The sequence below is a fragment of the Homo sapiens genome, chromosome 2, assembly GCF_000001405.40.
Source record: "Homo sapiens chromosome 2, GRCh38.p14 Primary Assembly".
NCBI classification, from domain to species: Eukaryota; Metazoa; Chordata; class Mammalia; order Primates; family Hominidae; genus Homo; species Homo sapiens.
The window spans coordinates 20,029,690-20,306,507 of record NC_000002.12 but is presented as its reverse complement, the minus strand read 5'-3'; the positions used below and the strand labels follow the sequence as shown (position 1 = coordinate 20,306,507).

General features: G+C 46.1%; 3 protein-coding genes, 3 long non-coding RNA genes and 6 pseudogenes across 64 annotated transcripts in view, besides 49 other annotated features; 7 read left to right on the top strand and 5 right to left on the bottom strand.

Moving 5' to 3' along the window:
- The window catches only part of PUM2 (pumilio RNA binding family member 2), a 103,563-nt gene extending 45,746 nt beyond the window's left edge, over positions 1-57,817 (top strand). For 14 of the 54 annotated variants that reach the window (XM_047443803.1, XM_047443815.1, XM_006711974.3 and 11 more), the window contains 14 exons: positions 8,830-8,955; positions 11,990-12,132; positions 15,718-15,856; positions 23,022-23,165; positions 23,277-23,561; positions 27,689-27,925; positions 43,048-43,315; positions 46,042-46,171; positions 48,137-48,271; positions 50,338-50,475; positions 51,167-51,292; positions 51,524-51,645; positions 52,494-52,686; positions 54,792-57,817. In XM_047443803.1, the coding sequence (XP_047299759.1) occupies positions 8,830-8,955; positions 11,990-12,132; positions 15,718-15,856; positions 23,022-23,165; positions 23,277-23,561; positions 27,689-27,925; positions 43,048-43,315; positions 46,042-46,171; positions 48,137-48,271; positions 50,338-50,475; positions 51,167-51,292; positions 51,524-51,645; positions 52,494-52,686; positions 54,792-54,923 (2,318 nt within the window). In that variant the 3' untranslated portion in view covers positions 54,924-57,817. Of the gene's footprint in view, positions 1-8,829; positions 8,956-11,989; positions 12,133-15,717; positions 15,857-23,021; positions 23,166-23,276; positions 23,562-27,688; positions 27,926-28,050; positions 35,846-43,047; positions 43,316-46,041; positions 46,172-48,136; positions 48,272-50,337; positions 50,476-51,166; positions 51,293-51,523; positions 51,646-52,493; positions 52,687-54,791 lie in introns of those variants that run through there. The other 40 variants (XM_047443825.1, XM_047443822.1, XM_047443823.1 and 37 more) reach the window with 9 other exon arrangements.
- Positions 14,246-14,969, top strand: LOC100421404 (RP9, pre-mRNA splicing factor pseudogene; annotated as a pseudogene).
- RNU7-113P (RNA, U7 small nuclear 113 pseudogene) lies at positions 60,121-60,182 on the top strand (annotated as a pseudogene).
- Positions 63,963-64,192: a silencer, noted in NCBI's record as "silent region_11204". NCBI's record gives its function as "represses an Ori minimal core promoter by ATAC-STARR-seq in GM12878 lymphoblastoid cells {active_cell/tissue: GM12878}" and the evidence as "EXISTENCE:reporter gene assay evidence [ECO:0000049][PMID:35858748]".
- Positions 65,227-65,373: a silencer, noted in NCBI's record as "fragment chr2:20440896-20441042 (GRCh37/hg19 assembly coordinates)". NCBI's record gives its function as "represses an EF-1alpha promoter that drives an FKBP-Casp9 reporter gene in an ReSE screen in HepG2 liver carcinoma cells and K562 erythroleukemia cells {active_cell/tissue: HepG2 | K562}" and the evidence as "EXISTENCE:reporter gene assay evidence [ECO:0000049][PMID:32094911]".
- DRG1P1 (DRG1 pseudogene 1) lies at positions 65,400-66,834 on the top strand (annotated as a pseudogene).
- Positions 69,826-70,384: an enhancer, noted in NCBI's record as "H3K4me1 hESC enhancer chr2:20435885-20436443 (GRCh37/hg19 assembly coordinates)". NCBI's record gives its function as "activates a minimal SCP1, AML or CMV promoter by ChIP-STARR-seq in primed H9 embryonic stem cells {active_cell/tissue: H9 hESC(primed)}" and the evidence as "EXISTENCE:reporter gene assay evidence [ECO:0000049][PMID:30033119]".
- Positions 70,385-70,943: an enhancer, noted in NCBI's record as "H3K4me1 hESC enhancer chr2:20435326-20435884 (GRCh37/hg19 assembly coordinates)". NCBI's record gives its function as "activates a minimal SCP1, AML or CMV promoter by ChIP-STARR-seq in primed H9 embryonic stem cells {active_cell/tissue: H9 hESC(primed)}" and the evidence as "EXISTENCE:reporter gene assay evidence [ECO:0000049][PMID:30033119]".
- Positions 80,051-80,730: an enhancer, noted in NCBI's record as "H3K4me1 hESC enhancer chr2:20425539-20426218 (GRCh37/hg19 assembly coordinates)". NCBI's record gives its function as "activates a minimal SCP1, AML or CMV promoter by ChIP-STARR-seq in primed H9 embryonic stem cells {active_cell/tissue: H9 hESC(primed)}" and the evidence as "EXISTENCE:reporter gene assay evidence [ECO:0000049][PMID:30033119]".
- Positions 80,731-81,410: an enhancer, noted in NCBI's record as "H3K27ac-H3K4me1 hESC enhancer chr2:20424859-20425538 (GRCh37/hg19 assembly coordinates)". NCBI's record gives its function as "activates a minimal SCP1, AML or CMV promoter by ChIP-STARR-seq in naive H9 embryonic stem cells {active_cell/tissue: H9 hESC(naive)}" and the evidence as "EXISTENCE:reporter gene assay evidence [ECO:0000049][PMID:30033119]".
- Positions 80,962-81,341: a silencer, noted in NCBI's record as "silent region_11203". NCBI's record gives its function as "represses an Ori minimal core promoter by ATAC-STARR-seq in GM12878 lymphoblastoid cells {active_cell/tissue: GM12878}" and the evidence as "EXISTENCE:reporter gene assay evidence [ECO:0000049][PMID:35858748]".
- Positions 81,033-105,711, top strand: SDC1 (syndecan 1). Of its 5 annotated transcripts, NM_001006946.2 has the most exons (6): positions 81,033-81,246; positions 81,422-81,706; positions 101,084-101,165; positions 102,217-102,695; positions 103,286-103,421; positions 103,573-105,711. In NM_001006946.2, exons 2-6 carry the CDS (start codon positions 81,641-81,643, stop codon positions 103,740-103,742), a joined length of 933 nt encoding a protein of 310 aa, NP_001006947.2. In that variant the 5' UTR covers positions 81,033-81,246; positions 81,422-81,640; the 3' UTR covers positions 103,743-105,711. The 5 variants fall into 5 exon arrangements, with proteins under 5 accessions (NP_001006947.2, NP_002988.4, XP_005262679.1 ...); NM_002997.5 differs by lacking the exon at positions 81,033-81,246 and having other exon boundaries at positions 81,378-81,706; XM_005262622.3 differs by lacking the exons at positions 81,033-81,246; positions 81,422-81,706 and adding an exon at positions 83,050-83,251.
- Positions 81,402-81,821: a silencer, noted in NCBI's record as "silent region_11202". NCBI's record gives its function as "represses an Ori minimal core promoter by ATAC-STARR-seq in GM12878 lymphoblastoid cells {active_cell/tissue: GM12878}" and the evidence as "EXISTENCE:reporter gene assay evidence [ECO:0000049][PMID:35858748]".
- Positions 81,862-81,921: a silencer, noted in NCBI's record as "silent region_11201". NCBI's record gives its function as "represses an Ori minimal core promoter by ATAC-STARR-seq in GM12878 lymphoblastoid cells {active_cell/tissue: GM12878}" and the evidence as "EXISTENCE:reporter gene assay evidence [ECO:0000049][PMID:35858748]".
- Positions 81,942-82,401: a silencer, noted in NCBI's record as "silent region_11200". NCBI's record gives its function as "represses an Ori minimal core promoter by ATAC-STARR-seq in GM12878 lymphoblastoid cells {active_cell/tissue: GM12878}" and the evidence as "EXISTENCE:reporter gene assay evidence [ECO:0000049][PMID:35858748]".
- Positions 82,812-83,011: a silencer, noted in NCBI's record as "silent region_11199". NCBI's record gives its function as "represses an Ori minimal core promoter by ATAC-STARR-seq in GM12878 lymphoblastoid cells {active_cell/tissue: GM12878}" and the evidence as "EXISTENCE:reporter gene assay evidence [ECO:0000049][PMID:35858748]".
- Positions 83,170-83,676: an enhancer, noted in NCBI's record as "H3K4me1 hESC enhancer chr2:20422593-20423099 (GRCh37/hg19 assembly coordinates)". NCBI's record gives its function as "activates a minimal SCP1, AML or CMV promoter by ChIP-STARR-seq in naive H9 embryonic stem cells {active_cell/tissue: H9 hESC(naive)}" and the evidence as "EXISTENCE:reporter gene assay evidence [ECO:0000049][PMID:30033119]".
- Positions 83,677-84,184: an enhancer, noted in NCBI's record as "H3K4me1 hESC enhancer chr2:20422085-20422592 (GRCh37/hg19 assembly coordinates)". NCBI's record gives its function as "activates a minimal SCP1, AML or CMV promoter by ChIP-STARR-seq in naive H9 embryonic stem cells {active_cell/tissue: H9 hESC(naive)}" and the evidence as "EXISTENCE:reporter gene assay evidence [ECO:0000049][PMID:30033119]".
- Positions 90,518-91,142: an enhancer, noted in NCBI's record as "H3K4me1 hESC enhancer chr2:20415127-20415751 (GRCh37/hg19 assembly coordinates)". NCBI's record gives its function as "activates a minimal SCP1, AML or CMV promoter by ChIP-STARR-seq in naive H9 embryonic stem cells {active_cell/tissue: H9 hESC(naive)}" and the evidence as "EXISTENCE:reporter gene assay evidence [ECO:0000049][PMID:30033119]".
- Positions 91,143-91,766: an enhancer, noted in NCBI's record as "H3K4me1 hESC enhancer chr2:20414503-20415126 (GRCh37/hg19 assembly coordinates)". NCBI's record gives its function as "activates a minimal SCP1, AML or CMV promoter by ChIP-STARR-seq in naive H9 embryonic stem cells {active_cell/tissue: H9 hESC(naive)}" and the evidence as "EXISTENCE:reporter gene assay evidence [ECO:0000049][PMID:30033119]".
- Positions 92,066-92,360: a silencer, noted in NCBI's record as "tiled region #13704; K562 Repressive DNase matched - State 23:Low". NCBI's record gives its function as "represses a minimal TATA promoter and a strong SV40 promoter by Sharpr-MPRA in K562 cells {active_cell/tissue: K562}" and the evidence as "EXISTENCE:reporter gene assay evidence [ECO:0000049][PMID:27701403]".
- Positions 92,681-98,222, bottom strand: LOC124905978 (uncharacterized). The gene is made up of 2 exons (XR_007086241.1): positions 97,900-98,222; positions 92,681-97,109 (listed from the first exon to the last, which is right to left on the bottom strand). It is a non-coding gene; the product is annotated as an uncharacterized LOC124905978 (long non-coding RNA).
- Positions 92,832-92,921: an enhancer, noted in NCBI's record as "active region_15385". NCBI's record gives its function as "activates an Ori minimal core promoter by ATAC-STARR-seq in GM12878 lymphoblastoid cells {active_cell/tissue: GM12878}" and the evidence as "EXISTENCE:reporter gene assay evidence [ECO:0000049][PMID:35858748]".
- Positions 93,392-93,451: an enhancer, noted in NCBI's record as "active region_15384". NCBI's record gives its function as "activates an Ori minimal core promoter by ATAC-STARR-seq in GM12878 lymphoblastoid cells {active_cell/tissue: GM12878}" and the evidence as "EXISTENCE:reporter gene assay evidence [ECO:0000049][PMID:35858748]".
- Positions 93,712-93,891: an enhancer, noted in NCBI's record as "active region_15383". NCBI's record gives its function as "activates an Ori minimal core promoter by ATAC-STARR-seq in GM12878 lymphoblastoid cells {active_cell/tissue: GM12878}" and the evidence as "EXISTENCE:reporter gene assay evidence [ECO:0000049][PMID:35858748]".
- Positions 96,143-96,767: an enhancer, noted in NCBI's record as "H3K4me1 hESC enhancer chr2:20409502-20410126 (GRCh37/hg19 assembly coordinates)". NCBI's record gives its function as "activates a minimal SCP1, AML or CMV promoter by ChIP-STARR-seq in primed H9 embryonic stem cells {active_cell/tissue: H9 hESC(primed)}" and the evidence as "EXISTENCE:reporter gene assay evidence [ECO:0000049][PMID:30033119]".
- Positions 96,768-97,393: an enhancer, noted in NCBI's record as "H3K27ac-H3K4me1 hESC enhancer chr2:20408876-20409501 (GRCh37/hg19 assembly coordinates)". NCBI's record gives its function as "activates a minimal SCP1, AML or CMV promoter by ChIP-STARR-seq in primed H9 embryonic stem cells {active_cell/tissue: H9 hESC(primed)}" and the evidence as "EXISTENCE:reporter gene assay evidence [ECO:0000049][PMID:30033119]".
- Positions 97,394-98,018: an enhancer, noted in NCBI's record as "H3K27ac hESC enhancer chr2:20408251-20408875 (GRCh37/hg19 assembly coordinates)". NCBI's record gives its function as "activates a minimal SCP1, AML or CMV promoter by ChIP-STARR-seq in naive H9 embryonic stem cells {active_cell/tissue: H9 hESC(naive)}" and the evidence as "EXISTENCE:reporter gene assay evidence [ECO:0000049][PMID:30033119]".
- Positions 98,019-98,643: an enhancer, noted in NCBI's record as "H3K27ac-H3K4me1 hESC enhancer chr2:20407626-20408250 (GRCh37/hg19 assembly coordinates)". NCBI's record gives its function as "activates a minimal SCP1, AML or CMV promoter by ChIP-STARR-seq in naive H9 embryonic stem cells {active_cell/tissue: H9 hESC(naive)}" and the evidence as "EXISTENCE:reporter gene assay evidence [ECO:0000049][PMID:30033119]".
- Positions 98,644-99,268: an enhancer, noted in NCBI's record as "H3K4me1 hESC enhancer chr2:20407001-20407625 (GRCh37/hg19 assembly coordinates)". NCBI's record gives its function as "activates a minimal SCP1, AML or CMV promoter by ChIP-STARR-seq in primed H9 embryonic stem cells {active_cell/tissue: H9 hESC(primed)}" and the evidence as "EXISTENCE:reporter gene assay evidence [ECO:0000049][PMID:30033119]".
- Positions 99,351-99,550: an enhancer, noted in NCBI's record as "active region_15382". NCBI's record gives its function as "activates an Ori minimal core promoter by ATAC-STARR-seq in GM12878 lymphoblastoid cells {active_cell/tissue: GM12878}" and the evidence as "EXISTENCE:reporter gene assay evidence [ECO:0000049][PMID:35858748]".
- Positions 105,036-105,536: an enhancer, noted in NCBI's record as "H3K4me1 hESC enhancer chr2:20400733-20401233 (GRCh37/hg19 assembly coordinates)". NCBI's record gives its function as "activates a minimal SCP1, AML or CMV promoter by ChIP-STARR-seq in naive H9 embryonic stem cells {active_cell/tissue: H9 hESC(naive)}" and the evidence as "EXISTENCE:reporter gene assay evidence [ECO:0000049][PMID:30033119]".
- Positions 109,045-109,618: an enhancer, noted in NCBI's record as "H3K4me1 hESC enhancer chr2:20396651-20397224 (GRCh37/hg19 assembly coordinates)". NCBI's record gives its function as "activates a minimal SCP1, AML or CMV promoter by ChIP-STARR-seq in primed H9 embryonic stem cells {active_cell/tissue: H9 hESC(primed)}" and the evidence as "EXISTENCE:reporter gene assay evidence [ECO:0000049][PMID:30033119]".
- Positions 118,481-119,099: an enhancer, noted in NCBI's record as "H3K4me1 hESC enhancer chr2:20387170-20387788 (GRCh37/hg19 assembly coordinates)". NCBI's record gives its function as "activates a minimal SCP1, AML or CMV promoter by ChIP-STARR-seq in primed H9 embryonic stem cells {active_cell/tissue: H9 hESC(primed)}" and the evidence as "EXISTENCE:reporter gene assay evidence [ECO:0000049][PMID:30033119]".
- Positions 130,599-130,703, bottom strand: RNU6-961P (RNA, U6 small nuclear 961, pseudogene; annotated as a pseudogene).
- On the bottom strand, positions 130,869-131,162 carry RN7SL140P (RNA, 7SL, cytoplasmic 140, pseudogene; annotated as a pseudogene).
- Positions 135,251-136,100: an enhancer, noted in NCBI's record as "H3K4me1 hESC enhancer chr2:20370169-20371018 (GRCh37/hg19 assembly coordinates)". NCBI's record gives its function as "activates a minimal SCP1, AML or CMV promoter by ChIP-STARR-seq in naive H9 embryonic stem cells {active_cell/tissue: H9 hESC(naive)}" and the evidence as "EXISTENCE:reporter gene assay evidence [ECO:0000049][PMID:30033119]".
- Positions 140,217-140,296: an enhancer, noted in NCBI's record as "active region_15381". NCBI's record gives its function as "activates an Ori minimal core promoter by ATAC-STARR-seq in GM12878 lymphoblastoid cells {active_cell/tissue: GM12878}" and the evidence as "EXISTENCE:reporter gene assay evidence [ECO:0000049][PMID:35858748]".
- Positions 141,769-142,269: an enhancer, noted in NCBI's record as "H3K4me1 hESC enhancer chr2:20364000-20364500 (GRCh37/hg19 assembly coordinates)". NCBI's record gives its function as "activates a minimal SCP1, AML or CMV promoter by ChIP-STARR-seq in naive H9 embryonic stem cells {active_cell/tissue: H9 hESC(naive)}" and the evidence as "EXISTENCE:reporter gene assay evidence [ECO:0000049][PMID:30033119]".
- Positions 148,849-148,938: a silencer, noted in NCBI's record as "silent region_11198". NCBI's record gives its function as "represses an Ori minimal core promoter by ATAC-STARR-seq in GM12878 lymphoblastoid cells {active_cell/tissue: GM12878}" and the evidence as "EXISTENCE:reporter gene assay evidence [ECO:0000049][PMID:35858748]".
- RPS16P2 (ribosomal protein S16 pseudogene 2) lies at positions 150,397-150,935 on the top strand (annotated as a pseudogene).
- Positions 154,866-154,995: an enhancer, noted in NCBI's record as "active region_15380". NCBI's record gives its function as "activates an Ori minimal core promoter by ATAC-STARR-seq in GM12878 lymphoblastoid cells {active_cell/tissue: GM12878}" and the evidence as "EXISTENCE:reporter gene assay evidence [ECO:0000049][PMID:35858748]".
- Positions 155,146-155,335: an enhancer, noted in NCBI's record as "active region_15379". NCBI's record gives its function as "activates an Ori minimal core promoter by ATAC-STARR-seq in GM12878 lymphoblastoid cells {active_cell/tissue: GM12878}" and the evidence as "EXISTENCE:reporter gene assay evidence [ECO:0000049][PMID:35858748]".
- Positions 155,919-156,068: an enhancer, noted in NCBI's record as "active region_15378". NCBI's record gives its function as "activates an Ori minimal core promoter by ATAC-STARR-seq in GM12878 lymphoblastoid cells {active_cell/tissue: GM12878}" and the evidence as "EXISTENCE:reporter gene assay evidence [ECO:0000049][PMID:35858748]".
- Positions 156,099-156,148: an enhancer, noted in NCBI's record as "active region_15377". NCBI's record gives its function as "activates an Ori minimal core promoter by ATAC-STARR-seq in GM12878 lymphoblastoid cells {active_cell/tissue: GM12878}" and the evidence as "EXISTENCE:reporter gene assay evidence [ECO:0000049][PMID:35858748]".
- Positions 160,444-160,523: an enhancer, noted in NCBI's record as "active region_15376". NCBI's record gives its function as "activates an Ori minimal core promoter by ATAC-STARR-seq in GM12878 lymphoblastoid cells {active_cell/tissue: GM12878}" and the evidence as "EXISTENCE:reporter gene assay evidence [ECO:0000049][PMID:35858748]".
- Positions 160,734-160,893: an enhancer, noted in NCBI's record as "active region_15375". NCBI's record gives its function as "activates an Ori minimal core promoter by ATAC-STARR-seq in GM12878 lymphoblastoid cells {active_cell/tissue: GM12878}" and the evidence as "EXISTENCE:reporter gene assay evidence [ECO:0000049][PMID:35858748]".
- Positions 164,645-165,229: an enhancer, noted in NCBI's record as "H3K4me1 hESC enhancer chr2:20341040-20341624 (GRCh37/hg19 assembly coordinates)". NCBI's record gives its function as "activates a minimal SCP1, AML or CMV promoter by ChIP-STARR-seq in primed H9 embryonic stem cells {active_cell/tissue: H9 hESC(primed)}" and the evidence as "EXISTENCE:reporter gene assay evidence [ECO:0000049][PMID:30033119]".
- Positions 168,711-169,330: an enhancer, noted in NCBI's record as "H3K4me1 hESC enhancer chr2:20336939-20337558 (GRCh37/hg19 assembly coordinates)". NCBI's record gives its function as "activates a minimal SCP1, AML or CMV promoter by ChIP-STARR-seq in naive and primed H9 embryonic stem cells {active_cell/tissue: H9 hESC(naive and primed)}" and the evidence as "EXISTENCE:reporter gene assay evidence [ECO:0000049][PMID:30033119]".
- Positions 169,331-169,950: an enhancer, noted in NCBI's record as "H3K4me1 hESC enhancer chr2:20336319-20336938 (GRCh37/hg19 assembly coordinates)". NCBI's record gives its function as "activates a minimal SCP1, AML or CMV promoter by ChIP-STARR-seq in primed H9 embryonic stem cells {active_cell/tissue: H9 hESC(primed)}" and the evidence as "EXISTENCE:reporter gene assay evidence [ECO:0000049][PMID:30033119]".
- Positions 169,951-170,570: an enhancer, noted in NCBI's record as "H3K4me1 hESC enhancer chr2:20335699-20336318 (GRCh37/hg19 assembly coordinates)". NCBI's record gives its function as "activates a minimal SCP1, AML or CMV promoter by ChIP-STARR-seq in naive H9 embryonic stem cells {active_cell/tissue: H9 hESC(naive)}" and the evidence as "EXISTENCE:reporter gene assay evidence [ECO:0000049][PMID:30033119]".
- LOC107985807 (uncharacterized) lies at positions 180,458-185,658 on the bottom strand. Its single transcript, XR_001739185.2, has 3 exons — positions 185,280-185,658; positions 183,901-184,244; positions 180,458-180,710 (listed from the first exon to the last, which is right to left on the bottom strand). It is a non-coding gene; the product is annotated as an uncharacterized LOC107985807 (long non-coding RNA).
- Positions 185,659-188,628: 2,970 nt separating this feature from the next.
- LAPTM4A-DT (LAPTM4A divergent transcript) lies at positions 188,629-254,371 on the bottom strand. 2 transcript variants are annotated; one of them, NR_187142.1, is made up of 5 exons: positions 254,014-254,371; positions 244,462-244,727; positions 192,381-192,560; positions 191,447-191,621; positions 188,629-188,689 (listed from the first exon to the last, which is right to left on the bottom strand). It is a non-coding gene; the product is annotated as an LAPTM4A divergent transcript (long non-coding RNA). The 2 variants fall into 2 exon arrangements; NR_187143.1 differs by lacking the exons at positions 188,629-188,689; positions 191,447-191,621; positions 192,381-192,560; positions 244,462-244,727 and adding an exon at positions 252,012-252,223.
- Positions 199,406-199,700: an enhancer, noted in NCBI's record as "tiled region #8017; HepG2 Activating non-DNase unmatched - State 13:Ctcf, and K562 Activating non-DNase unmatched - State 13:Ctcf". NCBI's record gives its function as "activates a minimal TATA promoter and a strong SV40 promoter by Sharpr-MPRA in HepG2 and K562 cells {active_cell/tissue: HepG2 | K562}" and the evidence as "EXISTENCE:reporter gene assay evidence [ECO:0000049][PMID:27701403]".
- Positions 214,249-214,748: an enhancer, noted in NCBI's record as "H3K27ac hESC enhancer chr2:20291521-20292020 (GRCh37/hg19 assembly coordinates)". NCBI's record gives its function as "activates a minimal SCP1, AML or CMV promoter by ChIP-STARR-seq in primed H9 embryonic stem cells {active_cell/tissue: H9 hESC(primed)}" and the evidence as "EXISTENCE:reporter gene assay evidence [ECO:0000049][PMID:30033119]".
- Positions 214,749-215,250: an enhancer, noted in NCBI's record as "H3K27ac hESC enhancer chr2:20291019-20291520 (GRCh37/hg19 assembly coordinates)". NCBI's record gives its function as "activates a minimal SCP1, AML or CMV promoter by ChIP-STARR-seq in primed H9 embryonic stem cells {active_cell/tissue: H9 hESC(primed)}" and the evidence as "EXISTENCE:reporter gene assay evidence [ECO:0000049][PMID:30033119]".
- Positions 224,836-225,392: an enhancer, noted in NCBI's record as "NANOG-H3K27ac-H3K4me1 hESC enhancer chr2:20280877-20281433 (GRCh37/hg19 assembly coordinates)". NCBI's record gives its function as "activates a minimal SCP1, AML or CMV promoter by ChIP-STARR-seq in primed H9 embryonic stem cells {active_cell/tissue: H9 hESC(primed)}" and the evidence as "EXISTENCE:reporter gene assay evidence [ECO:0000049][PMID:30033119]".
- Positions 225,393-225,949: an enhancer, noted in NCBI's record as "NANOG-H3K27ac-H3K4me1 hESC enhancer chr2:20280320-20280876 (GRCh37/hg19 assembly coordinates)". NCBI's record gives its function as "activates a minimal SCP1, AML or CMV promoter by ChIP-STARR-seq in primed H9 embryonic stem cells {active_cell/tissue: H9 hESC(primed)}" and the evidence as "EXISTENCE:reporter gene assay evidence [ECO:0000049][PMID:30033119]".
- Positions 254,870-255,069: an enhancer, noted in NCBI's record as "active region_15374". NCBI's record gives its function as "activates an Ori minimal core promoter by ATAC-STARR-seq in GM12878 lymphoblastoid cells {active_cell/tissue: GM12878}" and the evidence as "EXISTENCE:reporter gene assay evidence [ECO:0000049][PMID:35858748]".
- LAPTM4A (lysosomal protein transmembrane 4 alpha) lies at positions 254,880-273,858 on the top strand. Its single transcript, NM_014713.5, has 7 exons — positions 254,880-255,098; positions 265,497-265,617; positions 268,894-268,970; positions 269,070-269,192; positions 271,446-271,541; positions 272,093-272,191; positions 273,229-273,858. Exons 1-7 carry the CDS (start codon positions 254,988-254,990, stop codon positions 273,301-273,303), a joined length of 702 nt encoding a protein of 233 aa, NP_055528.1. The 5' UTR covers positions 254,880-254,987; the 3' UTR covers positions 273,304-273,858.
- Positions 255,605-255,744: an enhancer, noted in NCBI's record as "active region_15373". NCBI's record gives its function as "activates an Ori minimal core promoter by ATAC-STARR-seq in GM12878 lymphoblastoid cells {active_cell/tissue: GM12878}" and the evidence as "EXISTENCE:reporter gene assay evidence [ECO:0000049][PMID:35858748]".
- Positions 273,859-276,818: the final 2,960 nt, after the last annotated feature.

Below are 276,818 nucleotides of genomic sequence, written 5' to 3'. Positions count from 1 at the left end.
CCCTTGTTTGTCCTCTTATGTTAGAAATGTACTGCTACCTGTCTATTCATGGACAGCACAACGGTTTTTATTTCTCGAGGCTTTATATTATTAGGCAGGCTAATACATCTATTACTCTTCTTTTTTGGGGTTTTAAGTTTTTGGTTCTTGCTTATTTGCTTTTTTGTATGAACTTCAAAATTAGCTTATCTACTTCCAGAAGATAGGATTAAATGTTGTAATTTACTTAGGGAAATTTGACATCTTTATGCCATCAAGCATCAGGTTTTTTTTGTTGTTATTGTTTTTGTTGTTGTTTCTTTGACAAGGAGGTCTTGTTGTTTGACCCAGGCTGGAGTGCAGTGGTGCAGTCTTGGCTCACTGCAACTGCTGCCTCCCAGGCTCAAGTGATCCTCTCGCCGCAGCCTCCCGAGTAGCTGGGACCACAGGTGCACGCCACCACACCTGGCAAATTTTTTGTAGAGACAGGGTTTCACCATGTTGCCCAGGCTGGTCCTGAGCTCAAGTGATCCACCCACCTCGGCCTTCCAAAGTGCTGGGATTACAGGCGTGAGCCACCGTGCCCTGCTGACATCAAGTATTCTTGTCCAGGGTGTGATGTGTCTTTATTTTTGTTCAAGTTTACTGTAGTGTCATTTGAGTGCTTTAAAATTTTTCTCATAGGGGTTTGCATATTTCATTCTAAGTTTATTTTATGTATTTTATGTTTTGTTATTGTAAATGGCTTTCTTCCTGTCTTTCATTGTAGCTTTAAAGTGTTATCTATGAAAACTCAAGTACCATATATCAGATTTCATGAATGATATTTTAAAATAGTTGAATCGTCTTCCCATTCTTGGAATAAAAAAGACTTGTATATAATAATTATTTCTTTTAACATACTCTTTCAATTTGCTAGTATTTCATTTAGGATTTTTGCATCTATATAGTTAGATGAAATTAGTCTCTGTGTATCTGCAGTTTTTTCACGTTTTTTAGTGTCAGCATTCTTGCTTCACAAAAATAATTTTAGATACGTCTTTTTTTTTTTTTTTTTTTTTTTTTCGAAGACAGGGTCTTACTCTGTCACCCAGACTGGAGTGCAGTGGTACAGCCTCAGCTTCCCAGGCTGAAGCAATCCTTTCATCTCAGCCTCCCACATAGCTTGGGACTATAGGCTCGAGCCATGATGCCCAGTGAATTTTTTGTAGAGACGGGGATTCACCCTATTGTCCAGGCTGGTCTCGAACTCCTGGGCTCAAGTAATCCACCTGACTCAGCCTCCCAAAGTGCTGGGATTATAGACATGAGCCACTGCGCCCAGCCATTTCTTTCTTATTTTAATGCCTTAGAGTATTTTAATAATATTGGACTTACGTAATCTTTAAAGATGTGGCAGAACTTTCATGTGTGAGAAACCTAATATAAATAAATTTGAAAACCTAGAAAGCATAGTGTATCAAAATTGACCCCACATTTTAACTCAATTCCACAGTTAAGCAAATTCATTATTGACAATCTTTTTTATCCAAATTTGCCTGGTCACCTCTTAGCTGGCCAATAGCTCATTTAGAAAAGGACTAGTCGATAGAAATATGTATAATATGTACCATATAATTTGCAGTTATTTAGTAATCACATTTTTAAAAATTAAAAAATAGGTGAAATTAATTTGAATATTTTATTTAGCTCATATCCAAAATATTGCAAAATGTAGTCAATATGGAACTTACTAATGAGAATTTTTGCATTCTTTTCTTTATATTGTTTTTGAAATATAGCTGATCTCAAGTCAGCTTTGAATATAGCTGATCTCAAACTAGTCACATTTTAAATGCACAGTGACTATATGTGGAAAATTTTTAGAGTGTGAGTTGACAAATGTCTTCTGTACAAAAGGCTGTTGAATATTTAAAGCTTTGCATACCATATGGGTTTGGTCACGACCACTCCACTGTGCTGGTAAAGCATGAAAATGGTTATTAGATGATGCATAAATATTGCTATGTTCCAGTAAAACTTTACTTATGGGTGCTGAAATAGGAATTTCAAATAATTTTCATGTGTTTGAATTTTATTTTTTTGAACCATTTAAAAATATTAAAACTATTCTTAGCTAGTTTGTACAAAAATAGGTAAGACGCAGGCTTAACCCATGTACTTGGCCAGACAGAAATAATAGATAGGATAGAATGAAAACAAAAAGACAGGGTTATGTAGTTGGTTGGAGAGTTCCTAGAGTACAAGGAGTTGAGGGAGAATCCATAGGGGGGTAAATTGGGAATAAAGCCAGGTGACCTACAGATGGCTAGAAGAGGAATAAACAAACAAAAAGGGGCCTATGCAGTTCAGGCTTTGGGGGTTGAGTTGTAGTAACCATGTAAGAGCTCCCCCAGCTACTAATAAAAGACCTGGTTTGGAGATTTGACCCTATAGTATGTAGTTTAGGCAATAATTCTGATACCACATAATGAACAAGTGAGTGCAAGAGAAACTCTCATGTAAGATAATGTTTCAAACAAAAATGACAGTACAAAGAAGGATCAGCCAGAAAACATGTCGCAGAGTTCTAAGTTATGGAAGGGAACTTTAAAGTTGTGCAAAGAATGTAAGAGTATTTTCAGAACCTTAAGAGATAAAGGGTGTGAGCCATCAGAGATTATCAGAAGTCTTAAAACAACAGATTGCTGTGAAAAGGAGCCATTTCATGGTCTTGTAAATAAGTCATTGAAAAAATAGTTCTAGGTGAGCTGCATAATTGGCTATCACCTACCGCTAAATGAATTAGGATATAAAACGTAGATGGTCGCCCAGAACACTGAAATTCCCTATGGTAATCAAGACATGGGAAATGTAAAGGAGAAATGAAAAGCTATGGAATGAGTTAGGGAGTAAGTAAGGATGTACAAAGCATTTGTAAAGAAAACTGTAAACTTTTCCAGAAGTCTTGAATAAATGGAGACGTGATTTTTCTGGGCAAAACTCAGCATTATAAAAATGTCAGTTCTCCCTAAATTAATGTGTGTATTAAATATACTCTTGGTCAGAATCCCAGCAGGTTTTTTTTTCTCTTTTGAAAAAAAAAAAAAAAAACTTGAAAGCTTGATTTTGATGTTTGTCTCAGAAAAGTAAATGGTACTTTTCTGTCACCCAGGCATAGAGTGCAGTGGCCTATGGCTAATTGCAGCCTCGACCTCCCAGGCTCAAGCAGTGCTCCCAGAAAAACCAGAAAATTAATGGAAAACTAAAATTAAAGCGGAGGAGGAGGACTTGCTCAACCATATTGTTTCCGAGCAGAAGCACTCACTGCCTGATGCAGTAGAAGCCAATGCTATGGCACCAGGTTTTTGAGAAAAGAAAAGCTTTTTTTGTAGGTCAACCAACAAGGAGACAGGAATCCAGCTCAAGTCTATCTCCCTGTGCTGGCTTTAAGGGAGTAATTTTTATTAGAAAGGCCTTAGGGGATGGATTTTGAGATTATTAAGTAATTGGTGGAAGAAAAGGGGAGGCCTGGGAAGTCCTCAGCATGCACAGCTATCTCTTCATGCCACCTGATGGGTCGCATGTGCAAATTGCGGGAGAGTTAGTATGAAGCGTGGTGGAAATTTGGGCTGTGATGTCAGCAAGCTTGTTCTGCACAGACTGCAGTCCATATTGGTTTTAACCGATTTCAGCCAGTTTTGTTATCTTAGAGAGTTTCTGCATTTCTTTCTGCAAATTTGAACAGAGTTTCTGCATTTCTTTCTGCAAATTCTTTCTTTTCATATCTGCCATCCTGCAAACTCAAGAATTTTCATTAGTCACTGCTTTCTTTAACTTTTTGGAGCACAGTTTCAGTTTTTTAAAACAATTACTATGACAATTAAAATAGTGTGGTACTGGACTCAAAATGTATGAGTAGATCATTGAACAAGATTACTTTGAAATAGATCCATGTGTGCATGCATGCTTGTTTAGGGTAGAGTGATGAGATGAATTTCAAATCAATGCCAAAAGAATGATTATTTGGAAAATAACTTGGGGGGGCGGTTATTGGGTCTCATTCCTAATGGACTGAAATTTTTAATGAGAAAAACAAAAGCATAAAAGATTTGATACAATTTCCTTGTTGATAGCCAAACAACCATGGATTAAAACAAAATTTTTAAAAAATTTTTTAATTTACCTATTAGGTTGGCGAGTCTTCAGAATGTTTGATAATGTCCTGTTTTGGCAGGAGTGTAAGTGGCACTCATACTTTTGGAATGTAAACTGGTACAGTTTTCCTGGAAAATAATCTAGAAATGTGGATCAAGAATTTATATGACAGAAACAGGAAAGTCAGGTGTGTTGGCACCTGCCTTTATTCTCCGCTACTGGAGGTTGAGGCGGGAACATCAGTTGAGCCTAGGAGGTCAAGACCAGCCTGAACTCTGCAACATAGTGAGACGTTGTCTCTTAAAAAGAGAATTTATGTTTTTGTCTGTTGAAGTAAATTTTTTTTAAGGATATAGTAATGTACAGACCTGTGTATCTAAAGAGAATAATAGCATTATTTATTTATAGCAAAAGATTATGAACCATCTAAATATATAAAAGTAGTAGATTGATTATATCATGTTCCTTCTATACAGAAGACTACATATTATGTAGCCATTAAAAAGAATGAGTGGCTGGGCACAGTGGCTCACGCCTGTAATCCCAGCATTGTGGGGAGGTCAAGTTGGGTGGATTGCTTGAGCCCAGGAGTTTGAGACCAGCCTAAGCAATAGGCAAAACCCTGTCTCTACAAAAATCAGCCAGGTATGGTAGTGCGTACCTGTAGTCCTAGCTACTCAGGAGGCTGAGGTGGGAGGATCGCTTGAGCCTGGGAGGTGAAGGCTGAAATTAGCCATGATCATGCCACTGCACCCCAAGCCTGGGCAACAGAGCAAGACCTTGTCTCAAAAAAAAAAGGATGAGCTAGGTTTGTATCTGTAGACAGAGATTTATGATTAATTGGTAGGTGAAAAAGTGTATTAAAGTACAGTTATAGATTAGAGTACAAAATGAATGAGTATATATGCGTTTAAAAGTATGTATACATATCAGGAAAGGTTACATGAGGATTTTCACTTTCCACTTTATATCTCCCAGTATTTGAATTTTTAATAACAATCTTTTTATCATAAAACTATATTAAATTAAACTTTTAGATTTTTTAGTGGTATAAGTAGAACAGGAACCCTAATACATTGTTTTCTACTTTTGTGATAAAGATAATTCATGATAGATGAAGTTGCAAACCAAAAGATAACCGAGACAGGTCTCAAGCAGTTTAGAAAGTTTATTTTGCCAAGTTTAAGGACATGCCCATGTCGCAGCCTCAGGAAGTCCTGACAACATGTGCCCAAGGTGGTTGGGGCACAATTTAGTTTTATACATTTTAAGAAGACTTGAGATATCAGTCAATATGCATAAGATGTACATTGGTTTGGTCCGGAAATATGGGACAACTGGAAGCTGGGAGGGGGCTACCAGGTCATAGGTAAATAAGAGACAAATGATTGCATTCTTTTGAGTTTCTGATTAGTTTTTCACTGAATGCACAATTTACGGGAATAATCAGTTATGTGTTAGTCTGGCTTGGTGAAGAAATCAGATACGCTTTTTTCTCATGTGAGCAGAGCGATGACTTTGAGCTCTGCCTGTCCTTTGTCCATAAGGAATTTCCTTGAGGGCAAACTGTGAGGCAGATGCGTAGCTTTTTTTTTTTTTTTTTTCTCTTTCAATCTTTCTAGCTATCTTATTTAGGAATAGAATGGGAGGCAGGATTTGCCCAGTGCAGTTCCCAGCTTAACTTTTCTTTTTGGCTTGGTGATTTTCGGGAGATTTATTTTCCTTTCACTAACCTGAGTGGAATCTTGTAACCTTTTTGACCTAGGGCATAGCTAAAAACAGGACTCAACGAATGGCTTTAAAATGAAAGGATTTTATTGAACTCATAGTTTAATTCATATTTTCTTCACAGAAAGTATAAACCAAAATAAAATTCTAAGGCCCCCAGCAACCATCTGAATGGACTTCTTCCTTGGCCACGGTGCTCTTAAAATTTAACTTGAGGCCGGGTGCTATGGCTCACGCCTGTAATCCCAGCACTTTGGGAGGCCAAGGCGGGCGGATCACCTGAGGTCGGGAGTTCACAACCAGCCTGACCAACATGGAGAAACCCCGTCTCTACTAAAAATACAAAATTAGCCAGGCGTGGCGGCGCATGCCTGTAATCCCAGCTACTCGGGAGGCTGAGGCAGGAGAATCACTGGAACCCGGGAGGCGGAGGTTGTGGTGAGCCAAGATCGTGCTACTGCACTCCAACCTGGGCAACAAGAGCGAAACTCTGTCTCAAAAAAAAAAAAAATTTAACCTGAAGGACTGGTTCAGGCTGTGATGGGAAGTAGGGGTTGGACATGCTTCATTATACCTCTCCAGCATTAACATCAACGCAGACCTTAAGTCTGTTAAGGAACAGAGTCTATTCTCTCTGAAGCCTGCTCTCTGGAGGATTCATCTCTATGATAAAACTGTTGTTTCCACAACCTCTTATCACAACCCAAGCATTTCCTTTCTATTGATCCCAGGTCTTTAGATAAACTCAACCAATTTGTCAACCAGAAAATTTTAAAATGTACCTATGGCCCTTATATTTGGCTCAGAATAAATCTCTTCAAATAATTTACCGAGTTTGACGCTTTTCATAGATAAAAGCAGATTTCTTAAATGGCTGTGTTGTGCCTAGACAAGAAATCAGTGTTGAGGCTTGTATTTTTTAAAATTAAATAGGCTACAAAAAATGATTGTGTATAGGGAAAACTCTCTAAAACCATGTTGTTGTTATTTATTTAGGAGACAGAGTCTTACTCTGTTGCCTAGGCTGGACTGCAGTGGTGTGATCTTGGCTCACTGCAACCTCCACCTCCTGGGTTCAAGCAATTCTCATGCCTCAGCCTCCCGAGTAGCTGGGATTACAGGCATGTGCTACCACACCCAGCTAATTTTTATATTTTTAGCAGAGACGGGGTTTCACTGTGTTCAAGACCAGGCCGGTCTTGAACTCCTGGCCTCAAGTGATCTACCTATCTTGGCCTCCCAAAGTCGTGGGATCACAGGCATGAGCCACCATGCCTGGCCTAAAACCTTGTTTTTCCTCTACTCTCATGCCATGACAACACAGACTACTTCTGTGACCAAATGTGTGGGCGGTTTTCTCCACACACCAAGCAGGAGACACCAGCTGGGTGTCCTCTAATTCAGTTCCAACACTGTCTACCCAGAGACAATGTCGGATCCCAGAAGTTGAGGCCTCAGTCTCCAGGACTGCTTTCCACCCCCAACACACACTGATCACAAGTCTGGGCCTCCAGAACTTCTGACCGACTGGCTTCAAGTTGGAGTTCCCACAAGCCCCTCTTTGGGTTTGATTTGCTGGAGTGCCTCATAGAACACTTACTTTTACTGGTTTATTATGAAAGATACTGTTAAGGATACAGGTGTGCAGAGCTGCTGGGTAGGGTGAGGCATGGAGGAAGGGGTGCGGAGCTTCCATGCCCTCCCTGGGTGTGCCACCCTTCAGGAACCTGAATTTTGATTTTAAGGCCTAGTAAGATATATTTTCCTTTTGAATGCTTTTTAAAAATATTACTATTATCATTATTGTTGTTATTGTTATTATTCTGAGACGGAGTCTCGCCCTCTTGCCCAGGCTGGAGTGCAGTGGCGTTATCTCGGCTCACTCCAACCTCAGTCTCCTGAGTAGCTGGGATTACCAGCGTTTGCCACCACTCCCAGCTAATTTTTTTGTATTTTTAGCAGAGACAGGGTTTCACCATGTTGGCCAGGCTGGTCTTGAACTCCTGACCTCAGGTATTCCACCTGCCTCGGCCTCCCAAAGTGCTGGGATTACAAGCATGAGCCACCACGCCCGGCCTATTATTTTTTATTTATTTTTGAGACAGGGTCTCGTGAAGTAATTTTTTCCAGTAGCTGTGGTTGAAAGACCTGTACAGTGATTCCTCAACATCTGAGAGTTTCTTCTCTCTTTAATGAGTACTGCAAATGTATATTTTTAGGTCTTTTTCAGCCTTTACTAAATTCATATGGACGTATGTTACTCAGAAGTGAGTGTAACTGGCCTTTAAGCTCTTTCTTGTTTCCGTATTGACTGGAGGGTAAAATCCAAACTACTTAGCATGAACCAGGAAGCTCTTCCTTGGTCTTCATGATGGTTATACCTCCAGTTTTATTTTATCTTACACTATACCTCATTCATTTTACTCACCCCTTCCAAAGTTTATTAGATGTTCCTCCTCTCTGTGCCCAGAGCACTTAATATGCTATATTGTATTTGCTAATATACCTGTTTTTCTCACCAGATGGAGTGCTTTGTGAGGGCAAATTGTATATTCCTGCCTCACTGAATCCCTAGCTCATAATGTGACTTTATAAGATTGAGTGAAAAACTACTATTTACCAGTAGCAGTTCTGGCTCTCACATTTATTTTATGCCAGTCTCATGCTAATACATACTGTGCAGTCATTTCTTTTTGAATTTATATTTTTATTTTCTATAACATACCTCGAGACAGTACAGTTATGTCATAATCGGTATTACATTTAATTCTCACAGCAATTCTGCAAAACAGCTGTTTCTTAAATGAAAACTAATTTAGAGTTAGCGGTACATGCCCAAGGTCACTTAGTAAAAATTTGAACCATTATGCACACTCTGCTCCCCACCCCCACACCACCCCAGATTCAGAGTAGAAATGTTTTTATCTAATGAAAAAAATCATACTTTACATTGTTGTTTATTATTTCTCCCCTTTTAAAATATAGCTGGTGTATTCTCAGCAGGCCTTGCTCCAGCTGCATTTGTGCCAAATCCATACATTATTAGTGCTGCTCCTCCAGGGACCGATCCGTATACTGCAGCAGGATTGGCTGCAGCAGCTACATTAGCAGGTAACATACTATTTGTTCATCTTTATTATGGTTGCTTTTTAATGTATTTAGTTTTGGGTGTAAGCTTTATTTTTCTCTATTTGGGCAATTTGAAATTCCTAAGAAAAACTGAAACATTATCCAGAATGAACTAAAGTTTCCAGGAAGTTAGTACTATTTTTCAACTGTAATGCTACAGGGAAAAGCTTAAGCAATAACTTTTCCTCGTATACGTAATTGGCTTACATTTCAGCTTTATAGTTTTAGAAATCTATATAGTCAACCATGAATCTCCATTTTAATGACAAACCCCATTACCCGCAGAGACAATGCAAAGTAAAATTACTTCTCAGAAAATAAAATAGAGGTAGGTGGCCTGCATACATAGGTCAGGGGTAGAATAGAGTAAGATAAACAGATACAGTAATTCTGAGAAAATATGTATCTAAAATTTCTTGAGCAATGCTAAAATGTACAAACAAGGTGGGGGACAAAAAGTTTGGATCAAGTTGGAAAGAACGTACTAAAAACTGCCCAGCCTGAGACTACCACCCAGAATCTGAAATAAAAGCCAAAGCTGGCCAGGTGCAGTGGCTCACACCTGTAATCCTAGCTCTTTGGGATGCCGAAGCGCCTGGCCTGGGTGACAGAGTGAGACTGTCTAAAAATGAAAACAACAACAAAAAAGCTGTATTTATTGTCTGTGTAAGTAAGGAAAAGTTGTGTGCTGATCAGGCACAGTCTTATTTGAACAAAGCGATTTGCTGATCTTAGTTGGGGTTCTTGGGAAGAGTTTGTTTTAGGTTGAGGTGGCTACAAAGACAGAAATGAGTTAGTCTGAGGCATTGTTTATATTGATTATACAGGCAAGAATAGGTTGATATCTGCCTTAGAATTTTGTTTATTGGAATGAGTCTGCTAATGGGCTGACTTTCAAAACTTGAGGCTGTCCCTGTTGTTTTTGGGGGGGCTGGGGGGGCTTTGAGCGATATCTTGACTGAAATATTGTCACTAATCAGTTTGAAACCCACTTCTGACAGTCAGTATTTTCCTAGGAGACTGACTTTTTTTTTTTTTTTGAGACAGAGTCTCGCTCTGTTGCCCAGGCTGGAGTGCAGTGGCACGATCTCGGCTCACTGCAAGCTCCGCCTCCCGGGTTCACACCATTCTCCTGCCTCAGCCTCCCGAGTAGCTGGGACTACAGGCGCCCACCACCACGCCTGGCTAATTTTTTGTATTTTTCGTAGAGACGGGGTTTCACTGTGTTAGCCAGGATGGTCTCCATCTCCTGACCTTGTGATCCGCCTGCCTCGGCCTCCCAAAGTGCTGGGATTACAGGCGTGAGCCACCGCGCCCGGCCAAGACTGATTTTTAAAGTCAAGATCTTGTTTTAAAAAACGGGGAAGAAATTTCAGATTTATATTTGATATCTTAGCTACGACAATGAAACTAAGCTGTCATTAGCTTTTGGTGTGGACTTGGATGTGATTCTATAAGGATGTGAGCTTTTCTGGTGCCATTTAACTGGATGTTACTATGTAAAGTGTTGGTATAATACAGAGAACCACTAAACTGTGGGTCTGATAGAAGTAACTTGAAGAGGTCATTTAGTTTGTGTATAAGCATTCTATGTATTTTGGACTTAAGTTTTCTAGGACCAGCATTGTCCAGTAGAAATACAATGTGAGCCAGAAAATGTAGTTTAAGATTTTGTAGTAGTCACAATATAAAAGTAAAAAGCAATAAAATTAATTTCAATAATACTCTTTAATTTGTCCCAACATATCCAAAATATAATAATTTCAGCATGTTAATAAATTCAGGCTCCTGGCTAGGTTGGATGAGTTTCTAGGTAGATGTTATGAATAGAGTTTACAAAACTTATATTTTTTATAATATATCCTTTCATTTTTACAATGTGTCCTTTTTATTTTATTTTTACGATGTATCCTTTTCATTGTTTTATTTTTACGGTGTACCCTTTTTATTATTTTTACAATGTATCTTTTTATTGTTTTATTTTTACAATGTACCCTTTTTTTGGTAAACTCTATTCGGTGTTTTAATAGTCCTCATTTCAGGTTCAGCTTACCTGGCTATCTGTAGAAATAAAAGCTTTTTATTTTAGTGATTCAGTCAAATATACTGGGCTTTTTTCCCCTTTGAATGCAACGTGAAACCGAGAGTTTGACTTTTAAAAATACATTAATACAAATAAAGATGTCCTAAAATTCCACTGATAACATTTTAGGACATGTTTGTTATGTAAGTCAGGAATCATGACATTTTATTCATTACTTTAATGGTGAAGCTTATTGTGCATAAAACTATTTACTTTCTAGGAATCAAATATTATCTTGAATAAAGTAGACTAGAGCAGGAACAATTTATTCTTATTTTCCTAGTTTCCCTTCTATTTTTCTTTCTGCTTATATTATCTAGTGCTTTCTTGTCTTGACTCAGTTTCATTTTCCTAACCACATAAATGCTGACGTCTCATTTGTTTTCTTATAATTTGCAGTTGTTCTGTGAGAATCGTGACTGAAATATGAAAAATATTTTAAAATTTAAGGTTTTCAACTCAAATACCATTGTAGCATGCTTGGTACCAGAATGTTCCCCAGTTTTGTGTTATAGATTGGAAAGTAAAATATTTTAAAAGTATCTTGTAATCCATCTCAGTAGTCAAAATTCTCTGAGAGAAACGATGAATGAGCATTTAAAAAATCTTAGTTTTATGGAATCTGTGTTCCCTGAATATATTATCTGTATAGTGTCAGACCCAAAAATTGGCATTCATTAAATGTTGAATAGATGGTTAAGTGTCCTATCAGTTTATTGGTAGCCTTGAGGTTGGATTCCTTGAGGATGGATTCTCATCTTTTCCCTTTAAGACCATTGCTGTCACCCATCAATACTTTGTCTTTTATTATAAAGACATGTTCTTCTCTAAGTCTTCTTCCTGCCCCCTTTTATAATCTGATGATAGGTAGCTAACCTCATGTCTATGTAAAATCTAGTAACTTTTTATTCGGGGGTCGGGTGTGGGGTTTAGGTCCAGCAGTGGTTCCACCTCAGTATTACGGCGTTCCATGGGGGGTGTATCCAGCCAACTTATTTCAGCAGCAAGCTGCAGCTGCGGCAAATAACACAGCCAGTCAGCAAGCAGCATCACAAGCTCAGCCTGGACAGCAACAGGTAGGCCTTCCTTCTATTAAGTAATACCAAGTATTCTTTGAAATTCTTTGAGCTCCTAATGTTTAAGATTTGTGTTTTTCGACTTACGTTTCCTCACTGTGTAACACGACTCCTGGCATACAGTTGATACGCAAGTATTTATGCATGGGATTTTATTTTTCCTAATCAGTATTATATGAATTTAAAAGATTTGGTTATATTCAGTTTCTGTGTTTCTGTTATTTTGCGATCTTGAAATCTCTAGCAGTTTCTAAATTTCTTTTCATCACTTCATGTTAGTGTGTTAATAATGTTCCTATCAAAATAATTATTCCTTCATATTTTTCCAGGTATTTAAATTACAATTTTAAATGTTAATGTGTTTCTGACCAGTAAAAAGGGATTAGTAGGTATTTTTTATTTTTAAGCAAGAAATGATAAAATATTTTCACTAAAGGTTAGCTTTAATTTCTGGAAAAAGAAAGATGTTTATATCTTTAAAATTTTGAGCCTTTTTCAAAAGAACTAACTTGATAAATCTAAAAACACTATAATAAATAACAGAATTCTGACTGTCACATTCATTGTATTTATACCGAAGAAGCACCATGGTATTGCTTACTTGGCAGTTAAACTTTATTCTGAATTTCCTTTAATATATTTTATTTTTTATTTTATTTTATTTTTATTTTTAGCAGTCTTACTCTGTCACCTAGGCTGGAGTGTAGTGGCACGATCTTGGCTCACTGCAACTTCCACCCCAGGTTCAAGTGACTCTTATACCTCAGTCTTCCAAGTAGCTGGGATTACAGGTGTGCACCACCACACCCAGCTAATTTTTTCTATTTTTATTAGAGACGGGGTTTCACCATGTTGGCCAGGCTGGTCTTGAACTCCTGGCCTCAAGTAATCCACCCACCTCGACCTTTCAAAGTGCCGGAATTATAGGCGTGAGCCACCGCTCTCGGGTAATATATTTTGATTCTACATAGATGCTCTGTTGAAGCTGTTTTTGGCTCAGTCCTTTGACATCATATCACTTCATTGTTTAATAAATTATTTTGTAATCTGTATGTTTGGACAAATGTAATGTCACATTAGCTTAAAATATACACACCTGTGTTTGATGCTTACTTACAGAGAAGGACTTACGACTCCCACTTGTCCTGAGTTGTTTAAAATTAATGATTAAATTTATCATGCTTATGTATGATTGCTACAACAGCTATGTATTGCGGAATAGTAAACCTTGACCAGACTAAGTTTTCACCTTGTTTTGATATATAATCCTGTGTTCTTTTAAAAATATGTTTAAAAGCAGCTTTTACTCTTATTAAGGCTTCTGAATCCTGAAAACTTGGTTTGGTCTGCATCAGTCTCGTAACAAATTCGAATTTATTTGCCGAATCTTTCCGTATTTCCTTTTTCAGCCTTAGTGTTGTTTTGTTTTGTTTTGTTTTGTTTTTTTTGAGATGGAGTTTTGCTCTTGTTGCCCAGACTGGAGTGCAATGGAGTGATCTCAGCTCACCACAACCTCTGCCTCCCGGCAGCAATTCTCTTGCCTCAGCCTCCCAAGTAGCTGGGATGACAGGCACGTGCCATCATGCCTGGCTAATTTTGTATTTTTAATAGAGAACAGGGTTTCTCCATGTTGGTCAGGCTGGTCTTGAACTCCCGACCTCAGGTGATCCGCCTGCCTTGGCCTCCCAAAGTGCTGGGATTACAGGTGTGAGCCACTGCGCCCAGCCTAGAAAATAATTTTAATAAAATCTAATTTTAGGCCGGGTGCAGTGGATCACTTGAGGTCAGGAGTTAGAGACCAGCCTGGCCAAAATGGTGAAACCCCGTCTCTACTAAATACAAAAACTTAGCCAAGCGTGGTGGCGTGCGCCTGTTGTCCTAGCTACTGGGGAGGCTGAGGTGGGAGAAGCACTTGAATCCAGGAGGTAGAGGTTGCAGTGAGCTGAGATCATGCCATTGCACTCCAGCCTGTGTGATAGAGCGAGACTTCGTCTCAGAAAAAAATCTAATTTTAAAGTCTTAAGATTTTGCCATTCCTCCTACTCCCAAACAAATCTTTGGGGAAAAAAAAAAAAAAAACTACCAACTGTCAGCCATGGGCCTGACGGCGCTAAGCTCTGGGGCTCCGTGCACTGACGTGGGGCCAGCCACAGGGAGGCGGGGATCAAGTAGCGGAGGCCAGGATTTTGGCCACCTCCCGGGCAAGTTGCAGGGCAGTGGCGCCGGGAGCAAAAGCAGCATGATGCAGCTCATGCACCTGGAGTCCTTTTATGAAAAAACCTCCTCCTGGGCTTATCAAGGAAGATGACACTAAGCCAGAAGACTGCATACCAGATGTACCAGGCAATGAACATGCCAGGGAATTTCTGGCTCACACACCAACTAAAGGACTTTGGATGCCACTGGAGAAAGAAGTCAAAGTTAAGCACTTACTTTTCATTGGATTGCTTCATAATTTCTTGGTGATGGAAAATTCATTCCTAAAGCAACAAGATTAAAGGATGCTTGGGTTGGCGTTGCAAACGGTATGGTCACCAAATGGGCGACAAACAATGCCCTTTCTTTATCAAAGGTAACTGAAAGAGCAGTTCAGAGTAGCACATGAAGATCCCATATATGGCAGCATGTGAGGCAATAAAAGACATGAAAAGGATGTAAGGATACAGCAGTTAAAACAGTTATTGGAGGATTCTATCTTGGATGAAGATGGGAGCAGCTCCAGTTCCTCTGAAGTAAAGAGAAACACAAGAAAAAGAAGAGGAAAGAAAAGGAAGAAAGAAAAGAAAAAGAAGAAAAAATGGAAGTACAAATCTTCCAAGTCAAATGAGAGTTCTGACTAAGGGTGACGAGGACTTGACTTGTTCAACATTCTCTTCTCAAGAATTAAACACTGTAGCCAAGGAACAGAGGAATATGCAGTCGGTCGGATAAAGTACCAGAATAGAGACGCCGAGCGAGGAGGATATGTGGGTCACAGCAGTGAGCTCCCACCTGCCTTCCAGTGAAGATGTGACCCCAGGAGAAGTATCTCCTTCCATGTACTAGCTCTGGACAGAGGCTGACTTTAGGCAGGAAAGTTTCTTCGATGTTGTCCTCCCTGCTGGTCACATGAGTTTACCATTCATTCTTTTGAAATGTCTTCCACAAGGTGGCAGGACTGAGGGAATCTCTAAGGCATGTCTTCCAGGCCCTGCCACAGCTTGTGCCTTCCACAGTGTGGACTCAGTTCCAGCAGATGTCAGGCTGGAGTCTTCTCTGTTGTTGAGAATAATAAAAGCTCATTATTATTATTATTATTTTTTAAACTACTTTGTTAAAGAGCACAGATATTAGAAATAGTTTTTAACCAAAGATTTTCTGTAACCTCCATGTTGCTTTATAGATTGTTCTAGCTGTTAAGAGCTAGTGATTGTGTTTTTGATGTTAATGTATTTTGTGATTTTTCATGCTAAATCTACATTTCCTTGCATGTAAATGTTTAAAAAATATCCAAAGGCTGTTTGTAATAAATACACAGTTGTCCAAGATAAATTTACTTATCTATTATTTTATATTGATTTTAAGAAAATCATTTTACCTTTGTAGGTTCTCCGTGCTGGAGCAGGTCAGCGTCCTCTTACTCCCAATCAGGGTCAGCAAGGGCAGCAAGCAGAATCACTTGCGGCAGCTGCAGCAGCAAATCCAACATTGGCTTTTGGTCAGGGTCTTGCTACTGGCATGCCAGGTATACAATTGGTCATTTGTGGAAATTTGAATAGATTTCAGATGTTAAGTGTAGGTACTCACACTGAAGAGTGAAAAAAATCAAACTGTATTTAAAATCTTGCCTACCTTGTAACAAAATATTTAGAACTCAGATGCTAATAATTGAAATCAGTATTGATTGTGAGACTCAACGACAGGAATGGTAAATTGAGACTCAACGACAGGAATGGTAAATATGTATCAGAATTCTCAACACAGCCATTTTTTTATAGCATCTATCTAATCCTAACCCAGAATTTTTAATATATTGCTTCAAGAAGTAAAACAGTTATTGAGAGTTGGTATGCAAGACAATCTATTTGCCACTCCTGCTTTATAAGAATAATCTTTTAGTTAATAGCAGAAGTTTGCCGCTAATGTTTCTTACTTTGAACCCTGTTTAATCTTGTTTAGCCCATTTATAGCGTTTAAAACTATTATTTATAACTTAATAGCAACAGTGTCGATAATGTGTCTTTGAAAGCCTAGTATAAAAAATTACAGTATAAAATTTCTACCCATTGCTACTGTACAACTTTTGGGAAAGGGCAACAAAGTACTTTTTTGTGAAATGATCACTAATAATAATGGAGGAAGAACGGTTGTTTTCTAAGTAAAAAAAATGCAGCATTTGTTTTTAAACTTTAAAGCTATATTTGAATATCAGTAGATAAGGCATAACTTGCCATTCTCTTTTGGAGATTTAAGTATGCTTTTTTTCACTTTTGGTATATCAGTGGTTGTCCGTATATGGGTTACTTACTAATGATATTTGAGTTCCAATTTCCATTTAATCATAATGCAGTTTACTTTTCTATTCAGATCATTTAGGAAATGTGTTCAGTGTATTGGAAAAAATAATGACTTGCATGATTGAGAGTTTCTTTTATATATTAAGTACTTGTAAATACTTTGGTTTGTTGTTTGAAGGATTTCTATTTCAATTACATTTATTCTTTCTCTCTGGAATTTTAAGATCTGAATTTATCATCTTGTCTGGTTCACGGGATAAAGAGATTTTCATCCTGCTGTCCCTGAAGTAGAAATGATAGTAGAGTGGGTGGCATTCTCATTATTTTATTTTTTATACCCCAGCCATATATTTTTGCTTCCTGGACTCTACTGTCATGGAGTCATTGTGGATTAGAGACCTTGGCAAAAGCAGACTTTTGAGAAATGGACTGTGAAGCTGAAGTTGTTTTAGGCACATGGACGTTGGGCTGAAAAGTGAGCTGGGAGTTTTTGAGGGCCACTGAGACTATTTTGGGTTCTTCTTAGGTTTTAGCTATATGTAGAACGGAGAGAGGAGTTATGGAGTACAACAATTTTTCCTGCTTAACTAGTTTCTCTGTGGAACCTGGAATTAAGAAGAGTGCCTCTGGCCTGCATGTGTTTGCTGTGTCCTGTAACTCATTGATCCTCCTAGGCTCTTGATGCTGGCCCTATTACTCATTTCTTAGGCACGTGCCACCACACCCAACTTTTTTTTTTCTTTTGTATTTTTAGTAGAGACGGGGCTTCACCATATTGGCCGGCTGGTCTTGAACTCCTGACCTCATGATCCACCCACCTTGGCCTCCCAAAGTGCTGGGATTACAGATGTGAGCCACCACGCCCAGCCACACAACATGTCTTAAAGTGGATTACTTAATCTTTTGAGCCACAACTTTTTAGCCTTTTTAGAAATACAAACGAAAAAACCACTCTCATAAGAAGGGCCTTACTAGGATTTGTATTTGTATGTTTCAGTGACTTTTGGGCTGTTCACATGATCCCCTCACACTAAAACTTTCTTTGATGCCTTCTTTACTTCATTGTGCCCAGACTATGATGATGAAATAATTCTCATTTTCCATATCCAAATAGTTACATAGTTATAAAGCTAATGTGTATACTAAAAAGGGCTCACTTGAGAAAATCGATGTTCCTTCAGGCCTCATACTTTAGCTCTTCTTTCTAGCTTTCTTCAGTACTTTATCAGATCCCTAGTTACTGTTCTATTCTTAACTCTTCTGCTTTATATCCTGTGTGCTATTGTTTTTCCGTCTTGAATCTTTAGTCTTTCCCTCTCCCAATCCTTCCTTTCAACCCCACTGTGCTATTCTGCCTGTTCATCCTAAAAAGCTTTATCTCTGCTCTGCTTCCCTCATGGACTATTTGTCAAAATTTATACTCTATCCCATAACTTTTAAATTCTGCCTCTATAATTCCTTTGCAGTATCTCTAATATAACTTAGTGACAGTTACAAAGTATAATTTCCTCTGTATCTTTTTTTATGCTCAGTTTGTTGCAGTTCACCCTGTTGACTGTGTCCAACTCTTTGTAACTCTTTTCTGCGGAGTGGTATTTCACTCATAGCCTTTTCACCTCTCATTGCTTTTTTATCAGTCTCTGCTTCCTCTATGTATATCCTTAAATATAAAAGACAGTCTGGCTTAATGGCTGCCTTCTTCAGAGTCAGATTTGCTGTATTTCCACCACATAGCTATTGTTTAACCGTGCCCAAGTTATTTTCCTTTTTGAATTTTCGTTTCAGATAGGAAAAGTGGAGATACTTTAGACTTATTCCTCAGGAGAGTATATTTGCATTAATCCTTTCAACTATTATCCCTGTGAATTTACATCTGCATCTTGGATTCTTTTCTGAACACCTAATACATGTCTGTCCTTATACCAGACATTTCTACTTTTATGTTGCAGGCACTCCTCAAATTGAAAATGTCAGAAAATGAACTCACATTTCCAAATTTTCCTGTCTACTGTTTACCTTGTTTCACTTTACTTTCTCTAGAACTAGAAACTCTTGGCTGCAACTTCAAAGTTACCTTTAACTATTGGTTTTCTTCTGTGCCTCCACATCCAATAACTTGCCAATTCTCTACCATTCTGTCTCATGGTCATTTTTATTTTTATGGAGACAGTGTCTGTGTTGCGAGACTGGTCTTGAACTCCTGGCCTCAAGCAATTTTCCTGCCTTGGCCTCCCAAAGTGCTGAGATTATGGGCCTACCAAATCTCTCAACTTCCTTCATAGTCCTGTGCTTTAATGCACTAGACCATATACTGTTACCCAAACATACCATGCACTTCTATGCCTCTAGTCCTAGCTCATGTTCTTTTTTTTTCTAGCTTAAAATACCCCTTTATAAATTTTAAACAAAATTGGTGTATATAGTTCTTGCTTTTTAAAATTTCAGCCCATAAACATTTTGTGATTAACTATCCTTCTCATCTTTTAATATGGTCCCTTTCATGAAGCTTTCCTCAATCTTTCCCAGTGCTCATTCATTGATAATTACTCCCTTGTCTGCTCTCTTTGGTATATTACTTGCATCTTCTTTTAGTACTTCTGTGTGCCTTGCATTTCATTTAGCTATTTGTGGTTTATTTTCACCATTCTACAACTCTTATTTTAATGTGGTCGTAGATGGGAAATGTCTTAGAGAGTTTTGTTTCTCTGAAGGGAAGTTGTTAGATCTATGTCATATGTTAAAGTAAATGGCATTTTAGAATTAAGAAGGGGTGTGTTTCCTCCTGTGCTAGATTGCATAATTCTTGAGTACGAGGACCATGTTTTTTTGTTTTTGTTTTTCAATTCCCCATGTCTTGTCTTCATTCTTCCCTACGTCGTTTTTTTTTCCTTTTCCCACTCTTCATACATTCATCTAACCAGTCACAGACTTTCTCAGTAGCAAAAAGATAATTCAGATGAGATCAGGCACGATCAGGGTTGTATGGCCATAGACAAAAAGAATGGAAATTAGCAACTTTTGAACAGAATTACAGTGAAAATGCTGCATATTTAAACTTGTGGATTAGAACAAAAACATAGCATAGAGAATATATAGGTTTTAATGATTACATTAGAAAATTAGGCTGGAAATGAATGAGTTAAGCATTTATCCAGAAACTCTAAAAAAAAGAGAGAGAATAAAACCAAAGAATGTAGAAGGAAGCAAATAATAAAAATAGGAGCTGATATGAATGAAAAGTAATAAACAAAATAATTATCCCGGAAATTACTTTGAAGACAATGAAGTTGACCACCTCTTTGAAAAGACAATAAAGTTGATAACCTCAGAGACTCATCAAAACAGAGAAGGCATAAATAACCAATAACAGGAAAAGTAATCATTAGCTATTAGGAACAATCTCATGTTAGTAAATTAGAAAATGTTGACTAGATAAATTATGATGTCCATCTTTATCATAAATAGAAATTCTGTTCTTATAATTCTTAGGCCAAAAAATAAGGGGAATCCTTGACTACTTTTTACCTCACATCCCACGTCTAATTTCAGCAAATCTCTAGGGTTCTCCGAATTCAACTACCTTTCTACTGTCACTTCTATTTTGACTTGGTCCTCATTACTTCTCCTCTGGATTAGCTTTCCATCTGGCTTCTCACATCTTCTTGTCCCTCTTTTCTCCCCTATGGAGTCCTCTCTCTACATAGTAACTTGGGTGTAAGAAAAGTCGAAGTAATTCACTCCTCTCCTCAAAACTCTAATGGTTTCCTGCCTGAAGTCAGAGTAAAAGCTCAAGTTATTAACAGTGACCTGTAAGGATCTGGCCCCTTGTTGCCTGTCTTACTCTTTGCTCCGTCTCTCTTTCAGTCGTACTGGCTTACTTTCTGTGTCTTCTATTTGGAGATGCCTTCCTACAGATATCTGCTTGACTAGTTCTCCCAGTTTCTTTAGATTTTTCCTCATATGTCATCTTGTTATGGAGATTCTTCATGATTCTCAGCTTTGAATTATTAACACTGTTGTCACTGCCCAATAACTTCTATCCACTTTCCCTGTCTGATTTTTCTCTCCTTTTAATATGTAAAACTGTCTAACATACCTTTTTACTTATTTTTCATTTATCTCACTTGAAGCAGAAAATGATCTCCTTTAAGGATATTTTTCCTTATTTTTCCCTGCTTTATCCCAGTACCTAGAATAGTGGCTGGCATGTGGTAGCCACTTGATAAATATTTGTCAAATGGATGAATTTATGAAAAATTAAGCTAAGTAGAGAATGAGAGTGGGAAAAAATATCATGCTGTGACAGAGGAACAGAATGCACCAAACTCCTGTGCTGAGGGGAATCGTGGTGCCTCTGAGGAGTTTGAACCCCCATTTTTCCCAATACGTAAAAGGTACATGAGTACCAGGTAAAACTAGAAAGACAGCCAGGAACCAACCAGATCATGTTGTGGGCCATATTCAGAGCTTTGCTTTTCATTTCAAACCCTTTGGAAGGTTTGGAGCAAGAGTGTGGATTGATATCTTTTTATATCAATCTCAGACCACAGTCTCTGTGGAGAATGTGTTACAGACATGGGACAAAAGAGCAAGGGCAGACCATATAATCTGGTTGGACAGGAAAGTAGCCATCAAGAGAATGGATGGATTTGAGAAAGATTGGAAGGTAAATGAACAGGACTTCAGAGTTGAGTTGACTGTGGGTTATTTCCTCTCTGGGAATTTATATACGCAAAATTTAGTTAAGGAGCAGTTAAGTGCTGTTTGATTTGTCAGTAGAGTGTTTATAGCCAAATGTCCAAATGGATTTACTTTTATTTTTAATTCAAATTCAGATGTTAAGTAAATGACAATGTTTTTGAACAAGAATGTTTTCTGTGTGCCTTGGATTTAGGACTAGACCACACATACCAGTTAAGACTATTGACTGGCATGTACAGTTTGAAATTTACTAGTAATGTGGATATTTTATTAGCAGCGTGCTAATGCTTATTCTTGATCAGAATTACTGTATTTACTAAAAACAACCTATGCATGTGTGTCTTACAGGTGAAGTGTTTATCTGAGCACTGTTTATTATATTTGAGCTGAATTTAGCCTACTGTGTTTAAAGGCAATAAAATGTTCATGCTGCATTATCACTAATTTTACTGTAACTCTCACTTCTGCATAGTATTAACAAAATAAGACTTAAAAATTGATGTTGGAATGTATTTCAGTATAGTCTGTGTTTTTAAAAACTTCTTAAAGGACCAGACACAGTTGGGAGGCTGAGGCGGGAGGATCGCTGGCCCAGGAGTTAAAGACTAGGCTAGGCAACATAGTGAGGCCCTATTTCTGTAGAAAATAAAAATAAATTATCCGGACCTGGTGGCATGTACCTGTAGTCCCAGCCACTTAGGATGCTGAGGCGGGAGGATCATGTAAGCCCAGGAGTTTGAGGCAGCAGTGAGCTATGATTATGCCACTGTGCTCCAGCCTAGACAACAGAGCAAGACAGCACTCTTTAAGGGAAAAAAAAGTTGCCAATGCATGTTTTGCTGATAGTTGTAAGGTTATTGGGCCTCAGTTTTTTGTCGCTTTATAAGGCAGCCTTTCTAAACTGAGTTCCAGAAAAGAATAAAGCCTTATTACTGCTCTGAAGTATCCACAGTGTATATAGCTAACTTCTCTCCTGTGATTCCAGAGTGATGCTTGTTATATACCATCCTTAGGAGAATTAACAAAATACTTACTTAAATCATTTTCTGTGTTTTTGGTTCAACAGAGAATCTCCATTGAGAAAGGCTGCTAAGAAGTTAACTTTATTCTCCACTATTTGTGAAGATTACCTACCTTGTGCTTAAGGCTACAATAAAACTAAAGCCTGTGTGATTTTTAATTAAACTCTAGCTTGAGAATCTTCACAAATAGAATGTTTGGCTTAAGTTTTTAAAGAGATGATTACAAATGAAAATCTAACGGAATGCTGGTAATGAGGCACTTGATTTTGAACTTCAATGAAATTGCACAGTAAACATTTCGTACAGTGTTCTACCTCGCTACTCCCAGTTTTTTTAATCCTTCTTCTTCGAAGGGCTAAATGGTGATTTTTTTTTTCTAATATCAGCCCTTCCTTCATAGCCTGTAGTTTCTATATTAAGGAAAATACCTCTTCATTTTGTGGCCCCTGAGTAAAATTTAGAGAAAAAATGTTTAATGACAGTCTATTACTTTTTCATATATTTAGTAAGACCTTGTCAAATGTGTTGCTTTGCATATATTAACTAAGGATTTTATAGTAATGGTACAAATAGCTGTGTTGTCTAGTTGAAAAAATACAAATGCAGGGAAAAACAAATATGCATGTTTTTGTAATAAGTGCTTTCATTAGTAAACCTTTATTTTATTTAGGCTATCAAGTACTAGCTCCAACTGCCTATTATGATCAGACTGGTGCCTTAGTGGTTGGCCCTGGAGCAAGGACTGGCCTTGGAGCTCCAGTTCGGTTAATGGCTCCAACACCTGTTTTAATTAGTTCAGCAGCAGCACAAGCTGGTAAGTGTAACTGACATTTTTAGGATAATATTTTTCTGGTGTTGAGATACCATTTTTAAAATACAGAATTTTCTGGGTGGTTTAAAGAAGTATCTGAAATTTATTTTACAGCAGCAGCAGCAGCAGCTGGAGGAACTGCAAGTAGCCTTACAGGCAGCACAAATGGTCTGTTTCGGCCAATTGGCACTCAGCCACCACAGCAGCAGCAACAGCAGCCAAGCACTAATCTGCAATCTAATTCATTTTATGGAAGCAGTTCTTTGACTAATAGCTCCCAGAGTAGTTCTTTATTTTCTCATGGACCTGGTCAACCTGGAAGTACATCTCTTGGCTTTGGAAGTGGTAACTCTTTGGGTGCTGCTATAGGCTCAGCCCTCAGTGGATTTGGTTCATCAGGTAAGTTTGTTTTTACGATGAGTGTACTCTGCTAAGTGGAAGAGGTATATGAGTGTGTTTAACATTAAAATAAGCAATAATAGCATGTAGGATAGGAAGGACAGGAATAAAGTATTGGACTACTGGTTTAATTTGTAGGAAAAAAAAATCCTGCAAATCTTTTCAACACTCACCAATGTTTAACTCACTATAGGCAGCCTGTTCTTTACTCATATATAATACATTTCCTTTTTCCCTGGCTCTAGGAATTGATTACTGTAATTTTTGTTTTAGTAGGGTTTATTTGGGTCAATATATTATTCACTAATTATTAGCTCATCTTCATTCACTACATAATGTTTGTGGAGGCAAATATTTTGCCGTCTTAAATTTTTGGTATTTTAAAGCAGTTATCTTTGTGTCCTTATTAGATGGTTTATTCTTATTAAATGCTGGTAGTTTATTACAGTTTTTAAATTTGGCCTAATATAAAAAATACATATGTGTATGTATAAATACTGAAATGTTCTACACAGAATCCCCTAAGAAGCTACCAGTATGGTTATCTTTTAGATTAAATAAGTTAGCCTTTGTCACTAAAAATTCACTTAAAAGGGTATCTATTCATGTATCTTAGCTTTATATAACACTTAACAAATCAAAATTTTAAATAGCTTCACTAAATAATTGACCCACTCAAACTGGTTCCTGGATCCTGTGGTAGAGGAAGAACTAAGTGAAATCAGAAGAGGCCCACGTTGACTTCTTGTTGATACACTTGGTGTTTTCTGTGAGGTTTCCACAGTACTCAGGAAACATTAGGGAAAAAACAGCTGACCCAGTTCTATCGGTGCAGCTGGCAGCTTTTACTTCATGAGGATAGGACTATTTGGACCTCAAGAGATTTTCTGTTTCTATAACATAACTTGCTACAGTCCTTAATATCTGTTTCTGATCTCTTTTCTTACCACATCAAATTATATTCTTTTCTGGTGTGGAAAATGGCAGAACTAACACATGCCAGGCATTATTAACAATGCTTGCCAGTTTTCTAAGGGAGTGTCTTCTGAACTTTTATCATTCATATATACAGGAAGGATGGTCTAGAACAGCCACAAACTTTTAGATGGCAGAATCTTTTTTCATTTATTGTAATGAAATACAATAAGTGGATGTCATATTGGACTGACACAAAATTATCTGAAGACTGCTCATAAGAATTTCTGAGGGAAAATCCAGTGAACATGGGGATTGTTAAATCTTTTCAATTTTGTACTTGAGTTTTTTCATTGCTTTTGGAGTTGTGTATCTCTTTGTCCACCTCACGCACTCCCATAGGACTCATTCCTTGTTTCTAACACAATTGGGACATTTTCTCCAAAGAATCCTAAATATTCTGAGGAAAACTGGAAGAACAAGTAACATAAAAAACAAACTTGTGGAAATAGTTTTTAAATTATAAATTGTAGGCCCTAAATAATTCAGAAAAAAGAGAGCATTGATTAAACCCCATGTTTCCTTTCTCACGTAGTATGTCACTGATCGTCTGGTTCAGATTTCTAGGCCCCTACTCAATTCTTTCAAATTTCCATTTGTTTCTTAGTTAAGGCTGTTTTCCCCCTTTCAGGAATTGATTGACATGAACATTTTGTCCACTACAGATGCCCTGTTTCCCCAAAACTAACCTTCACACCTCCATTATTTACAAGCATGGCTTACTTAATTCTGACTCCAATCTGTAAGAGCTTCATTTTACCTTGCTTTAGAGAGCATTAGTGATTGCCACCCCTGAATGCCAGTAAAGAGTCCATCGTATCTCTCCTCTTGGGCATTTTGTGGGAGTTTTTTCAAGTGCTATATATATGGACTCTTACAAGTTTGCACACTGCCTTTTCACATTATGGCAATTACATACTTACATGAGCTCTAAAACATAATATGGTTGTGTGCCTGTATACACATATACAAGTAACATACACAGTCCTTCTCTTACCTCTATGATGAAATTATTAATGTTTAACAGTGTTAAATACCCCATTTTATGATATAGTTGGCCAAGAAGCCTAAACATCGTAACATATAATTTAAATCATCTTTTCTATGACCTGTTATTTTTTAAAGTGTTGTTACAATTGAAAGTTTATAATTTAGCCTTTTTTCACAGTCGATGAATGATTAGCAGTCTGTCTACCCTCTTAGATATTTTAGGTACACTTTGTTTCATATCTCATAGTCATACTGTTGGAGATAATTTAGACATATAGTAAAACTTAAAGAGCCAGCTTCTTTATATTTAAGGTTATTTCTGAATTATTTTTAAATGTTTGGCTTGACTTTTCCTTTTTGGAGGAAAATAATATTGCATGTGTCAAAACTGGTTTCTTGGATTATTTGTCAGGGGAATAATGCTGCTCTTATTAGAGCTGTTGTCTTTTCATTGTCAGTTAAATTGTTTTCTGAAATAAATAGGAATTTAAAATGTAGCCATATTTTAGAAAAATCACTTTGACAGTGTCCTTTTAAATTAGCATAGTTAATGTAGCATACATTGCCAGTTTTACCAAAACCAACTCAAGAATAACTGTTTATTACATGTGCTTATAATTCACTTTTGCAATAAAAATGCATATAGACACCTAGTATTTTCTTACTATGATATCTTAAAATGTAAAATCTTCAACAAAACATGATCAGTCTCAGAAACTGCATTGGCTGGTATAAAAGGTTGAATAGCATTATAATCTTTTGCCTAATGTGGTAGCATAAGCCTGGTTTTTTTACCCCTTTATAGAATTTTGAATTTGGCAAAACCAACGTAATTAAGTTTTCCGTCTGTATTATACTCTTACCTTGGTCTACCCATGATGTACTCTCCTTAATTTTTTTCTTTATACCCTGTATGACCTATTTATATATGACTTGTGCTTAAATAAGATTTAATAGAAACTTAGATCCCTTGAAAAGCATTGCCATATTGGTCCGAATATAGAGCTTGTCATTTAAAAATGTATTTGGCAGGTTCAGAAATGTGGTTTGAAATTTTCTTAGATGTAAAAGTTATTCAGTTAAAAGAGGCTAGTGCTTAGAAATAGGAAGGAAACGTACTTGAATATATGGGCTTTAAGTGAGACTTGAGAACTGAGAGTTTGGACAGCCCTTAGAGATGCATGCTGTGGAATTTGATTATCCAGACAGGTGTTGATTAACAGCCAGATCTTGATTAGCTCTTCTGAGCATGTATAGCTCACCAGGGCCTACATGACCTTTATTTTCTGCACTATAAAAGGAAAAAGGATTAGAAGGATAATAGTTACATTTGATATTAAGTAAAAATTTGGTATGCATTGTATTAAGGGATGTAAAGTAAGAGAAATTGTGTATTATCAAATGACAAAAACCTGATCAGCCTTGAGTAAGGGGCTCAGGAGGCAGTAGTACTAGCATCTTAGGAGTAGAAGAGTCCTGTGGGATAAGTGAAAGTATGTCTTTGGTTTGATAACAGTGAGAGCTATTAATTTTAGAAAAGTCGAGTTACTTTGTAATGTAGTTAAAGAACAAGGGAGAATGCGTAGTGTAAAAAATACTGTTGAGTTAGCTGCTCACTGTATTTCACAACTGATCAATATTCGGGCCAATATGGACTTAAAGGGCTATGTTTTGAACACAGCTAGATGACAAATTAAATATGAATGGTGAAGGAAATGTACTAATTATTTATTCATATAATCTTTTCTTGGCATTGAGTTAAAGTCTAAGAAGCAGGTTTCAGAGATTAGGATACTATCAGAATTTAAACTTAATGGAATTTAATCTCTAGCATGTCCTAATGCAGACAACTTGCAATTCCAGGGTTTATAAATCATACCAGGGTATTAAAGCACAGTAATCAGATGTGTCAGTGGTAAATATGTGTGAAATAATGAATCATATGACTGCTCTGTTAAGTATTTGGTTCTTTATTGGGGTGCATTTATACCCTTTTATGATTAATAAGTTAGTATATATAGTTATCACAGTAATTATCTTCTCCAAAATGTTTCTAAAAATAATTATTGTGATCACTTCTGTTATTGCCCAGCGAGAGTTGGGGATAGATTTTATTCAGTTAACACTGTATGTAATTAGGGTTTTTTTTATTTCTTCTTCAGTTGGCAGTTCTGCAAGTAGTAGTGCCACAAGGAGAGAGTCTCTATCTACTAGCTCTGACTTGTACAAAAGATCTAGTAGCAGCCTAGCACCCATAGGGCAACCATTTTACAATAGTCTGGGATTTTCCTCCTCTCCAAGTCCAATAGGCATGCCTCTGCCAAGCCAAACTCCAGGACATTCACTTACGCCACCGCCATCACTTTCATCACATGGATCCTCATCCAGTTTGCATTTAGGTAAAAAAAAAACCAAAACCCTTTTTATTTGTATGTATACATGTATGTGTGTTTGTGTGTGTGTTTATAATATATGTAAAATATTTAATGTTGGTTAAAACATGCCAAATTGCTTTTGCTTTTAGATATTAGTCTTTTGAAAAAGTTCTACTTTCCTGAAAATTCAAAGTGAGGGTCTAATGTACAATAAGGTAAAGACCCCCCTATTGTTTCTTATGTTTTTTTTATGAAATATAATGGTGTGTTTTTTCTTGTCTGTGCTTTTGATTTGTGTGTTTTAGAGCATCTGAAAAGTCAACTATATAAACATAATAGTGAAAGAGAAATTTCACTATCAAAAGATTTGCACACCATAAGAAAAACATTAGTTACATAGCTACTGAACTAGGTTAGTACACTGGTTTTTGCTTTGGTCTTTCTATGCCTGGCCATTTTACCAGATAATTATTTCAGTGAATTTGAATTTAGTGTATTTGTCACTTAAGGAAGCTTATAGGCTTGGGCCATATACTTCTTTTTTGGATATGTTAAAGAAAAAAAATGTTTTAGGCTTGTTGTACCCCTGAAGTTGGAGCATTGAGAACTTTGTTTATATTTGTATATTAAAATTGTTCCCACCCCCAAATTATTAAATTGGTGATTACCTTTTTTCCCTCTCCAGGAAGTATTTATCCATGTAGATAATACGTTTTGAAGGGCTTTGGATATCAGGGGCTGTGTATGAATCCCTATCTTGTCAAAGAAATTATTTTTTTAAAACTTTATTTTGAATTTTTATAATTCTAGTTATTCAGCTGAAACTGAGGGATTCTATTGCCAGCTTTTATGTAATTGGAAAGATTTAAATCAGCTTGTGTTTTAAAAAGTAATGTTGCTACTGTAAGCAGATGTACTGTAAGTTAGTGATTATGTTTGACCACCCCCTCCAATTACATGGGTATAGCTATTTAAAAGAAAAAAACAAAAACAAGCAAAAAAACTTACTAATACAATAAATGTCCATGTAACAAAGGTATCTGTTGCAGTGTTCATTTTGATTTACATTATTGCACACACACTGGGCTAGATTTCTTTTTTAAAGACTCTGGTCTTCCACCCCAAATTCTGGGCCTTTGCTCATTTGGGGTATTGATACTGAACATATACAGCCAATTAATGTATTCAAATGGAGCCCTAAGATCCACTTTGCAGTACTAGATGTGTAGATTTACCTATCTTTAGCCTAATACCTTTCTTCATTTATCATGTATTCTTAGTCGCAGGAGCTGCTCAGCTCCTGATTTCTGTTATTACTGCCCAGGCATCCTCCCTTCATAAGACATGCCTATGAAATGGACACAAAAATTTGGAACACAACAAATCTAAGACTTATCATAATAGTTTTTTGTTTTATTGTTAAGATTTTGTCATGTCCTGTCATCTTTTCATAGGTAAGTTTCAGATCAGATTCTTGTTCAGCTCTTAACTGCTGTGTTGTGCTTTAGTGCCTGTATAAATGGCAGTAAATAGGTTCTACACAGCTTGCTTAGAAATCGGATATAAATGACTTTTTAGATGTCTCTATGATTGAACAGCAATCTAGATATGTGCTTCTCTACCTTTCTTTAGGTTGTAAAGAAAGCAGCCTAATAGATGCTTAGGGAAGGAATTCTGGTCAGTTGTGGGAAATAATCACCACTGGGCCAGCATTCTGCATTATAGACTAACATAGCTTCAGCTTGAAATCTGATATTTTAATACACCTCTGATTGGAATTAGCAATTACCTGTGTTATTTTCTTTTTGTGACCCCCAGTTTCCCATAGTTTTAGTGGTGGTATGACTGGCAACATTGTTAACAACAAATAGACCCATGCCAGACTGAAAATAACTTGAAGGATTTCATAAATTTTCTTTTTGCATACTATTCATGGAAATAATCTACTCTGCACTTCCCTATGAATGGATCATGATGCAAGGCTGTCCAAAAAAAAGAAAAATATTTCTTTATGAATCAAGTCTCAAGGCTGATAGTATAAAAGACTTATGGAAATGGAATTTGCATATTTTTAAAGTAATTTTACTGAGCTCACATATCAAGAATATGAAATCATGAGATAGAGATAAGTTCTCTCAATTCTCATTAGAATTGGTTGGAATTAATTCCAGATTATTTTTCTGGGAGATTTTATTTTAAGATGTGAATGTTACAACCATTACAGTTACCTGTAAGGCTTGAGATCTGCATCCCCAAAGTATGTTCCTTTGTTAGTGTTAGTTATTTGAGATTCACAGAAAATGCCCAGTAGCAACAGTCTGTGCTGTCTTTCAAAAAAAAAAAAAAAAGTTTTCATTTTTTAAGATAGGCTTATAACCAACACATGTATTTTTAGCAGGATGACTAGTAATCACTTTTGGGTTGAAGTATAAGAATTTCAGTGCATAGTTTTGGGGTGTTAATTTTTTTATAAAAATCTAAAACACTTGTTCAAATTTGCAGCTCTGTTGCTTATTCTAATATATTAAAGTTAGATGCATGAAAAAATTTTATTCTTCCATTTTTTATAGTATAATATCTGAGGTTCTATTTCAAAACAATAACTACAGTATATCATACATTTTAAAATAATTTATTATTAACTCTAATCTCCCTAATTGACTTAAATGTCTTTAACAATTGTTCCATTTGAATCACAGTCAAAATAAGGTTCATACATTGCATTTGTTTGATATGTCTTAATGTGTAATTGTTTTTCCTTCATCTTTTTTTTCCCTTTCCATTTATTTGATGAAGAAACTTTATCCTATTTATTTTCCCACACTCTTGACCTTGCTGATTGCTTCCCCATAGTAGTATTTAAGATGTTCCTATGTCTCTTTCCTGTAAACTGGAATTCGATCTAGAGGCTTGGTCAGATAATTTATGGGTTGGTTGGTTTATTTTGACAACATGGGGTTCTGTTAGTTTTTGTTGCACTGTATCGGGAGACACGTGTTTGGTTGTCTCCATTGTGAGATGACCAGCCTGATCCACCTAATGGTTTTAGCAGCCTTTGATAATTTTTTTTCCAGAGGTTGCAAAATGATAATTTGTTAATTGTGTCATTCTTTATTCATTTATTATCTGGAACTTTTCTATAAAGAAGAATAGCTATCCCTCATCAGTTGTAAGGTTACAACTGATGACAGTTCATGTAAGAGTCAGAATAATGCAAGATTCTTTCCTTTACTTTCAGAATAATATTGATGCCCTAGCAACTTTTAAAGGTGACTCGTGTTTTTATCCTCATTGTTATCTACAAATGGGTAGATTTTGGGGATAATTGATATGTTTCAGTTCATTGCAGTGTAAGACATCAATTTTATATCTATTTTTGGTTCTAAAATTACACCTTCTTTGGCCCCTTGGAGCCCCTTTATATTGGTTCTCCTGTTGACAACAACTTGGAGAGAGAATGATTTTAGGATTAATAGTTTATACCCTGAAATGCAGAGAACAGTGTAAAATTCTGGGCTTCAGGTTCAATATTAAATATTGAGTTATTTTCTCATGTTGTATTAATCTATAGGAGGGGGGCAATCTACCTACAGTTGTTTTATACATCATTGTCTAGGATAGAAGTAAGCATCTTTTTTTTTTTTTTTTTGGAGATACTTCACTTGTTGTGAAGAACATTAAATATTTCTAGTATTGCCTTATTTTTCTACCTGGAGCTAGCTGACTAGTTCTTTCCTTGTTTTCCTTCTTCTAATAAACTTTTTAAATATAGTGTTGATAATTTTTTTTAACTCCAGTCTTTGTGCTCATAGTAATTTGATTGATGTGGAACTTACTAGGTATAAAGCAGTGTTCGTATTTTTGTTATTTAACTTAGGTTTTGACAAACTAACGGCTTCTTGCCCTGTACCTCTTCATTTTTGAACTAGCTATTTTTTTCTTAACAAAAAGGGTGCTAAAGTGTAATGTGGGCTTTGAACCCAGTAAAATTTATTGAAAGGGGACTATGAAGTCTGAAGAATGTCATGTATTCAGCAGGTAAACAGCTGTGCTTTAGTTTGCTGTGGATTATAAAATTTCCTAACCTGTCTTCCAGTTACAGAAAATTTTAATAATAGGCAAGATATTATAAATTTTTAGAATCATTCTGTTTAAATTGCTGGCCTTTGGCAGACTTAGTCTTGTGCTTCTCTTATGATAAAATATTCAGAGAAGTAAAATTAGTACTGCAAAGTTGATAGTAAGGCCACCTGCCATTTTTCTGAGTTTCACATACAGTCATTAATGAAAGCAGAAAACAATATGAATTATTCGAAGCATTCACTGAAAATACTGTTATCCTTTAGCAGTTACAGTTCTCTGTAACTGAATAGCATTCGATAGTTTTTTTTCTTAAAGCACCTTCATATTCATATTTCATTTCATCCTAATTGTTGGCATAGACTGTCAGAGTGGTTTGTTGATTAAAGATGAAGAAATTAAAGATCAGTTGATTAATAGACTTTCCCAAACCAGTGAATAACAGAATTAAGGCTAGCATCCAGTTCTGACTCGTGATACTATTCTTCGTTTTTCCATTATGCTATTCTATAGGAACTGAACAATTTTACAAAGTATATAAATAACTTATTCTAATTAGCCTCTCAGAATCTAATGATTACCTCATTATGGTATAAGTTATGCTTTTCTTTGGTTAAAGTATGTATAGGATTACCAGCTTTTTAGGTTCCTTTCTCAGTTTAGTTATTCTTGAGATTTAGATAAAAATACTTGTCTAAGCACATATGTTATATTTGTACTTCTTATTTGTAATAAGAATACTTGTTAATCTAAGGCAGGCAATTTAGGGACTGTGTATAGAGCAGCACACCCGACTCTCAACAGAATCTTACTTACAGGTTCTCATGTTAATATAAATTGAAAAACAGCTACAACCCTCTGGTAGACCTAGAAGTAATTTATTTGCTGATGAGTAGGAAATAATGTTTTGAAGAAATTACGTTACTAGTTGTATGGAAGAATTTGTGATGTTTGGTTTTCTGTATAAAAATGTCTTGATCTTGGTTGTACTTGTTTTAGATTACTAATTTTTTATTTATTATCCTTTAATAACATTATCAGTGACATTGTGGTTCTAATGTCTGAGAAAGTTTTCACCAGTTAATTTACTTAGTTAAGATAATCACAAACTGAAGACTAGAAAATACTTGATCCCATCCTGTGTTTTGGCATCAGAATCACTCTGGCCACTTGTTTAAAATGCCTCGTAGTAGACTTCACAAGGATGTGAACAGTTTGCAAATGTGCGGCAACAGGGTTTGCTCGTTACAATGATTGTGGGGATTCTATTGGCATTAAATGCCTGGTAGCCAGATGTTATACTTTGCATAGTCAGCACAAAAATAGTTTCGTCCCACTGAAATTTTCAGTAGCCTCCACATGAAAACACTGACTTGAAATAATTTGTAGCTGGCAGAGATTATTTTAATCTACCAAGAATTCACCTGTAATTTACACCATCCCACCATGCTTATAAGGTACCCTAAGGATCAAAAGGTAGCCTTTAAAATACAGGCAGATGTGCTTCATGAGAGATTTGCAGTGTTAGCCAAATAACATAAAAATGAAAGTAGCATATATCTCTTAGAATGGCTTTGAAAAGTTGTTTCTTATATGTAGAGAATATTTTCACTGGAGTTGGTTTTGTTGTGATATATCTAGGAATGGATCCAGCAGAAGAAGTGCAAGATCTTTTACATTATAAACTATAAAATGCTGATGGAAGTTACAGATGACTTAAATAAATGGAAGGACATACCATATTTTAGGTTGAAAGACTCCCTATTATAAAGATACCAGCTTTCTTCTAGTTGGTCTAAAGATTGAACGCTATCAATAAAATTAGGTTTTAAAAAGAAATTGATAAGCTGATGCAAAAAATGAAAATGGAAAAGCAGAACCAAAAGTAGTGAAGACAGTTTTGAAAAGCAAAGTTAGAAAACTTAATACTGCTGGATACCAGAACTTAGAAAGCTACAGTAACTAAAACTACGGTATTGGCACAAGGATAAATAAATAGAACAGCGGAACAGAGTAGTGCATCCAGAAATAGACCTACTCATTTAGATACCTAATGACCAAGTTGCCACTCCAGTGTATATGAGAAAAACAGGTGTTTCAGTGACTTGGGCAGGAGTAGTTGAATATCCAAATGAGGGGGAATGAACTTTGACTTCTGTTTCACACCACACATACACATATGCACACAAACACGCTTTATTCTCAAAGAAATTACGTGACTTATATTCATGAAGTTAGTAAGAGGCAGAACCAAAATTTTGAGCCCACGTTTATCTGGCTTCTTCCAGATGTTGTACTGCTTCTCAAAGGATGCTTTTCTATTTATTTATTTATTTATTCATTCATTCATTCATTCATTCATTCATTCATTTGACGAAGTCTTGCTCTGCCCCCCAGGCTGGAGTGCAATGGTGCGATTTCAGCTCACTGCAGCCTGTCTCCCAGGTTCAAGCGATTCTCCTGCCTCAGCCTCCTGAGTAGTGGGGATTACAGGCGCCTGCCAGCACGCCCAGCTAATTTCTGTATTTTTAGTAGAGACGGGTTTTCACCATGTTGGTCAGGCTGGTCTTGAACTCCTGACCTCAGGTGATCCACTTGCCTCGGTCTCCCAAAGTGCTGGGATTACAGGTGTGAGCCACCATGCCTGGTCAGGATGCTTTTATTTCTAATACCTATCCGAATAAATTAAAAGGACCATGTTTCCTATGTTTCACATCTTTGTAAACTTTTTATAAAATTGTAGTAAAATATAATTTAACCTATTGTGACTTTGTGGAAAAAGTGAGTTTGAATGTCAGTGTTATTGGCTTTTTTGGGTTTTTCACTTGCTAACAATTGATCTTTAATCCAAATTAAATGCTATTTACTTTAAGGGTCTTTTAAATATTTCATTACTAATTTTAAGTTAAAACTGATCATGTACAGTGGCTCATGCTTGTAATCCCAGCATTTTGGGAGGCTGAGGCGGGAGTATTGCTTGAGCTCAGGAGTTCGAGACCAGCCTGGGCAATGTGGCGAAACCCCGTCTCTATTAAAAATACAAAAATTAGCCGGGTGCGGTGACATGTGCCTGTAGTCCCAGCCACTTGAGAAGCTGAAGTGGGAGAATCGCTTGAACCCAGGAGACGGAGGTTGCAGTAAGCCGACGTTATGCCACTGCATTCCAGCCTGGGCATGACAGATCGAGACCCTGTCTCAGAAAAACAGAAAAGAATCTTGTTTGTAATACTTTAAAATACTGTAAATAGTATATAAATAGCAAGTTTTGTTTTTATTTCTAATTACTGAAAGTAATTGCTATTTTATCTTTTCTATAGTTTTATTAGACTCCTTTTTAGAATTATGTGATTAAAATTGTTACTTATTCAATATTGAATATCTGTGTTCAATACAATATTGAAGCCAGCCTCTGCTTGACTAGGAGAAAAAAACATCCTTATTCACTGTCATCGAGTTTGTAGCTTTGTGGTAAATACAGATAAAAACAGCAGTTACAATATAATGATTGTAATGTTCTTGTCTTATTTCACTTTATTTCATAATCTTATTCTGTAGAAACATAGTGATTTCATTGGAATTATTTTCCTTTATGGGTTTTTTGAACCAAAATTAGCACACATTGGATTATAATGGAATTGTTTCTAGGTTTATTTTCTCCACTAGATTAGAAACAAGAAAGCCCAGGCCTTTTTCTACAACTAAAAATACTCAGATTTCATTGAATGTTTGGGTAATTGAATTTGAGTGGTTTTGTTTCTTTGTTTTATTGATGAATTTATTATTGAGTAAGGACACTTCCTTTTTAAAAATTACTTGGTATCCTACATAGATTACTATATTAAAGCATTATTTGGCTGTTCTCAATCAGTGTTTTCTTTGTTCAGTGTGCCAAGATCATACTCTTTAGAACATTGCATTATGAAAATGAAGTTTTGACAGTCAGTTGTGGAGTTTTTGTTTTGTGTGTGTGTGTGTTTATTTGTTTTTTACCTTCCCAGTTCTTCAGCCCTCTTCCCACCACCACAATGACCCCATCAAGAGAGACAATAAATGTACCCATAATGTTTGTGTAGGATCAGAATTTATTCCAGTATTCACAGCTTTTGAAGCAAGCTTTAAGATTGCATAAATCCTTAGTAATCATGGTTTAAGAGAAACAATCCCAGCTCCTATAATTTTTCTTCACTCCAATCAGAAAGGCAACTGGCCATGAAATCTCAGCTGGAATATTTAAAAGGAAATTCAGATATGGCTTGCTCGTTTGTTAACTTATTACCAAATGTATTAACCAAAGGAAAGAATTTAGGCCAAATCTGACAGGGTCATATGACATATGCAGGGAAAAGCCAACAGGTTCCTATTAGGCTACTCGAACTCATCCTACTACTACTACTCTTTTGCGGGGTTAGGGGTAGGTTTTTTAAAATGTTCTTGTGTCCATCAGTCACAAGAGGAGGTAGTTTTCACTAAAGATAAAAAATTGAGGCAACTTTTGGAACTATACATTACCCCCTTTTGATAGGGTAATGGAAATTGACAGGGTGGGTTATTGATGGAAATGATGTCATAACTAGTCTGAAGACTATGTTATGTTAACTAAGTATGTTATTACTTAGTCTGTTTAAATTCCCCTTGATGAATGAGGGAAGATTGTTAAATACCTTGTATGGTGATAGTCTGCCCTTTATTTTTTTAAGTTTAACCAGTAAAGACTATAATAAAAGGTAAGATTTTTAAAAATTGCTGATAGAAAAGAATCACAAGCAATAGAAACGGAAACAACAGATTTTTATTTTGTATTTTAGAACACTTGGCTTGTAATTTGCATCTAATGTTTGCTTGCATATTGTCATAAAATTAACAGTTTTAAGGTAGTACGTTTGACATGTGTGTATTTTTATAACAGCCTATTAAAATGATGTGGAAGATTATACTTTTAAATATGCCCACTTTGTTTTTTTAAACTCATTGTAGTCTTAGTCTTTCCTCCAATAAAATTGTTGTGTCTTTATATGGCAAATGTATAGTTATTATAAGCATTCTCACGCATGTGATCCCAGCACTTTGGGAGGCCAAGGCAGGTGGATCACGAGGTCAGGAGATCAAGACCATCCTGACTAACATGGTGAAACCCTGTCTCTACTAAAAATAAAAAAAAATTAGCCGGGCGTGGTGGCGGGTGCCTGTAGTCCCAGCTACTCGGGAGGCTGAGGCAGGAGAATGGCGTGAACCTGGGAGGCGGAGCTTGCAGTAAGCTGAGACCGTGCCACTGCACTCCAGCCTGGGTGACAGAGTGGCACTCCGTCTCAAAAATAATAATAATTATTATTATTATTAAAATTTTATTCAGTTTATACCTCATGTAGCTTCAGTCATTTTGCAGACTTAAGAATGGCATGTGAGATTAAACATTCTCTAGGAAGCATAGCAGAGTATGACTGACAACTTTACATGAATTTTTTAGACATAATGGTAAACAAAAATTCAGCCTAATTATTAGCTGTGCTTTCTTGGATAAGTTATTTAGATTCTCTAAGCTGTTGTCTCACAAGTAAAATGGAGATATGTCTGCCTCATAGGCTATTAAGAGGATAGCATTCTCATACAGCAGTGTTACAAATGATGTATCATAAAATAATAGTCCAACCACCTGCCACATTTCAGAAACAAAAAAAGATTTATACTTTACATGCAATAGACATACAAAAAATTTTAAATTCTGAGGGAAAAAAATGAAAATGCCCCACACATTTGAGTCATTTATATATTAATCTGGAAAGAAATGCTATCTTTCTGTAACTTCTGTTTTATATTTTTATTTCAGCATTCACCCTGTGTGCATGAGCTGTATTAAATGTATCTGACATACATATATATATATATATTTTGTTTGTTTTGTTTTGTTTGTTTAGACAGGGTCTTGCTCTATTGCCCAAGCTAGAGTGCAGTGGTGCAGTCTCTGCTCACTGTAACCTTCGCCTCCTGGGTTCAAGCAATTCTCCTGTCTCAGCCTCCCGAGTAGCTGGGACTACAGGCGTACGCCACCACACCCAGCTAATTTTTTTACACATACATATAGTGGAGATGGGGTTTCACTGTGTTGGCCAGGCTGGTCTTGAACTCTTAACCTCAAGTGATCCGCCCACCTCAGCCTCCCAAAGTGCTGGGATTACAGGCCTGAGCCACCGCATGGGGCATACTTACTTTGATTTTTATTTGCAATTACTAGTTGAAAATCTGTTGTAAAATGAAGAATTAAATTATTTTTATTCTAATTAATTAGTCCCCATACTCTTCTATCAGAATATCCTTCAGGTGGATTTTCCAGAAGGAGTAATTATCTATGTCTTAAGTAAGGGTCAGGAATCTGTATTCTTAAACAGGCCTCATAGATTGAGTAGCTGTCATTCCAATCCCAGAGGGTAGAAAATAATGAAAAATGAAGGCTAGACAGATTTCTTTATTTTGTGGTGGTTTCACTTACGGTCTCCCCCAGCACCCCTTGCCCCGCGGAGGACCTGCTTTATCTCCACAGATTCTGCATCCTTGGATAAAGGTGAAACTTGTAGATACGGAGGTCTTGCCTTTCGTATCCATAGTTTACATAAGGCTAAACTACTGGAGTTCAGCTTCCACAGATTTTTGGTTTCTTGTGTGGGTCCTGGAACCAATTAAAGTTCTCATGAATGAACATGAAAGATGTAAATAGCACAGAAGATTGGCACACTGTCGTATGAGATAAGCTCTGGCCTAAGGGTCTTGGCTGACTAGCTGCATGTCCCATACCTTTTGGACCATTGGACCATTGGACCATAGTGACCTCATCTGTGGAATTATAGTACTGATCTACATGTCCTATATACACTCTTAGGCAGATAGTGATTAAACAGTCATGAATGATAGTGGGGACTGAATGACGAAATGAAAAGACCTTATCTCTTTTAATACTTTTGGTGCAGAACATAGCTGCTTTTAGACTACCAGCAGCAGAAGTATGAATATGGATGACCTGTTTATGTGTTTGTTTTTAACCAATTCTGGGATAATTTGAGACTAATGGGAAAATTGCAAAACTATACCCTTCACCCATGTTTTCCAGATGTTACCGCTTTATCACATTGGCTGTATGATTCTCTCTCCCTCTCTTCTTCCCCTCATCCACAACACTATTTGGGTTTACTTTTGAAAGGAAGTTGCAAGTGGGCCAGCGTGGTGGCTCACCTCTGTAATCTCAGCACTTTTGGAGGCTGAGGTGGGCAGATCACTTGAGGTCAGGAGTTTGAGACCAGCCTAGCCAACATGGTGAAACCCCGTCTCTACTAAAAAAAAATACAAACTTAGCCGGGCATGGTGGTACGCACCTGTAATCCCAGCTACTCGGGAGGCTGAGGCAGGAGAATCACTTGAACCCAGGAAGGGGAGATTGCAGTGAGCCAAGATTGCATCACTGCACTCCAGCCTGGGTGACAGAGTGAGACCTGTCTCAAAAAAAAAAAAAAAGTTACAGGCATGATGTCCCTTACTCAAAAGTACATTAGTGTATGTTTCTTGACAGTAAGTATATGTTTTCATATAACCACAATTTCTGAAGTCAGGAAATTAACACTGATAAACCACTAATCAAAGCAGCCAACTTTATTCCAACTTTGCTACTTATCACACTGATTACCTTTATAAGAAAGAGAAAGGGAGATTGACAATGGGGGCCCATTGTCAAATTGAGGATCACGGATTACTTTCATCACTGCTCTTTTCTTTAATCTCGAACTGTTTCTGTTTTTTATGACCTTGACATTTTTAAAGGGTATAGGCCTGTTTCATAGAATGTCTCAATCTCCAGATATTTTAGATGACCTGCTTTCAATATTTAGACAACAAAATTTAAAATGTCTAATGTATGTTAAAAATTGGGTTTTACACACTTATTTGTGAGAGAAAAGGTATGCTTCCCTGGGTGAAATTAATTGGTGATAGTTCGTCCTTTCAGTGAATTAGTTTCTGGAGAATATTTTTTTCTTTTTCTCTTTTTTTTTTTTTGGTGGGGGGGTTGTTGTTGTTGTTGTTTTGTTTTGTTTCGTTTTTGAGACAAGGTCTTGCTCTGTTGTCCAGGCTGGAGTGCAGTGGCACAATCTCATCTCATTGCAACCTCTGCCTCCCAGGCTCAAGCGATCCTCGCAACCTCACCCTCCCCAAGTAGCTGGGACTACAGGCACACACCACCACTCCTGGCTAATTTTTGTATTTTTTGTAGAGATGGGGTTTTGCCATGTTGCCCAAGCTGGTCTCAGACTCATGACCTCGAGCTATGTGCCTTCCTCAGCCTCCCAAAAATGCTGGGATTATAGGCGTGAGCCACCGCGCCTGGCCAAATTTGTAAATTTCATATATGAGAAGACCACTTAGTCTTCTAGAACTGAATGTCTATGGTTTTTTAAAATTCAAGGCAGTGTAATATTATTAGATATTGTATACGATGTGCACAGGAGTTCTGTTGTTAGGAGCTGATAGAATATCAATAAAAGAATACCTAGATATGGGAGAAATTCCTGTTGCTTATTGGCAGGATATTTGGGAGGTACCAAATAAAACCGGCTTCTTCATTTCCTGGGGTGAGTACGTATTTTGAATTTGGTGTCGAAAATCTTTAATGCATTAAGGGTGTTTGAGGTAATGATAAGAAATAGTAACGAGTAAGTGGGGTGGGGGATGTGAACAGTTAGGGTACTACTAAGAAATTTGTGTGAAAAATAGGTTTGGATTAATGACTTGAAAACTAGGTTGAAGATCTTAGAGCAAGTACTCTTATCAGGATGCTGTAGGTTTTTATCATAAAGTGACATCATCAAAAATGGACTTTGAAAGGAAAAATACAATTGATGTGTATAAAATTGGATTGGTGAATCTTAAATTCAGCTGATTAAGAAAAAATTTTAACCAAATTGAAATGATAAGCAAAGCACCCCTGCCCTTCTAAAAGGGCAAAGATGCTAGAGAAAACCCAGTGGCTGTGCAGATGTGATAAGGACCCAATTTTAAAGAATCAGATGGGCTAGTGATCAATTATTGTTACGAACAGTTAGAAATACGTAAACAAATAATGGAAGTGGAAAGGCTGGCAGTAGTGAGACAGTATTGAAACACTGAACTCTTGAACGTTTTGAATATCATGCATGGGTGCTGAGATAGTTAAGTATAACTGGACCAAACAAGAATTTGATCTTAGTGATTTTGGTGTGTAAGATAGCTTCTTAAATTACATGCCTTTTTTTTTTTTTTTGTGACGGTTTCGCTCTGGCACCCAGGCTGGACTGCGGTGGTGCAATCTCTGCTCACTGCAACCTCCGTATCCCGGGTTCAAGCGATTCTCCTGCCTCAGCCTCCTGAGTAGCTGGGATTACAGGTGCACGCCACCGCGCCCAGCTAATTTTTTTTTGTATTTTTAGTAGAGGTGGGATTTCACCATGTTGGTCAGGCTGGTCTAGACATTGTTCCAGGCACCAGGTAGCTAGCATGTAAATTAATTTTATGGCTCTTGGATTGGAGATGGGGCTGGGGATTCAAATAAATAATGCATAATATGCTATGTAATAGGAAGTTCAATGAAAAAAAGTAAAGCTAGGACAGTAGGGACAGAAAGTGAAAGAGGAATGTTCTAACCCAATTTACTCTCCAGGATTTGACTGTTTTACTGCTCTCTGTCCTTGTAGTCCTTTTCGACCTTTAATACCTCCGTATAGCTTTGCACTGACAGTGTATCCTTGGGACCATCTCTACCCTGTGGCCTGGATTGTATATATAGTACTACTCTGCATAGATTTTGCATATAATAATAGCATGATGCTGGTAGTGGATTTTGTTTTTCTGAACTCTACTAATGTGTATTTTACAACTATCTATACATTTTTCTTTTTTAAAAGGACACTGTCAAGTACTTTTAAACTGTTAATTGTAATTTTAAAAATTTCCTGCATGTATTTATTTTTATTTCTATTGACTGCTCTTTGATTTTCTTTCTTGGAACGGAATGTAAGTTAAAAATGTTTTTTATTTATTGTAAATGATAAGGCTCTAGGAATAATAACTGCTGTTTATTAATACTATTGTTTGTGAAATAGTGGATTTATGTCAAATATATATATATATATATATATATATATATTTTTTTTTTTTTTTTTTTTTTTTTTTTTTTTGAGACAGAGTGTTGCTGTGTCACCCAGGCTGGAGTGCAGTAGTGTGATCTTGGTTCACTGCAACCTCCGCCTCCCAGGTTCAAGCGATTCTCCTGCCTCAGCCTCCTGAGTAGCTGGGATTACAGGTGCCCGCCACCACGCCTGGCTAATTTTTGTATTTTTAGTAGAGACAGGGTTTCACCACGTTGGCCAGGCTGGTCTCAAACTCCTGACCTCGTGATCCGCCCTCCTCGACCATCCAAAGTGCTGGGATTACAGGCATGAGCCACGACGCCCAACCTTATGTCAAATATTTTAAATAAAAATTTTAAAATCTTAAAATAGTGTATAATTTAGATTTATTACCTAATATTGTGGCTTTTTAAAGTTCATACCATCAGTGGTATGATGGTAAGAATTGATTTATTTTTACATAGAAGTATATATGACCGAATGCAAAAACTAGAGATTTAACATTCAATGTTATTGTGTTAATAATGCTAATGAATTTCAGTCTATTTCAGTGGCTTAAAATGTAAGTTTGCTAGCAATTTAAACTTGCTTGTTAATGTAACTGAAAATTTTGTTGGTAGTTTCAGTGTTCTGACATTTATGAGTGCATATGACACTAGATCATATAATTAAGTTTTAAACTAAGCTGCTGAAGAATAAATACACACTTATTTTTCTCATGTTTTCTAGTCTCTTTATCATATAGCCACATACATGAGGTATATGGGTGAGATTTTCCCCTCCCAATTTTAATTTTCTGTCATAACAAGTAGGAATTAGTGGGGGGAAATATTTCTTTATTGACTGAATTTGTAGCTAAAGTAAATTTTATTTGAGGAATAACTTTGTCAAAAATACTTGCTGACCATAGCTGCTTTGTTGTAGGAGGACTGACAAATGGTAGTGGTCGATATATCTCTGCAGCACCTGGAGCAGAAGCAAAATATCGAAGTGCTTCAAGCACTTCCAGTCTATTTAGCTCCAGCAGCCAGCTCTTTCCTCCTTCCCGGCTTCGGTATAATAGGTCTGATATTATGCCTTCTGGCCGCAGTAGATTATTGGAAGATTTCAGAAACAACCGCTTCCCAAACCTTCAGCTTAGAGACTTGATTGGACATATAGTTGAGTTTTCTCAAGACCAGCATGGTTCTAGGTAGGTGATTATGATATTTCTCACTTCATTTTTGCTTTGAAAATTGCTGCCTTATAAAAGCTTAAATTTTTCTGGACTTTAGTCTGCATTAAAGTTGGAAGCTTTTAAGAGCTAAAATTCAATATGGATTATATGTTTTTTCTTTCATGTTAGGATAAATTATAAAAATACGGGTTTTAATTTTTTATAGTTTTCCAGTTTTTTACAGTGAGAATATTGTTATGATGAGAATATAGCAGGGCCCCCTCCATTGGATTATTTTGATTACATCGGCTCTGTATTACATTTGTGGGCTTAAGTGACCCTCATGGTGTGTTTAAAAAATATAGCAAACAATGTTAAATGCCTTTGTGTTGCATTATAGGTTGGTATTCAGTGTGACTTGGCTTAGACTGAAACATTTCACATTTGTTATAGGAAAATTTGGTGCCTTTTTACATTAAAACGAATGTAATACATGAGAGATACATCTGAATTAACATTGTAAAGATAGCTTAGAAAGGAAAATAGAATTGTAACACATTTGATAAATTTAAGATATTTTCTCTCTTTATAGCTTTAAGGTAAACCTCAAGTTTTTAAGTCATTTTAGATTAGATGGTGTACAAATTTTGTCTCCCTATACAGTCATGCATCACTTAATGACGGGGATACGTTCTAGAAAATACGTTGTTGTGTGAACATTAAAGAGTGTACCTATGCAAACCTAGATGGCATAGCCTACTACACACCTACTCTGTATATTGCGCCTAGGCTGCAAATCTGTACAGCATGTCACTGTACTGAATACTGTAGGCATTTGTAACAATGGTATTTGTATACCTACGCATAATAAACAATAGAAAAGATACAGTTAAACTATAGTATAAAAGATTAAAAAATCATATGCGTGTGTAGGGGACTTAATGTGAATGGAGCTTGCAGGACTGGAAGTTGCTCCGGGTGAGTGAGTGAGTTGTGAGTATATGCGAAGGCATAGGACATTACTGTACACTCCTCTAGACTTTATAAACACTGTACACTTCAACTACACTGAATTTATTTAAAACTTTTTTTCTTCAATAATAAATTAACCTTAATGTAACTTCTCCCCACTTTGAGACAGGGTCTTACTCTGTTATCCAGGCTGGAATACAGTAGCATGATCATCACTCACTGCAACCTCAACCTCCTGGGCTCAAGCAGTCCTCCCACCTAAGCATCCCGAATAGCTGGGACTACAGGCACGCACCATCACACCTGGCTAATTACTTAAAATTTTTTTGTAGAGACAGGGTCTCACTGTGTTGCCAGGCTGAGCTTACTGTAACATTTAAGCTTTTTAATTTTTTTTAACTTACTGACTTGTAATAACACTTAGCTTAGAACAGAAACACATTGTACAGCTGTACGAAAATATTTCCTTTGTATGCTTATTCTATGAGACTTTTTCTGTTTACAGATTTTTTAAACTTTTTGTTAAGAACTAAGACACAAATGCACACATTAGCCTATACAGTGTAAAGATCATCAGTTTCACTTTGTTCTAACTCCATGTCTTCTTCCACTAGGAGATCTTTAGCAGCAACACCTATGGAGCTGTCCTCTCCTATGATAACAGTGCTTTTTCTGGAATACCTTCTGAAATCTACCTGAGGGTGTTTTACTTTTTTTTTTTTTTTTAAACAAGTGGAATACACTCTAAAATAACAATAAAAAGTATACTAAATACACAAACCAGTAACTCAGTTGTTTATTATCAGATACCGTACACAATTATATGTACTACACTTTTTTTTTTTTTTTTTTTTTTTTTTTTGGAGACAGAGTCTCACTCTGTCGCTTAGGCTGGAGTGCAATGGCATGATCTCGGCTCACTGCAACCTCCTCCGCCTCCTGGGTTCAAGTGATTCTCCTGCCTCAGCCTCCTGAGTAGCTGGGCTTACAGGCGTCTGCCACCGTGCCCAACTAATTTTTATATTTTTGGTAGAGACAGGGTTTCACCATGTTGGCCAGGCTGGTCTCGAACTCCTGACCTCAGGTGATCCACCCACCTCTGCCTCCCAGAGTGCTGAGATTACATGCGTGAGCCACTGCACCCGGCCATACTATACTTTTATAAACTGACAGTGCAGTAGGTTTATGTCATCATGAACACCTGAGTAACGTATTGCACTATGATGTTATGACAGTTCCTACCCAATAGGAATTTATCTCCATTATAATCTTATGGGACCACCATTGTATATGTGGCTTGTTGTCAATTGAAATGTGGTTAAGCAGTGCATGACTGTAGTTGGTAGTTCCTTCAGAGTAACAAATGAGCCTTGTGTCACCCAGAATGGCTTTCTTGCTTAGGAATTCATTCATGTTGGATGAATTTTACTTCTAAGGGTTTCCTTTATTATGTTCTAAAAGTTAGATGTTTAGTAATACATTGTATATTATGAAAAATAAATGAATAAGCAGCAAAATTTACGTAATTTTCTTATTGATTATAATGTAACCAACCTAAGAAAGATTAAACATCTTTATATCCAGGTTTTTTGTCACTCTATCTTTAGATAAGGTGTTATAAAGAAATGCTATATAACTTTTGTCCTTTTTGCTGTAAGTTAGCTGTCTACTATATAAAGTATGGTAATATTTATGGAAATAACTTGCAGTGCATATATGTGGAAGGGTAGGGTGTAATACTCAAGTGTATTAAAAAACATATTGTCATATTAAAAATGTTCCCTATGTAGATTCATACAGCAAAAACTAGAGAGAGCTACTCCAGCTGAGCGACAGATGGTATTTAATGAAATTCTGCAAGCAGCCTATCAATTAATGACTGATGTTTTTGGCAACTATGTTATACAGAAGTTTTTTGAGGTAAGGATTCATGCATATTTGTATATCCGCCCATCCAGCTGTTGTATACTTGATGCTAAGAAAAGCTCTGAAAGTTGGGTAAAGTCATTTTCATATAAAAAAAGATAATAAGCCAGGGATAAGATATTTACAAATTATATATGCGGTAAACATTTTATCCAGGATATATTGTAATGAACTCCTAAAAAGTCAACAACAAAAAGACAACCCAAATGACAAATGGACAAAGGACTTGCACAGACATTTCTCTATGTAAAATAATACAAAAGGCCACATAGGCCATGAAAAGATGCTCAACATCCTTACTAATCAGGGAAATGCAGATCAATCTCACAATGAGATACCATTTTATACCTACTAAGATGACTGTAATCGGAAAACATAAAATCGGAAAATAACAAATGTGGATGAGGATATGGAGAAATTAGAGCCCTCATAAATTGCTGGTGGAAATGTAAAATGGTGTAGCTGCTATGGAAAACAGTTTGGCAGTTTCTCAAAATTAAATATTGAATCACCACACAATCCAGCAATTGTACTCCTAGGGGTACAATTGAAAGCAAATGAATTGAAAGCAGGAACCTGAACACCAGTATATATTGCACCATTATTCACGATAGCCAAAAGGCGGAAACAGCCCAAGTGTCCGTCAACAGATGAGTAGATAAATACAAGTGGTATATGTATACATTATAGAATATTATTCAGCCATAAAAAGGAATGACGTTCTGATACATACTACAACATGGATGGACCTTGAAAATACTAACTTAAGTGAAACAAGCCACACACAAAAGGACAAACATTGATAGTGATCTACCAGTATGAAATGTCTAGAATAACTAATAGTGGCATAAAGTAGATTAGGGGTTACTGGGCCTAGAGGAAGAAGGGTTTAGAAAGTTACCATTTAATGGATACAGCATTTGTGTTTGAGGCCACGGAAAAGATTTGGAAACAAATAGTGATAGTGATGGTGGTTGCACAACAGTGTGAATATAATTAATGCTACTCAATCACCTAGCTAAAAATGGTTCAAATGGCAGTTTGTCACAAAAAAAATTTTAACATGAACCACTTTAAATGAAAATTTGCTATTAATCCTGATTCATATTTGAAAATATAAAGCATTGGTAGTCAATCTTTGGTAAAGTAGTTAATGAATAACACTATAGTCTTTGGATTTATAGATGTGTGTTATTTTACAGTTTAGCCAATTTTTAAATTTATAAGCATCTGTGTTGTAGCTTAATGACTTTAACAGTTTTTTCCTCAATCATATCAGAATGTAGTTTGATGATTATCTGGGTGAAGAGTTTTGGTGGTCAACGTATGGCTAAGAAAGTTATATATTAAAGATGAAGGGTTTTGGCCGGGCGCGGTGGCTCACGCCTGTAATCCCAGCACTTTGGGAGGCCGAGGCGGGTGGATCATGAGGTCAGGAGATCGAGACCATCCTGGCTAACAAGGTGAAACCCCGTCTCTACTAAAAATACAAAAAATTAGCCGGGCGCGGTGGCGGGCGCCTGTAGTCCCAGCTACTCGGGAGGCTGAGGCAGGAGAATGGCGTGAACCCGGGAAGCAGAGCTTGCAGTGAGCCGAGATTGTGCCACTGCAGTCCGCAGTCCAGCCTGGGCGACAGAGCGAGACTCCGTCTCAACAAAAAAAAAAAAAAAAAAAAAAAAAGATGAAGGGTTTTGTAAAGATGTTCACTTTAAAAGAGTGTTTCTTTAAAAGGTAGTTAACATATTAGTAACAAGGAAATTTTAGTAAGACTTAACCCAAAGAAGTAATAAAAAATTATTATTGGAAACATTTCCCAGTCTATCTTAATTAGCTTCTACCTTAAAGCCCCTGCCCTACATAGTTACTGATAGAATGAATAGACTGCAAACACTGCCTTACTCAAGTTCAACAAAGCAATATTAAGGTCACTTGTTATTAATGTTATATCTTTTCTGTCAGTTTGGGAGTCTGGATCAAAAATTAGCCCTGGCTACTCGTATTCGTGGTCATGTTCTACCCTTAGCCTTGCAGATGTATGGCTGCCGCGTTATTCAGAAAGCATTAGAATCTATTTCTTCTGACCAGCAGGTAATTGTAAGTTAAGACAAAATTTTTGTATTATTTTATTCAATTTTTAAATTATTACATGTTTTTAATCTTACAGTAATCTTGAAGTGAAAAGACTTAAATATTTCCACAACTAGACTAAAATGTTGTTACTGTGTCCTAAATAGCACACTACTAATTAGAAGTCACAAAGTAGATAATTTCTAAATGAAGATATTTTAGCACCTATGTGGCAAGCAGAATGTTAAATGATGAGTGTTTTTATTACTACTTGCTTACTTGATTTTCTGCAATGTGAGAATGCATGTTACTATTTTCCAGTGCTTATTTTGATGGTGTCTAATGTTTCTATTATAAGAAGAAAATTTTTGGAACCAATAGCATTACTATATGTCAGTTTTATTTACATATATGAAAATGTTTTTTTTAAAAATATAGCCCAGCAGAAAAGTAACTCAAGATTCCTCTTTAAAAATTTATAATTTTTTGAGAAAAACAAGAACACGTAAATTAAATGAGAAATATTCTGTGTTATTGGATGGAAAGTCTAAATATTTCACATTAATAAAGGAATTGTTGATCAAAATAATGCTTAAAATCATTTGAAATAGACAAGAATATTGAGAGTAGGGGATGAAGATAAATGCTGATCCACCAGATTTTTAAAATACACTGTGAAGCAACACTAATTAGTGGGGTTATTGTATAGAAGATTAAACAGACTTTTAATAAGAAATTTATAGCCCCAAATCAATACTGTTTTCTGACTACATGATTTATGTATTACAATGAAAGCATAAGACTGAAGGAAATAATTATTTCTTAAAAGGTAATGGTAGTTTAAGTTTGGAAAGAGATTATCTTTGACTCATACAATAAAAGAAAATTTCAATAAATAGTAATATATGGATGGATGACTATATATGTGTATATATTCATCACTGCATTAAAATCTGTGAGAAAATACTATTATTCCTCCAGAGGAAATTCTGAGTTTTACAGTAATTTTAATGTGTGTCACAATGGAGAAATATAAACACATTTAATTATTTAAAAGCTTAGAAACTTCTCTGCCACAAGTTTCTAACTGGTATAGATATTTTTAAAATGTCTTTGATATTTAAAAATAAAAGCATTAGCAGTAAGTCTTTGTTGAAACAGTTAATGAATAACAATATTATTTGGATTTCTTTTTTTTTTTTTTTTTTTTTTTTTTTTTTGAGACGGAATCTTGCTGTGTCGCCCAGGCTGGAGTGCAGTGGCACAATCTTGGCTCACTGCAACCTCCGCCTCCCAGGTTCAAGTGATTCTCCTGCCTCAGCCTCCGAAGTAGCTGGGATTACAGACATGCGCCACCACGTCTGGCTAGTTTTTTGTATTTTTGGTAGTAATCGGAGCCATGTCGCCCGGGCTGGTCTCAAAACTCCTGAGCTCAGGTGATCCACCAGCCTCAGGCTCCCAAAGTGCTGGGATTACAGGTGTGAGCCATCGCATCTGGCTATAAGCACTTTATTATAAGAGCATTTTATAAAAGAACAAAGATACCTGACATTAATTCTTCCCTTAGGGAATTATTGAGATAATATGTAAAAATCATAGCCCATAAGTAGTCATCAACTTCTTAGCCTTTTCTATGTACTTGATAAACTCACTCAGCCATTAAAAATAATTCCTTTGGTGGTGGAGGTGGTACTAAGTAAGGCGGAAGTGTGTAATTCTGAATTAGTCATGTTAGTTACCGCCCGATAAATATTAGCGGATGATTTACACAGTGAAGACAGTTTAAATACAGCAAGTTCAGCATCACTACGTTGTTTCAACATACATCATTTACATTATAATCCTGCAGTGTGTTTTAGTAATTTTCACTTTTCAATGGTTTCTGCTAATTATACTACAAGAGAAAAAAATTTAAACCCTTGACAAACAGGAAATAATATTTGTGAATATATTTGTGTTCCCATCTCAGTATTTTTAATACTGAGATAAATATACTGAGATTTTTAATATTTTTAATTTTTAATACTGAGATAAAATATACTAGTATTTTCTCGTTTGAGGTAATAATTTAAATGACATCCTGTCTTTTGCAGAGTGAAATGGTAAAGGAGCTGGATGGTCATGTGCTCAAATGTGTGAAAGATCAGAATGGAAACCATGTTGTACAAAAATGTATCGAATGTGTTCAGCCACAGTCACTACAGTTCATCATTGATGCTTTCAAGGGACAAGTATGTTTGAGTTTTGGCTTATAATTTGTTAGCAGGGCATTATTTTAGAATTTTGAATATCAACACGTTTTTCATGAGTCACTAGATAATACCCAGCAATTGTATACAAAAATAGGATACAAAACAGTAAATGTACATTAATTTCTTCCTCTTTCATAGTCAGTAGATAGCTTCATTTTTCTGAAGCTGCAAAACAAATAGTTTAATCACATTACTTTAAGAAGTAAAGGTAATCACTGTTAGAATTGTTTTTTATTTATACCCAACGATGTTTTCAGGTTTACTCAGAGAAGGGAAGGAGGTTTGGAGAAAGACATAAGACTGTATAATAAGACAGAAAACACATAGCAATTTGTAACTAATACATAGTAATTAATATTTCTTAATGCTGAACTACCCTTTCTCTTTTCACCCATTCATTCCCATTGTTACATAACCTCAGGTTCAGGTAAAGTTCTGGTTAGGTTCCTTTTGATCAAAATATCTTCAGCTCCTAAATGGAGTGCTCCCTGTCCCCACTCTCCAGTCTTTTCTAACATGGTGGTAGTCATATTAAATGTGAGTTCATCACCCTTCTATTTCAAACTGCTTTTAGGTGTTGTCAAAAAAAAAAAAAACAAACCAGTCTGCTTCATAGAACTGTTCAAAAATGTCAGAGAATACAAATTTTAATTCTTCTAATTGTCCTCAGGTATTTGTGCTTTCAACTCATCCTTATGGCTGCAGAGTAATTCAGCGCATCCTAGAGCATTGCACTGCAGAACAGACCTTACCTATCTTAGAAGAACTCCACCAACATACAGAGCAGTTGGTACAGGTATAAATTCCCTAATAATTTGAAATGTTTATATATTTTTGGAAATTGTTTTAATTTTTAAAAGAAATACAATTTGTTACTAAACACACTATAGACAAGAGTGAGACAAAAGGCTGTTGTATTCTCCTAACTATCCTACTGGATTTTTAGATGAAATGATTAACATGTCTTTAAAGAATATCATTCTTAAGGAATGACTTAGGGAAAGTAATTTTTAAATATCTGTCTTAGGATCAGTATGGCAATTATGTTATTCAGCATGTACTGGAACACGGTCGACCTGAAGACAAGAGCAAAATTGTTTCCGAAATCAGGGGAAAGGTTTTAGCCCTGAGTCAACACAAATTTGCCAGGTATTGTAATACTTTGTAATTTTAAGGGTCAATTCTTTCAACTCATTGACTTTTATTAGTTATCACAGAAATACGTGTAGCATGTAGCATTAAACTGTAGTCTTTTTTTTTTGGTATCATTAAAATGCACCTATAGAACATTGCTTTTGTTTTTTAAAAAAATCTACATAACAAATTTGTTTTGCCCACATATGTTCATTTATGAAATCTGTATTTGGAAAATAATTACTCCCGACACTGGAAATGCAGATTTATTTAGTACATGTTTCTTGAAAACCTCACAGCTTTAATGATCTGGTTTCCTTTTTTTTGAAGTACAATTTTAAGAGACCTGTAATTAAACTTGTGGATGTCAAAATGATGTAGGTTGTTCCAAGATACCAATTTCTGTTATAAAAGTAATTGGCTGGGTACAGTGTCTCACACGTGTAATCCCAGCCAGCACTTTGGGAGATCAAGGCAGGAGGATCAGTCGAGCCCAGGAATTCGAGATCAGCCTGGACAACATAGAGGGAGATCCTTTCTCTACAAAAAATTATCCAGGCGTGGTGGCGCATGCCTGTAGTCTCAGCTATGGGGGAGGCTGAGGTGGGAGAATCACTTCAGCAAGGGAGGTCAAGGCTGCAGTGAGCGGTGATAGCATCACTGCACTCCAGCCCGGGTGACAGAACAAGACCCTGTCTCAAAAAAAAAAAGAACAAAATAAAATAAAAGTAATCATAAGACAAGAGAATCCCATCCTGACTTCTGTTTTATTGTTCATTGGAGAAGATTCTTTCTATAAGTCAAGGAAATTTTGCTGTGAAGAAAAAAATAACAAATCTTTGTTTATCTGCTTTAATTTTTAGCAATGTAGTAGAAAAGTGTGTTACTCATGCCTCCCGTGCTGAGAGAGCTTTACTGATTGACGAGGTTTGCTGCCAGAATGATGGTCCTCACAGTGCCTTATACACCATGATGAAGGACCAGTATGCCAATTACGTGGTTCAAAAGATGATTGATATGGCTGAACCTGCTCAGAGAAAGATAATCATGCACAAGGTAATACAGCATGTAACACTCAGATAACTGTTTGTCTTTGTGTTTAGGCTACACATTTAACCTCCTTGGGCTTTCATTTCCTCCCGTATGTTATAACTGGAGGAAAAATTAAAATCGATGGATATCCTTTGGCAGATATATTGGTATGGTTTCCATTTTTATGCTTAAGGTTATCATGGCCAGGCATGGGGGCTTTTGCCCATAATTCCAGCAGATTGGGAGGCTGAGGTGACAAGATCACTTGAGCCCAGGAGTTTGAGACCAGCCTGAGCAATGTGGCAAGACCCTCCCTCTACAAAAAAAAAAAAAGAAAAACAATTAGACAAGCATCATGGTGCAACCCTTTAGTCCCAGCTACTTGGGAGGCTGTGGTGGGAGACCACTTGAGCCCAGGAGTTCAAGACCAGTCTGGACAACATAGACCCCCATCTCTACAAAAAATTTAAAAATTAGCTGGGTATGACGATACATGCCTGTGGTCCCAGCTACTCAGGCAGCTGAGATGGGAGGATCGCCTGAGTCCCGGAGGTTGAGGCTACAGTGGGCTGTGTTCATGCCAGTGCACTCCAGTCTGGGCAACAGAGCAAGACCCTGTCTCAAAAAATAAATCAGTCATTCAAAAGAAATTCTTAAGGAATCATATTCATTTCTCATCTGTTACCTATGTTTTACATTGTTCTTTTTGCCTTCATCTTATTTAACTGTACAGTTGCCCGTCAGTAACTGGGGGATTGGTTGCAGGACCCACCCACTCCTGTGCCAAAATTCACGGATGCTCAAGTCCCTTATATAAAATAGCGTATAGTATTTGCATATAACCTAAACATATCCTCCCATATACTCATCTCAAGATTACTTAACGATACCTAATACAGTGTAAGTGCTATGTAAATAGTCATACTGTAATGATAAGTAAAAAATCTGTTTAATACAGACTTTGTCATTTTTAAAAATATTTTTGATCAGTGGTTGAATCCACATATGCAGATGGCAAACTACATTTAATTTACCATAATACATGGGTTGAACATTGATTTTAACCTAATACATTTTTCTAAGTAGAATTTTGTGTTTATGTTGTGGGGAGGTAGTACTAACTCATAAAATTCCCTTTAAGCTGTTTCCTCTCTGTATCCTCCTCCTAGAATCTAATAATTCTTTAAGAAATTAGTAATTGCAGCAGGAAAACTTATAAAGAAAACTGAAAGAACACTGAAAAAAACACTTATTTTGAATACTCTTGATCTTAATGAATTCATTTACAAAACATGAATTACATAACCCCTTTGGTCGTCTCCTCATATAGAGAGAAAAATGATATCTTAGGATTCCTTCCATCTGTAAAAGTGTTTTGGTCTTCTGATTTTTAAAATTCATTCTTCAACTTGATGTAAGTTTTCCTTTCTTTTTCTTTCAAGACAGGGTCTCTGTTGCACAGGCTGGAGTGCAGTGGTGTAATCTCGGCTAACTCTAGCCTCAACTTCCTGGCTCAAGCCATCCTCCCACTTTAGTCTCCTTAGTAGCTGAGACTACAGGCATGCATGCTTTTAGTTTTGTTTATATTTTGTAGAGATGCGGTCTCGCTATGTTGCCCAGTCTGGTCCCAAAGTACTGGCCTCTAAGTGTCTACCTATCTTTTAATTGAGTGTTTCTGCTGTAAACTAATGAATATAAAAAATTGCAATCTTATTTTTAACAGCTGCGTTAGTTATTTAACTGGTATCATATTTATTATATTTGGATCCTCCCTAATTGTTTAATTGTTATAAGTAGTGCTTTGTACAAAAGTCTTTTTGTAATTTTTTTGGTGGAATAAATTCCTGGATGTGGAATTACTGGGTAACTTTCTTGCTATGTTTGGGGCCTCTGCCTGTTTCCACGTGACATAGTTAGATGTAGTGTTTTATTCATTGAACAATTTCGAGAACAGATGTTTGGAGGGATTGAGCAGATCACAACTGCTTTTGCAAAAAGTAGCTTTCTTTGGATTTAAATTTTTTTTAATTGCAGTTATTCCTCTAAATTACCCAGAATTGGGGGTGCTTTTTTAAGAAATCAGAAACTAAAATGACTTAGATTTTCTAAGCAGATTATTTGTTTTTCAGATTCGACCTCACATTACTACTTTGCGCAAATACACATACGGGAAGCATATACTGGCCAAGTTGGAAAAGTATTATTTGAAGAATAGCCCGGACCTAGGACCTATTGGAGGACCACCAAATGGAATGCTGTAAATTACAGGAGCAAGAGAAAGAAGATAATTTAACCATGTGAAAAGAATTTTTTTGTGTGTGAATTATCAAAACACAACTCAACTATGAATCTTCAATTTTTTTTTAAAGCAAAACTATTTATTGACTTTATTCATCCATTTGTAAATTTTTTAAGGTTCTTGTGTATATTTGGGGGGTGGGGGATGAATTATAAATTATATTCAGCCCTGAGTGGAGACCTATCAGATTGGATTGCTGGCAAAGCACAGAATGCCTGTATATGATGTAACTGTATCAAAAATAAAAAGCTGTCACATATTTTGTAAATTTTTACCTTGTAAAGTCACAAAAATAGTTTTTAAAGGAAAAAGTACAGTATTCTTTTAATAAACTGGCTCACAGTCTGGTAGGTCTACAACCCCATAGCACAACAGGTTTATAGAGATGTATATAGAATTATAGTCCTTATTTTTTTCCTTTGCGTGAAACCTTTTATAACAGATTAACAATCAACTGCATAAATATTATTAATATTTTAAAAAGAGTTAAGTTGTATTTTGATAATTCACAAACTATCATGCAAATAACGAGTAAGTAGACAAGAATAAAGTGGTTTGAGATGAAAAGAACCTAACATTATTTACAGTAGATGTGGTTTTAATACAATTACTGCCCTAAAATGTCTCTGGCAATGTACAGAAATATTGTATATACTTACATATGTAATTGTTGTAAGAGTTAAATACAAAATCATGGTGACACTTCCAATTAAGTGCACTAAATGAAAAGTTAAGTCACTTATTAACTTTTCAGTTTGGTTTGCAATGAGAAAGAGTGGAAATTTGTATTTTGTTTTGCTTATAGAATTACAGACATGTTGAGGAAGTGTTGAGCTTTATTTTGCTTTTTCATAGAGGCAGAAAGTAGGAACCAGATAGAGATGAAAAGGGGCCACTGAAAAGTGAATTTGATAGCTCAGCATTTAAGCATGATTACATATTCAGATAGCTCTTTTTGCTTTCTATAAATATATGCATTGTGTGTGTAGTAATAGATGTAAGTTTACACTTTGAAAGGAAATCTTGTTTCAATGTTTATTATAAAAGCCTTGCTAATTTAGTAGTGATGCTTTCCTTGGTTGTACAGGTGTACATTTGTAAACCTTCATGCTGTAAATGGAATTTGTTTTATCTCTTTGGGATACATTTGCATTTTAGTGTACATTTACGTCCCTGCCCTCTTTGACCTGGCAATATAGTGTTGTATAATGTAAATTTATTTCTCCAAATCGAGAGTGATTTTTTAAAAATTTTTTATCTTTATATGGTTTCAGAAGTATGAACCAGCTTTCTTTTTATTATTGTGAGATCATTTTGTTTTATAACATAGTTGTTGACTGTTAATATGGACCTGCTAGAATTTGGATCACTTTCAATTGAAGTCAGGGTATTGTGCATAATAGAAAGTATTGGACTGAGATATTTGGTTACCATGGAGGCCAATGCTTTTTTCATCTTATTAAATGTGATGTGACTTTTTTCTTTGTACAGAAGAGTACTGTATTTTTGAATAGCCTACTCCCAAGTAAGAGCAAATCTGTATGATAACATTTTTTCCTCTGGACATAAGACATAACAGTAACACGATGTACATTTACAAGCGGCCTTATGTACATTTCCCAACAATCTTTTTAAGGCAAAATTGTGACCATATGTGTATAATTAAAATCGTTTTTAATCCTTTGCCTATGAAAATATTTTGGAAAAAAACTTGCTGTGTATATTCAGTTTCTGAAAGATAAAGAAAGTGCTTTGTATTTTGTTGAAGTCAGTATTTTGTATAAACATTTATGTTGACCCACTTATGTTCAGTGCTGAAAACTAAAATGAACATGCTATTCTGTCAGCTGAATATGGAAGAGATCTTTTTTTACTAGAGATCTGCAGAAGAAACGCAATCTTCTGAGCACAATATGGAATCTAAAGGTTTTATCACTTAGTTGTTCATATTATGAACCTAAAAATAATGGCATAAAGTTTGGGGATGCCAGGCATACTTTTTCATGTTTGGTGTTGAGTTATTTTACTTTTCTAACCCAACATTCCTTGGTGAGACCATTAAATCCAAACACTTGTCACCGTTCCTTCTCATAGTCACTCTGGGTCATCAGCATGTCCCAGTCACTGCAGCAACGCCTTGTGTTTGTTTCATTTTTTTAAAACCCACACAAAGCCGCTGTCTCACTTTTTCCTACTTTACCAACCTCAGAGTATTTCGGCCCGTATCGAACTTTTGTTCTCAGTATCAGCCCATGGTTTCAGGATCAAAGCTGTCATGTTGGAGATTGGTAATGGCTTTCCTGTCTTTGTACAGTTGAATTCCTAGTCTTCCTTCATCCTTGCCCTCTGTTGGCACAGGCATTATCTCTGCAATTTTAGAAAATGACAAGTAGAGAATACTACATTGAGAAACTAAACCCTCTTCTTGGGGTCCTGATACTCATTCCCATTTGTCCCAGTGCTGACAACCCAATCTTCCCAATACTTTCAGGCCTGCTCTACAAAAGTACCTGTTCTTGTAGAAATTTTACAGTCTGCCATTTTGGGTGCCCACCCCAATTTTTACCTTTTAGTAAGTTGGCATGAAATTTTGGTAAAATCTGAAAATCACATTTCAGAATAAAACAATTGGGCAAAACTACCTAGGCTTTACTCTTGAGTGTCTCCTTTTGATAGGGATTGTTTCTGGACCAGTTTGTCTAAGTCCTGGCTCTTATTGGTTCATATGAAATAATGTTAACTTCACTTCTTTGTATATTATGTATAAATTAGAAAATGAAAAATGTGTGAATAACATTGTATGAAATAAACCTGGTCTTGTGTTTTTCTCTAGATAAAATACCCCTCTGTACCTCAGTTATAACTTAAGATTGATTGCCCATTCAGGTTTACTCCGACGTAAAGAAAACAAACATTTTTAACACATGGGTGCTGTTCTGGAGCCACTGATTCCTCTGATGGTATTAATTCCATGCTTTGATTAGTATTTAGGACCTATAACTGCATACTTCATAGGATAAAACTTTTAGCCCGTTTTCACATGAACTCGAGGAGGCAGTGTTGTCTAAAGGTAAACAATTTAAGTTCAGATGTGGATTTAAAGTTTACCTTATTTACACACCTTGTGAACTTTTCTAAACCTTGAGCCCTTAGTCTGTATCAAGGGATAATACTACTTAACTCATTAGTTTTAACAGTGGAGAATATACAAAAAGATAGTTAGAACCTATTTTTTTCTTTTTAAGAGATGGATTCTTGCCTTGTTGGTCAGGTTGGTCTTGAACTTCTGGCCTCAAGTGGTCTTTTTACTTTGGCCTCCCAAAGTGCTGGGATTACAGGCATGAGCCACTATGCCTGGCCAAGAACCTAATTTTTTTTTTTTTTTTTTTTTTTTGACACAGAGTCTCGCATTGTCGCCCAGGCTGGAGTGTGATGGCGCCATCTCAGCTCACTGCAACCTCTACCTCCCAGCTTCAAGTGATTCTTCTGCCTCAGCCTCCCGAGTGGCTGGGACTACAGGTGCACACCACCACACCCGGCTGATAACTTGTATTTTTAGTAGAGATGGAGTTTCACCATGTTGGCCAGGCTGGTCTCGAGCTCCTGACCTCGTAATCTGCCCGCCGTGGCCTCCGAAAGTGCTGGGATTATTGGCGTGAACCACCACACCCGGCCTGGAACCTAATTCTTAATGAATCGCTTGTTAATACCATTTCTGTTTTTCCCATTCTTTCTACAGCTATAAAAAGAAAAAAAGCCAGAACAATTTGATAGACTCCAAAATGGAAACCTGCATAAAGCTAAGTGGGAAAAAGAAATGTCACCATACACATTGTATTTCCTGAAATTTAATTTTGTCTTGGTTTGGGTCTCTTCTGAGCAACCCTCTTGGATTATTGACATACTACCTCACATTGTATTGAAATTTAAAAGGTCTTAACAAGGAAATACCACATCTTCGCACCCTGGCTTACCAACCTAAGGAAAGCAGTTTCCTAAATTCACCTGGGACTAGATGCCCTCGATGACACTTTCTCTGGAAGATTTTAAAGCAGCAGAGGACAAAGAAACCCCTAAAGGAGCCATATTCATTGTCCACCTTCCCTACCTCACTTAAAAGTACCTAGCTTAACATGCCTGGTAGAATTGCCTGGTAGAAATTAGAAAATGTGTCTATGAACAGGGAGCTGAGCAGGAAAAGAGTGCTGAGGCTTCAGGGCTCACCCCTAGGAGGCTGTTCTAAGCACTGCGCTGCAGAGGGGAGTGGGGCCAGGACTGGACTGGACCTTTGTTACTTGTAGGGTCCTATCCTGACTTTCCCACAGAACCTTGTGGCTGAGGAGTATGTTTGTTGTTTTTATTTTTATTTTTTGACAAGATCTGGCTCTCACCTAGGCTGGAGTGCAGTGGTGCCATCACTGCTCACTGCAGCCTCAACCTCCCAGGTTCAAGCAAGTTTCCCATCTCAGCCTCCGAAGTAGCTGGGACCACAGGCTCATGCTACAATGCCTGGCTACTTTTTGTATTTTTTGTAGAGATGGGGTCTGTATGTCGTCCAGGCTGATCTCAAACTCCTGCTCAAGCAATCCACCTGCCTCGGCCTCCCAAAGTGCTGGGATTACAGGCATGAGCCACCAGGCCCAGCCAACTCTTAAGCCAATATAGGACAAGACAGCCCAAGATAGCTCCTGTAGGCAGTTTCTCCAGTTTCTGCTATGTTCCATACACAGAACTTTTTTTTTTGAAAGAGCACAAAAAAATCATAACTGTACGGCTTGTTAATTTTCACAAATAAATACTCATGAATCCAGGATTTAGATCAAGAACCAGAACATTACCAGCACCCAGAAACCTTCCTGCACCCTCTTCCACTGAGTGGCCCTTTCAACCCTTACAAAGCCGGAGAGCTCAAGTTCTGGGCCCTGTGGCCTTGGTGAGCAACACCCTGGACCGATCAGAACGACCCAGTGAGTTGGGAAAACGCTCCTTTTACCGATAAACTTGAAGCAACTCATGACTGTGGCTCTGGCACCACCTCAGCGGAGGCGGAAGTGCCATAGAACTTTTAAAAAATATATTTACCAAGAATTAAAACCAGGTGAAATAGTCTTGTATTTGGTAGTTTAAGGGAAAGCAATTGGCTGGATTAAAATGTATTCAAATGTCAGTGCTCTTTTAGAATTTGTCTAGCAGGTTTTCCAGTTTTTACCGGAAAACCCAACAACAGAAAGATCAACAGAAAGATTGATTCAAACTTTCTTGGGCATCAGAAAGTAATGATTCAGAGTTTGGGCTCTAGAATTAGACTGCCCAGGTGCCAAACACTAGCTTCATATCTAGTAGGTAAGTGGTTTCATCTTTTAAGCCTTAGTTTCTTTGTGTAAGTCAAGGAAATGGTGACCTGCTGAGATTGTAAGGATTAAAGAGAATAGACCTGAAGCGCCATGGCAAGTACTCGGTACACGTTAGCTACTAAAGCAACTCGTGCGCATCACTTGGTTAAAATAAGTTTTCATTTTTAAAATTCGGTTACATGCAGCCTCAAAACATGGTTTGGAGATCATTTATGTTTCTGCAAATGAGCAAAACTCTTGATTCAAATTGCAGATAAATCATTAAGTCATGTGTAGATTTGCCCTGGTGTATACAAGCTGCCAGGATGGAGAGAAGAGCAAGGAAATCAAAGACATTGTGATGGGAAATCTTGGTATATCTCTCACAAACACACACAAAAGCATATTAGAGACCCAGAAGCTGCTGAAGTTTTGTGGAGGTCAGAGTAGCTCGGGACCATCAACTGATCTCTGCCATTTCTTACCCCATCCCTTGCATGATTTTCACCAGTTTGGAAGCCTCTTGATGCTATGGTTATGCTTCAGTAAAAGAACAGGCCTGCAAATCAGTCAATTCTTTGCTGAGTGTTTGATTTAAAGAGCTACCTCCAGGCCGGGCGCAGTGGCTCACACCTGTAATCCCAGCACTTTGGGAGGCTGAGGTGGGCAGATCACCTGGGGTCAGGAGTTCGAGATCAGCCTGGCCAACATGATGAAACCCCATCTTTATTAAAAATACAAAAATTAGGCTGAGCATGGTGGCTCACACCTGTAATCCCAGCACTTTGGGAGGCCAAGGCAGGCGGATCACCTGAGGTCGGGAGTTTGAGACCAACCTGACCAACATGGAGAAATCCTGTCTCTACTAAAAACACACAAAAAAATAGCCAGCCATGGTGGTGCATGCCTGTCCCAGCTACTCAGGAGGCTGAGGCAGGAGACTCACTTAAACCCGGGAGATGGAGGTTGTGGTGGGCTGAGATCGAGCCATTGCACTGCAACCTGGGCAACAAGAGTGAAACTCCATCTCAGAAAAGAAATACAAAAATCAGCTGGGCAAGGTGGCAGGCGCCTGTAATCCCAACTACTCAGGAAGCTGAGGCAGGAGAATCACTTGAACCCGGGAGGCGGAGGTTGCAGTGAGCCAAGATCACACCACTGCACTCCAGCCTGGGCAACAGAGTGAGACTCCATCTCAAAATAAATAAATAAATAAATAGTTACGTCAAATTATTTCTAAATGTCTGCTTTGTTTGAGAGTTGAGCCACAGTTGTAGCCAAGTGAGGAAGAGCCCTCCATAAGGGTCCATCCAACTGATGCATCAAGTTTGAAGGAAGCCACAGTGACACTCCTTAATAAAGCTCTGCCAACTTGGCTTATAGCAAGGAAGCCATTGAACTGAGAAAGATTTGCCTGTTAGCCTTCTAAACCTTTCCCTCTCAACCTCTGCCTGGACAACGAAGTTAGGATGATGGAAGCTTCCTCAAAGCAGTAGGTATTTAGAAATCAGAAACAAGGGTCTCATCCAACTCTACGCAAAGCACACGTTTTCACCTTCATAGTCAGAAGATATGGGATGTTGGCCAATAATTCTTTATGAACATGGTCATCTAGGATCCTGAGGGAAGTCAAAAGCTGCTTGAGAAGATCATGTGTGATTTCCCTCAGCACACATTTTGGTGCCCATGCAGTTGAGCAGAAGCCTTCCACCCAGTTCAGGATCATATCTTTTTTGTGTAAACAGCATGTAGCTCATGGCCAGAAACAGGTTATGGAAGGAATGCTGAAGAGTGGAGGAAAATCCACCACAAATCATTCCATGACCAAATAGGACCATATGGAGAACATTCAGTCTTATCTTTTGTATTGTTTTGTTTTTTGAGACAGGGTCTCACTCTGTCGTCCAGGCTGTAGTGCGCTGGCATGATCACAGCTCACTGCAGCCTCAACCTCCCAGGCTCAAGCGATCTTCCCACCTCAGCCTCCTGAGTAGCTGGGACAATAGGTATGCACCACCGTGCCCAGCTCATTTTTAAATTTCTTGGTAAAGACAAGAGTCTTGTCATGTTGCCTGAATTGGTCTCAAACTCCTGGACTCAAGTGATCCTCCTGCCTCAGCATCCCAGAGTGCTGAGATCACAGGCATGAGCCACTGTGTCTGGCTGGTCTTACCTATTTTTTGAGAAGGCATGAGGTCCTAGGCGGGAGGGAAAAAAAGTAATTCCTAACTCAAAGCCTTTAAATCTAGACAGGAATCAAGATTTCAAAACTAATCAGTGCCTTGGGCTTGGAAGGGAAAGGTAAAATGAAGAGGATGAGGGGATGGCTTTGGGGGATTGAGAGCAAGGTGGGTGCAGCAGCCAGTGCATTTTCATAGTCTTATTTATTGAGCAACTACTTTGCGTCAGGTTTCATTTTTTGTTTGTTTTGAGATAGAGTCTTGCTCTGTCACCCAGGCTAGAGTGCAGAGTGCAGTGGCACAATCTCGGCTCACTGCAACCTCCACCTCCCAGGTTCAAGCGATTCTGCTGCCTCAGCCTCCCAAGTAGCTGGGATTATAGGCGTGGCCCACCATGCCCACCTAAGCCTAATTTTTGTATTTTTAGTAGAGACGGGGTTTCACCATGTTGGCCAGGCTGGTCTTGAACTCCTGACCTCAAGTGATCCGCCCACCTTGGCCTCCCAAAGTGCTGAGATTACAGGCATGAGCCACCGTGCCCGGCCTGTGTCAAGTATTCTTGATGCTGAGGATACAGCCCTCAAGAGGTGCACACCCCAGTGGAGGGAGAAACAGAATGAGATTCTTGATACAAGCAATGCTTCAGTTAACAATAGGGGTCATCACAGATTCTTGAGCAGGTGAGTGACAAGTGCGGTGGTGTGGAGGACCCAGCACAGGCTGGCAGAGCAGCAGTAGAGAGGGACTGGAGGCAGGGGAGGTAGCAGTGCCAGTTACAGAGCTGAGGGGCTCCCCGAGACATGGGCGGAGTCTCATCTCTTTCTTGCTTTATTCCCACCCCTGGCCTTTTATGGCCAGAAGCCTTGGAAAGCCGGGTCACACCTGGTGGGCCCCTTCCTATGGCAGGGATGAGGACAAAAGCACGTGTATGGGCTCGCCCTGGAGAAGAGGAGGGGTGTCTGGGAGTCCTCTTCTGCCCTGCTCCTTCAAAAGTCAGTTCTGGTTTGAGCACTGGAGTCTGGGCTTGGAAGGCACCTGTGAGCAGAGGAGGGAGGGGGTCACCCCCCAGAGTTTGGAAGGGTGACAGCTTCATCTATATTCCATTACCCACCCTCTTCTACAGTAGGGTAGAAAACTAGAGAAGGGACCTGGAAGACAAAGAGTCAGCTTTGTCACAGGAAGAGGCAGCTGTAGACACAACGGCAGCCACCAGGTGACCTAGAGCCCTCCCCACAGGCCCAAGCCTGGCTCACGCAGCAGGGTGGCAAGGGCCTGGGGGCGGCCTTAGAAAGCTGCAAAAGTGGCTGTGCGCGGTGGTGATCCCAGCACTTTGGAAGGCCGAGGCGGAGGCTCGCTTGAGTCCAGGAGTTCGAGGCCAGCCTGGGAAACATGGCGAGATGCCCCTGCCTTCCCTATAAAAAAAATAAAAATAATTTTTTTTAAAAAAGCAACTGACCCGCCTGGGTGACGCCCTCAAGCCCCCCCCCCCCCGCCCTTTCCCCACCCGGGCTTCAGTTTGCTCATTGGGGCCTAATCCAGCAGGGCTGTTGCGAAGCTGCCTGGGAGACACCAAGGGGGACCCCCGCCCCGTCCGCCGAGAGCGCCCCCTGGCGGCCCGGCCCTCCCCTGCGCCGCGGGTCCGGGGGCCCTTCCCAGTCCAGGCGCGGCGCACCCTGGGGGATCCGTCCAGCTCCAGAAGTTTCTTCGTCTAAATTACTTGGAGTTGATCTTTCTAAACAGGATTGCTCAGACACACCCTGCCTTCTCGAACAAGGAAAGAACTCTACCCATCCCACTCAACTGCCATGTACGACCGCCTGCAGCCTCATCACAGGGCACTTCCCATAACATCCTACCACCGCGGACCCCAGGCCTCGCCCCTAAAGCCCGAGCCCTGACATCCTGCAGCCTGGAATCGCACATCTCCAGTCACGTGGCCACTGGCCCCGTTTCGCCAAACATGTCCGGAACCGAACCCATCTTCTTGCACCAAACCTTCTTGTGCTCTTCCTCTTCCCTTCCTGAACAAGTCGGCCCTAAAGCCACAGGTGGGGCGACTAAATTTTTTCGTATAAATAAATCCCAAACATTGCATAGGACATAATTATACATTTTATACTAAAAAAAAATGTTCATCTGAAATTCAAATTTAACTGGGCATTCTGTTTTTATTTGCTAAATCTGACAACCCTACTGCCCCTGTCTCTGGCCAGCCAGTTCCTCCTCGTCTCCTGGAGCCAGCCCTGGAGCTTCCCTAGACAGATTCCAGGGACAGCTCCTCCAGGCACAAGGTCATGATGGCGGTGATGGCAAATTATTGCAATGGCTTGTTTTCTTACGTTTCTCCACCCACACTGTGAGTTGTTGGAAGGCCAGACTGTGTGTTTCTCTCTCTTTACCCCAAAGCCTGAAGTTAGGTGCTTAGGTAATGCTCACCACTGTAAAGCCAGTAGGAAGTAAGCGCGTTTTTCTGTTTTGTTTTTTGTTTGTTGTTGTTGTTGTTTTTGAGATGGAGTCTCGCTCTGTTGCCCAGGCTGGAGTACAGTGGCGCAATCTCGGCTCACTGCAACCTCCGCCTCCAGGGTTCAAGCGATTCTCCTGCTTCACCCTCCCGAGTAGCTGGGATTACACCCGCACGCCACCATGCCTGGCTAATTTTTGTATTTTTAGTAGAGACGGGGTTTCACCATGTTGGTCAGGCTGGTCCCAAACTCCTGGCCTCGTGATCTGCCCGCCTCAGCCTCCCAAAGTGCTGGGATTACAGGCATGAGCCACCACGCCCGGCCCTAAACGCGTTTTTAAAGGCGGTGTCTCTCGGTGAAGAGCTGTCACACAATGGTGCTCTCAGGGGTCTGTGGGCCACTGTACCGAGGCCTACACTCCCAAGTTCATTGAGTTACTTTTGAAAAGCATTATACTTGAGCTAGTTTGCCCGCGGGTGTGTGAAGGGAGACAGTCAGTGTGGAGGCCACAGGGTACTCGCCACGATGAGCAGCACCCTAGCTAAGATCGCGGAGACAGAAGAGGAGATGGCTTGGACTCAACAAGGCCACAGCACACCACCTGGGGCTGCTTAAGGCTCGTCTTGCTAAGCTTCGTCGAGAACTCACTACTCCAAAGGGTGGTGGTGGTGGTGGAGGTGCAGAAGAAGGTTTTGATGTGGCCGAGACAGGTGATGCTTGAATTGGATTTGTTGGTTTTCCATTTGTGGGGAAGTCGACACTGCTTAGTAACCTGGCAGGGGTATATTCTGAGGTGGCAGCCTATGAATTCACTACTCTGAGCACTGTGCCTGGTGTCATCAGATACAAAGGTGCCAAAATCCAGCTCCTGGATCTCCCAGGTATTATTGAAGGTGCCAGGGATGGGAAAGGTAGAGGTCGTCGATCATTGCAGTGGCCCGAACCTGTAACTTGATCCTGATTGTTCTGGATGTCCTGAAACCTTTGGGACATAAGAAGATAATTGAAAATGAGCTGGAAGTCTTTGGCATTCACTTGAACAGCAACCACCGCCCCCCAACAATGGCTTTAAGAAGAAGGACAAGGGAGGCATTCATCTCACAGCCACTTGCCCACAGAGTGAGCTGGATGCTGAAACTGTGAAGAGCATTCTGGCTGAATACAAGATTCATAATGCCGATGTGACTCTACGTAGTGATGCTACAGCTGATGACCTCATTGATGTGGTGGAAGGAAACAGAGTTTATATCCCCTGTATCTATGTTAAATAAGATTGACCAAATGTTATGTTAAATAAGATTGACCAAATGTTATCTTATGTTAAATAAGATTGACCAAATCTCCATTGAGGAATTGGATAGCACTATAAGGTGCCTCACGGTGTACCCATCTCTGCCCATCACCACTGGAATTTTGATGACCTATTGGAAAAGATCTGGGACTATCTGAAACTAGTGAGAATTTGCACCAAACCCAAAGGCAATTACCAGGTTACACATCCTCAGTGGTACTTCCTTACTCCAGGACCACAGTGGAGATTTCTGCATGAAGATTCACAAAAATCTTATCAAAGAATTTAAATATGCTCTGGTCTGGGGTCTCTCTGTGAAACACAATCCTCAAAAAGTGGGTAAAGACCATACGTTGGAGGACAAGGATGTCATTCAAATTGTGAAGAAGTGCAACCTTTTCCTTTTCCCATCTACCGGGCGAACCACAGCAGCCTTCCCCATGATCAAGCACCCTACCCCAGTTCCTTCTGGTTTTGGCAGTCACTGGATCAGGATCCAGGGGAGGGAGATGGAGGCACCAAAACTGGCACTTCGTTAGTCTTACCTTGCTGTCACCTTGTATGTCGAACTGCATAAAAGACCTGGTAGGCTGGTCATCTATGTGCAAAAAAAAAAAGAAAAAGAAAACCATTATACTTGAGCGAATTCTTATAGTATAAAAACTTCCCAACAATCAAAAGCAAACAAAATAAAAACAAACAAAAAGCTTCTCCTCATTGTCTCTGCCTTTCAATTTCATTCCCCTCCCAAGAGTTAATCGTTGTTAACTGTTGAGTATGCAAATTCCAAATATTTTTCTTTGTATTTATTAGGCCATAATGAAGAGCCTAATAAACCCAAGAAGCTGAAATCATACAGGACACATTCACTGAATAGAATGCAATTTAATTAGAAAGGGAGGGCAAAACGATCTTAGAAACAGAAATATATTTATTAATAAAGCATGTATCTTCAAAATATAAATATATTTGTTACTAGAAATATATCTTAGAAAAAAATTTATTTGAGACAAGGTCTCGCTATGTTTCCAGGCTGTCCTTGAATTCCTGGCCTCAAACAATCCTCCCACCTAGGCCTCCCAGAGTATTGGGATTACAGGCATGAGCCACCATGCCTACTCTAGAAATTTTTTAAAATACTCTTCTTAGTAACTCCTCATTTAAAGAGCTAATCTAATCTAGAACAAACTATTATGGGTTAATTTCCAAATTAATAGCAATGACAGACATATATAAAAACCTGGGGATTCAGGCCAAACGTTATTTAAAGAAAATGTTTAGTCAAGAAAATCTGAAGATAAATGAACTCAAGAAGCTAGTAAAATAAGACCAAAAAAAATTACAAAGAAAGCGGAAGGACGGAATTAATAACAAACTCACACACACACTCACAAAAACTTGACCAGTTAAAAATAATGAATTAGACATGCTTTTGGAAAATTTGAATTTAGCAAAAAAGATGAAAGACACAAACAGTAAGAAGATATAAAATTGTGATTTTTAATTATAAGAGAATTTATATTAAAAGTCTACTTACAAACTAAAAATTAAATGAAATAAATAATTTTCTTTCCTTTTTTTTTTGAGACAGAGTCTCACTCTGTCACCCAAGCTGGAGTGCAGTAGTATGATCACCATCACAGTTCACTGCAAACTCAGCCTCCCAGGCTCAAGTTATCCTCCCACCTCAGCCTCCCAAGTAGCTAGGACCACAGGTGTGCTCCACCACACCCAGCTAATTTTTAGTATTTTTTTATAGAGATGAGTTTTCGCCACATTGCCCAGGGTGGTCTCAAACCTCTGAGCTCAAGCGATCCTCCTGCCTCAGCCTTTCAAAGTGCTGGGATTTACAGGTGTAAGCCTCTGCACCCAGCCCAAAATAAATAATTTTCTAGGGAAATATATAGTTCCAAAATTGATTCAAGAGGAGTGGGAAACTTGACTATATCAATACCATTAAAGAAATTAAGGAAGTAGGAAACAAACAAACAAAACCAGAGGTATCACGTTTCCTGATTTCAAAACTTATTAGAAAGCTACAGTAATCCAAACAGTGTGGCACTGGCATAAAGACAGACATACAGACCGAAGGAAGAGAATAGACAGACCAGGGAGAAACCCTCGCATATATGGTCAAGTGATCTTCCACAAGGGTGCCAAGACCGTCCAATGAGGAAACAACAGTCGTTGCAACAAGTGATGCAAAAGTTGGTCCCTTACCTTACATCATATACAAAACTAACTAAAAATGGATGAAGATCTAAACGTAAGACCGAAAACTGTGAAACCCTATAAGAAAATGTAGGGGGAAAGCTTCGTGATGTTGGATTTGGCAGTGATTTGGCTATGACAGCAAAAACACATGCAAAAGCAAAACTAAATAAATGAGACTACATCAAACTTTAAAATGTCTGTGCACCAAAGGAAACAATCAACAAAGTGGAAAGGCAATCTACAGACTGGGAGAAAATATTTGCAAATATGTAAATAATAAAGGGTTAATATTCAGAATACATAGACACCTACAACTCAACAACAACAAAAAACAACGTGATTTTAAAATGGACAAAGGACTTAAATAGACATTTCTCCAAAGATGATATATAAATGGCCAAGAAGAATGTGAAAAGATGCTCAATGTCATCAGTCATCATCACGGAAATGCAAGTCAAAACTGCAATGAGATATCATTTCACACCCATTGAGACAGCTACTAAAAGAAAAAAAAAAGAACAAGGAAATAACAAGTGTTGGTGAAGCCTCTGTGGAAAAAACAGTATGGTGCGTCTTTGAAAAATTAAAAATAGAATTACCTTGTGATTCAGCAATCCCACTTCTTGAAATACCTCCAAAGGAATTGAAAGCAGGCTCATATTAAAACAGTCAATAGCTAGTGGTGTGTGTTTATATACAATGAAATTTTTATCAGCCTTGAAAAGAAAGGGTACATGCCACAGCATGGAGGAAAGTTGAGGACACTGCACTAAATGAAATAAGCCAGCCACAAAAAGACAAATACTGTATTTCCCCAAATGAGTTGAAAACTTTGTCCATAAAAAAAACTGCGTATGAATGTTTATGTCAGCTTTATTCATCATTGCTAAACATTCAGAACAAACCAAGATATCCTTCAGAAATAGATGAACTGGTACATCCATACAACACAATATTGTTCAGCAAGAAAAAGGAATGTGCTATCAAGCCGTGAAAAGACCTGGAGGAACCCTAACTCCACATTGCTAGATGAAAGTAGCCGATCTGAAAAGGCTGCATACTGTGTGTTTGCTTGCAGCTATTCGACACTCTGGAAAAGGCAAAACTACAAAGACAGTAAAAAGATCAGTGGTCGCAAGGGGTTGGGAGGAGGGAGGAATGAGTAGGAGGACACAAGGAATGTTTTGGGCTGTGAAAGGCTCTGTAGGCTACTGTAATGGTGGAGACATGTCATTATGCATTCGTCAAAACCCACAGAGTGTACACCATCAAGAGTGTAGTCTGATGTGAACGAGGGACCTTAGCGAATGAGAGCATGTCAGTACTGGTTTGTCAGTTGTAACAGATGTATCACACCAATGCAACAGGTTAACCATAGGAGAAACCGTGTGTGGCAGGGTGCGGAGAGGTCAATGAGAACTCCCTGTACTTATGACTCAATTTTTCTGTAAACCCAAAATTGCTCTTTAAAAAAAGGTCTATTAATTTAGGAAGGAAGGAGGGAAGGAAGGAAGAAGTAAGGAAGGAAGGGAGGAAGGGAGGGAGGGAGGGAAGAAGGGTGGGAAGGAAGGAAGGGAAGGAAGGAAGGAGGGTGGGAAGGAAGGGAGGGAGAGAGGAAAGAAGGAAAGAAGGAAAGAAGAAAGGAAGAAAGGAAGAGGGGGCTTCTCCTTACACAGGGCCTGGCTCCTGGTGGGCTCTTGCCAGGTGTGAATTCCCACCCAGCCTCCATCCCAGGGCACTGGTCCTTTCTCCCCTCCAGCCTATGGCTCACTTCCTCAGGTGTGTAATCAGGCTCTCGCTTGCCCTGGGCAACATTCCCACTCCTTAGCTTGGCAGTGAAGGCCTTCACCGGTTGCCCCAGCTTCCTGTCATCCCCACCCACTGCCACTCCCTTCAGCCACTGCCCTGAGCATTTAGGGAACACCATTACTCAGCGGTGCGTAGATGGCCCTGGCCCTTTCAGGGCCTCAGCTGGCCAAGTCCTCCCCTAGCTTGAGCAGCCCTGCCCACTTGCTCCCCTGCCTGACAAACTGCTACTCAGCAGGCAGGTTTCTGCCTGGACGTCAACTCCTCCAGGAAGCCTTCCCTGAACTCCTCCCTGCAACCCAGGACTGGGGCCCCTGGCTCTTGAACCATCTCATCATAGGACTCAAAGATTGCAGTTGCCCCAGGGCAGGGCCCTGCCTTGGACAGCATGCACCCCCAGGCCCTGGCTGGGAGTGGGCGCTCGCTGCAATTTAAGAGCATCCAAAGGACCATGGAGACACAGCGTTTGGGGAGAGCAATGTAGCAGTGGTCTCAGAATCTCCTCCAAGGCAGCCAGGCCACTTCTGTCCTAAGAAAGGTTTGTCAGCTGTGGGACGATGTCCACGTGAGGATATTCAACAGTATTGTTTGTGACAGCAAAGCCTTTAAAAATGGCACCCATCAGAAGGGGAATGGTTAAATAAATCAAGATATAGCCAAACCAGAGAATCCCAAGCAGCCACTAACAAGATTGAGTCTTATCTGTAGATACTGACATTTCTTTTTTTTCCTTTTTTTTTCTTTTTTTGAGATGGAGTCTCGCTCCATTGCCTAGGCTGGAGTGCAGTGGCATGATCTCAGCTCACTGCAACCTCCGCTTCCTAGGTTCAAGCTATTCTCCTGCCTCAGCCTTCTGAGTAGCTGGGATGACAGGCGTGTACCACCACACCCAGCTAATTTTTTTTTTCTTTTTTTTTTTTTTTTGCGACAGGGTCTCTCTGTGTCACCCAGGCTGGAGTGCAGTGGTGCAATCTCAGCTCACTGCAACCTCCGCCTCCCGGGTTCAAGTGATTCTCATGCCTTAGCCTCCCAAGTAGCTGGGATTTCAGGTGCCCGCCAAGATGCCTGGCTATTTTTGTATTTTTAGTAGAGACAAGGTTTCACCATGCTGGTCAGGCTGGTCTTGAACTCCTGACCTCAAGTGATCCACCCACCTCGGCCTCCCAAAGTGCTGGGATTACAGGCATGAGCCACCGCACCCGGCCTCCATTGTGTTTTTGTTTTGATTTTTGTTTTCAGGAGATGGGCGCTCCTAGAGCATGGGTTTATGCTGATGGGAAAGTCATCATTTCCACACCACGGAACACCACTCAGCAATGAAAAGGAACACACTCCTGATGCACACAGCTTGGATGGAGCTCAGATGCAGTCTCCTAAATGAAAGAAGCTAGACTCAAAAGGCTTCCTACTATACAATTCCACTCATAGGACATCTGGAAAAGGCAACACTTACAGAAAACCGATGAGTGGCTGCCAGGAGCCAGGGGTGGGGAAGGAGTTGACTACAAAGGGTGCAGGGAAGTTTTGGGGATGAGTAAACTGTTCCAGATCCTAACTGCAGTGGTGGTTATACAATTGCATGCATTTGAAAACAGACTGTATAACAATAAGGGCAAATTTTACTGTGTGTAAAATATACCTTAGTTTTTTTTTTTTTAAGAAAGGAAAAAATTACATTTTCTTTTTAACATTACATGCCCCCTTTTTTCCACTCATTTTGACTGTAACATAAATTTGAATTATTAAAATATTTCAGACCGGGCGCAGTGGCTCACACCTGTAATCCCAGCACTTTGGGAGGCCGAGGCGAGCGAATTGCCTGAGGTCAGGAGGTCAAGACCAGCTTGGCCAACATGGGGAAACCCCATCTCTACTAAAACACAAAAATTAGCCAGCCATGGTGGCGGATGCCTGTAATTCCAGCTACTCGGGAGGCTGAGGCAGGAGAATCGCTTGAACCCAGGAGGTGGAGGTTGCAGTAAGCCGAGATTGCACCGCTGCACTCCAGCCTGGGCAACAACAGCAAAACTCTGACAAAAAAAAAAAGAAAGAAGGAGAGAGAGAGAGGGAGGGAGGCTTAGAGAGGTTGTATGACTTGTCCAGGGTGGCAGGGCCAGAGTTCAAATCCAGACGGTTTGATGTTAGAGTGAACACATTCAACCGCCGTGCTAGGGCTCTGGAACTCAGATCCCTGCAGGGCCCAGCAGGTAGTGGACCAGCTAGAAAGACACACTCTGTGACTGTGGCTTCCGCTGGTCTTTGCTTTGACTGGATGTGGGTCCAGCATATTAGCTCTTCCAATTCAGCTAGAAAAGTCGGAATTTTTTTTTTTTTTTTTTTTTTTGAGACAGAGTTTCGCTCTTGTCGCCCAGGCTGGAGTGCAGTGGTGCGATCTCGGCTCACTGCAACCTCTGCCTCCCGGGTTCAGGTGGTTCTCCTGCCTCAGCCTCTCGGGTAGCTGGGATTACAAGCTCCTGCCACCACACCCGGCTAATTTTTGTATTTTTAGTAGGGACGGGGTTTCACCATGTTGGCTAGGCTGGTGTCAAACTTTTGACCTTAGGCGATCCACCTGCCTCGACCTCCCAAAGTGCTGGGATTACAGGCGTGAGCCACCACACCTGGCCGAAAAGTCAGAAATCTTGATTCTTACATGCAATTCTCCGATGGAAATCTCCTTTTTAAAATGGTGTAGGCTGGGTGCCAGCACTTTAGGAGGCCAAGGCAGGCAGATCACCTGAGGTTAGGAGTTCAAGACCAGCCTGGCCAACATGGTAAAACCCCATCTCTACAAAAATACAAAAATTAGCTGGGTGTGATGGCGGATACCTGTAGTCCCAGCTACTCGGAAGGCTGAGGCGGGAGAATCACTTGAACCCAGGAGGCAGAGGTTGCAGTGAGCCGAGATTGTGCCACTGCACTCCAGCCTGGGTGACAGAGCGAAACTCAATCTCAAAAAAAAAAAAAAAATAGCATAAGGGGAAAACAAAAACAAAAAAAAGAAAACAAAATAAAATAGTTTAAAGGCAAAACACTTCTACAGGCCAAATGCAGCCCTAGGGGCTGTCCCTTTGCAACCTCTGTCCCATTCCTAGGGAATGCAAAGTCACTTTCTCACCTGTTGAGTGAACTCAGTTACTCATCTGTTACATGAATTTGCATATGCATCCTGGGGCTGGAGGTGAGGCACACCTGTGTGCGTGAAGGTGCGTGCACATGTGCTACACACAGGTATGAGCGCTGACATAACACTATGACTTATACATCCTGGCTGCGGTGAGCTCAGGAATCTCTTCAGAGCCCAGCCCAGATTCTCCCCTGCGGGCTTTAGAATCTCCAACTTCTCTATGATTTCTAGGGTCCTACCTTGTGCCAGGTAAAGTGCTAAGTGTTTTATATGTATTATGTCAGAATGCTTAGGAACTTGCCTAAAATGAGTCTATCTGCCTCTCCCAGTGAATCCCACTGTGGGTATCCACGGCATCACTAGCATGCAGGGGGCACTTACACGTGTGTGCCAGGCCCTATGGAGGGCTTAGCTCATTCAATGCTTTTGACTCTTTGAGGTAGGTACTAGTATTTCTCCAATTCACAGAGGAACAAATTAAAGAGCAAAGAGGTTACTGCTTGCCTGAAGTCACACAGCTAAAGTAGCTCAAAGAATGTGTAGAAGAACCGGCTGGGCAACATGGCAAAACCCCATCTCTACAAAAAATACACAAATTAGCCAGGCATGGTGGTATGTGCCTGTGGAGGCTGGGTGGGGAAGATCACCTGAGCCCAGGAGGCAGAGGTTGCAGTGAGCTGTGATTATGTACGTCACTGCACTACCCCAGCATGGGTGACAGAGTGAGACCTTGTCTCAAAAAAAATCAAAACAACAACAACTCCTCCCAGCTCCCCCCCCCCCGCCCCTCCCCTCACAAACAGCATATTGCATGCAGCAATTAGCAGGGCTTTGTAGAGTCTGTCCCTGGGCAGCCAAGGCGGGTGGATGACCTGAGCTCAGGAGTCCAAGAGCAGCCTGGCCAACATGGTGAAACCCCATCTCTACTAAAAATACAAAAATTATCCGTGTGTGGTGGCAGGCACCCGTAATACCAGTTACCCAGGAGGCTGAGGCAGGAGAATCACTTGAACCCGGGCAGTGGAGGTTGCAGTGAGCCGAGATTGTGCCACTGCACTCCAGTCTGGGTGACAGAGCAAGACTCTGTCTCAAAAAAAAAAAAAAAAAAAAGTCTGTCCCTAGCAAAGCAGGTGAGGTGGGACAGGGGGAGCTACTTCCCTGCTCCAGCCCGAAGAGCACCAGCACGGGCTCCCCTTCCCCACAGGGGCTGAGTCACAGAGAGCCTGGTGCTGCTCAGACTCCAGATCCTTGATGATGCCCTGCAGGGCAGGGGCTAGTGTGAGCCAGTGGCGAGTGGCCTCACTCCAGGAAATTGCTCAGGGTGACTGGGCCTAGCTGCACCTGGGAGGGTGTGGCTGGTGTTGGCACTCCTCCCTGCTGGAGAGCTTCCTGTCCAAGCTTCCAACAAAGGCAACAAAGGCTCATCCTTGAGGCAGCCTAGAACTGAGTCACGAGCCCCGGGGTGATCTACCAAAGGACTTCAGCACCCAGTGCTGCCCCAGCCTAGGCAGCCACTTTACACACTGATTCGGCCCCTCTGACGCTAGCTGTTTACGTAAACCAGGTGGAAATGGACCCTCACCAAGGATTTTCCACATTGCACTGTTCCTCTCCTTCATCCTTCTCCAAGCCTCATCGCATCCCACCTCCTCCATATTATTCAATCCTGGCTCCCCACATTGTACCTTCACGGCCCCTGCATAGGGTGTCCCAGCCCACAGTCTCCCTCCCTGCAGCCTGCCCTTCGCACAGTGGCCAGAGGATCTTTTCAAAATGCAAACCACTGGCTCCTCCAGCCTAGGCACGGCCCGTTACTGGCACACACTGCTCAGGCTCTCTCCCTCTGATCCAGCCCTTGCCAGAGGTCCTGTGCCCCGGCCAGTCCAGCCCACCTCAGACTCCTTCCAGTTCCTGAACATCCTGAAGCTCTGTCTTGCTTCTTTGCCTGCTCTTTGCTGGGTTTCCTGTTTGGAATGTCCTTTCCCTGCTCTATCTGCCTGCGGTAGGCTGAATAATTACCCTTAAAAGATATCTATATCCCAGCCCCTGGAGCCTGTGAATGTTAACTTATAGAACAACAACCAATACAAGGTGGTGGTGGTGGGTCTTTGCAGATGTGCAGATGTGATTAAGAATTTTGAGATAGGGGCGATTATTGGGAATTATTCCAGTGGGCCTTGCATGCAGTCCTGTATTCTTACAAGAGACAGCCAGAGGGAGATTTCACTATACACAGAGAAGAAGGCAATGTGAAGATGGAGCAGAGAGAGCTTTGAAGCTGCCAGCTTTGATGACTGGAGTGATGGGACCACAAGCCAATGAATACCAGCAGCCACCAGAGGCTGAAAGGGGCAAGAGATGGATTCTCCCTAGAGCCTTGAGAGGGAGCACCAACCTGCCCACACCTTGATTTCAGCCCAGTGAAACTGATTTTGGACTTCTGACTTCCAGAACCGTAAAAGAATGAGTGTTTATTTATTTATTTATTTATTTAGAGATAGGGTCTTGCTTTGTTGCCCAGGCTGGAGTGCAGTGGCATGATCTTGGCTCACTGCGGCCTTAACCTCCCAGGCTCAAGCAATCCTTTCACCTTAGCCTCCCAAGTAGCTGGGACTACAGGCGCGTGCCACCACACCCAGCTAATTTTTTTGTTTTGTTTTTTTTGCAGAGGTGAGGGCTCACTATATTGCCCAGGCTGGTCTCAAACTCCTGAGCTCAAGAAATCCACCCACCTTGGCATCCCAAAGTGCTGGGATTACAGGTATGAGCCACCTCACCCAGCCTAAGTGGGTGCTATTTTAAGCCACCAAATTTGTAGAAATTTATTACAGCAGCCACAGGAATCAAATACACTGCCCAAATCCTGTTTCTTGATCCACGGACAGGTTCTAATGGCTTCCCACCCACCCTCAACCTTCCTCATCATTGAAACCTTTGGGAACTTTATCCCTGCGTCCGGAATCCATCATTTCCTTACTGCTGCTGATGAACAGGTTAGTATTGCACGCACTTCTTTGTTTTATAATGATTGTTTAGTTCAGTTTTTCCCCAAAGACTGAACTCACAGAAAATGAAAACCTTATGTTTTCACTTTGGTATCTCCGGCACTCAGCCCTGGGCCTGGCTCCCAGTAGGGTCTCTGCAGCATAGCACTGCCGCATTGCACAACTCCACAGGCACCATTCACACCCGATGCTATGGACTGTGAATCTCTAGAGCACGATTCCACAGGACCCACCCTCCCTCCCTTCCTTCCCTCTCTTTTTCTCTTTGTCTTTCTTCCTTCCCTCCTTCTTCCTTTTTTCTTTCTTTTTTTCTTTCTTTTTCTTTCTTTCTCTCTCTATCCCTCCCTCCCTTTTTTTCTTTCTTTTCCTTCTTTTTCTCTCTCTCTCTCCCTCCCTTCTCTTCTTTCTTTTTCTTTCTTTCTTTCTCTGTCTCCCTCCCTTCCTTCTTTTTTCTTTCTTTCCTTCCTTTCCTTCCTTTTTTCTTTCTCTTCCTTTTTCCTTTCTCTCTTTTCCTTCCTTTCTTCCTTCCTTCCCTCGTTCTCTCTTTCCTTCCCTTCCTTCCTTCCTTCCTTTCTTCTTTCTTTCTCTCTCTGTCTCTTTCTCTCTTTCTCTCGAGTGCAGTAGCACAATCTTGGCTAACTGCAACCTCTGTCTCCCAGGTTCAAGGGATTCTTGTGCCTCAGCCTCCCGAGTAGCTGGGATTATGGACATGTGCCACCACACCAGGCTAATTATTGTACTTTTAGTAGAGATGGGGTTTCACCATGTTAGCCAGGCTGGTCTCGAACTCCTGGCCTCAAGTGATCCATCCACTTTGGCTTCCCAAAGTGCTGGGATTATATGCATGAGCCACCGCACCCAGCCAGGATACCATTTTCATGGAAGACACTGAATCATGCTTCCTGGAACTGGGTAATGCTCCATCTCTAGACATATTTATCAAATAAATGAACTATACTCCACTCTCCTCCTCCAAAACAAAAAAGTTATTCCCATAGACAAAGGGTTCCTAGGCCTCCCTAGGATGATGGGCACCATGAGGTGATAAAAGTGGTCCCTTACGGGGATCGCTTTGGGGAAGTAGATACTCTGATTTGGATGTGTAAATTCCAATGATATCTACAAAAGGTGTATTATTCTCTCTCTTTCCTGCTATCAAATATTAGAGGCAACTTAGAAGGCAAGGGAAATTATAAGTTAGAAAGGGACAGTCAGCACAGGGGCAAGGCAGGTTTGAGGTTGAGAGCAGAGAAGCAGGACATAAAGTCCAATCCACTTGCTGCACACTGAATCCCCAGATGATTTGGAGCTGCCAAAGCACGAAAGTGCAGACACACTTGGTTACATATTTCTCAATATCTAAGAATGAACATATGGCCAGGCACAGTGGCTCACGCCTGTAATCCCAGCACTTTTGGAGGCCGAGGTGGGTGGATCTCCTGAGGTCAGGAGTTCGGGACCAGCCTGACCAACATGGTGAAACCCATCTCTACTAAAAATACAGAAGTTAGCCAGGCATCGTGGCGGGTGCCTGTAATCCCAGCTACTTGAGAGGCTGAGGCAGGAGAGTCACTTGAAGCCAGGAGGCGGAGGTTGCAGTGAGCCGAGATCATGCCATTGCTCTCCAGCCTGGGGGACACAGCGAGAGTCCGTCTCAAAAAAAAAAAAAAAAGGATGAACATATTCGTTCCTTAGACGAAACCAAAACTTTCCACTGCTTCTAGGTCTTCATGTCTCACAACAGACCCAAGGACAGCTCCGCAGCCGTGGTGGGTGAGGGGCTTCCTCTGGAGTCCCCCGATGGCACTCAGGGCCATGCCCCTGCACTGGGACCCAGTGAGAGCCAATCCTACGGTGCATTAGAGGAGACATACGCCAGTGTGGCCTTCAGACAGTTCTCTGAAAAACCTCTCCAACATGGCTCCTTCTAGCCTACACCTCTTTTTTGGGCAGGAATTGTCCCCAAACTTAACATACAGTCTGGGGCTGGGAAACTGGCTGGGCTGCCTCCTAGAGGCTCTTTGTAGCAGCATCTTCAAAGCCATTCCTCTCACCGTCCTCCTGAGGCACCTCTTCTTCCTTTTTCCAGTTGTCCTCCCCATACTCTTCTGAGATGATTCACTTAGTCTTATACAGAAGAATGAATTCATCAGTGTATTTTTAGGATTAGAATTGCTGGCAAGTGAGAGAAAATTCAGAGAAACAGTGTCCTAAACAAACAAAAAGAGACATTTTCCCATCATGTATAAGTCTGCGTGGGCAGTCCAGGGATGACGCTATACTCCATGGGGCAGGGACCCATGCTTCCTTTAACTTGTTCCTCTGCTGTGGATGGCCTCTGTTCCCATGTTCACTTCATGGTCCAAGAAGGCTGCTTCAGAGGCAGCCATCAGATCTGTATTCCGCCCAGGAGAAAACAGAAAAGGGAAGGAGAGCATGCTTGACACCTTTCTGAAAGTGCATGTACCACTTCTGCTCATGTGCCACTGGCAAGACCCTAATCATGTGGCTACGCGTGGCTGTAAGAGAGGCAGGGAAAGGTAATCTTTATTTTAAATAGCCATAAGCCCAATTGAAATTTAAGGAATCTCTTACTGAGAAAGAGGAAAACAGATGTGATAAGTAAACAGAAGTGTCTGCCCAACCAGTCGGCAACTAAAGGCTTCAGCAAAACATTTCCTAATGGGAAGGATGGTCAGACTCAAACAGCAATAAGATATAATTTTACTTGCATCAGCTGGCAAAATATAAAAGGCCCAACACCAAGTCATAGGAGGATGTAGAAAAATGGAAATGCTCATAACTGCTGTTGGGAGTGTAAATTACTATAAGCCCTTTGGAGAGCAATTTGCTTAGAGCAATTGCTTACAACAATTCCTGAGAAAGTTGAAGATGTTTATACCTATAATCCAGAGCTCTACTTCTAGAGAAAGCCTCACACATGCACTCAAGAAGACAAGTATAAGGGCCAGGCACGGTGGCTCACGCCTGTAATCCCAGCGCTTTGGGAGGCCGAGACGGGTGTATCACCTGAGGTTGGGAGTTCAAGACCAGCCTGACCAATATGGTGAAACCTTGTCTCTACTAAAAATACAAAATAAATAAATAAATAAAAAATTAGCCGGCCTGTGGTGGCGTGCGACTGTAATCCCAGCTATTTAGGAGGCTGAGGCGGGAGAATTGTTTGAACCCGAGAGGTCGAGGCGATTCTCCCTGCCTCAGCCTCCCGAGTAGCTGGGATTATAGGCACCTGCCACCATATCCGGCTAATTTTTGTATTTTTAGTAGAGATGGGGATTCACCGTGTTAGCCAGGCTGGTCGAGAACTCCTGACCTCAGGTGATCTGCCCGCCTCGGCCTCCCAAAGTGCTGGGGTTACAGGCGTGAGCCATCGCGCTTGGCCGTGAGTGACTTTTAAAAAATGAAAAGACTCCATCAAATCCTCCCTGACCCCAGTTTCCTCTGTTGTGAGCAGTAGAGAAAGGTAAGATTCCAAAATTCCTATTTTTCCACCATACTGGGTTGAAGGGATCTGTGGAGCCACCCTCTGGTAGAGGTAGAACCTTCGAAAAGGGCATTTTTAATCCACAGGGACTCCTCGAGCTCGGCTGGACCTCCGTGGTGCCGTGCTGTGAGACCATCCATCACTCAGGCACTCAGCGAGCCCACATCGGCCCCCAAGAACCCTGATGAAGGTCTTCCTGCCCCCTAGACAGACTTGGGGAGACGGACACCCCAAAAGCGAGAGCTCTTTGAGGTCAAACAGGTGCTCAGGAGCAGGGGTACAAGCAGGCCATCATCTTTTAGTGCTGTGAGGAGGAGTGGGGGGATGAGATGGGGACGCAGGAGGCTGCTCGGCTCCAGAGCCTGCTCCACGGTGGAAGGTGGAGGAGAGTCCAGGGTCCCACGGTCAGTCCCTGCGTGGCCCAGGAAGGTTTAATTCTTTTAAAGAGGAACACTGGACACTTCCCGATATTTTCTTGGTCCCCAGCTCAGGCCGACCCAAGTTCTTGCCTTCCGCCTAGGGAAGACAGGGGAGGACGACGCCATCTTTGGTCTCAGGGCCCAGGTGCGAAGGTCGTTTGGCACCATCTCTCCTGCCTGCCAGATGTGGGCAGGGCCCGTCCGGTTCTTCCCCTTTGCTCTCTCGGCCGTTTCCCCTACACCCGCAGGCCTTCCACAGCTTTTTGAACTGAGGCCCAGGGCCTCGCAGGGGATCTCGAAGGAGCAGCAACTGCACGGTGCTCCTCAGATCCGCGTGCCCGAGGTCACCGGGGAACAAAGAAGTTACTTATTTTTCCTTTTAGCTCAGATGAAGAGAGAGGGCGTTGTCTTCCACAGAAAAACGCTGCGAACTCCGCCCCCGTCCCCCTTTTTCTTGCAGCCCTTCCGTGCGGGTGCAGCTGTTTAAACTAAGGCCCCAAGTCTCCAGCACTTTGTGGAGTGCAGGAAGAACGCGAGCGTACGGGAGAATCTGGGCCGGCGGGGCGCAGCGAGCCGCATCGCAGCTGGAGGACAGCCGGGGTGTGTCTGTGTGTGTTTGCCCGTCGGTTGAAGGCCCCATCGCCCCCGGGTCCCCGCCCTGCCCCAGAAAGCGTTCCCCAAGAGAGCTAGGAGTCCTGCGCACCTGGAGCGCGCTCCGCGTCCACGCCCAGAGGGCGCTGCACACTCGCGCCCGAGGACTGCCTGCCCCCCTTCAGCCCCTCTCCCGGGCTGCGCCTCCGCACTCCGGGCCCGGGCAGAAGGGGGTGCGCCTCGGCCCCACCACCCAGGGAGCAGCCGAGCTGAAAGGCCGGGAACCGCGGCTTGCGGGGACCACAGCTCCCGAAAGCGACGTTCGGCCACCGGAGGAGCGGGAGCCAAGCAGGCAAGAACCTTAGGAGCGGGCCGGGGGTGGGGCGTTCCGAAGGGGCCGGGAGGGGTGGCTGGGGGGCGGGGTCCTGGGGGGTGTGGACTGGGGCTGGCCGGGAGACCTGGCGGAGCTGGGGGTGGGGGGCCAGTTTTTGCAACGGCTAAGGAAGGGCCTGTGGGTTTATTATAAGGCGGAGCTCGGCGGGAGAGGTGCGGGCCGAATCCGAGCCGAGCGGAGAGGAATCCGGCAGTAGAGAGCGGACTCCAGCCGGCGGACCCTGCAGCCCTCGCCTGGGACAGCGGCGCGCTGGGCAGGCGCCCAAGAGAGCATCGAGCAGCGGAACCCGCGAAGCCGGCCCGCAGCCGCGACCCGCGCAGCCTGCCGCTCTCCCGCCGCCGGTCCGGGCAGCATGAGGCGCGCGGCGCTCTGGCTCTGGCTGTGCGCGCTGGCGCTGAGCCTGCAGCCGGCCCTGCCGGTGAGTGCGGCCGGCGGCCAGGCGGGGAGGCGGCGGGAAGCCGGGACTGGTCACCCGCGGATGCCGGCGGGTGCACGTGGAGGGGGAGGGGGAGCGAAGACTTCCCTTCTTCCCGCGCTAGCCCAGCGGGTCCCGGGACGGTGAGCCCCGAGACCAGGGCTCCAGCCCCAATTTCCTCCGCTGTCGGTGGGTGCCGCACCGGTCCCGCGCTGGGGAGGGTGGGGGGCCGGGGCCCCGCGCTCAATTATGTAAAACGTCTCCACATCTGTCGGAGCCCGCCAGCCCACAGCGGCGCCCGGGGTCGCCCGTTCCCACCCTCCTCGCCCCGGCCACCGCGGCGGCCGGGCCCCCGTCGGTGACCCGGGGGGATGCAGTGACCGCGGCCACAACGCCCCCCCTGCAGACCCTAATTCAAACCAGACCCGCGGGCTTGCGCCCCAGCGCCGCCGAGCCCGGGCGCCCCGCCCCTTGCGCCAGGGCAAGTTTGGGCGCAGCGCGGCCGGCGCGGGAGCGGGAGGCGGCCGCGTTGGCCCGGGGAGCCGGGCCAGGGCTGCGTGGGGGGCGCGGGCGAGCGTCTGCAGGGCCCTCGGGCTTGCCGTGGGCGGCTCGAGGTGAGCTGAGCCGGCCCGGCAGCGGGAGGTTCCGGGAAGTTGGCCTCGGAACGCTGGAGACCCGGAGGAGCCCAACTTCTGGGCTGCTGAAGTTGAGCTGGCCCCGGAGGGCGCGTTCCCGTGCCGGGCACGGCCGAGGCGCAGGCGCCTTCCACGCGAGGGGACCCGGGAATGGCCTCCCGCTCCCCGGCTCGGCTTTGTGCTGAAGCCGCGCGGAGGGAAGGCGGGTCCCTTGGCCCGCCCAGTGCAGCTGGGAGAAAAGAGGGGCAGATGTGGAGCTCGGGGCTGTAAGAGGCCTTTGGGTGGGATGCAGCATCCACCTTCAGCGGGGCTGACGCTCCACTAAAGAGGGACGTGGCCGACAAAGAGCAGCCTGAGGGTCCCCAGAAAGTGGCTCTCCCGCCCCGGCCACCGGCCGCTAGCCCGCCTTCCCCAATGGGGGCGCTTTGTTCTCGGCCCCTGTAACCCTTTCCTGGGAACAGCCCCGTAACGCCGGCCTTGACGGGGGCTGGGACCTGGGCCGCAGCCAGGTGTCAGCGCGGGCCGCCCGGTGCCCGAGTCTGCCGCCCGAGTTCGCCTCCCCAGCCCCCGCGCCCGGTGCTGGCGTCCCGGGGTCCCTCCTGCGGGCCGGCTCGGCCATCCCCAGGGATGCAGAGGGGAGGTGCGGAGCCAGGGGCGCTTCCCCTTCCGGAAGTGGCGGTGTCTCGCCACTACATCTGGACAGTTCGACTTCCCCAGCTCTGGCAAAGGGAGGCACGTGGGCAGGGAAGGGGCGGGGGCGGGGTGGGCACTCGGGTTCTCCACTGCTAATGTGGCATCTGGACAAGTCTCAGCAGCGCTGACCCTCCGTAAGCGTTGCCTCGTGTAGTAGCTGCCAGTTATTGAGCGCTTTGGTTTTTTTTTTCTTTACAGAGTCTGTCTCATGGGAGATGAGGTAGGGACAGTCGTTTCTGAGACCGATGTGTAAAGCGCCCTCCCTGCTTCCCAGGTGACTCGTGCTTCCAGACATTTTCCGGTCCAGGAGAGGTCCCTGTGCCTATTGAACTGTGAATGGGCTGGACTGTGAGGGGTATCTGGGAGCACGGGGAGGGCCATGATTTCCGAGCTGGGTCTCATGCACTCCTGGCTTTCAGGTCCAAGAAGCTGCTCTCTAGGGTGGTGGTTTCTGTGGAACTGAGACTGTGCTTGGAGTCTTCGCTCCGAGTTTGGAGAAGAGAATGGAGCTGGGTGCCTTACCTCCCTGGACCGCTGGGCATCACCTCACTGCCCCATTCTCGCACATGATGGGGCCTCAGCAGGGGCGGCTGAAGTTGGGTCCTCCACCTATTTCCGGCTGGATTTAGGAGGGCTGCTGGTTCCCTTGCCTGCCTGGGGTAAAGCAGACATTCCAGAGCCCTGGGATCCCACCGCACCCGTTAATGCTGGGGAGGCAGGTGGAGTTTGGGCTTCCCCGTGAACTGCCTTTCCTGGAGTTTTCTGTGGGCTGGGGCAGATGCTGCAGTGTGAGGCATTATTTCTTGCCCAGAAACTTGGACATAGGGCCCAGGAGGCAGGAGAGTCTCAAAAGGGGAAAGGAGGGAGACTCCCTGGAGCTGCAGGGAGGGAAGGCTTCCTGGAGGAGGTGCTTGAGCTGAGCCTGAAAGCCCCACCTGAGCTTTGGGGTCAGACTCTGGCTTGAAGCTTAGGTGTTCTTTTTGCTTTTTCTGATCTTACAAAGATTAGTTTGTTTTCTCTTTCCCAGTTCTGCCCTCTTCCTCTTACAGTGAATGTCCATGTTAGGTTAAAGGTGGGGGCATGCACTGCCTTCCCAAAGCTCTGATACCCCTTTCCTAAAAGAAATCAGGCAGCTGGGATTTGCTTTAAGATGGGAGAAGGTATTTGCAAGTGGCAGAGATCTGACCCTCTCTGAAAGTTCACTCTGGCCCCAGTGGGAAGCAGGTCAGAAACCCCCTGGGGACCAGGGAAGCAAGGAGTGACTGAATGGGTGAGGGGAGGCTGCTAGGAGAGGAGGTTGCTCAAAACCACTCCCAAGAGACTAAAACAGGTTTGTCTAAAAAGGTTTCTCTCTCTCTTTCTCTCTGTGTGTGTGTGTGTGTGTGTGTTTACTGTGGTCTTTTGTTTCTGCCATGTAAGAAAAATGGCTTGTTCTGGAATAGTTATTTGCTATTTTTCATTCTTTCTCTCTTCTCTTTCTTGAAAGGCATAAAATCCCTTTTGCCCTAATTATGGGGGCTAGTAGAGACATTTTCCCACAGCCTGGCAGAGAGGGTATGGGGGGAGGCACTAGCTGCCTCCGCTCAGGCTCAGAGCCTTCTAGAAGTGATGTCATCCCTGGCTTCAGCTCTACAGGGAGGGTGGAGCGGTTTAAGTCTCTACCTGTGGCTCATGATGGGTTCCAGTAAAACCTCATTAACACACATTGGTAGGGAGACAGTAAGAAAGGAGAGAGCCTGGAAAGAATTAATGAAAAGCTTGACTTCTGCAGTTTTTTAGAGGAATCTTTTCTGTTGCAGCAGAATTTTGGATTCCTGAAATCCCTTGGGAATGAGGTGTCCTGTGTATTCATATTTTTTCATCAAGCTAAGAATCCCTATTACCCTCGAGTATTCTTACTCTGGGCATGACTCTCTGAAGTATTTATTTCCCTTCCTTTATCAACCAAAAAATGCTAGGCATGATTTAATCTCTGCCTGCCAGGGTCGTCCTCCTCATCATTGTGCTGGGTTAGGACATTGTCTCCTGGATTTACTGTGCTCTGAAGAGCACTTTGCCCCTCTGCCTGGTGCCCCAGGTTGCTCTGTTTTGAATTCTGGTCTTTCTCCTTTTTCCAGAGAGCAGCCAGAAGTGACATTTATGTGCCTGAGTGTAGCCAGCAGCTTTTCTGATCAGTTCTAATTTGTTACTTTTCTCCAGTGGCACTAAGAAACTAATCAGATGAGTTAGGCTTATTTCCAAGCTGAGAGTTTTAGGCTCTGGGTAAGGGCCTTGCCTGTGAGTGAGACTGATGATCTGTGATATGTGGATTTTGTACCCTTCATGAACTTCAGCTGGGACCTGTTGCAGTCTCCCCTCTACCTCCCTGCACCCCACCTAGAGTAACAAAGAGGTGCTGCCAAGGTGAGGCCTTTAGGGGCCTCTCTCAGTGGAGAAAAATGAGTCATCTCTTGGGGGAAGTGCTTGCTGACCCCCATGTTCCAAGTTCCTCGACCTGGTTTGACTTGTAAGTGACTTGCTGGTCACAGGTAGCTGGACTGACCAGCTGAGGGCCATTATTCTTTAGCCTTGACTGTTACTCTCAGCTTCGGTCATGCCCCCAACTCTTCACCACATGTTTGATTTGGATTTTAGTTCCTGTTTCTATATAATGTGCATCCATACTGTGTGACAGGCCAGAAATGGCTTTGGATTAAGTAGAGCCCCAGGACTGAGTCTCAACTCTGCCACTAATTTACTCCATAATCTGGGGTGAGTCACTTTCCTTCCAAGTCTTGTTGTCCTCATCTGTAAAGCGGACATCATGATACCTGTTCTCCCTGTCCTCATTCTGTCATTTGCGTATTCATTTCATAATGGATATGTGAAAGTACTTTGTGATGAAACCGCCTGAGGAAAGTTAGCTGTCGATATAATTAAGGTTACCTTTTTTTGAGTGCCTACTGTTGAGTGCTCAGTACTTTTCTTTCATTCTTATTTGAACTTTACCCAAAACCTTTACAATATATATCATTGCCCCACTTTGTGGATGAGGAAGCTGAGGCCTAGGGTGGCGGGCCCCTCCATTGGCTGAGACAGGATTTGTGTGTGTGTGTGCAGTGTGTGTGTGTGTGCGCATGTGTATGGGTATGGTGTGAATACATCGCAAGACTGTCAAGTCTCCCCTGAGAAGCCTGGCATTTGGGGGCTGGCTGAACCCTGCAAGGCTCTACTGGGCATTTGCTGGTCCGTCCTGAAGACCATGGATATGAGCGTTTTGGGCTGAGGGGGCTGGGCCAGGCTGAGCTGGCCTGAACAGTGCCATCAGGCAAACAACACTGGGTTGGGTTCAACTGATGGCCCCTCAGGGACAGGCGAGAGCTCCTCACAGGAAGTAAATTGGGACCTGAGAGAGCAGGGTGGGAACCATGTGGACTGGGTGTGGAGGGGCCTGTTTGGATGGCGCCCTCAGGCCAGACCCCAGGTGGTGCCCAGCTTGCACCATCTTTTACCTTGGGCGCTGGGGAAACATTCTTGGAATTAGCAGATTCTTTTGTAAGCCTGGGAGGCGGGCAGCATGGCGCGGGTGGTGGCCAGAACCCAGGACTCCTGGCTCTGGTGCCACAGTCACCTCCTGGTCCCCTCCAACACCAGGTCCTGCTGGGGGTGGGGACAGCCCATGAGGAACTGGTCATTAGGCGATTGCCGGGCTTCAACTGTTGCCCGATTGCCTTCTTTTCACCAACCAGTTTTGGAATCTTGGGTTGAAAGGGCCCCTGAGGCCCTGAGAGATTCAGGGAGTTTGTGGAAAGAGGGCTTTGGTGCTGGGATCCTGTACCCTGTCACTTCTCTCTCAGCTGTTCCAGCAGAGGTTGGGTTTTGGATGGGAGCATGTATTCTGGAACCTTCCACTGAATGGGACATGCGTGCCCTGACAGGCTCCAGGGGAAGGCTGATGTGTGTATGCCCCTCACCACAAGGAGGTATGTTTGGGGTGCAGGTTGTAGAGGTGAGGCCGCAGAGGCAAGACCCTGGGCTTGGGGCTACTTCAGCAACTGTCTTATCCAGCTGCAGGTGGTCATGGGGCCCACGCCATCGCTTCCCCTGGAAGAGTGAGCTTTACCTGTGATGTTACTGCTTTTGCCCGCCCTCAGGAAGCTTTCATTTAGGTGGAGAGACAGTGTGAGAAGGTCCCTGGCATTCCTGAGACAGGTGCACCGGGTCAGCTTGCCTGTGGTCAGTACTGTGGGGATCTCGGGGAGGGGTGGCCTGAGCCTCCCCTGGCAAGTGTCCTGCTTTTTGGCAGGGCCTGTAAGGGTGGGGGCAAGCTTATGGGGCAAGGGGGGTGTGCCGTGGGAAATCTTGGGTCTTGGGGCCATTGAGTCAGGAGAGCAGAACAGGCGGCGGCTGGACCTGCTCCTGCACTCAGTCACTTGCCCAGCGACCTCTCCTGCTGCGCTCGGGGCTTCCCGAGGCTGCCACTGGTTCCTCTCCCCACTGGGAGCCCCTCAAGGGTCTCTGACCTCCTGGCTTTTATGGCTTCGTGGCTGCCTAATTTTGTGTAGAGGATGGGCCTCCTCTGGCCGTCAGCCCTGGGAAAAACTCTCTGCCTAGTGATTCACCTGAGGGTTGCAGCACCATGAGATGCTGTGTGTGTGTGTGTCTGTGTGTGTGTGTGTCTGCGTGTGTATGTCTGTGTGTATATCTGTGTGTCTCCATGTGTCTGTGTGTGTGTCCATGCATCTGTGTGTCTTTGTCCATGTACGTGTGTGTGTCCCTCTATGTGTCTGTCTCTTTGTGTTTGTGTGCGTCCGTGTGTGTGTCCGTGTGTACGTGTGTCTCTGTGTGTGTGTGTGTCTGTGTGTTTATGTGTCTGTGTGTGTCTGCGTCCGTGTATATTTGTATCTGTGTGTGTCTGTGTCCGTGTATATGTGTGTCTCTGTGTGTGTGTGTCTGTGTGTGTGTGTGTCTGTGTGTGTGGTGGGGGGGTGCTTACTGCACAGGTTGCCACTGCATTTGGGCCTTGCCTGGGCACTCCTGACTTGCCTTCCCCTGTCAGGCTGCAGTCTCAGTTTTGGGGGGCCTGGTCACTACCTGGCTGCAGCTTCCTTTTCAGACACCAGCTTCCTTTCTGCCTCCCACCTCTGCTGGTGGCCTTTTCTCTTTTTCACTGTGGCTCTGACATCCATCATGGCCTTGGCCTTGGAAATCTGTGGGAGTTATTCCTACAGAGACGGGCAGTCAGGTCACCTGGCCTTCCTGGTTCAGCTGAGCCCCGACTGTTTGGCTGTGGCAGGCCATTGCCTCTCTGGGCCTCAGTTTCCTCCTCTGCCAAAGGGTCGTTCTTCCTGTCCTCAGTTCTGAGAGCCACATGGTTACAGAGAGACCTTATCCTGGGAAGGGCAGAGGTGGCACTGAAGGACTTGTTGGGGGCTCACATTTCTCTGCCAGTATTCTTTCTTGGGACTCGAAGGAGAGTTGGTTGCCCAAGGGGTCATCGGTGGGATGGGCAAGGCCAGTGGAGGGCAGGGCAGGCTGCTTGAGGGGTGGATTCGAGCTCCTTGTGGGAGCTGGAGTGGACAGAGGTGCCTGGGTGACGTTGGGCCAGGGCTGGGGCTGTATGATGTTCTCCGCACACACACCCAAGAGTCCTGGCACCTGCCCGAGGTCCGCTCAGCAGCAGGAATGAAGGCTGTGGCGGGCAGGTTGGGGCAGTGGGGAAGGCGGGCATGTTGATCAGTCCACTCATCAGCTGAGTCATGGTGCCAGGGCCACGGGTCCTCCCCTGAGACTCACCCAACCAACCTTGATCCACTGCAAGCCCTCTGGGGGCCGGCACGAGGCAGAGAGTGCAGCAAGACACAGCCGGGGCTCAGGGGCCTGGCTTTCTGTCTTGGCCCTGCCTCCTCTCTCTCGAGTGACTGTGTACAGAGGCCTCTCTTGGTCTCAGTGAACCCATCTGTGACATAGGGGGAAGGGGCTGAGAGGCAGAGGTGAGGCAATGCTTTTGGGTGTGCATGGCCTCTTGTGGCTGTGTCGTGTGACTGGTGGGTATCTGGGGGCCTGCCTGTGCTCTGCTGCCTCAAGTTCTGAGGGCTTCATGAGACCTATCTGGCTTGACCAGATCTAAAGCCCAGATCCTGGGTACCTGCTGTGTGCGTAGCCCTGTGCAGTGGTGAGAGTTCCATATCTGGTCCAGGGGATTCCTGTAAGAGAGGGTGGCTGTTACTGGAACCAGACGAGAGAGGTGGTCTCTGCAGTGACAATGAACGGGATTCGCGATTCAGCACCTGTCACGTCTCCCCACAGGAAGGGTTTTGTCCCAGAGTCCCACGATACAGCAGTATCGAACTAGGAGCCTGGGCTGTAAGGCAGGACATTTTATGGAGCTCCAAACCTGTGGGGCTGCCTTCTGGCCATGGGAAGTGTCAGGGCAGGGGGTCTCCCTGAGGGAGCTGCAAAGGCTGCCAGTCCTGCTCTAGGACCACTCGTGTGCACCATGGATCTCCAAAGGTGTTCAGGGAACTCTTCCCCACGGTGGCGTGAGCTTGAGTTCATAGTCATTTCCACGTGGGGCTGCCTGGCTCTCTCTGTGGATCTTCTGTGCTACTCAGCAGGCTGAGAGACAGAACTCTGGCGCCTGGCCTGGGATGCGTACGGTGAGGATTGCACGTCTGCCAGGGTGGGATGTGGGGAGGTTGGAGGAACTTCTGGAGGGCCGAGGAGCTCGTGGCCAACTATGGCATTTGTCATGAACTGGGTCCCAGAAAGCCCTTTAGAACTTGGGCCCTGGCCCTGCTGTTCCCATGCTACCAATACCAGTGGTGGCCGCTGATGCTCCAGGGACCTTACCTGGTTGGGGACTTGATTGTGTCAGAGTGGCATTGACTCTACCTCCAGTAGCTTCCTGTCATCCCTGCTGCCCAGGAAACTGTCCGAGGCCTTGGAAGGCCCATCTTATCTGTAGTGTTCCAGGCGAATATGATGGTCAGGTTTGGGCTTGCAGGGCCCGAGGTTGTGGGGCGTTTCAGGAGCCTCTGAGACCTTCCTAGAGGCTGGTGTCATTCCAGCTTCTCCCAGAGAAAACCGCAGGGTGCAGTGCTGCTGTGATGGTGACCATATCTCTTCCAGGATGGGGTATCGGGGAGGGTCCGGGCGGCAAGACCTCAAGGCTGGCCAGGGCCTGCGGGGCTGAGGGCCAGGCTGGGATTGTGGGCCGTGCTTGGGCTGCATGAGATCTTCAGGCCCTGCCCCCCACCTTCCTCCCTGAAAGGGACTTGGGGCCTGGGGGAAGAGCACAGGAGGAGTTTCCCTGGGGTCAGGCCTGGAAAGTCCAGGAAGCTCACCCCTGAGTCTCCTCGGGTGAATCTGCAGCAGTGACTGGTTGTCTTGGGCTCAGGGAATTGTAGAAAGGGCATAGAGCCCCCTGCCTCCCTCCCCACCTCCCGTGAATGAGGTTCATTCTTAGAGATCTTGTCTGGAGGCTGGGCATGCAGTGGGCACTCTGGCCCACCTGTCTTCCCTGTGTAAGGCAGTCACCTGAGCCTGAAGGCCTGGGCCTTCCTGCCTTTATTGAGTCCTGAGACCTTGGGGCTTCACAGCTGAGGTGGGACCGAGAACTAGCTGGCGTGGTTAGTCCCGGCTCGGGCTGGAGTGGAGAGGTGTTGTGGAGGCCAGGAGGAGCACAGGACACGGAGTCTAGCCCACCTGGATCACATCCGGACTTCATTGCTTCCTCCCTGTGTCATCGTGAGCACGATTCTTCACCTACCCCAGCCTCAGTTTCCTCATCTGTAAAATGGAGTTTCTCATATCCTGCCCCAGAGGGCTTTTGCAGAGGTTCCATGAAATACCATATGTGATATGATTGGGGCCCCTTCCTTGCCTAGAGCACAGAGAAGCAAGTCTAGGGGAGCACTGAGGCTGACCTGTGGGAAGGGGTGCAGTCTGACCCAGCCTGAGCGTGGAGTCACTCTGTGTGAATGGCCTGCTGGTCTGACCCCAGTGCTGCTGACGTTAACAGGGCCTGCAAACATGGCTTTTGCCCTTCTCAGAAACATGAGCCTTCACTAGCAGGCTAGACTTTGCTCTCTTCCACCCGAGCCTCTGCCAGGGGCTGCCTCCTGACCTGAGAAGGTACGGGCTGGGTTGCCTCCTGACCTGAGAAGGTATGGGCTGGGCTGGCAGATGGGAGAGGAGGCCAGGCAAAGCCAGACATTGGGGCACCCTGGCAGGGGCTCAGGCCTGCTGGGCAGGACCCCTAGCAATGGGGCACGGTGGCCTGTCCCCAGAACTTCAGACTGATGGCTGTCCTGGAGAAGGAGCTGGGTTTTCTATGGATGCCGACAAAGCTGGGCCAGACTGCAGGGTGCCACCAGTGGAAATGATGGCTGTTGTCTTCCTGAGAGTGAGAGAGCCCTGTGGGCTTCACTGTGATGGGTGGTTCATGGCATGACTGCCAGAGCAAGACTGCTGGCTTCAGTGGCTGTGTGCCTTGGGACAGATGACATAGCTCCTTTGCCTCAATTTTCTCATCTGTAAAATGTGCATGGTACTAGAACCTAAGGTGACTGTGAAGATCAAACTAATTAATTCAGAGAAAGTGCTTGGAAAAAACTGATTGCCAGCTCCTCTGGCCCAGAGGACTCAATAAACATTAGCTATGATCACTTTTTCTCCCTAGAGCCTAATTCAGTTGTTTCTATTCTTCAAGTAATCTCCAGTCCAGATCAGAGGCTTAGACTCTTCTTCCACCACACCCCCTGCCCACCAACTCCCCTGGTAGTCCCTGAGCTCTGGGCAAGGCATGTGGCTACTTCCCTTTCCTAGGGTCATGCTGAGCTTTTCAGACTGGAGCTGTGTCCACAGTCTCCCTTTCAGCCATCTCAACACCCACCGTGTGCAGAGGCTGAGAGGGCTAGGAGCTCTGTGCTGGGGGTTGGAGGCTGTGCAGATCTGCCAGCCCATCAGAGGGAGGGCAAGCCACTTGACCTGGGGCCCTGCCAGTAATCTGGAGGATCCACCTGGCTTCCCAGGTGGCTTCTCCCTCTTCAGAGAGAGCCGTCACAGAAAATTCTGTCTCCCATCCCCCAAACCAGAAGGGACCAGCCCCACCCTCCCCTGGGACTCCTTCAGGGACACTCTGCCTTCCCGTGTCTCTGGGCTTCTCAGCAGCCTCAGTGCTTACTCAATCTGAATTGTTCTTTATCTGAGAGGCAGGTTCCCAGGCTAGCCCATTGTTCTGTACGTGGGAGGAGAAACCGTGTACATCTGTGACTCCAGGAAGAGCAAAGAGAATTTCTTCCTCCTTTCCTGGGTATGGCATTGTTGGCATCCACATTTTGACAAAGGTTAAAAACTTTGCCCTTGACATCTTCCAGCCTCTCTGTTGTAATCCTGTTCCCTCTCCCAGAGCTCCCACCTACCCGCAGTGGCCTAGTTCCAGAGTTAGCCCCTCCCCACCTGGAAGTGATTTATGCTGTAGTGTGAGTGCTGGTACCCTTTAGCCTTCCCAGAGGACTTGTTTTCAAAGGGATATTGTGCAATGACAGGGACACTGATAGGAGAGATTTTGGTAATAAAGTTGGAGCTTGTTCCCCTCCCCCACCTTCACACACAGCTGGAGCCCTGGCCGGCTGCAGGTGTGTCAAAAGTGCAGTTTCTGCCTCTGTGAAACTTGAGGACACTTTATTTAGCAAGTACAAGGGGGAGGATGTCCCTAGAAGTCCATCTGGCAGAGGTGCCCCGGTCCCCAGGTCCGGTGGCTACCCATTCCAGGGGACCTGGTGGGGACTGACAGGGCTGGGCTTCTCAGTAAGGGCCGACTGGGGAAATCTTGGCTGAGATTCTGACCTTGGTGGGCTCTTTAGGGCAGACAGGGCTGGGGGAGGGACAGTGCTTTGGAGGCTTGGCTGCCCCCTCTGTCCCCATAGGGTGCCAGTTGCCCCACGGTCACCTTGATTTAGGATATCTCTGGCATCCTGCCTAAGCCATGACTCCCCTTGGGAAGCTGAGGGTGATGATACCAAGTCAGTGTGATCGAGTGTCCTTGTGGGTCCCTAAGTGGGGGGTGTTTGGCGAGTCTTGGGAGACAGATCCCTTGTTTGGCTCTCGGAGCAGAACTAGGCACTGAGGCTGCAGGGCCTGGGTTGGGTTGCTTTGCTCATCGCCTGCCTGGATGAAACCTTGCCCTGCCTGGCCTGGCCCGGGTTTTGCCAGGGGGGGAAAGCAGAGGAACTGGTCTTCCAGCTCCACGGCTCCACGCCCAGCCCTCAGCTGAGCCTGTTCTGAGACCAGTCCTGGCATGTGGGCTGCTGAGGCAGGCGCCAGCTCTGTGGAAGGGTAGGTATGGGGGTGCTGGGGGCAGCACTGGCTTGGCTTGGGCATCGGAGCTGGCATGAGGCTGCCAGGATCCCTCCTCCTTCAATAAACGCCCCCGGTGTACTGTGAGCAGGCAGTGCGGTGCAGGGCAAAAAGCCCAGGGCTGGGAGGCTCGGCTCTGCGACCTTGACCTCAGGCTTCCCATCTGTAAAGCCCTGACCTCACACTAAATGGAAAATATTACCCGAAAGTAGTCTTGAAGGCCAAATGTGAATGCCGTCCCTCCACCCTGGCCCTGCCCTGGAAGCCCCCAGGACAGTGAGGGGTCCGTCTCCAAGTGGCAGGGTGGGGCTGTGCTTGGGGGTGCCGTCCAGAGTGTCCCCGAAAGGTGCTCCTCCTCTCAGAAGTGCTGCTGGGGACAGCCTCCTCTTCCTGCCCATTTCTGTCTCCCTCCTGCCCTGGGCCGGGCCCATCACTCCCTGCCTGTCATACCCTCGGCAGGCCCCGGCTTGCCTTGTTCTCAGTAGAGAGCCAGTGAGCTGATAAATTGCTGTGCCTGTCACCGGAAATGCTGATGCTGCCTTGAGGCCCCAGTGAGGCCCCTCCTCCTGGGAATGGCTTCAGTGGGGGATTTCGGGTCTGGAGGCCCAGACCCCATCTGCAGCCTCAGCCTGCCTCCCTGGCGGGCTGTGTTTTCCCGGCTCCTGAGTTCGGAAACCAGCCTTAGGAGAGGAGTGATGTGTCTAGCACTTCCTCCACAACCCCGAGGCTGGGGGAGCCCAGTGTCTCCTGGCCTGTGGCCCTGCCCTGCTGCCTACTCCCACGAGTCCCACCATTTTGGCCAAACCTCCGTTGTACAGATGGACAACCTGAGGCAAGGTGTTTCTGGCACCACCCCGTAATTTAGGGACAGAGGCCAGACTGTCACCAGACTATCCCCATGTTGGACCTGGTCATTTTCCCTGGGCCACCCTCTGGTGATCAGTGCTGTGGGTCCCTGAGGAGGGGGCATTTGGAGAGTCTTGGGGGACAGAACCCCTGTCTAGTTCCCAGAGCAGCACCAGGTGCTAAAGCCGCGGGGCCAGCCTGTCAGCCGTAAAGCACTTTAGCGTTATCCACCAAGCCCCTTCTGGCGTCTAGGTGGAGAACAGGTCTAGAGAGAGGCTGAAAGCTGCCCAGGTCCCCAGCACGGGAGCCGCATGGCGGATTCCAGCCCTTTCCCAGAGACCCTTGCTCCTGGGTGCTCGGATATGACCTGCCTGCTCAGTGCTTAGGCCGTTTTCAGTCCAGGCTGAAGGAAAGGGTCACAGGGCTCCCCACAGAGGGAAGGCAGCCACAGATCCACACTGCAGGGCACTGAGGCGTTCGGAAGGCAGTGGGACTGGGAGAGGGTGTTGCAGCTTTTTCTCCCGTGCCCTCCCACTGGTACCCCTGGAAAAGCAGGACCAGGCCCTGCAGCCTGTGCTGCCTTCCAGGCCCAGCCTTCGTCCCCGGAGCCCACCTGCCTGTCAGCTCCAGCAGCTGTCTTCTGCTCAGCCCTGCTGGGTCCAGCCGGGCCGGCTGGTGGGAAGCCAGTGGGCTCAGCCCCAGGCACGAAGGAGCCTCAGCCCAGCTTCAGGTAGACACTTCCCAGTCATGTAGGTGCTTCTGGATGTTCAGTGGGCCTTCAGCTCCTGGGGGAGGGAGGCTGGGCTGCCACCGTGGTGTGCTATCTATGCGAGTGGACGTGTCGGAAATGTAGAGGACATTGCTGAGCTTTCCCTGGTCCTTTGGCCACTAGAGCTTGTTCACAGGGCTCTGTTGCTACTCAGTGCCTTGACTTTGAACACTGGACTCAAGTGAAACGAGCTCTTGCCTCCTCCAGGCTGGGCCACTCTGGGGGATGCCTTTTCCTCCCCTCATTGTTTTCAAAGTGCAGTCTGAAGACCCCCTACAGGACCTGGGGCTTGTGAATGACAGAGTCAGCCTCTGGGCGGGGAACTCGAAAGACTTCATTTGTAGTGGTCTCCTGGTGATTCTTGGGGACCCTGAAGCTGAGAGCCCCCAGTCTGGATGCAGGTGATGGTTTGGTTATCACCCTCAGCCAGTATGGTGTCTTGATGCAGAGGTGGGGGTAAAGGCTGGGGCTCTGCAGCTCAGAGATATCAGCCCCCAAGAGTCCTGAAGTCTAGGGGAGGGGAGAGTCAGCCTGTTTTCCTTGTATGTGTAGATCTGACTGAGAAACCAAGGGGGTAAAGAAGATTTCTAAACAACTGTGACCCTGTTTCAAGCCTCCTGAGGACATTTGCCATTGTGTGGAATCTCGGGATGGGGAGGGTGGGTGTCCAGCCTGCCATGACCATGGGCCCTCCTGCCTCATGACCTCGCAGCCTGGGCTTCTGGAACAGGTCTGGGTCTCTCCTGTCCACTGGCCCCAGAGCCAGTGCCATGGCCCCTGGTCCAGGTTGCTTGTCAAAGGTGGTGACCTAGCTCCTTTGATAAGGGGCAGCTCTTTATCCCTGGTTTGTTGGGGTTTGTTGATTCAGTGACTGGGCTCCCACAGAAGCCGGGGATTTCGTGGCCACACGGGGCAGGTACAGCTGACAGATCAGCTTCCCTTTCCTGCTCCACCACGAATGACTGCGAATCAGAGGCCCCCTGCGCTGCCCAAGTTAGTGCCTGGGGTGAGCGTTGTCTTATCCTCTCCTGAGTTGGTTTGGGGGCTTCAAGGCCTGGCCTTAGTAGTCCCCTTAGGGAAGCCCTCTGTACTTCAGCCTCTGAAGCTCCCCCTTTTTAAATCCCCCTGGAGCCGGACACCTGGCCATATGTTCTGAGGAGCTGGGAGCTCTGCCGGGCCAGGACCAGACTGTTTCTTCCCTCTTTTCTCCAAAAGCTCCTGGCGTGATCTTGGCTCACTGCAACCTCCACCTCCTGGGTTCAAGTGATTCTCCTGCCTCAGCCTCCCAAGTAGCTGGGAGTACAGGTGCACACCGCCACGCCCAGCTAATTTTGTATTTTTAGTAGAGACGGGGTTTCACCATGTTGGCCAGGCTGGTTTGGAATTCCTGACCTCAGGTGATCCGCCTACCTCGGCCTCCCGAAGTGCTGGGATCACAGGCGGGAGCCACCGCGCCTAGTAGTAATGCTTTTTAAGGGGTTTGTGTTTTACCCATCACTCACTTCAAGCAGCAGGTGACCAATGTCAGTGATTCAGGGTGCGGGCTGGAAACCAAAGGCCTTCTGACCTGGTGGCCTCAGGCTGATGGCGGGGGGTAGATGGGCAACCTCTCGGGTTAGCGACTGGGCCCGCTGCCCCCCGTCGAACCTGTCTGAGATGCCCACTGGACATCCTGGCTTCTGAGGCAGCCAAGGCACTTCTGAGCTGTCTTGCAGAGGAGCTGCAGCGCAGCTGCCCCTTAGCCCCAGGGCTGGCCAGGACAAGGGGCTCTGCTGAGACGGAGGTTGCCAAGGAGAGTGGCCCTCTTTACCTCTGTTACGGGAGCGAAAGCTGGCAGTTGGCTTGAGGCTGCCTTCTGGAAGCTTCTCTGCCAGCTCTCTGCCCACAGACTTCAGATGTGCTCTTTGTAATGGCTGGCAGCCGGTGATGATGACTCCCCATCCCTGGTGGCACAGGTCCCGTTCTGGTCTACGCCATTTCCTCTCCACCTCTCAAATGTGGGCTGGTCCCTGGGTAGCGTCACCACTGGGGCAGGCTCAGCGACTCCAGCTCAGTGAAACTCCATCCCACTGAGGAGCCTTAGACAGGTTTTCCTTAAAACTGATTGGGTCAACTGGTAGGGCTGGGGAGAGAGAAGGGGATGGCAGGTGAGGAGAGCAGTGCTGCTGCACGGGGAGTTGTAGTGTCTGGGCGGCCTTGGGCAAGTCCCTCACCTTTCAGAGTCTCTAGTCCTTATCTGCTAGAGACAGTGATCTCAGCCCCGCTGCCTCATCTGCAGGGGAGTTGTAGGGAAGAAAGAGGAATGGGTGGAAAGTGTTTCCAGCCTTAGAGAAGGCCGCACTCCTTCACACTCTCTTTCTTGCTGGGTCAGAGCCCTGACCCCAGGATTCTCTCCAGGGTCCCCAGGGTATGGCCAGGAGACCAGCATGGCTGAGATGGAGATGGGCTGACCTGACCCTTACTCCCTTACTCCCTGTCCCCAGACTCCAGGCAGTTGCCTCTTGATCCCCCAGCCCCTAGGCGAGCCAAACCTTGGGCTTTCTAATCAGTGAGCTTCTAGGGTCTGCGCTGTGGGTGGGGAAGGGGCAAGGCATCCCTTGCTTTGAACAACAGAATGAGTGGAAGCCTAGATCTTACCTAGCACAAAGTTGTTGATTCGTTCTATGAACAGTTGGTTTTCCTGGGACTTACAGAGGTTAAAGGCTGGTTAGCCTGTTGCCTTCCTGGGCAGGGCATTAGGTAGTCTCCAAGCTGAGGCCACCTGTTCCTGAGCAGCCTTGAGCCGTGGCCAGGCAGCCTCGGAAGCACCCAGGTTGGAGATGATGCTGGGGAGAGCTACCCAGGAGGCCTAGAGGGAGTTTGCTGCCGGCTGTCAGCACAGCAGGCCTGCTAAAGGAAATCGAAAGTCTCACCAGAAACTCCGGGAGTCAGCTGGCACCTTGGTAATCCAAGTTCAAACTCAGCAGTTTCTGCTAATTTCCTCCTCAGGGGGCTGAAATCTCACCTTCTCATCTGAGGGGCTGTCCCAGAAGATTCAAGCTGGAGAAGATTTGGGAGGTCTCTCTAGCCTGTCCCCTTAGTGGAGACTGAAGGCCCAGGGAGGGGAGAGGCCCCCGGAGGCCAGGGAGCTGGTTTCAGTGGAGAAAACATTTGCTTAAGAGCTTGTTGTGTAAACAAGATTGCAGAGGGATAAGCCAGCCGAACTGAGGGAACAAATTGTTTTTAGGGACAGGGCAGACTGAAATGCTTATCTAGTCAGGAGGAAAGCCCTGCTCTTGGGAAACTGCTAACGTGTTGGGGCCTCCCTGGCGTTCCTGGGTCTCACTGGGCGGTGTCTCCCAGGTTGTACATGGGCCCCAGTGTGTGTGTCTTCCCTGTGGGCTTCGGTTGCCTCATTGTTGAATGGAGCATGGATCCAATGGTTCTAGCTTCTGCTGAAAGATTCGGCACTCTACAATGCAGCAGAGGCTCGTGGGGTCGAAGTGCCAGTGCCTTGCCCCATCCCTGCCCCATCTTGAGCTTTCTCTTGGGGGAGGCGGTGCAGCAGGAGAGGGCAGGGCAGAGTCCTTGGATGAGAGTGAAGCCATGATCCCAGTGAGTATGGGTGGGGGTGCCCACTCTGTGATCCCCCGGTGGGCAGTATTCTTTGATGATGAAGGAGACAGGTTGAGGGAGGCCAGGGCAGCTTCAGAGCTCTGGGAAGGCAGCACAGGTGTTTGAAGCACCACATGGAGATGTTGTAGATCGGATGTGGCCTTGTGTGGAGGCGGGGGGAGCATGGACCATGACTGTTTGTTTTTATTGATTGATTGATTGAGACGGAGTCTTGCTGTGTCACGCAGGCTGGAGTGCAGTGGCACAATCTCAGCTCACTGCAACCTCTTGCCTCCCGGATTCAGGGGATTCTCCTGCCTCAGCCTCCCAAGTAGCTGGGACTATAGGCCCGCACCACCATGCCTGGCTAATTTTTGTATTTTTAGTAGAGATGGGGGTTTCACCATGTTGGCCAGGCTGGTCTGGAACTCCTGAGCTCAAGTGATCCTCCCAAAGTGCTGGGATTACAGGCGTGAGCCACTGCACCAGTCAAGTCAATGACTGTTTATTGTAGATGGGCCATGGTGGACTGTGACTGTTCATTGCAGGTGAGCCTTGGCGGAATGTGACTTGTTACTGTAGATGGGCTATGAATTGCCCTTCTAGGGTCAAAACCTTTCTCTTGGGGGAAGGAAGATACAGTTTAGCTTTTGTCCTTTCAAAGGAAGTTCAGTGTTATTTCTGACCTTGTGGTTTCTACACGTGTCTGACGCTTCCCTCTGACCTAGGCCCCTGGACGTGGAGCCTCCACCTGGTCTGGCTCTGCCCCAGGGCTGCCTCAGGAGGCAGGAGGTCTTGTCTGTCCCTCTCTGCTTTGCACTACCCAGAAGTGAGACCCGTGGGCCTGTGGCCAGGGCCTGGCAAGGCCTCTTGGGCTGAGGAGGCCCTTTTCCTTTGGAGCCCAGCCTCAGGTGGGCCCCCTCTGACAAGTCAGTGCAGAGGCTTCTGGTGAACAGACTTCTTCCTGCCCCCGTCTTCTCATGAAACTTTATCTACCTCCCTTTCACCCTCTTTCTAGACAGGCCTGCTGGCATTTGAGGCTCCCCTAGTTAGACAGTGGCCACTGTTTGTGGGTGCCCACTGGGTGCCAGGCTGTGTTAGGCATAGCTTCATTGAATTTTGGCAGCAGTCCTGGAATGTAGATGTTATTATTTCCCCATTTTACAGATGGAGAGACAGAAGCCATAAGCAGTTTAATGACATCCCAGGACCACGCATCTAGTGAGTGGCAGGATCCGGAGTTCCTAAAGCTAGTGCTCTGGACTGTGCTGTTCTGCATATTTTTTCATTCTTTGTTCTGGTCCCAGACATTGGGGCCCTCTCAAGATAGACTGTGTAGTGAGTGGGGTCCTTGGGTCTAAGTCTCGCAGGTGAATAGGGCTCTCAAAGCCACACTTCTCGCCACCTGGCTGCTGGGTTCTCTCTTCCTTACCTGAGGTCTTGGGGCCAGTGTGAAGGGCAGAGGCAGTCCTGACTTTCTGCCCTCCCTGCCGACCAGGGTTCTGCACAGGCCTGCTCACTGTGTGTGGCGTGATCCTGCCTCCCCGCCCCCGCCCCCGGTCCTGCCAGTCAGCCCCGGCCTCAGGAACTGGAGAGATGTGTATATGTTTGCCCTCTGGCCCCTTTGCCTCTTGGAGCTGGGCAGGCGGGCAGCATTCCTGGGACTGCTGTTTGCCAGCAGGGCCCGTCCCAGGCCCACAGCCCACTTCTTGGAGGCTTGTCAGTGCAGGGCCCCTTCCAGATTAGCCTTATATGTCCCCAGCCTGATGGACACCCTGTCCTTCCTTCCCCAAGGAGGATGATACTCTGACCAAAGGGCCTGCACCCAGTCTTTACTATAGACAGGAACTGGGCCAAGTGTGGGAAGGTGTATCAGGGCCAGGCCTGGGGTTGCCCTGTGTGGGCAGACCTGCCTCAGAACAGACAGTTCCTTGTGCCCAGCCCTGCCCCTGCCCCTTGTGCCGTCCTCGGTATCCACACCTGGGGGCCAGCATGCCTGGAGGCTGCCTCTGCACCCAGGTTGTCCTGAGATTGTTCTTGGGGGTTTTTGAAAGCCTCTCAGTGGGGCTGGGTCGGCAATCTTTGGCCCCAAAGCTCCCTGGCTGATGGCCCCCAAGAGCTGGTTCACAGTGTAGGGTGGGCTGATGGGGTCCCATGGGGACCACAGCCTCTGTTCCCAATAACAGCTCCCTGTCTGCCCTTCTGAGAGGTCTGGAGCTCCCTCACCAGACTGAGCTTCTCAGGGTGAGGGCCCTGCCTACTCTGTTGTGCCCCTGCAGCCCTGCACCCAGTACCAGGCTGTGTTGTAGCATCAGGGGATGGGGCCTGGGGACCAAAGTGCTGCCCAGAGCTGAGGGTCCTGGAGCCACATGAGAAGGCTTCTCCCTGTGTACCTGTGCAGCACAGGGTAGGGTGAGTCCACTCAGCTGTCTAGGAGAGGACCCAGGAGCAGCAGAGACCCGGCCAAGCCTTTACTCATACCATATTCTGATCCTTTTCCAGCAAATTGTGGCTACTAATTTGCCCCCTGAAGATCAAGATGGCTCTGGGGATGACTCTGACAACTTCTCCGGCTCAGGTGCAGGTGAGGTTGTCATGGGGGCCCCCCCCACCCAAGACGGCAACAGGTCATGCCTGTGGGCAGTGGTCAGGCAGTCTCCTGTGTTTACTGAGCATGTACTGAGTGCACCCTGCCTGCCCTGTCTCCACCCAGCTGGCTCCAAAGGGCAATGCTGAGGAGAGGAATGGGGTCCGTGAGCTGCCTGGTTAAGGAGAGCTCATGCTCGGAGGTGAGGTGAAGGCTGTGAGCTCCAGAAGGCCCCAGGGCCGCCTGCTGCACGCAGGCTCATATTCACTAGGAATAGCTTTACTCACTAAGAAACCTCTGGAACCCCCTTCAGAAGGTTATTTGACTCCTGAGCCTCTGTTTTCTCATCTGCAAAATGGGAATAATACCTTGACCTGATAAGCTTGTGGAGCTGTAAGGCAGCACAGAGCCAGCTGGGGTGTAGCTCTTCCATCCAAGCTCCCTTCCTTACTTCCCCTTTCCCTGTGGGGGACTGGGGGAGAGAAGTCCCTGAGCTGGAGGTGGTCAGGGAAGCTTCACAGAGGAGGTGGCTCTTGAGTGGACCTCAGAAGAGGGGTGAGAGAGCTAAGGAAGGAGGCTGAGGTCATCCCTGGGGAAGTGACCTAGCGGAGGCCTGAGAGCTGCAAGGTAGGATATCTGTTGTTGGAAGTGTCTGTTGTTGGAAGTGGGGGCCTTTTTTTCAGGGAGGGTGGGGCCAGAGAAGTGTGTGCCCTGGGATAAGTAGGATAACCACAGTAGTTATGCCCCTAAGGGATGCCCACCCCACCCCTGTGGTCACAGAAAAGCTTTCCCAGGTGGCCTAGGCACCTGTCTCGTGGCTCCAGAGACCAGGCTGCACCTGGACACACACAATGGGAAGGGACAGCTCTCCTTGTCCATTTTCCAAGGAGCTTAGCCTCAGCTGCCTTGTCCAGGTACTAGCCTCCCTCATAGCCTGAGCTTGGCCAGCCCAGGTGCTCTGGAGCCTCCCCCGACCCACCCAACACACTCTGCTTCTGGTCCTCCCCACCCCCCACCTCCCCAACACACTCTGCTTCTGGTCCTGCAGGTGCTTTGCAAGATATCACCTTGTCACAGCAGACCCCCTCCACTTGGAAGGACACGCAGCTCCTGACGGCTATTCCCACGTCTCCAGAACCCACCGGCCTGGAGGCTACAGCTGCCTCCACCTCCACCCTGCCGGCTGGAGAGGGGCCCAAGGAGGGAGAGGCTGTAGTCCTGCCAGAAGTGGAGCCTGGCCTCACCGCCCGGGAGCAGGAGGCCACCCCCCGACCCAGGGAGACCACACAGCTCCCGACCACTCATCTGGCCTCAACGACCACAGCCACCACGGCCCAGGAGCCCGCCACCTCCCACCCCCACAGGGACATGCAGCCTGGCCACCATGAGACCTCAACCCCTGCAGGACCCAGCCAAGCTGACCTTCACACTCCCCACACAGAGGATGGAGGTCCTTCTGCCACCGAGAGGGCTGCTGAGGATGGAGCCTCCAGTCAGCTCCCAGCAGCAGAGGGCTCTGGGGAGCAGGTGAGTGGCCTCTGCATTCCTTGGGAAATTGAGTGGGTTGGTCCTAATGCCTGGCACTTGGCAGGCCCTACACCTGTGCCCTGCGGGCATCTCGTATTCCTCACCAGGAAGACAGGGCACAGGGGCCCGCCTTCCCCTACCCCCAGGGCCTCGCCCAGAGCAGGACAGACTAACTATGAGATCAGAGCAGAAGCACCCTTAAAGATCACCCAAGAGAGGGCTCCCCAAACTCACAATCCAAACTTGCAGCCCCTGCTGCAAGAGTGAACGTTATACCAAGTCCAATTTTTTATTTTATAGCTTCGTGGGAATTTTACGCTTTACACTAAAATAAGTCTGCTTATTTCCATACAAAAATGTGTGCTTTGTATCACTTTTTGTGATATCCATGCCATGGTCCAGCCAGGGTCCGGAGTTGATGTGGCAAGAAGGCCTGGCTTTCGGGCCCTGTGCGATCCTGGTTTGGGTGCATCTGAGTGGGTGGTGGCAAAGATCAGGGAGGCAGGAGCTGCTTCTGGGTCTTGTAGTGGAGCTGGTTGCTGCTGCTGGCGGTGACCTGGCCAACCCAATCTGCCCCTGCCCTCCCACAGGACTTCACCTTTGAAACCTCGGGGGAGAATACGGCTGTAGTGGCCGTGGAGCCTGACCGCCGGAACCAGTCCCCAGTGGATCAGGGGGCCACGGGGGCCTCACAGGGCCTCCTGGACAGGAAAGAGGTGCTGGGAGGTGAGTTTTCTTTCAGGGGGGTAGTTTGGGGTGAATTGCTGCTGTGGGGTCAGGGTGGGGCTGACCACAGCCAAGGCCACTGCTTTGGGGAGGGTCTGCAGCAGAGCCCAAGGAGCCGCTGAGCTGAGCTGGCCCCGTCTACCTGCCCTAGGGGTCATTGCCGGAGGCCTCGTGGGGCTCATCTTTGCTGTGTGCCTGGTGGGTTTCATGCTGTACCGCATGAAGAAGAAGGACGAAGGCAGCTACTCCTTGGAGGAGCCGAAACAAGCCAACGGCGGGGCCTACCAGAAGCCCACCAAACAGGAGGAATTCTATGCCTGACGCGGGAGCCATGCGCCCCCTCCGCCCTGCCACTCACTAGGCCCCCACTTGCCTCTTCCTTGAAGAACTGCAGGCCCTGGCCTCCCCTGCCACCAGGCCACCTCCCCAGCATTCCAGCCCCTCTGGTCGCTCCTGCCCACGGAGTCGTGGGGTGTGCTGGGAGCTCCACTCTGCTTCTCTGACTTCTGCCTGGAGACTTAGGGCACCAGGGGTTTCTCGCATAGGACCTTTCCACCACAGCCAGCACCTGGCATCGCACCATTCTGACTCGGTTTCTCCAAACTGAAGCAGCCTCTCCCCAGGTCCAGCTCTGGAGGGGAGGGGGATCCGACTGCTTTGGACCTAAATGGCCTCATGTGGCTGGAAGATCCTGCGGGTGGGGCTTGGGGCTCACACACCTGTAGCACTTACTGGTAGGACCAAGCATCTTGGGGGGGTGGCCGCTGAGTGGCAGGGGACAGGAGTCCACTTTGTTTCGTGGGGAGGTCTAATCTAGATATCGACTTGTTTTTGCACATGTTTCCTCTAGTTCTTTGTTCATAGCCCAGTAGACCTTGTTACTTCTGAGGTAAGTTAAGTAAGTTGATTCGGTATCCCCCCATCTTGCTTCCCTAATCTATGGTCGGGAGACAGCATCAGGGTTAAGAAGACTTTTTTTTTTTTTTTTTAAACTAGGAGAACCAAATCTGGAAGCCAAAATGTAGGCTTAGTTTGTGTGTTGTCTCTTGAGTTTGTCGCTCATGTGTGCAACAGGGTATGGACTATCTGTCTGGTGGCCCCGTTTCTGGTGGTCTGTTGGCAGGCTGGCCAGTCCAGGCTGCCGTGGGGCCGCCGCCTCTTTCAAGCAGTCGTGCCTGTGTCCATGCGCTCAGGGCCATGCTGAGGCCTGGGCCGCTGCCACGTTGGAGAAGCCCGTGTGAGAAGTGAATGCTGGGACTCAGCCTTCAGACAGAGAGGACTGTAGGGAGGGCGGCAGGGGCCTGGAGATCCTCCTGCAGACCACGCCCGTCCTGCCTGTGGCGCCGTCTCCAGGGGCTGCTTCCTCCTGGAAATTGACGAGGGGTGTCTTGGGCAGAGCTGGCTCTGAGCGCCTCCATCCAAGGCCAGGTTCTCCGTTAGCTCCTGTGGCCCCACCCTGGGCCCTGGGCTGGAATCAGGAATATTTTCCAAAGAGTGATAGTCTTTTGCTTTTGGCAAAACTCTACTTAATCCAATGGGTTTTTCCCTGTACAGTAGATTTTCCAAATGTAATAAACTTTAATATAAAGTAGTCCTGTGAATGCCACTGCCTTCGCTTCTTGCCTCTGTGCTGTGTGTGACGTGACCGGACTTTTCTGCAAACACCAACATGTTGGGAAACTTGGCTCGAATCTCTGTGCCTTCGTCTTTCCCATGGGGAGGGATTCTGGTTCCAGGGTCCCTCTGTGTATTTGCTTTTTTGTTTTGGCTGAAATTCTCCTGGAGGTCGGTAGGTTCAGCCAAGGTTTTATAAGGCTGATGTCAATTTCTGTGTTGCCAAGCTCCAAGCCCCATCTTCTAAATGGCAAAGGAAGGTGGATGGCCCCAGCACAGCTTGACCTGAGGCTGTGGTCACAGCGGAGGTGTGGAGCCGAGGCCTACCCCGCAGACACCTTGGACATCCTCCTCCCACCCGGCTGCAGAGGCCAGAGGCCCCCAGCCCAGGGCTCCTGCACTTACTTGCTTATTTGACAACGTTTCAGCGACTCCGTTGGCCACTCCGAGAGGTGGGCCAGTCTGTGGATCAGAGATGCACCACCAAGCCAAGGGAACCTGTGTCCGGTATTCGATACTGCGACTTTCTGCCTGGAGTGTATGACTGCACATGACTCGGGGGTGGGGAAAGGGGTCGGCTGACCATGCTCATCTGCTGGTCCGTGGGACGGTGCCCAAGCCAGAGGCTGGGTTCATTTGTGTAACGACAATAAACGGTACTTGTCATTTCGGGCAACAGCTGCTGTGGTGGTGGTTGAGTCTCTTCTTGGCCTGGCGATGTCCAGCCGTGTCACCTTCTAGGGGTGGGAGCCTGGTTCTGGGCAATGCTCTGGCTTGGTACAGAACAGCAGAATTCATGCTGGTCCCTCCTGTCGTGGAAGACAGAGTCCATCTCTGCCCTCCTCCCCCAAACCCCTGTGCAGGCATTCAGCATCTCGCCTTCCTCCTCCCGGGGCTCTTGGCCCTCCTGCCCAGCACTCCTTGTTCCTTAAGGCTCCACTGGATCATTCCCTTCCTCAAGGACATGATGGGCTCCCTACTGATTCTCAAAGCTTGCTATTTATTCTTTGCTCACTGTGATTTCTGTACACTCACTAGCAACAGTCTTTAAGTGCCAGAGGTCTAAAAAAACCATGTGCCTAGTAGGGAAAAATGACAGTGAAAGACCTGGAGGTTGAGGCAGCACACTGCACCGCAGGGGTCCTTAGTGTCCTAGAGCATCTATTATAGCTGGCTTTCCAGTCTTGTCCAGGCTGCTGGCCCACTCTGTCCCTGGTGCAGGTCACCCCCTGACCCTAGACCCCAGACCCCAGACCCCAGGAATGGCCTGGGCCCTGCAGAGCAGGAGGGACCGTTTCTTCCCCGCCCCTGCACCTGCTGATGGAGCAGGGACTGCTGGCTCCAGGTGGCTTTGCAGGATGGAGAATTCTATTCTTCCTGACACATTGTGTTCCAAAGGGTTTGGAGGCCGAGATAAAGTTTTCCAGGTCATTTATTCATTCAACAAACACTGAAAATACCAGTGCCTATCTCCTGCCAGTTCTTGGACTGGACAGGGAGGGCCCACTTGTAGAATTGGCCATCAGATAGTAATACTTTTATTAATAACATATTAATAACCCTCCACATGGGACCTGCAAGGTTCCAAGACCCCAGCTCCCTGGGCTGCCTGTCCCCATATATCCAAATCAAACTGCACCCCGTCCCACCTCTTGGCCCTGCTTGTTCTTAATGCCCTCTCGCAACTCTGTGCTTCCATTCTGAGTCCCCCACCCCAGGGCACCCCCAGGGCAGGGCTGTGCCATCAAACAGACTGCCGCATGTTTGAGACTAACAGTAAAAAAGGTGGAGGTGTTTAAATGTCATCCTTGGGCACCCCTTCCTCAAGCAGTGACTGCCCACCTCCCCTTGGGCCTCAGCCTGCTGTCCTGTGTCGCAAAGCCTAATCCCCATCTCTCCACTTTCCCACTTGCCCTGCCTGGGAGGGGAGCAGTGGGCACTATTTCCTTTTTCCGTTCCCTTTACATCATGCCCACAGTCTGGCCTGGGTGTGGGGGAGAGTGTGTGTGTACATTGCATGGGCGACTCACTGGATCTTCTACTAAGACCTCTCCCAAGTTATTTTCTAAACGCACGAGCCATCTTCTCTCAGATCGTGCTGCACTCTCAATGTGCAGCCAGCTTCTGTTTTAAATAGCATTTTTTTGCCTCGCTTGCCTCAGGGGTTTTGCTTGGGATATGTTTTCATAGCCAGAATAAAGACCCTGCCTTCTATTCTGCTCTCTGCTCTCAGGGAGGTTGTGGCCAGAGGGAGCAGACAAATGACAGAGTGGTATCAATGACAGAGAACTGTGTGGGCTGTGGGGCAACAGGGCACCTAACCTGCCCAGCGTCTGGGTCATGGAGGTGCCAGAGGGTGGCTGAACTGGGTCTGGAAGGACAAATTCAAGTCAGTCTCTCACACGGGGAAGGGATGTCAGTAGAGGATGTGAAGTGCCGGCAGGTGCAGGAGGGAGGGGCTGGAATGCGGAGCGGCAGGGCTGCCCACAAGGGAGAGGGTGCCTCTGAGGGGCTGCAGGAAAGATGAAGGTGCAGAGGGCTGGGGGCCTGAGGCCTGGCCATGGAGCAGAGGTGAGGATTGATGACTTTGTAGGATGGGTGGGGAGGAGGGGCTGGTAAGAGGCAAAACTGGCTGCACCTGGGCGGCGTGCCCCTGCCTCACCTTGCTCTCCTACAGGGGAGCCTGGGGATGAGGCTGTGCTCTGAGTGGGCCATCTAGGGTGGAAGGGACAGTAGTCCCAGAGCTGGGCCTTGAGGTGGGCCATCTCAGGCTCCCTCCCAGGTAAGGCACTGCTGGTGCACGGGCCCCCCACAGCATCTGGGAGAAAGGGTTTTTTAAATGGGTCTGCAGGTACCGACTGTGCAGAGGAGCCCCGGGACCAGGACCACGCTCCCTCCGCTGAGGCGCCCTCTCCCTCACTCCAATTACCCTCTTCCCCTGCCCCTTCTCTCCAGCTTGGCAGAAGAGAAAGGAGGCTGGGCTGCCTCAGGAGGTGGTGAGCCCCTGGCACCTGGAGCTGAATGAGTGAGGAGCCTAGAGGGGCTTAGAAACTGCTTTGGGCCCACAGGCCCTAAAGCTGTTGGAGCTGGAGGCCCCCATTCTGCAGACTCTGCCTGGCCATGGGACCAGCCCTCCCCTGGCTTTCTCCCTTCCTCCCTCTCCCAACACCGCTGCGCCTCCCCAGTACATGAGCCGCGCCCACTCGTGGCGTGCACATGTGCAAGGATGGATTTGCCCCAGTGCAGGTCCTCAGCAGGTCCGCCCCACACCTGCTCTCCTTCAAGCCTGGGGGAGGCACTTGAGTCCTTTGTGTTCTCATAACTTCAGGTCATGCCTCTCGGGCACCTCCTGCCACATGACAGCAGGTATCTTTCTGGCTTCCTGCCACCCTGGGTGCTCCTGGAGGGCAGATGTTTCCTTGTGCAGCCTGGCAGGAGGCATGGCATTCAGGGGCTCACTGCGAGTAGGGGGGCTCTGCTTTTGGGGTGCTCATTGAGGCTGGCTGGTACTGCTACCCTGCTCTGAAAGTCAAGCAACATTTAGAAGATGTTTAACAGTGCAAGTCACCACCACACCCACCTCCCACCACCAGAAAGGCTGCTTTTAGGGATGGGCAACGTCGTGTTGTGGGGAGATGTCCCTAGGTTGTCGGAGGGAGTGAGAATTGATAGGAGCTCTTTGGAAACTCACTTGGAAATACTTACTAACACTAAACATATACCTACCCTATGATCCAAGCAGAATGAGAGCATATATCTGCTGAATGGTGTGTATAAGAATGCATGTAACAGCTTTATTCATCAGAGCTCAAACAGAAACTGCCCAAATGTCCTTCACCGTGAGAATAGATAAATGAATTGTGGTGTATTCACACAGTGAAATACTACTCAGCAACAAAAAAGGACAAGCTACGGACACGGGTACAACAGAGATGAACATCATGGGCATATATATTAAGCACAAGAAGCCAGACACAACAAAGCCTACATTGCATGATTCCATTTGTAGGCAGTTCAGGAACAGGCAAAACTAATTGATGATAATAGAAGCCAGTGCGTTCCTCGGGCTGAGGGTGTGGTATTGACTAGGCATGGACACAAAAAACCTTCTGGGGTGCGGAAATGTTCTCTGGCTTGATGTCGGTGGTGATTAGAAGGGTGAACATATATGTAAATAAATCATCAAGCTATACACTTAGACGAGTGCACTCTGCGTATGTTATTCCTCAATAAGAAAGTTAAAGGGAAGAAAAACGCTTATAAAAGGGCTTCTGAGATTCTAATTAGTTCCTTTAAATCTCACTGCAGCTTTTTCAGCAAAAATGAGGGAGGCCCACATGGTGTACGTTTTCTTCAGAATCCCAGAGGATTCTGATTTATGGGCAGAGAGGCCCAGGGCAAAAGCCTCTCACAGCTGTGTGCCGAGCAGAGCAAGCGAGTGGCGGCTTCCCTGAGCCTGATGGGGAAGGCGGAGCGGGCCCCCTCTTCAGACAGCGGGAGGGTGGGCACTGCCTGGAGGGCAGCCCTTGGGACCCCCTCCCCCAGCTGCAGCCAGGCCCTAGCTTCCTCTGGTTCCTGGAACCTGCCCTACCCAGCCGGTGTTTCCAGCACTTAAGGCTGGGATCTAAGCCGTTCTTCCACTCCAGGAAAATATTTGTTCAGGGACTTGGCACCCAAATAAGAGGAAATAAAAGCCACCTTGGAGTCAAGCGGGCGGCTCTGCTGCCGGCGGCTGTGTCTGCCCCTCCAGGTTGCCTCCGCAGGTGCCCAGGCCCGGCGTCTGGGGCCTGGCCAGGAACCTCACCCCACAGACAGGCCTGCTTAAGGATAAGCCTGGGGTGCCACTGTTTATTCATTCATTCAGTCAGTCATCTGTCAGTTCCGTCAACAAATGTTTATGAAACCTACTATGTGCCAGGCACAGTGCCAGGCCCTGGACATTGCCAGTGACCCAGGCCCCGTCCTTACCTTCAAGGCTGTTGCGAGGTAGTGAGGGAGGCTGGCAGCGTAGTAGGAGCATTGAGGGTATGGAGGTGAGGCCAGGGGGAGCCATCAGGCAGGCCCATACCACCAAGCACTTGGCAGGCACCTAGTATCAAGCCAAAGGAAACATAAGGTGAAATGAAGGGATGACCCAGAGGGGAAGGAGCATTCCAGGCAGATGGAACAGCATAGGCAAAGGCCCAGAGGTAAGACGGCACAGAGCTTTGTACTGTAGAGAGTTGATGGGGTTGGCTGGGGTTGGGGCCAGGAGTTCAGCACGAGGAAGTTGGAGGTGAAGCCGGAAGAACCTCCCTCCTGGGTGTAATGCTCAGGACTGTGGACTTTATCCCCAGAGCAGTGGAGGTTTTTATTTGTTTTGAAACATTTAAACACATTGATTTTGATTCTTTTTTAAATAGAAAAGTACAAAAAGAAAATTAAATTGACCTCAAATCTCACCACCTAGATATTTCCTTATGACCTTTAAAAAATTAAAATATGCATGTGCGCATGATTAGAAATCCAAGCAGAACAGAAAAGTCCAAAATGAAAAGTGAAATCCTCCTTCTCCTCACCTGTCTCTTGCCAAAGGCAATTTCATTTAATAGGTTTTTGGTTGCTGTTTCCAGAAATTTTTTCCGTGCACATACCTGTGAGGATAAGTCTACGCTTTTAAAAAGTTACACCAAAGGGGTGGGTCTATCCACGGGGACATACAGCTCCTTTTTCTGACCCAGTTTCATTTCGGTACGTGCAGACAGTTCTACCCCATTCATATAATGACTGCGGAGCATTCAGTTGTGCGGACGGACTGTAACTGACCCAATTCTTCCCTATTGGTGAGCACCTTATTTCCAGGCTTCTGCTGTTGTACACAGTGCAGGACTGAAGGTCTCGCGTGGGTATTTTAGGAAGCCATTATCAGTAAACACCTCAGAGGCTTTTCTAGCAGTGGACTCTGGATGGAAAGGAGTGTTCTTTGCAATTGCCCTCCAAAAACGTCACCCATTGGCCACACCTGTCCCTGTGTCCAAACTTCAGGTGGGAGTCTCAGAGACCACACCTTCAAATGGTTCCATTTTCTTCGTTCTGCTGGAGTGGGGGTTAGAGATGGTATCACATGGTTGTTTTGATTTTCTTTTATTTAATTTAATTGCAAATAAGGTTAGGAATCATTTCAGATGTTTTGTTTTGTTTTGTTTTGCTTTGAGACAGAGTCTTGCTCTGTTGCCCAGCCTGGAGGGCAGTGGCAAGATCTCAGCTCACTGCAACCTCCATCTCCTGGGTTCAAACAATACTCTTGCCTCAGCCTCCCAAGTAGCTGGGACCACAGGTGCACACCACGATGCCCAGCTAGTTTTTGTCGTTTTAGTAGAGATGGGGTTTCGCCATGTTGGCCTTGCTGGTCTCGAACTCCTGACCTCAGGTGATCCGCCTGCCTCGGCCTCCCAAAGTGTTGGGATGACAGGCGTGAGCCCCATTTCATATGTTTTTGCCATTTGTATTGCTTTCTGCTTAGAGGAATTGCATTGTCCTGTTTTCTGGCCCTTCTTCCTAAGGGGTTTTTGTTCTTTTTCTTGCTAATGGGTGTGGGTTCCTCATGTACTCATGACTTTGAGGGAGGAGCATGGCAGGCTTTGGTCTCCAAATGATCCTGCTGGCTGCTGTGGGAGGGGCTTGGGGGCCAGTCAGCTGGGAGGCCTGTGCAGGGTCCCTGTGAGAGGGGCCGTGGCCTGGAACAAGAGGTGGCCGCAGGAAGGGAGCCGTGACTGGATTCTGAAGATACTCAGGAAAGAGGACTGAGAGGAACAACCAGTGGGTTGATTTTATGCACAATAGTCCGGATAACTTTGGTTCAATGAAAAAAAATAAAGCAAAACATTGCCAATGGCCCTCCCGCGGCAGGGGCACATCAGCTAAGATTATCTTGACACAGGATTCTCGATAAGTCACACAGCAGACCAGAGTCCCCGCTGGACCATGGCCTGACAGCTTGCGCTGCTTCTCCTCTTCCCTGATGGAGAAGGGATGGGGTGATGAGGAGGCTGGTTCCCAGGTTCCCACTTCAAATATTATGGTCCCATAAGCCATGGAAACATCTCAGAAATTCCAGTATTTTACCACATAGTAACTGGCTGAGCCACGTGGGTCACTGTTAGGCAAGAAGCCATACAGATTCCCCGGGAAGGGAAACAGGGGCGTATAGGGCCTGAGTGCACAGGGTCAGGAGGTGTGAGGAGGGCCTTCTGGGTCCAGCTCGCTGCTCCGTGCAGAGCACATAGATTTACAGGGAGTGCTTCACAGATATCCACTAGGTGAAATACTTTTCTTTTCTTTTCTTTCTTTTTTTTTTTCGTGAGACACAGTTTTGCTCTCGTTGCCCAGGCTGGAGTGCAATGGCGCAATCTCGGCTCACTGCAACCTCCGCCTCCTGGGTTCCAGCAATTCTCCTGCCTCAGCCTCCCGAGTAGTAGCTGGGATTACAGGCATGCACCACCATGCCCAGCTAATTTTTTTGTATTTTTAGTAGAGATGGGGTTTTACCATGTTGGCTAGGCTGGTCTCAAACTCCTGATCTTAGGTGATGCGCCTGCCTCGGCCTCCCGAAGTGCTGGGATTACAGGTGTGAGCCACTGCGCCCGGTCTGAAATATTTTAATAATTCAAATTTATGTTACAGCCAAAATGAGTGGAAAAAAGGGGGCATGTAATGTTAAAAAGAAAATGTAATTTTTTCCTTTCTTAAAAAAAAAAAAACTAAGGTATATTTTACACACAGTAAAATTTGCCCTTATTGTTATACAGTCTTTTTTCAAATGCATGCAATTGTATAACCACCACTACAGTTAGGATCTGGAACAGTTTACTCATCCCCAAAACTTCCCTGCACCCTTTGTAGTCAACTCCTTCCCCACCCCTGGCTCCTGGCAGCCACTCATTGGTTTTCTGTCCCTGTAAGTGTTGCCTTTTCCAGATGTCCTATGAGTGGAATCATACAGTAGGAAGCCTTTTGAGTCTGGCTTCTTTCGTTTAGGAGACTGCATCTGAGCTCCATCCAAGCTGTGTGCTTCAGGAGTGTGTTCCTTTTCATTGCTGAGTAGTGTTCCGTGGTGTGGAAATGATGACTTTGTAACCACTCAAAACTAGAAAAATGCAAGTGCTCTTCAACTGTGAGCATTTCCTTATCTCTAGATTCATAAATCGAAACACTTCCTTTGTCCACCTATGAATCTTGATTTAGAATCCAGAAAGCATGGTCTGTTTGCCTGAGGCTGCGAAGTAACCTTGGAGAACCTGCAGAGGTGAACAGGCCCAGGGCCAGAGGGCAGGAGGACACTAGCTCCAGGGACCTTGGGCTGACTGTCTGGCCTTTTCTTGGGCAGGCCTAGCCCCAGTCCACATGGTGCCTCTGCAAATCCCCATTCGGGTGGGGTGCAGCTCAGTTAGCAGACAGCACCTCTGGCCAGTAGGAGAAAGTCACCCTGTCCCCCAGGCCTGTGAGCCTTGCACCTGGACAGCAGGATTTCAGCCCCCAGCTTGCTCCTTGACCTCAGCAAAGCCTGCACAGCCACGTGGACAGTTTAGGTCTGGACTAGATTTAAGGCTGAAAAGTCCTGAGACCTGCAGACCCAGGAGGCAGCAGATGGGCTGGCTGCCCTCAGAGCCTCAGGGCAAGCCTGCTGGGGTTCCCCTGGGCTGCCTCAGAGCCCCCTGTGGGCAATCTGGACCTCAGAAAGACCTTTCCGGCGCAGCATCTTTCTTCTTTAAATTAGAGACAGGGTCTATGTTGCCCAGGCTGGCCTCAAACTCCTGGCCTCAAGCAATCATCCTGACTTAGCCTCCCAAATAGCCTCCCAAATAGGGATTACAGGCGAGAGGCCCTGAGCCCAGTCCAGGGCAGCATCTTCGATCCCAAATCTGCAGAGCCCTTTCGAGGACAGAGCCTGGGCCATCAGCTGGGATACCTTCTCTAAGGGCGAACAGCTTCCCTCTGTGGGGCTTTTAACCCCCGTGTTAGCCCTTAAAGGGAAAGTGGGCATTGGGGAGCAGGAGACATGGTCCCCCTTCAGAACTCATGGGGGAGGTGGGAGGGCATGGTGGTCCAGAGAAAAACTCTGTAGCCAGATGTCTGGGCTCAAAATCCTGGTCCTGCCATTTTCCAGCCTCGTGACTAGTGCACAGGGTGTCTGTTGCAAGCCTGGGTGAGGTATGACATGGCCGCACATGGGCTACTGCCACCTCTCAGCACCTGATAGATGTTGTTGTTGGACCAGTGACAGGGCCACAGACTGAGACGGTGTGGAGCCCCAGGGTGACATCCGTTAACCAGGGCTGCCTCCTTCTGATCCTCAGCTTCCCCTCACCCATCAGATGTGGCCCCAGATGAGATGACTTCTCGTACTTCCCAGGATTCTGCCAGGCCAGGGTGACCAGGTCTGGTGAGAACCAGGCCGGGGGGCCTCAAGGATGCAGACTCCAGCCCCATCCTCCTGATAGGTGCTCCCTGCAGCCTGACGGCCAAGGAAGAGGGTCCACACTGGGCCCCTGGGTCCCCAGTGCAGGAGCAGCCTGGCCTCCCCTCTGGGTCCAGCCCAGCTACTTCTGAGGGTGGAAAATATCCCGTGGCACGAGGGCTGGGCTGAGTTCCAGCTCATGGCTGCCCGGACAGAGTCCACAGAAGAAGAAAGACTTTTACCAACTCTTTTTCTCTATGTGTTGCTCCAGGGACCTTGGGCTGACTGTCTGGCCTTATTCTCAAGGCTATATAACATTTTTATTTATTTTTCTCTTTGTAAATGAGGCTGTTTTGCCCTATCAGATGTGCTACCACTTGAACTCATTAGAAAAGACTGGTCGCTTGATGTGAAAGGTAAGGCCTTTCAGGCCTAAGAATCCAGACACACAGCAGGGCTTCTCGCAGGGGGAACTTAAGCATGCTTTGTGCATGAAATGGGGCACAATCCCTGCCCGCCAGGGGGAGCTTAGCTGTCCCTCAGATGTGCCTCTCCAGTACAGTGCCACACAAGGCTGACCAGCCAGGGCCGGCCCCTCCCCAGAGAGCGCTCACACCCACAGTGCTCAGGGGTCTTCACCATCCTTCCCTCATCGTATTCTCACACAAACTCGAGCTGTGTGGTGCTGCAGGAGTTATTCTGTTTCACAGGCGAGGAAACAGGTCTGGAGAGGATAAGGGTTTGCTCAAGGCGGCAGGCCTGGATCTTCGGGACTAGCTGGATATGATTTTGTGGCCCCTGGTGGAGACTGAAGTGGAGACAGCTTGAGGGGGCTGGCCTTGCTACTCACACACTATGCGTCCGAGCCTGACAGGCAGCCCTTCTTCCCAGCCCTGTCTGTTCAACTCCCTCCTTGCCTGCACCCCAGACAAGGGGAATTTCTCCCAGGAGCCAGAGGCCAGGCCGGGAGCCCAGAGCTGGCGCTCAGCAGTCTCTGCCCGCCCTGGCTGAGGGACTGCGTGAAACTGTTGCATCTCCTTACCCCTCCATTTCCTTATAGGGAAAGCAGGAGGGCCGGTGCCCACCTTCAGGCACAGATGAGACTTGGAAAGAGATTTAAGAAAACGCAGCGTGCCACTAAATGTCAGGCACCAAGATTCTGGTTAATTATGAATAAGGACTACCATTTCCAATATGCCTAGAATGTGCCAGGCTCTATCCATGCCTACCCTCCGATTTCAGGGACACAGAGTAATATAGTGGCAGGAGCAGGGGCTTTGGGGTTAGACCCCACTTTACTGGCTGTGTGACCATAAACTCCTTAGAACCTCAGCTCTGTCATCTGTGAAATGAACTCATCTCCTAGGGGCATTAAATAAAGTAATGGGAGTAAACTCTTCAGCATTTTGGTTTGGGCACTTTGCAAGCATTGCATGAATAGTGGCTATGACTCTGATGGTCGCAAAATCCCTGACAGGCTGGAATCCCCACCCTCTTTTCGCAAATGAGGAAATTGAGATCCAAACTGATTCTTCATGCAGCTCCTGAGTGGCCAAGCAGACGTGCAGACCCAGGTCTGTGCCGCTCCTGTGCCACGGTTGCTTCCTGTTCATCCATTCTGTCCCAGAGGACACCTGGACAGGCGTGGGAGAGGCTCTTCCAGGCTGGAGCTGCCCCAGCAAGCCCCGAAGCGGTTCCCAGGCATGGGAAAGGGTGGCCTCCCTGACACGCCTGGGTGCTGGCACCACAGTTACTAATGATGTATCCTGCAGGGAACCATGGTCATGAGAAGACAAACAACCAGGGGACAGATGGCAGCTCATTTCTACCCAGCCCCAGGCAGCTCCGTGTCCCTATGAGCCAGTGGGCAGGTGGGGGGATGTCACTTGGAATATGTCAGATCCAGAAGTTGGGGAGCAATTCCCTTCTCCCATGGTGGGAGGAGCATGGGCAGTGCCCTCTGTCTCCCAGGAAGCTGGCTACATAGGCGGCGCTGGCCTTTGCTGGGGAAGCCCAAGAGAATAGCTCCAGCCCTCCGAAGTGGCTCTTCCCTTGGAGCCCTGTGCCCTGAGCACGTCCCTACGTGCGTCTCACTCCTTCAACACAGTTACTGAGGCCTCCTCTGGGTCAGGGCCTGGGGACCCAGAGATATCAGGAGCACAGCCCTGGCCTTTGAAGAGCCCACGGTTTTGTGGCAAGGACACACATGCATTATTAAACAATACAGATGTCCAAGGGCAGTGCTGTAGAAACAGATGAAGGACACCCCATCCAGCTTGAGGACTTAGAGAAGACTGCCTGGAGGAGGAGGCATGTGAATGAGGTCTTGTCAAACGAGCTGGCCCGGCAAAAGAGGAGGAGAGAAGTGTTCTTGGAAAGTGCCAGGTGCACCCAGGGACCCACAAGATCCCCCCACCCCAGTGTGCAGTATCTGTATTGGGGGTGGAAAAGCAGTGAGAAGTGAGGCTGGAGGGACAACTGGAGCCAGTAAAGGAGGGCTGGTTTTCTAGGTCAGGGGCACAGGGTTGTGGCTGATGGTGAGGGAGCCGGCTCTACTGGCTTTTGAGAGCTGACTGTGCTCATGAGTTCAGTGACCTCACAAGGTAGTTTGAAATTGGCCATGATGGAAATATTTGTACCATGGACATTGGCAAGTGCCACAAATCAGAGCCAGTTGTTAAAAAAAAAAAAAAAAGGAAGGAGGCAGCCTGGGTGGATTCTAAAGTAAGGGCATGGGATAATTAGCTTTGTTCCTTAGAAGGATGTCCTGACTGTTGCAGTATAAAGAACAGGTGGAGGGGAATGGGCTTGGAGACGAGCTGGGCCCTAGGTGACCTCCTGGAGACGGCCAGAGGCTGCCCAAGAAGGGTCTGGGTAGTGGGAGAGGATAGGCCCCTGCCTCCCACTGTGTAACCTGACTCCCACTGTGTCGGGCTCAGCCTGGGGGTGGGGCAGAGGATTAGGTGGCTCTTTCAGCCTTCCTCAGCTAGAGCCTGAGAATCCCAGTAAAACCCTTAATGAAAAACACCTGGGGCTCTGCCCCCGAGCCAGGCCTAGAGATGGGGATGGGAAGGGGATTAGGGGATCGGAAGTGAGGGTGGAGAGGGACTCCACTCCATCCATTCATTTGTTCATTCATGAACTCTTGTTTCACCCAGCTCCCTGCGCCTGGCCCTGGGAGAAGGCGGAGCGGAAAAAAGAGGGGCTAAGGAAGCCATAGAAGCACCGCACAGGGGCCATAGGGATCCCTGAGCCACGGCGCCTGCCTCATGTACTGATGCTTACTCTATGGAACCTTCCAGGCCAGGTCACAGTGCATCAGAGTCACGACTAGGCTAGGTCCTCGGTCTCCCACGTCTTCCCCGCAGAATCGTGTGTGTGTGTGTGTGTGTGTGTACGTGTGCATGTGCAAGTACATACACACATACAGGATTGTAGTGAGGGGGGTGTTGATTATAAGAATACAGGAAGGGTGGAGGCTGAGATCCACCCACTGGAGTGGTGGAACTCAGCCTTCATCCTTCCTGCCCAAGACATATTGCAGATGGAGCATGTGAGATCCCAAAAAAGAGACTTGGTGGATTCACAGCCCACTGGGGCTTGGCCTGGTCCGGGCTGGCCTCCGGGCCAGAAATGACCTGTGGGCCTTTGAAGCCTGGAGAGTTGGGGTGGCTGTGGGAGGGGGCTGGGCTCCAGGACCTCTGCCCCACCCTTCCCTGGAGGGAGGCACTGAAGAGGCAGGACCTGCCTCATCCAGGCAGCATTGCTCTCTGGCTTCTCAAGATGGCTCAGGGCTGGCCTGGAGGTAGTCATGGGGCTCCTGGGCACTGTGCTGTCTGGCAGCGGACTCAGGTTCCTGGCTGGAAGTGCTAGTGGTCACCAAACAATTGGGTTGGGATTTAGAAAAAGGATGTTCTGTTCTGGGGAGAAGCTTATTTGTGAACTCAGTTCCCACCTGTTGTGCACCTTCCGAGCCCTCCTCCCCACCCAAATTCTCCCCAGGCACAGTCAAAGGGCAGGCAGGGGCACAGGGAGCACCTCTGTGCATGTTAGACACAGCGCTCCCTTGGGGAAGATCCCCTCTGGACAGGCACCTGGCTTGGTGAGTGGGCATGGCTTTTACTGAAATTAGAAAAGAGGACACTGCTTCAAGCAGACACCGCATAGGTGCAGTGGCCAATCTGCACAGACACACCTGTACCCTCGAGCTCGTCCTCTAGTGGCTGGCGGGGAGGGCTCCATTTGTACAAACACAACTATTGCTTCCACACCCTGTCTGCCCTTCCTCCACCCATGGGCCGCTCCATTCCCCATCCTTCAGGTAATGGACATCTCTTAAAGGGATGTGAGGGACTGGGGCCTGGGGTGAGTGTGCTATGAAAGCAGAAATATTCACACTTCAAGGGCTACGGGAGGTGTGGCCCCCTGCTGACAGCAGCTTTCAGCAGGGGAAGCTCCCACAGGCCTTCTGGGCACCATGTGGGGAGGGAGGCCGGGTATCTGCAGATGAAAGGCACAGGACCGGCTGCAGCCCCAGGAGGCAGCCCAGGAGGCAGCCTAGCCAGCCTTCCCAGGGCTTCCCTCCAGGGCCAGGTGGTCCCAGCCTGTCTGCTCCCCTCACTGTGTCTGTGGTGTATCTACAGATGCTCCAGGGTGGAGGAACTAGCCTTGCCAGCCAGGCTGTGAGACACAACCACCTTCATTTCAGCCCTTGAAAGTGGAACAGCCTTCCCAGCACCCTGGCTCCTTCTAGGGCAAGCCCTCTGGAGAAGGAGTGCAGAGCTGCAGGCCAGCAGGCCCAGGGTCCCGCCTGGTATCTTGGGTGCTTTCCTTCCCTCCTGGGGCCTCAGATCTCCTCATCTGGAAATCAAGTTCAGAAAGGTGCAAAATGTACTGGTAAGAGGCAGAGCCGGTACTTGAACCCAGGACTGCCTGACTTCAAAGCTTCATCACAGCATCACAGGTTCTTCTAGGAGCCAGGGCAGACAGATGCTAACGAGGACTCATCCTCATGGGATCCTTCAGGATGTGGCTGAGCCCGCAGCTGCTTCATGTACATGGACTTCAAGAGGTCACAAAACTGTGAGCATTCTTAGGGTTTCTGAGGGCCACCCCCTTGAAGTTGAGGTTCAGAGAAGGGGAGTCTCTTGCCAGCCGTGGGGAGCCCAGACTCACTTGCTCCCAGCCAGTGCTCTTTCTGCTGTGCGGAGTGGCTTTCTCGAGCCCATCTAGGTTAGATGCCGCAAATGTATAGTGAGTGGGGGCCTTCCCCATGGGAGGAGAATGTCCTCTTGGGGAAGCAGAAACAGGGACGCCTCTGGCTCCAAGGCCGCAGCGATCACATGATATCTGCAGTGATCACCTGATATCTGCAATGAGTCTGTCACCCCTCCCTCTGCCCCTAGTTACTGACTCACAGAACAGTCGTTAGTTCCTCAAAGGGACAGGAGCAGCAGCCGATGACTGGCAGAGAAGTTACTGGGAGTTACTGGGAGCTCTCCGGTGGGTCAGTCACTAAGACCAGGCCCCAGGTTTGTGCTGGGCTAGAAAGAGCTCAGCAACAGTGACCTACACAAAGGTGGTCTGTGAAACCGAGGGCAGGGGTGAGCCCTCGGGCAGGAATTCAGGGGCCTCTGGCCTTGTCAGCTCCCTGAGGCCAGGGGGGATGGGGAGTGGGAGCCAGGGTGGAGGAACCATGGACTGGCCTGAGGAAGCAGTCCTGCCTGGAGACCCTGCTGAGGGCCAACATTGTACAGCCCCGGCTCCCTCCAGGGACCCTGCCCTTGGAGATCACAGCATCCTGCCGGGAAGTCACATATCAGACCTCTGGGGCTTGGCTACCTGTGAGCCAGCAGGGAACACTTGGTCAGGTGTCAGGGAGAGGCTTTCTGGCTGGCCTGGAATGGTGGGTGGGATTTTCCCATGGGAAAAGCCTGGAGAACAAAAAAAATAGGAAAACCAGGTGAGGCGGGGAGGTGAGTTGGTGGAAGGGTGGGAGCTGAGGCCTGGAGCCTGCCTCTGTGGGAGAAGGGAGGCTGTGGGCAGATGCTGGTTCCTCATTTCCCTGTTCCCCTGCAGCACCCGCAGAGATGGCTAAAGCAGGCCACCCTCAAAGGGCACAGTGTGCTCTCATGAGTCAGGGGCCAGGCTGGGGAGCACCCTCTGAGCCCCGCTTCCCAGTCGGCCTTCCAACCATTCCCTCCCAGCTTGAGGCCACTTCCTGCAAGAGTTAGTCAGCTCTGCTCACATGCCCGGGCTGGGGGTGCTCAGACCGCACAGTGAGACAGCTGTCTTGGGCCCCCTGGACGCTTCCTTTGTGCTGCCCAGGAGAGAGCCTGCCCTCTTACCCGCCACCCCACCCCACAGCTCCAAGTCTGTGGCACAGCCTCCTGGGAAAGGAAGTCCTCGGGCCACTCAGCCGCTCCGCCAGCCACCTGGAGGAGCCCCGGAGATGAACTGTGGGCTTCTCCTCACTGTCTCCTCCTCCTCAACCCTGCAGTTCTGGCCTTTGCTTTTCCCAGTTACTTCCTCAGCAGCTGCGCTTTGATTCCAAGACCATCAGCACGCACAGGAAGGGCTTCCAGGAAGAGGCAGGCCCTGAGCTGGTTCCTAAAGTGCCAAGAGGACCTGTCTAGGACTCCAGAAACTTCCAGGAGTCAGGGAACCTGGGGCAGAGACAGTCCTGAACGCTGTGAATGGGGCAGCTCGGCCTCTCCTTCCCCGCCCTCCAGTCTGACCCTCAGATTCTCTTCAGGCACAGCTGGAAGTGGGATGAGGACGACAGCAGGGGGAAGAAGGCAAGACTAGGTCGAGGAATTCTGTCTGTGGGACAAAGAAGTTTATCTGCCTGGTGGGGTCTCTGGGTGCAGCGAGCTACCTGTGAACATGCTAGGGGGATTTAGAACCCAGTGGGAATGACACTGACAGGCAGGGAACAGAGAGAAGATCGGGCCATTCTTTCCTCATTGCCTCCGCCATCCTGAACACATGGGCATTCCTGGCTCTCATACCAGCCACGTGCCCCCTCTCGGCTTTTCCCTGGAGCCCCTGGTGATTTTAGGATGTTTTCTCCCCATGCTGGGCTGCTGTGGGGGACGTAGGGGGAGGCAGCCCTGGGGGCCCAGTGCATACAGCTGGGGGTTACGCCAAATGCACTGAACAGAGGGACACTGGAGACGGGACTCATGACAGGCCCTCCCCCACCCTGCCAGTGAGACCGATGACTTCCTGAAAAGGGGTTACATGGAGGGTTGGCAACATGGAACATTTGATGTGACCCGAGAACTTCCTGTTCAAATGACGCCTGGGGCTCTTGACCTACTCCCGAAAGTGTCATGTGCACAGTCGGAATGAGCCCTAGGAAGCGGGACTTCTCCAAGCAGAGCTGCTTGCAGGCTGTGCCCACCTTGGGCACCGGGATCCAGGCTCTCCTACTCCAGAGGGCTCTTCTGAGTTGCTGCCGCAGAACCTGCTTGGTGGCCTGTGGCTCACGACGTCAAAGGAGGAGGCATCGGGAAGTGGATGTTCCCAGCAAGAGGGTCTTCTGATGTCCCCCACCCTCCTCAAAGCACCAGGGAAATTGGATCTTAAAAAGGGCCTTGGGAACCCAGTGCTGAGCCCTTCAAGGTAAGTAAGGTCAATGACAGCCATGGCCCGAGGTGAAGCCAGAGAGTGTTTGCTTTCCTGGGAGAAGGCAAACTGAGCAGTGACTCAATTGAGAAATATGCCATCGAGTGCTTGTTTCTGAAACAACAATGTAATCAGAAGTCAGTCCAACTAGGAATGAGCAGTGAGGCCTGAGGAGTTAAGCCCCCACCCTCTGCCACCTGTGGTCCCGCCCCAGCACCAGGGCCCACCTCCGAGGAAAGCATAGATCTGACCTCCTGCCCCCTGAAAGCCCCAAGGAATGGATGGCTAAAGGAAGATCTAAGCCCAGTGCCTCCCCTATGGAAGCACTCCAGCCTGTTCAGCTTTCCTGGCTGATGGGCAAAGGTGTTTTTTGGCTGGCAGCTCTGGCTTTCTTTAACTGCTGGCACCTCCAGGGATGGAGTCCTCCCAGACCTCTCCTGTGGGTGCAGCAGGAGACCCAGGAACTCTAGGCTGAGTTCATGCATCTGAGAGCCTTGTTCCTGCATCCGAAGGGGAAGGACAAGGCCAGCAGCCATCTATTCACTGACCCCTCTCCATGGCTCCCAGGCCATTCCTGACATGGCTTGTCTGGGAGAACTGGATGGATCCTGGCTAAACATGGTAGAAAATCAGAGCTTCAGGAAGGCTGGATATACATGTGCATTTATCCACCTGGATGTTTGCAGGCACTGCCTCAAAGTTATCATTTCCATCCCAAACACCAGCCTCTCCCCCTGGGTATCCTCTCTCAGAATCTCCATCCCCTCCATTGCCTGAGCCAGAGATGCAACTGCTCCTGGAGATTCCTCCCTCTCTGGAATGCTCCTGGTTCCACCTGTTGAATGTCTACATATGTCTTGGTTCCAGCTCTTCCTTCACCCTCATCACCACTGTCCTGGTTTACTGCTTCATTTTCCTTCATCAAGATGATAGCAATAGTCTCCTAGCTGGTATCTTTACCCAGTCTTATGCCCTCTATCAATCAGGCAGGTCGAATTCAAATTTGGGTAATTTGAGAAGAGTGTACAAAGATGTGGGCAAGGGGCAGGGAGACCCCCTTGAATCTCTGAGGTGAGCTGGGAGAGTGCTGTGACTTTTCCAAAAAGATGCATCCAGGTTGCACACAGCCTGCAGGAGGGAGTCAGGGAGAACCCTGCTCTCCTCCCTCCCCTCATCTCCTTCTGGGGGTCCCCAGTAGCTGAGTTGTCTGTCCACAGGAGGGTGAGGGAGCCTGTGGATGCTGTCTGCTCAGGTTGGTCTTCCTAGTACAGGGCAGCCGAGAGAAGGTTCTGGAAGGTGAAGGAAGGATGTTCATACAGACATGCAGACATATTCGTCACATAGCACCAGGGAGACATTTCTAAAACACATACCTGGACATGAGCCTGCTTAACATCCTGAGAATAACCAAAACAATTGTGTGAATGAACAGCAAACACCATCGTCACCCCCGTGGGTCTCTGGTGCGGGATAGGCACCAGCCTCAGCCCCTTTCACAAGATCTAACCCTCTCTTTCCATGCATCATGACCTTCAAGGTCAATGCCAGTGTCCCATTTTACAGCTGAAGTAACTGAAGCTCGGAGAAGCAGACGCCTGCGTCTCACATTCAGGACCTGGTAACACTGGAGTCTGAGCACGGGGCTGAGTCAGCTGTGACAACATCTCTTCCTGGGGCCTTCGAGGCCCTATGGGTTTGTCCTCAGCCCTCTCCACTCTTGGCCCAGCCCTGCTGCTCCTCGCTCCTGGGACTCCTGGGCTGCAGCCAACCTGAGTGACTGGACTCAGCCAACTAGACTCCAGCCAACTCTGGAGCCTCCCTGCTCTCTCGCCTATCTGAGCCTTTTGGGGAAGGTGTGTACGAACGATGGCCCAGAGGCCACAGTATTGCCTCCATGCCTGCTTTTGTACGGTCTGTGAGGGAAAAATGCTTTTTACATTTTCAACGATTGAAAACTTCAAAAGAAGAATATTTTGTGACATGCGAAAATGTGGCATTTTAATGTCCATAAATAAAGTTTTATTAGAACACAGCCCCGCCCGCTTGTGTGCCTTTTGTCTATGGCCGCTTTTGTGCTGCCGTGGCAGAGTTGAGTAGTTGAAAATATTTTCAAATACTCACTATCTGACCCTTTACAGGAAAGGTTTGCCAACTCCTGCTGAGTTGTATGGCTTTATGACACACAACTCAGTCTTCACTGTATTTTTTTGTGCGTTTAAATTTCACCTGTAATTAATGAATATATGCACATTATGGAAGATTCAAACAAGGCAAGGGTATGGGGGAAAGTACAGGAGTCCCCTGTCCCCACCTCCTTCCTCGGGTGATTGTCATTAACACCTCCGAGGCTTGCAGATACTGCTTCTGCTTCCTCTGTCTGCGTTGCCCTGTGCTGCTTCTGTTTCACAAAATCCCATCACACCTCAGGGCCAAGCGCTGCCGCCATCTGGTCTACACCCTCTGAAAGCTGCCCCTGGCCCTGTCTTCCTGATGCATGTTGCTCCAAAGGTAGCATCTCATAGAGACTGACAGCATGGGTGCTGGACCCGCTGCCTGGGTCTTAGCTGGGCTCTGCCACCTACTAGCTGTACATCCCTAGGCTGTTGCTTACTGTCACTATGCCTTAGCGTTTCCCTCATCCTTAAAATGGTGGTCATGGAATGATCTATGTGCTTCACAGGCTTGTGAAGCCCATGTAATAAATAATTAAACACATATTGGCCAGGCACACTGGCTCATGCCTGTAATCCCAGCAGGCAGAGGCAGACAGATCACCTGGGGTCAGGAGTTTGAGACCAGCCTGGCCAACATGGCAAAACCCCTTTGCTACAAAAATACAAAAAATTAGTCTGGCGTGGTGGCGTGCGCCTGTAATCCCAGCTACTCAGGAGGTTGATGCATGAGAATCGCTTGAACCTGGGAGGTGGAGGTTGCAGTGAGCTGAGATTGCACCATTGCACTCCAGCCTGGGCAACGGAGCAAGACTCTGTCTCAAAATAAATAAATAAATAAACAAACAAACACATGTGACCTGCTCAGAACAAAGTGTGGTATACAGACGGTGCTGCTAGGGAGCCATCATGGTAGCTGGCGCCCATGCAGCCCGCATCCATGCCTGGCTCCCCAACCAGGGTGCAGGCCCCCGAGGCAGCAAGCGCATCCTCTCTACTCTCTTCTTCCTCAGGGCTTAGCCCAGACAGGAGCTCAGGAAACAAACAGCGATGCTGCAAGAAGGCCGCATGACAGGCCTCAGGGCCAGGGCCTCAGGTGTCCTGAGAGAATGAGGGCACCATGGGAGCCAGAATACCCAGGTCTTCTCAGGCCGGGCTGTGAGGATGTCCCAAGCACATGACCCAGAACTTGGGGTCCCTGAGGCTGGGCAGGTGAATCTAGGACAAAAAAAGGCACAACTTCTCAATAAGCGGGAGCCCACCCTTTTTTGATTGTTGAGGGGCCTTCAGAGAGTCTGAGGATCACAGTGTCTCTTGGCTGTGAGGAGGGGCCAGGGAGCTCCGGCAGGCCCAGACCTGGGCACCCAGACTCCTAGGTTCTTTTGGAGGGGCACCCGGCAAGGCTGACTGAGCCCTCAGATCAGCTGGGAGCCCTCATCAGACCAGCAGGGTTCAGACTTTTCGGAACACTGAGGAGGGGGAGTGGGAGTGGGGTAAAGGCACCTCCACCCCTCCCACCTTCACAGAAAATTATCTTTCCCCCTCCCCACCCCCACACATAGTGCTGTCCCCCGAACCCCAGATGTACATCCCAACCTTCTTCAGTCCTCCTAGCTTTTGAGGCAGTGAAGCCAGATCTGAAATGGACACACGGTTTACTTAGGGTAAAGGACTTTAGTGCTCCACTCAACAAGCAAATAAAAGGCCGAAGCCTCGGGCGAGGCTGGGGTGGACAGGTGTGGCAACGTCCGCGAATCTGGAGACAGATTTGGCTCCGAATGAGCTGTGAGTTCTCCACCACCACCACCATGCAGGCTCTGGCGCTTGAGACCCCGGATGCTCCCAGGGAGGGGCCCAGGGGCTGGTGTGGGTATGGGCACATGCCTGTGCTTCCCCGAGCAGCCAGGGCCAGAGACCGGGCTCCACAAGGCTCAGAGGGTTCATGGAGAAAGGGGAGGAGGGGCCTGAGGCGTGGCTCCCTGTCTGTCATGGGCCTGGGTGGGCGGGTCCTCCTGCGTCCTCTAGTCCAGTCTGGAGTCTGATGCTCTGTGGCAGGAGCAGCTTGGGACAGGCTTAGGTGACACTGTTTGAGGAACATCTCCCTTGAGGCTGGTCTCATCCCAGCAATGGATGGCTGGCAACAGGGGCTGGAGTCTGCATGGGCTGGAGTGGGAGGATGGCATCAAATGTGATTGTAGTCACATCTGCACATCTGGCTAGGCTGTCCCTTGTTTCCCTCCAGCTTCATGTCTCTTGCTTCTGGGAGCCCGCCTGGCCCTGCCCCACTGGGCCAGCCCCTGAGTCGGGTGGTGGGTGCGGGCGGCGGGTGCGGCCACCATTGTGCAAGGGGTGAGCTCACCCGCCGTGCCCAGCCTGGCCTGCACTGGCCTGCCCGCTGCTGGTTAATCATTGTTCAAACACCCTGGCAGGCAAGTGGGCTGTGGAGGGAGACGTGACAGGGCAGGGCTGCCTCTGCCAGGTCTCAGCAAAGCTCTGCCAGCAGGCCCAGGGCCGGAGCCGCTCCCCAGGACCCCACAGAGAGCAGCCTGCAGTGGGGCTGAGACCACCTCTCCTAATTCCTTAGGAGGAACTCAGTAAATATTTTTGATAGACTCAAAGAACACCCCTTTGTAGGTTTCCTGTTTTGGGGTAAACACCCAGCAGTTTAGTACCATAGCTATGAGGGTGGGCCCCAGAGTCCAAAAGCTTTGGGTCAAACCATAGCCCTGTCACTTATGGGCTGTGTGAACTTGGCCGAATTTCATAATCTCTCTGTGCCTCAGTTTCCTGGGCTGTACAAAGGAGTTGATGATGATAATAGTGCCCTCCTCATAGGACTGTTGGGAGGATTAGGATATATATAAAGTGCTTACTAGGCCCATCGCCCCGAACCAAGACTGAAACACTCATCACGGCTCCCAGCTCATGGCCACCAGATGACGGGCTGGGCTGGTTGTACACTCACATGTTCTGCTGTGAATTAGGTACAACTTTCCCCACTTCCCAGATGAGAACACCTGGGCTCAGGAGAGGGATGGAGAGGGATGTTACGTGTGAAGCAGCTACTGAAGGTCACAAGATAGAAATGACAAAGCTGGGTTTCAAGCCCAGGTTCATCTGCACCCAAATGCCATGTTCTTCCCATCACCCAGCCCTGCCAGGCTTGCAGATCAAAGGTGCAAATCTGAACTTGCCAGGCAATTAAATGCTGCCCATGTTCACTGACATTCTCTGAGCACTGTGGGTAGAGGGGTGGTGAGGAGGCTCTGGGCTGAGTTTGCTGTTAGAAAGACAGAGATCAACAATGCCCAGCCCAGTCCCTGGGCCCAGAGAGCCCTCGATGGATGAGGAGAGAGCATGAGCTGTTCACTGCCCGGCAGAAGCCCAGCACCACCATGGCTGAGACCCAGGTGGCTCCAGGACCCCCAGACAGGCAGGGTCAAGGAGGCAGTTGGTGGGAAAAGGGCCTTGAAGCGGCACACTGTGTTTGATTTGTGTGATTTTTTTCAGCGTGTGTATATTTGGCATGGTTTAGGTGGGGGCGAGTTGCAGAGATCAGAGGCCTAGAATCCCCTTCTGCCTCTTACCCCAGGCTTCCCCACGGTGCTGCTACTAGCTGGGACTGAGTAGAGACAGCCATAGAGACAGGTGCCAGACTCCTGTTAAGGGCCCTGTCGGAGGAGCACTCGTCTCCTGGGAAGAGTCCCAGCCCTTGGCGAGGGCTCTTTGGTCTACTTCAGAGCCGCACCTTGAGGGAGAGTTCCGGGTGTCGGGCAGCTTGCCCTGGGGCCTCTGGGGCATTTGTGGGGCCCCATGGGAGCCTGCACACCATGGGATAGGCAGCTAGGAAAAATCCGTGTCAGACACGCAATCTGAGACCTTGGGAAAGAAAGGACCTTGTGGCCAAGGAATGTGGCTCAGTGACCTGTGTATGTGTACGTGTGTGTATGTGTGTGTGCGTGAGCACGCGTGTGCGCACGTGTGTGTGTCTCTCTGTATCTGTGTGTGCATGAATGTGCAATGAGAGCTGGCTAGGGCAGCAATGTTCCTCCTCAGAACACTGAAATTGGTAATGGTCATCTGATGACAGCCCCGGGAACTTCTCCCTGCCTCGCTGGCATGCCACCCTTCCTTCCCCTTCCTAGGGGACACCCACTCACACCTGCCCTCACTGTAATGCCCAGTGGCCCCTGCCTTCTCAGCCTCTCCTCATCCAAACAGGCTCTCAGAATATCCTCTGAGAAACTCACTTCTCCTGAGCTGTTGGTGGCTGAAAATGAGGCCTCCTGTGTGGCCCTCCCAGCCACTCTCACCTTCCAGGGACAGTCCTCCTGTCCCTACGTGCGCAGCGTCAGCTATGCCCAGGGAGGACCTTGGCTTTCTAGGACACAGAGGCAGCCTGCTCTTGCCTGGCTCCTGCTGGAGATGGAAGACATGCCCGGCTGTGGACTACAGGCAGCTGAAACCAATCACAGCCACCATGACACATTCCAGCCTCTGAGGCCAGACTGAGCCATGAGACTCTCCTACCTACTTGCTGACACACCTGAGAGGCCTCGGGCACAAGGAGACACTTCCTGGCCATAGTTGAAGCCACAGATATAGGTGTCGGGGGACATAGGTGAGACGCTGGTGGGGCAGGAAAAGTGCGTGTGATGCATGGTGTTGGTGCCAGACAGGTGTATGGAAGATATTAGAGAGATCCTAAAAGGAGTGAAAAAGTTGTAATCTCCTCTCCCATCTATCCTCTACACACACCTCCAGTATTATTTTTTCTATCTCAGCCAGTCTAGCTATTCAATGATACATGGTGGTGGTGTTAGGGAGGTATGTGGTGTTCCTGGAAGACATGAGAAAGATACACAGATCATGGAGAAGGCAAAGGTTCTAATCTCATCTTCAGTTTGTTCTCTACACACACACTACCGTTATCATCTTCCTGATCTCAGCCAACTTGGCTGTTCAATGATGATCAAGTTCTTAGGGTAAACATTAGTGTCTCCTAAACCCCAAAGATAAGATGGGAAAGGGTCTTCAGGCCCACACCCTTGCCACAAGGAGATATGTTACAATGAAAGTAAATTTCAGACCATATTCTGCCACAACGACATACTTTTATTAGCAAATAGTCACAAAAATAGTCATTTGGCCCCTCCACTAAACTTGGGGCATCACCTTTCTCTACCTCTAGGCTTGCTGATAAGCACTCACATGGGAAGTCCAGTAGCTCAAAGATATGGCGATGTTCTGTCAGCGGGACCAGCCGAGCTTCTGGCTGGGCCAGGAGACAGAGTCGTCAAGGCCAAGAGGGGACTCAGAATGAAATGGGAATAGACCCAGAGCACCAGTCCCTGCTTGTCAGGCACCCAGGTTTGCTGGATTCTTCTGTCTTGTTCAAGCAGAGACATAGGTGCCTAAACCATCTTTCCAGCTGAATATAGTTCTTGAACATCACTCACTTCACCAACAACAAATTACCTGGATATTGTTTATGCTAGTTAATGAATTTTGGGGAGCAGATTTAAATAACTATATTTGAAGCCTTTGCTAGCCACTTCTAGGGTGTGAGTTACTTTAAGTGTTAACTCATCAACCCTAGAGCATACATTACAATTAGCTCACACATAGAGACACTATCTCTTCTGTTCATACAATGGAGCTTTAAAGTAAGTCACAGACATTACACTAACCTGGGGTGTAACCCTTGGTGCTATTGACATTTTGAGCCAGAGAATTCTTTGTTGGGGTGGGGGGCAATCTGAGCATTGCAGCCTTTAGCAATAAAAACCAATACTTGGCATTTATCCAATAGGTAATAGTAGCATATCCCCCCCTCCGCCACCAAGTTGTGATGACCAAAAGGCCACCATACCTTGCCAACTGTCCCCTGGGGACAAAATCTCTCCAGGTTGAGAACCATTGAACTAGAGTGACCATATTTATTGTCCACTCTGGGACACTTTCTTCTTAAACTTACATATCAGAAAATGTTAACTAAACACAAACATAGGGAGACTAGTATCATCAACACACCACCACCTCATGTATCCACCACTAAAACTCCATAATTGTCAACTCAACCAATTTTATTTCGTCTCTACTCCCACTCACATTCGGCCACCACTTCCCCTTGCTAGATTGGTTTGAAGCAAATTCTAGACAATATTCATCTATAAATATCTAAGCGTATGTCTTCATTTTTTAGATTTTTTAGTTGGCACATAGTAATTGTACATGTTTATGGGGTACATAGTGATGTTGAGAGGCATATAATGTGTACTGATCAAATCAGGGTAATTGACATATTCATCTCTCAAACATTCATCATAAAATATGGAATGCTTCACAAATTTGCATGTGATCCTTTGTGCAGGGGCCATGCTAATCTCTGTATCATTCCAATTTTAGTATATGTGCTGCCAGAGTGAGCACTAGATCGATTGATCTATCTATCAATCAATCTATCTATCTTTAAAAGATAAGAACTGTTTTTTGTTTTTTTTTTTTAGATGAGGTCTCACTATGTTGCCCAGGCTGGAGTGCAGTGGCTCCACTGAAAGGAGTGAAGCCTGAATTCCACTGCACTCCAGCCTGGGCAACACAGTGAGAGCAGTGGGATCCAGCCTGGGCAATGTACCCAGAGCAGGCGCAATCCCACTACTGATTGGCACAAGAGTTCTGACCGGCTCCGTTTCCAACCTGGGTTGGTTCCCCCTTTTTAGGCAAACTGGTGGTCCCCTGCTCCCAAGAGGTCGCCATATTGATGCCAAACTTAGTGTGTACACCCAATTGGCATAACGCGCTACAGCCCAGAATTCCTGGGGCCAAGTGATCCTCCTGCCTCAGCCTCCAGAGTAGCTGAGAATACAGGCATGCACTATCATGCCCGACAGAACTCTTTTTTTGTTTGTTTGTTTTTTGAGACAGTCTCGCTCTGTCCCCCCAGGCTGGAGTGCAGTAGCATGATTTAGGCTCACTGCAACCTCTGCCTCCTGGATTCAAGCAATTCTTGTGCCTCAGCCTCCCGAGTAGCTGGGATTACAGGCATGTGCCACCTTGCCTGGCTAATTTTTGTATTTTTTAGTGGAGACGGGGTTTTGCCATGTTGGCCAGGCTGGTCTCGAACTCCTGGCCCCATGTGATCCACACGCCTTGGCCTCCCAAAGTGCCGGGATTACAGGCATAAGCCATCGTGCCTGGCCCAGAATTCTTTTTTTTTTTAAATGTAACTATAATATTATTATACTTTAAAAATTAAAAATAATTCTTTAATATCATAAAATATCCAGTAGGTAAAACCAGGATACTCTTGAGAGTGTAATGGGCAATCAGTTTACTAGGAAAAGCAGGCATAAGTTGGAACTGTCCAGGCAAACCAGGACTGTGCCAGGCATATGGAGCATGTGTTTTCCTTAAATATAACCCTTTCTAATGCATGTGTCTGAAAAGTCATTCCCCTGCTCAAAGCCTCTAAAGGCTCCCAGCACCTAAATACAAAGTCTCGACTCCGCCCAAGTCTCAAGGCCCTCTGTGGTGTGCCCACCACTTGCTCCTGTCTTCTCCTCCAATATCCTCCTGATGTGGTTCCAGCTGGTAGCTGCATCACCCAAGGAATCTGGTGACTGCCACCACTCTCTGATGCTCAGAGATGTTGCTGCATGGGGCATGGCCCTGTGCAAGCTGGAGGCACTGGTGGGCAACCTGGATATGGCTTTTTTGTTCATTTGGATTTTAGCTGTCCCTCTAAGTTACCTGAATTTGAATGTTGGCAGAAGTAGGATGTTAGGGTTTGCCATGAAAACAGTTCTGGGCTAGAAGTGGCTCAACCTGGCCTGATTTCTTTTTGCAGGGGAAAGGGGTCTCTTCCTTCTTACCTTTCTTTTTTGAAACATGTATCCGGGGCGTACTTTGCTCTTGAGAGACTAAAACTGCTAATTCCCAAATGCGGAGGGCACCTGTCTATTCTCAGCCATGCCCAGGGCAGGGCACAGAGCTGGGGCTCCACCATGGTGTGCAGAGAGAGCTGCTGGGAGTGTGGGTGCCATCATCCCTGCACAGACAGACGACAGACACACAGAGCTCGGCCTGTTAGATGAGTGTCAGCTCCACTGCTTCCCCAGGGGCTTCTTGGAGCCCAGGGCTCCCGCTAAGGATCAACTGCCTTCTGTGCCTGGAAGAAGCAGAATTTCTTTCCTCTTTATAATCTGAGCTCCACAGTCAGGTTTGCTCAGTGACTCCTGTCTCTAAGTCCCTGCAAAGCTCCTGAAGGTTGAATTTGGGGACTTCTGGCCGAGTACAGCTGAAGAATGAAAGAAAGCCATTCTGCTTGACATGAAGCTAACAAATAACTAGAAAACTTTTCCAGGCCCTGCAAGGATATAATCCTTGGAGCTGTCTCAGCCTGCATGCCCGGGGCCAACTGGCCATGCAGTTCCTGGTCATCAACCACCAGGATGCCTGCCAGACAGACCTCACCCGCCTGCTGTCAGAACCCCTTTACTCCCTGCATTAGCCAGGCCGCCATCCATCCACTCAGCAGAGAGGTCTCGTTTGCCTGGGTCCCCACCCAGCCCATAACAATGCCCAGTACCTGGTGCAGCTTCGTGGTGGCCTGCTGCTTGCCCTGTCCTATGGTGGGTGCTCGTTAGGGCCCTGGGGATCCTTTCCTGCTAGCACACCTTCATTCATTTGCTTATTGAGGATCTACCATGTGTGCCGGGCACAGGAGTAGGTGCTGGGACACATTAACACCAACAACAATTCCTGCTGCATCACGGGGCTTCCGTCCCAGCAGATCGAGCACCCAGGGCAACCATGATGAATTTTCATACAGGAGTTGGCTTCTCCTCTCTTCCCAGAAGCCCTGGGATCCTTTTGCAAATTCTTCTCCTCTTCCCAAGGGACCTGGTTTGCAGAGTAAGGGGCCTTCACAGAGGCCTGCCCAGGTCAGGCCACAAAAGGTTGCATTGCAACCTCACCCTGGGCAATGTTCCCAGTCCCTCCACCTACAGAATAGATCTGTCAAGTGGCTGTTCTCTGAGGAAAGGAGATGGGGTTCAAGATAATTTGCTATTTCCACTGGAGTGCAGTGTATGTCATGCGTGTGTGTTGTGCGTATGGCAGTGGGGATTTAGGCTTCTATGAGCAATATGGTGAATTCTGTGAGGATTTTTATGTGGCATCCAAGAGGATTCTATGAAGCTTCTACATGGATTTCATTAAGATCACATAAGGATTTTATCTTCATCCACAAGAAGTAGGCATGGGTTCTATAAAGATTCTAAGAGGTCTTACTTAGTGTGTGAGCAGCTGAAGCCTTGAAGTGTGGGTGGATGAGCCAGTGCTTTGCTTTCAGTTGCACCCGCCCAGCCAGAAGTGAGCTCTCGCCCCCACTTCTCTTCCCCTATAACCTGAGAGCATTTCTTGTCTGCTGGGCTCTTCTTTTGCCCTCTACAGAACCAATTTAATGAAATGAATAAAAAAAGGAATAAAAGGAAAAGGGCAAACAGCACATGGGGCCCTTGGCAGAGGACAGCCTCCGACATGAAAGACTCCGAGGCACATCAAAGATGCCGAGAGACAAACACACAGCGCCCGCCCCTGCCTGCACCATCACTGTGACTTTCCAAGCCCCAGCAGCTCCCCAGAGCCCTCCTTTTCTGAGGCTTAGGGATGCGGGTAAGTGGGCCACGGCCCTGGCAGCCTGAGAAGGTTCAGCTGCTCCCACTTCTGCTGGCTCCTGGGCAACTCTCTGCAGGTCCCCACAGGCCCCATTCTCCACCCCGGGTGGTGGAGGACAGCCACACACAAGCAGCCGGAAAGAAATCAGAGCGTGCTCAGGCCTGGGGCTGGGGTTGGAGGGGAGAAGAGGGAGGGCCCAGACCTGGGAGTGGGCAGGGCTCCTGTGAGTTGGAACCTCAAGACCTTCCTCCTCCAAGAAACACTTCTCGGCAGCTGGCTCCATTCCGGCGGGCGAAATTGTTGTTTTTCATTTTATCTGACTTTCCTCTAGGGCCAGTGCTGTCCGGCAGATTTTTCTGCATTGATGAAAATGTTCTTTATCTGCACTATCTGACACAATAGCCTTTAACCAAAGGTGGCTATTGAGCGCTTGAAATGTGGCTATTATGACTAAGGAACTGAATTTTACATTGTACTTAATTTTAATGAATTTAAATATAAATTATCAAATGCGGCTAGTAGCACCTGTGTTAGACAGTGCGGCCTGTGAACAGGGCTCTTGTTTGATTCGTTGGTGCCCTCCTCTCTAAAACTGCAGCACCCCCAAGAGGGTCTGGCCCAGGCTGGGCTCAGCAGGCTTCAGGCTTTCTGTCTTGCGGGACTTCCTCACAGCTCACACCTGTCTGCAGTGGTGGTTTTTGTTAGTTGGTCCCCACTGGGCACAGGTCACCAGGGCTGAGGGTATGCCTAGGTCTGAGGGTGACTGAGGAGATCCAGGCTCTAGCCTGAGCATAGCCCCATGCTTTGTGTGTGACCCTGGGCAGGTCTGCCCCTCTGCAGTGAGGGAACAATGCTTGACTATGCCTGAGGTTTAATGACACCCCCCGACCATCCCCCCTCAATCTGCCCCAGTGGCCTGGGATCAGGGAAGTAAAGCCCACAGGCATTCTGGGTCAGCGTCCTTGTTTCTCCTCTTCTCCCATCAGGCCCTCCAATGGAGATCATTATCCAAATGATAATGATTAACACTTGGCTTTGGGGTCAGACTAGCTTTAAATCTCAGCCCCACTGCTTACTGCCTGTGGAGCTCCAGTACCTTTGGCTGTGTAGAGTGGGGGTTACATTTGGTGTCAGAGGTCCTGGGTTTGAGTCAGCGGTGTGCTAGAGACAACTTGTACACACTCATGAGAACAGCTTGTCCTATTTTCGAGGGATTTTCTGAGCCAATTGATAAACACAATTGTTTAATAAAACAATTAAATTATATGAAATTGTTAAATGCCTCTATGTCATCTACTACATGTGTGGTTCTCGAGGGCAAGGATAAGGTGGGAATTATCTATGACAGTCACGCCAGGGACTTTTCCAAACTCTCTTCCTCCTGCAGTTCCGATGCACCTGTTCCTCCTTCGGGTGTGAGCAGAAGGAAAAGAGGGCAGGGACCACTATGCCACCCCTCGCTGTGTCAAATGCAGAGACTAACAGGCCCCACGAGGCCTCTTGTTCTGTTGTGTGGCTGCCCTGGGTACCTGTCCAGCTGCCCCTGGGGCTGTGAGAAGGCTGGGAGCTGCTGTAGGGAAGTCTGGATTCTGGGTCTCTCCATCCAGAACCCTGGAGTCCGCCCATGTCAGGAGCAGGAAGGAAACACTTGTTTTCCTGCACATGGTATGTATGGTGCAATGATAAAGCCAGGAGGTGCTGGCTGACACAGCACAGCATGGGACTTCCACAGCAAGTCCCCAGGGCACTGCCCACGGCAAGCCCTTCTCCAAACCCGAGGCTGAGTCGCGCCGCGCACTGGCTGCCCTAAGTGTGGTGGCTGCGCCAGGGGCAGGCTGAGCTCACAATTGGTTAGCCCAGCCTTATATTTTTGGTTATACTGTTCTGCTCCCCCACACACATACAGACCCAAGATTTAATGCACGTGCATTTTTTTTTCTGGGAAAATTGTCTATGGATTTCATCAGATGCTCCGAGGGACTCTGATCCCTTTATCATTGCACTAAATGGTGACTAGAAGGAGGCCTTGGCCTTGGAGCTGGGAGATGTGGCTTAGAATTCTCATCAGTTCTAAATTGCTGCATGAACTCGACAAGCCACTTTATTTTTTGCTCTCTAAAATAAGGCAACAACCTTGTCTTAAGTGGTGATTTAAAAACAGGCTCACAATCGTGTTCACATATCCTTTGACACGCTTCCCATGAAAAGATGGAATTCAATTGTCCTTCCTTCAGTATGGGCCAAGTTTGATGAGACACTGCTGATTAATAGAGGCGGAAATGGTGCTGCATGACTCTAGGGTCTAGGTTAGAAAAGGGAATGCAGCTTCGGCCTGGCTTGCTCTTGCTCAGGACGCACACCCCATGAGGCCTGAGCCCACATAAGAGGTCCAGCTACCCTGACACCGCCATGCTGGAGGGAGGCGTGGCTGCAAGGAGATAGACAGAGGAGTGTGAGGCACCCCAGCTGTGCCTGCCCCCTGCCATCGGGTCTTCCCACCCCAGGCGCAGGCATGTGAGTGAATGAGCAGCTTCGGATGATAATAGCCTCCAGCCTCCAAGCTGCCCCAGCTGAAGCCAAGTGGAGCAGCAACAACTGCCCGCCCAGCCCTGCCCACTTTGCATATTCATGAGCAAAATAAATACTGCTGTTTTTGTTTTAAACTCCTAAGTGTCGGGGTGGTTTGTTACGCAGTGTTAGGTAATATCTGGGCACCCTGCCTACCCTCAAGGGAAGCTGTAAGCATCACTTGATGTAATACCTTTCACATGCCAGGTACTCGGCAACACTGAATGTATGGGACCTGCAAATCGACCAGGTGATGGGGTAACTGGGACCTGATGGGACTTCTGCTTAGCCATCTAAGTTGCTAGGAGCTTTCTGGAGAAGAGGGTTATTTGCCCCAGCCCAGTGGGTCCACAGGTTTCCTGGAGAGGGCGTGTGTCCCTGGACAAGAACCAGTCCCTGTGGGGGAAGACCAGATAGGGAGGTGTTCTTTTTCCTGTTGGCTATTGGTCATGACAGGCGTCCCAGGAAGAGGTGGGGAGCGTGAGGAGGAACTGGGAGCAGTGGGCCGAGGCTGGGCTGGGATAGCAGTGGTCCCAGTCCCAGCAGGCCCTGCAGCCTGGCCTCTCTTCAGACCGCAGCCTCGCTCTGTGCATTCTGTTATCCTCGCGCAATCACCCCGACTATTTACTGCTCTCACTCCCTCACAGTCCAGGCACTCCTCCAGGGAAGGGGCTGTATTCAGCACAGTTTGAAGCCCCAGAACTTAACACACAGCCTATAGGGAGTTAGGTGTCCAATAAATGTGTGTTGAAAGTCAAACTCAGTGCATCTCGCCGAGTCGCTAATGCCCTGGACCAAGGGCGGGCTGGCTGGGAGGCGAAGTGGCCCCATCGAAAGTGACTCTGCAGGCGTCAGAGGGACCAGTGTGGGAGCCCTTCTCCCTGTGGGGAGTGGAGGCCTAGAGGGCAGTGCTGTCGACTCAGGCTGAGTTTGGGGGTGGTCCCTGTTTTGGTTTGTACCCCATATGCCATGGCCAAATCCCTGTAGCAATAACTTGCCCAGTGCTGCCGGTCCTGTGGGATGAGGGTCCCACTCCCGGGGCCCTGCTCCTCAGGGCCAGATCCCTGCCCACCAACCGGGCGAGGCTCCGATCCCCTGCCCCATCACAGCTGACTGGCTGAGGCCCCTCCCTGGCTGGTCCTACAGCGCTGACTGCACGTTCTACCCACTCATGACTTCTCCCACAAGGAAGTTTGCCCAGGTGCAGAACTCAGAGCCACATGAAGAGGCTGCAGAAGAAAAGGACGACTCGTCTGGGGCTCTTAGACCCTCAGGAAGCAACCCAAGCTGCCCTGTGCCCACACTCCAGCCTGAATTTCCTATCAGACACAGAGCTTTACAGCAGGAAGACCTGCCCGCCAGAGCCTCGGGGCCCGGCCGCTCCATCTGCCTGCCCTTGGCCTGGATGTCTGCCCGAGCAGATGCAATTTAACTTGCTGCAGGAGGAATATCTATAAAAAGTTAACTATCATCATAAAAGCAGCCTGTCCACCCAGGGCTGGGCTGCTGGAGGGAGGCCCAGCAGCTGGGTCAGTCCCCACTTTGGAGACCATGACTCTAACATCCAGACGTCTCTTCCGTGCCCCCCACTCATCTCAAAAAGATGTCTTGGCCCCTGATGTCAGAGCTCCCCGATGGGAAGCAGGGTGGCCTCGTGCTGCGTGTCACAGCCATCCCTCAGAACTGTCCATGCCATGCAGGGAGGACCCTGAAGCCCCGTGCTCTGGAGAAAGGACCACATCATGGGGCGGCAGGTGTGGCCCAGCGCCCTGCAGCAGAGGTGCAGGCTGAGCTGCCTGAATGGGGCTTCTCTCTGGGGCCTTTGAGTACGAGAGAAAACATGAGAGCAAGGAGGGTGGTGTTCCACAGGTGTGTGGACCGGCGGACAGCTATCTCAGGCCTTTGTTCAAGGGGGTATTAGGGGAAATGGCTCCCACGGAGGAGGCTTTGTTAGTTCGCCCCAGTCCAGCACTGCCTGACCCCCGAGTTGCTAGAATTGCCACTAAGCTTTTAGGGAGGGGAGGTTCCAGGGGTGGCATTCTTGGCTGGGGAGGGTTTATCTCTCAGCCAAATGCTGGTCACAGCTGCGGTGGCCCTGAAGCACCCTCCGTCCTGTGCAGTGCTCAGGGCACCCCCACCCTACCCACCAAGATGGGAAAGGTAAAGATGGCAAGGTGAGCTGTGGCTGGCTCGTGGAGCTCACTGTGCCCATCTTCCGGTATTTGGAGGGCTTTTTTTCTTTCTTCCCACACTGCCCACATCCCCTTTTCTGGGCCTGGCCAACCCCTACATCCTTGGCACACAGCGATGGCCATGGATGAGCACTGGACTCCAGGTGAAGAGAGAGAGACTCAGCTTCATTCCACGCTGGCCTTGTACTGACAGGGGCTGGCTTGGCGATGTGATGGACACATTCCTGGGATATCTTCTGTCTGTAAAATCTGAAGTCAGACTCCCTCGTTCTCTGGGCACAGTCAGAGAGAGGATGGATAGGACATAACAGCCAAGGCAGGGCCTGAAGAAGAGGAGCAGAAGGCCTGAGTGGCCATGCCTGGATACAGAGGGAGGCCTGAGGGGAAGGCTTGCTCCCCATCTCAAGAATGGGTCCCTGTGGGGACATCTGGGGACAAGGGGGTGAGAGGAGCCACAGGGGACCTCCTTCTACCGAGGCTTCCAATGGGCTGGGAGACATGACCACTGTCTGTGGTTACTTCAGGGCTCTCTGTATGTGACTGGAGGACGGAGAGGAAGGTGTGCAGTGGTAGTAACGCTGGCCAGGTGTGGTGGCGCATGCCTGTAGTCCCAGTTGCTTGTGAGGCTGAGATGGAGCATTGCTTGAGCCTAGGAGTATGGGGCTGTAATGAGTTATGATTACACCACTGCATCCAGCCTGGGTGACAAAGCAAGACTCTGTCTCAAAAAAAAATTGTAACACCATTAAGAGCAGATATGGGAGCTAGACTTCCTTGTACACACACACACACACACACACACACACACACACACACACGTTGGAATGCTCAGAAGCTCTGAGCAGGACAGGCAGTAATTATTACACACCTATTGTATCTCCATGAGGCCACTGAGGAAGGAGAGGTCTCTCTGCTGTAGAGGGATTTCAGTTTATCCAGGAAGGACACACACACACACACCAGACACCCAGGCTAGAAGGCAGTGCATGAGTAAGCATTAGGCAGTGGCTGTGTCACCCTGCTCTGTGGATGTGAGTAACGGGGCTGATCAATGCCGTGGGGCAGGCTGGGCTCATGAATCTCTTTCTTCTCAGTTTGGTATGAACCACAGTCGCCCTTTTCCAGACATGAGCATCCACAAATTTTTGAGGTCTTTCTCCCTTGAGATTGTGACAGGCTCCTGCTGTTTAATTTAAATGAGAGTGCATCTCATTTAAACCCTGCTCCCTCACGATGTCCTTGGCAGGCAGGGTCAGCCCCCAGGAGATGGGGAGAGTTTAAGTGGGTTCTACGGTAGAGCACAGAGACACAGCGGCCTGGGGCGGGGGAGGGGAGCTGAGTACACAGGTGGGTGCAGTTATGACCACATCCTCCTGCTTGGCCTCTCAGCTCAGAGACAGGGAGCATTGCTTGAAGTCTTGGGCTGAAGATCCCCATCCCCTGCAAAGAGCTGAGTTAGCAAGTGGAAGGGGTCAGTCACGCTTTGCTGCAGCTAACAATGTGTGTGTGTGTGTGTTTTGTGAGTGTGTATATATATATGTGGTGCATATGTGTGGTGTGTGTGTGTTGTATGTGCATGTGGTGTGTGTATATGGTGTGGGTATGTGGGGTGTAGTATATGTGTGTATGTGGTGTGGTGTGTGTGTGTATGCTTGTGTGGTGTGTGTGGTGTGAACGTGGATACACGTGTGTATGTGTATGCTGTGTATGTGTATGGTGTGTGTGTTATGAGTGTGTTGTGTGTGGTGAGTGTGGGTGTGTGTAGTGTCTGTGTTGTATGTGGTGTGTTGTGAGTGTGTGTTGTGAATCCATCTTGTAAGGGAGGTATGAGTGTGTTGTGTGTTGTGAGTGTGGTATGAGTGTGGTGTGTGTGTTGTGTGTTGTGAGTGTGGTATGAGTGTGTTGTGTGTTGTGAGTGTGGTATGAATGTGGTGCGTGTATTGAGTGTGGTGTGTGTGGTGTGGGTATGGTTTGAGTGTGCTGTGTGTTTTGTGTGAGTGTGGTATGAATGTGCAGTGTGTGTGATGTGTGTTTGAGTTTGTGTGTGGTGCGAGTGTGGTGACTGTGGTATATATATGTGGTGTGTCGTGTGAGTGTGTATTGTGTGTTGTGTGTATTGTGTGTGATGAGTGTGTGATGTGAGTGTGTTGTGTGTGGTGTGTATGTGATGTGAGTGTGTGAGTATAGTATGTGTGTGGTGTCAGTATATGTTGAGTATAGAATGAGTGTGTGTTGTGTGTTGTGAGTGTGGTATGGTGTGAGTTGTGTGTACTGAGTGTGATATGAGTGTGTTGTGTGTTGTGTGGCATGTCTGTGGTGTGGGTGTGTGTTGTTTCATGTGTCGTGTGTTGTGAGTGTGGTGTGTGTGGTGAGTGTGGTATGTGTATGGTGTCAGTGTGTGTTGTGAGTATAGTATGAGTATGTGTTGTTTGTGGTAAGTGTGGTGTGTGTTGTGTGGTGTGTGTTGTGTTGTGAGTCTGGTGTGTTTATGGTGCAAGTGTGTGGTGAGTGTGCTGTGTGCGTGATGTCAATGTTGTGAGTATGGTATGAGTGTGTGTTGTGAATGTGGTGTGTGTGTGGTGGGAGTGTGTGGTGAGTGTGATGTGTGTGTGGTGAGTGTGGTATGTGGTATGTGTGTGGGGTGAGTGTGGTATGTGGTATGTGTGTGGTGTGAGTGTGGTATGTGTGGTGAGTGTGGTGAGTGTGGTGTGTGTGTTGTGAGTGTGGTGTGTGTGGTGTGTATGTGTGGTGTGTGTGGTGAGTGTGGTGTGTGTGTTGTGAGTGTGTGTGGTGTGAGTGTGTGGTGAGCATGGTGTGTGTGTTGAGTGTGGTGTGTTGTGAGTGTGATGTGTGTGGTGTGAGTGTGCTGTGTGTGGTGTGTATGTGTGGTGTGTGGTGTGTGTGGTGTATATGTGGTTGTGTGTGGTGTGAATGTGGTGTATGTGGGGTGTGTGGTGAGTGTGGTGTGGTGTGTCTGTGGTGTGTGTGCTGTGAGTGTGGTGTGTGTGGTGCAAATGTGTGGTGAGTGTGGTGTGTCTGTGGTGTGTGTGCTGTGCGTGTGGTGTGTGTGGTGCGAATGTGTGGTGAGTGTGGTGTGTCTGTGGTGTGTGTGCTGTGAGTGTGGTGTGTGTGAGTATGTAGGGATGGCTCCTTGAGAAGGACCAGGACATCTGCCGCTGTGGCCTGGCAGAGGACCCCTGCTCAGCATGGCCAGGGAGGGTAATGAAAGGAAAAGTGACAAAGCCTGAGTCCCCTTTGCTGGCCAAGCTCCCGCCCTTCTATGGATGGAAGAGGTTTCCTTGGCTGGCTCAGTGCAGATGGGGAGGGAGGTGAAGAGGAGGGCCAGGTTCAGCCTGATATTTGTAAAACCTCTTCCACTGAGTGTCTCTGGGCCCAGGTCCCTGTGGAAAGCCTTCAACATCACGTAGCGAATTCCTGAGTGTTCCTAGCTCCTGTCTGTCTGTCTGTAATACACTTCACTCCCGGGCCACTCTGGTCCCCTCCCCATCACAGCCAGGTGGAAGACAGGACACAGGAAACTGGAGAGTCAAGTGGCAGAGCCAGGGTTGTGGGGAGGGCAGGGGTGTCTAATGTCCCGGCTGGAGGCTGCCCTCAGCATGCTCTGGCCTCCTCGGGAACTTTCACATCCCCTGACCATCTTCTGCCCAAGTCTCTGGTGGGGGATAGGCATCCCGGGTGACATCCCAGGGTCTCTAAGCCACGTCCAATTCTCCCGCATTCCAGGGAAGGCATGAGAAGTAGGGTTGCCTGATAAAACACAGGTCACTCAGTTCCATTTAAATTTTAATTAAATAATAAATACTTTTTTAGGATGAATATGTTCCCAATATTGCATGGGACATACTTATACTTAAAAAATCCTATTGTTTGTCTGAAATTCAAATTAAACTGGGAGTGCACTGATTTTATTTGCTGAATCTGGCAAGCTTCACTTAAAGGGAACGACAGTTATTGTCATGCATCATTGAGAGAGCCCTTTCTATGTTCCAGGTACTGGGCTGAGCCTTTGAGTGTGTTATTTCCATTTACACCTCCCCACACCACTACCCTGAACCCCAAACTTGGATCCTTTGCTTACCACATGTAAGATTTCTGCCTTGTCTTTTGCACACCACCTGTACAATTTCTTATTTCTTTTCTTTAAATCAATTTTCTTTTATATCAGTTACCTTTAGATAAGCTTAAATCCGCTAACTTTTTTTAGACGGAGTCTCGCTCCGTTACCCAGGCTGGAGTGCAGTGGTGCAACGTTGGCTCACTGCACCTCCGCCTCCTGGGTTCAAGCAATTCTTGTGCCTCAGCCTCCCGAGTAGCTGGGATTACAGGCACGTACCACCACGCCCAGCTAATTTTTGTATTTTTAGTATAGACAAGGTTTCACCACATTGGCCAGGCTGGTCTCCAACTCCTGATCTCAAGTGATCTGCCTGCCTTGGCCTCCCAAAGTGCTGGGATTACAGGCATGAGCCACCGCGCCCAACCCAAACCCACTTACCTTTAAAGGAAGTTTTATATTCATTATCACTTGTCATGAATATCTGCAAAATTCAGTACGATGTTATCATTGTATTGCCTTTCGGATGCCCTTTTTGAGGCTGAGGCATTCTGAGGAGGAGACTTTCTCCTTATGTCATCAGGCAAATTTGGGGGAAAAGAAAAAAGGGATGTATTTCTCACTATGTTATTTATCATTGTTTAAAGGTATGGCCATGTACTATATAAAATAATCTATCATACCACCCCAAATCTCCAGTGATGAGCATTCTACAATTTGGGGAACTTGGTAGAATTATTATCCCTATTTTGCAGTTGGGAAAATAGCTATGATCACAAAGCTAAGAAGCTAAATAATCTTCATTAGTACCAAACCCTGAATCTGCATGGTGCAACCGAAATGAGTATTTCAGGCAAAGAAGAGTAGGTGGGATTCCAGCCGTGAGTCTCCTTCTTTCTGAGGAACTCCCTCATCCTGCTTCCCACTGACACCTCTGCAAGATGCTGGCCCCAGGGTACCCATCCTGCCTCGCTTGGCCTCCTCACACAGGCTAGGTCTTTTACTGACACCATGATGAATCCTGAGTGAGATAAGCAAGGAAATAAACAGAGAAGCCAAGGATCACACACATGATAAACTCCCCTAGCTCACTTCTAACCCACAGATGTGATCTACAGCTCTCTTGCTCCTCAGGCTCCCAGACCATCCCACTCCGCACCCCACCTCATGTGCCTCCCAAACCACTGGCCCGACCCCTCAATTCCTGCTCTCTGGCCTGCCTCCCTGTAGAGGGTGTCATTATTCACCCTGGAACCTGAGGGCTGGTCTCCTTCATTCCTGAACCCCTTTGCTGCCCAAGCCAGGAATTTGGTTCTAACCAGTCTCCTCCATACTAATCTCTCACCTTGTCCTCAGGGAATGCTCAGCCACCTGACCCCCATCACCAAACCCATAGTTTAATGACCCTCTAATCTTTTAATGACCATAGCATCCATTTACCAAGTTGGGCTCTGCCTTGGTCACAGAGCCAGGCACTTGTCCCCCTGAAGAGAAAGGCAGACCTTGCCTGTGACAGACAAAGATGAAGCAGCGGGGAAATGGGGCTGTAGTTAGGTCTTCTTGGAGCCTCGCTGGGAGGCCAGGAACTGTCTGCTGGGTCCACACTCTGTAAGCCAAAGGGAGACCCTGCAGCTCCACTGTCTGCACATTCGAGAGCCTTCCCTGGAGTGGAAGCTTTCTGTGCCTGGCACTTGGACCTGGGGGACCCGCATTTGGCCCCAGGCTTCCTTCTCTGAGCTTCAGTCTCTTCTTCCACAAGACAGTTCAAACATTGCTTACCACAGAAGGTTCCTGAGTATCTCATGTGAACAGCTATGTGAAAGGCTGTGTTCCTATATGATAGTGACCAACTTGATATTATATGTTAACAAAATCCTCTGTACAGCACAATTAAAATTCACAAAATATTTAGTACCAGTCCTAAAAAGAAATGCAAGAAACTTACAAAGAAAACAGTAAAACTTAATGATGGACATAAAAGACCTAAATAAAGGGAGATATATATTCTACTACATTGGGAAATTTCAATATTATAAAAATATCCCTTATAAAATTATCTATAAATTTGGCGCAATCCCAACAACCATCTCACTGGAATTCTTCATTAAAATAGACAGATGATGATTAATATTCACATGGAAAAAATGCATAAGAAAAGACTTTTGAAAAGGAAGAACAGTAAAGGGGAACTTATCCTGCCAGATATCAAAACTATTAAAAATGTGGCCAGGCATGGTGGCCCCCACCTGTAATCCCAGCACTTTGGGAGGCCGAGGTGGGCAGATCACTTGAGGCCAGGAGTTTGAGACCAGCCTGGCCAACATAGCAAAACCCTGTCTCTACAAGAAATACAAAAAATTAGCCGGGCATGGTGGTGTGCACCTGTAATCCCAGCTACTCAGGAGGCTGAGGTACAAGGATCACTTAAACCCAGAAGGTGGAGGCTGCAGTGACCCGAGATGCCGCCATGCACTCCAGCCTGGGTGACAGAGCAAGATTCTGTCAAAAAAAAAAGTATTAAAAAGGTAAATTGAGGCACAACAAAATGTTAATAAGTTTATTTGAGTAGACAGAGATTTATGAATTGGGTTCCAAACCAGAAGTGGTTGGGAAGCTTCACTGAGGGACTACAAGAGGGAGGCTTTTATAGGATGAAAAGGGAAGTAAAGCAAAAAAAATTTGATTGGTTGTAGTTATACACTTGCCTTCTTTGGCTTATCCTGTTGGAAACTGTTCCCAGTTATATAAGTTTGTTGGCTGCTTCCGATTAGTTGAGCTTAAATTCTATTTTTCTTTGACATAGGCATTTGGGGCCAGGTATAGTGGCTCACACCTGTAATCCCAGCACTTCAGGAGGCTGAGGCAGGATGATTGCTTGAACCCATGAGATCGAGGCTGCAGTGAGCCAAGATGGCACTACTATACTCCAGCCTGGGCAACAGAGCAAGACCCTGTCTCAAAAAAAAAAAAGTATTTATAAGAAATGGCCCAGGTTAAGTTTCACTCATGTTTACAAATCAAACAAGGTTAAGGTCACTTATCCTAACTGCCTTTGTCTGTGTAGGGATTCTTCAGGTCTGGTCTCCATTTTAATTTACTTTAACAAAACATATTATGAAGTTAGAGAATTAAAAATAATATAGGATTAAATAGACAAATAGACCAAAGTAATAGGATAGTGAGTGCACAAACAGACCCTCGAATATGTAGAAACTTAGTGTATGATACAGTTGGTATTTCAGATGAGTGACAAAACATTCAATTAAATATTTTAGGAGAAACAACTGCAGAAAATGAAAGTCAAGTTTAATTTCTACTTCACACCAGTCATAATAATAAATTCCAGGTTACTTAAAGAACTAAATATATCTTTTTAAACTGCAAAAGAATTAGGATAAAATGTAGGAGATTGTTTTTGTGGTTTTGTGATAAAGCATATGAAGTAAATAATATATACACATACTTTTTTTGAAAAAGAAGAACTAAGTGGGAATTAGTCTACCCAATTCCAAGATGTTATATAGCTATGATAATTAGGACTGTGTGATATTGGTGGAGGGATGGAAGCATAAATCAATGGGAAAGGATGGAAAATCCAGAAATAGACCTACACAGATATGCGCAACCGAGTTTTGAAAAAGATGCAAACGCAATCCAATGGATGAAGGATAGCCTTGTAAACAAATGGTCCTGGAACCACTGAACATCCATAGGTAAAAGTGAACCTTGACCTAGACTCCAGGCTGTATAAAAAAATTAACTCAAAATGAATCACAAACATAAATGTGAAACCTAAAACTACAAAACTTTTAGGAAGAAAATACATGGGAGAAACATTTTTGTGGTTTTGGGCTAGACAGAGTTCTCAGCCTTGACACCAAAAGTATTATCCATAAAAGGAAACATCAATAAATTGGGCTTCATCAAAACTGAAAACTTTTGCTTTGTGAAAGACCCTGTACAGAGAATAAAAAGACAATCTAAAGATTGGGAGAAGATATTTGCAAAACACAGAGGACTAGAGCCTAGAATACATACATTTCTCTCAAAACTGAACAATAAAAAACAAAGAATCGAATTCAAAAATGGGCAAAAGACATGAACAGACATTTAGCCAAAGAGAGTGTACTCCTGGTACTCCTGGTTATAAGCACATGAAAAGATGGTCAACATCCTTAGCCATTAGGAAAGTGCCAAGACAACCACATGAGATATCAACACACATCTATCAAAATGGCTAAAATAAAAAATAGTGACAACATCAAATGCTGACCAGGATATGAAGAAATTGGATCACTTATACTTCGCAGATGGGAATGTAAAATGGCATAGCCACTGGAAAATCATTTGGAAGTTTCTTAAAAAACTAGGTGTGCAACTATCACAAGTCTTAACAATTGTACTTTTCAATGTTTATCCCAGGGATATGAAAACTTATGTTCACACAAAAACTTGTACAAAAATATCTGCAAACTGGAAACAACCCAGATATCCTTCAATGAATGAATGGTTAAGCAAATGGAGTGCAAGCACACCATGGATTACTTCTCAGCAATAAAAGGGAAGAAGCTATCGATACACAAAACCACCTGAATGAATCTTCAGGGCATTATGTTGGCTGAAAAAAAGTCAATCTCAAAAGGTCCCATACAGTTGATTCTATTTATATAACATTCTTGAAATGACAAAATTATAGAAATGGAGAGCAGACTAGTGGTTGCCAGAGTTAAAGAGGGGATGGCAGTGGACAAAGGAGTGGGGGAAAGAGAAGTGGGTGTGGTTCTAAAAGGGCAACACAAGGGCTCTTTGTGGTGGGGAAATCATTCTGTATCTTGACTGTATCAACGTCGAGTCCAATATCAGTGTCCTAGTTGTGATATTCCAAGATGTTACCATTGGGGGAAACCGGATTAAGGGAACATGGATCTTCCTGTATTACTTCTTACAACTGCATGTGAAGCTACAATTATCTCAAAATTAAGACTTTAATTTAAAAAACTACAAAAGAATTAGAAGAAAATATAGGATATTATTTTTATGAATTAGTGATAGGGAAAGCTTGTGCAATAAGGCACTTAATATAAAAGCATTAAGGAAGATATGAATAAATTTAACGACATCAAAGAGTACCATCAACATGACCCAGTGCAGTGGTTCACACCTGTAATCCCAGCACTTTAGGAAGCTGAGAGGGGAGGATTGCTTGAGTCCAGGAGTTGGAGACCAGCCTGGTCAATAGAGTGAGACCCTGTCTCCACAAAAAAAAAAAGCCAGGTGTAGTGGTGCATATGTGTGGTTTCAGCTACTTGAGAGGCTGAAGCGGGAGGATCACTTGAGCCCAGGAGTTTGAGACTACAGTAAGCTGTGATTGCACTACTGTACTCCAGCCTGGGTGACAGAGTGAGACTCTGTCTCTTAAAAAAAAAAAAAGACACCATCAACAAAATTGAAAACTAGCAACCAACTAAAAAAATTGTAATAATTACAATATACAAACAACATTCAAAATATGTAAAAATCTGCTATAAGTCAATATGAAAAAGTAAACAATGCTTAGGAAAACAGGAAAAGAATATGAAAGGAAAAATCACAAGAGGAGAGATTCAAATGGCCAAAAATCTATGGGAAGCTGCAATATCCCTGATAATAAAGGAAATGTAAATTAAAATAATGAAAAAACATTTTTTATTCGACCAGACAAGCAAAATAGTAAGTTTGATTGAATGTAGGGCAGATGAAGATGTGGGCAGTAGTCTCATATTCTGCTGATGGGAGTATCAATTGGTAAAGTCACTTTGGAGGGCAATTTGATAGAATCTATTAAAACTTCTATTTCCCTTATGATCCAGCAAATCTACTTCTTGGTGTACCTCTGGAGAAACAGTCATGTGTGCACGAGGCAGCAGGCAAAGAATCCTTGCTGCAGCTTTCTAGTAAAGAACTGGAAATGACCTAGCTGTCATCACTGGGGAATGGCTGAATAAACTCTGGTGCATCCATTCTGTGGAATACTGAACGTACAGCACACAGGAAAGACACAAAGCAAGTTGCTAAATAATACACAGAGAATGATAGACACCATTAATGTAAGCACACACACACACACACAACTTCTGGAGGTAATTTTCATTTTATATGCATAACCACAAACCTCAAATGGTCATGCAACACAGCCGGGTAATTCTAAAATGTTTCTCTACTAAGTTTCTTTTCTCTGTCTAAAATGATTATTTCGTACATTCTCGCTCTTCCCATCCCCCACATCCTCTCCCCACGTCACATCCAGCTGATGACCTTTCTTAACACTTCAACCAAAAAAACCCAGAAGCCCTCAGCCAGGGACAACTGTGCCTCCCACGATGAAATCGCCAATCCTCCTTGAATATGTGCCAACAACAATTTTCCCTCACCCTGCCAACCTCTCAGCCTCCCTCCTGCTCCTTTCAAAGGACAATCCCTTCACCTGCTATCACCTTGCTGAGGACTTTGCTCCTGCAATTATCCTCTCTCTCCTGCATCATTAGATTCCCCCTCCCTACTCTGTCATTCTTGTCAGTACACAAACATGCTCCAGTATTTCCCATATTCAAAAACAAATCTCCTTTCACACATACCTTTCTCACTATGTCTTTGCTCAATGGGGTAGACAGACAACTGTCCACCAAAAATCCACGGCCTCTTTGCACAGTGTAGTGCTGCTGCTGGCAGTGGCTGCCCAGCCAAGGACCACACTTCCTGGCTCCTTTTGCATACTCATGAGAACATGTGACTGAGGTCTGGATAACAGAATGTGGGCAGAAGTGGTGTACGCAACTTCCAGGTATGGCCCATAAAATTCTTCTACACGATCCTCCATATTCTCTTTCCTCTTCTGCCAGGTTGATGTTGACACCTAGGGCAACTAAGGGTGCTGTGTGTTGAAGAAGATGTCTAGGCCATAAGGTAAGTGCTTAGATCCCTGAATAACTGTATGGAGCAGAGCTCTATCCTCACTTCTCCCACTCCTATCACTGATTGGAATTTAAAAGAGAAGAAATAAACTTCTATTTAGTCAAGCTAAATAGATTTTGGTGGTTTATGTGTTACAACATCTGGCCTTATCTTAATTAATACACCATTTATAACAAGATTTCTCAAAAGGGTTGCCTCTATTTCCTGGAGCCAGATCAACCAGTTTTGTCTGGGTTCAAATTCCAGTTTTGTCATTTCCTAATGTGTGTGATCTTGGACAAATTACTTAAAGATCTATTCCTTATCTGTAAAATAGGATAATAATTGTACCTATCTCAAAGGGCTGTTGCACAGATTAATATATGTAAAGCACTTAGATCAGTGTCTGGCACATAGTAAGTTTTATATAAGTTCAGCTATTATTATCATGTTAAGCCACTCACGCCCATTCCAGCTCCCTTCTGTCTCCACCACTCTACTGAAACTGCTCTTGTCAAGATGGGCTCTATGCTGCAAAATGCAAATGTACATTTCTCTTGCCTCGCTTAATTCAACTCTCAGCAGCAACTGACACAGGTGTCCGCTGCCTCATTTAAAAAAGTATCATGGAAGATTGCAAACACACACAAATGTATTTCCTTTTTGAAATAATTTTCTTCCTTTTCTGGTTGCAGCTCTGTGCAGTGAGGATCTCTAATGTATGCCTGTAGCCATGCTGTCCAAGGGCCCACTGCAGTATGCGCAGGTCTTTGGATGCAAGAAAAGGGCCACAGCTGTGGCGCCCGGCAAACACAGCAATGGCCTCATCAAGGTGAATGGGTGGCACCTGGAGATGATCGAGCTGCATATGCTACAATACAAGCTGCTGGAACCACTTCTGCTCTGGGCAAAGAGCGATTTGCTGGTGTGAACATTTGTGTTCATGTGAAGGGTGGTAGTCATGTGGCCCAGATTTGTGCTGTCCATCAGTCCATCTCCAAAGCCCTGGTGGCCTATTACCAGAAATATATGGATGAGGCTTCCAAGAAGGATATCAAAGACACCCTCATCCAGAATGACCAGACCTTGCTGGTAGCTGGCCTCCTTCGCTGTGAGTCCAAAAAGTTTGGAAGCTCTGGTGCCTGTGCTCGCTACTAGAAATCCTACCAATAGGCCAGGCACAGTGGTGCACACCTGTAATCCCAGCACTTTGGGAGGCTGAGGTGGGCGGATCACCTGAGGTCAGGAGTTCGAGACCAGCCTGGCCAACATGGTGAAACCCTGTCTCTACAAAACTACAAAAATTAGCTGAGCCTGATGGCGGGTGCCTGTAATCCTGGCTACTTGGGAGGCTGAGATGGAAGAATCACTTGAATCTGGGAGGTGGAGGTTGCAGCGAGCCAAGATTGTGCTATTGCATTCCAGCCTGGGCAAGAGAGTGAGACTCCATTTCAAAAGAAAGAAAGAAAGAGAGAGAGAGAGAGAGAGAGAAGAAAGAGAGAAAGAAATCCTAGCAATAAGCTCATCACAAGGATCAGGATTAACTTGTATAATAAACGATGTTTGAGGGATTTTTAAGTTTCAAAAAAAAAAGAAAAAAAAGAATTTTCTTCTTGGATGTTATGATTTTTCACTCTCTTCAGCCTCTTCACCCCACTTCTCTGGCCATCCCTTCTCAAGGTCCTCTGCTGGCTCCTCCTGCTCTTCTCAACCTCTAAATGTTGGTATGTCCTGGGCTATATTGAATGTCCTTCTGTAGCCGTATTTCCTTCCTGGATGATCATGAAATATCGTGAGGACTCCCACTGTTCTATATCACATCCCACCTCTTTCTGAGACTCCAAACTCATATATCTCAACTCTCTGACATCTCACCCAGACATCACAAACGTAACAGGTCCAAAACAGAACCTTCTGTTTCAGGGCTGCCCTTTCTTACTCCGCCCATGTCTTCTCTAAACTGGGCAACAGCACTGCCCCACTCAACTGCTCTAGTCAAAAACCCAAGAATCATTATCGGTCCCTTTATTTCCTTTACCCTTTCATCACAACCATCACAAGACCCTAAAGTTCAATTTGAAGCCATTCACTTCTCCCTTCACTCTTGCTGCCCTAATTCAAGCCGTCCCCACCCTACTTTGAATATCTTCAACATTCTCCAAACTCGTCTCTACGTGGAAATCCTAGGAATATTCTAAAAATACAAGTCATTCACATTCACTCTCTTGCTAAAAGTCCTCTAATCTTTTTTTTTTCAGAGATGGGGTCTCACTCTGTTGCTCAGGCTGGAGTGCAGTGGTGGGATCATGGCTCACTGCAGCCTCAACCTCCCAGGCTTCCTGCTCTGTTGTCCAGGCTGGGGCGCAATGGTGCAATCGTAGTTCACTGCAGCCTCAAACTTCTGGGCTCAAGTGATCCTCCTGTCTCAGCCTTCTGAGTAGCTGGGGTTATAGGTGTGCATCACCATGCCTGGCTAATTTTTTAAAATTCTCTTTTTGTAGGGATGGGGACTGGCTATGTTGCCCAGGCTGATCACAAACTCCGAGCCTCTAGCAATCCTCCCACCTTGGCCTCCCAAAGTGTTGGGATTATAAGCACAAGCCACTGCATCTGGCTCTAACATCTTCTAATTGCTTTTAAAATAAAACCCAAATGCCTTCTGTACTCATTCATTCTTGCACTGCTATAAGGAAATGCCTGAGAGTGTGTAATTTACAAAGAGGTTTAATTGTCTCACAGTTCCACAGGCTGTACTGGAAGTATAGTGGCTTCTGCTTCTGGGGAGGCCACAGGAAACTTACAATCATGGCAAAAGGTGAAGGGGGAGCCAGCACTTCTCATGGCCAGAGCAGAAGGAAGAGAGAGGGGGGAAGGTGCCACATACTTTTAAGCAATCAGATCTCATGAGAACTCGTTCACTATCTGTTCATTATCCTGACACAGTACCAAGGGGGGAGTCTGTCCTCATGATCCAGTCATTTTCCACCAGGCCCCACTTCCAACATTGAGGATTACAATTGAACATGAAATTTGGGTGGAATACAGATCCAAACCATATCACCTTCCCTGGTCTCCAGCACTCCGATCTCACTCTCATTCTCCTCCTGTGATCACTGCTGGCCAGGCATTCCAGGATTCTTTCTGCCCTCATACAGGACAAGTTTGTTCCTGCCCCGCTGTTACCTCTGTCTGAACGCTCTTCCTCCAGGTCTTCAGCTGGATGGATGGGTTTAGCTCTCAGTTCAAATGTCTCCTCCCCAGCATGGCCTTCTCTCCCCTCCCCAACAGATCTTTGTATCGTATCATCCTGTTTATTTCCTTAGCAATGCTTTTCACAATCTAGATTTTCTTATTTACTGTTGCATGCATCCTCCCCTCTCCAACTAGAATGTAAATTCCATCAGGGTAAGGACCTTGTCTGTGTTGCTACCTCTGTGTCCCCAGGGCCTATGGCAATGCCTCACTTATAGTAGACATTCAATAAGTATTTGTTGAATGAAGGAAATTCATGCAGATATATGGGGAAAGATCTGGATGAATAAATACCAAACAGATAAGGCCTTATCTCATGGGATCATGCTGGGATTTGCGAATGGAGCTTAAAGTTGACTTTAGCTTAACTGTATTGCTTGAAAAAAAATTTTAATTTTGTGAGGGGTCTATATTCATGTATTGCTTGTGACATTAAAAATAAAGCAAATACTTGTAAGTATTTTGTAAACTGGGAAGTATTATATACAAGAGCAAGGAAATTGCATCAAAGGACACTATCAGGAGAGTGAAAAAACAACCCACAGAATGAAAGAAGACATTTGCAAATCATGTATCTGATAGAAATTAATATTCAGAGCATACAAAGGACTCCTACAACTCAACAACAACAACAAAAAAAACACCTTGCTGGGCATAGTGGCTCACACCTGGAATCCCAGCACTTTGGAAGGCCGAGGCAGGTGGATTGCTTGAGGCCAGGAATTCGATATCAGCCTGGCCAACATGGCGAAGCCTGTCTCTACTAAAAATACAAAAATTAGCCGGGCGTGGTGACACACACCTGCAATCTCAGCTACTCGGGACGCTGAGGCATCAGAATCGCTTTAACCCAGGAGGCAGAAGTTGCAGTGAGCCAAGATTGTGCCACTGCACTCCAGCCTGGGCAACAGAGCGAGACTGTCTCAAAAACAAAAACAAAAACAAAAACAAACACCTCAATTCAAAAACAGTCAAATGGCTTGACTAGACATTTATCCAAAGAAGATATACAGATGGCAATAAGCACATGAAAAGATGCTCAACATAATAAATCATTAAGGAAATGCAAATCAAAACCACAATGAGCTATCACTTCACTTCATTAGAATGGCTATTATTTTAAAATAAAGGGAAATAACTAGTGTTGGTGAACAAGTATAGAAATTAGAACCCTCATGCATTGTTGGTGGGAATTTAAAATGGTGCTGCCACTGTGGAAAATAATTTGGGAATTCCTCAAGAATTGACACATAGGATTGCCATGTGATCCAGCAATTCAACTCCTAGTTATACATGCAAAAGAAGTGAAAGCTGTGATTCAAACAGGTGCGTGTACATCAGCGTTCATTGCAGCATTATTCATAATAGCTAAAATGTAGAACAACCCAAATGTTCATCACAGATAAATAGATAAAATATGATGTGTGTGTATATATATATATATATATATATATACACACACACAATGGAATACTATTCAGCCTTAGAAAGAAATAAAATTCTTTCTTATATTGAATAAAATAAAATTCTTTCTTAAAACACAAGCTACAACGTAGACGAACTTTTAAATAAGATGCTGAATGAAATAAGCGGAACATAAGAGGACAGAGATGGTATGATTTCACTTACATGAGGTCCCTGGAATAGTCAAATTCGTAGAGACAGAAAGTAGAATAAGGTTACCAGGGGCTGGGAGGAGTTATTGTTTAATGGGCATAGGGTTTCAGTTTGGTATGATGAAAATGTTCTAGAAGTGGATAGGATGATGGTTGCACAACTTGTAAATGTACTTAATGACGCTGAATTGTACACTTAAAAATAATTAAAATCATACATTTTATATAATGTATATTTTACCCCTGACCCCACCCCCAACTCCCCACCCAACACACACACACAGAGTGAGGGTATTTATTGTTAGTCTTTCTCCCCGCTATGCATCAGGACCCACCCAGCTTACTAGGGCAGATTACAAAAAAAAAAAAAAAAAATTACCTTGTTTTCAAAGACATCCCCTCCCCCAGCTAGCACCAAAATAGAGGTGAAAATGACATCTGGCTCTAGGAGTGCGTGGGAGTTGGACGACTGGCCGTCTCGGTTCTCAGCAGGCATCAGCCGCCAGCCCCTGCACCCTGCATTCTGCATGCTTTGGGCTGCTGTGGGCTTTGTCCATTTTCAGGAATTCTGGAATATTTGGGGCCTCAGAGGACTCAGGCTACCTCCTATGCCAATCAGCCTGACCATGCCCAAGACAGTCCATGTGTGGGCACAGATGACAAAACTTTTGCCAGCAGATAGGAAGTGACAGGGTGGTCTGTGGGGAATTCATTTGTCAGTTGGCAGCTTGTCCCAGCCCTGTCTCTGGCCTCCACATGTCCAGGTTTTAAGCTTGCCCCATGCAGCTGAGGTTTGCATTGAGATCTGCCAGGCAGTCCCTGCAAATCAAGCCACAAAAAAGAAACAGCCTTTGGCTCCCAAGAAGATTTTACACATCCCTCCAGACTTTCATAGCCTACGTCTTCTGTCTGTCACCATATGCTTTAGGAAACGTATGAAGTGTAAATCAAATTAACCTCATGGAGTGTCCCTTCACTTAACAGAGCATGTGTATTCCATCAGAAATGGCTACAAGGCAATGGACTTTTAAGTGAATCTCATTTCCCCACTGATTTTCATTTTAAAATCAGGAATGTGTTCTTTTGGAGAAAAAACAATTGGCCATCTAGACATGACTTAAAAAAAATCATACTTGAGGATATAGAAGATCTTAACATGTTATGCACACAGAAAAGGGTAAATATTGGATGAAATCTCAGTAAGATTTGCATATTAACAATACTACACTATCAAACAGAAGATGAATCATGGGATGCCACATTTAAGTAAGTCCCACTCATGTGACAAAAAGAATGGAAGTGAGACTGCAGCACAGTGGTAGAAACCCAGGTACAACACCACTGGCCCCTCTTTATCCCCACTGTAAGATCCAGTGGCCCTAAAGCACCAGGAATGTGGCTAAACTACCTACTGACTTGAAGTGCCTTCCTCATCTGTGGATTCCTGACCCATTTTTTTTTCTCAGTTCCTCTAAGTACTTTATTATGAAAATAGCTCAGAAGAAATTGACCTTTTTAAGACTTGCTTGGCCATTTATTCATTCGACCCACACTTATTGCACACCATAATAAGGCCATTCTTGAGAGCATCAAGGTGAGCAAACAGGAATAGTCCTTGCCCTCATGGAGCTTACAGTCTTGGGTCAGGCGTCAGACAAATAATCGCACATACATACATGTATGTACATTTAAAATAAAGAAATAAGTAGGTAAGGAGTAGGAGCGTTTCACAAGGAGGATGTGGCTCAGAGAGGGGTGAACTGAGGAAGCAAGGTATGAACTGAAGTCTGAAATATTCATTCATTTATTCGTCCTCTCAACAGTTGTTTATTGAGTGTTAACTGTGTTCCAGCTATGGGGATACAATGTTGAACCAGCCAGACAAAATCTCTGCCCCATGGAGCCTCCTTCTAATGAAAGTTACTGAGTGGTGCTGGGAAGAGATGCCTTGGGAAGGACAATTAGAGGGAGAGCAATAGCCAAGGGTCTGAGACAGGAAGGAACATGGTGGCCCCGAGGGACAGCCAGGTGCTATTTGGCTGGAGCCCAGAGAGGAAGGGAAAGGCAACTACAAATGAAGCTGGGTAAACAGGGACCCAGACCAGAGCCTTGTGACTTAGGGTGCCGATAATGCAATCACTAGAATGCGTCTGTATTAACAGTTCTGTTCCGAAACATAAAGCTTTGGTTTTATGCCCACTGGTGAACGGTGGCTTGCTGGGCTTCACAAAGCACTGACTGCTCTCAGACGTTATCTGATGGACTGAGTTTTGCTTTCTCATGCGCATGTGTAACAGATGGCAGCAGCCTGGGCAAGCCAGCCACCGCAAGATGGACTCATAGGACACCCGAATTCCTCAACATTTTTTTCTCTGTGATGTTGCTTTGAGGAGATCTTTTACTTGGTTTGCTACTTCCTAACCTTGTGACCGTGTGCAAGTTACATAACCACTCTGAGCCTCAGATTCTTTGGTATAATACGGGGGATAATAATACCTCCACTTTGGGGTGGTTGTGATGACTCATTGAATGAAATGCAAAAATCTGTGTGAAATTGCCCAGCACACTGCCCAGAACTCAGTAGACATGCCTCACAAATGTTATTTCCTTTCACTGACCTCTTGTTTAATTTGAAGTTTTGTTAAGTGAATTTCTGTTAAGCAAGGGATCTCTGTTCTCAAATTACAGTAACTGCTACTTTCCGGGGCAAGAGGTTATATTAGCAAGACTTCCTCTTGTAACAGTTAGGGAATGGACAGCCAGGGGAGATGGGGGAGAGGGTGCTTTGAGCTGTTGGGGTGAGACTCCGTCCTGAAACAAAGAAGCAACAAAGAGAAAACCCGGGCCTTTGTCTTCCTTCTTTTGTGGGGACCAAAATCATATGCGCCTATGTGTGTGAGAGGCCACCACGTGACCAAGCCAGCACTTTAAAGTCGGTGCCTCTGAACACTGGTCTCAAAACAAAATAATTGCATACAGACATTCCTTTTGATCACATTCTAATACCGATTTACAACTCTGCTTCCTTGTAACCCCAAAGAAAGCCCTAATCATGGAGCACATACCAGAGCTTCGAATTTTGAGTGTGTAGGAGTGGGTGTCTGTAAGTATGTATTTGTATAGGGGGCAGTGAGTGGCGGTTTACTAATGTCTAGCTCCCCTGCCCCAGATTAAGCTGTCGATGTGGCTAGTGGGATATTTTCATCTGAATGGCTCAGTTGAGCACTGGAGGCAGAAGACAATTTTTTCTGTGGTTTGCTCCAGGCCAGGCAGTTTTTCCATTCTGTTCTTTTAGTATGATCATGATTACTTCATTACCTACCCCGATGGGGTTTCTTTGGGTCCCAGTCTGTTTTTAATAAGAAGCAGACTAAAAACAAAGTTTTGGTTGTGTTTGAAATCTTCAGCTTTTTTTTTCTGAAATAATAGGTTAAAGAATTTTATTTGTCTTCTGAGGTTCTGAGGTTGGCTCAGAAATCCTCTGACCCAAGCCTTTGGGGAACAGGGAAATGGCACTTAGAATACAACAATCAAATGCAGATTCCTGGGCGCTGCCCCAATCTGCTGTATCTGAAGCTCCAAGGTGAAGCCCAGAAACCAATGTTTTTAGCAGTAATATCAGTTGATTCCTGTGAATAAGAATAAAAGTTTAAGGTTTGAGAACATATGAGTATAGAAAGAAAAATCCATCAATCCATATTTCTTTTTAATTACGATATAATTCAAATGCCATCAAATTCGCCACTTAAGTGCACAATCAGTGGTTTTTAGTATAGTCACAAGGTTGTGCCACCATCACTACTACCCAATTCCAGAACATTTCTATCCTCCCCAAAAGAAAACCTGTGTCTATTAACAGCTAGTCCTGGCCAGGAGCTGTGGCTCACGCCTATAATCCCAACAATTTGGGAGGCTGAGGTGGGCGGATCACTTGAGGTCAGGAGTTTGAGACCAGCCTGACCAACATGGCGAAACCCTGTCTTTACTAAAAATACAAAAAAAAAAAAAAAATTAGCCAGGCATGGTGGCACACACCTGTAATCCCAGCTACTCAGGGGGCTGAGGCAGGAGAATTGCTTGAACCTGGGAGGCGGAGGTTGCAGTGATCCAAGATCAGGCCACTGCACTCCAGCCTGGGCGACAGAGCAAGACTCTGTCTCAAAACAAAACAAAAGTTAATCTTAATTTCCCCCTTCTTCTAGCCCTTGGCAACCACTAATCTACTTTTTGTCTCTATGGATTTGTCTATTCTGTACTTTGCATGTAAATGATAGCATACAGTTTATGTGGTCTTTTGTTCCTGGCTTCTTTCACTTAGAATAATGTTTTTAGGGTTATTCATATTGTAGCATGTATCAGTACTTCATTTCCTTTTCATGGCTGAATAATATTTCATTGTAAGGACACACCACTTTTGTTTATCTATTCGTCAGTTGATTATCAATCAATACTGAGTACCGTTTATATGCAAGACAGTCTGCAGGGCTGTCCAGGGGATGGACATGAGAGAGAAAGGACAGTTCTCCAATAGTACAGGAAATCAAGAAGAGGTGATGGAGAACACAGCGCCTGGCACAAAGCAGAATGAGTGAGTGAATGAATGAATGAAAGCCCGCACACAGGAAAAGAAACTTAACTTGTAGAGGCAGCATGTGCTGGTGCCCCGTGTCGGGGTGGATGACGCTGCCCAAGTTCAGGACCAGCAGTGATAGTCACTCACTCAGGTGTGAGAGGCTTTACTGTAAGTTGGGTCTGGGCCCTGGGGTCTCCAGAGATTAATCAGACATGACCCATGCCATGGAGCTCATAGACTGTGAAGAAGGCAAAACAGGGCGTGGATCATAGATGACATTCAATAGTGGGGGAGGGAGGGGGCAGTAGTGGGTAGAGAGGAAGACCCTTTCTGGCTAAGAGGTCAGGAAAGATGTAGGAGGAGGCAGCATTGGAGCTAGGCTTAGCAGCTTGGGTAGGACTTAAAGAATGAATGAAAGACCACACACAGAGGAAAAGAAAGAGTTAAATGGCGGATAGACAATGGGAGCAAGTTACCAAAAACTAGGGACAGAAATGTGTAAGATGGGCTCAGGGACAGAGTTCCAGGACACCTGTTTTACTGAGGTCAGTTGTTCTCCACCCTGGCTGCACATCAGAGTCATCTGGATGCTTAAAAAAATACCAAAGGCTGGGTCCTGCCCCTAGAGATTCTGTTTTATTTGACCTGTTTTGGGGGTGAGTCTAAGTAGTGATATTTATTAAAAGCTCCCCAGGTGATTCTAATGAGCAACCAGAGTTCAAAACCACTGACTCAGAGGATTCAAGAGAGACAGTTGGCCATTAGCCTGGAGCATGAGGTTGGGAGTGGACTGTACACGGGTGGACCACATCATTTATTCTCCAAACTGGGATACATTTTTGCATGAAGCAGGGTGCTATGAATTATTATGCCAAGACAGCAGATATAAACTAGATCATCCAAAACAAAGTGGGGTGTATGTCCACCCTAACCGTGGAAGAACTTGAATGCAGGCTATGGGATTTGGACTTCACCTTATCACAAATGGGAGCTACTGAAGGTTTGGAGCAGACAACTGACACCTAATAAAATGGGAGGCGGGAAGGCAGAGGAATGTGGGGAGGATTGGGCTGGGGAAATGAGGAGACAGAAAAAGTGTGTGCATGAGAAGTACTCCCCCAAGCCCACTCCAAATAAACCTTCAATTTAAATAAAAATCGTGTGCTTGCTGGGCAGCGGCTGCTTCAAGACAAGTCATTGCCTTCTCCTCCTCCTACGTGAAAACTGAAGTGGGGTGTTTGGGCTTCCCCTAGCACCCGAGACACCTCTCTGGGAGATCCCCTAAGGGCTGTTCGCATGGACAATTTCCTCTGCTCATTTGTGAACTGTGAAAACTCCAGGCAGCCTCTCTGGAGAGGCCCAAGGGAAGGACTCCTCCATGTCCCCTGGTGCCCTTGCCCTGGGACTTGGCTGTCCCAGCTCTACAATGTCCAGGCCACTCCCCCGCACTTCTGCCTTTTGGAGAGACCCTGTGTCCTCTTGCTCCTCCTCCAGCTTCCGGATCACTGGGAGGTGCTGCTGTCGTGGCTTTTTCCCTCCATTTGTCAGGCTCACAGGGCTTGTCAGGTGAGATATACACTTGTCCCACCCAGCCCGAGGCCAGAAAACTGGGTGTGTTTGGCTGTGAGCCCAGTGAGAGTGGGCCATCTCTGAGCGTGGGTGCTTCTCTTCCCAGAGTCTGGCATCCACAGACAGTGTTGGCCAGGCCTGCCCACAGTGTTGACTGGCATTTGGACTGGCACCTTCAATGTCCCCTGACCCCCCAGTGCAGAAAGCACTGGCCTAAGGACTGGAGCAGGGGAAGGGAAGATGCAGACCATCCGTCCTCCCACCCCCCACACCAGGCTGTGCTCCCTATCAGAATCCAGCAAAGCACAGAGGAGTGCCCTAATGCCAAACACAGGTCCACAGGTGGGGTGGGATGGCGGGAAAGGAGAGAAGCTGGAAAGAATGAACAGCTCCCACACTCAACATCCCCTTCCTTTTCCTTTTCTTTCCATCTGGGAAAATATATTTAATTCTCTCAAATGATCTCACAATATCAACACATAAGCACAGACCAAACTACCCACCCCTTGCATTCCCAGCGTCGGTGGTCCAGGAGGGAACTGACTGCAGAGACTGTTCCAGCCCCGCTCCTGCCATGCCCCTGAGTTGACAGGGAGAGGTCTCCCTAACCCAGGCAGCAGAGGACAAAATGTGGCAGTCTCTGGCCTGAATCCAGTAAGCAGTGCTCAATCCAGCCACCCCTAGGCTGCATGGCCTCAGGGCTGGGACTGGGGACGGGAAGTCTCAGTTCCTCCTAGCAAGAGAGGAATGCCCAACGCAAGAAGGAAATGCTTTGTGATAAATGTCCAGTGCTAGAGGCTGGGCTCTTTCAAGAAGTGAGTAATCTCAATGTTGTCATCTGGCGAATGGGTGTATGGCAAGTTTCCTGGTTCGGAACTTTTCTTTCTTTTTAATAAAAGTTGCCATCAGCTCCTTCTTTATCCAGCTGGTTAAGAACAGGTCTTCTTTGTTCAGGAAACTGTCCTTTGAGTGGTCCCTCTTGGCTATTCACATGTTAGGCTAGTGGGGCAAGGGGGAACTGGTTCCTGGGTGGCCTGAGGAGTGCAGGACCCTCTAGTCCCTACATGGAAGAGCAGGGAGATAATTTGCTTGGGGCCAAGGAACATCTGGGAAGAAAGAGATGAAGACAAAGACGTTTGCCGTGTTAAAGTTGGAATTTTCCTGATGAAGTTTGAGATGAAGTGCCCCAGGAATAGAATCCCCACAGCCCCTCAAGGGAATGGCACCAGGAAGAAAGGGGGTCAGAGTTGGTGACCAGGCTCAACCCCAGGGCCTCCATATTCCTGTGGCATGGAGTGTGGCTGAGGACAGAAGCCCTCCTGGGCTCAGCTCTACCAGGGCTGTGCGCTATTTGGGAGCCTGGCTAACCTTGGAAGTATGAGCTTACAAGAGCAGTGGCCTTGGAGCCCAAAGTTGGCACACCTCTGTGGACCACATAAGGGTCAGGACCAGTGAGGCAGGATCTCATCAGACTTTGCAAGACCATTTTCTTTAGAGACACATGGTACTGTGCAAGAAACAATGGAAATCAGGACCTCCTGACTCTCCAGTTTCTCTCTGATTGCCATTTGCAATCAGAATTACCTGTAGGACCAAGTTTGGCCCCAATTTCCTTGGGGGAGTGGGTGAGGAATAAGGGGTAAGAAGGGGTAAAGAGGCATGACTTCCTGTTAATATGGGCGTATGGGAGCTCAAGCAATTATTGAATAAATAAGAGGGATTACATTTGCACCCCAAACTGGGGAACTGTGCTTGCTTAGGAAAAAGCCCAGAAAGTTATACAACAAAAAGTTATTAGTCATTGCCTCCAGCTGGTAAGATATCAAGGGATGCCCTTCTTTTTCCTTTCTATATATCTGTATTTTCTGTTTTCTCCCCATGGTGATTATGAAGTGATTTGAGTTATTAAAAACACTTTACAGTAGCTCAAAAAAACTATTATTATGTAGAGGCCCCAAGAAAAAGCACATTATGTCTGCTTTCATTTATTCCAAGAGGTAGAGAAGAATATATTATGTTTTGGAAAGATTTTTCTTAATCCAAGTGGTTAAAAGAGAAAAGTTAGGTGCCTACTGATATGTGTTCAATTGCCTGGAAAAAAAATCAATTACATGGCAGTTTAACCTGCGGTGATGAGAGAGCCCAAGCCACACATGGACTCATTCAAGGGGCTGGGAAGACAAGATTCGGGTGGGGCAAGTCGTGAACAGGATTTTCAGGTCTCTATGGGGTTGCCCTAGGGTAGAGGGAGCCCAGGGCCTATCATGTGCAGAAGTTACAAGTGACCAAACCAAGCAGGCCATAAAAGGCAGGCATTTCCAGCAGCCTGGCAGGCACGTCCCTGAATGGAATGTCTTAGGAGATGCTGTAATGAAATGACCTCAAACTTCTATCAACAAAGATGTTTTGTCTGCTGGTTATTATGTCATCATCAACATGACGGGAAAGTCTGTGAGGATGAGGAATAAGGAGAGAAATGGTGGGACAACTGAGCCAGCCAAGAGACCCCTAAGAGAGAAGATAAGGAGGGCATGGCCCGTTTGAAAGGGTGGGTGTCCAGTTGGTGTAGACATGAAGAGATAGGGAGGTCTGGCTGGTGTAGAAATGGGAAGGCAGGGGGAGGGGAGGGTCACCTCAGAAACAGGAGCTTCGGGAAAGGGAGTGTGACATTCAAGCACTAGACCCTCTAATGCATACCTGCAAATTAGTGCCACCTCGCCCTAGGGGATGTGGGTGAGTGGAAAGTGAGCTGGATTTCATTCCTCCACTTGCTTCCTTGGCCATCTGCCCTTGTTCAGTAGACAATCCACACACATGTACCTGGGGGCCCAGGGCAGCCACAGCACAGTAATAAATGTGTTGTCAGTCTGCAAATCACCTCAGTCAGCAGCTGGGGTACAGGAGCAGGATGAGACCTCGGTGAGGAGGCCAGCCACCATGCATGGCATGGTAACAGTGCCCAGGGAAGCAGGCTGAGGTCCAGGGCAGAGTTCTAAGGCCAGTGGTGGGTTGGAATGAAAAGCAGGGAAACTGAGGCAGAATTCCTTTTGTATGGGCAGAGGCAAATGGAAGGGGTGGGTGACTTTGAGGCTCTCCATGTTCCCAGAGCACATCTTGGGCCACAAGGCTCATTCCAAGCCCTTCTGGAATAAGCTGCCTGCAGAAATCCTGCCTGTTTTGGCTGGGAGGGGTCCATAACATGGGTAAGCAGAGCGGGCTGTGGAGCCTCAGCGAACCCACCACAGGCCAGGACCAACAGGGCTGACCAGCTATGAGACCTGCTTACTGCTTTGGTTGTCCTTTATGGCAGTGGTGTTCAAATTTGAGCATGCATCAGAATCATCTGGAGGGCTTGAGGGATCCCAAAACAAAGTGTGTGATTTGGTAGGTCTCAGGTGGGGCCTGAGGATTTGCATTTTTTATTTCTCCCAAGTTCTCAGGTGATGCTTTAGAAACCACGTTCCAGGGATGCCTTATTTCTGAAGCCCAAGGCTTCCATGAAAACCTTGATTGCTTGTTCCTCCTTGATTTTCTTTTCAGCCCCAGAGCCTCAGAGGGTTCCCGTTAACAGTACCCCTCCAGGCTTCTCTGAGGTTGCAGCTCGATCTCATTTTCCTGGCAGAAATTGACACCTGTTTCTTCCCTTCTACTCTGGACTTTAAAGCAATGGATCTCTTAGAGAAAGAATTAGCCATGCCCCGATTTGGGTAGAGGGAGGGGCTGGGGGCCATCCCAGACCTCCTGTTGTCTCCAGTGCCTCAGCACCTATGGGGCAGCCCTGGACCCGGCGGAATCTGGAGATTGATTTCCAGGACCCTGCTGGGCAGGCGTAAGGGTAAGGGCTTAGTTACTGGCAGAGCAGCGATGATTTGCCCTAAGATCCTAACTGAGCCCTAAATCCTTTCATTAAAGTTCTAAATGAATCACAGCCTCTGAACTAGAACAAACGCCAGCGGGGCATCTCTCAGGTCTCAGTTTCCCCAGCTGTAAGTGAGGCTGCTCCAGATGTTCCCTGAGATAGCTTTTGGCTCTAGCATTCTTGATTCCGAGGAGGACAATGGGTCAGAGGAAAGAGAGGGCTCATCAGGGTTTGCTGGGAAAGGGGTGGAGCTGAAGGTGATGTCAGCCGTGGTGAGCTGGGCCTGGAAAAGCAGCGTGAGTCACCGGGCATGACGAGGGGCAGGATGGAGAGCCAGGGAAAGGCTTTAATGGGGAGTCATGTGGTCAAACCATCGACTAGGAGGCTGAGGCTGGCAGCCAGCTGGGGTTTGGAGCCAGAGAGGTTGCCTAATGTGCCATTCAGCCTCTTACCCATGGGGCAGGGGCCAGTGCATCATCCCGTGGCTCTGGCCTGGATGTGTTCAGGTTCTGGGCTCTGGAGAGCCATAGGCCCTTGTTGGGAGTGGCCATCCTAGAGGGATGGCTGCCAGGGCCCTGACCTAGCACCATGTGGGCATGGGACTTGGGCCTCTCTGTAACCCAGACCTGCAGCAAATTCCCTACCTGCAAGCAGCCTACCCAGCCTGACCCCCTCGGCCTGACTTTGGTCCTGGGGCTGCCTTGCTCATGTCCCTGTACCTCTGCTTGTCTCTCAGCCCCTCTGAGACAGGGACTGGGACTTGCCTGCTCTTGTAGCCCCCTGCACAGCCCAGCTTAGCACCGTGCTGGACTCCTCATGGGAACTGAGGGAACTATCCACCTCAATCCAAAAGCTACTTTGGAAAGAGACAGGGGCGGAGCTGAGGTCTGACCAGCCCTTCCCACCCCCATGCCTGCTTCTCACTTCTCTGTCATCTCTGCCTTTTGCCAAGACCCTTGGTGCTTTGTGCTGATGGTCACAACGCTGAGATGGGCAGCCCAAACCAGGACTCACAAAGCAGGGGAGATGCACCAATGCCAGCATCCCTTTGCTGACCCCTCTTCCTGGAGGGCACCGGGCTCCGGGCTGACACACCTCAGTTATGGTCTGGCTTGGCCACAGCTAGCTGTGTGTACACGAAGTCCCTCTTCTTCTCCAGGGCCGGCTTCCTCATCTGTAAATTAGGAGCAATTATTCTTGAGCTACTGGGTCACCTGACACAGAGAAGAGGCTCCACCGATGTTTCTATGATTGTTGTCATTAAAAAACATGACAGCCAGAGAGGTTGGCACCGGGGTGTCTGCCATCCCTCGTGTCCTGAGAGCAGGCTCAGCTGGGCCCAGCTGAGATACTGGAGCTGAGAGCCCTGGAGAGATACTGGTGGGTGGGTGGCTGTGCAGGCATCTTTGGGGGAACAGAGTGGGATATGGGGAGGGGGCCGGAGTCCAGGGGGACTCCCAGCCTAGCCTGGGCCATGGGTGGGTGAAGGCCATGCCCCCTCCGCAGGGGCTCTGATCAGGTGGGGGCAGGCTTGGAGGTTATTTGAGGGCACAGGAAATATCTGGAATCTATGAGAATGGGAACTCAGGTCAGAGGTCACCTCAAATTAAAATTGAAAAAGCCCTCTGTGTGAAGGGAATCAAAGGAGGTGAAGACGTTTGCTCTTCCGGAGTCTCCTGAACCCAGATGTTAGCGGTTAAAATTCCTGTGGGGCTAAACGGTGGGCACAGGGAGCCATCTTGGGGCCCGGCAGGGCAGGAGCCCAGGGAACAGTGTGCATTCTCATGTACCCTCCAGGACATTGCCCCAGGGATTATGAGCAGAGCGGGGCCTGTCCCTGCAAAGCCGGGTGCTGTGGGGGGATGGGCACTCTGGGGTCTAGGGCCTCCCGCGGCCCTTCACTCTGGGCTGGCTGCACCCTGGAATGAAACAGGATCTGGCATCCCTGCTCTAGTCTGAGCCAGGACAGCTCATTAGCTGGAGGGCCGTGCTCCTTCAGATTTATGGTCAGGAGCCCCTCATCTGAGGGCCAAGGTCTTTTGATCTGAGCCCAGGGGTAGGGGCAGGGGATTCCTGGGTCTTAATTGGCATCAGCTAGGCTGATGCTGACCAGGACTCTGTCCCAGGCCTCAGCCCGCAGCCCCAGCCCCCCAGGCTGATGCTTATTGGGGGTGGAGGGCTCTGGGAGGAAGACAGGCATGTGCGGAGTTTGTTCCTACTCTGCAGGGCCTCATGGGCAAAAATACCAGGAGGGAATGAACAGCTCAAAAGGATCCTCCCCTCAGCCGCTCCCCAGCCTTGACCCATCCCCGACCCTGATTCTTCCCTTTCCCACTCTGACCTCACCCCAACCAAGTGTCACATCCTATCTGGGGTGGGGCTGGGGGCTGCCATGTACCTGGGCCTGTGCCAGGCACCTTGAGGACACAAGGAAAGTCTAGCAGAAAAGTCAGCTATATACACAACTAGAAAGAATAGATAAAATAATAGGCTGTGCTTTTGATATCTTGGACTTCCCCAGGTCAGGGATGACCATTTACATGAGGGATTTATTGTGTCTTGTTCTTTTGTTTTCGGGCTTAAGGAGGAGTGAGGAAGTATACTCAGGGGATACTTACTTAGAGAGAGAAAGATATTAGGGAGAAGAAGGGGAAGGGAGGAGAGGAAGGGAAGAAGACATTGAGACAGAGGCAGACAGAGAGTGAGACAGGAAAAGAGATTGTCAATCCTGAATCCAGCTGTGTCTCAACCTAGCTGACACGTCCTGGACTTCTCAGGAATGTGGCCCAATAAATTTCCTTTGGGCTCAAGCTAGATGGAGCTGGGCCTCTCTCCTGAACAGTGTGGGCGAGCCACACAGTCAATGGCTGCATTGGTGAATGTGTGCGTTTATTCCAAAGGAGAGGGCAGAGGGAAGGAGAGAAAATGGGACAAGCCTTCTGCCCTCAGAAGCTGACCTTAAGTTAAGGAGCCAGCACTCCAACATGAAAGCCACTGGGAGATGCTATCATTCCAGAGGCAGAGGAGGAATGGGGACAGAGAGGGCAGCAGCAGAGAGCAGAAGGACCGGGCCCAGAGGAATGGGAGAAAGCTTTGTCTTGGTAGCCTGCAGAAGGCTCTGGAAGCAAGCAGAGGAGAGAAACTCCACTGCATAAGAGCCTGGTGACTCAAGAGGGGCCGGGCGCCTTCCCCGTCCTGGGCCAGGAGAGATAAAATATCATCTCATTAAAGGATAGCTTCTTATTATTTATGAAAGATGCGTGTGAGCTTTTTTTTCAGGTAGAGCCCGGGGGGATGAGGATATCAGATAAGGGACCAAGGTCAGGTAATTCAGGCAGCGTACAAATGCACTAAGACTTGAGTGCACTATCTGTAGTCTATTTAAAGCCAGCTCTTCTATGATGCCCTGGTACTGTATTTCTTCAAATTCTCCCTCATTTTTTCTGGTCACTCAGTTTCTTATTTCTTTTAAGGACTGAGCCTTTCTTAAGCGTTTCCTAGGGAGATGACTCTTCCCTCGTGTATCTGGCCAGGCAATATGGGTCACTTCCCAGATCATAGTTTCCAAACTGGAAGGTCTTTACTCTGCCAGCTTCGTTATGGTGTAGTTTGCATACTGTAGAATTTGCTTGTTTTACGCATACAGTTTGATAAGCTCTGCCAAATGGAAATAGCCACCTACCTACCATCAAATGAAACATTGATTTTTTTTATCCCCCCATAAAATTCCCTCATTCCCCATTGCAATCAATCCCCGCTCCCACATCCCACCTCAGGCAAGCCCTGACCTGCTTTCTGGCTGCAGCGTGGCCCTCCCTGGAGTTCAGACGCAGGGAGCGGCGGAGTCTGCAGCCTTTTGAGTTAGGCGGCTTTCATTTAACTGCTGAACTTCAGCGCAGTGCCTTGAGAGTCATCCATGTCATTCATTGTATTACTATTTTGTTCTTCCTTATTGCTGGGGTCATTCCATCATACGGGTGCCCTACAGTTTGTCCATCCACCAGTGATTAATGTTTTTGGAGAGAATGAATAAGGCAGGAGGAGGGCAGCGGGCGTCTGTCCCACACCTAGGGGACCTGTTTACTCTCACCCTGCCCCGAAGGGGTTGCGAGGGAGGGAGGCCAGAGCCTGACCCCATACACAGGACAGTGACAGTTACAAGGCCCAGCACTATGGGAACTGGAGGGTTGGGGGTCAGAAGGGACATCCTGGCCAGCTTTAATAATAAGAGCCACCATGAATTGAGAGTCTACTACGTGTCGCCATCTCCAGCCCTCACTAAAACCACACAACGGAGAAGCTTGAGAACACGCCCTCAGGAAGACCAGGGCACTTGCTCAAGGTCACAAAGCTATTAGGTGGCCAGTTAGGAGTCAGGCCCTGGCTTATTGGTCTCCAAAGCCCCCACTACCCCGCCTTCTTCCTGGAGGAGGTGGGAGTATTTTGGGAGTTCTGAAGGTCAAAGGCAGTGAGAGCAGCCCAGTTGGGCATTCTGGCGAAGCCTGCGGGGGAGGTGGAGCCCTTCCCAGAGCACCCTGATAACCCTGACAGGCACACTCGCTGCCTCCGGGGCCTGAGGAGGAGGGTGGAAAGCTCTCCCATATCCTCGAGCGAGGAAAGCGCTCTCCTTGACTGCCCTCGCATGTCTAGTGTGAGTTCCCACTGGGAGAGGGGCAGCTGGAGGACCTGAGGCACTCACTGTACCTTGGGGAAGGGCTGGGGAGGGAAGACCCCCAGGCAGCGCACCCCCAGGAGTGTCAGGAGCAGGTCTGTGTGGGCCTGGAGAGCTGCAGCCGGAGGCACTGCACCCACAAACTCTAGTCTTCACTCACAGCAGCCCAGAGTGGCCCCTGAAGTTCTCTGCCTGTTTTTGATTCCTTCCATGCTGCTCCATAAAAGGCAGAGGGACGAGGATGGGAGCTGAGAATCGAGAAGCGGGAGTGAAGCCCCAGCTCTGTCACTGGCTGACTCGGCGACTGCGCCCTTCATTTTGGGTCTCAGTTTCCCCATCTGTAAAATGAAGCAGTTTTAGTGATGAGACAGACTCGAAGGGTCCTGCCTGATCTGAGTTTAGATCTTTGTGGAGTAAACAGTGACTCAAGGGGGCTGTGAGCAGGAGGCCCCTCGAGGTAGGTGCAGGGTGCTTTCCCCTCTCTAGGCACCCCGGGCCTCTCCGCAGAGCCTCTCTCTGGAGAAGGGTCTTTTCCTGGGGCACCTCTGACAGCACCCCCTTTGCACTCTTGCTGAGGTTCCTTCAGGCTTTGGTGAAGGCCTGGCCCTCCAAAACGGGGTGGGGAGAGGACAGGAGAGCAGAGGCAGCAGAGCCACGTAGTGCCCAGAGCAGGAGCTGCTCCATCGAAACCAGGTCACCCTCTTGCTGTTCCTGACTATTATCCCAGCGAAACTGAGAGAGCACACACCTGGGGCCATTTGCTCAGCGTCCACGGTTTTACGATCAGAGCAGCCTCAGACGAGGAAAGAATGAGTTCATCCATCCCCACTGCCCCCGCCTCACTGCAGGGCCAGTTTCACGGGGCACATGCCAGGCCCTGCGGCCTCTGCAGCCTGGCCCAAGGCACCATGTCCATGGAATGCAGGGAAGGAGCGTCTCCTCAGCCCCCAGCCTGCCCGCCTCAGCCTGCCCGCCTCAGCCTGCAGGGTGTGGTTAATGGGGAGAGGCTGCCAGCACCTCCGTCCTAGCCCAGGTGGGCTGGGTAGGCCTGGGGAAGTTGAGGCAGACAGGAGAACAGGAGCTGATTCTCTCCTCTCCTGCTTCCCCCCAGGACCTGTCTCTGCACTGGGACCAGGAAGATGCTTTATTTCAAAGGTGAGACATAGAGCTAGAAGCGATCATAAGGCAATTCCTGCCTCTCCTTGTTTTCTGGAGTTTCCTTTGAGAGTCCTTGAACATTTCTGCTTCCTGGAAGGTTGCATCTCCTTCCTCCTCTCCTCTACCAAGTTTCTTTCTCTGGGCCTGATGCATCAAAGCCCCAGCCCGGTGAGACGGTGATGCCCCAGGTTCAGACAGACTTCAGGGGAGGCAGAGCCCAGTTCCTAAAAGCCATGTGCGCATCTGGCTATGCAATGCCCTTCAGCTGTCATTGAGAGCTGCCCCCTGCTGGAACCGGCCGCAGCTGCTCCCGTGACTGGGAGCCCAACTTCTCTGTGGCATAGAAAAAGCCTTTCTCAGGCCAGGCGCGGTGGCTCTCGTCTGTAATCCCAGCACTTGGGGAGGCTGAGGTGGGAGAAACACTTGAGGTCAGGAGTTCGAAACCAGCCTGGCCAACATGGTGAAACCCTGTCTCTACCAAAAAATACAAAAATTAGCCAGTCATGGTGGCACGCACCTGTAATCCCACCTACTTGGGGGAGCTGAAGCATGAGAATCACTTGAACCTCGGAGGCAGAGGTTGCAGTGAGCCGAGATCGAGTGACCCTGTCTCAAAAAAAAAAAAAAAAAAAAAAAAGGCCTTTCTTCTGAACTGCCCCAGAGCCTCCATCAGATGCTCCAGATGTCACTGTCCTCCACCTGTGGTCGCTTGGTTAGGATTTGCGTGAGGCTTTCTAGGCCCTAAGGACTCAGGTAGTGAAGAGAAGTGCAGCAGGTGAGACGGGCTATGAAGATCCGAGGCTCACCTGGTCCTGGTTCCTGGTGATGAGGAGTGGATGATTTAATGCAGGGTAGGTAGGGCTGCAGGCACATGGATTATTCAAGGTGGTCTTGGAGCCATGGCCCCAGGGTGGGAGCTGGCATCCAGGCAGGACTTATGGATGGGAGAGGGGCTCAGCCCCATCCACTGCACCCTAAACCCAGCCTGGCACCGGGGTCCTCACGCAGCCTGGTGCCCTTCAGTCCTGTTTTTCTGGCAGCTGCCTCAGGCTTGAGAATAAACTCCACCCAGTTGCTTCCACTCGATCCTCCCCACAGCAAATATCTGGCCCCCCCTGCATCTTTTGCACGCAATTCCCAAACTGGAGAATTTTCCATATTTTGAGTCTGTCCCAATCAAGGTAGAAGCCAGAACTCACTCCCCACCCTCCTCAGGGGGCAGTCATTATGACCAATGTCCCTACGTGAGACTCGTAGGGGGTCCTCTATAGAGAATGGGGTGGCGGAGGTCTCTGGCCCTTCAGGGCAACGGTGGCAGAGTTCTGGGGTCACACTGGAGCAGAGCTTTCTGGGGTCGGGGGGCAGCCTCTGCTGTGAGTCTTAGGTATTATTCTTAGCTCCGTGGCATCCAAGTCTGACTCTTTGGTCTCCTGGAGATCCCATGAGCTTCAAAATGCCTTTCAATAACTTGCTTTTCTGTGAAAACTAGCTGGAGTGAAGCCCTACCACTCTTAGAAAAACTCACCAGGCAGAAAGGATGGGAAAAGCAATCCTAGCAAAGAGTGGCAGTTCTTAACCCTTTAAGCCAGCTGGGCACTTATAAACGTGCCCACACCCAGCATCCTGCTTGCTTTGGGCATAACCCACATCTGAGTCGTTAGGGTGGCTTTAAATTCTGCAATGTTATGGGATTACACTTTTCTGTAATATTTGCATGAATTGGCTTGGGTCCCTATCACACATGAGGTGAAGATCCCAAGATGTTTTCCCTTCCCATGTCTTCAGGGGGTCTAGGGGACAGTGAGTTTTATTCAGGTCTCTTCTCTCTTCTTTGCTGTGCTTCTGCTTGTTCTCTTCTTGCTCTCTGTACAGTGTCGCCCTCCACCAGACACACCCGAGGTCCTTTATTCCCTAAAGGACACCAATGAAAGGCTGAGTGTTGAAATCTGGGAGCCAGAAAGTGGGGTGAGTGATACCACAAAACAGCACAGCAGACCATCTCTTTTTTCTTTTAAGATTTTATTGTAGGATATATCACACACAGAAAAGTGCATGAAACATAAATGTACACTTTAGCAAATCGTTATAAAGTAAAGACCTATATAACAGTCACCCAACTGAAGAAATAGGCTATTGCCAGCGCTCCAGGACCCTCCCATGTGCCCCACTGTAAACAGTCTTTACAGTGACATGTTTCATACATTCAGAAGAGTGTATAAAACAGATACAACTGAATGAATCTTCCAAAAAGGAACACCGTGTGCCCATTAAATATGGTATTACTAATATCTAAGAAGTCTTTTTTTTTTTTTTCAATGGAGTGTCACTCTGTCACCCAGGCTGGAGTGCAGTGTTGCGATCTTGGCTCACTGCACCCTCTACCTCCCGGGTTCAAGCGATCCTCACACCTTAGCCTCCTGAGTAGCTAGGATTATAGGTGTGTGCCACCACGTCTGGCTAATTTTTTTTCTAACAGTTTACAAAAGTCCTTTCTGGGGACATCACTGGACAAGACCATGAGTGAGCCTAGGGAAACACAGGCTCCCTATAACTAAGGCATCGGGCAGGGCTGTGATGTGAGCCAGATACCGGACACCTGGCAAGAGGAGGGAGCTGTTTGGTGTTTTTTCCTTCTAAGCTCACTATGGCCCACATCCAGTTCTCAGGAGCAGGGCAGATCACACTGAGGTGGGGGTGGCAGCAGGCAAGGAGGGGTGGGCACAGACTGCACAGCACATGGTCAAGACAAGGCAAGGGCAAATCAAAACTGGGGCCAGGCTCACCGGAGCCTCCTGTCCTCAGGTTGGAAAGACTGTCCGGTGGCAGTGACGCTGCGACAGCCCTCGATGTACCTCTTGCTGGCATTGTGCCACCCCCTCGGGGACCAGCTGCCCTCCCTGTCTTGTGCAGTGCTGTCCTCCTGCACTACCCTCCTACGGACTGCTCCTTGCCTCCTCTCCATGCTGGCTGTGCCGTTTCCTATGTCCTGTGTCTTCCCTTCTGTTAACTCTCAGTTTGGAGGAGCACATTCTCCAGTAGCTTCTTGAGAAATGTTGCATGGGAGGAAATTTTCTTGCAATATCGCACGACTAAAAGTGTCTTTAGCCTCATACATAATTAGTATTTGGCTGGATAGAGGAGTCGGCTTGGAGAGCGTGTCCCTCCAGCATTTTGGGTTTGCCTTTGCTGTCTTCTTGTGTCCCAGCGCTGCTGATGAGTTATCAGAATCATTCCGAGTCCTCATCTTTTGCATGTCACCTGTTTTCTGCCCCATCTGAAAGCTTGTGGAATTCCATTGTCCCCAGCTGCCTGAAATTTCACAAAGATATGCTTGGCATGGGCCTGTTTTCATCCCTTGCCTGGCTCTTTTTTCTCTGTAATTTCTGTTATTTCCATATTAGATCTCCTGGGCTAAGCCTCCAATATTTTAAATCTTCTCTCCTACTTTCCATCTCTTGTTTTTTTTTTTTTTCTTCCTGATTTCTAGGAGATTTCTTCAACTTTATCTTGCATACCCTCTGATGTGGTTTGGGTCTGTGTCTCTGCCCAAATCTCATGTTGAATTGTAATCTCCAATGTTGGAGGTGGGGCCTGGTGGGAGGTGACTAGATTATGGGGGTGGATTTCTCCTGAATGGTTTAGCACCATCCTCTTGGTGCTGTCCTCATGACAGTGAGTGAGTTCTCCTGAGACCTTGTTGTTTAAAAGTGTGTGGCACCTCCCCCTTCTCGCTCTTGCTCCTGCTCTGGCCATATGACATGGCTGCTCCCACTTCACCTTTCTCCATGATTGGAAGCTTCCTGAGGCCTCCCCGGAAGCAGATCCTGGAGCTCTGCTTCCTGTACAGCCTGCAGAACCATGAGCCAATTAAACCTCTTTTCTTATAAATTCCCCAGTCTCAGGTATTTCTTTATAGCAATGTGAGGATGACATAATACACCTTCTACTGTGGCTGCCATGTTTTTCATTTCCAAGAGTGTTTTACTTTTATTCTCAGCATATTCACTTTTCCTGTCTTCTAGGGTGGGGCTTGCCAACCTTTGACTTCATGGGGGAGTGGTCTGGATGTGTCGTTTGTCAGAGATCCCCCCATATCAGGATTTAGTCTTCCTTTTGAGTTGCCCAGACTATTTAGAGAAGATTGTTCTAACTCCTGCTTTGAGAGGAAGGCTGCCTTGTGTTTTGGGTGTTTAGAGTCAGAGTCCGGGGTGGGGTCTCCATAGGCATATGACCCAGAATCTTCCTGCCTTCTGGGCAGTAACCACTCACAGTAATTTTCCAGTGGGGAAGGGGAGGGGACAGGAGGGTTTCCAGGCATCTGACTGCTTCTTAAACAACTTTCAACCCATCCTTATTTCAACTTCCTTCTTTACCCAGCTTAGAGAGGTTCCCTCTAGAGTCAGTTCCTGAGACTTCTAAGCATCCTGCTTGTAAATGGTTTTGATTCTAAACTCTCCCCACTGCTGGCCTAGGAACTGGCTTTCTCCATCTGCGTCGGAGAATGCTCATCTGCCAGCTTCCCATGTTTTGCTCCTGTTTTCTCCTCTTCTGTTTCCCTCATTTTTGTGGTTTTATGTCTTCCTTTTAAAGTTCTCTATTATTGTTCTAGTGAGATTTGGGGAAAAATGCAATTAGATGTGTGTTTAGGCTGCCACTTTAACTTGAAAACCTCAAATATTCCTCTTCTGAAAGTCCCCCAGCCACTTCCTGAGAGTAGGAATTTCACGCCAGCCCTCTCTTCTCAAATGCCAGCTTCCCTCCGTGTGGCTTGGATGCCTCAAACTCAACACCCTCATCGCCTTCATTTCTGTCTTCCTCACAGAGGCCCCGCAGCTCCGTGTGAGGCCTGCACACAGGAGAGACAAAGAGACATGAACTGGGAGACTCCAGAGGAGGTGTCTGTGCTGGGAAGAGAGACGACAGGGCCTGGGGCTGCTGCCTAGCTGGGGAAGAGCTGGGCCCCAGGTGAGGGCTTCTGGGCCCTGGCTCCGATCTGACCCAGGCAGACTCACAGACAATATCAATGTCCTGTGGTTTATGCCAGGATACAGAAAGTACGGGATAGAGCAGGAGCCCAGAGGAGGTGTGACTCACCCAGCTGGGAGACTTCGGGGAGAGCAGGGAAAGGTAAAGTGTCCTGGACTAAACTGGGCCTTGAAGAATGAGAAGCTCTTGGCCAGGTGGAGAAAGTGAGGAAAGGGGTGTTTCAGGCAGGCAGTCCACTGACCTATGTATGGTACCTCTGCAAATTAGACAAAGGTGTCCCCTCTGGGTAAATGTAGACAGTGACAGAGAGGCCTGCATGTGCGAAAGCTTGGTGTGCTCTGTGGCAGGCAGGAGAATGACCCTCGAAGAAGTACAAGCCCTAATCTCTAGACCCCGAGAATCGGCCTGTGGATGTGATGAAGGACCTCGAGATGGAGCGCATATCCTGGATTATCTGCGCAGGTCCTGGGTAATCACCAGGGCCCTTCTAAGAGGGAGGCGGAGAGAGAGGTCAGTGTCAGAGAGAGATGTGACGATGGGAGAAGAGGTCAGAAAGAGATTGGAAGATGCTACTCAGTGGCTTTGCAGATGCAGGGAGGGGGCATGAACCAAGGAATCGGGAGGCTTTTTGAAGCTGGGAAAGGCAAGGCAATGGATTCTTTCTTGGAACCTCCAGAAGGAATGCAGCCCTGCTGGCACCTTGACTTTCATCCTTTAAGACCCATGTCTGGACTCCTGACCTCCAGAACTGTAATATAATACATCTGCGTTGTTTCGAACCTGTAAGTCTGTGGTAGTTTGCTGCAGCAACAACAGGAATTAATACTCAGGCCCTGGTGCTTTCAGGGAAGGGCTGTGGCCAATGTGCCTGGGGCCTGGGGTGGGAGAGGTGGAGTGGGGACAGATGAGGCTGGACAGATAGGCAGGGGATACACAGGGCCTTCCAAGTCACAGCAAAGAATTTGCCCTAGCCAAGGCAGTCCAAGTGAGACAGGAGGAAGAGGGGAGCAGTATTTTGGGGGGATCCGTGCTGTGGAAGATGGTCTGGTGGGAAGTGGCTGGGGCACACTGACATTGGGGAGCTGCTGTAGGTGCAGCAGAAGGTGACATGGCCTGGACCCAGCTAGTGGCAATGCGGGAAGGCATAGCCTGCCTGAGAGCTGAAACACAGCAGAGGGCAAATTCCTCTTCTCCCCTGCCCTTGTTTTTTTTCTTCCTGCCTCACCCAGCTATGGTGCCAAAGGCTCCAAAGGGCCACCTGAGATAAGGTAATGATTTTGGAGGAAGAGTAAATTCTGGGGAATGTTCCCAACGGCTCAACTGGGAAAGGACAATTGACTTCCTATGTGTGCACAGCTATTCATGCACACTCACACCAACGACACACACACACACACACACACACACACACACATGAGGGGTTCTAGCATGCCCGTGGCCTTTCTCCTCATTGGCCTTCTCCCTCGCGGGGCCAGGGAGAGGCTGCTCACCCTTGGCAGTCCCAGGAGCCCGAGGTGCGGCCCAGGGGGCATGTCTGATGTCAGGCCTCCAACAGTGACTCCCTTTTGGGGCCAACAGGTGAGGGAGACAGGAGGCGGGAGTCAGAGGACTGAACCCTGAGTGGGGAGGCACAGGGCACACTGCCAACCGACTCTTCAATCACACCTGTGATCACAGCAGAGGCGAAACTCTGGTCACTTCATCAGAAAGATCAAGATTGCAAACCACAGCACCTGGTGTGTGCACACCCTGCACCCTTCACTCAATCTCCAGCCACTCTGAACCACCTGTAGCTCTCTGAATGCCACCCGTTTCACCTGTCTCTTTCTCTGTCTGGGCATCTTCTCTCCCTTCTGGTCTGCCTGGTTATCTCCTCCTGATTGTTCAGGTCTCACATCAATAAATTCCTTTTCCGCGGGGACTGGCTGGGACTGGCTGAGGTTCAGTGCATGGACCCTGGAGCTAGTCAGCCCTGCAATGAGTGCAGCCCTGCTGCCCACCAGCTGTGTGGGGCAGTCAGGGCTCCTCCCTGGGCAAGAGACAAAAAACCCAACCCACACTGGCTTAAGCAAAAACAGTATGTATTGGCTTATGAACCTGAACAACCCCAGGATGGACTTCAGGCAAGGGTTTATCCAGGACTCAAACGAAGAAACCTGGGCCAGGTTTCCTACCCTCCATTTTTCAGCCCCATTTCCCTGGTGCGAGCTCCATTCTCAGATACACTCTGTCCAAAGCCCCAGGCCACATGCTCCCCTGTCCAATTTTATATTCAAATTTAAATTTATCTAAAACTTAAATATGAATAAACTATGTAAATCTGTAATATATATTTTATATACAATATGACATACATATTAAATAAATTTAAATTTATATAAATAGTAAATATTTTAATTTATTAAATTTATATTTATATTTAAAAGATGAGGAAAATAAAAGCATTTTAAAATGAAGTATTGTCTTCCTCCTTTTCTGCTGGCCTGGGTCTTTACACCATGGCAGAGGTCACTGCTGGTAGATGAGAGAAAGCTTTCTAAAGCTGAGACATGTGTTTTTGAGAACTAAATGTTAGATGGAGGGCAGTTAAAAATTAAAATATACCTTTGGCCAGGCGCAGTAGCTCATGCATATAATCGCAGCACCTTGGGAAGCTGAGGGGGTGTGGATCATTTGAGGCCAGGAGTTTGAAACCAGCCTGGGCAACATAGTGAAACCCCATCTCTTCAAAGATAAAAAATAATTAAAAATGTTTAAAAATAAAAAAAATTAAATGCACCTTTTCTAGACCCACTTCTATTCTAATAATTCTGCTTATATGCATTTATCCTATAAATATATGTCACTTGTTCAAAATAATTTATGCACAAGATTATTTATTGTAGAATTATTTGTATTAGTAGTGGATAGTTAGAAAAAGCATAAATATTCATTAATAGGCAATTGGTTAAACAAAGTACAGGACATTCCTATAATGGAACACTGTGATACTATAAAGTCATAGTATCATTAACCAAGAATGAAATCTCTGTCTGTTTTTTTTTTTTTTTTTGGAAACAGAGTCTTTCTCTGTCATACAGGCTGCAGTGCAGTGGCATGATCTTAGCATCTTAGCTCACTGCAACCTCTGCCTCCCAGGTTCAAGCAATTCTTGTGCCTCAGCCTCCCGAGTAGCTGGGACTATAGGCATGCACCACCATGCTCGGCTAATTTTTTTTTTTTTTGTATTTTAATAGAGACAGGGTTTCATGGTGTTACCCATGCTGGCCTCAAACCCCTAATCTCAGACAATTCACCCGCCTTGGCCTCCCAAAGTGCTAGGATTGCAGGCATGAGCCACCATGCCCGACCTAAGAATGAAATATCTCTATAGTGACATGGAATGAGCTCCATGATATATTAAATGAAAAAATAGGCCAGGTGTGGTGGCTCACGCCTGTAATCCAAGCACTTTGGGAGGCTGAGGCGGGTGGATCATGAGGTCAGGAGATAGAGACCATCCTGGCTAACATGGTGAAACCCCGTCTCTACTAAAAATGCAAAAAATTAGCTGGGCGTGGTGGCGGGCGCCTGTAGTCCCAGCTACTTGGGAGGCTGAGGCAGGAGAATGGCGTGAACCCGGGAGGTGGAGTTTGCAGTGAGCTGAGATCATGCCACTGCACTCCAGCCTGGGCAACAGAGCGAGACTCCGTCTCAAAAAAATAAAATAAAATAAAAAATTAAATAAATAAATAAATGAAAAAATACAGAATATTATATAACCATTTATGTAAAATGTGTGTGTGCATGTATGTGTGTGTGCATAAGACAAACTTGTATTATGCAAACTTGTATTATGCGTAAAATATCATATGTCTGGAAGGCAGAAATTTTGGAAAAGGGCATGCTCCTCTGGGAATGCTCATAGGGTGCCCATTAACACCATCAGAATTTTGTATAATTTGTCTATATTTACCTATTAGAAAATAATAATTTTCTTAAAAAGTACCTCAAAATAATGAAAACATGAATAAATGAATAATGAATAAATGAAGTGCTTAGACCAGAGTCTGGCCTAGAATGATCACTAAGGAATGTTGCCTGTCGCCCCCTCCCAGGGCTGCCTTGGCACTCTCTGTGCCCTCATCACATTGCATACACACCTCCATCCCAGCAATTATATCACTGTGTCATCACTGCCAAGTTCCACATCTGTCCAACTGGACCAAATATGACTGTACTTCAGGGGCATTATTTTTGAGCTTTATGTCCTCTGCCCCTAACATAGACCCTGGCATGGAGTAGGTTGTTGAGTGAATGAAGGACGGAATACATTTACTAATGAATGTATTAGAGGGAAAAATGAGGCTTTAGCCTCTGCTCTCTAGAAGCTCATGGCCCAGTAGTGGGACAAGAGTCACACAGGAAACATTTCAGTGACTACAGGCTGCATATGACAATGGCCCTGTGACCCTGGGGATCTGGGCGAAACAGAAGGGAACGCTCCCCAGAGCAGAGAAGAAGTGATTACAATTGGAAGGGTGGGTTGAAGCCTGCCAGCAGATGGGAGTCAGGGCAGCAGCAGGACCACACCTGGTATGGTGGGAAACACAGGGGAACCTGAACTTGACCACAAGGCAAAGCTATGCTCAGTTGACCCGCTATTATAACACAGGCTTCAATCTCAGGGCCATGCAAGGACACCTGAAAGACACCTGAGCCTAACGAGCTGCTGCTTGGAGTCAGCACTCAGAGATGGAGCTGGGTAGCCAGTCAGCCCCTCTGCCTTCGTCTCCAGCCCTGCGGGAACTGGGTTTTTGTGTCTTCTGGAATCTCAGGACTAGGATCAGACAGGAAGTATACACCCTTCCTGTATTTGTCCTAAAAACTGGCCTGACTGCTTGGAATGGTTATTAACTTGATTATTAACTTGGTCATTAACCAAGACCTGACCTAACAGTGTCAATTCTTGGGGGCTGGAAGGTGGCACAAGGCTCAGGAATGCCAGCCAGACTCACCATCAGTGAGATTGCTTTTGTTATTTATCATTGTATCACAAACCACTCCAAAGCTCAGTGGCTTTAAAACCACCACAATTTTATTGGCTCTCTCATGGTTCCATGGGTTGTCTGGGATCAGCGGGTGGATCTTCTGCTGGTCTTGCTTAGAAGTCTCTCATGCAGGTGCATTCAGATAAAGCTTGAGGCTGGAGTCAGCTGGAAGCTCAACTAAAATGCTGGATCAGTGGACCTCTCCTCCTCTCCATGTGGCCTCCCCATGTGGCCTCTTCAGCAGGGTGGCCAGAAATCTTTCATGGTGACTCAGGGCTCTCCAAGTGAAAGAAAGAAGAAGTATTAATAGAAACTCCCATTTCACTTTTTTGTTTGTTTTTGGTTTTTAGAGACAGGGTCTCACTCTGTCATCCAGGCTGGAGTGTAGTGGCATGATTATGGCTCGTTGCCACCTTGAACTCGTGGGCTCAAGTGATCCTCCCACCTCAGCCTTCAGAGTAGCTAGGACCACAGGTATGTACCACTACACCTGGCTAATTTTTAAATTTTTTGTAGAGATGGGGGTCGCACTATGTTGCCCAGGCTGATCTCAAATTCCTGGCCTCGAGCACTCCTTCTACCACAGCCTCCCAAAGTGCTGGGATTACAGCCATGAGCCACCACACCCAGCCTGCCATTCCTCTTAAAGGCTAAACCTGAAGCTGGCATGGTATCACTTCCACCGCATTCTGTTGGATAGTGTGTGTCAGAGGCCAGCCTAGGTTCAGTGTGGGAGGGGACTACATCAGGGCATGAATGCCAGGAGTGTGCTTCACTGGGGCTCATCGCTGGAGGCCAGCTGTCAAGCATGGCAGAGTGTTAGAGGCGCAGCTGAGGCAGCAAGGAGAGAAGTGATTGGTCAGTGATAGATCCAGGTCTCATGGTCCTCTCCACTCGGCTAAGGAGGTCCTGGGGCTGGTCTTGGCTCAGGTCTTCCTAGCACAGCAGGAGTCAAGCCCAGGCGGATCTGCTTATATATCACACTTTTTCACCCCCACCTCTCTGTACACCGTGCCTGTGCTCAGGGCTTTGGCCCCACTGTTCTCTGAATGGATGCCCCTTGACTGGCCACTTTAGCACACAGAGTTAAAGAAGCCCTCAGCGTGGCAGTGGTGGCCTGGCTGTTGCAAGGGAAACTCCAGTCTACTATACAGAATTGCCTCCTGGGCTGTTCCACTTGCTCCTCCCTAAAGCACCTCAACATCAGTACATCCAGAGCTAATCCCCCACCTCCCGCCCTGACACTCTCCAGAGGAGACTTCATCCAGGAGCTCCAAGGCCATTTGTCCTTCCTGAATAGATGGCTCAAAGACAGCCCCTGTTATAGTAGAGCAGAAAAATCAAGTTTAATATCTGGAAGTGCCCTTTCCCTAGAGTGAAATGCAGGCAGTAACCATGCCTGACTCAATATTATTTCTTGATAAGTAAACTGGATAAATTATGTGGAAGCATGAAAAAGTGTGGAGTGCTATAACCAGGGGAAGGACTATTATTTAAAGCAGGGACATTTGACCTCCGTTGATTAGTACTCATTACCCACTTCTGACAACAGAGCCCTTTCCCTTAAGAAACCCATTCCATGTGGTTTGGATGGGGCTAGCCTACTGAGAAGTTGGTACACGGCCTTAGGCCTAACCAGTCAAAGACTCCATATCTCCGACTATATGGATTGGTTCAGAAGTGGGCATGTGACCTCAGACTAGGCCAATCAGAGTCCTCAAGACTTTTCTGCTGGAGCTCTCAGGAAACACACTTTCTGTCACTTGAATTGCTAAGGTCAATCTGGCCTCCCATCTAGTAAGAACCCACTTGGGAAATATGTGTGTGTGTGTGTGTACCTGAACTATATATACTACATGATGTGGTGATTTGAGCAGGCTCTTATATATATATATATGAGAGGTAGAAACCTGTTGACATTATTCTAGCCTCTGGATCCAGCATTGCCTGAATCAGACCAACCCTGACATTTCAGTTCCATGAACCAATGTGTTATCTTTTTTGTAGCCTGAGGAGCCTAACTAATTGTCTTAAAAAATCTGGGCTAGTCATGGTGGCTCATGCCTGTAATCCCAGCACTTTGGAAGGCCCAGGCAGGAGGATCGCTTGAGCCCAGAAGTTCAAGAACAGCATAGTGAGACCCTATCTCCACAAAAACCTAAAAAGTTAGCCAGGTGTGGTGGTGCATGTCTTTAGTCCCAGCTACTCGGGAGGCTGAGGTAGGAGAATTGCTTGAGCCTTGAGCCAGGAGTTCGAGGTTGCAGTGAGCCATGATTGTGCAACTGCATTCCAGCCTGAGTAACAAAGTGAGACCCTATCTCTAAAAAATAAAATAAAATAAGAATAATAAAAAATCTCTTTTCTCTTCATTTTCACTATTCTACAACTCTTCAAAACTCAGCTTAGGCTGGGTGCAGCAATGGTTCATGCCTATAATCTCAGCACTTTGGGAGATCGAGGTGGGAGGATCACTGGAGTTCAGGAGTGGGCAACATAGCAAGACCTTTTCTGTACTAAAATTAAAAACAATTGGCTGTACATGGTGGCGTGTGCCTGTAGTCCCAGGTACTTGGAGGCTGAGGTGGGAGGATTGCTTGAGCCCAGAAGATTGAGGCTGCGGTGAACTATGATCGTACCACTGTCCTCCAGCCTGGGTGACAGCAAGAAAAAAAAAGACATGGCTCAAATTCTCCTTTTCCAAGAAGCCTGCTCAAATCACCCCATCATGTAGTATATATAGTTCAGATTACATTGCCTTGTACAAGCTTGTCCATACTATTATAAATTGGAGGTGGGGATGGTTTCTGGAAACTATGTGGTCCTCCCAAGTAGCTCAGGAGCTTCCAGGAGCAGGAGTGCATCAGGCTAGCTGTGAGGATCTGCACACTGGGCTCACCACCTGGGGTGGAGTGTGTGAGTGTGTGACGATCCAGGCACCCACCTGAGATCCTGAGGGTAGGTGTGGGCATGTGCATGTGACCAGAGCAGAGGTGATGTGCATGGCTGTGTGTGTGGTGACTGAATGAGGGATGAGTGAGCAGAAAGACAGGCTCTTCAGGAATCAGGACCAGTTCAGGGACAAGTCTCTGCAGGGCTGGCAGGAGCCCTAGAGCCCAGGCTTGTATGTGGTGGAGGGACTCGGCCGTGCCCTCCGCACTGGGTGCCATGGTCTCGCAGTTTGGTCTTGGGCTGGGACTTCCTTTACTTCCATAGTTCAGCTTTGTCTCTTCAACCACAGAAATCTGGGTCTTTTTAATTCTGCCTCCCCGGTCCAGGCGGGATGGCCTGGGCAGAGTCCCCTCTGCTCTTCCAAGTGGCTACAGGAGGAAGAAAGATGGCCCTTCTCTGTCGGGCAGGCTAGATGATTTGTAAGCACTGTTTTCTGAATCCTCACTGTGCCTTCACTGGCTCTTTGAACATTCAAGTGTCCCTGCCTGGGACATGACCCTCTCTCTGCCCTGCACCTACCTCCTCATCCTTTAGGTCTCAACTTGGACACAACTTCTCCAGGAACTTTCCCCTGCACCGGCTCCCATGCATGCGGGGTAGAGTCACATCTTCAAGGCTCCTGCAACCCCCGTCTGCCGTGTAGCAAAGTATCCATGGAGCTGCATGTTATAGATGCCAGTTTGTCTCCATCGCTTCTCTAGATGGGGAGCCCCTGGGGCTGTCCCCACTACCTGGTCTCGGTTTGCTCATTTTTTCAACAGCACTCTATTGAGCCCCAGCTAATGTGCCAGGAACTGCTCTCAAAGCAGGAAATACTGCAGGGAACATGATAGAGAAGGTCTCTGCTGTCACAGAGCTTCCAGCTTAGTAGGAAGAGAAACAACAAGCGAGTAAACAAATACTCAGAACACACATTTCACTGATAATCAAACAAATCAGGGTGACGCAGCTAGGAGAGCCTGGAGGGTGAGAGAAAGCCTCTTCTTTAAGAGCTGGTGTTTGATCTGAGATGTGCAGAAATCCGGGCAAGAATAGTCTAGGTAGAAGGACAAGCTGGAGAGCTCCCGCTAAGGTGGAACTATCTCCTACTTCCCAAGTTTGAGCAAGGGGATGAAGGTCGATGAAGGGGAAGAGTGGGAGGAGTTGAAGTCAGAGGGGCAGGTGCCTTGCACTGAATTGCAGGCTATGGCAAGGACTTTAGGCTTTATTCAAATAACAGTAGGGAAGTGATCTATCTTGTTTAAAATTTTAAAAGATCAGCCGGGCATAGTGGCTCACGCCTGTAATCCCAGCACTTTGGGAGGCTGAAGTGGGCGGATCACCTGAGGCCAGGAGTTCACGACCAGCCTGGCCAACATGGCAAAACCCCATTTCTATTAAAAATACAAAAATTAGCCAGGCATGGTGGCAGGTGCCTGTAATCCCAGCTACTCGGGAGGCTGAGGCAGGAGAATCACTTGAACCCAGGAGTCAGAGGTTGCAGTAAGCCGAGATCATGCCACTGTACTCCAGCCTGGGCAACACAGCAAGACTCTGTCTCAAAAAAAAAAAGTTTTTTTAAAAGATCATCCTGGCTGTTGTGGGTAGAATGGACTTTGGGGAACAAGCAGGGGACAATTGGGAGGCTCCAACAGCCACGTGGATATGACAGGTGATGGCTCAGACTAATGTGGCAGTGACAAAGATGGAGAAGAAAGAAGGGGCTTGGGACATAACTGAGTTAGGTCTGTGGGACTTGGTGATGAATCTCAGGTGGCTAGGAAGAGAAGGAGGAGCTCCAGGAGGCCTACTAGTTTTGAGAAATGGAGTGTGTGCTGGTGCCAGTTACCAAGATGGGAAAGGTTGAGGTGGGGACAGAAATCGAAAGTTGTATCTTATCTATGTTAATTTTGAAATACCTGGTAGATATCCAGATGGAGACGACAAGTAGGTGTGAGCCTGTAGCTCAGTGGAAAGGTCAGAGCTGAAGATGCAAGTGCAGGAGGCCTGAGCAGGTGAATGCTTTTCAAAGGCTCCATGAGCTCATCTAGTTCAAGACTGTCTAGAAAATAATAGAAGGCCCGTGACCAAGCCAGATACACACAAGAACATATAGAGGTTGATGGAAACCAACAGAGGAGCTTGAGATGGGCAAAGAGAGACAAGAAAAGTAAGGAGGTTGTTTTCTCTGAAACCAAGAGATTATTTCAATGAAGAGACACAGCCAACCATTCAAATGCTGCTGATGGATCTGGTGCATTGACAGAGAAGTGACCACTGGCTTCAACAACATCAACGTTATTGGAGGCCTTGACCAGAGCAGTGTTTTCCTTTCCTTCCCCTTCCTCTTCCTCTTCCCCTTTCCTTTCCCCATCCCTTTCCTTTCCCTTCCCTTCCCTTTCTTTTTTTTCTTTTCCTTTCTTTCTTTCTTTTTTTTTTTTTTTTGAGACAGAGTCTCACTGTGTCGCCCAGGCTGGAGTAGAGTGGCGCTATCTCGGCTCACTGTAACCTCTACCGTCCGGGTTCAAGCGATTCTTCTGCCTCAGTCTCCAAAGTAGCTGGGACTACAGGCTCATGCCACCACGACCAGCTAATTTTTGTATTTTTAGTAAAGATGAGGTTTCACCATATTGGCCAGGCTGGTCTCTAACTCCTGACCTCGTGATCTGCCTGCCTTGGCCTCCCAAAGTGCTGGGATTACAGGCGTGAGCCACCATGCCTGGCCTCCCAAAGTGCTGGGGTAACAGGCGTGAGCCACCATGCCCGGCCTCCCAAAGTGCTGGGGTAACAGGCGTGAGCCACCATGCCCGGCTGGCTTTCTTTTCCTTTTCCTTTTCTCCTTCCTTCTTTCCTTCCTTCCTTCCTTCCTTCCTTCCTTCCTTCCTTCCTTCCTTCCTTCCTTCCTTCCCTCCCTCCCTCTCTGACAGGATCTTGTGCTGTCACCCAGGCTGGAGTACCCATAGCTCACTGCAGCCTCAAACTCCTGGGCTTAAGTGCTCCTCCCACCTCAGCCTCCCAAGTACCTGGGACTGCAGGTGTGTGCCACCATGCCTGGCTAATTTTCTTAAAACTTTTTGCAGAGATGGGGTCTTGCTACGTTGCCCAGGCTGGTCTTGAACTCCTGAGCTCAAGCAATCCTCCTGCCTCAACCTCTCAAAGCACTGGGGACTTGGGCAGTTTTAGTGGATTGGAGGCAAGGGGAGCCAATGGGGTGAGCATGGAGAGTGGGAGTGAGTTTGCGAGCGTGGCGAGTGTGGAGTGCGTGGGAAACTATCACACTGTGGAGGAGAGCAGAGAATGAAACAGCAGCTGCTGAGGAAAAGGGGCCTCAGAGGGAAGATTTCCGTTGTGTGTGTGTGTGTGTGTGTGTGTGCACGCATGTGTGTGTGTGTTTTGAGACGGAGTTTCGCTCTCGTCGCCCAGGCTGGAGTGCAATGGCACGATCTTGGCTCATTGCAACCTCTACCTCCCAGGTTCAAGCAATTCTCCTGCCTCAGCCTCCCGAGTAGCTGGGATTACAGGCGTGTGCCACCACCCTCGGCTAATTTTGTATTTTTAGTAGAGATGGGGTTTCACCACGTTAGCCAGGCTGGTCTTGAACTCCTGACCTCAAGTGATCCACCCACTTCGGCTTCCCAAAGTGTTGGCATTACAGGCATGAGCCACTGCACCCGGCCTCCATTGTGTTTTTGTTTTGATTTTTGTTTTCAGGAGATGGGCTCTCCTAGAGCATGGGTTTATGCTGATGGGAATGGCCCTATAGAGACAGGGAAATGATATAGGAAGATAATGAGGTAATTTCAAGGGAATGACCTTTCCAAGGCAAAGGGTGGGATCCACAGCACAAAGACATTAAAGGAGAGAGAAGAAGGCAGAGAGAAGATCCCAAGGATATTAGGGAGAGTGCCGTGAAGTGAGAAAGCCGGCGTGGTGTGTATCTGTCCACACATGGGTGTGGACACAGAGGAGGTGGACAGTTAAGACAAGTGGTTCCTGAGTAACCCAGAACTTGGGCCTGATCAAGAGGATGAGTCTGTCCTGTGGAAATATGGGACTCAGGCCTTGGGCCAGGGTGTCCCTGTTTCTGGGCTGGGAGCATCAACACATCTGCTGGTCTTTGCTGATCTTGGACTCACCCACAGAGATGTCTGTGCCACCCCTGCTGGCTCCTGGTGTGTTCGGTGCTCAAGAAACCCTTTCAGTGGCAGAGGAGCTACCTGAGGTGGGATACCTGCATGTGGACTAATTGCATGGGATTCTCAGTTCTTGCGTGCTCAGCTCTCTTCACATCCCTCCCACCCCAGCATGAGGTAGAGGAACCACATGGTGGACCCAGGAACACAAAGATAACACAGCATGGGGCTGGGCCTCGTCCCAAACATACTTGGAAGCCAAACAGGCTGTCCTGGGACCCAGCACAGGCACAAAGAGCTGCTCAGATGGAGTTTTATTGGGGTGTATGTGTGTCTCTCTCCCACATCATCTGGCACCCACTTGCCTCCAGAGAAAGGGCTTCTTCATCTCTCACGTTAGTCATCCATGCCTGCACGAACAACTGGCTCTTTCCACAGCTTCCTCACCCATCCCGGGGCAAAGCCAGCACGGTGCCTGGCACAGAAAGTTGCTTCATACTTTCCTATCGAATAAACAGATGAATGCACACTTTGAACAAGCACCCACCCACAGGCGAAAACACCCACTTCCTCTCCAGCCCGGCAGGGACCCCTCAGAGGCATGAGCATCCCCGTGGCCCAGTGCTCGTTCCCACCACAGTGATGAGGCTCTGGACCTTGGGCTGAGCTCCTTGTTCCCCAGTGGAAAGGCCACCTTGGGGACTGCTGGGCCAGGAGGTCAGCCAGTCAGCGGCCATGCTGAGCAGGGACAGCTGTTTCCAGCAGGGCTCCCAGTTCTGGGATTGGGCCGAAGGGATGTGGCCCAGGCCAGGCCTGAGGAGAGATGAGCCACCCCACCCTCCTCCTGATCTTCCAGCTGCTCCTGACCTCCACCTCCGGGCTCCTCCTGCTCCTCCAGCTGCTCCTGACCTCCACCTCCGGGCTCCCCCTGCTCCTCCAGCTGCTCCTGACCTCCACCTCCGGGCTCCTCCTGCTCCTCCAGCTGCTCCTGACCTCCACCTCTGGGCTCCTCCTGCTCTTCCAGCTGCTCCTGACCTCCACCTCCGGGATCCTCCTGCTCTTCCAGCTGCTCCTGACCTCCACCTCTGGGCTCCTCCTGCTCTTCCAGCTGCTCCTGACCTCCACCTCCGGGCTCCTCCTGCTCTTCCAGCTGCTCCTGACCTCCACCTCCGGGCTCCTCCTCAGTGCCTGGTCAGCTGGACGAGGAATGGAAACCCCAGTCAGATTTCTAAAAGAAATCTGAGAAGCCAGCCTCGGGAGCACTTGCCAAGCCCTGCTGAAGTTGTTCTCCATCTGGTCATGAGCCAGGAGGAAGACCGAGGTCAAGTGACAGAGGGCCCACAAGTGACACCGATGAGGGGAGCCCACGCTGGCCCCAGCCCTGCTGGGCAGGAGAAGGCAGCCACTGCGGGCTGCAGAGCAGAGTGAGGCTGCAGTGCCAGGGAAATGAGAGGGCTGGAGACAATGAGGGTGACCCCATTTCAAAAGTCAAGGCTGGGAGAGGAGCACGACCCTGCCCAGCAGAGCAAGGGTCCAAGGAAGGCTTGCCTGTGGGGATGCCTTGAGGAGAAGCCAAGACAAGTGGGGAGACCCGGGGGCTGAACTGGACTCCTCTGAGTGACTGTGTTAGCCCTCGCCATAATGAAGTACCGCAGGCTGGGCAGCTTGAACGAAGGAGTTTATTTTCTCACAGTTTGAAGGCTAGAAGTCCGAGATCAAGGTGTTTCGGGTTTGGTCCCTTCTGAGGCCTCTCTCCTTTGCCTCCAGATGGCCACAGCCGCCTCCTCGCTGTGCCCTCCTATGGCCTTTCCCTTTCTTATAAGACCACCAGTTCCATTGGATTAGGGCCTCAGCCTAACAGGCTCATTTGAACTTCACCACCTCTCTAAAGACCCCATCTCCAAATGCAGTCACATTCTGAGGTACGAGGAGGTTAGGGCTACAACATACAATTTTTGGGGGACACGATTCAGTAAATAACAGTGGCTATGGAAACATTATCTTGATAGTGACTGTGCATGTTATACAACAATTGACTTCTGGGCCCAAATAATATACCAACAATAGGGTGAGAGTTCCTCCGGTGTGTGTCTGTGTCTGTGTGTGCATGCGTGTGTCTATGTATGTATGTATATGTGCGTGCATGCACATGTGTATGTGTATGTATGTGTGTATGTGTATGCATGTATATGTGTGCATGCATGTGTCTATGTATGTATGTATATGTGCATGCATGCACGTGTGTATATGTATGCGCGTATGCATGTATATGTGTGTGCATGCACGTCTGTCTATGTGTATGTGTGCATGCATGTGCGTATGTATATATGTGCGTATGTGTGTGTGTGCATGTATGTGTATGTATGCGTGTATATATGTATACATGCATGTATATTTGTGTGTGTCCATGCATGTATGTGTATGCATGTGTGTGTGTATGTATGTATACATGTATGTGTGTGTGCATGCATGGGTATGCATATGTATTGTGTGTGTATGCGTGTGTGTATATGCATGCACACACACACGTACACAGCAGCCTGCTGTTCACCCACTAGATCTACTTCCTTTGGCCTACCTGATTTTCCCCTCAGCCTGGGAGGAGGATGGGCATCATGGACCCGTTTTATGGATTAGCTGGAGGAACTTGCCCAGGTCACACAGCAGGCAAGGGTCAGCCCTGGCACTGCTACCCAGCTGCCTCAGTGTCCTGGACACTCCCCACCTACTGCCACATGCTTTCTAACAAGGTCACTCTGCGAGGACCTCTCACCCCCAGCTGAAGAGCCCCCAGCAGTCACCCGGGCTCCTCTGCCTATGTGGTGCAGGAGGAAACTGAGTGAAGTGAGTCACGAGGCTGTTAGGTTTGCAGCTTAATGCAGCTTCTTATCTGCCTGTGGCTTATCTCTCAAGCTTTTGATGATCAGGTTCTGTGCTGGCTCACAGCAGGTCCCTCAGGCAGGGCACACCCAGCCTTGGCCCCACCCTGACAGCCTCAGCCCTCCTTTTGGGGGCCTTTGCCTCTCCCATGCCTGAGAAACCTGTGGCCATTCCTGTTCCTCACTCTCATCCCTCTGCTTGTGTGCAGAAGAGCGGAGGTCCCCAGAAGCCTTCTCTGGAGGGATGAGAGCAGTGGCAGGCAGGGTGGGTGCAGAGGGCAGCCTGGAGGCCAGAGGCCCAGTCTCCAGGACACCCGAGATTCTCATGGGGACCACAGAAGCTATGCTGTGCATTGGCCCTACCTGGTCCCACCTAGCAGGATGGCCTTGACCTGTGGTCCTTGCCCCACTGATTGAGGCACTGGATTTCCGGTTGGAAGGCTTCATCCAGATGCTTCTAAAGTGCTGAAACTCTAAAGTCCCTGGCTCCATGGCAATGGCAGGATGGGGGACCTGAGGGCAAGTCCTTCCTTATTCTGGCCACACCAAGTGAGGGAATCCCTGGGGCAGGGCTGCGGTCTGGAGGTTTCATCTTAGGCTGTTGGGTTCTTCCAGCCAAGCAATTGCTTAAGTATCATAAAGCAGGGGCCCTAGAGTGTCACCATCTACAAATGTGGGTTTAATGCAGACACTGTGACCTTTCCTCCCTGACCACAGTGGCCTGTGAGTGGACTGACAACTATGTTGTCACTGACCCCATGACAGCCAGGTGGCTTGGGCTATTTGGGGTCTCTTTTCCTAAGTAGCCCCAACATTCAGGCCTACCCTAGTCGAACCTCCAGCAGAGGCCAGAAAATGATGGCCAAAAACCACATACTGCCAGAGCTGTCAAGGACGCCCTCTCCCTTACTGTGCAGACCGTGGGGCCCACAGCTCGCTTGCTCATATCGGTTCTAGGCTGTGTTCAATTGCTACCATACCCTGGGCCAACCGTGCACCCAGAAGGTGGTAGACACTCAGACATGCTTGTATTTGTGAATGAATAGCTAGGTCCAGTCCCTGGTTAGGTCATACCTCTTTGGCCCATCCCCACTCCCAGTTGGGGTTATGGCCTGAAGGTCTTGAGAGCAAGCTCATCAGTGCGGGTGGTGGGGACACCTCTCTGTTTTCACCAGGACCCCACGGTGGGTTGCCTGGTTGGAAAGGACTGCAGGTCTGTCCCTGGCCATTGCTGTAAGTGTGAGGCTTCCTAGGAAATAAAGAGGCATTGACTGCGTGAGCCACAGCAGGTAACTGAACCTGACTGATTCCCCTCAGACCAAACCCTGAGGCACTCTAGGCTGGGCTGTGAAAGGCGCTGGCGGGGCCTGGCCAACCTCCAGGAGCAGTGTGAGAACGTGGCCTTTAGCCCTGCCAGTCCGCACTGGGGAGCTGGGGTGGAGGGGGCTACTGAGGACCAGACACCAGCGCAGCCTCTGACGGACACTTCAGGAAGAACCTCAGCGGCCCCACAGTGGCCACTTCTCCTGTGTTCTCCCTCACTCCATGGGCTTCCAGACTTCTGTCTTTTGATGGTTGAGGGGGTCTCGGGAACCCCTTATTCTCATAAGCAGACATGCAGGGCTCCTGACCTGTGCCACTGCCTCCCCTCCTCAGAACAACCTTCCGCCTCTGGAGAAGGATGATGGTGAGTGGAGGAAGCCCCTTGGAGGAGGGCGTCAGAACCTGCATCCGACAATCCCATCATTCTTTCCACCACATCTTTGGGAGAAGGTGGCTTCTATGTGTTGACCCATCAATGACTCCGAGTGTGGGAAACCAAGGGTCACGGGGGTGGGCGCTCCTGCCTAGGGGGCCAGTGAAGCTGCTGCTCTGAGAACGAGCCTGCTGTGCCAGAAAGACTCAGTCTGGCCTGGCTGATCCGGAGCCTGAGGCTGCAGGAAACCTGCCTTTCCTGCCCGGCACTCCCGCCCCATCAGGGCCCTGGGAGAGGGCAGGGCACTCTCACCAGTTCTCACACAAAGGTCTCTTGGGTTGGGTTCCAGAAAAACAAGACCTTGCTCCAGCCAGCCCACTCACTCTTCTTCTCTGCTTGGTGCAATGGAAAGTGGTAGACAGTTCTGGGTTCAATGAGGCCTGGGGCCAAGCCAGGTATTCTCTCCAGCTTGATTTCCTGCTCTGGAAAACTCTGTAAAACAGGATCACAGTACCTGTTTTAGTGGAGTTGTTGTGAGAGTTACCTGAGGAGATGCCAAAACTGTCTGCATCTTGCGGGCATTCCCTGATTGGTAGTTCTCGTCCCCACTCTGGTTCCCAGAGTCCTGAGCCCTGGGGCTGTCTGTGCCCCTGGCGCAACCCTGCCAGACACTGGCCATGCCCAAGGTTCAGCCTGGGCTTCCCAGCTCTTTCTCTTGTCTCCCTGTGCCCGCAGCCAGCTGCTCTGGTGCTCTCCTTGGAGCCTGGTGGGCTAAGTCCCACCTCCAAGCTGTGTGCTGCTGGAATGGGACTGCCCTACCTCCCTCCCTTCCCCTGGACCCATGTTTCGTGCTCCTTCGAGGCTCCTCTTCCAGGCAGATAAAGGTCTCTTCCTCAATGAACCTCATCAGAGCACCCCTGGCCCCATGGTGGCCATCGTCCACTGGCAGTGTCTGCCAGCAGCCTGGGGCCCTACTAGCAAGCCCCATCCATGCCTCACTGGGAAATCCAGCTGACCGTGCAGGGTCCTCACAGAGCAGCTTCTGCACTCTCTGACCTGGGCCTGTTCGACACAGTTATGCGGTCCTGCCCTTTGAGGGAGTCAGGACGGTGGCGCCAGCGTCATTGCGCCTTCTGGGCACTTAGTGCTTCATACCCAAGATCCCCAGTCCTCACAACAACCACAACACGGTGACAATATACCACCTTGACGGATGGGTATTATCCCCACTCACAGAGGAGGAAACTGAGGCTCAGAGAGGTTAAGTGACTTTCCTGAGGTCACACAGCTAGTAAGTGATAGATCAGGGACTTGACCCTAAAGTCTATGCACTTTTTGCTGTATAAAGAAAGGTACTTCTGGCGGGGGCTGGGGGTGAAGAGATGTCTCAGATCTCTTGGGCAGTACAGGGCAGCAGCACCCCTCATTTGGTGCACCCCTAGCCCGGTGGAGTCATCTTTGGAAATCCCATTTCATCTTTGACCCTTTAATGTTTGAGGCCTGACTCCTGTCCACTCTAGATGGCCGTCAGGGAAACACTCAGCTTCAGCTGGGCCTCCGTGGTGGGGAGATACTCTTCCCAGACAGCCAAAGCCTGTCTGCCCGCTGCTCTCCCTGTCCTCTCCCTCGGCCCAGCCCCACAGTTCTGGCTCTGCCCCATAAAGGGGATCGAGGATGAAATGGGAGGCTCCCAGGTTAGGTGACTTCATGGACTCAGGGGCTGTCTGCCATGCCCAGAATACATCAGAAATTCTTCATAGCTGCTAGTCTGTAGTTTGCAAAGAGACAGATTTGAATTCATACGGTGGCTGCAAAATGTACTGTTGTGACACAATGGAACGTTTATTTAACTTCTCTGAGCCTCAGTTTTCTCATCTGTAGAATGGGTTCTTATAAGGATTAAAACCTGAGAATACCGGCCGGGTGCGGTGGCTCACACCAGTAATCCTAGCACTTTGGAAGGCTGAGGCGGGTGGATCACTTGAGGTCAGGAGTTCGAGAGCAGCCTGGCCAACATGGGGAAACCCCGTCTCTACCAAAAATACAAAAATTAGCCAGGCATGGTGGTGCGTACCTGTAATCCCAGCTAATTGGGAGGCTGAGACAGGAGAATCACTTGAACCCAGGAGGCAGAGGTTGCAGTGAACCGAGATCGCACCATTGCACTCCAACCTGGGGGACAAGAGTGAAACTCCATCTCAAAAAAAAACAAAACAAAACAAAACTGAGAATAAAGCTTTTGGTATTGTACTTGCCATACAGTAAATCCTCCATAAATGGTGGCAGTTGTTAGCATTTCTGTAGTTCTGGATATTTTGGGTAGAGTCACCTGCCCAGGAGTTGGGGAAATGTCTGGATTTCATTACTGCACTGTACTGAGAGTTCACAGGGATGATTCACTAGGTAGAGGAACGCTCTGTAGATCAGAAGGGCCCACAGTGGGATGAGCTTCCGTAGGGTCAGGAGAGGCAGCCCAGAGGAAGTGAACTCACATCCGAGGGCAGCCACAGTAGCCCCCAACTCAAGGGCCTAAGCCCTGCCCCCGCCTTGAGCCCTCTGCTCACTTGTAGCCTCACTCCACAGCCCCAGTGAGAAGAATGCACGCCTGAGAGTGTCAGCATCACAGACGTGGTGCAGGAGGGCTCTGCTCTGTGGCTTTTGTGGAAGGTCAGCCCTGCCCCTGACTGCACAGGCAAGGTGGGCCCAGAATGGCATCAGGTTGGCCTGCATGGGAGGGTCTTGATACCAGGTTGAGGAGGCTGTACTTTCTGCAGCAGGACAGGAGCTGGAGGTGACAGAAGCAGAAGAAGCTAGCAGAGGGCTTGCTCGGGGAGCCAGGGAGAGATGGATGGGACCAGCTACACAGGAGGACTTCCCACCATCCCAGGGCCCGTGCTCCACATCTTCAGAGCCACCCTTTAGCAGGGCTTGCTAGGCTGGGCCAGCACTGTATTGAGGCTAGCACAGAGCATCAGCCTGCCTCGAGGCTGGGCCTAGGCCCCCTGGGAGCCAGGCCCCGGCACACTTGTGCTGTCTGGCAGGAAAACTCTCAACTGTTTTAACTGGATTTCCAGAGCTCTCAGGCTTGGGATGGGGACCTCAGGGAGAGAGGCTGGGGGAAGAACCAGGACATTTCCTGGGGCTTCGGCTGACTCAGGAGCTTCAAAAGCAAAATTGCTTCCAGTTTTTGTTTGCATAAAAGAAGCCGGTGGGAGGAGGAAGTAAGATCTGTCTGCTTGTGGACAAGGTCAAAGACCTGTAAGATTTCCAGGGGATGGAACCCCTTCTCAGGTGACCAGGCATTCCCACTATATGCCCTGGCGGCTTTGCTGGTCACAGCATGGCGGCAAATTACATGTTATTAGAGCAGTCCGGATAATGAAGTCACTGCAGACCTAATCCTATTTATTTCAATGACAGCTTTGGCAGAGCAGTAAATCTTGCTGCCAACCGTGTCTCTTGTGGCCAGTTCCCTGAAGGAACTACCATCAGATATGACTACAGGGAGGGGTCCTTGTTAGAGCCTACATTCGCTATTCGTCACCTTTTTCCTCCAAATGGCAAGTTCTCCCAGGAGAGCCTGCCCATGTGGCAGATTGTACTTTCAAAGTATATCTCATCTCACATGCTCTCCCTGACACTCTTCCCATTGAGTCCAGGAGAGGTATATGTCGCCTCTCCTTGTACCTTAGTGGAAGAAACTTTATGACTACCTTGATGAGTAGAAGTCATTGCAAAAGAGACACTATGTGACTTCCACAGCTAGGTCAGAAAAATGCCATGCACTTCTACCCAGTGATCTTGTATCCCTTGCTCTTGGAATCCAGCCACCATGCTGTGAGGAAGCCCAAGCCACACAGAGAGGCCACGGGCAGCTGTTCTGGCTGATGATTCCCCATTAGGGGAATCAGCACCAGCCACCAGACATGTGAATGAGGAGACTGTCCATATGCCTCCAACCCCAGACTGCAACTTCATGAAAGACCCTGCGTGAGAAGCACTCAGCTGAGGCCTGCCAGCCCCCAGAGCTGTGAGAGGTAATAAAATGATTATAGTTGTTTTAAGCCACTGTGATTTGGGGTGATTGGTTACATAGCAATAGATCACCAGAATACCCATGAACAGTGATAATGGACAGCCCTTGCCTCTCAGGCATCTCTTATTGAAAAATGGAAGTCCAATCCTTCCTTCCGAACTTGCCTTCTCAGGTTCTGAAACTTCCGACTATCAAGTGATTCAATCTCTCAAAGTGAGATTTGAAAGTGGGACTTCCAGGCCGGGCGCAGTGGCTCATGCCTGTAATCCTAGCACTTTGGGAGGCCGAGGCGGGCGGATCACAAGGTCAGGAGTGACCAATATGGTCACTCCTGAACCAGCCTGACCAATATGGTGAAAACCCGTCTCTACCAAAAATACAAAAATTAGCTGGGCATGGTGGCTTACATCTGTAGTCCCAGCTACTCTGGAGGCGGAGGCAGGAGAATCGCTTGAACCCAGGAGGCAGAGCTTGCAGTGAGCCGAGATTGCGCCACTGCACTCCAGCCTGGGTGACAAAGTGAGACTCTGTCTCAAAAAAAAAAAAAAAAAAAAAGTGGGACTTCCAGTTGTCAGAAGCTGTCAGAACACTCTCCTACTCACTTTCTTAAGGAAGTTAATCTCTTTAACATTTTTACTAAGAAAGGCAGTTATGATGCAAATTATTATGGAAAGCTTATGACTCAAACACCAGGTAGACCCAGGTACCATTCCTGATTCTGCCAGTTTCTGGCACTCTTTCCTGAGATGAGTCACTTTGCTTCTCTGTGCTTCAGGAGTCTCAGCTACAAAATGGGAAAACTCACACTGATCTTCTAGGATGCTATGATAATTAGAGATTTTTTACAAACAGTATTATTCTTAAAAAAAAAAGGGAGGGGATTTGATACAGCTTATGAGCTTATGAAGATGATACATATAAACTGCTTTGTATTAGCAATAATAACTTATATTTGTCAAATGTCTACTAAGTGCCAGGCACTGTTTTAAGCACTTTGCACATGTTAACTTTTTTGGATGGTTATGACAACCTTGTGAATTAGATATTACTACTACATGCATTTTATAGATGGGGAAATCAAGGCACAGACAGGTTAAGTGACCTTCCCAAGGCTATACAGTAAGTAGCAGAGCTGGAATTTGAACCCAGGAAGTTTGATCCTAGAGCCCACTGTGACATACTGCATCTTGGTAAATGTTTAACTCTGGGTTCTGGGTGTGATGGAGTAACGCTCGGCCATCTCTTCCTGAAGAAGCGATCTGGAGCAATCTGGTGCTCAAACCAAAGTGCTATCAGTGGTAAGTAAGATCCCTAGCGCTGATGTGTGCTAATGGGAGAGATACAGTAGGGATGAAAGTCACACCCAGCAGCCCCAGGCTGCTATGGTGGTTACAGACCAGAGAAAAGGAGACATCTGAGGAAGGGGACATTTTGTAACATCAGGACAGTAGCATGCACCTGGAGCATTCAGAGGCCTGAGTTACTTGGACAGAGGCAGCGAGGGGAAGTGGAGCTGGTTGCAGAACTCTTGATACTGAGACCTGCCCTTTTACTCACTAGCCATGGGACCCTTGCTGAGTCACCTGCCCTCATCTCTGAAATGGCAATAACTTGTGCAACCTCCCAGATGAGAGCATGTAAACAAAGTGCCTGAAAAGCCAGAAATGGAAGCTACCAATAAGTTTTGGAGGAAAATTTACTTAAAATGAATAAGACACTTCCTTATCTTCTTCTTCTTCTTCTTCTTTTTTTTTTTTTGAGATGGAGTCTCGCTCTGTTGCCCAGGCTGGAGTGCTGTGGCGCGATCTCGGCTCACTGCAACCTCCACCTCCCGGGTTCATGTCATTCTCCTGCCTCAGCCTCCCAAGTAGCTGGGACTACAGGCGCACGCCGCCATGCCTGGCTAATTTTTTTTTTTTTTTTTTGTATTTTTAGTAGAGATGGGGTTTCACCCTGTTAGCCAGGATGGTCTCCATCTCCTGACCTCGTGATGAGCCCACCTCAGCCTCCCAAAGTGCTAGGATTACAGGCATGAGCCACCGCACCCGGCCCTCTTCTTTTTCTTCTTCTTCTTTTTTTTTTTTTGATGAGGTTTTGCTCTGTCGCCCAAGCTGGAGTGCAGTGGCACAATCACCGCTCACTGCAGCCTTGACCTCCCAGGCTCAAGAGATCCTCCTGCCTCAGACTCCCAAATAGCTGGGACTACAGGCATGTGCCACTACACCTGGCTAATGTTTTTGAGAGACCGGATGTTGCTATGTTGCCCAGGCTAGTCTCAAACGCCCTGGGCTCAAGCAATCCCCTGCCTCAGCCTCCTAAAGTGCTGGGATTTTAGGCATGAGGCACTGCATCTGGCCCTTATCTTCTTAAACAGAGAGTCTTGAACATCACTTAGCTTTTCTTCATGATTCAGCGTTAATCACTGTGCAGCGTTAATCACTGTGAACATCCATTCCCACACTGAGCTACAGAATGAGGAGGGGCTTAGAGGACACTGCCTTGTTGGGTTTGACTCTGCCCTGCACTGGATGACCCCAGGCTGCTGGGCTTCTGGAGGCCTCAGGCTACCCCTCGAAAGATGAACAGTCTCATCCCTCACTAAGACTATCACCTGTCACCTCTCAGCACTGTCAGAATGTTGGCCTAAAGCAGTTTAATGAGACTGATTTGTTGCTTCTAATCTTTTTTGTGTATTTACAAACCGGATGCCTGCATTTGTTAGAAATGTTCATAAAAACAGGGATTCCTGAGTACAGAGAACGGAGGGGTTCAGCTCAGGGTAAAGAGCATAAGCTTTCATGCATGGAGCTTGTGACATCCGTCTTGGCTGCTCAGGACCCTGTTTGCTCCATGGGTTTCAACCGCTCCAGACGGGGAATGTGTCACTGTAGCTGGTGATGGTGACCTGTTAGGGACTCTGTTTAGTTCTTTTTTTTTTTTTTTTTTTTTGAAACAGAGTCTCGCACTGTCTCCCAGGCCGGAGTGAGGTGGCGCCATCTCGGCCTCACTGCAACCTCTGCTTCCTGCGTTCAAGCGATTTTCCTGCCTCAGCCTCCGGAGTAGCTGGGACTATAGGCATGTACCACCATGCTCGGCTAATTTTTTGTATTTTTAGTAGAGACGGGGTTTCCCTGTGTTAGCCAGGATGGTCTCCATCTCCTGACTTCGTGATCTGCCAGCCTCGGCCTCCCAAAGTGCTGGGATTATAAGCGTGAGCCACCGCACCCGGCCCATAGTTCATTATTTTTACATTGATCTGTTTCTCTTCCTTCCTGATGTTTATTGTAACAGTAACTTCAGGGCAAACTCAGTGTCCTTCCCAGTGAGAGGTGACAACGTGCTAGCAGCCCTCACTCTTGGCGCTTCCTCGGCTTCGGCGTCCGCTCTGGCCGCACTGGAGGAGCCCTTCAGCCCGCCGCTGCGCTGTGGGGGCCCCTCTTTGGGGCTGGCCGAGGCCGGAGACGGCTCCCTCTGCTGGCGGGGAGGTGTGGAGGGAGAGGCGCGGGCGGGAGGAAGGGAGAGGCGCGGGCGGGAGCCGGGGCTGAACACGGTGCTTGCGGGCCTGCGCGGGTTCCAGGTGAGCGCCGGCTGGGCTTGATGGGAGGCTGAATCCCGTTCGTGGACCGCCGTTGCCTCTTCGCGGGATCGTTGGCCACAATAGCAGGTCTCCCTCTCTTTCTCGCTTCCCTTCTTTTCCTCGATTGTCTGGGACTAGCTCCCTGTGGGCTGCCGGAGTGCCGGGGTTTGGTGCTGCAAAGTCCAGCAGCGAGTCCCAGTGAGAGATGAAGCCGGCTGGGCTTCTGGGACAGGTGGGGACTTGGAGAACTTTTCTGTCTAGCTAAAGGTTTGTAAACACACCAATTAGCGCTCTGTGTCTAGTTAATCAGGTGGTGACTTGGAGAATTTTTGTGTCTAGCTAAAGGATTGTAAACGCACCAATCAGCACTCTGTGTCTAGCTAAAAGTTTGTAAACGCACCAATCAGCACTCTGTCAAAATGGACCAATCAGCTCTCTGTAAAATGGTCCAATCAGCAGGATGTGGGTGGGGCCAGATAAGGGAATAAAAGCAGGCCACCCGCGCTTGCAGCGGCAACTTACGTTGGTGTTTTTCCATGCTGTGGGTGCTTTGCTCTTTGGGAGAGCTCTTGCTGCTGCTGCTTACTTTTTGGGTCCTTGCTGCCTTTATGAGCTCTAACACTCACTGTGAAGGTCTGTAGCTTCACTCCTGAAGCCAGTGAGACCACGAACCCACCAGAAGGAAGAAATTGTGGACACGTCTGACCATCAGAAGGAACAAATTTGGGCCATATCATCTTTAAGTAAACGGTAGCACTCACCGTGAGGGTCCACAGCTTCATTCTTGAAGTCAGTGAGACCAAGGACCCACCAGAAGGAACCAATTCCGGACACACCAGGACACCACCTCTGTCTCTTTAGTCCCACATCCTCTATCCATGCCCTCGCCCCAACTTCTGACACAGCGTCTTTAGATTACCCATGCAGGCATTTTCTCAGTACCCCTATGTGTTCAGTGTGTGGCCATGCACTCAGTGGGGACTGCTAGGGTAGGCTCAGCCACAGCCCTGCCTTTCACGAGCTCAGTCTGGTTGAGGAGGCTAAGGCAATACCCAGAAACAGAATACAAATAGGATGGTGAGAAACAGAGGCTGGCCAAATCTATCCCAGTGTGATATGTGAGTGCCGTGGATGGTAAGGAGCAATAGCTACGGGCATGTTAGGAAAGGAGTTAAGGAGGACGCTTGCAGTGACAAAGGGTGGAGGGACAGCTAATACTTAGCAATGCTCCGGCTCCAAAAAATGCTAGCAGGTATGAGGAGACCCGGGCAAAGCCAGCCCTGGATCCCCTGAGAGCAATGAGGAGTGGGCAGGTTATGGAACATGGCTGGATCCCCTTGGGACTGGCTGATGGAGAGCCTGTGGGCCTCCCTCCAGGCGGCTGGGGCTAGGATTGGGGCTTGGGGATGGGTGGGGTGAAGAGCACCAGGAAACAAACAGCAGAAGGCATGTGAGTGGAGGAGGGCAGGAGGCTTGGGCAGTACCAGTCTCAGCTGTGGAGGGTGAGGGCGGGGGCTGAGACAAGTCATGGAGGGGGTGTCCAAGTTCCCCCAGGATCCCTGGAGTCCGCCCAGGCTAAGTTCAGCGATAGCTACTCTGGCCGAGCTGCAGACACTCAGGTTCTCCGTGGCTTTGGCTCTAGGTGACCCCTTACTCTGGCAGTTAGCAAAGTGAAATTGTAATGGGCACTTAGCAAAGTGAAACGTAAACAGAAAACGGGAAGCCTCTCAATTACCTTGAAATTGGTTTCAAGCCATGTTAACTGAGAACACACACTCCCTTCCTGTTAAACCTCATGCACACACATCACAACAAAAGGAAGTTCTTGTCCTTGCAAATTTGCAAGTGGCGGGGAGCATGCATGCTCAGGGAATGGCTGGGCATCCATTCCTTGCCCCACTCCCCCAACAAAGCAAGGTGCTTTGAGCATAGAGATAGATGTTCCAGGACATAGGGCCCTGGAAGAGCTTCAGGAGGTTCTTTGTGCATCCCCCAACTTTGTTGGAGCTCAGAGAATCAGCATATCGTCCATACCCATCGTGCCCCGATATGCCTGGCTCCCAGTGCTCTGAGGACTGGGCAGAGGGGCAAGACATTGCGCTTGGAAGGTTGGGGTCCTAATAAGAATTCTGGCAAGGGCAGGTCAGTGGAATCCTGGCTCTTGGTCCAGAGGCCCCAGGAGTGGAGCAGGACAACTGCGTGTCAACATTGCTTTGCACACACCCTTCAACTTCCATTGCATCCTCTCAGTAGATACCTGGCATCTCCACTTTGTTCACATGAAGCAAGAAGGGCCCAGAAGTGTGCAGCCACAGGTCACACACCTGCTAGGTGGCAGAACAGACTCCTTACAGCTTTTAGGGCCCAATATGATATAGAGGGGCCACTGGGGTGGAGGTATGGGGATGCCAATGGCAATTCTCACTCTTTCAAAATATGGCCAGGTGCAGTGGCTCAGGCCTGTAATCCCAGCACTTTGGGAGGCCGAGGTGGGCGGATCACCTGAGATGAGGAGTTCAAGACCAGCCTGGCCAACATGGTAGAACCCTATGTCTACTAAAAATATGAAAATTAGCTGGGTGTGGTGGCGCCCCTGTAATCCCAGCTACTTGGGAGGGTGAGGTAAAAGAATCACTTGAACCCGGGAGGTGGAGTTTGCAGTGAGCTGAGATTGCGCCACTGCACTCCAGCCTGGGTGACAGATGGAGACTCCATCTCAAAAAAAATAAAAATAAAAATAGAGACCCCTGTGTTTCAGAAACTATCAACAAGATGTGAGGGCCTCTCCATCCTGAATGTCTTTGGTTCTGCAGACTGCACTTCCCCATCTAGGTCCTGGGGAACACCCTCATCCCAAGGGTTCTGTCTCTTCCCAGAGAGAGGCACCCAGTGCCCCCAAGGCTCGATTGCACTGAGAGGTGGGTGGTCCAGCATTCAGCTGTAGACAGCTTTTCCCAAGATGTTGGAACCAGGCTCCATATCCTAATGAGACGCTTACCCTTTGATGCCTCTATTTTTCACTTGGCAGGATCATGCTATAACTGAAATTTCATAATCAGTAGCTTCTGCTTGTAACTTGACAGAACCTGACCTAAGAGATCCTTTAGTCCACCTAGTGGGTGACCTTGGCAACATCCCTAATACAACTGTTGCTCACTGTTTTAATTCAACCCAGTCATGGGATACTAGATGATAAAACTGCTCTATATTCTTTATTGATTAAATAAATGTCTGTACTATTGCTAATACTACATGCTGTACTTGGATAAATTCCTCTGGAAAAGTTGAGACTCATATACGCAAAGTTTAAAAGAAAAACAGGCCACATGGTTACAAGTCTCACCTAATTCCCCATAATCATTTCATTTATTCATTGGTTGCCTTTGGGTCTAGTTCATGACTCAAAACTACTACACCAATTGAGACTATTATTTTACTTGATATTTTCCTTTTACATTTTTATTTGTTACTTGTTAAATTTTTGCAGAAGTACAACTCCTAACAAATAATGCTGGCCTATACTTTGAGATGATAACAAATGCCTACAGAACAGATAAAACTGAAATTAACAATAGATTCTAGGTAGACTTAGCCTGAGGGTCACTCCCTCCAGAACTTAATTGCTCCAATGTGGCTGAAAGGGTTTTGACACTGACTCCTAGCTGCTAATCACAACTGGTCTTGGTGGGACCAGACCAAGCCAAACTGGGACAGGTCCCAGCACTGGGGGACAATCAAAATCTAACTACAGGAATATTGATCAGCAGTGCTTTTGGAGAAAGATCTTGATCAAAAGGGGGAAACGTGGAAGTTGTCAGAATCAGGATGGAGTTACTTATGTTAAAAACTCAGACAAATAGAGCTAGGGAAGCCCATGAAGGGAGGGTTGTCATGCACAAATACCTTATAACAACAACTATCACAAAAGACTCACCAACTTCACAATCTTGCATAAAGGCCAAAACAGCCTTACCAAAAAAATACTTCTGTATGAAAATCTGCCCATCAACTGCCTGTCGAACCTCAGACTGGTACCATCCCCCTCACCACCGTTGTCGTCGTCTTCTTCTTCTTCTTCTTCTTCTTCTTCTTCTTCTCCTTCTCCTTCTCCTTCTCCTTCTCCTTCTCCTTCTCCTTCTCCTTCTTTCTCCTTCTCCTTCTCCTTCTTCTTCTTTTTTCGTTTTTTTAGACAAGGTCTTGCTCTGTTGCCCAGGCAGAGTGTAGTGGTGTGATCATAGCTCACTACAGCCTTGAACTCCTGGGCTCAAGCAGTCCTCCTGTCTTAGCCTCCTGAGTGGCTGGGACCATCATACCAGACTAATTTTTAAAAATTTGTTTGTAGAGATGAGGTCTTATTATGTTCCCCAGGCTGGTCTTGAACTCCGGGGCTCAAGCAATCCTCCCACCTTGGCCTCCCAAAGTGCTGGGATTATTGGTGTGAGCCACCACACTCAGCTCACCATCCTTGTTACTAATCCTTGTAGCTAAGGACAATTGTCTCAAAACAATTATGTAATCCCACTTCTGACACCATTATGTCAAACTAAATAACAAATAGGAAGAATCCACAAAAGAAAATCATGTTTACTGAGGAATGGGCATTGCAATGGGAATATGAGTATCACAGTAAACTATATTCATATGCCCATGGCAATGTCTATTCCCAAATAAACATCATTTTCTTTTAGAATCTTCCTGTTATTTAGTTTGACAAGGAACACCTTTCTTTCTGCCATGCCCTGAGTGTGTGTCCATGGAAATGCCAAGAAAGCCTTGGGAAGTACTTGGCATGCTTTAAGGCGGAGCACAGAGAGGTCAGGCAGCATTTTATAAAGATCCTTCTGGCTGTCCCAATGGAGGCAAAGGGACAGGAATCAAGGAAAGGAGTTGGGGGCTGCTGTCAGAGTCCAGGAAGAGGTGAACCAATGTGTAGCCTCTGTCTTGACTTTAGGACCTCCTGAAGGAGTTCTTGGTACCCTAAGGGGCACCAGACCACTTTGAGAACTGTTGAATTCAGAATATGGTCATGTGAGCCACAGGTCCGGGTACAGATCTAGAATCTAAATGTTTTTTAAACAGAGGCTATCTTTGGCATTCGGGTTCTGTTTCTTTGTTCATCCGAAGAACCTGCATTGAGGTTTCAGGCTCCTGTGATGTTCAGCTGAATCAGGAGACAGTAACGGGAACCTTCCTAATCGTGTTAAGTAATTCATTCAATGTAGGCAGACAAACACAATTACAGACACTATTTTGTTTTCGTTTATAAGTCGCTTTCCAGCACAGAGACGTAAGCAGCATTATGGAACTTTAGAGCTAGCAGGGCTCTACGAATTTCAGTCCAACTCTCTTATTTTAAAGATGGAGAAGTTATAGCCCAGGTAGCCCAATGCAACCCAAGTTAATAAGCCTTGAGCACCTATGACGTGGCAAGTAAAATCAAGCAAAGTAAGATGCCAGTAACTGATGGATGGAATGTTGTTTTAGAAAAGGTGTCCAGGGAAAGTCTCTCTGAAAGGTGACTTTTGAGCAAAGGTCTGAAGGAAATGAGGAAGCAAGTCATGTAACATTTTGGGGAGAGGTTCCAGGCAGTAGAACAATAAGTGCAAAGGTCGTGAGGTCAGAGGATGCCTAGCATGTTGAAGAAACAGAAGGGAACCAGTGTGGCTGGCATTATGGGGCATGCAGAGTAGGGGTGGGAGTAGAAAGTGAAGTCAGAGAGGGGACAGGACAGATTTTGTAGGGCCTATAAGGCCACTCACTATGAGAACTTGAATTTTGTTCTGAGTGAGCTGAGATACGTTAGAGGGTTTTAAGCAGAGACATCCCATGATCTGACTTAGAGTTAATTTTGGTCACTACACGGAGAGTAGTCAGGGCTGGAGGGCTAGGGCAGAAGCCAGGAAATGAGTTACAATTTCCTGTAGTAATTACGACAACAGATGATGATGGCTGGGGCAAGGGCGATAGGAGAACAGAGATGATATGTAACTAGACAGAGTACAGATAAACACTGAAGGCAGTGTCTTGATGAAAGGGACTTGTCCTAGTCACACATAATCAGGACATGAAATAGCTGGGGTTAAGGCCTCAGGTCTCTTGAGTCCTTGGCCAGTGCCTCAGGGCCTTTCATATCTCTCAATGTCATCACAACTGGGAAGGTAGGTTCTATTAGTCCAGTTTTACTGATGAAGAAACTGAAGTTGAGAAAGAACAAAGAGAGCTTCCCAAGGTCACACAGCTGGTTAGTGGCTGTCTCAGGACCACACCAGTCGGACCCCAAAACCCCATTTGCCAGGGTATCACTACCGATCACCTCCTTCCCGTACACCTCAACCAACACTGTCATGGAATGAGGATGGCTGTGAACACGCCCCAAAGCCTCCTGCCCTAAAATGTACCCATTGGTGGCTCTTCCATTGGTCTTAGATCTCCATCACTAGAGATTTCTCTGCGGGGTGAGGCATTGAAGACCACTGTCGACTACGCAAAATGAGTGATTCCTCAAATCCCAACGAGCCACACAAGTGCCAAGGGAGCCCAGGAGGGTAAAGAGCAAGGGGGTCCAGGCCAAGCCCTCTCAGCAGTGGTTTTGGATGGCAAGAGTTGGATCAGGGACGGATTTGTTTCTTAGGACAAAGAAGACATTTTTCTCAGCTTTCTTGTTTTAGAGGAAAGAGTGGCTGTCCCCAGTTTGCTCAGGAGGTCGAGAGTAACCTGAAATGACAATGTTAGAGCTGCCGAGAGCAGTCTCTAGGCAGTGGCTGAGCAGGAAGATGGGTGAGTGATCTTCTGAAACGTGCTAGGCCAGCGAGAGATGGCTGGAATGCCTGCCTGGAACAGCTCACCCTCCTGCCTGTGATAGGCCTGCAGGTCAGGACCTCACCTGACAGAGTGAGGAGGGGGGTGTTTCCTCCCTTCTCCTGCGCACACAGCATTGCAGGAGCATGAACCCTGCCCGTCTCAGGCAATTTAGGTTCTTTGGATAGGCAAAAAAAAAAAAAAAAAAAAAAAAAAAAAAGGGACTTGGATGCTGAAGATAGACACTGAAACTTTCCCTTTTTTTGGTTCTAGATTTACACCCAGACTTGAGGCTCACATGACCATATCCTTTTTTTCTTTTCTTTTTTTTTTTTTTTGAGATGGAGTTTCGCTCTTGTTGCCCAGACTGGAGTGCAGTGGCACAATCTCGGCTCACTGTAATCTCCGCCTCCCAGGTTCAAGAGATTCTCCTGCCTCAGCCTCCAGAGTAGCTGGGATTATAGGCGCCCACCACCATGCCCGGCTTTTTTTTTTTTTTTTTTGTATTTTTAGTAGAGATGGAGTTTCAACATGTTGGCCAGGCTGATCTCGAACTCCTGACCTCAGGTGATCCACCCACCTCGGCCTCCCAAAGTACTGGGATGACAGGCGTGAGCCACCGTGCCCGATGTCACATGACCATATTCTTAATTCAGCAGTGCTCAAAGTGGTCTGGGGCTGCTTGGGCATTCCCACGACTTTCAAGACAGAGCGTCCCAAGATCAAACTTGTTTTCATAACAATATAAACTGATTGCTATTCAGATTGGAAAAAATAAAAATATGTAACCATACAAACACGTTATTTGCCCTTTCCACTTTCATTCTGTCTCAGGTGTACAGCGGAGTATTCCAGAGGCTACATGATATGATACGGCGAGAGATTGCGTTTAGAAGCAAATGTGAAAATCAGTTGTCTTCTACTAATCCAGGTCTTAAAGGGAGGGTTGCAAAAGTATAAAATAATGCCACTTTCTGTACATTAAAAAAAAACTAGTTATTTTTATTAAAATGTTATACTGGCTGGGCGCAGTGGCTCACATCTGTAATCCCAGCACTTTGGGAAGCTGAGGCGAGTGGATCACCTGAGGTCAGGAGTTCAAGACCAGTCTGGCCAACATGATGAAACCCCGTCTCTACTAAAAATACAAACAAATTAGCCAGGTGTGGTGGCGCCTGTAGTGCCAGCTGAGGAGGCATGAGATGGAGGCTGAGGCACAAGAATTGTTTGAACCCAGGAGGCAGGGGTTGCAGTGAGCCGAGATTGTGCCACTGCACTCCAGCCTGAGTGACAGAGCGAGACTCCGTCTCAAAAAAAGAAAAAAATAATAAAAAGAAAAGGAAAAAGAAAAAGTTATATTATAAAATGAAATTTTTAAATAAATATTAAAATTATCAGTGTTAGTTGCCAGTATGGTATAACTCAGTAGATATTAGCCACATAAACATATTGGGATCCTCAATAATTTTTGAGAGCGTAAACATGTAAAAAGTGTCAAGGAACAAACTGGTTCGGATAGAGTAGCTGTAGCCCGGCTTGGGCGGCTGCTGCCCCTGCCCCAAGGAGCCAACTGAAGCCTGGTGTTTCCCTAGGAACGTACCAAGTGCTGACCTGCACGCAGGGAGAAGGGGCAGATGCGGCTAAGACGAGTTGACATTACAAGGCAGCGACGCAAGAGGGCGGCCTTACCCACGGGCAGGTTTCTTGTGCTGGATGCAAGATGACTGATGCAAATGTCAGTTTTATTCACCTCATTAACGAAAAGCAACTTTGGTTTCTTGTTTACAATGATATAATTTTTACCTCTCTTGTGTTTCTCTGGCTCAATATGGGTTCCAGTAAACACGTGCTGCCTGCTCATTTAAGGACTCCACACTGGGGCATCCTATGTGCTGGGGCAGGCACTCCCTGGTCACACCCCTCTGGCCCCTCAGGACGGAATCACAGAAAGACACATCAGCCCTTTGACCCTGTGTCTCCTGAAGTGGCCGCTGGAACACTGGCCTCCCACGGGTCCTAGTGAGGGTAGGCGGACATTTACTCCGGGGACCTCCATAGTGGCAACCGTCCAGGCTGGCCACTCCTGGTTCCGGCTGACATCTCACACTTTGCTTTGTGATACCACAAAGATGTTTTCTTGGTTTGTGTGTGTCTCTGGCCCATCCCTGTGGTTCCCAATGCCTGAGACTGGTTCATAGCAAGTAACCAGACTGGGTCTTTAGAGGTAATTAGGGGAGGGGATGGGCACTGGGAGGGTCCCTGGCTGGAGGTAAGGGACCCAGCTTCCAGGAGGCCTCCTGAGTGCCCTTAGGCCAGTCATGTGTCCCCTGGAGCCACAGCTTCTCATCTTTCAAAGGGGACTTCTGCCTGGGTCAGAGAGCTGTTATGGGACTCAGGTGGCACAACCGTGCGGTGGGCGCTGTCTGCCATGATACTGAAGTATGAAGTACGGGTGTTTATGGAATTCTTTTCTCTCTCCTATTGGCGGGGGCAGTGGAAGGTGTTTTTTTTGTTTGTTTGTTTTTTGTTTTTTGTTGTTTTTTTTTTTTTTTTGAGACAGAGTCTGGCTCTGTCGCCCAGGCTGGAGTGCAGTGGCGCGATCTCGGCTCACTGCAAGCTCCACCTCCCGGGTTCACGCCATTCTCCTACCTCAGCCTCCTGAGTAGCTGGGACTACAGGCGCCTGCCACCAAGCCCAGCTAATTTTTTTGTATTTTTAGTAGAGACAGTGTTTCACCGTGTTAGCCAGGATGGTCTCGATCTCCTGACCTCGTGATCCACCCGCCTCGGCCTCCCAAAGTGCTGGGATTACAGGCGTGATCCACCGCGCCCAGCCGGGCAGTGGAAGGTTTTTGACAGGGAAAGGGCACAGTCTGTTTTGTGCCTTGGAAGGGTGTATCTGGTGACTGGTGAGAATGTTTGATTGATTGATCGATTGAGACAAAGTCTCTCTCTCTTGCCCAGGCTGGAGTGCAGTGGCACAATCATGGCTCAGTGCAGCCTCAACTCCCTGGGCTGAAGCCATCCTCCCACCTCAGCCTCCTGAGTAACTGGAACTGTAGGCATGTGCCACCATGCCAGGCTATTTTTTTTAGTGTTTCATAGAGATGGGATCTTACTACATTGCCCAGGTTGGTCTCAAACTCCTGGACTCAAGAGATCCTCCCACCGTGGCCTCCCAAAGTGCTAGGATTACAGGTGTGAGCCACCAGGCCTAGCCAGGAGAATGTTTTAGAGCACAAACTAAGTGGAGGGATGGGAGTTAGGAGGCAGTTGACAGGGGCCAGATAAAAGATGATGAAAGCCATCTGAGGTAGGCTATGAGAATGGAGGGCAGAGGGTGGGTGGGTGAGAAACCCTAGGAGCAGATGGAGGAGGCTTGGTCATCGGTTAGATTAAAGTGGGAAGGGGCCAGGGTAAGAACAGCCTAGGACAACTCCCAGGGCCTCTAGAAGGGGAAGGAGTAACTTGTTCTTCTAGACGGAGGGCGTTTTCCTCACTGGTCCAGCCTCACTGAGTTTGCTCAGATCCTGAAGGTGGTACAGGCTTTGTGTCTGGCAGCCTGAGGGCTCTCAGAGGGGCCTCTGCGGTCCCAGTTGGCTCTTCAGCAGCCAGGACCCCACCCCCATCAACCACTGACTCAGTAGGATGGACACAGGCTCCCACAAATAGGACTCCCCCTCATTGTGGTAGACAATTCATTAAATGTGGGCAGAGAAACATATTTACAGAGACTATTTCATTCCCTTTTATAAGTCATTTTCCAACACAGTGACATAAGCATAGTTGTTGGACATTGGAGCTACTGGGACTTTTAGAATTCTAGTCCAGCACCTTCATTTTACAGACGGGAAAATTGTGTCCCAAATAATTCAATTTGACAAACAATGAGCATTGAGCACCTATGATGTGGCAAGTAAAATCAAGCAGAGTAAGAGACTATGAACTGATGCATGGGGTGACATCTTAGGCTGTTCAGGAGCAGTTTCTCTAATAAGATGAGACTTAGGACCTCCCAGGCACTTCATCGACATGAAGGCCTTCAGCGGAGGCAGAAAGTGGACCGCAGAACTCCCTTTCCAAAGTAAGCTTACGCTCTGACTCCTACCACAGGCAAACTTAGCTGGATGCCTTTGCTTCCCTGGCTACATTCTAGAACGACAAGATCTGGTTACATTCTGGGGAAAATGGTATTTCCATCTATATTCAAAGGGTGGAAAAAAATACCTACTGTCAGAGAAATTGTCAAGGAAATATTTCAAGAAAATGTCCCAGACAAGAGGGACAAGTTTCCACATTAAAAGGGCCCATTCCAGCACAATGGATGAAGAGACCTACAGCAAGGTCGGTTATTGTGAAATTTCACAACACTGGGGACAAAGAGAAGATGTAAAAGCTCCCAGAAGAACAGAAAAAAAAAATCCCATCACATACAAAGGAGACAGAAATCAAGCTGGCTTTATGTTTCTCAGTTGCAACATTTTTTAAAGCAATGGAGCAGTGTTTTCAAAATTCTAAAGGAAAATGATTTCTAACCTAAAACCTATACCCAGCCAACCTATCAATCAACTGCAAGGGTAGAAAAGACTTTTCCAGGTATTCAAGTATCACGGCCCCAAATGCACCTTTTCTCAGAAAGCTACTGGGGGATGTGCTCTATCAAAACATAGGGGTGAAATGAGGAAGAAGGCAAGGGGACCTTAACCCAGGAGAGAGATGAAGGGATTTTCCCAAATGGTTATGCACAGGACTCTAGGGTTCAGAAGAGCTTCCCAGGAGGGTGAAGTTGGTAGGACACCACAGGCTTTCTGAACAGCCTGAAAGGAGATGTCTATACTTGACAAAAACTTTGGGGTTTCATTAGTAATAAGTACTTAGAAACTTAAACAAACTAAAACAAAGAAGCAAACAACAAGGTAATGATTAATTTCAGGAAAAGTACAAAATAAGCAAGCAAAAGGTTACCATGGTCTACTATATGATTCAGCTGTGAGTATTGTTGATGTAGTAATAATAATGTAATGCAAACTATTAATGAACTAAAATTATAATGTAACTCTATTTGAAGGGATAGGAAGTATGTTTATGTATACTGCTCTCACTATACATAAACATCTCATCTTCTGTAGCAGAAACTCAACGAATGACATTATAAGTAGAAAAATCAAATAGTAATCTAAGCATAATATTTACAGCTATGAAGGTAAATACTAAAAGAACCAGCTGAAAGCTTGGGAAGCAGGAAAAGGCAAAATCTGAGACTGGGGGCAGGGATCCTTAAACTATGACCATGCATAAACAATAAAAATTCAAACTAAACTCCCCCTCCCCAGGCATTCAGTGTTCTTTGTGGTTTGGCCTCAAGCTGTTTTTACAAGCTTATTTTCCACTGCCCCTCCTTCTTCTGACATACCCCTGATGCCCCAGCTTCAATTATAAACCCCTCCCAGAAACTGCCACCTTTCTCTAGAATGGCTTCCTCCTGCCTGTCTCAAGGTCCTAACTTAAACCCAACCTCTCCCAAGAAGCCTTCTCAGATCCCACAGAGCCAACCCCACCCACCGCCCAAGGAGGAATCAGCTGTTCAGGCTTCCTCCTCCTTATTGCAGCCATCCTGCTCCTCACGGGCTAAGGATCCATGCATGAGGCTGCCTCCCCACTGGGACCCAGGAGCCTGAGAGCAGGGCCTTGCCACTGTCTCCTACAGGGCCCAGCACCCCTGTGTATGGCCCCAGTTGCCTTGTTGAATCACAGTCCTTGGCATCAGGGCCAGATTCATACGTGGGGTGATATCAGTCACTCCAGAAGCCCCAACCCTGGGCTGTGAGGGTGGCCGACGGTGACTTCCTCCTGCCATTCAGGACAGAGGCCAGAGGCCTTCTTTCCCTGCTGGGCTCATGCTGCCAACATGCTCCTCCCAGGCTGCCCCCCACTCACTGGCTGGGCCCAGTCTTTCCCCTCACAGCCCTGTCCCTTGGCTTCTAGGCTCTCAACCTGTTTAGAAGGCAAGCTTGGTACAGGAGTCAGATTTCCTCGGAAAGATGGGGGGACAGTTAATTGAAAAAGGAGTACGTGTTCTTCTGGTGTCTTCTCACATTACCAGGAGGTCGCCAGCCCTTGGCATGGCCTTGTCTGAGGGATTTTGGCAAGGCAGGCTTGCTGTGTCTTTAATAAAAGCCCAAGCTCCCAGAGAGACCGTGTGGATGTCCTGCAGGGGGTGCCTTTGAGAGGAGCATGGAAGAGAGATTTTTTTTTTTCTCCCAGGCTGGAGGGAGATCACAGGGAAGCCTGTGAACAAAAGGCCAGCCCAGGTGCACCTTGGCCCCCTGGACCTTAGACCCCAGGGCTTCCAGCCTTGCCAGACATTCCCACAGTGGCTCAGAGCCACTGACCCGACGGGTCCATTTCAGATTCCTTCAGTCTGTGGTTGTCCAAACGGTAAATAGGAAGACCAGTAACTGATGACAGCAGGAAGTTCCTGAAGTTTTCACGCTGTGTAAGACCCCCACAGCCTGGGCACAGTCCTGGTGTGTGGGGATTTGGGGCAAATTAAAGTTGATTTGGAAGAATTAAGGCTAAGAGTCAGTGGGTCTCAGAGGCTTCTGCCCTTGCAGCCTACCTGGGCTGAGTGTGCACATGGCTGGGATCTCAGCGACACGTGAGGATGGCTTTTGTTCCCAGGGTGGCTGTGCCAATGAGGATGGCGAGGTCACACCAGAGACTGGGTGCCAAAAAGTGCCAAATTGCTCACAAGGGGAAAGGAATTACCACAAACAGTTTAGGCTAATTAATTCATCTCGTGAGGCTGGAAGGGGTGCTTGGATTCATGGCCACCTTCTACCAGGACAAGACGAAAAAGTGGCCAAAGAAGCCTGGTGGCTGGGAAGCCCTGGTGTCTGCCTCACACCTGCTTCAATGTGGTCCATACTGGGGAGGACTTTGCATGTCGCTGTGTAACCTGGAAGGAAGGGAAGAAGGAAAGAAGATCGACCTGTTCTTTCTGATGGAGCACGCCCCACCCTAAGCCTGGGGCAGGCATGTGTGGGCCTGCCTGGCTCAGTGATGGGGAGGCCACCAGAAATCTGTCTTGGGGACACAAGAGCTTTCTGGGAAAACATTCAAATTTGAGGACACAAAGTGTATCTTCACAAAGAGGACCCAGACCCAAGTCTGAATCAGTAAGAATCCCTTACTGACAAATCTCGAAGATGAGGAATGTTGGAAGGCCCACAGAATGGCCACCACTCTGGTTCATTCCCCCGCCCGGCGCCCTCATGCCTTCAACAGTAGAGTTAGTTCCATAGTTGAGTTAAAATAGAATGAGTGACTTCACCAAAGCTCTGTGAGTTATTGCAGCTTGCACTTTGAAACCATCTGGGAAGTGTAGCATTTTCCTGTAACAACGTGGCTTGGAAGACCCCAGACAACATAGTGCCGCTATGGCACCTCATGGGGAGCCTGGTTCATCATCATGGTGGTGACCTGGGGCAGTGGCAGTGGCACCGGGCAAAGGCGGCAGAGGCTGGTGGGATCTGGCAGCGGGCCCCAGGTGGGTCGTGGTGGCCCCAGCAGGTGACTTCATCTAGAGGGGGACACCAGCTGGGCCTCGGCGGGCACATACCTTTCCAGGAATTAGAAATAGGCACCCAGTCTGGGCCCCCCTCCGCTGGTCAGAAGCAGAACTTGACAAGCAGGGCTCAGGCTGTGTTCCAGGCTCAGGCTGTGTTCCAGCCTCTGCTTACTCCAGGCCAGGCACCTTTGGGTGACGGCCCTGGACACCAGTGAAACCCCGTAGGAAATCCAGATGTGCAGAGAAGAGACTGGGGGTGCCATGGACGTGGGGGCTGGGAAAACACCCTGGCTAGAGCAATGTTTTAAAATCTAGAAAACCATGAAGAAAATAATGGAAAGCATTTGTAACCTCAGCATTTGATCTTCAAGTTTCAGAAAACTCGATGCAGAGCGAAATCCGATTCTGAGGGTCGTTTAAGAGACCTTCCTTCAGGAGATGCTTTGGGTCTCACTGGAGGAACCAGGGCTTTGCTAGACCCCGGGCGCAGCTGCTCCCTCACTTGCCTGCAGCCCTGGCCAGGATGACTACAGTTTATGCTGAAAAGCGTTACTGCTTCCTGTGCAGTCCCCACTCAGGAATTCCATTTCTCTTGGTAAGAGTCCATGTGTCAGATTCCTGGGGCTCACTGTCCCTGGAAAGCCCCCAAGCTCTGGAAAATGATTCATCGATTCATGCTCATTTCAGAATATTGCTTGAGAACCTTCTCTGCCCCATCCTTACCTTCAGGGAAAAAAAAAAAATCAGTGTGTAAAAAGGCCAACATAATCGCTGGCACTCCTCCCCTCTGCCTGCGTGGGCCAGCACCTCTAACTCCCTGCAGCTGTCCCTTCTACTCAAAAGCCTGGCCCCGCTGTGTCAGGGCCATCATGAGGCCCCCATCACGAGGTCCTCACACCGCCTGCCAGAGATCTGGCTCAGGCTGCTTCCTCGCAGCAGTCATTCCCAGGAGGTCTCATTGTACGTCCCCAGCTTCATTCTGCCTTTTGCAATATCCCTTAGTATTGGCTCAGGAATAGTCTCCACCCTTTTCTTAAAGGTCCCAACAGATGAGAGAAGGTGATTGCAATGGAAGGAGGAACTGCTTCCATTGCACTCCTCTGATAAAACTTCAAGGTTCTGAAGGTCATAAGAGGTGGAAATGGAATAAGAAGGGTATTTTGAACCCCTTTAGCCCTGGACAGTGTGAACACACATCACCCTCACACACACGCTGACACAACACACCTGCATGCTCACACCTGAGTGCTCACACTGTGTAACGGGCTCAACCTCAAGCTGACCCCTAAGAACTTTAACGCTTCCCTGAGTGGGAAAGGGGTTGCAAACAGCTTCCGACACCAGAGGTGGAGGCTTCAGTTGTCTTTTAGGGAAGATCCTTCTTTTTGCTTTTCTTCCTTCCTTGTCTCTCTCCCTTCCTTCTTCTTTCCTTCCTTCCTTCCTTTTTTTCCTGGCTTCTTTCCTTCCTCAGCAAAAAGGGCCCTTGAGTCCCACAAATGTAGTGTGACCATTGTCCTTGGGGGAAACTGTAGTTATTAACTCATAAAAGATTGTGTATAGACCCGTGTAATGAGGAATGTCTGAGTTGTCACCAAAGCTGCTGGGAATTTGTGTGGGGTAGGAGGTGGCGAGGGGTGTATGTGCAGGGACAATGTGGAAAGAAGGGAAGAAAAGAGCTTCCGAAGTGTGGAGGAGGAGGAGGGACAACCCTGGGCCTTCACGTGGCTTGTTCCTGGGGTGAGGCGGTCACTGCCCAGGCATTTCACACCGGCCGTTATGAGGGCTTCTCGAAAGCTTTTTCTTCAGGAAAATGAAAATACATAAACACCACAGATATGCTCACAGATAATTGTACTACATTGTTCGGAAGTAAAAGAACTGTTTCTAAAAAAATAAAAATATTATAAACACCACCTAATCAACACGTTGAAATTAATAGCTGAACTGTGTGAGTGCATACTGTCAGCAAGCTATGGACATGTTGCCCTCCATGAGCTGGCGCTCCAGTGTGCTTGGGGAGGCCATCCCAGGCGGAGAGGGCTTCTTTGAGGGGGTGCAGGCTGAACAGAGGGAGGAAGCCGAGGGGCTGCTTTCATGAGGCACTTGGTGGGAGGCAGGATCAGGAATAGCACTTTTCTTCCTCATTTACACGGAGGCAGAGCACCATCACTGCTCTGGCCATGGGGAGTGGACCTTGGCGGCTTTCAGGTGATCACATCACCGAGAGTCCTTCAGGAAACTTGAAGAGCAATGGGCACTGGCTGGGGAGGCCAGACCAAGAGAGGATACCAGGAGTGCCAGGACATCTGTGGTGGACCAATGGGCTCGGGAACTCTTGGGGTCCCCTTTTGAAGATGCCCAGAAAATAACCAAGAGGTCAAACACAGGCTGCAGAGGTACTGAGGGTCTGCCTCCTGCTAATAGGAACTCAGAGTCACTGATATTTGGGCTATCAGTTCAAAAGAATCTTTTCTGCTCTGTTCTGATAAAAACAGGCGCTAGCAGCTATCTCAAAAGGCCAACCTTATGTTCCACAAGAATGATGTTATCTGCAGGAGTGATTGGAAAAGTTGTGTATCTTGTGACCTCCGGAATAATGGCTGGCAATAATTTATGTCTACACCTTAGCAGAATTTAGGCTCCTCTCCTCCCCCTAACCTGGTGGTCTCTCATTAGCTTTACAAAGGTGGTTGAGTTTTGGGGGAAGGGCTATTATTTAAACTATAAATTATTGTCTTCCAAAGCTAGCCCTAAGCCTATGAATAATGAAGTCAGCTTGAAGGCAAGAGTGGGGTTGGTAGATCAGATCTCTGCCATTGCCATAATGTTCTCACTGTTATCATTTTTGCAAAGGTGGTTTTACTTCTACATACTCTCTAAAAGAATTCACCAGATCCTTGAAATTTATCCAGGGACTGCAGGTGAAGAACAACAAAGCTAGAGAAAAGGGTGTTTGGTAATCCTGATTCTAATGAAAAAATTAAACTTCATATTGAAGTTAATCTTGTTCAAAAGTTATCATGTCTTAGGGGAAGTAGTGCAAAATGCAGAAGTAGTTTAAACATCCATCAGAAGGGTCCTCACTCTACCAGGACAGGACATTTACTCCCCAGTCTGTGTGTGACACTTTCAGCTGCAATAAGAACTTCTTTCACCAGAGTAAATTCAACAAAGGTTTGTTTTTAAAAAAATACAAACAAACCCAGGCTATTTGATTCTAAAGCCTGTGGTTTTTTATCCCCCCATTATACCACAGGTACCAAACTAGACAGATGTTTAAGTTATTTAATAACTATGATTAAATTGTTGAACTATAATCAAAGGATGTAATTTAAAAAGAAAATTGTTGCATTCAAATTCCCAACACTATGCTGAAGCGAAAGTTAAGAAAAAGAACTTTGTATTCTGGTCAAGGAAGAGGGAGTTGGAGACAGGCAGCAACTAGAAACAAGGCAGTCAGTGATCAAAGGGGAGAACCTTAAATGCAGTCCAAGGACAGGACAGGCAGCCTGCATGGCTTTCTAGCAGAGACCATGGCTGGAGAAAGGAGGCTAGGGAAGGTTGGTAGGTGGGAGAAGCGTGTCACTTTAAGTGTGTCACTTCTTCCTACCAAGTCTGAGGTTTCCTGTCTGGGCCATAAAGGGGTAAGAACAGATCTTCCTAAAAGCCTTCCCAACTCTATGTTCCATGACTGTCCAAGGGAATAGCATAGGCAAAAGCTGTGAGGCTGGATTGAACCACAATGAATTAGTTGTTTGTCTAGGAGTCCTGTCCACTTAGAAAAGTAGATGCATTCCAGGAGATTACAGGGGAAAGGCTAAGACTCCTCAGATGCGAAAATGATTAACCTTGGTGCTGAAGACAGTGGGAGCCATTGTAGGTCCTAGAGGAAAGACGTAGGAACATGATTAATCCAAACAGCTAAGGATGGAATGAGGAGGGAATGGAAATCTGTACGTGCACTGTGTTGAGTATTTTCTATTTGCCTCTCTGCCCAGATCTATTCTATGCCCTGCTCTGTGCCAAGGACCCCCTGATGATTACATCAAGGGACTCTGTCTTAGTCTGTTTTCTTTTGCTGTGACAGAATACCACAGACTGGGTAATTTATAAAGAAAAGAAGTTAGGCCAGGCGCAGTGGCTCACGCGTGTAATCCCAGCACTTTGTGAGGCCAAGGCGGGCAAATCACCTGAGGTCAGTAGTTCAAGAATAGCTCTGCCAACATGGTGAAAGCTTGTCTCTACAAAAATACAAAGATTAATTGGGCATGATGGCGGGTGCCTGTAATCCCAGCTACTGGGGAGGCTGAGGCAGGATAATTGCTTGAACCCGGTTTCATGTGCGTCCGTGTGAAGAGACCACCAAACAGGCTTTGTGCGAGCAATAAAGCTTTTTAATCACCTGGGTGCAGGCAGGCTGAGTCCGAAAAGAGAGTTAGTGAAGGGAGATAGGGGTGGGGCTGTTTTATAGGATTTGGGTGGGTAGTGGAAAATTACAGTCAAAGGGGGTTTTTCTCTTACAGGCAGGGGTGGGGGTCACAGGGTGCTCAGTGGGGGAGGTTTTGAGCCAGGAGAAGGAATCTCACAAGTTTAATTGCTCAGTTAAGGTGGGGCAGGAACAAATCACAATGGGGGAATATCATCAGTTAAGGCAGGAACTGGCCATTTTCACTTCTTTTGTGATTCTTCACTTGCTTCGGGCCATCTGGACATATACGTGCAGGTCACAGGGGATATGATGGCTTAGCTTGGGCTCAGAGGCCTGACATTCCTGCCTTCTTATATTAATAAGAAAAATAACATAAAATAGTATTGAAGTGTTGGGGCAGCAAAAATCCTTGGAGGTGGTATGGAGAGATAATGGGCGATATTTCTCAGGGCGGGATTAGGGGCAGCGTGGGAACCTAGAGTGGGAGAGATTAAGTTGAAGGAAGATTTTGTGGTAAGGGGTGATATTGTGGGGTTGTTAGAAGGAGCGTTTGTCATATAGAATGATTGGTGATGGCCTGGATGCGGTTTTGGATGAATTGAGAAACTAAACGGAAGCTACAGGGTCCAAATAAAAGAAGGAGAAAAATAGGTATTAAAGGACTAAGAGTTGGGAGGACCTAGGACATCCAATTAAAGAGTGCCCAAGGGGGTTCAGTGTAATTACTTGCTTGGTTGGCGAGTTTTTGGGAAAAGACCATTAGTCCATTTTACCTTTCCTGAAGATTGAGGACAGAAAGGGGTATGAAGGTTCCACTGACTACCAAGAGCCTGAGAAACTGCTTGGGTGATTTGACTAGTAAAGGCCAGTCTGTTATTGGACTGTATAGAGGTGGGAAGGCCAAACTGAGGAATTATGTCTGACAGAAGGGAAGAAATGATGGCGGTGGCCTTCTCAGACCCTGTGGGAAAGGCCTCTATTCATCCAATGAAAGTGTCTACACAGACCAAGAGGTATTTTAGTTTCTTGACTTGGGGCATATGAATAAAGTCAATTTGCCAGTTCTGGGCAAGGGTAGGGAAGGGAGGGGGCCTGAACAATCCCTGAGGAATAGTAGAATAGCAGATGGAACCCTGAGAAGTGATTTCCTTGAGGACAGATTTCCACAATGGAAAGGAAATGAGAGGGTCTAAGAGATGGGCTAGTGGCTTGTAACCTACATGGAAGAAGCTATGAAATGATGACAGAATAGAATGGGCCTGTGAGGCTGGAAGGAGATGTTTTCTTTGGTCTAAGAACCATTTGCCTTATGTGGGAAGAGATTGATAGGTGGCAGTTTCAGTGGGGGAGTAGGTGGGAATGACTGATGAGAAGGAGAAAAACTGGTAGTAAGGGACAGAAGTTGGAATGCTAGCTGCTTCTTTAGCTACCTTATCAGCATAAGTGTTGCCCTGAGCGATGGGATCTGACGCCTTTTGATGGCCCTTGCAGTGAATGACTCCAGCTTCCTTTGGAAGTAAAACAGCCTTGAGAAGAGTTTTTACTAAAGAGGAATTAATGATGGAGGACCCTTGCGTAATGAGGAAAACTCTTTTGACCATATAACAGCATGGTGGTGCAGGATATGGAAGGCATATTTGGAGTCAGTATAAATATTGACACATGGTCCTTTTGCAAGAGTGAGGGCTCAAGTCAATGAGTTTGGCTTGCTGAGAAGTAGTGGAGGGGGGCAGAAAGTATATGCATCAGGTGTGAGGAAGAAAATAGCTTTTGGAAGTTATGAGAACTGTAGAGAGTGAGTTGAGCACAGTTTGTGATTTTGAGGGCCCCTAAAAGTATTAAGGCAGTGGCAGCCACTGCACGCAGACATGAGGGCTAGGCTAAAACAGTAAGGTCAAGTTGTTTGGATAAAAAGGCCACAGGGCGTGGTCCCAGTCCTTGTGTAAGAATTTTGACCGCACAGCCCTGCACTTTGGCTATGTGTAATGAAAAAAGGGTTGGGATGAGTCAGGGAGAGCTAGTGTGCGAGCAGTCTCTAAAGCTGTCTTCAAGGAATGGAAAGAGGAGTGGGGAAAGGATTTAGGATCTATGGGGTCAGCTAGGTTTCCTTTTGTGAGTTTATAGAATGGTTTTTTTAGGATGACAAAACCAGGTATCCAAAGACAAAAGTATCCAATCATGCCCAGGAAGGAAAGGAGTTGTTTTGTAGAAGGGGTTGGGGGTTTGAGAGATCAGTCGGACACAATCGGCAGGGAGAGCACGTGTGTTTTTATGAAGAATTATGCCAAGATAGGTAATGGATGAGGAAGAAATTTGGGCTTGACTGAAGTAATGCGGGCTGTCCGTGAAGCCTTGCAGCAGTACAGCCCAGGTAATTTGCTGAGCCTGATGGATGTCAGGGTCAGTCCAAGTGAAAGCAAAGAGAGGCTGGGATAAAGGGTGCAAAGGAATAGTAAAGAAAGCATGTTTGAGATCCAGAACAGAATAATGGGTTGTGGAGGGGTTGTGGAGGGAGGTATTGAGGATAGGAGAGTATATGGGTTTGGCACCACGGGGTGGATATGCAAAACAATTTGGTTGATAAGGCACAGATCCTGAACTAACCTGTAAGACCTGTCCAGTTTTTGAACAGGTAAAATGGGGGAATTGTAAGGAGAGTTTATAGGCTTTAAAAGGCCATGCTATAACAGGCTTTAATCCTTTTAAAGCATGCTGTGGGATGGGATATTGGCATTGAGCGGGGTAAGGGTGATTAGGTTTTAATAGGATGGTAAGGGGTGCATGATCGGTCGCAAAGGAGGGAGTAGAGGTGTCCTATACTTGTGGATTAAGGTGGGGAGATACAAGGAGAGGATATGAAGGAGGCTTTGAACTGGGGAAAAGGGTGGCAGTGAGGTGTGGCTGTAGCCTAGGAATAGTCAGGGAAGCAGATAATTTAGTTAAAATGCCTAGACCTAATAAGGGAACTGGGCAGGTGGGGATAACTAAAAAGGAGTGCATAAAAGCATATTGTCTAAGTTGGTACCAGAGTTGGGGAGTTTTAAGAGGTTTAGAAGCCTGGCTGTCAATACCCACAACAGTTATGGAGGCAAAGGAAACAGGCCTTTGAAAAGAAGGTAATGTGGAGTTGGTAGCCTCCGTATTGATTAAGAAGGGGACAGATTTACCCTCTACTGTAAGAGTTACCAAAAGCATCTGTGATGGTCCAGGAAGCTTCCGAGGCAATCGGGCAGCATCAGTTTTCAGCTGCTAAGCTGGGAAGATCTGGGAAGGAGTCAGTCAGACAGCCTTGGGCCAGAGTTCCAGGGGCTCTGGGAGTGGCTGCCGGGTGAGTTGGACGGTCTGATTTTCAGTGGAGTCCTGCACAGATGGGACACAGCCTAGGAGGAATCCCAGGCTGCGGGCATTCCTTGGCCCAGTGGCCAGATTTCTGGCACTTGAAGCAAGATCTTGATGGAGAAGATCCTGAAGGAACACCTGACTGCTCTAGCTTAGGCATTTTGAAGTTCTTGTGTGCTGGAGATGTGGCTGGGGTTTCTCTCACAGCAGAGGCAAGTAACTGCAACTCTTCTCTATTTTTGTACACCTCGAAGGCAAGGTTAATTAAGTCCTGTTGTGGGGTTTGAGGGCCGGAATTTAATTTTTGGAGCTTTATTTAATGTTGGGAGCAGATTGGGTAATAAAATGTATATTGAGAATAAGATGGCCTTCTGACCCTTCAGGGTCTGGAGCCATAAAGTGTCTAAGGGTTGTTGCCAAATGGGCCATGAACTGGGCTGGGTTTTTATATTTGATGAAAAAGAGCCTAAACGGTAACTGATTTGGGAGAGGTTGGATAAAGAAAAAGGAGCATTAACCTTGACTATGCCTTTAGCTCCAGCCACCTCTTTAAGAGGAAATTGTTGGGCAGGTGGGGGAGGGCTAGTTGCAGAATGAAACTGTAAGCCAGACTGGGTGTGGGGAGAGGAGGTGATAGAAGGATTATAGGGTGGAGGAGCAGAAGCTGAGGAAGAATTGGAGTCTGATTCAGCCTGGCAGGGAGTGACCTAAGAAGCAGTCTGGGGATGAGGGGACAGGTCAGATGGGTTGGTAGAAAAGGAAGATTGAAAAGACTCAGCAACGCTTGGGGTTGGGACTGAGGGAACAGGCGGGAGGGAAAGAAGGAGGATTTGGGATGAGTCGCATTGGGACTAGGGAGGGACCGATGTGTAAAAGAATGCCTAGACATCAGGCACCTCAGACCGTTTGCCCATTTTATGACAAGAATTATCTAGATCTTGTAGGATGGAAAATCGAAAGTGCCGTTTTCTGGCTATTTGGAACCATTGTCGAGTTTGTATTGGGGTCAAGCAGCATTGCAGAAGAAAATAAGGCATTTGGGTTTTAGGTCAGGTGTGAGTTGAAGAGGTTTTAAGTTCTTGAGAACACAGGCTAAGAGAGAAGAAGGAGGAATGGAGCATGGAAGGTTGCCTATAGTGAAGGAGGCAAGCCCAGAGAAAAGAGAGGGTAGAGACATGGAGAGAAGGGTTGGGGGGTGCTTGCCCCCCAGGAAAGTGGTGCTTGCCACTAAAGGTGAAGGATCAAGGCAGGAGTCCCTGTGGTGATCAGACACCTCTGAAACGTGGGTGAATAATCAAGCAGGTGTCCCCATGGTGATTAAACACCAAGGGAAGACTGTCTTCCCAAGTCTGACTGGCACCAGAGTTTTGGGTTCATGGATAAAATGCATCTCCTCTGTCTCTACCAGAAAAGGAAAGGAACTGAAATTAAGAGAAGGGAGAGATTGAAATGTGGCACCAAGATTGAAAGGAGAAAGAGGTTGAGGGATAGTGAGAGAGGTTGGAGAAGAGAGTAAAGAGAGGCCACTTACCCAATTTAAAATTGGTGAGATGTTCTTTGGGCTGGTTGGTCTGAGGACCAGAGGTCATAGGTGGATCTTTCTTATGGAAAAAGAGCAGGAAGACAGGGGATTGATCTCCCAAGGGAGGTCCCCCGATCCGAGTCACGGCACCCATGTGCGTGACTGTGCGTCCATGTGACGTGCGTCACATGTGAAGAGACCACCAAACAGGCTTTGTGTGAGCAATAAAGCTTTTTAGTCACCTGGGTGCAGGCAGGCTGAGTCCAAAAAGAGAGTCAGTGAAGGGAGATAGGGGTGGGGCTGTTTTATAGGATTTGGGTGGGTAGTGGAAAATTACAGTCGAAGGGGGTTTTTCTCTTACGGGCAGGGGTGGGGGTCACAAGGTGCCCAGTTGGGGAGGTTCTGAGCCAGGAGAAGGAATTTCACAAGGTTAATCACTCAGTTAAGGTGGGGCAGGAACAAATCACAATGATGGAATGTCATCAGTTAAGGCAGGAACCAGCCATTTTCACTTCTATTGTGATTCTTCACTTGCTTCAGGCCACCTGGACGTATATGTGCAGGTCACAGGGGATATGATGGCTTAGCTTGGGCTCAGAGGCCTGACACTGGGAGGCAGAAGTTGCAGTGGGCCAAGATTGCGCCATTGCACTCCAGCCTGAGTGACAGAGTGAGACTCCATCTCAAAAAAAAAAAAAAGAAAGAAAAAGAAAAGAAACAGAAAAGAAATGTATTCAGCTCATGGTTCTGGAGGCCAGGAAGTCCAAAAGCATGGCACCAGCATCTGTGAGGCCATGCTTGGTGCATCACAACATGATAGAAGGCATTATATGGCAAGAGGGCAAGAGCAAGAGAGCCAGAGAGAGCTTGCTTTTTATAGCGGAGCCACTCCCATGATGGCATTAATCCATCCTTGAGGGCAGAGGGCTACATTTCCAATGCATGATCTTTTGGGAGACACATTCAAACCACAGCAGATTTTCTTGCTAAGGAGAAGCACAGCAGGCAATCAGAGGGTGGGGAGAGAATGAGGTAGGAGTATTTACTCCCTCCACTGACCCCTGCCCTGCCACCAACCTTGCTGAGCTCAGGTGCCGGCTGCATTCCTCAATCTATGGGGAGCTTCAGCTCTGCCAGGTTCCTGCCAGGTAGTTCCTTCCCATTGCCTCTCCTGGCCTAGTTTCCTGCTGCAGCTAGTTCTTGGATGTCCTTAATCTTGTGTTGCCAGAAAAAAAAAAATAGAATGCCCTGTTAAATTTGCTTTTCAGATAAATAATGAGGACTTTTTTTTTTTGAGATGGAGTTTCGCTCTTGTTGCCCAGGCTGGAGTGCAATGGTGCGATCTTGGCTCACTGCAACCTCCACCTCCCAGGTTCAAGCGATTCTCCTGCCTCAGCCACCCTGGTAGCTGGGATTACAGGCATGTGCCACCACGCCCGGCTAACTTTTTGTATTTTTAGTAGAGATGGGGTTTCTCCATGTTGGTCAGGCTGGTCTCGAACTCTTGACCTCAGGTGATCCACTTGCCTCAGCCTCCCAAAGTGCTGGGATTACAGGCATGAACCACCATGCCTGGTCAATAATGAATAATTTTTTAGTATAAATATGTCTCAAATATTATTGCTTTAGGTATACTTATAAGTATTTATCTTGAAAAAATTATTCATTGCTTATTTGAAATGCAAATTTAACTGGACAACATATTTTTATTTGCTGAATCTGGCAATGCAGGCTTAATCCCTCTAAGCCCGCCCACATTCTGTAAGGGTCCCTTCATTAAACCTTTTCAGCAGAATCTCTGGCAGGTTTCCTGCTGCTTCTGACCCACAAACAACAAGCCCTCCTATTTCTACAGAGTTTCTTGGTGTTGCAGCAGCTGCAGGCCCTGCCCTCACTGGGGGTGAGCCTTACCAGGGCCCCTAGCCCCAGGTGCCCACATCTGCTGTCATGCACCCTCGTCCTTCAATGCATAATACCTGGAGGCCCTGAGGGGAGCCCCTTGTGGGAATCAAGAGGCATTTGCTCTCTGCATGGAGCAGAGCTCAGGCGGGACAGTGCCTGGGAACAACAGCTGGACCCGACTGAACCTCCCCCACAGGCTTCAATGCCTTTGAAGAGAGGCTCACACCGCCCCACAGCATTATAGCTGGAGGTGGTGCAGGGCAGTGGAGCCGCCCAGGCTCTTCAAGAAGGCAGCCTCACAGCCACTTCCTGCTTGGGTGGCCTTGACGGCTCTGAGCTTCAGTTTCCCATCGATAACTTGGAGGAAATATACTCCCCCCTCCCCCACCCAGGACTGTTAAGAGGAATGGAGATAATCTACGTAAACATTTTGCCATGTAAGAGGTATTCCAAAACTCATAAGCATTGTAATTACAGTGAGTTGTATGTGTCTGTCTCCCTCCCACAACCCCCGTGGGCTAGCCAATGGCAGTTCTCAGAACAGTCCATGGAGTAGGAGTTAAACTGGGTTAACCATCTGACAAAGGTCGCCGGATGGAGAGAACCGGTGCTGTCACTGAGTGAGTTTCCAAGAAGGAAGAGTTTATTGCCAGGGGCCAGATTTGAACCTTCAAAGGCCCTGAGCAGGACGCTAAGCCCAATTGTGAAGCAAGCGGAGTCAGCGACCTCTTTCTGACCTGCACACAACAAGCCCTCCCATGTCCACCGCAGTTCTGAGTGCTGCAGCGGTAGCAGGCCCCGCCTCACTGGAGTGACCATTTTGATGATTTTGTTTTAGCCTTCAAGCCCCCTCTCCACCTTGTTTTGTGCATGTGATGCGGCTTTGCTGATGCATTAAGTTCAAACTTTATCTGTTTGTCATGTTACCCTGCACTGGGAGATGGGGCTGGGACAGGGTGTTTCTGGGGCAGGGGGCCTCTTCTTCCAGACAGTATTCAGACCTGCGCGCAGCTCTCTGGCGCCTTCTACTTCTTAGGAGTGCCAAGATTTCTCCTCCAGGGCCACAACCTGGTAGATCATGTTATTCTGTTGCTGGTTTTCCCTGGGTCATCACCCGTTCACCAGCTCGAGGATGCCCTGGCCAGAAACCCAGGGGTTTTCGGGAGTACTGTGGAAGGTGGAGGGGGGTGATGGGGCCCACTTAGGAAGCCTAGAATGGTACCTCAGACACCCCTACTCCAGTTGACAAGGGACCTCTGAAGACCCTGGGCCTGTCACTGAGGCCAGCCGACTCCTGGTTTGGCATATGGTTGGGTATGGTATCCAGCACAGACCACCCAGCACAGGCCTCGTCTGGGCTTTGCAAAATAAACACCTGGCCACATAAAGGCCAGAGCCCCTGCTAGCCTCAGACCTCCAAGGCTCCTCATGTCCCCATGGAGCCAGGCCAGGGCAGGCTGGAGGTAACCCAGTGGAGACTGGGGAAGATCAGAACCACCTTGCAAATCCAAGTGCCTATTCTTCAGTCATGGGGACAGAAGCCCCACCTCCACACCCCATTCCAGATGCCATTCTGCAGAGAGGCAAGAGAAAGGGAAGGAAAGCTGAGACCAAGCTGACGGAGGAACCCCGTTCAGAGGCTGAGCACCTATTAGCCAGAACATCATGTAGAGGATTCATTTAACCTAATGCAGCAAATGAAGTCTCTTCCACGGACTAAAAGTGTTTTGCTACTCTCTGCTCAATGGATAGCAGCTTGTTAGGAAGATCAGATCCACCCTATGCTAGATTTTAAGAGCTGTTTTCTCTGCAAGTCTGAGGTGTGGTGTAGATCAATAAGGGACTCTGTGGCAAACTGCGAAAGTATTTCAAGAAAGTCAAGAATTACAGGACCATATAGGACTTTGAGGGAACCGGGGATGCTTTAAGGATGCTTTTGAGGCTGACATTCAGGGCAACACACTTTAACATCTGCTGTAAAGTGTCCAGGAACCATGCCATATAGATCTTCTGAGTTCTCCCTACTGGGTAGTTTTTTAGCAATAAGCTGTCTCTCTGTGGCCATATGTCAGGGGACATAGGACCTGGGTACAGGGCATGATTTCAGTTGGACCACAGCTCTGAGGACAAGGGCAGCTGTGTGTGGCTACAGACCTTGTGGAGAGCTGGAAGGGTCCCACTGCCCATTACTGAAGCAGCCACCCCAATGCCCAGCCTTCTCCTTGAAATGCATCAGAAGTATTGCTTGGACCCATTTAGGTGTCTGTAGGGTTCCGTGATGAGCAGGTCTCATCCTTTTTCAAAGGGTAGCAAGGACCCCTCTCAGCCTTCTGGGCTCGAGGAAAGACCCTGGAGAAGCTACTGGTGAGCGAGAGAACTCACACATCAGTGGGAGAAAAGATACCTGGAGATCACCTGATATCTCTCCCTACAGTGATTTCTGAATTCTCTCGCTCACCAGCAGCTTCTCCTCCCAACCCTCCCTGCTCTCTTGAATTGAGGGTACTGGTTATATTCCATTTGCCACCCCTTCTTTGGCCCCATCTGCCCTGAGATGCTGAACAATCACAGGAACTTCACACCTTGGGCCACTGCAACCTGGAAGCTGAGTTAGCTCACTTTCCTCCTGACAAAATTATTCTAGACCAGGTCAGGCCTCAGACACATCACCTCCTCTGTGCCACCTTCTTCCCTCAGTAGAATTAATCATGGATCATGCTCCCTTGGTGTTTGGAGATATGGTACATTGTGTTAGTAGTTTACCTACCAAGCTCAATCTCCTCACCTCACTGCCAAGCCTTGATATGACAGGGAGCTCTTCAAAGACAGAGACCGTGTCTCACTCACTGCTCTGAGCTATGAGAAGATGGTTAATTATCTAGATTTAATTTTTATAGAACCTTTGGAAAATGTCTTGACATTTGAATATAAGCATACAGAATTTGCTTTCCTAGGAATGGTCTTGCTCCAAATCAAATAACGAAGTCACACAGCATAGGGCCAACACAGCATGGGGGGAAGTTGTTCTACATCACTCTAGCTCCCTGTGCTCCTATTTTATGCTAGGATGGACAGAACCATTGCCCAGACTGTTTTAACACTAGCCTCGGATTTCTGTTTACCTGCTTCATTCCTTCCCTGAGGCTGCTGAGTGCTCAAGGAAATAAGAAGAACAGGAGTGCTGGAGAGAAATGAGAACTGACATTTACTCGGTGTCTCTCACGTGGCAGGCATTGTGCTGGGTAATTAGTGTCTGCTCCATGCAGTGCATAAGAAGATGGTATATTGTCTACTGCTGGGTGCAACCTTCAATGTGTCAAGAACTGTGAAGGGTCTGATATTTGATCACACTTGCAATCTAGTAACTTAGCTTGCCACAGTTTCATATATACTGACAGAAGACATGAGACTCCTGGATCAGAGACAAAGGATTTATTACTCACCCCTAGCATAGCAAGCAGCATGAGCTTCATGCTTGTGTGGATTCTCCTCGCCCTGTAAGTCCCATGAGGCTAATACGAAGAGGCCCAGGTGGATGCAGTGTGTGCGTTTCACAGCTGAGAAACCTCAAGACTAGGAAGTTCCAGTTTTTTGTAATGAGCTGCAAACAAACCTCCTCAAACTTTGACCTAGAGGGAGGCAGTGTCTTTATTAGACTGGGCGGTGAACAAACTTGCTGTTCACTCCAGAGGGAGGCACTGTCTCTATAGTCCAAGGCTATTCATTGTACATACTTGAACAGATAATCCAGAACAAAAGCTGCACTCACAAGATGTGCAGAAGTATGAAAGACTAGTGAAGAATGATCTCCCAATACTATGTATGTATGTTAAATCACATCCATTAATTTTCTCAAATCTATTTTCTTTTGTGCTTGATGTATTAATATATGATGGAGGCATGCCAAATCTCTCACTATTATGGATTTCTCCCTGTAATTTTTTCATCTTTGCTTTTTGTATTTTGAAGCCATTTATTTTATTCACACTTTATTCTCATTACATTGGGCTTGGCAAAGTGTCATGCATCCGTGTATAGATCATGTTATTCTGTTGCTTTCAGAGGGAATTGGGATCCAGATTCTAATTGTCTCTCAGTTCAGAATCTGGATCAGAATCAGAAGAGGGTGGCCAATGCTGCTAGAGGCTGCAGGCTGCAGGCTGCAGGGAAGAAGTCAGGAAACAAGCATGGGGCTGACCGTGGGGGGCTCATGTTTCAGGGTTCTTATCTGGGCACCCAACGATCCCACATGCAGTTCGTGGGTGAGGGAGCCCACAGCAGCACCTCAAAGTGAACAGGGATGGCACAGGCCCCGGGCTGGTACTAGGCAGTTGGAAGAACAATTGCATCTGCAGAGGGAGGAACTGAAAAGACATCCTTCCATCTGTATCCCAGAATCCCGTGTAGGGCCTCTCCATCAGGACAGGGCTGGCACTGGCTCCTTGGCCTCAGGTTGGCCTCATGAGTAGTCCAGTAAAAGTCCTGCAAACTTGTCACGTGCCAGCTCCACTGTGTACCCGTCTGCTTGAGATGCTGGACAATCACTTTAGACTGTTCATGATTCTTCCTCGACTCTTCAAGAGATTTCTTCAAATTTAAGAGATTCTTTTAGGAAACTGTGGATCTCCTGGTCACTCCAAGTATTAATGAACTTGTTGGATAGTTTTTCTGGTTCCTCGGTTTCATTTTCCTCCTTTACTTCCTGGGGGTTTCTAGTGATTTCAACCTGAAGTCTTACTTCTTCCATTTTATTTCTGAGTTTTCTCCTGGGATTCTTTTCACTGCGGCCACAGGGCTTAATCTTGGGTTGCCAAAGAACTAGCACTCATTCTGTGCTAACGGAACCCAGGAGTGTTGGGAGGTGCCCTTGTGGAAATATGTTTGCTGCTGTCAGTCTCTGGAGGTCTCTCATTTTGAGGCTATTTAAACAGATGCTATACGGCTTTGCAGTTGTTACATCTTCCCAGTGAATTGAACCTTTTGCCATTATGTTATCCTCTTTATCCCTGGTAATGTTTTTGTCTTAAAAATCTATTTTAGACTGGGTGTGGAGGCTCGTGCTAGTAATCTTAGCACTTTGGAAGGCCAAGGCAGGAGGATTGCTTGAGCTCAGGAGTGCGAGACCAGCCTGAGTGACATGGCAAGACCCTGTCTCTACAAAAAATACAAAAATTAGCCAGGCATGATGGCGTGTGCCTGTAGTCCCAGTTACTTGCGGGGTTGAAGCAGGAGGATCGCTTGAGCCCAGGAGATGGAGGTTGGAGTGAGCCGAGATCACACCACTGCACTCCAGCCTGAGTGACAAAAGTGAGACCCTGTCTCAAAAAAATTTCTTTTTAAATAATAAATTAAAAATATTTTTTTCTGATGTCAACTTTCTTGTGGTTGCCATTTGCCTGATCTGTTTTCCCATTTTTTGATTTTCAAATTTTCCATGTTCTTATGATCTTGGTGTGTCCCATGGAAACAGCATATGGCTGAATTTTTTAACCAAACTGGTAGCCTTGATCCTTGAAAAGGAAAACTAAGAAAAATTAAATTTATTGTGGTTTTTGATATATTTGGACTTGTTTTTAGCCATCTTACATTGTGCTGTCTGCCCCACCACTTGGTTTTTCTTTCCTTTTTTTCTCTCGTGTCTTACCTGTGACTAGTTCTTTGTTATAGAGACTAGAAAGAAAATTTTGAAAGGGAAATGGGCCACAATGTTCATCAAGAAGAAGAAAACAAAGGTTACTCTACTAAACCCCAGCACTAACCAGGCCAAATGATTTTTTTTTCTCCACCAAAATAAGGGTTAATCTTGAAAAAATTTAACCTGCTTACTTACTGCTTTTTTTTTTTTTAGTAAAATAAGAAAAAGAACAGAGAAAAAAACAAAGCCTTTTTTGCAATCAGCCAGGCAACAACTGTTGAACACCGACTTTGTGTAAACCCCTGAGCCAGAGTCTAGGACAGGGTTCCCTCCTGGAGCTTCCATGCTAAGGGGAAAAGAGACAAGTGCACAATCAAGCTAATTCACACATGAGATCAGTACCACGAGTAAATTACAGAGGGTTATGGCAGCCAGAGAGAGACTGGGGCTGAGGTGGAGGAAGCGATTTCAGAGAGGAAGGTGTGGGATCGTTTCTCTGAGCTGACCTCTGCAGGAGGGAAGGGAGGTGACCTTGGGAAAGAGCAGGAGAAAAGGGTGAAGGTGGTGCAGGCAGAAGGAATCACAGGTGATAGGTTAAGAGACAGGAATAAACTAGGTCGGCTGAAGGCAGGATGGAGGCAGGGTGGCTGGATAGGAAGGAACCGGGCAGAGCTGGATGAAGTACGAGGCAGGATCCGGATCACCACGGAGCCCCAAGGCCATGGTAAGAGACAGTTATGACCTGACTTCATTTGTAAGTTTATCATTTTGTAGAAAGAACTTTAAATAGGGTAAACAATTCATCCCAGATTGCCTAGAACATTCTCAATTTTAGCATTGAAAGTCCTATGTCCTGAGAAATCTCTTAGTTCTAAGCAAACTGGGACCACTGGTCACCTTAAGTGAATAGTGAGTATAAATCCTGGTCCACATTTAGGTCTTCAGGAAACACCACTTTATTTCCAGTAGCTCAGCCTAATTTTGCCTTAAGCCCCTCCCTTCCTGAAACGTCATATTTGAGACCACTTTTCCTTTCAGGATCACAAGGGAATCCTTATTTGACACTCATGAAACATGGTGAGGGCCTCTAGTTGGCATGATTATAACAGGTGCTCTGACTGTCCAAGACTAGCATGCCCCCTTTAGTGACTCTCTGCAGGTAAAGTCCGCTTCCTTTGTTGTGGGACTCAGGAGGACGAGAGAGACCTCACGTTGAAACAGGAGAATCTTTATTGAGTGCACTCAGGCCCAGCTGACTCACATCCAAAAGACTGGGCCCAGAACAAAGACAGCACCTGACTTTTATACACACTTCACAAAAGGGGGTGGGCTAGCTTGAAGCAAGCTTACGGTGGTGTGAAAGCAGGGACACAGAGGCAGGACAAATACAGGATTGCACATGACCGTTGCCAAGCAACCCAGATGTCCGTTATCTAGGTTTGCCTGGGCACGGGCTTATCTTATAACCTTCACTATGGTGCCCAGGCAGCTGTAGTTCAGGTCTACTCAGGCTTCTAATGACCTTCGTTGTACTTCTTAGATAAAACAGAATACTTGAAGTCACTAGTTACAGAGAACAGCAATCTATAAACTCATTCCATAAAACAAAGGAAATTTTGTCTTTCTTTTCCCTATGTTGAGGGAGGGCTGGGAGAGTCTCCAGAGCACATTAGATAATATTATCAAGACTTTTCCTGGGTCTGGGCTGTGCCTGTTGCTGCCTCTGGGACAAGTCAGCCCAATACAGGAAAACTTATTTCTCTTTCTTCTTAATTTTATTTTTCTTTAATTTCCTGCCTCACCTTAGCACCTCAGCCTGCCAAGCTCTCTGATCTGGGCACCTCCTAAGGCCTCTTCCTTGGAACCTTGACTGGGCTCCTCCCTGCTCTCGGGGATTAAGGAACTCCCTCTATTCTCAATCTAGAAAAAATCTCATCTCTGTCCTTGCTGCTGTGTCCAGACACACACACTCTCTCCCCACACCCCCCAGGACACCTCGCCAAAAGTCATCTCTGATTCAGGCTTCTGCAAAAGCTGAGATGTTGTTAGGCTGCCTTATAGCCTTTCTAGAATTCTAGAAACATGGGATTATCAAGTCTGTCTACCTGCTTGAAAAATGATGGGAGGGATGGGAGAGTGAACCAAAGAAGAAAAAGGTACAGACAGAACTTTTCAATGACTTTTTCTACACAAGGAAAAGCAGAGGGATAAGGTAGGGAGGTATTGCATATTCCAAGTGACAGAGGATGGTAGCTAGGATTAGAGAGGTGGCAGTGGAGATGGAGAGAGGGGACAGTTGTAAAGCATATTTTGGAAGTAGTGCATGCTGAGGGAGGTGGGAGATGTGGGGACAGAGGCACTCAAGGATCACGCCTTGGGTAATCCTTTCAGCTTGAGCATGTGGTGTAAATAATTTCAGTCTGAATTGGAAACTAGGGGCATATGCCCACATACCAGACCAGAATGTACAGCAGACACCATTTCTGCCTTAAGAGGGAAAGCTCTGGAAGGGGGTATGGCATTGAGGGGGACCATCTTGCGGACTGCTCCTCTTTTACGTGAGGGTGGCAGGTATACAAGCATACAAGCCACCATTGGCAGTTTATTTTTTTCAGAAACAAGGACTCACTTTGTTTCCCAGGCTGGAGTGCAGTGGCATGATCATAGTTCATTGCAGCCTCAAACTCCTGGGCTCAAGCAATCCTCCTGCCTCAGCCTCCCAAGTAGCTGAGACTACATGTATGAGCCACCATGCCTAGCCAATTAAAAAAAATTATTTTTTGTAGAGACAGCGTCTCGCTATGTTGCCCAGGCTGGTCTCAAACTCCTGGCCTCAAGCAATCCTTTCACCTTGGTCTCCCAAAGCATTGGAATTACAGGGATGAGGCACTGTGGCCAGTCCATCGGCAGTTTTATATCTTGGACGCTCTAAGGGGCCTTGGTGATATTTGTCTTTTGTAATGTGGTACTTAAAAATATGATGCAAGACAGTGATAGGATAAGCTGTGCTTTTCTCAAAAATACACAAAAATGTACTTAAACCTCTTTGAAAAGTTCAGAAAATAAACAAGATTTTAGTTACAGGTTATGTTGGGGAAGGGGAAGCCTGTTACATTTTTAGACAGCTAGAGCAGTGGGACGAACTCCTTTACTAACTTTTTCCCTTTGATATTGGTGAGAGTCAGCAGTTGATTGTTCACTGGGTCCTGAACTATGAAATGCTAGTTTTCTGGAAAGAAAGAAAAGGAAAAGAAGGAAAAAAAAATCCACTAAATAATTTCCCTTCCCTTTCTACTCCCTCCGACTCCCAAAACAAGAAACGCCAACAAAACAAACAGAAACCCAGTCCCTTACAACGTGCCCCGGGTTGAGTGAGTGAGTGGCATGTGGCCTTGGATTCTTTCTGCTCACTGCTTTGAAAACAACCTCCAAAGGAGTGGGTGGGGTGGTCCTGGTGAGACTGGGAAGCAGAGGAACAAGTCCGTCTAGAGTTTGGGGGAAAGTCAGGGGAAGTGGGAGAAGGGGAGGAGGCTGCTAGGAGCCTGGGAAAGAGGACAAAGGGCTGGAGGAATTTGAATTACACAGTGAATGTCAGCCTGCCCTTAACTACTACCAGATGCTGAGCCTGAGTTTGCAACATATGTTGGCTGAAATTGCAACACATGTTGGCCTTTTTTTTTTGGAAGCAAAGCCCTGTTATTGTGGAGTCAGAGTCTTAAAGAACTGGGAAAGCAAAGGTATTATTACCTGTCCTCATTTGCAGGGATTTCCTTTGCAAGCCTCCTGTGAGAAGGTTATCTTTCCACACAGATCTGCAAACCCAAAAGGTCAGGTCTGCATGTACCCTGCAGCCAGAAAGAAATTTCACTGGGTGAGGCTCACCGTCTGGGAACCTATGTCATCTTCCCCAGCCTGGGGCTAAAAAGTGAGCGGCCCAGACTTCACTGCAAAGAAAAAGCTCTGTGTGGTGGAGCCAGTGGTGCTGCTTGGCTGACTCAGCCCCCTTCTGGCTCTCACAGCCCCTCCGTGCCCCTTGGAGCTCCAGCCCTATCTTTCCTGGTCCCTGGCACAGGCCGTCCACACCACTACAAACGGGTGAACCGTACTCCTGGATCCTGTCCAGGCCACTCAGGAGCACATCTCTGGCCTCCATCCCTGTCCACCCCCACTTGCTATGGCTTTCGCTCTAAAACGGCCACTCCTGTGCCTGCAGCCCTGAAGCGGGAAGGCTGGGATACATCTCTAGCCGATGGAGCTGGGATGTAAAGCCAAGGTTTCTTCTGCATATGCCATAAAATTTTAAAAACACAAAAAGTAGAGAGTGAAAGAAAAAATAAGCTGCCATTCTTCCCTATTCCCTAGCCTCTCAGTTTCCCATACCATTTTCTTTTCTTTCTTTCTTTTTTTTTTTCCTGTGAGACAGAGTTTTGCTCTTTCGCCCAGGCTGGAGTACAGGGGTGTGATCTCAGCTCACTGCAACCTTCGCCTTCCGGTTTCAAGTGATTCTCCTGCCTCAGCCTCCCAAGTAGCTGGGGTTATAGGCACCTGCCACCACACCCGACTAATTTTTGGTTTTTGTTTGTTTGTTTGTTTTGTTTTGTTTTTTAGTAGAGATGGGGTTTCACCATGTTGGCCAGGCTGGCCTCGAACTCCTGACCTCGTGATCTGCCCACCTTAGCCTACCAAAGTGCTGGTATTACAGGCATGAGCCACTGCGCCCAGCTCCTATACCATTTTCTTACAACCATGATAATTCCATATATAGTCGTTTATATACACAAATGCATAGTGATGTTTTAGTCAATGATATACCACATATACACCAGTGATCCCATGAGATTATAATGGAGCTGAAAAATTCCTATCCTCATGACATCGTAGCTGTCATAACATTATAACATAATTGTTTTTTATAAATTTAGTATAGTGTACAGCAGGGGTCCTCAACCCCTGGGTCTCAGACCAGTACTGGTCCATGGCCTGTCAGGAACCGGGCCATGCAGCAGAAGGTGAGTGGCAGGCGAGCAAGCATGACTGTCTGAGCTCCGCCTCCTGTCATATCAGCAGGAGAATTAGGTTCTCATAGGAACACGAACCCTGTTGTGAACTGTGCATGCGAGGGATCTAGGTTGTGCACTCCTTATGAGAATATTTGTTTGTTTCTTTTTTGTTGTTGTTGTTATCTCCTTATGAGAATCTAACTAATGCCTGATGATCTGAGGTGGAACAGTTTCATCCCCAAACCATCACCCCACCCCTGTCCGTGGAAAAATTGTCTTTCACGAAACTGGTCCTTGGTGCCAGGAAGGTTGGGGTCTGCTGGCGTACAGTGTTTATAAAGTCTACAGTGGCATAATGTCCTAGACTTTCCCATTCACTCAGCACTCTCTCACTGACACCCAGAGCAACTTTCATCTTGTAACCTCCATCCATGTTAAGTGTCCTATGCAGATGTAGCATCTTTTGTCTTTTATACCATATTTTTACTGTACCTTTTCTATGTTTAGCTATGTTTAGATACACAAATACTTACTATTATGTTACAGTTGCCTACAGTATTCAGTACAGTAACATGCTGTATGGGTTTATAGCCTAGGAGCATAGTCTATACTATATAGCCAGGTGTGTAGTAGGTTACACCATCTAAGTTTGTGTAAGTATATCCTATGATGTTCATGCAACAATGAAATTGCCTAATGACACATTTCTCAGAATGTATGCCCATCATTAAGCAATGCATGACTGTATTATTTAAAAAAAATTTTTTAATGGTAGCATATTTTATATACTGTTCTATATCTGGCTTTTTTAATAATAATTTATCTTGGAGATATATATTATGTTCTTAGTACATTTAGAGCTACCTTTCTTTTTTTTTTGAGATGAAATCTTGCTCTATCTCCCAGGCTGGAGTGCAGTGGCACAATCTCAGCTCACTGCAACCTCCACCTCCCAGGTTCAAGCGAATCTCCTGCCTCAGCCTCCCAAGTAGCTGGAATTACAGGCACCAGCCACCATGCCTGGCTAATTTTTGTGTTTTTAGTAGAGATGGGTTTCACCATGTTGGCCAGGCTGGTCTTGAACTCCTCACATCAGGTGATCCACCCACCTCGGCCTCCCAAAGTGCTGGGATTACAGGCGTGAGCCACCGTGCCTAGCAGAGCTACTTTTCTTTTTAATGGCTGCATAGTGTTCCACTCATACCCATGATGGTTATTTATTTATTTATTTATTTATTTATTTATTTATTTATTTTGAGATGGAGCTTCTCTCTTTTGCCCAGGCTGGAGTGCAGTGGCAGGTTCGTGGCTCACTGCAACCTTTGCCTCCTGGGTTCAAGTGATTCTCCTGCCTTAGCCTCCTGAGTAGCTGGGGTTACAGGTGCATACCACCACGCCTGGCTAATTTTTTGTATTTTTAGTAGAGATGGGGTGTCACCATGTTGGTCAGGCTGGTCTCGATCTCCTGACCTTGTGATCTGCCTGCCTTGGCCTCCCAAAGTGCTGGGATTACAGGCATAAGCCACCATGCCCAGCCCCGGTTATTTTTTGTTTTATTTATTTATTTTGAGACAGAGTCTCGCTCTGTCACCAGGCTGGAGTGCAGTGGTGCAATCACGGCTCACTGCAACCTCTGCCTCTCGGGTTCAAGCGATTCTCCTGTCTCAGCCTCCCAAGTAGCTGAGATTACAGGCATGTGCTACCACACCTGGCTAATTTTTGTATTTTTAGTAAAGATGGGGTTTCACCATGTTGGCTAGGATGGTCTCGATCTCTTGACCTTGTGATCCACCTGCCTTGGCCTCCCAAAGTGCTGGGATTACAGGTGTGAGCCACTGTGCCTGGCCTGCCCTGGTTATTTTTATGTCAACTTGGCTGGGCCACAGAATGCCCAGCTACTTGGTCAGACATTATTTTGGATGTTTCTGTGAAGATGCTTTTGGATGAAACTTACATTTAAATCAGTGAACTCTGAGTAGGTAGATTGCCTTTCACAACACAAATGGGCCTCATCCAATTACTTGAAGGTCTCAGTAGAACAAAAAGTTGACCTTCCCCAATTAAGAGGGAATTCTGCCACAGACTGCTTTCAGACTTGAATTGCAATATCAGCTCTTTCATGTATCTCCAGGCTCAGTGCCTTTAAAGTCAAACTGCAACTGTTTCCTGCATTTCCAGCCCACTGGCCTCCCCCATTAGATTTTTGGCTTGGCAAACTTCCACAATCATGTGAGCCAATCTCTTAAAATAAATTTCTTCAAAAATACACAACACACACATACACACTTTCACTGTTTCTCTGAAAAATCCTGACTAATATAACACCATAGTCTATCTGACATAGTCCATTAATGGACACAGGTTTTTTCATTTTCCTGCTATTACAAACAATGCTGCAATGAATAAATATGTCATCATGCACGCGCCAAGCCCATATTTTAACCACTGTGTTATTTTGCTTCAGTACAAAGGAATTTAGAAAATCCCTCCAAGCAATAGCCAGGCTAGCTTGGGTATGTCTTGCTACAAATCTTAGTGTCATTAGTCACTAGGAAAGTGCAAATTGCAATCAAAATAAGCTATCCTTATGTATTAGTCCATTCTCGCATTACTATAAAGAAATGCCTGAGATTGAGTAATTTATAAAGAAACTATGTTTAATTGGCTGACAATTCTGCAGGCTGTACAGGAAGCATGGCAGCATCTGCTCCTGGAGAGGCCTCAGGAAACTTACAATCATGGCGGAAGGCAAAGGGGAAGCAGGCACATCTTACATGGCTGGAGCAGGAGGAAGCAGGGGGAGGTGCTACACACTTTTAAACAACTAGACCTCACGAGAACTCTATCACAAGACAGCACCAAGGAGATGGTGCTAAACCGTTGGAAACCAGCCCCATGATCCAATCATTTCCCAGTAGGCCCCACTTCCAACACTACAATTCAACATGAGATTTGGGCAGGGACACAGATCCAAACCATATTACCTTATATGCACCTACTAGAATGGTTAAAAGTATAGACTGGCCATATTAAGTGTTGGTGAAGATATGGAGCAACTGGAACTCACCCTGTTAGTGGGAGTATAAAATGGTGCAACTACTTTTTGGAACAGCCAATTTCTTAAAACAATAAAAATACATCTATGAGGTGACACCGACATTACACTCCTAGGTATTTTCCCAAGAGAAATGAAAGCATATGTCCGCACAAAGACATGCACACAAACGTTCATAGCAGCTTTATTTGTAGCAGCCAAAAACTGGAAACAACCAAAGGCCCATCAACTGGTAAATAAACAAATTGCACTGTATCATACAATGGAATTTTACACAGCAATAAAAAGGAGGGAACTATCAATTCCTGCAGCAATAAAAATGAGTCTGAAAATAATTATGCAGAGTGAAAGAAACCAGACAAAATGTGTAAATACTGTATGATTCCACTTATATAAAATTCTAGAAAATGCAAATTAATCTGTAGTAACAGAGAGCAAATCAGTGCTTGCCTGAGAACCGAGTTGGGGAGCCAGGAAACTTTTGGAGGTGAGGATATGTTCATTATTTTGATTGTGATGGCCATTTCACTTACGTTGAAACTCATCAGATTGTACACTTTCAATATATTCAGTTTATTGTATTTCAATTATATATCAAAAAACTATAAAACTCTTATTTTGAAAGTCAAAAGGTGAATAATAATGTTTTTGTTGTTTTGGTAAGTATTTTAGAACAATCTTAATCTCTCCATGTAAATGAATGCCTTAGGCAGATAGAGAGAATGTCAGATATTCAGAAAAGTAAAAGAGAAAAAGCACATTAATATTTTTCCAAAATATCGTCCCAGTTGCAAATTTATATTGTGAGTGTGCCCCCGACTCCCACACTGCCCTTCAGTTTCATGGCCCACCACACCCCAAGGCCATCCGAGCTGCACCATGCTGAACTAGCAGTTTTCCAGACACACCAGGCTGTGGTTACCATGATGGGTAGAGCAGGCAAAGCTAGGACCTGCTGCAAAGTCTCCAGAGAAGAGGCTCACTCTGCAAGATACCTGAGGATGTCCAAGGGCCCCATGCTCTTCCCTGATCTGAACTGAATGCTTCTTGCCTGGCCCTAAGCTGTGAAAGAGAAAGATGAGTCAGTACCACAGTGCTTGGCAAGATGCCAGCAAAGAGGCTGGGCACTCCTCACCACTTGGCAGCCTGGGCAAATGCCCACCTGCCAGGCCCATACAGGCCCTTGGCAGCTGCCCAGGTCCAGGGCTGGGTGCTGGGATGAGCAACAGAAAGCGGCTTTATGAAGCTCTTACTGTCAGCACAGGTCAGAGGCCAGAAGAAAATGGATGCACCGAGAGAAGAGAGGAAAGCTACACTCTGCAGGCAAGGGCCGAGCCAGTTCCCCAACACGCTGGCCCAGCCCTCTTTCATGGCTGCATGCCAGAGAGGCTGGGGCCTCTTCCAGATTCTCATGCTCTCTGTAATTCAGCAAGCCCCAAACTTGGTGGCCTGGGATTGTCCGGAAGCAGAAGACTAGGGCAGACTTTGACCTCTTCTATGTAGTTGTCACTGACATCCATTGTTCTTGGTGTCTGGAACTCCCTCCTTCCCCAACCAGCCCACATCTAGTTCCTCAACCCCTGGCAGAAGGGTCTGCTGGGCTTGTTATGCTTCTCTTGGACTTCAGAGGACAATATTCTCCATTTTATGAGCTAAACACCAGAGGTTAACATATCGTGCCCATCATCTGTGCACCCAGTAGGGACAAATGTCAATGGAAACTGCATTATTTATTATTTTTAAACATTATAGTCCGGGTGTTTGGCAAATCTATTTTTAGGATGAAGAGAGAGATGCTGAAAAGCTGAGATCTTGAAAACAAAAACGCCAAGGATTCTGGTTTCTTTGATTTCACTCGCTGAGATCCCCTTTTCAGCCCAGGACTCTGCCCACTCTCCTATTGTGCAGGGTTGCTGTCGCTTACACACACAGGATCTTTAAGTTCCCTGGAGACTCACAAACTTGGTTATGCTTGGTTATTTGTCTTGATTTTAGATGTTCAGCAGTAGCTATTAAATTGAATGGTGAGGGGTGGTAGAATATTTCACTCTCAGTAGTAAGTATTTAGAAGATCCTACCATTAAAAGCAATGTGGGGTAAACTCAGTGTACAAAGAATCCCAAGATCAAGTACTTGTGAGGTATTAAAAACCCACCGAAGGCAAAATCACTCAGAAGCCTCATTTGACCTTGTCCTGAATGTGGCAGGGATAGTAGGGGCAAATGTATTCCGCTCAGTTAGGAAATGTTTGACACATATGGTCAAGATCATTACAGCCTGGACTAGAGAACTAGGGAGATGTGTTTCATATTTTTCAGAAATAATACGGAGCCTAAGGATCAGACCAGAGGTGTGCCTTACCCACTATGTCTGATCCAACAGTATATTGGTCAGGGTTCAACCAGAGAAACAGAACCAGTAAGAGGTATGCACTAAGAGATTCTTGCAAGAAATTGGCTTCCACAGTTGTGGGGGCTGGCTGGGTGAGTCTGAAATTCCTAGGGCAGGCCTCAGGGAAGGGCAGGCCTCAGGGAAGGGCAGGCTGGGACTTTGGGGTGTGGCTGAAGCTGCTGTTACAGGTAGAGTTTCTTCTTCTACAGGGAAGAAGAAATTATATGCCCCAGATGATCTAGAATAATCCATTTTACTTAAATCAACTGATAATGGACTTTAATCATGTCTACAAAATACCTTCACAGCAACACTTAGATTAGTGTTTAATTGAATAAATGGAGACTGCTACTCAATCAGGGTGATACTTTAAAAAGCCATCACAACAGATTCCGCCTATGGGCCTCTGTCTAAGCCATTTCCAAGGCCCTCTTGAGAAATCTGGTGGATCAGTAGGTGAGGCAGCAACTGGGGCACCTGAAAGGTAAGTTCCCTATGATGTAAGGGTGAAGGTAAGTCCCCTACAATGAAGGGGTGAAGGGAGGGCCCCCAGCCCAGACCGTCAGGCACCACCCGGCTGTACACCTTTATACCATGGAATTTCAGGAAGCCCAGAGCCCCAGAACTGGGTGAACCTGTAGACACTCCTAGTCAAACTCTCTCATTGTCCATTAGGAAACCTATGGCCTGCATCAATGAAATAGCCAAGATCAACCAGAAAAAGAATATTGGTCTCCCATCTGCAAGACTGGGGAAAAAATTAGAAGACTGAGGGGATGAGGAAGGAAAGAAAACAGCCTAATGGAGAAGATCCTCAAACCTCAGACCTGGAAGTGAGCCTGGGGCTTCCCTAGTCTACCCCTGCATTGCACAGATGGGGAGACTGAGGCCCTAAGAGGCGGAAGAACTGACTCAAGCTCACTCTGTGAGTTGAGGGTGGAACTGGAACTGAACTCAGACCCACACCTCCTGGCAAAGTGCTCAATGCCCTCTGCCCGCGCAGCCCTCCTGCTCTCCTAACAAGCTAGAGACACTAAAAGCTGCCTCTCCAGGAGAATCGCTTGAATCCGGGAGGCAGAGGTTGCAGTGAGCCAAGATCGTGCCACTGCACTTCAGCCTGGCGACAGAGCAAGACTCCGTTTCAAAATACATACATACATACATGCATACATACATACATACATACATACATACATACATACATACAAAAGCTGCCTCTCTAACCCCCAGACATTTTGAATTCATGTTTTTGCCACAAAGTGTTCTTGGAATCAAAGAATCAATTCATTAATCTGGGTAATTAGTTTAGGAACCAGAGGGCTTGGAGACTGTGCTGTGAGAACAATTCCAAGCTCAGTCTCTACACTGAAAAACCTAACTACCTCTGACCTGTGTCCACAGGTGACACCTCAGCCTCAGCCAGGAAAAAGCTGGAGGCTCTGCACACGCCTCCCCCATCCCGCCCTCCCCAGTTCTTACCCCCAGAGGGACATATGGCTCAGGACAGGTATCCTGTGGGCAGTGGGGCAGGGACACCCTCCTCCTGTTCCTCTCCTGTATTTTACAAATGGCAACATGGAGCACAGAGAAATAATCTGTTCATGGCCATCCCACAAGCTAATGACTAAAAATTCTAGTCCTCTGTATTAGTTTGTTATCACGCTGCTGATAAAGACATACCCGAGACTGGGCAATTTACAGAAGAGGTTTAATCGACTTTCAGTTCCACCTGGCTGGGGAGGCCTCACAATCGTGGCAGAAGGTAAAAGGCAGTCTCACATGGCAGCAGACAAGAGAAGAGAGCTTGTGCAGGGAAACTCCCCTTTATAAAACCATCAGATCTCATGAGACTTACTCACTATGATGAGAATAGCATGGGAAAGCCCCGCCCCCATGATTCAATTACCTCCCACCGGGTCCCTCCCATAGCACGTGGGAATTCAAGATGAGTTTTGGGTGGGGACACAGCCAAACCATATCCTCTATTTCTCATTTCAATGTTTTTCTTTCTTATTTCAATGTTTTTCTTTCTTTCTTTTTTTTCTTTCTTTTTTTTTTTTTAACATTCATTTCCAGTTGATTCCAGCAGGGCAGCCCAGCACTTAGACAAGTCTACCCTGAAAGTGTCTGAAAGTGCTCAAAGTTTTCTTACTGAGTGTTAGTGGCCAGATGGAAGGTAGGCAGGCTTGGGAGGCTCAGTGAAGTATCATCTAGCTACGCCAAAGCTTACGTTAGAGGAGAAGTATTTAAGTATGGGTTTGAGGCCTCATGCTTCAAAAGAATCACACAGAGAAATATTGTGGGCCTCTGGGAGAAATTTGAGCCTTGGCTGGCTGCAAAGCTGCATAAACAGTGGTGATGACTGTGGTTAATCCAAACCCCACTCCGAGCTCTGCAGAGTCAGTTCTGCCTATGGCTCATGAAATCCCCACTCATTACTGAACCCTTTTAGGGAGGAAGAAACTGACACAAGTAGCAGAGGCAGAAAGCCACCCTGGTCACATCATGCAACTGCTGGGAGATGCCCTGTGTCATAAAAGGTCACATTTCTAAACGGCTAATGCTAACCCCAGATGCCAAAGCTGGGCAGAAGCAGGTTTGCAGAGCTCTCTAGAATACGTGTTCTTGTGAGCTTCAATGGCCCGGTTTTCTGCAATTCAGGGCAGATGACTCCATGTCTGGGTTGCCCATCCATCAGCAAAGATTTATCAAGCTGGGCTAGTGTTAGGTGGTTTGGTATATAAAAAGATTTAGAAACATGTCCCATCCCTCCAGGAGTTTGGTCTAGCCAAGGTAGTAAGACAAACTCACACCCAGATACTGAATAAAACCAGCCGGATGTGCTCTTGCCCAGCAGCAGGCGTGGACTCTGCCCGCACAGGGAATGTGAATGGTGCCCTCTGCAGTTGTGCACCACCATGGCCCAGGCTGGGGAGCTCAGAGGAAGAGCAGATCCCAGTGGGCTGGGCTGGGCAGGGCAGGGCAAGGAGGGTGGCTGTTCTATGCCCACATCCCTCTTCTTCCTTTCTCAGGTGGCAGTCACTGGCTGAGTTTTCTAGCCAATGGCAGAGGGCATGAGACCCAGGGACAGGCCTGGTGAAGGGCTGGATAAAGGAGCATCACAGGGGAGGCCCACTGACCTGGCCACGCTTCCTATTCATGCCAAGTCCCATGGGGCGTTCTGTAGCATCGCTGCACCCCAGCCAGCCAGTCTTCAGCCTTCTGTCCCTCTGTCCCTCTGTGCCCCTTGAATGGGGCCCATCGTAGGTTGACTGGGCTAGCTCTTTGCCCCGCTTGTTGATGCCACTTGTCATTTCCCATTTTTCCAATCAATCATGTGATGTGAAGGGCAAAAGGAAAGTGCCAGCTTTCCCAAATGCCTCCCCTGATGCCTTTCCAGAGGGAACTGTGAGAAGTAAATGTTGTTTATTAGTCACCGGGTCTATTGTATTCCACTATAGAAACCCACATGGACTAAAACATCAGTCCAGCTTCCCTGGATGGTTTCCCGGAATCCACCTCCCATCTCATGAGATGGCAATGGCTATCACAGCTCGGAGGAATCTGACTCCACTTTCACTATGAAAGTTTTGTCATGTTGAGCTTTTATGAAGTTACATTTACTTCTTGGATTAACTTAGAAACAGCCAAATTATACCCATTTCTTGGAGTCTATAGCTGTGTTTTAGTTTGCCCTTCTTTTAAAGGAAAGTCTAGAATCCAATGCTAATAAATACTTTGATTAAAATGTACTCCTTTTAATGAGATCATGTCCTTTGCAGGGACAGAGATGGAACTGGAAGCCATTATCCTCAGCAAATTAACACAGGAACAGAAAGCCAAACACAGCATGTTCTCACTTAAAGTGGGAGCTAAGCAATGAGAACACATGGACACAGGGAGGAAACAACACACACTGGGGCCTGTTGGGGGCGGGGGGCATTGCGGGGAGGGAGAGCATCAGGAAGAATAGCTAACGGATGATGGGCTTAATACCTAGGCGATGGGTTGATCTGTGCAGCAAACCACCACGGCACACATTGACCTATGTAACAAACCTGCACATCCTGCACACGTACCCCAGAACTTACAATAAAAGTTGAAGACAAAAAAAAAACCTATACTCTTTTTAAGCTACACAAAAGGAAAGGAACAGATCTTCCTCACACCCCTCAAAAGAAATGAACTCGACAAACACCTTCATCAGGAAGGTTGCCAGAACTATGAGATAATCCATTTCTTGTTTAAGCCACCCAGTTTGTGGTCTTTTGCTATGGTAGCCCTAGCAAAACAATGCAGATGGTTTCTCTTTTTAAATTGTGTAGCCAATATCTTTTTGCTCCTCCTCTGAAATAAACCAGGTTCCAGGAGGACTTGGGTGCCACCAGGTCTGCTCACCGAAATCCATTGACAAGATGCCACACATTTCCACTACATGGTGAGTCCCTCACTTTAGGAATCATGTTTACTGATGCTTTCTGGATTCTGCTGCCACTTGAACCTCATAGCTCTTTGCCAGTTTCTCCTATATGGCTTCTGTCTAATCTTAGCTGCTCTCAGCAGCCCTGATTCATATTTTGAAGGCTATGGATTATATCTGCTCCCAAATTTGCTGAAGATAAGTTTACATTTTTTGTTGTTTTTGTAGCATTTAAAAAAGAAAAAAAGAAGAAAGATGCTGAATCTATGTTACCACATTCACACCAGAAGTCCTTAAAGTTAACATTTAATCCCATAATCCTAAGTAGTGAATTCAGCAAAGCGCATGGAAAGCACTTTTCCCATGGTGATAATTACATAGTGCTTTTCATCTTCAAGGTAGTTGGCCAACACTTACTAATTAATTCTTCTAATACCCTGGAGCAATTAAAAATAAAAACCACACATTTAATTTGACTAGAGGAGATAATTACCAATATCAGCAGACAAGAAATCCTGCAAGGGACTAGAGATGAATAATTAAATTGTGGTGGAAATATTTCAAGGCATGATTGCCTTCTGCTTTCATTACAGTAAGAACATTAAACCTTGATTAAGAAAGAAATCTTATTTCCCTTTTACAGGTGAAGAAACTGAGATTCAGACAAGGAGCTTTTTGTTAAGCAAATACTAATTAGCCAATAATCTAAATGGAAGTTAATGGAGAATTGTTTAAACTCAGTGCTATGGTCTGAATGTTTGTGTCCCTCCCAAATTAAAATTAAAATTCTAACCCCAAGGTGATGGTATTAGGAGGTGGATCCTTTGGGAGGTGATTATATCATGAGGGTGGAACCCTCATGAATGGGATTAGTGCCCTTATATAAAAACCCCCTCACCCCTTCAACTATGTGAGGACACAGCAAGAAGATGCCATCTGTGAACTGGAAAGCAGGCCCTGATCAGACTCCAAATCTACTGACACCTTGATCTTGGACTTCCCAGTCTCCAGAACCATGAGAAATAAATTTCTGCTGTTTATAAGCTGCTCGGTTTATCGTAATTTGTTATAGCAGCCTGAATGGACTTAACACCTATGGTATTAAGAATTTTGAGGCCAGGCATGGTGGCTCATGCCTGTAATCCCAGCATCTTGGGAGGCTGAGGTGGGTGGATCAATTGAGATCAGGAGTTCGAGACCAGCCTGGGCAACATAGTGAGACATCGTCTCTATTTTAATTTTTTTTAATGAAAAGAAAAAAGAATTTGAAAATCCTAAATCTGCTTTTCGCCTCTATTAAAAAATCTTCAGGTGGCAGCTCTTAGTATCCTAGAGTCACATTCTGAATATTTGTAACCATTGTCCACAAGGGCAGTCAGAAGGCTCAAGTTAGTGGTTTCTAAACTTACTTTTTGGTCTAAAACCTCTTCATACTCTTAAAAATTATAGAGGACAATGAAGAGCTTTTGTTTATCTAAGGTAACTACTGATATATCCTTTACTAGAAAGGAAAATAGAGACAATTTAAAAATATTTCTAAATTGATTTTAAAATGACAACAATAAGTCCATTATTGGTTAATATAGACAACATATTTTTATAAAAAATAACTACATTTTTCAAAATATAAAAAAAGCTTGCAAGAAGAGTGGCATTATTTAATATTTTGCAAATCTGCTTAATGTTTTGCTTGATAGAATAGATAGAATAAATGTGGATAAAACAGAATAGATAGAATAGATACATGTGGATTCTCATATCTGCTTCTGAACTCAATCTGTTGCGATATGTTTTTTGTTGAAATATAAGAAGAAAATCCAGTCTTATAGATACGTAGTTGGAAAAGTGAGGAGTATTTTATGAGCCTTTTTAGATAATTGTGGCTATTCTTTTTTGATTCTATACGAAAACATAGTCAATGGTAATTCCTTAAAAGGTCAGTTGCAGTGTGGAATCTGAAACCTACCAGTAAACTTTTCAAACTGTTACATTAGAAATCATTGGTCTATCTTGCATTTGACTGGCTCTTTTATTTATGCATGATTTTATAAGATTATGCCTTGGTTCTTTGGCAAATGGCTCATTTAATTATGCAGATAGTCAAATGTTGATAATATTAGACAAAAACAAAAATCACATCAGTTTATTTTACCTCGAATCTCATCATAAAAGTCTTGAATTATCACTGTCAAGTTCATGGTGGTGGACACAATTTCTTCCAAATCTCTCATTTTCCTCTTGAAAGCTCTAGTTTAATCACTGCTCACAAATACTCTAGTTGCTTTCCTTGAAGGGACAGACAGGCTTACTTCATTCATTTTCAAGAAAATGACTGCCAAATACTCATGTCTGAATATTAATATTTGCCTGTCAGTCGTTCTTTAAAACAAAATAGTACTCCATGAAAAAGCGGCTAGTTCGGTTCCCCTGCCTTGGCCTCCCAAAGTGCTAGGATTACAGGTGTTAGCCATGAGCCCAGCGTTGCTATATTTTAATTAATTAACTTTTTTCCATTTTATTTTTAGTTGACACCATTATATAAATTCACAGGATACAGAGCAATATTTGGATACGTGTGTAATGAGCAATGATCAGATCAGGAAAGTTAGCATATCTATCACCTTGAATATTTATCATTTCTTTGTGTTGTGCACATTCAAAATCCTCTCTTCTAGATTATTGAAAATATGCAGTACATTTTTGGTAACTATATTCACCTCACAGTGCTGCAGAACACTAGAATTTATTCCTCCTATCTAGCTGTACAGTACTTTTGTATCTGTTAACCAGCCTCTCCCCATCCTCCTCTCCCTCCTTCTCTTCTCAGTCTCTAATAATCTTTATTCTACTCTCTACCTCTGTGAGCTCCATTTTCAGCTCCCACATATGAGTGACAGCATGTGGTATTTATCTTTATGTACCTGATTTATTTCACGTAACATAATGTCCTCCAGGTTCAGGTATGTTGCTTCAGTTGACAGGATTTCATTCTTTTTATGGCTGAATAGTATTTGATTGTGTATATACATTTTCCTTATCCATTCATCTGTTGATGTACACTTAAGTTGATGTACACTTAAGTTGATGTACACCAACTTAAGTATATTCCATGTCTTGACTATAGTGAATAGAGCTGCAATGAACATGAGGGTGCAGGTATCTCTTCAATATACTAATTTCCTTCCCTTTGGATAAATACCCAGTAGTGGGGTTGCTGGGTCATATGGTAGTTCTATTTTTAGTTTTTTGAGAAACTGCCATACTGTTTTTCCATAATGACTATAAATCAACTTTTGACATTAATTATTGGCTTCCATTGTGGTAGATGAAGACCGATCACTCTTGGACTGTCATCTGTTCCCCTTCCTCCTAACCCTCCCAAAATATACATATCTCAATGTTTTATAAAATACCCAATATTCAATGTTTATTTGATTATGCCCATGTAATTACTATTCACAGCTACACACTGTGGTACACTCTGATTACATTGCTTTTCTAAATTTTTGTTTTTCTTGAACTTATACTAATTGCCTTGTTTACTAAATTGCTTAATTTTCTTTGTGCTTGTCATTTGCTCAGTTTTGCCACACTTTCCCAATGCCTTTCATTGTAGTTTTCCTGCCAGATCTACCCGATTAGGTAGCCTATCAGTGCTAATTTCTTTCTTGCTCCCTGATACCTTCATTCTCTTCTATTAGTACTGGTGGCTTCCTAGGCCCCCTGCACAGCTGTCATCCTGAGACTTCCTTTTGCTTTCATCTTATGAAATTTCCTCGGCTTTTGTCCTAAGTTTGATTTCTGGTTTTTTGGTTCTCATCTCTTCCTCTTGGTTTTCTCCTTTTTTTTGGTGGAGTACATCCTCAAGTAGCTTCATTAAGATAAAAACTCAGTAGAATTACAGAAGGCAAAAATGATGATCGTGCTCCAATCTGAAATGGTTGACCTCTACACCTAATGTACAGTCTTCATACTGAAATCTCTATTATTCTCTGGAGTCTTCATCCACATCTCACTTATGTTGGATATCCTGTTTTCTGCATCCCACATTTTCCTCTTTAATGTACTCATTTCATTTTGATGGAGCATAACATCTGGTGGCTGAGAAAAAGATGTTTAGGAGGCAAATTTTTTGAGACTTATCTGAAAATGTGTTTATTATATCCTTATACTTGACAGTTTGGCTGTGTGTAGAATTATAAATTGTAAACATTTTCTATGCAGAATTTTGAAATAAAATCTCTATTGTGTTCTAGAGTCCAGAGTTGTTGAGAAGGCTAAGGCTATTTGACTATGAATTTTTCTATATGGCTCATAGAAATCTTCTCTTTGAAGCTCATAGAATCTTCTCTTTGTCCCCACTGTCTTGAAATTTCACTCAGATGTGCCTTTACATGGATCTATTTTATTCCAAAAATATGGTCACTCAGCAGATATTTTCAGTCTTGGAAATTCATTCTTTCAGATCTAGGAAATGTTGTTATGATGATGACTTCCTCTCTCTTTCAGAAATTCCTATTATTCAGATACTGGATATCTTGGACTAATCCTCTAATTTTAATTTTATTCGTTCTTATTTTACATGTCTTTGTCTTTTGATTTGCTTCTGGGAAACTTTCTCAACTTTGTTTTCCAATCTTGAGTTTTTCATTTCTGCTCCCATGCTGTTAATTTCTAAGAATTTTTTGTCCTGTATAATTGTTATGGCACCTTATTCTTGATGTATGCTCAGAGTGTCTTTTTTTTCTTTTCTAAGTTCTCTTGACATTTTCTCCTAGACCCTATTTTCCAATTGTCTGGCCTCTGTCTTCCATGCTGAGGGATTTACTTAGAGCCTGGTATCCCTACATTATCTGTTCTCCATTAGGAGTGGGGAATTGAAAGACTGGCTGTAAACTCTGACGATATTGGTGAGATTTGTCAACTTTGAGCTTCACTTTAATCTATCTGAAGGGTTGGAAAACTACCAATGCCATTATCTTTAGGTCTTTCCTCTTGGATGGGTCATGGAGTGGATCGGCTTTTGTGGGGCTAGAAACTTACACAATTAGGGACTTTTTTTTGTTTGTTTTTGTTTTTGAGACAGAGTCTTACTCTGTCACCTAGACTGGAGAATAAGTGGTGCGATGTTGGCTCACCTCTGCCTTCTGGGTTCAAGTGATTCTTGTGCCTCAAGCCTCCCGAGCAGCTGGGACTAAAGACATGAGCCACCATGCCCAGCTAATTTTTGTATTTTTTGTATAGATGGGGTTTTGCCATGCTGCCTAGGCTTGTCTTGAACTCCTGAACTCAAGCGATCCGCCCACCTTGGCCTCCCAAAATGCTGGGATTACAGGTGTGAGCCACATACCTGGCCAGGAAGCTAAATTATTTCTATCAAGATGAACTGTGAATCAATTAAACCTCTTTTCTTTATAAATTACCCAGTCTCAGGTAGTTCTTTATAGCAGTGTGAAAATGGACGAATACATGGGGAAATCATCTTGTAAATAAGTGACAGCTGGGAAAAGATAAAAGGAGAAAAGAGCCTGACACACAGCCCTCAACAACACCAATATTTAGGGGGATGGACAGTAGAGGAGGGAACTACGAAGAACAATAAGAAGGAGCTGCCTGAGAAGTACACAGAAAAAAATAGTGGATGGTTAATCAGAAGCCAAGAAAGAATTTCTAGCTCTAAGGAAGAGTCAACAAGTAAATGCTTTAGGAGATGGGATGAAGACTGAAAATGCTCATTGACTTTTTCCCCTGTAGACTATATACACTCCAGGAAAGGTGCAATATCTGCCTTGTTCGTTCTTTCTTTTAATACCTTTTTTATTTTAGATTTTTGTGGCTACACAGTAGGTATATATTGTGTTGTTCATTCTCGTATCATCACATGGAATAGAATAGATCCTCAATAAAAATAAGTTAAAGTAATGTGAATAGACTAACACATTTAAAAGAGAAAAATAGATTAAACTATGTTAGCTAAAGAGCTTCAACCTCACTCTAATTTCTTTCGTTGTGAGTTTTCCTAAGCTATTTTCTCCTAAAAATGTTAACTTTCCTTTCCCCATCCCCAAAAGATGGGTTGTTTTGCCAATAGTACCTTACAATTTTCTCAAAAAAGGTGTATATATTAGATAAAAATTATCTAGACAAAACTCCATAACCGTATTTCACCCCTCTAATCCCGTTATGTATGCTATTGTTGTGCCAAACTCCTACTAACCTCAATAGAGAAGGTACCAGGTTCAAGAGGCCAAGAAGAGACTGGAGAGCCAGTAAATGAGACATGGGTTTGTATTAGGAGCTTACAGTCCAGTGGTGACAGAGGGGAAAGAGTCCAGTGGCAGCGGGCTGGACAGAAGAACCAGCTATGTATAGAAGTGGTCCAGTGGCAGTGGGGTGGACAACACATCTCCCTTCCTGCTGTCCTCTGGCAGCGGGCTGGACAACATAATTGCACGTCCCAAGGGCAGGAAAACCGCAACTGCCTGTAAACATCATGCAGTTTATACAGCATTTTCACTGAACACCCTCCCACTAACGACCTCCACTTGGCAACCTGCATTTAACCCAAAACTCAGGGCCCTAATCCCCTGTATGGCCCATGTTCCAATGGATGGGCCGGTGGGTGGGGGTGGGGGTTTAAGATGTTTATCATAGACACAGAACAAATCTCCAGGTTGGCCACTCCCAGATTCCCTAGCTCAGAGCACACATTCAGGTGCATCTACCATACAGGGTCATTCTCAGGGTATGCTTACATTATTGCTATCAGATGCGTTTATGTTGCAGGTCTCTAATGATTTACACCTCCCTGGTTCCTTGCCTGGGGTAGTCCCAGTACAGGGAGAACAGCCCTTACGAGCTGATCTGATGCCATGTTAGGTACACCTGATTTTGAATTCATTTTGGCTTTTAGAGAAATCGGATAATTTCCCGATTTTTTTTTTTTCTTTTTTTTTTGAGACAGAGTTTTGCTCTTGTTGCCCAGGCTGGAGTGCAATGGCGAGATCTCGGCTCACCGCAACCTCCACCTCCCAGGTTCAAGTGATTCTCCTGCCTCAGCCTCCCAAGTAGCTGGGATTACAGGCATGTGCCACCACGCCCAGCTAATTTTTTGTATTTTTAGTAGAGACGGAGTTTCTCCGTGTTGGTCAGTCTGGTCTTGAACTCCTGACCTCAGGTGATCCGCCTGCTTCAGCCTCCCAAAGTGCTAGGATTACAGGCGTGAGCCACCGCGCCCGGCTCCCCTGATCTTATCTTTGTATTCTTTTTTATTGTATTGTATTTATTTCTGTCTGCCACATTTCATATCAAGACAGAATAACAGTGCTGCACATTAGGATCACCTAATTTTAAAATTGACATTTTAAAAATGTCAATGCCCAGGTCTCACCCATGACAGTTAAATCAGAAGGTCTGGAATAGTAAGCAGGCATCAGTGGTTAGTAAAGATCCTCAGGTGATGCCAATGTGCAGCAAAGTTTGGAAACTATTGGCACAACAGGTTTTAATCTCAGTTGTGACACTGGCCTTGCAATCTTGGATATGTAATTTAACTTCTCTGTAGAGTTAAATAACGTAAGAGTACCTATCTCAGTTAGTTGTAGGAATGAAATGATTGAAAATAAAGTGATTGGATCTGTGCCTAGAACAAAATAAGGGATACGAAATTGTGGGGCGGGGTTAAGATAATCTACTCCCTACATAAGTAGAGAAATGTCATAATTCATTCTGAGTTAGCCAGCCACACCCCATCCTTTAGCGTGGGCGGGCTTAACTACTGCTTCCCAGATGGTTTGAAAATAAGCTCCATGGACAACTCCTTCAGTGGTGAATAGTCTCTGCTCTCCTAAAATTTGTATTTTATTGGGGAGATAATCAACAAATACATACATAATTTCAGGCAGTGTTCAAAGAAGCCATGCCAAAGAAATAACCTTTACTCTGAATTCAGTGTGGTCTCTGGCTAAGAATATGCCCTGGCAGAAGGGAAGCCCTTTCTATTCTCTGAAAAGAAGTGTGTTTACCAAAGCATTAAATGATAAATACATTTTTTAACGGTGAAGTCACAGGTCTCACAGAAATACAAAATGAACACGTGTAAAAAATTTATTTACTCATTAACCCGGGGACCAGTAAGCTGTTAGAACCAGCTCTAAGCAGAATTTAAAGCACCCATCTATATTGTTGAATCAGGACTGGGGAATGAATTTACAAATCGATGCAAAATGGCTTTTCCCAAGGAAGGGTAAGATAACAATACGAGGGGTCTTACCGAGTTGTGCAGAGCACCACAAAGAAAAGCGGACAGCCCCTCTAGCAACAGAATGCCCGGGACGGTGTGCCAAACTATGGCTGTTTTTTCATTGAAGACATTCAGTAATTTTTTGTCCATTTCAATGTGTTTCATAATTTCTCCCTACAAAAAAAAATCACTCATCTCCAAAAACCCAGCAGCTAAGTAGTTCTTCTACATTATCTTGCTTTCATTTATCCTTAATCCTTTTGCCTTTGGCAGGGTTGGATGGTCTTTCTTCGCCCCCACCAAGGAGGCTTCGGAGGGAAAAGAGGGTGTAAATCCAATCCCTCCACTCCTCCAGGCACCCTCCCATTTCCGCCACAGGGGCGAGGATGGCTCAAGGCTGGGCTTGGCTCTGTCCCTTCCCCGCAGGCCCCGCCCCCAGCCCGCGCAATAATTGAGCTGCGCGCAAAGGTCACGTTATCAGCCTGTGACGCTTCCCATCCAGTACGTGGCACACATTGCTCAGAAAAGCCCCTTGTGCCCGCTTTCTGCCATCCGCGCTGTCTCGTGTCTCCCTTTTTCCATTAAATGCCTCTTTTCTTGCGGGTCTCATCTCGGGAATAGTGCACTACGGGGACATACCTATCCCCAACTATCCTAGGCCCGAGAACCAGCCCTTGCCTTCGCGTAACAGGCGGAGACTCGCTGAGGCGAGTTGCACTTCTAATTGGGCGTGAGGTCTTGTCAATCCCCAAGTTCTTCCAATCAGAAGTCCGGTCCATCCAGCCTTCCGCTCCCCATTGGCCTGTGTGGAGGAAGAGGGGTGGGTAAGCCGAAGTCGCTGCGCTCAGTGCGCAGGCGCGAAGAAGCTGGCAGGGGCACGAGCCGGGGGCGGGTTTGAAGACGCGTCGTTGGGTTTTGGAGGCCGTGAAACAGCCGTTTGAGTTTGGCTGCGGGTGGAGAACGTTTGTCAGGGGCCCGGCCAAGAAGGAGGCCCGCCTGTTACGATGGTGTCCATGAGTTTCAAGCGGAACCGCAGTGACCGGTTCTACAGCACCCGGTGCTGCGGCTGTTGCCATGTCCGCACCGGGACGATCATCCTGGGGACCTGGTACATGGTAAGGCGGGCAGGCGTGGCGCGTATGTCCGGGGGGCCTGGGGAGCGGGGCCTGGTGCGGAGGGGGTGAGACTGGAAACGGGGTGTTGGGTGGGGCGGGGACTTGGAGGGGCGCTGCTTTTTAAGGCGCGCCAACTCTGGATGAAGTCCAAGGACTTTGGGAAAGTAACCTTGTTCAGGAATCGGAGTCGGGGGAGCGGGGGGCGGTGGTAAGCATGGGGAGATTGTTCTTTGGCAAGAATTTGAGGAGAGAAGCGGGCTTGGGAGAGCAGAGGCTTTGCAGGCGAAGGGACGAGGGTGGTAGGATTTGGTGGGAATTCCTCTGTTTTGGTTCTTGTTGTATTTCTACGATCTGAAAGGCAGCATCTCCCTTCCTCCTATCCAGTGCTCCCTGGAATTTTTTCCTCTAATGAAATAATTAGGAGCGGACCTTGGTAAACGCAGTCTAGTTTCGACATTGGTCTTCCCGTTGGGAAAGCGAAAGATCCAGCGGTAACCCGGTTGTCCGCGTTTCTTGGACTTTGTTTTGTTTCATGCCTCTCTTGCATCTCCAGAATCGCTTGGGGGCGATAGCTTTTGCCTGAGTTGACGCCTGACCAGCTTTTGTCCTGGTGCAGCCTCCTCCCTGCGCAGTAGGTGCTTTTCGTAGCCGACCGGCTGTTTTTACAGAGACCTTTATTGAGAGCCCTCTCCATCCTGGCCACCTACCCCGGTATCTCCTGGGTTCCAAGATCTGTGTGATTCTGTCCTAACCAAGTTGACACTGTTGTTGCCTGGTGATTCACTAGTAATAAGTTTGTGATTTTTTCTTTTGTAATTCACCATTTATAGTATCCATGCACATTAAACCTAACTTGTCTATGACTTCCAAATATGGGATTCAGTTTAGGTAGTTTTAGGTTATTATGATTTTGCCGAAGCCGTGACAAACTTCCTACATGGTCGACTTGGCCACTTTAATGACTTCGCGAATGTGGTTGTGTGGGTGACGTTGGTGATACTGTGCAGTTTTTGATACTTAACTGCAAAAGAGGAAGAGAGTTATCCCAGACACAATCTGTTTTCTCTGTACTTGCTGCTTCTCCCCACTCATTGACTTGAAATCATTAGTAAGCATTTGGACAAACGCCAGATGAGAATCATCTTAAATGAGGCAGATACTGTTTCATGGCCCACCCCCGGGGGACTACCTGACTCCACATGACTGCTACCTGCCCTGTTGTTTTTTACCGTCTTGTTTCTGATGTACATTTAAAAAACAACACGAATGTGTAGGTTTGCTTGTGCTGAGTTTATTTTCATGTTTCCTGTACTTTTATATTCGGAAATACCGCCTTATTGACAGAACTATATCACATTTTCCCTCAGAGACTCTTTCGTTCTGTATTTTAACTGATTTGGAATACTAAACATAGAGTTAATGACCATCAGCTGCATTATGTTTCTAACTTCCTTTTATAGCTTCTCCATTTTGCTGAGGGGCTGGGTCTCATTTCTTTTGTTTGTCCTTAGCTCTGTCTTCTATTTCCCTAAATGAATAATTCAAACCTTGAGGATCCTCAAGGCTATTACTCAATTCCGTCTTCCTCACCCCCAGAAGATGACTTTCTTTCCTATTTAACTAAGAGAATCCATCGACCTGGCTCTCTCCTGCAGTCTTAGTCTTCCTGTTTCTTCTCAGATCCTTCCCTCCACTCACAGAACAAAGGATTCCTAACTCCTCAAGAAGAGAATACCACCATTTCTATTTCAACCATCCGAATGTAATTGGCTGTATTTCTTTTCAGTTTTTCTCAGGCAGATTTTTTGATGCTGTGGGCTCAGCTAGAAAATGAATAGAATAGCAGGATAAAGTGGGAACTACAAACAGGAAACTCAAAATGCAGAGAGAAAAACTTCATTACGGGCGCTTATTCTTACAAAATAGGGAGTGAGGAGTTTACATCTGTTCCCTACTTTAAGCCCTTGTTGTGAGAAGGGTTCACATACCTCTGAAGACCATGCTTTAGTTTCACAATTTTAAAAAGATGCCATAGCTGTTCTTACTTTGCATAGACTTCTCAGATTAGTGTAAAACATTTTATTGTAAACTTCTTAAATCGTTTGACCTGTCTTAAATTGATTAAGAGATTTACTGACCACCTGCAGTGTAAAAGGCTTTGGTGGACAAACAAAAGGAATAAATCACAGGGGCCATGTGTCATTTGCCTTGTTTTCCTATTACCTGCTAAGTGCTAGACTCTCAAATGTTTCTTGTCTAACACAGCATCTGCCCTTAAGATATTTATGGTATCACAAACTTGGAGCACAGATATGAAAAACATATGGTACAGTGATGAGGAGGAGGAGAAGGTGATCAGTAATATCAGATTCTAATCAGAATAAGTACTGGAAAAAGGCCATTGGTTTTGTTTATTATAGTTTTGTTGATGACTTTCAAAAGAGTAGCTTGAATACCATAGCAGTGTAAAGACAGTCTCTACCAACTTGGGGAGACATGTAACACTTATGATGCAAGACCACCTAAGCCAAACTGTAGTATAATACTTCGAAGCAAAGAAGGCTTGTCCAAGTAGTGCATTTTATTCTCAGAAGCTGCTTTACTAAGACAGAGAAACAATATGGGGATGAGTGAGTATTAAATGTCACTTCCCTCCCTACCTACCTTGTCAAGGTACTCTCTTGCTTGATTCCTGGTGAGGCAATAATTCAGTCTGCATGGGAGAATATTTATGTTTCTTTTTACATTACGTGGGACAGACTTCTGAGATGATGATTCCCCCTGTGTCATTTGGAACTTGGGGGAGCCCCTCTCCCTCGCTATCAGTGACTGTATCTGATACAGTCTCATTGCTTTCTAGCCACGGCTTCTACTGGTCTAGTGTTAAAGTATCGTAACACCATATACTAAAATATTCATTGTATGGTACAAAATAGTGCTGTGGGACATAGAGAAAGCCAGAACCAGTTATTATATGCACCGGAGGTACCAGCCCTGAAGTGTGAGCCTTTCGTATTTTAGCTAGAAAAGAAGCATACCTGGTTAAGTAACAGGAAATTTCAGAATGAGCTCATGTTTAAATTCTGGCATTCCTGAAATGGTTTTCTCTATCATTTATTGAAGAATTTGAAGCCAGTTGATTTTAAACAAGTTTCTTATGAGGTATAAACTCAAATGTTTATTGAATAATTGAAAATGGACTTAAAAGTGTGCTGTAGTAGATATACTTTGTGATTAATGGTGTGCACTACAAGACTACATTTTGAGCATTTGTAATAATTTTATCTCTTAGACTTAATATATGGCTAATTTTTCATGAGTGTCTCAACCATAAACAGTTTGAAGTTCTGTATCTGGGAGAGAAGTAAAAACAGGTTTCCTTAAGCTCTATTCCTTTCTAGCCCTCACCTCTGACTTCAAGTAAGCATAGCTTGTTTATATTTGTTAGTTTCCTTCCTTAAACTAAGGAAGTTTTGTGCCTCTGCCTTTGCATATGCTATTCCTTCTCCCTGAAATGTTGCTGTCCTCCCAAGTCACTTTCTAAAAATTTTATTAAGGAAATTTTCATACATACAAAAGTAGTGAAGTAGTACGAAAACCTCCCATTTATTCATCACCCAGCTTCAACCATTAACAACATTTTGCCAAGTCCAGATAATTTAATGGTTAGCTCACATGTTTTCGTGGTAAAACTTTCCTTTTTTTTTTTTTTTGAGACGGAGTCTCGCTCTGTCGCCCAGGCCGGACTGCGGACCGCAGTGGCGCAATCTCGGCTCACTGCAAGCTCCGCTTCCCGGGTTCACGCCATTCTCCTGCCTCAGCCTCCCGAGTAGCTGGGACTACAGGCGCCCGCCACCGCGCCCGGCTAATTTTTTGTATTTTTAGTAGAGACGGGGTTTCACCTTGTTAGCCAGGATGGTCTCGATCTCCTGACCTCATGATCCACCCGCCTCGGCCTCCCAAAGTGCTGGGATTACAGGCGTGAGCCACCGCGCCCGGCCTTTTTTTTTTTTTTTCTTTTTTGAGACAGAGTCTTGCTCTGTCACCAGGCTGGAGTGCAGTGGTGCGATCTCGGCTCACTGCAACCTCCGCCTCCCAGGTTCAAGCGATTCCTCTGCCCCAGCCTCCCAAATAGCTGGGACTACAGGCACCCGCCACCATGTCGGGCTAATTTTTTGTATTTTAGTAGAGACGGGGTTTCACCGTGTTGGCCGGGATTGTCTCGATCTCCTGACCTCATGATCTGCCTGCCTTGGCCTCCCAAAGTGCTGGGATTACAGGCGTGAGCTACCATGCCCAGCCAAGCTTTCTTTACTTCCTAGCCAGGGGGATCTGTTTTTCTCACGGTGCACCTGCAAAAGTTTCTGGATCCTTCTTGTATGTACTTATTAAATAGTACTCAGTACACATTGGTAGGATTGTCCTTTTCTCTTATTTTTCTCTCTACAGCAAGATGTTCTCCTGGAGGGAAGAGGGTGATGTCTTTATAAGGGCAGTGGCTCACGCCTGTAATCCCAGCATTTTGGGAGGCCAAGGCAGGTGGATTGCCCAGGAGTTCGAGACCAGCCTGAGCAACATGACGAAACCCCCTCTCTACCAAAAAAAAATATATATTATATTATATATATATTTATATATTATATTATATATATATTTATATAATATATATTTATATATAGATATATAATATATAAATATATATAAAACATATAAAAATATATATACACACACACATACATACATATATATATTAGCGGGGCATGGTGTGGTGGTGCATGCCTGTAGTCCCAGCTACAGGGGAGGCTGAAGTGGGAGGATCACTTGAGCCGGGGAGGCAGAGGTTGCAGTGAGCCTAGATCGCAGTAACTACTCTCCATCCTGGGTGACAGAATGAGACCCTGTCTCAAAATAAAATGTGTGTGATGGCTAACTTATTAATTAAAACATTTGAGGTGTTCATTACACATTTGTTGAATGAATGTCTCCTCCAAAAAATATTGTGAATACTCAGTTGTATCTGCATGTAACAGTAAACAACAACAAAAAACTTTTTTTTTTTAAATTATACTGTAAGTTCTAGGGTACATGTCCACAGCGTGCAGGTTTGTTGCATAGGTATACATGTGCCATGTTGGTTTGCTGCACCCATCAACTCATCATTTACATTAGTTATTTCTCCTAATGCTATCCCTCCCCCAGCCCGCCACCCGCTGACAGGCCCTGGTGTAGGTGTGTGATGTTCCCCACCCTGTGTCCAAGTGTTCTCATTGTTCAGTTCCCACCTATGAGTGAGAACATGCGGTGTTTGGTTTTCTGTCCTTGTAATAGTTTGCTGAGAATGATGGTTTCCAGCTTCATCCATGTCCCTGCAAAGGACATGAACTAATCCTTTTTTATGGCTAAAAAACGTTTTAAAGATAGTCAATTTTGATCTTTATCAGATAACAGGCTTTGCTTAGTTCTGTAGATTGACCCTCCTGTGGGTGCTTTCTCTGCATGGGAAGCCCTTATCTGGATGCCTCCTTAAACCAGACACACTGTTTTAATTATTATCTCAGTAGATACTGGCTCTGGGCAAATTACTGTGGGAAAACTGAAAAATGATTTTTTTTTTAAAGTCTCCAGAGAATCTTCTGGAATAGGTGTGGCAGTGAAAGAAGAAAACAAAGAATTCCTCTCTTCAGGCCCTGTGCTTCCATGGATCTGATACAGTTATTTTGTAACAAGTCAAATCTAACAGATTTCTTATTGTACACACTTACATAAGATGTAGAAGCTTTCAAAAACAATGCACACCACCTGATTTGACTGATTAAATTTACAGTACTGTTAACACATTGAGTGGTGAATCCGCAGCCCATGCTGCTAAAATATTGCTGCATTCTATACCTCTCCATATTGCCAAGTTTAGAAGTTAATAATTTAATCTTTTTTTTTTTTTTTTAAAGAGATGGGGTCTTGCTATGTTGCCTGTGCTGGTGTGCAATGGCATGATTATAGCACACTGCAGCCTTGAACTGGGCTCAAACAATCCTCCCACCTCAGGCACCTGACCAGCTGGGACTACAGGCACACACCACTGTCCCCAGCTTAATCATTCTTTTTAAATTACATTTTTATTAACTTTCTTTCCTGAATACAGTGAAAGGAAAAAGTGAATCAGGAATAAATATTTGTAATAGTTAGTACATAGTTGGATATTTTCAGAGAAATTTTGTATTGTAAGATTACAGTTAATTTTATGTATTTTTTGAAAAGCTAAACATGTAATTTAGAAATATCAACTTTAATCAGAGATAAGTTGCCAGGGCTTACATGTGAGCACAAGGTAGGCGTTCGTTGGTGAATATCTTTAAGATCAAAGGATGCCAGGAGCGGTGGCTCGTGCCTGTCATCCTAGCACTTTAGGAGGCCAATGCAGTAGGATCACTTGAGGCCAGGAGTTCAAGACCAGACTGGACAACATAGTGAGACTCCATCTCTACAAAAAAAATTTTTTTAAGTCACAAGGATGGGTTTTCCAGTGTAATACTTTAAGATGTAAGTTGGGGTTCTAATGAAATGATGTGATCTAATGGAATATAATTAACTCAAAGAAGATTTGGAAAAAGCTTTTAATGAAGTAGCATTGAAATTTATTTCACTGTTTCTTGGTCCTTCTGATTGGCCCTACGATTTATTTTGTTTAATATTTAGTGGTATGACCCACAGTGAAATTAAACTTGAAGTGTCTCTAGTACTAAAAGAAGATAATAGTGGATGAGCGTGTGACTTATCCATGGAAGAGAAGAAAAGTGAAGAGTTCTTTTGTTTTTTAAGAGACAGACTTAGTATTGTTGCCTAGGCTGGTCTCCAGAGCTCAGGCGATCCTTCCCACCTCAGCCTCCCAAGTAGCTGGGACTATAGGTGTGAGATTTTTAGAAATCCTTCATGTAATAAAAATATTTAAGAAGGGAAAATAGAACTCCTAAATGTTTTTGGCATGTCATTCCCTTCATTTAGTAATTGGGTTTGCATGCTTTTCTTGACAAAGGAATTTCTGTACCGCAGAGAGCTTTTTCACTGTGACTATGCTGTGTTTAGCAAAGAAGAGTTTGCCTAATTGATTTCAAACTGATTTCCATACACAGAACATATAACGTTTTAGTAGATATATCTGATAGTTCAGTAATTAATTCACCTAGTTGTATTAGCTCATACTCATACACCACACACGCTGGCCAAAACCCATTGCAGCAAATGTGGGCAACAAAAAAAATCAGCTTTCAACTGGGGAGAGCCACCTTGCAAAAGTGATTGTTCCTGGTAAGTCCTCTCAAGAATTGAAAGATATCATGCCTTGCCTCTGAACAATGCAAGGAAAGAGGCTTGCTGCTGAACATAGACAGTAAAGTCTAAACATTTTATAGCCTTAGATAATGGTTTCTTTGGGAAAGACCTTAAAATAGGAGTTACTGGGGAATGTTTATTAATAATCACGTAGTGCTGAGAAGGAGGATGTCTTAAAAACCAGACTTGTGTCCTGATTCTCCCATCTGTCAGCTCAGCAAGCTTAACACAAGTTATATAGCTTTACTGAATCTTAAGTTTCCCCATCTACACATAGGCTTTGGTAATACTTACTTCACGGGTTGTTGTGAGGAATAAGTGAAGTAATACACGTAAATACACATGTCATAAAGCATATCCTCAATAAATATTGGTTGATTCCAAATTTCATATTGTGGCATTGTTTAGATCACCTACCCTAAAATAAAACTTGATCTGCTTATCTAGCGGATGTTAGTGAAATGACTTCAGCTGATAAAAGGAAAATGCATTTCCTGTGTGTTTATCATTCAAGGTGAAACAGGAGAGAAGTATATAATAGTTTGTTTAAAATACTATCGATAGCTGGCCGACACAGTGGCTCACACCTGTAATCCCAGCACTTTGGGAGGCCAAGGCTGGTGGATCACTTGAGGTCAGGAGTTTGAGACCAGCCTGGCCAACGTGGCGAAACCCCACCTCTACTAAAAATACAAAAATTAGCCAGGCTTGAATGGTGCACGCCTGTAGTCCCAGCTACTCGGGAGGCTGAGGTGTGAGAATGGCCTGAACCCAAGAGGTGGAAGCTGCAGTAAGCCGAGATCGTGCCACTGCACTCCAGCCTGGGTGACAGAGCGAGGCTTGGTCTCAAAAAAAAAAAAAAAAAAAAAGGTCCCAGCTACTTGGGAGGCTGAGGTGTGAGAATTGCTTGAACCCAAGAGGTGGAAGCTGCAGTGAGCTGAGATTGCGCCACTGCACTCCAGCTTGGGTGACAGAGCAAGGCTTGGTCTCAAAAAAAAAAAAAGTCCCAGCTACCCCGGGGACTGAGGCAGGAGAATCGCTTGAACCCAGGAGGTGGAGGCTGCAGTGAGCCGAGATTGCGCTACTGCACTCCAGCCTGGGCGACAGAGCGAGACTCCATCTCAAAAACTAAATAAATTAAAATACTACTGATAGGAACTTAACCCTTGAAAATTCCAGATGTTCACATTTTCACAAAGGGAAGGAGGGCAAATTCTGTGAACTTTACTATGCTAGATAAGGAAGCCTAACTCCAATCCTACGTGAGATTTCTGTCTTGAGTCGTTAACAATACTCTTTCTGAGTACTTAAATGCAGTGAAGCCTCCTGGGATACCACAGGGATTGGCCAACAACTACAGGCACAACTCATTTCCTTTTAAAATGGATTTACAACCCTGGGAGACTAGGAAAATTCAGATATTATAATGGGATTTCAGCAGGCTGTTCCTCTAAAGAGCTAAACAATTTTATTCAGAAGTTGCTAGTTAATGGGAAGGGGCAGCCTCTGGCAGCTTTGTCCTCACCTCTGTTCTCTTTTGTTAGTAACTTAGATGGAAATACTGATTACATGCTGATCCTAAATTCAGGAAGTTGAGACAGTAAATCTGTAGTGTGTCAGAATCCACATCCAGAAAATCTTCATAGGCAAGAATGTAATAAGATGAAACTCAATTACAGGTATATTAAGGCCTATGCTTGGGCCTCTGAATCCAACTGTACAGGTGGGAGCTTAGCACAATCAAGTGTGAAAAAGAACTTGGTGTTTTAGGGAGTTACTCTCATGTGATATTCAGAAAATTTGTAAAGCCAATGCAGGCTGGGTGCGGTGGCTCATGCCTGTAATCACAGCATGTTGGGAGGCTAAAGCAGGAGGATCACTTGAGGCCAAGAGTTCAAGACCAGCCTAGGCAATATGGTGAGACCTTGTTTCTAACAAAAACAAAAAACCTCAGTACAACTTCAGGTTGCATTAATTGAAATTCGTTAGCCAGAATATGAGAACTGAGATCCCATTATGTTCTGACCAGGGTGACTTTACCTCATTTTAATATATGTCCATCAAACTGGAGCATGTGTAAAGAGGAAGACAAAAGGGAAATAGGTAGCTAGGAAACATGCTAGTCAGAGGAATGGCTTAAAGATCTGCATGTCTATTCTAGAGAACACAGTATTTGGAGGCTGTTTTCAGGTATTGGAGCACTTATTTAGAAGGGAGAGCACATTATCTCAAAAGGTAGATTTAAGGCCGGGCGTGGTGGCTCACGCCTGTAATACCAACACTTTGGGAGGCTAGGGCTGGGTGTATCACTTGAGGTCAGGAATTAGAGACCAGCCTGGCCAACATAGTGAAACCCCGTCTCTACTAAAAATACAAAAATCACCCGCGTATGGTCGTGGGCACCTGTAATCCCAGCTACCAGGTGGCTGAGGTGGGAGGATCACATGAGCCTAGGAAGGGGAGGCTTCAGTGAGCTGAGATTGCACCACTGCACTCCACCCTGGGCAATAGAGTGAGACTCCATATCACACACACGCACACATACACATACACACACACACACAAAAGTAAGACTAGTAGATAAGTGACTTTCAGTATCTTGGTAAGTCTCTTAAGCATTTGAGTCTAGCTCTAGAGGAAATAGTGAGTTCTCTGTCACCTGATGAGAGATGCTGTGGAGGGGTTTCGGGCATCTGATGAATAAATATAACAGATGAACAGTAACTTCTTCAAATCCAGAAATTCTGAGATTGGTATATGAATAAATAGGTAGCTTCGAACATGAACCATTTGTAATGATTCTTTAGTTTTAATTTTTTTCTGGTGTATTGGTTAAGCATCTTATCTCTCAAATGGTTAATATTACTTATACTTTATAAAATATTTATTTTTAAATTATTCTCATAGTGGTAATTGCGTATTGTTTTATCTCACAGGTAGTCTCCCACTATTTTATATCTTTGTTACTTCAAGTAAGACAATCTTAAATATGAGAGGACATCTAGAGATTGTGCTAAGATTGCGTCGTGATGGTAATTAATGTAACTGATAGAATGTTATCTTTTCCAGGTAGTAAACCTATTGATGGCAATTTTGCTGACTGTGGAAGTGACTCATCCAAACTCCATGCCAGCTGTCAACATTCAGTATGAAGTCATCGGTAATTACTATTCGTCTGAGAGAATGGCTGGTATGTGTTTAATAGAAAAACAAAAAAATCTCCCCTGCTAATTTTTATATACAGTCCTGTGTTGTTTAATGATGGGGACACATTCTGAGAAATGTCACTGGGTGATATTGTTGTGTGAACATCATAGGGTGTACTTACACAAACCTAGATAGCGTAGCCTACTATACACCTAGGCGATGTGGTAGAGACTCCTAGGCTAAAACCTGTACAGCAGGTTACTGTACCGAATACTGTAGGCAGTTATCATACAGTGGCAAATAGGTGTGTATCTAAAGATGGAAAAATATAGTAATACTGTAAATACACTATTACAGTGTTATGGAACCCTCATGATATATGCAGTCCATTGTTGACCAAAATGTTGTTGGCCCATGTCTGTCTGTCTCCACACACACTGGTTATTTAGGGGATTGATTAGATTATGCTTAAGTTACATTTCAGAAAGTTAAAATGGTTACATAATAAGGGTAACAAGTTAAATTATATTTAAGTCATTCTTGCTGAGGCAGGAAAGTATTTTGATGGGTTTTTCAGAGAGATTCAGTGAGGATTACAATAGAGCATTTCTAGCCAGAAAATGTAATGGACTATTAAGTTTTTGAGAAATGTGTAAAATGTACCTTGAAATCAAAATAAGCATGCAGGCTTCATAAGACTTTTTTTTTAATGTAGCTACTAGTAGAAAGGAGAAGTTGCTATGGTTACAATATATGTGTCCCTCCAAAATTCACATGCTGGAGCTTAACCTCCAAGGTGATGATATTAAGAGGTAGGACCCTTGGGTGGTGATTAGGCCATGAGGGCTCTACCCTTATGAATGGGATAAATGCCTTTCTTTTTTTTTGAGACAGAGTTTTGCGCTTGTTGCCCAGGCTGGAGTGCAGTGGTGCGATCTCGGCTCAGGGCAACCTCTGCCTCCTGGGTTCAAGCGATTCTCCTGCCTCAGCCTCCTGAGTAGCTGGGATTACAGGCACACACCACCACACCCGGCTAATTTTTTGTATTTTTAGAGTTACTCCATGTTGGTCAGGTTGGTCTCGAACTCCCGACCTTAGGTGATCCACCCGCCTCAGCCTCCCAAAGTGCTGGGATTACAGGCGTGCCACAGCGCCCAGCCAGCGCCCTTCATTTTTAAAATCACATTTATATTATTTATTTGTTTAAAAAAAGTTTTTTAGAGAAAAGGTCTTACTTTGTTGTCCCAACTGGAGTGCAGTGGTACAGTAATAGCTCACTGTAACCCAGAATTCCTGAGCTCAAGTGATCCTCCCACCTCAGCTGCCTGAGTAGCTAAATTTTTGTGGAGATCGGGTCTCCCTGTCTTTACCAGGCTGGTCTTGAGCTCCCGGCTTCAAGGGACCCTCCCACTTCAGCCTCCCAAAGTGCTGAGATTACAGGCATGAGCCACTGTGCCCAGCCCATAGCAGACTCTTGAAAGCCGATTATTTGAATTACAAATTTTGCTTTCAAGTTTGATAATACCTGTTTAATTTCATATTTTGTTTTTACCTGAATTCTTCTAAGTGGAAGTTTGCATGTTGTAGCAGGGAAGTCCTTTAAATTCTTAACATTTATCAATCCTGTATCCTCTAAGAAAAAAGTAAAGAGGACTATTCCTAGTTTAGTGCCAAATATTGATGAGGTTTTACTGCCCAGTGATAAATTATATATACATGCTGTGCATGGTGGCTCATGCCTGTAATCCCATCACTTTGGGAGGCCGAGGCAGGTGAATCACTTGAGGTCAGGAGTTTGAGACTAGCCTGGCTAACATGGTGAAATCCTGTCTCTATTAAAAATACAAAAATTAGCTGGGCTTGGTGGCGCAGGCCTGCAATCCTAGCTACTCTGGAGGCTGAGGCAAAAGAATCTCATGAACCTGGGAGGCAGAGGTTGCAGTGAGCTGAGATTGTGCCACTGCACTCCAGCCTGGGTGACAGTGAGATTGTCTCAAAGAAAAAAAAAAAGTTGTATATACATTTACCCAATAGGGAATATTCAGCAGTTGTTCTAGTCATTCATCATTATTAGTGCCCTCAGTATTTTTTTTCTTTTTTCATTTTTAAAACATCTTTTGTGCATACAGGGTCTTGCTATATTGCCCAGGTTGGTCTTGAACTCCTGGCCTCAAGTAATTTTCCCACCTTAGTCTCTCAGAGTACTGAGATTACAGGTGTGGGTTGCCGTGCCCATCCCCCCCAGTTTCTTAATCTCTGCCCAGACGGATCACCTGATGTTGGGAGTTTAGACCAGCCTGGCCAACATGGTGAAACCTCGTCTCTACTAGAAATACAGAAATTAGCTGGATGTGGTGGTGCTTGCCTATAATTCCAGCTACTTGGGAGGCTGAGGCAAGAGAATCACATGAACCTGGGAGGTTGAGGTTGCAGTGAGCCGAGATCGCGCCACTGCACTCTAGCCTGGGCGACAGAGCAAGACTCTGTCTCAGGAAAAGAAAGAAAAAACTGTCCAGAGTCACAGAATCAACTACAGATTTGTGCTAAGAAATTCAGTAAGTCAGGCACGGTTTAGAATTGCTTGAGATTACTTGGCTGTTTTGTGAAAAAATTAGTGAACATGGATTAATGGAGAGTTGGAACAACCTGAGGAAGAGTTGAGAAACGAAGAAGAAAGTAGTGTGTGTTAACATAGATACCAGGGTGCAGGAAGCAATGAATTTTGGTGTTTGGGAGGTTGGGTGGGGAAGTGAGGTTAATGGCGAAATTTGAATTTCAGGTTATATTTATCTAGAGCAAAGGGTAATGTATGTAGCATTCTGAGTTTAATACACTTGTCTTTTAAGCAATTGCCAGCCATTCCTTCCAGCTAAACCCTACTCATAAGACCCATCTTGTGTCATTTCTTCATATTTTTTCCTGATGCTTCAGGCAAAGCAAATTGTTTCTGCCTCTGTTGTAGCACTTGACACATTGGATTATAATGATCTGTTTGCACATCTTCAGATTCCTGGGCTCATAAGGGCACAGGGACCTGTTTCTCTAGCAGAGAATGTGGTTCATGTGCCATCCTACACCCATGTCAGTGAGTCGTTGGAGCGATTTAACAAATAAGTGCTTTGTGTGAATGTCTCAAGGTTCCTTACTTCATGCTGAGACTTTGATTTTTTTTTTTTTTTTTTACCCTCTTGGCCTTAGATCTTTTTATAGCCAATTTTGAAAATATTTAAATTTAATATTTTAAAGCTAGCTTTAAGTGAAGTTTTGTTCTTTTTGTTGTGTAAGTAGCTTAATTAGATTTTTGTTTTTGTTTTCTTAGATAATGCCTGTGTTCTTTTTGCCGTCTCTGTTCTTATGTTTATAATCAGTTCAATGCTGGTTTATGGAGCAATTTCTGTAAGTATACTGTATTTTCATCTTTTAGAGTTTGACCTTAGGGGAGCTTAGTAATTTCCTATATGTGATACAATGTTATGGTTGTTATTTTTTCTCCAGTATCAAGTGGGTTGGCTGATTCCATTCTTCTGTTACCGACTTTTTGACTTCGTCCTCAGTTGCCTGGTTGCTATTAGTTCTCTCACCTATTTGCCAAGAATCAAAGAATATCTGGATCAACTAGTAAGTGTGTATGCTCATTAAACTTATTTTTTTTTCATTTTGAGTAAAATGTTTACATTTAAATTCTGAATCAGCCTTAGGTATTATTTTTAACTACTCCGCTTGCTTTTGAAAGTGTCTTAAAATAATTATTTCTGCTCTCTTAGCTACTGTGACAAAACTGGCAAGATGAAAGTAGAGTAATTTCTTACCATCCATTTGGATAATGCAGTATTAAGAGTTCCTAGAAATGGATATTATGGAACTAGTAGTTCAGCTTTTGTTTTTGAGCATCCAAAGGTACAGTAATTTGACTGTGTATGGCACTCTTTAAGTGACTAGCTTATTGTCTTTACAGACATCTGTAGCAAGTATTCCAGTGCCTACTATGTTTTTAGCCCTTTGCTAGGCACTGTTGGTGAATGGTGTGGATATAAAGATAACTGCGAATATTACAGTTTAGCGAGCAAACTGTAATATTTGGGGAGTCAAGATACATGAAGATGTTACCTGTGATAACAAGCGGGAGCTGTCACAGCAGCAGCAAATAAGGAACTTCGATTAATGTCATATGGAGGGGGGCAGGGAAAACTCTGGGCTGGGTGGCCAAGGAGGGCGTCGTGGAGGTGGTCAGAAGGAGATATGGGATCTAGGTAGATGAAAATTGGCAGGAGTATCCTCAGTTCATTTCCAAAGTGCTGTCTTTCAGAACTTTTCTTCCCACTACCAGATTTCCTGCCTAGCCCATTTTCCACACCACCAAATTCATCATTCATTTATTCAGAAAACATTCGCTGGTTGCTCTTATGTGCAAGGCACTCTGCTAGGTCATAGAGATGCATCAGTGGAGCTTACTTCCTGGTGAAGGAATCAGGAAGTTGACAGTTAACTGATACACCATTGTAGGTTACTGTGGGAGTGGATATCACATGGGTACTAAACCTGGGCTGGGAAGTGAGATTTGAATTGTACTCAGGAGTTTGAACAGGAATTAAGATAGAGAAAGTATAGAAGACAATGTTCCAGATAAAAGAGAGACCTTGAGGCAAGAAGCAGCATAGTGAGGGCACTAGAAGCTGGCCATGGTGGCTGGCACACAGAGGGAGGGTGGGGAAGCCTGGAGAAAGGTGGCCAGGGGCAGGGCTGTTGGCCTGGTCAGCCACGGTCAGCGGCTTCTGTGTGGCTCTCTGCTCATGTCATCTCCGGGGGAGAAATTTCAAGTGGTGCCTCCCTGCCTTCTGAGTAAAACCCTTAGCATAGCATTCCCTCATGAGCTCCACCTTCTGTGTTTTTCTTTTTGTTTATAGATGAAGATCAAAAAAACAGCTTTTTTCCCAAGGAGACAACCTGGCTGGGGTTTGGGGAGTAGTGTGTTCTTAAAATTTTTTTTTTCTATTTTTTTCAGTCCTTTGGGATTTCTGTTTATGTTGCTTTTTAAATGAAAATGTAATTAGGCCTTCTTGTTGACATTTCCATTAAAAACAAGCATAACTTAAAAAAATTAAATCAGCTTTATAGAAAAGAAGATAAAAATTTATTATTCCTTTTAGAGACCCTGGTGTTTTCTCTCCTCTGTTTTGTTCACTTAGTGCCTCAGACTGGAAGGTATTTCCTCTGTTGGTTAGTTTTTAAATCTGAAATTCTTCTTTTATAACACCTTTCTCCCTGAACTTAGCTCATTGCCTTGTACACAGTCAGGGCTGATTAAGTATTTAAATGAATATAGCTGATGCTTTTCAGTAGAACAGAGTATGTCTGCAGTAAAACTTATGTCTTGCCTGACATTGTAACCAGTGGGTGTATTTTTGCCCCTGTCTGATGAGAGTTGAGACAAACGATTGACATTTAGAAAAATAATTTTCCCCTTGTAGCATTAAAATGGCCCAGTTTATCTGTAGAACTTACACAGAACTGAGCATCTCCTGAGTTAATGATGCAAGTGACACAGGGACTGATCTCCAGTGCCATATAGGCGATAGTGTTTTTCCAAAGGCCAGAAAGATGGAAAATAGTGAAAAGTAAAGAGAAAACGAGCTAAATTTAGACTTTTTGGAGCATTGTGGGTTATCAAATGTACTCTAAGTGATTGTTAGCATGCATTAATGGTGATAAGGCTTAAAATTTAAAAGCACTTTGAATTAAATTCTGCTTATACATTTTTATTAAATATCACTTTTGACTTTGGTGCCTTTGTATTCTTCAGATGCTCTTCAGGTTATCAGCAAGTGCTAGTGCGATGGCTGACTTGTAAATGTGTGTGTGTTTCTTTAATAGCCTGATTTTCCCTACAAAGATGACCTCCTGGCCTTGGACTCCAGCTGCCTCCTGTTCATTGTTCTTGTGTTCTTTGCCTTATTCATCATTTTTAAGGTACGTTGCTGACTAAATCTTTAGGGGTGACTGAGATTGACACTGTGAATCTAAACCTTTTTGCTGCCTTTCACCTTACAAGTCACAGGAGATTGAGGATTTGTGGGGACAGTGTTTATTCTGGCACATGAGCAGAGATAGCTTCTAGGGAATGGTTTCTGTTGTGTTTCCAAGGAATGGTTGTAACTGTCAGGATCCTTCTCTGAGTGAAAGGACCTACTTTTTATGTTTTTGAAAAGGGGTTCATGATTTGTATTGAAAATCTGTTAAAATTCCCAAGGTTCACAAACCCAGAATTTCTTCTGCAGCACAGTGGGTTGACCTGAATTGAAGCTCCATCTCTGGTTTCTCTCTGAAATGTTGGCGATGAAACTCATGACACTTAAATGAGAGCAAGTAGGGAAAGGGCCTGGCCTGTGCTGGGTCCACACAGAGGTCAGCTCCCTTCTACACAGAGGATGTGTGGGGAAAGCATTCTAAGTCACTGGCATTTTAGAGCAGGTAGTCTGTTGAGTTTCTAGCAGATGTCAACTTTGTTTTTATTCTTCCAGGCTTATCTAATTAACTGTGTTTGGAACTGCTATAAATACATCAACAACCGAAACGTGCCGGAGATTGCTGTGTACCCTGCCTTTGAAGCACCTCCTCAGGTTAGCTACTGTTGGATAGAGTAAAAGGTCACCAGTCACTATTGACTGTTCCAGGAGAAGAACCTGGAGCTTGACTTTCTCTTTCATGCTGTAACCTATGGTTTGGGCATGAACCCTGGGTACTTTTATGAACAGCTTAAAATCCACAGGATTCAACATTTTCCACTTGGAATCCTGAGTACCTGGGTCGCTTGTCTCATCCAGTTTGGCTGTTAGATTTACTCATTAGAGGTCCTCATTAGTGTCATGTTTGTAGGGGAGATGACAGGAAACAGCTGTGTTAGGCCCATGTAGCCTGGGGCTTCTAAGGATGGGGAGTTCCATTGACTGAAACTTGTGTTGTTTTCAGAAAACATCCATATGATCCAACGGGGGAGCTGACCTGTCTGGGGAGATGAATACAGTGGTTTCATGGGTCTTTTGGGGAAGCCTACCTTTCACAGCCCTCTAATTGCTGCTGTGCTACCTTCCCAGGTTTTCAGCATATAAAATATATGTGGCCCATCTAGGGCCAGGCTTTCAGACTTGGAGTCACTTCGATTAGAATGTCACTCCTCCACTGCATAGGTGTGCCTGTTACCCTCGAAGACATGATATAAGTTCATGATCTTCTGACTACAAACTGATTCTGATGAAAGTCAGGATCCAGGAGCTAGCGTCTTATTGGGTGTTTCCTATTGCATGGTTTAACCCAACTCCTCAACACCTGAAGTGTAATTGGCACTGGCACTTCATCGGTCACACTGGAATGAGGGCAGAGCAATGGCACCCACTGCCTGCCTGTCTAGGAATCCTTGTCCAGAAGCAGGACTCTCTCTCCCCACCTCCCTCTCTCCACCCTCCCCTTCGCTAGCAATCTTGGTAAAATTCCAGGTTATTGAGGCATCTACTTGGGAACATTTTAGCTAACAGTTTCTTCAGCTCTTCTTTATGGTTTTGTATAACCCTATTTAGGGCATAAAGTCTGAAAGCTGAATTATCTCACAAAGGATTTTAAAGGAGAATTAAATCTGATACAATTTTTTTTCTCTCTTTAGTACGTTTTGCCAACCTATGAAATGGCCGTGAAAATGCCTGAAAAAGAACCACCACCTCCTTACTTACCTGCCTGAAGAAATTCTGCCTTTGACAATAAATCCTATACCAGCTTTTTGTTTGTTTATGTTACAGAATGCTGCAATTCAGGGCTCTTCAAACTTGTTTGATATAAAATATGTTGTCTTTTGTTTAAGCATTTATTTTCAAACACTAAGGAGCTTTTTGACATCTGTTAAACGTCTTTTTGTTTTTTTGTTAAGTCTTTTACATTTTAATAGTTTTTGAAGACAATCTAGGTTAAGCAAGAGCAAAGTGCCATTGTTTGCCTTTAATTGGGGGGTGGGAAGGGAAAGAGGGTACTTGCCACATAGTTTCCTTTTTAACTGCACTTTCTTTATATAATCGTTTGCATTTTGTTACTTGCTACCCTGAGTACTTTCAGGAAGACTGACTTAAATATTCGGGGTGAGTAAGTAGTTGGGTATAAGATCTGAACTTTTCATCTGCAGAGGCAAGAAAAATATTTGACATTGTGACTTGACTGTGGAAGATGATGGTTGCATGTTTCTAGTTTGTATATGTTTCCATCTTTGTGATAAGATGATTTAATAAATCTCTTTAAATACTTAGGGTTGTCATTGTTTTTAATCCGTTACTTTTTTTTAAGATAAACCCTGACATTTTCCATTACAGTGTATTCAGAGTGCCAGTGTTTATTTTTTTTTTAACTTTGAGAATACAGTTGGCCCTTCGTATCCATGGGTTCTGTATCCATGGGTTCTATATCCATGGAGTTAATCGACTGTGGATTGAAAATATTTGGGGGGAAAAATGGATAGTTGGATCTGTACTGAACATGTACAGACTTTTTATTCTTGTCGTTGTTCTCTAAAAAATACACTATAACAATTTATGTAGCATTCACATTATATTAGATATTATAAGTAATCTAGAGATCATTTTAAAAATATGGGAGGATATGCATGGGTCATATGCAAATACTATACCATTTTATTATAAGGGACTTGAGCAACTGTGGATTTGGGTATCTGGAGGGAGAACCTGCAACCAGTCCCCCATAGATACCAAGGGACAACTGCACAATGATGCACAGTTAATTAGAAATCATTTTCTTAATCCATTAACTCTAAATTTGTGGTGAAGATATTTCTTGAATCACAGGACAGAAATTAATACCGGTGGTTTGAAAAGTGATTGCTGTAGCAATCTTTTTTTTATGTCTTATTTTTTTTCTTTCCAACTTCTTAGGTTCAGAGGGTACATGTGCAGGTTTGTAACATGGGTAAATTGTGTTGCAGGGGTTTTGTCAGTGTTTTGTCATCCAGGTTGTGAGCATAGTACCTGATAGCTAGTTTTTTGATCCTCACCCTCTACTCTCAGGTAGGCCCTGGTATCTATTACTCCCTTCTTTGTGTCCATGTGTACTTAATGTTTAGCTCCCACTTATAAGTGAGAGTATTTGGATTTCTGTTCTTGCATTAATTTGCCTAGGATAATGGCCTCCAGCTCCATCCATGCTCCTGCAGAGGACATGATCTTGTTCTTTTTTATGACTGTAGTATTCCATAATATATATGTACCACATTTTCATTATCCAGTCCACTGTTGATGGGTATTTAGGTTGATTCCATGCTTTTGCTATTGTGAATAGTGCTGTGATGAACATATGTGTACATGTGTCTTTTTGGGAGAATAATTTATATTCCTTTAGGTATATACCTGATAATAGGATTGCTGGGTTGAATGGTAGAATGTTTTAAGTTTGAGAAATCCCTTATGCTGCTTTACACAGAGATGGAACTAATTTGCATTCCCACCAACAGTGTGTAAGTGTTCCCTTTTCTCTGCAACCTTGCCAGCATATGTTTCTTTTTACTTTTTAATCATAGCTGTTCTGACTGGGGTGAGATGGATTTCTCTGATTATTAGCATTTCTCTAATGGTTAGTGATGTTGAGCATTTTTTCATTTACTTATTGGCCATGTGTATGTCTTTTGAGAAGTGTCTGTTCATGTCCTTTACCAATTTTTTTTTTTTTTTTTTGAGACAGGGTCCTCGCTCTGTCACCTAGGCTGGAGTGCAGTGGCACGATCTTGGCTCTCTGCAACCTCCACCTCCTGGGTTCAAGCGATTCTCATGACTCAGCCTCCTGTGTAGCTGGGACTACAGGTGTGTGCCACCACACCCGGCTAATTTTCGTATTTTTAGTAGAGATGGGGTTTCACCATGTTAGCTAGGCTGGTCTCGAACTCCTGACCTCAAGTGTTCCACCTTCCTCAGCCTCCCAAAGTGCTGAGATTACAGCTGTGAGCCACTACACCCAGCCTCCTTTGCCCACTTTTAATGTTGTTGTTGTTGTTGTTGTTTTGTTTTTTGCTTAAGTTCCTTATAGATTCTGAATATTAGACCTTTGTCATATCCATAGTTTGCAAATATTTTCTTCCATTCTGTAGGTTGTCTGGTTGCTCTGTTGATAGTTTCTTTAGCAGAGCAGAGAAGCTCTTTAGTTTAATTAGGTCCCATTTGTCAATTTTTGTTTTTGTTGCAGTTGCTTTTGGTGTCTTCCTCATGAAATCTTTGCCAGGGCCTACATCCAGAATGGTATTTCTTAGGTGTCCTTCTAGGGGTTTTGTTTGTTTTGTTTTTTCAGTTAGGTTTTACATGTAAGTCTTGATATGGGTTTGGATTTGTGTCCCCATCCGAATCTTATGTTGAATTGTAATCCCCAGCATTGGAGGTGGTGCCTGGTGGGAGGTGATTGGATCATGGGGGTGGTTTCTCGTGGTTTAACATCATCCTTCTTGCTGCTGTTCTCGTGATAGTGAGTTATTGCGAGATCTGTGTGTGTAGCACCTCCCCCTTCTCTCTCTTGCTCCCGCTCCTGCAATGTAAGATGCTTGGCTCCCCCTTTGCCTTCTGCCACGACTGAAAGCTCCCTGATGCCTCCCCAGAAGCTGATGCTGCCATGCTTCCTGTACAGCCTGTGGAGTGAGCCAGTTAAACCTCTGTTCTTTATAAATTATTCAGTCTCAGCTATTTCTTTATAGCAGTGCAAGAACAGACTAATAGAAGTCTTTAATCCATCTTAAGTTATTTTTATATATGGTGAAGGTGTCTAGTTCTAATCTGCATTTGGCTAACCAGTTATCCCAGCACCATTTATTGAATAGTCCTTTCCCCATTACTTATTTTTGTCAACTTTATTGAAGATCAGATGGCTGTAGTTTGTATGGCTTTATTTCTGGGTTCTGTATTTGGTTCCATTGGTCTGTCTGTTTTTGTACCAGTACCATGCTGTTTTGATTACTGTAGTCTTGTAGTATAGTTTGAAGTTGGATAATGTGATGCCTTCAGCTTTGTTCTTTCTGCTTAGGATTGCCTTGGCTATTCAGGCTTTTTTTGGTTCCATATGAATTTTGAAATAGTTTTTTCTAATTCTGTGAAAATGCCATTGGTAGTTTAATAGGAATAGCATTGAATCTGTAAACTGCTTTGGGCAGTATGGCCATTTTAACAATATTGATTCTTCCTATCTGTGAGCATGGAATCTTTTTCCATTTGTTTATGT

Bases quoted from the DNA above. Each gene is read 5' to 3' on its own strand.
- SDC1 (XM_005262620.5), top strand. From the start codon at position 98,444: ATGCAGCAGAGGCTCGTGGGGTCGAAGTGCCAGTGCCTTGCCCCATCC. The intron at 101,166-102,216 runs GTGAGGTTGTCA...CTGGTCCTGCAG, and splicing joins CTTCTCCGGCTCAGGTGCAG to GTGCTTTGCAAGATATCACC. The intron at 103,422-103,572 runs GTGAGTTTTCTT...TACCTGCCCTAG, and splicing joins CAGGAAAGAGGTGCTGGGAG to GGGTCATTGCCGGAGGCCTC.
- LAPTM4A (NM_014713.5), top strand. From the start codon at position 254,988: ATGGTGTCCATGAGTTTCAAGCGGAACCGCAGTGACCGGTTCTACAGC. The intron at 255,099-265,496 runs GTAAGGCGGGCA...TATCTTTTCCAG, and splicing joins TCCTGGGGACCTGGTACATG to GTAGTAAACCTATTGATGGC. The intron at 272,192-273,228 runs GTTAGCTACTGT...TTCTCTCTTTAG, and splicing joins CCTTTGAAGCACCTCCTCAG to TACGTTTTGCCAACCTATGA.